General features: G+C 46.4%; 4 protein-coding genes across 6 annotated transcripts; 3 read left to right on the forward strand and 1 right to left on the reverse strand.

Moving 5' to 3' along the window:
* The first annotated feature begins 19,223 nt into the window (after positions 1 to 19,223).
* tmprss9 (transmembrane serine protease 9) lies at positions 19,224 to 47,302 on the forward strand. 3 transcript variants are annotated; one of them, XM_067968193.1, is made up of 13 exons: positions 19,224 to 19,410; positions 25,309 to 25,478; positions 26,440 to 26,496; positions 30,620 to 30,733; positions 32,221 to 32,386; positions 33,268 to 33,542; positions 34,855 to 34,991; positions 36,954 to 37,191; positions 39,119 to 39,235; positions 40,664 to 40,835; positions 41,756 to 42,021; positions 43,006 to 43,142; positions 45,025 to 47,302. In XM_067968193.1, exons 2-13 carry the CDS (start codon positions 25,337 to 25,339, stop codon positions 45,181 to 45,183), a joined length of 1,980 nt encoding a protein of 659 aa, XP_067824294.1. In that variant the 5' UTR covers positions 19,224 to 19,410; positions 25,309 to 25,336; the 3' UTR covers positions 45,184 to 47,302. The 3 variants fall into 3 exon arrangements, with proteins under 3 accessions (XP_067824294.1, XP_067824295.1, XP_067824296.1); XM_067968194.1 differs by having other exon boundaries at positions 30,623 to 30,733; XM_067968195.1 differs by lacking the exon at positions 39,119 to 39,235.
* A 796-nt stretch (positions 47,303 to 48,098) lies between these two features.
* On the forward strand, positions 48,099 to 55,107 carry timm13 (translocase of inner mitochondrial membrane 13 homolog (yeast)). The gene is made up of 3 exons (XM_067968196.1): positions 48,099 to 48,348; positions 53,366 to 53,434; positions 54,790 to 55,107. The coding sequence occupies exons 1-3, from the start codon at positions 48,226 to 48,228 to the stop codon at positions 54,886 to 54,888; spliced, it is 291 nt and encodes a 96-aa protein (XP_067824297.1). The 5' UTR covers positions 48,099 to 48,225; the 3' UTR covers positions 54,889 to 55,107.
* Positions 55,108 to 60,379: 5,272 nt separating this feature from the next.
* On the forward strand, positions 60,380 to 234,949 carry LOC137299459 (dedicator of cytokinesis protein 7-like). Its single transcript, XM_067968199.1, is given in 46 exon segments — positions 60,380 to 60,500; positions 73,642 to 73,747; positions 73,995 to 74,170; positions 75,960 to 76,031; positions 78,287 to 78,389; positions 80,876 to 81,043; positions 86,054 to 86,139; positions 88,696 to 88,762; positions 90,651 to 90,791; positions 93,013 to 93,093; positions 94,919 to 95,078; positions 96,278 to 96,375; positions 99,985 to 100,078; positions 108,281 to 108,443; positions 152,475 to 152,592; positions 153,749 to 153,819; positions 154,866 to 155,007; positions 159,514 to 159,609; positions 163,387 to 163,473; positions 165,040 to 165,241; positions 169,139 to 169,276; positions 170,626 to 170,792; positions 172,673 to 172,768; positions 174,628 to 174,759; positions 176,443 to 176,556; positions 178,375 to 178,521; positions 179,813 to 179,937; positions 180,670 to 180,833; positions 184,715 to 184,851; positions 187,700 to 187,882; positions 189,512 to 189,644; positions 190,778 to 190,871; positions 193,707 to 193,803; positions 194,734 to 194,868; positions 197,076 to 197,222; positions 199,550 to 199,708; positions 203,081 to 203,181; positions 204,356 to 204,548; positions 211,833 to 211,976; positions 213,265 to 213,396; positions 215,426 to 215,560; positions 217,717 to 217,806; positions 218,996 to 219,232; positions 226,870 to 227,013; positions 227,662 to 227,768; positions 233,574 to 234,949. Coding segments are annotated over 46 exon segments (5,910 nt in total). The 5' UTR covers positions 60,380 to 60,447; the 3' UTR covers positions 233,749 to 234,949.
* angptl4 (angiopoietin-like 4) lies at positions 112,148 to 126,094 on the reverse strand. Its single transcript, XM_067968198.1, has 7 exons — positions 125,506 to 126,094; positions 123,899 to 124,009; positions 123,106 to 123,220; positions 116,656 to 116,769; positions 115,668 to 115,763; positions 114,656 to 114,931; positions 112,148 to 113,846 (listed from the first exon to the last, which is right to left on the reverse strand). The coding sequence occupies exons 1-7, from the start codon at positions 125,980 to 125,982 to the stop codon at positions 113,671 to 113,673; spliced, it is 1,365 nt and encodes a 454-aa protein (XP_067824299.1). The 5' UTR covers positions 125,983 to 126,094; the 3' UTR covers positions 112,148 to 113,670.
* Positions 234,950 to 245,517: the final 10,568 nt, after the last annotated feature.

The raw sequence follows: 245,517 nt of genomic DNA on the forward strand, positions 1-245,517 counted from the left end.
AGATTGCTTTGGCAGATCAGGCAAAGGTGAATCCAAAGAGCTTCTACAAATACATAAAGGGCAAAAGGGTAACTAGGGAGAGAGTAGGGCCTCTTAAGGATCAACAAGGTCATCTATGTGCGGAACCACAAGAAATGGGTGAGATCCTGAATGAATATTTCACATCGGTATTTACGGTTGAGAAAGGCATGGATGTTAGGGAACTTGGGGAAATAAGAGGGAGGTGCTGGAAGTCTTAACGCGCATCAAGGTAGATAAATCTCCGGGACCTGATGAAATGTATCCCAGGACGTTATGGGAGGTTAGGGAGGAAATTGCGGGTCCCCTAGCAGAGATATTTGAATCATTGGCAGCTACAGGTGAGGTGCCTGAAGATTGGAGGGTAGCAAATGTTGTGCCTTTGTTTAAGAAGGGCGGCAGGGAAAAGCCTGGGAACTACAGACCAGTGAGCCTGACATCTGTAGTGGGTAAGTTGTTAGAGGGTATTCTGAGGGACAGGATCTACAGGCATTTGGAGAGGCAGGGACTAATTAGGAACAGTCAGCATGGTTTTGTGAGAGGAAAATCATGTCTCACGAATTTGATTGAGTTTTTTGAAGGGGTAACCAAGAAGATAGATGAGGGCTGTGCAGTAGACGTGGTCTACATGGACTTCAGCAAAGCATTTGACAAGGTACCGCATGGTAGGTTGTTACATAAGGTTAAATCTCATGGGATCCAAGGTGAGGTAGCCAATTGGATACAAAATTGGCTTGACGACAGAAGACAGAGGGTGGTTGTAGAGGGTTGTTTTTCAAACTGGATGCCTGTGTCCAGCGGTGTGCCTCAGGGATCGGTGCTGGGTCCGCTGTTATTTGTTATTTATATTAATGATTTGGATGAGAATTTAGGAGGCATGGTTAGTAAGTTTGCAGATGACACCAAGATTGGTGGCATTGTGGACAGTGAAGAAGGTTATCTGGGATTGCAACGGGATCTTGATCAATTGGGCCAGTGGGCCGATGAATGGCAGATGGAGTTTAATTTAGATAAATGTGAGGTGATGCATTTTGGTAGATCGAATCGGGCCAGGACCTACTCCGTTAATGGTAGGGCGTTGGGGAGAGTTATAGAACAAAGAGATCTGGGAGTACAGATTCATAGCTCCTTGAAAGTGGAGTCACAGGTGGATAGGGTGGTGAAGAAGGCATTCGGCATGCTTGGTTTCATTGGTCAGAACATTGAATGCAGGAGTTGGGATGTCTTGTTGAAGTTGTACAGGGCATTGGTGAGGCCACACTTGGAGTACTGTGTACAGTTCTGGTCACCCTATTATAGAAAGGATATTATTAAACTAGAAAGAGTGCAGAAAAGATTTACTAGGATGCTACCGGGACTTGATGGTTTGACTTACAGGGAGAGGTTAGACAGACTGGGACTTTTTTCCCTGGAGAGTAGGAGGTTAAGGGGTGATCTTATAGAAGTCTATAAAATAATGAGGGGCATAGATAAGGTCGATAGTCAAAATCTTTTCCCAAAGGTAGGGGAGTCTATAACGAGGGGGCATAGATTTAAGGTGAGAGGGGAGAGATACAAAAGGGTCCAGAGGGGCAATTTTTTCACTCAAAGGGTGGTGAGTGTCTGGAACGAGCTGCCAGAGGCAGTAGTAGAGGCGGGTACAATTTTGTCTTTTAAAAAGCATTTGGACAGTTACATGGGTAAGATGGGTATAGAGGGATATGGGCCAAGTGCAGGCAATTGGGACTAGCTTAGTGGTATAAACTGGGCGACATGGACATGTTGGGCCGAAGGGCCTGTTTCCATGTTGTAACTTCTATGATTCTATGATTCTTCTATGAATCCATTGGTTGTAAAACACTTGGAGCTATCCTCAAGATATGATAAGATAATATAAATGCAAATTCTTTCTTTACATCCTTACTGTGTTGAAAACCAAGTTTCATTGCACAACCTCCAACTCTGACTCATTCTTTCCTAGGATCTTAAAATGTCAAACAAAATGCTGAGTTTTAATTTTGAAGGGCTCTATTGGGATGGGCAGGGGCTGTAAAACTGGGCACACAATTTGGGGCCAAAAACGAGGTCGCTGTACTGGAACGGCTGGGCCTTGTGACGATATTTAAAGCCGGTCCCATGCTGAATGTTGCTACTCCAGGCAAGGCACCTCACCCATATGGCATTTTGGAGTTCTGGGACGTGGTCTGCTCAAGCAGGCTTCTTGAAGGGAGGTGATAGCTTCAGTTGCTGGTAAAAGTTATTTTTTTCATTTTTGATTCAATTTTGCTCTATGCGTTAGTTGGTTTTGCTGGGTAGTCTGCAATTTTTGCATTTTTTTTTGTTTGTACTTATTATTATTCTTAGTTGCTGATCATTTTTAATTGCACCATACAAAGTAGTTATGGTGGGAATTCTTTTGGGAGTTTTGAACGAGCTGCATGATTTTGATGAGTACAAGGAGTTCATGAAGGGCCAGCAAATGTAAGATTGGATATTGGGCAGTACAGGGCATTCCTTATCAGAAGATGCCCAGGCTGCTTATGGAAGTGACCGGCACTTCTGCACCCAAGACAATATCTAAAGCAGACCTGAAACTTTTAACAATGATACAAAGTGGAATACAAAAGGTTAATACTGAGCTGTGTTTTAAATTAAATCATGAGTAGATGATTCATCTCAGCCTCCTCCCGATATCCCCACCATCACAGAAGCCAGTCTTCAGCCAATTTGATTCACTCCACGTGATATCAAGAAACGGCTGAGTGCACTGGATACAGCAAAGGCTGTGGGCCCCGACAACATCCCGGCTGTAGTGCTGAAGACTTGTGCTCCAGAACTAGCTGCGCCTCTAGCCAAGCTGTTCCAGTACAGCTACAACACTGGCATCTACCTGACAATGTGGTAAATTGCCCAGGTATGTCCTGTCCACAAAAAGCAGGACAAATCCAATCCAGCCAATTACCGCCCCAACAGTCTACTCTCAATCATCAGCAAAGTGATGGAAGGTGTCGCGACAGTGCTATCAAGCGGCACTTACTCACCAATAACCTGCTCACCGATGCTCAGTTTGGGTTCCGCCAGGACCACTCGGCTCCAGACCTCATTACAGTCTTGGTCCAAACATGGACAAAAGAGCTGAATTCCAGAGGTGAGGTGAGAGTGACTGCCCTTGACATCAAGGCAGCATTTGACCGAGTATGGCACCAAGGAGCCCTCGTAAAATTGAAGTCAATGGGAATCAGGGGGAAAACTCTCCAGTGGCTGGAGTCATTCCTAGCACAAAGGAAGATGGTAGTGGTTGTTGGAGGCCAATCATCTCAGCCCCAGGGCATTGCTGCAGGAGTTCCTCAGGGCAGTGTCCTACGCCCAACCATCTTCAGCTGCTTCATCAATGACCTTCCCTTGACACAATCCAGGACAAAGCAGCCCGCTTGATTGGCACCCCATCCGCCACCCTAAACATTCACTCCCTTCACCACCGGGGCACTGTGGCTGCAGTGTGTACCATCCACAGGATGCACTGCAGCAACTCACCAAGGCTTCTTCGACAGCACCTCCCAAACCCGCGACCTCTACCACCCAGAAGGACAGGAGCAGCAGGCACATGGGAACAACACCACCTGCACGTTCCCCTCCAATCACACACCATCCCGACTCAGAAATATATCGCCGTTCCTTCATCGTCACTGGGTCAAAATCCTGGAACTCCCTTCCTAACAGCACTGTGGGAGAACCTTCACCACATGGACTGCAGCTGTTCAAGAAGGCGGCTCACCACCACCTTCTCAAGGGCAATTAGGGATGGGCAATGAATGCCGGCATCGCCAGTGACGCCCACATCCCATGAACAAATAAAAAAAAATGACTGTAAGACAAGGGAATACAGATGCAAATTGGTAAAAACAAGTTCAGGAAGCACTTCTTCATACAAAGAGTGATCAATACCTGAAATGGGTAGTGGAGGCATTCAAGGGCAGTTAGGTGCTGTTATGGGGGGGACCATATGTTGGGAGGATGAACTCAATGGGCCAAATGACCTCCCTCATCATGGTGAACTTTAGAGCTGCTTGCCTCCTGCAGTCTTCCCTTCCTCTACAATTTACAGGCTTTTAGAACCCAGTCTTGAGTTAACTATCCATTACTTCCTCGCTTACATCCTCTTCTACTCTCTTCAGTCTTGCTTGTGCCCTGCACTATTAACCTGGCCTTTCACTAGGGTTCCTAATTTTAAAAAATAAACTAGACTTTGTCTTATGGTTAGTCCCTACAACAGTTTGTCCCAGTTAGTTTCTTAAGGTAATTGTTACACATTTCAAAGAAAATAGTTGAGCTCTGTGAGATCCTTCTGTCGGCATTCTTGCTATGTGTTTATGCAATATTTTGGCACCAATGTCCTTCCTGCCTTGTGTCTATATTTGCTGCACTCACCGGTCTCTCCTTTACTACCCTACATGCTGATTCCTCTATCGTGCTGCATCATTCTTTTTAAAAAGGGAGGGGAGGGAGGAAGTTAATTTGATGGAGACAATTGAAGTTTTTGTACCCTTTCCTGGCAGCAAGCAGCAATTCTCCACTCAGCTCTCCCACCCCTGTTTTAACAAGTGAATGCACAGCAGTTAATCACTAATCCAATCAAGTATGGTGAAATTTCCTGTTTGTGTCAAAAATATTTCCAATATACCGCAAAAGGAAAGAGTTTTGGATTAATAAATCACACTGCACCTATGGCATGAAGTGCCCTGATGACATGGTGACAATAGAACACTGCTATTGTGTTAGTCATTAATCAGTGACATAAGCACACAGTCAACTATTGTTACCATCAACAAGGAACCTGAGATTTTTATTTAAAGTTACACAGAAACATAGAAAATAGGAGCAAGAGTAGGCCATTCGGGCCTTCGGGCCTGCTGCGCCGTTCAAAATGATCATGGCTGATAGTCTAACTCAGTACCCTGTTCCTGCTTTTTCCCCATATCCCTTGATCCCTTTAGCATTAAGAAATATATCTATCTCCTTCTTGAATACATCTAATGACTTGGCCTCCACTGCCTTTTGTGGTAGAGAATTCCACAGGTTCACCACCCTCTGAGTGAAGAAATTTCTCCTCATCTCGGTTCTAAATGGCATACCCCATATTCTGAGACTGTGACCCCTGGTTCTGGACTCCCCAGCCATTGGGAACATTCTAGTCTGTCTAGTCCTGTTAGAATTTTATATGTTTCGATGAGATCACCTCTCATTCTTTTAAACCCTAGTGAATATAGGCCTAGTCGACCCAATCTCTCCTCATACGTCAGTCCTGCCATCCCAGGAATCAGTCTGGTAAACCTTTGTTGTACTCCCTCTATGGCAAGGACATCCTTCCTCAGATAAGGAGACCAAAACTGCACACAATACTCCAGATGTGGCCCTGTATAACTGCAGTAAGACATCCCTGCTCCTGTACTCAAATCCTCTTGCAATGAAGGCCAACATACCATTCGCCTTCCTAACTGCTTGCTGCACCTGAATGCTCGCTTCCAGCGACTGGTGTACAAGGACACCCAGGTCTCGTTGCACCTCCCCTTTTCCCAATCTATCACCATTCAGATAATAATCTGTCTTCCTGCTGAATTACATGGAGGGATGGGAGGATGGGAAGAGAGATTTCTCCTCTCTTATTCTATATCCAGCCACCACTCTGTGTATCAAACCTCACCTAACTCATACTCTGTATCCAGTTACTTATCTGTTGTGCGTGCATCTGCTTAGTTTTGTAACTTTCCCCAATGGTTGCTGAGTGAAGGCATCGCCTGATGCAGCACTGAAGCCATACAGATCAGAAGTGTAGGGTTTGATCACCGGCCTCACTAATCTCAGCTGGAGTGACAGTTGAGGGTATAATGTTGGGCTCAGTGCTCGTGGACGGGAAAATCAGTCAGGATTCTGGCCCCTATCATAATGAAGTGACTGCCGCTGGAGAGTGTGTGTGAATATTGAGAAGGAGAATAGGATCGGGCTCAGCTATGATTCTCCCCGCAGTCAAATAGCTTGCTGATACTATGTGGACTCTTGGACAGAACCGCTAGACCCTGTAGAATCTGTAACTCAGTGAGAGTCAGTGTTTTCGGGGTTGGGGGAGCGGGGGGGAAGTCTCACTGTAATGGTATGATAAAAAAACAGGAACAACAAACAGATCCCAGTGCATTGAGGTTAAACACAGAGTGTCTGTGAACTATTCATCCACAATATAAATTGTCATCCTCACTGAATATCACAGAATTCAAGGAAATGTTAGCTGCCTTGTAAATTGTATTAGTATTGAAGGTACTTCCATGTAGAAGAAAAGAATCCTGTAACTGTTGTAATCAAACTGATGTCTGTCCTAACACACAGGGTGTAAACACAAGCAACTGCACAAAGACACAGGAAATATAGGAATTGCTGGACAAAAAAAAGACCAAGGTCCACCTCGTTTGCCTTCTACCATCTTGGAAGTCCATGATACAATGATAATGGAGTTGTGCACTAATAATAGCAATCAATCTCTATCAATGAGTCTACAATAGGCCCAGAAATGAAGCGAGGAAATCCCCAGTGGTGAAAAGCTTTGGAAGCTGTAGGTCCAAAGTCACCTGTTCCTCCCAAGGATGCTACACTTGCCCCATGTCATGTCTTATATTACACATATACTGTATCCCAAAATGTTATTTTGTGAAAGAAATCTATCTAATTTGCATTTGAATGAATCAATACTAACTGCTTCCACCATCTCCCTGGGGAGCCTGTTTCATAGATTGACTACTCACTCACTGAAATATTGTTTCTGCAGACTAGTTTTGAATTTACCCCCCTTCAAGAGCAGGCCGTGTCCTCTGGTTCTATTGTTCTGGACAAGGTCTAATAGCTTGTCATGGTCTACATTATCTAGTCTCTTTAGAATCCTAAAAACAGCAATCCTCTCAACCTTCCTTTTTCCGGTAAGAACATGCCCAATTTACATAATCGCTCCTCATAATCCAATCTCTCCATCCTCTCAAACATTCTAGTTGCTCTCTCCTGTTGGTGACTGTTTCTTGAAGCAGATAAGTACTGTACTGTAGTACTGTAAGATTAGTGTTTAGCAACCCACCAGATCCGATTAGTGATCAGCATGTTGATGAATACTTGGGTTCTCGTGCTCAATGTACAGTTAGACTTGATATAGCGATAACGGACGAGACCAAGACTGCCAGATCAGTTGTGGAGAACTTAAAGCGAGGAACCTACTTTAAGAAGAACTCGGTTGAAGATTGAGAGAAATGGAACTAGAAAATAAAACTAACAGAAAAGTGGAATGTGTTAAGACCATTTTAAGGGATGTAGAAAGGAAAAGCACCTTAACTAGAATCAGAATCAGAACTAGGAACAAGACCACAGCGATTGAATAAACTGAAAATTACATAGAACCATACAATGTTCCAATAGAGAAATACTCAGTCCATCAAGTCTCCACATGGGTCATCAAACCTAATCCCATTCTTCTGCTCACTCCCCATTCACTTTATTATCTCACTTTTGCAAGCAACTGCAATTTCCTTTTAAAATAATTTATAAACACATCTTCAACAATGGTTTGTGGCAGAGAAATACACATTCTAACCATACTCTGTAAAGAAATATTTCAAAAGAGCTGGGGAATGGGACTAATTGGAGAGCTCTTTCAAAGAGCCGGCACGATAGGCTGAACGACCTCCTGTGCTGTACCTACTATAATGCTATGCAAATTCCCCATTAATTCTATTGGTGCCCTCACCTTACTGTCTCTCCAACCAATAGAAAACCATTTATCGCTACTTACCATATAACCTTTCGTCATCCTAAAGACCACTATCAGCTCAAGTGAAAAAAAGCCACAACTTTTCAGTATTGTTATGGTCGTGCCAATTTTCTTGTTCCTTTTGAATTCCAGATAAGCCTACACGCTCTTCTGCGTGCTTCATAGAGTCATAGAGTTATACAGCACGGATAGAGGCCCCGCGCCAGCCATCAGCCCTGTCTACTCTAATCCCATATTCCAGCATTTGGTCCGTAGCCTTGTATGCTATGGCATTTCAAGTGCTCATCCAAATGCTTCTTGAATGTTGTGAGGGTTCCTGCCTCCACAACCCTTTCAGGCAGTGAGTTCCAGACTCCAACCACCCTCTGGGTGAAAAAGTTATTTCTCAAATCCCCTCTAAACCTCCCGCCTTTTACCTTGAATCTATGTCCCCTTGTTATCGAACCCTCAACGAAGGGAAAAAGCTCCTTAGTATCCATCCTATCTGTGCCCCTCATAATTTTGTACACCTCAATCATGTCCCCCCTCAGCCTCCTCTGCTCCAAGGAAAACAAACCCAATCTTCCCAGTCTCTCTTCATAGCTGAAGCGCTCCAGCCCTGGTAACATCCTGGTGAATCTCCTCTGCACCCTCTCCAAAGCGATCACATCCTTCCTGTGGTGTGGCGACCAGAACTGCACACAGTACTCCAGCTGTGGCCTAACCAGTGTTTTATACAGCTCCATCATAACCTCCTTGCTCTTATATTCTATGCCTCGGCTAATAAAGGCAAGTATCCCATATGCCTTCTTTACCACCTTATCTACCTGTTCCGCCGCCTTCAGGGATCTGTGAACTTGCACACCAAGATCCCTCTGACCCTCTGTCTTGCCTAGGGTCCTCCCATTCATTGTGTATTCCCTTGCCTTGTTAGTCCCTCCAAAGTGCATCACCTCGCACTTTTCCGGGTTAAATTCCATTTGCCACTGTTCCGCCCATCTGACCAACCCATCTATATCTTCCTCCTTCCCTGTGCTGAAAGGAAGCCTTGTCTCCACATCTCCCACTCCAATTAATTCCTTCAAAGGACCCCATTGCTTTGGAGCTTCACACTTTTAGTTTGGATCTGTGCACTATCTTCACCTGCCCGTGGGCAGCCTTCTAGTTCTCCGAACTTCTCACACGACAACTGCTAGCACGGAACCATGAGCAAAGACTTTGAACTACAGGGGACCCGACTTTTACAATAACATTTGCAAACTGTGATCAGATGTTACATGACATCGTGAGCAACCCACCAGAAATACGTCCAACAAGAGTTGGCAACCCTACACAGTCCCCTGGATGCTTCTTGTTAATTATTCTCAGTGAAGGCAAATAAACCATTTTCTTCTGTGTTGAACTTGTGTTGTGCTAAATTCCTGGTTAGAATCATAGAATAATTACAGAACAGAAGGAGGCCATTCAGCCCTTAGAGCCCATGCCGGCTCTTTGTAAGACTATCCAGTTAGTCGTATTCCCCTGCTCTTTCCTTGTAACCCTGCAAATCTTTTCCCTTCAAGTATTTATCTAATTCCTTTTTGAAAGCCACGATTGAATCTGCTTCCACCGCCCTTTCAGGCAGCGCATTCCAGATCATAACTACTCGCTGCGTAAAAAAGTTTTTCCTCATGTCGCCTTTGGTTCTTTTGCCAATCACCTTAAATCTGTGTCCTCTGGTTCTCGACCCTTCCGCAAATGGGAACAGTTTCTCTTTATTTACTTTATCTAAACCCTTCATGATTTTGAACACTTCTATCAAATCTCCTCTCAACCTTCTCTGCTCTAAGGAGAACAACCCCAGCTTCTCCAGTTCATCCAAGTAACTGAAGTCCCTCATCCCTGGAAACATTCTAGTAAATCTTTTCTGCACCCTCTCTAAGGCCTTCACATCCTTCCTTAAGTGCGGTGCCCAGAATTGGACACAATGGGCTCGATTTTACAATGGTGGCGGGTTGGCAGAGTGGGGGTGGGGGCTGGCTACCGTCAGGAGCTGCAACGCGAGGGTTGGGGTGGGCGAGAAAGAGAGAGAGCGAGACGTCATCCGGCGCTGGACAGGAAGACGGGGGATGGGGGTGAATGGAAGATCCAGCGCTGGACAGGAAGACCAGGGTGGGGGGGGGGAGGGGGGATGATCGGGGGGGGGTGAAGAGGGGGACATCAGAGCAGGGTGCAAAGGTAGATTCATTTAGTGTTTTCACTTCCTTCCATGGTTTTTTATTTAGTTTCTTGTTCCATGATCCGGCCCTTCAGGCATGGTTCAGAGGTGGTGGGCAAGCCGCCCAGGTAAGTTAAAAATCGTTCAAATAACTTACTCTGTCACAGGTAACGTGCTTTAAGTACCTCAATTAGGTACATTTGGCTCTTCAACTGTCATCCCGCCGGCTTTGATTGCCGGCAGGACTTCCGTTTTCAGGTCACCCACGCGTCCCCAGGTGGGTCCCAGGGAAACTCGGAAGTCGGCGGGTTGGAGCCGGCTTCTGAACCTGAACGGGGTTTCTGCAATTTTCGGAGCCCCTCCCCAACGCACCCGCAATTGCCTCCTAAAATCACCCCCAATACTTCAGTTGTGACTGAAGCAGTGTTTTATAAAGGTTCAACATAACTTCCTTGCTTTTGTACTCTCTGCCTCTGTTTATATAGCCCAGGATCCCATATGCTTTTTTAACCGCTTTCTCAACCTTGTTCTGCCACCTTCAAAGATTTGTGCACATACAACCCCAGGTCTCTCTGTTCCTGCACCCCTTTAAAATTGTACCATTTACTTTATATTAGCTCTCCTCATTCTTCCTGCCAAAATGTATCACTTCGCACTTCTCTGCGTTAAATTTCATCTGTCATGTGTCCGCCCATTCCACCAGCCTGTCTATGCCCTTTTAAAGTCCGAAACTAGAGTCTTAAATTTAAACAAAGTCAATTACATAGGTATGAGGGACGAGTTGGCTAAGGTAGATCGGGAAATTAGATTAAAAGATATGATGGTAACTAAACAATGGCAAACATTTAAAGAAATATTTCATAATTCTCAATGAATATACATTCCATTGAGGAATAAAAACTCCAGGGGAAAAGTGATCCCACCATGGCTAATTAAAGAAGTTAAGGCTAGTATTAGATTAAAAGAAGAGGCATAAAAGAAGAGGAAGAGTAGTAAGCTTGAGGATTGGGAGAGTTTTAGAAACCAACAAAGGATGACCAAAAAATTGATAAAGAGGGAGAAAATAGAATATGAGAGTAAAGTAGCAAGAAATATAAAAACTGAACGCAAAGCTTTTACAAGTATGTAAAAAGGAAGAGAGTCGCAAAAGTAAACATGGGTCTCTTAGAGGCTGAGACAGGAGAAATTATAATGAGGAACAAGGAAATGGCAGAGACATTAAACAAATATTTTTTATCTGTTTTCACAGTAGAAGACACAAAAAATATACCAGAGATGGTGGAGAACTAAGGGTCTAATGAGAGTGAGGAACTTATAGTAATTAATATTAGTAATGAAAAAGTACTGGAGAAATTAATGGGACTAAAAGCCAACAAATCCTCTGGACCTGATGGCCTACCTCCTAGTGTTCTAAAAGAGGTGGCTGCAGAGATAGTGATTGTGATCATTGTGATAGACATTGGTTGTGATCTTCCAAAATTCCCTAGATCCTAGAACGGTCCTGTGCATGGGAAGGTAGTAAATGTGACACCGCTATTCAAGAAAGGAGGGAAAGAGAAAACAGGGAACTACAGGCCAGTTGGCCTGACATCAGTATTCGGGAAATGCTGGAATCCATTATTAAGGATGTGGTAACGGGGCACTTAGAAAATCATATGATTCATGGTTTTATGAAAGGGAAATCATGTTTGACAAATTTATTAGAGTTTTTTGAGGGTGTAACTAGCAGGGTGGATAAAGGGGAACCACTGGATGTAGTATATTTGGATTTTCAAAAGGCATTGGATAAGGTGCCACATAAAAGGTTGTTACACAAGATAAGGGCTTATGGGGTTGAGGGTAATATATTAGCATTGATAGAGAATTGGTTAACGGACAGAAAACAGAGAGTAGGAATAAATGAGCCATTTTCAGGTTGGGCGGCTTGAACTAGTGGTGTGCCGCAAGGATCAGTGCTTGGGCCTCAGCTATCTACAATCTATATTAATGACTTAGATGAAGGGACTGAATGTTATTTATCCAAGTTTGCTGACAATACAAAGCTAGGTGGGTAAGTGAGCTGCGAGGAGGACACAAAGAGGTAAATTTTAATCCCACGAGCAGGTGGATTGGGGGTGGACGGGAAGGTAAAAATTGTAAAAATGGAAAACCCGCCTCCAACCCGCCCACTTCTGGTTTTAACGGAAGCGGGTCGAGGAGCGGGTGACCAATCCGCTCTCAGGAGGCAGGTCGGTCAGTGAAATCTTTTAAGGAGGCTGCTGGCCTCCATTTTGACAGGTTTTTTATTTTTAACTCATGGTGGCCGGGATTCCCTGACCTTCTGCTCCACACCACATAAGAAGATGTGGGAAGGCCCAGATCAGCAGGTAAGTGCCTTTATTGCACTGCTTTTGGACCAGGAGGAGCAGGAGTGTTTCCTCTAGGCCCAACAAGCCTATCTGCCGCGATCCCATACACATGATCGGCCAACCCCCAACCCACCCCCCCATAATCTCCGACCTCCCCGGTGACCGACACCTCCCCATGATCTCTGACTCCCCATGATCACCGACCCCCACGATCTTTGACCCCCCCAGCGTCTGACACCCCCCATGAGAACCCCTGATGACCCCCCAATGACCACTGACCCCGATAACTCCCCCAATGACTGACCCCCTGATGACCCCAATGACCCCGATCACTCCCGACCCCAACACTGACCCCTCCCCACTGATGACCGAACCCCTTCCCATCTAAGACTTACCTGCTGGCATCCGCTCCCTGGCTGTTCTCCCATCCGACTGACAGCCAACCTGTCGATCTGGCTGGCCTGTCGGGCGGGAAACCTGCAAAAAAAATGAAAGACGTCCTTACGTCAAAATCGTAAGGACGTCTGGGAAATCCATCCCGTCCTCATCCTCCCCCACTGTCCTCTTCCCAGGTCTCCATTAAAATTTACCCCAAAGTGTCTGCAAAGGAATATAGACAGGTGAGTGGGCAAGAAGGTGGCAGATGGAGTATAATGTGGGGAAATATGAGGTTATTCACTTTGATCGGAAGAATAGAAAAGCAGAATATTTTTTAAATGATGAGAAACTATTGAAAGCTGGTGTGCAGAGGGATTTGGGTGTTGTTGTACATGAAACATAGAAATTTAACATGCAGGTGCAGCAAGCAATGAGGAAGACAAATGGTATGTTGGCCCTTTATTGCAAGGGGATTGGAATACAAGATTAAGGAAGTCTTGCTGCAATTATACAGGGCTTTGATGAGACCACACCTGGAGTATTGCGTACAGTTTTGGTCTCTTTACCTAATGAAAGATATATTGCCTTAGAGGCGGTGCAACAAAGGTTCACTAGATTGATTCCTGGGATGAGAGGGTTGTCCTATCAGGAGACATTGAGTAGAATGGGCCTATACTCTCCGGAGTTTAGAAGAATGAGAGGTGATCTCATTGAAACATATAAGATTCTGAGAGGGCTTGACAGGGTAGATGCTGAGGGGCTTTTCCCCTGGTTGGAGAGTCTAGAATTAGGGGGCATAGTCTAAGGATAAGGGGTTGGCCATTTAGGACTGAGATGAGGAGAAATTTCTTCACTCAGAGGGTTGTGAATCTTTGGAATTCTCTACCCCAGAGGGCTGTAGATGCTCAGTGATTGAGTATATTCAAGGCTGAGATCGATAGATTTTTGGATTCTAAGGGAATCAACGAATATGGGGATTGGGCGGGAAAGTGGAGTTGAGGTCGAAGATCAGCCATGATCTTATTGAATGGCGGAGCAGGCTCGAGGGGCGCTATGGCCTACTCCTGCTCCTATTTCTTATGTTTCTTATTACTATCCTCCTCACTGTTTATTACACTTCCAAGTTTTGTGTCATCTGCAAATTTTGAAATTGTGCCCTGTACGCCCAAGTCCAAGTCATTAATATATATCAAAAGTGGTCCTAGTACCGACCCCTGGGGAACACCACTGTATACTTTCCTCCAGTCTGAAAAACAACCGTTCACCACTACTCTCTGTTTGCTGTCACTGAGCCAATTTCCTATCCATGCTGCCACTATCCCTTTTATTCCGTGGGCTTCAATTTTGCTGACAAGCCTATTATGTGGTTCTTTATCAAACGCCTTTTGAAAGTCCATATACACAACATCAACATGGTTCATTAAAACCATTCACCCAAACCCAGCCATCACCCAATGAAGACACACACACATCTTCCAGCAGGCGGTCGCTGGATAGTAATCACAAGGAGAAACCCTGGCTTATTTTTCATTCTCTAACTCAGAAGCACTGAGGCCAAATGCAGCATTTCTATTGTTGCCTCGGCTGACAGCACAGACCACGGATGGAATCTGGAACCTGGAGCCTTTCTGGTCAGTATGGCTCAGCCTCTCACTGGATGAACTCACTGAGCCAATGTATTTTTTTTGTACCTGTCCTGTACCGATGAACGATTAGAGGGATGGATAACAAACAGTAACGCGCAGCATAAAAAGTTAAAAGTAACGCTAACCATTCTCCAACGCTCCCTAGCCAGCCTTTGCAGGAATAGAGGGAATGGACAGGTCAGCTGGTGGTACATTCCAGGGTTTGGCTCCAGGTAAATCTAATACAGTCTGGTGCAGGGTACAACACAAGAATTTACTTGCATTGTCTTCTCAATTCCTTTGAGAATTCTCTGTGGACAATGAGTGCTAAAGAAATGAAAGTTGTTTAGAGTAAACAGAGCATCAGGTCACTTTGTAAATAGTTTCAGGCACAATGGAAGTGTTACAACTCTGAGCAACGTTGTTGCTTTCATTAATTCTTGAGGCATGGGCATCACTAGCAAGGCCAGCATTTCTTATCCATCCCTAGATGCCCTTGGGAAGGTGTTGGTAAACTGCCTTCTTTTGAAACTGCCTAGATAGCAAAACCCTTGGAAGCAAATTGTTCACCTCTGGTTTGTTTACATTCAGGCTGAGAGATAGATTTGAAATCAGCCTGTCCCTACATTTCCCCCAGCAATGCATCCTGGTTTGAATAGTCATTGCATTTCTCTGCTCTGCCATTCCCTCCCCCACTCAGAGTACTGACACCGAATCAGAAGGAATGGGTCAGGCCTGTGTTCAGAGTAATTCTGAACTGGTTCCAGTTCAATCTCATTGTGACTAACACAAAAGTGACCGAGTTTACCAGTCAGCCTGTGTATAGTATAGTGTTTGTATTCTTGTTCGGTGAGGTTTAAATAGCTAATTATTTTACATGTAATTTTATTTCAAATAAATATTTACATCTCTTCTGTGATGTGGCTCTCCATTTTCCTCTGTCAGGAACTGAACAACAGACATTTGCTGTAAACTTTGTCTCTTCTCTCGTGAAGGTGCTGACTTTTGCTGGGATACAATTCCCTACAGCTAACTTTCACTGGGGTACAGTTCTCTGGTGCTAACTTTCACTGGGGTACAGTTCTCTGGTGCTAACTTTCACTGGGGTACAGTTCTCTGGTGCTAACTTTCACTGGGGTACAGTTCTCTGGTGCTAACTTTCACTGGGGTACAGTTCTCTGGTGCTAACTTTCGCTGGGGTACAGTTCTCTGATGTTAAGTCTCACTGGGGTGGTTCCCAGGTGCTGACCCTTGCTGGGATACAGTTCCACTTAGATTATCTGTGCTGTTTAGTGCAGAGGTAGATAGTATTGACTGGAGGCTGAAGTGTGGCAGTGATGGAGTCACTTTGCGCTGGATTTTACAGGGCACAGGGCTGGATGCAGTGGTGGATCTAGAGGTAGTGGAAGTAGTCATATTGGATGATCTAAAATTGTTGGCCAGTTGCTGGAAGGGCATGATCTGACCCTGGTGGAGTAGTTTGCCCAACTTGCTGATGCCTTTCTCATGCCACGCCTTGAAACTGGCATGTTCACTGTTGCATCACAGTGGGGAGCGAAGCAAAAGGCATCTTCAATGCGCTGCAAGCCTCCCTCCCAAATTGCCAGGATCAGGGATATGGTTGGGTGCTCATGTGTACTCATTGGTCTTTTATAGCGGCTTGTCAGTGGGAGAATGTGTAACAGGCCAGAGATTTTGGGGGGAGGCCTTGTTCCAGGCAATGATTCCAGGAATTGAGCATCTTTTATGGGGATTTGGAGCTGTCTCAGGCATATTCTTGGCTGCTTTCCTGCCCTGTCAAAATCTTGGAACTGCTAAACAAGGATGAGGATGGGCAGCATCTAGAACATGCTGGGGAGGCGGGGGAGCACTTTCATCTCTTATGTTGGTTGCCCTTCCTAGCAGCGAGATAGGAAGGATCCTATCTGTTTGGGCTGAAAAGGAAGGGGGAGGTTTGGATAATATACCTGGTTACATAAAGCCTATCCTTGCCAGACAAAGGCACAATCCTATCAGGGGTTTTGATAAAATAAGTAAAGAAAAATTAATTCCACTGGGTTGGTGAGTCAATATTGAGAGGGTAGCAATTTAAGATCATCGCCAAAAGAATGAGGGGGGAGGTAGGAGAAATTGTTTTACACAGAGGGTTGATAGGATCATTGAGTGTTGTACCAGAGGAAGTAGAATCCGTCACAGCTTATATAAGAAAAGTGGATAAATATTTGAAAAAGACAAATTTTAAAGCATGCGAGGACAGGGCAGGGGAACGGGATAATGGATGAGGGATAACTCTTTCTGAAAGCCGGCAGAGGTGGTTGGGGCCAAATGTAAAATTCTAGGAGAGACAGAAGACTGAGGATTTGTATGAAAGACAAAGAAAGGCTTATGTCTATAGGGAGGGGCTATGAGGAAGTGAAAATAATGGGGTTGAGTTAAAAATTAAATGTTATTGAGTGGGGATTGGAGCATGTTAAGAGCCACAAACCTGCATATACTGGGCCCCAGATCAGAGGGGGCACGAGCCTGTAAGGATAGATTGTTGAAAAATATCGGCTTTCTCCTCACCACTTTGGAAGGAAGTTTCTTCATTAATGTACAAATTGTGAAACAGAATATTACACTGTGTCTTGAAAGAACACTCCAATAAATGCAGACTGGGCAGTGACAGTATGAGAGCGCCAGTGCTTGTGTCAGTTTTAGTGTTAGTGTCAGTGTCAATCATAGTAGTAGTTATAGTGCCAGTGTTAGTGTCAATATTAGTGTTAGTAATAGTGTCAGGCTGTCTGCATTTTCACCTATTCCACATTCTGGTTGCTGCTGATGGAGGTTTTATTGCAGCTGGTGCCAGCGGAAAAGGTTTAAATGCAGGGGCTTTCATTATTTCTTAAATTGATCATTTAATTGTTGGGAACAATTACTACAGTTTTGGGTTCTTTGATGTAAAAAAGAACAACGTGCCAAGACTGCTGGAGTGTTAGAAACAAATTCTAAAATATGTAACTTTGCGCTTTTTTGTGTATAAAAAGTAATTTTAATTTTACTTTTACTTTATTGGGATAGCAGCTGATAACCACCTGCTCTGTGTCATGAGCCACAGGGAAAAGCAATTCTATTTTATCACATCTTGATTTCCAGTTTATCGTTTAGAAATTCTGGTCTGTCTGGTCCAAAGCCCAGTAGATAGCAAGTCTTCCATCGTGTATCACCGTGGCCCTCCCCGGTCACTGTCTCATGCTGAACCAGACTGTTCATAACCTATTTGACCCTGATCTGACTTTCCGACCCCACAGCCCCTTCATCACAGAGACCGCCTACTTCCACCTCTGTAACATCACCCACCTCCACACTCCCTCTGCTGCTGAAACCCTCATCCATTCCTTTGTCACCTCCAGACTTGACTATTCCAATGGCCTCCCAACCTCCACCCTGCATAAACTTCAGCTCATCCAAAACTATACTAGTATCTACCCATATCCTATCCCACACCGAGTCTTGCTCACCCATCATCCCTGTGTTCGCTGGCATACATTGGCTGCCAGTTCCCCAAAGCCTCAGATTTAAAATTCTTGTCCTCATGTTCAGATCCTTTCGTGATCTTGCCGCTCCAAAACTCTATAACCAGTTCCAGTCCTATAACCCCCTCAAACTCTGTGCCTCCAACTCTGGCCTGTTGCACATTCCCCCCTCCTACCCTTCACCCCATCATTGGCAGCTGTGCTTCAGCCATCTAGACCCTAAACCCCTTCTGTCTCTCCACAGCTTCCTTTATGTAAAATTAACCCTTTATAACTGTGACTACACTTCAAAAGTACTTAATTGGCCGAAAGTAGCTTTGGGACATCCTGAGGTTGTCAAAGGCGCTATATAAATGAAAGTTCTTCCTTTCTTTACCCTTTAAGTCATTTAAAACTTTATTTTGCAGGATGGAGATGGTCAACCTTGCATGAAATAATTTTTGTAATATTCCGTTTGTCTTGTGGGTGAAATGTGCCAAGTGACAACTCACAGGCCATCTGGATATCAGAGCCTGGAAACTCCACAAACCCATTCAGGGTGGTGGAAGTGCAATGGCGCGAGATTTCTGCCAGTTGCTTTGGACGCTCTGCGACCTCGTCCCCATAATTTGGGACGGGGTGACGGTCCTTTATCCAACTTGAATAATCGTGCACATGTAGAAATTCAACAGAGGGTCCTGCCCCATTGTGGAAACTCAGAGTGGCTGAAGGGTGCAGCCCATGGCCCTTATAGGACTGAGGAAAAATAAGGTCCATTTTATTTCTTCGCTCGAGTGCTCTGAGGCTCCTAGTCCCTCAGCAACTGATCCTTCTGAGATTGATTGCCATTTGAATTCTCTACTGTAGGCCATGAACAGAAGCCTTTTAGCAGGTGTGGGAACTGCTGGACATAACACAGGTGAGCTGGGCGGAATTCCTGGGATATACCAGGAATGCCCCACGGCCACGCCGTCAAAAAGCTGCCACAGAAAGCACCCCTCCCCTGGGTCAGATGTTCCAACTTGACATAAATGGGGTGGAAACACAGTGGATCTGCGTTCTGCCTCAAATTGCAGTTCCACACCTGCATCCTCCAGGGGCCAGAATTTCTATGTTCAGATATCTCCACATTTTATCAAGTAATCACCTTGCAATCACAAGGCACGTTACCCCACCAGAGGAAACATGATGGCAGAAGGCGAAGAGCTTGTTCATTCTGTGGATAATGGCCAATCATTTACACTGGGCTGTCTTTAATACGATCTGATTCAGAGAGGGAGGGGGCTTTCTTTGAGTTTATTGGTTTGAACAAAGGTTAGCTTTCCTTGGTACCTGGCAGTAAGTCAATGATCTCTCAGCTCCACCCCCAGGGGTTTTAAAGGAAGAATTCCTGGGACTGGGCAGCTGTGTGTTCATGTCAGTCCGTTAATGATTGTGTGTGTGAGTGAGCGAGTAAATGAGTTAGAGTGAGTGTTAGTCAATTCTTTAGTTAGTGTTAGCGGGTTAGGGTGTCAGTGTCTGCAGTTTTACCCACTTCACATTCTGGCTCCTGTTGCTGAAAGTTCTGTTGCAGCTGATACCCACGGAACAGGTTTGAATGCATTATTTCTTATTTTTAAATCAGTAAATTAATTGATGGGGATAATTATTACCGTTTGAGATCCTTTAAGCTATAAAAGGCAGGTGTCCCTGACCTGCCAGACGGTTAAGAGCAAGTTGTAAAAACTGTAACTTTGTATTTTTTGTGCAAGAAATGTAAATTTATAATTTAATTTTACTCAGGATAGTTCAATAGTAAACATCTAAAGATAATATTCAGTGTGGCAGAGTATATAAAATGGTAAATGAGGAATTGAAAACAAACTAGAAATCAGATTAAAGGGATTGAAATGAAGTAACCCAGAACTGGATTTCAGTTATGTGGCAGTTCATTTGGACTCCAGTGAATTTAACAAATTAAGGGGTTTTCAATTTACTGCATCGAGTAATTTGCAATGAATTGGTGCGGTGGGGAGGAAGAAGAGGGTGACAGAGGGAGAGAGTGATTGGGAGAAAGATAGGAAGGAAAGGGTGATGGAGATAAGGGAGAGGGTGATGGTGAAGGAGGGAATAGAAAGGGAGGAGAGCATGATGGAGAGAGAGGGAGAGGGGGGGAAGAGAAGGGGAGGGGGGGAAGAGAAGGGGAGAGGGGAGAAGAGAAGGGGAGGGGGGAAGAGAAGGGGAGAGGGGAGAAGAGAAGGGGAGGGGGGTAGGGAAGGGGAGAGGGGGGAAGAGAAGGGGAGAGGGGAGAAGAGAAGGGGAGAGGGGGGAAGAGAAGGGGAGGGGGAAAGAGAAGAGGAGAGGGGAGAAGAGAAGGGGAGGGGGAAAGAGAAGAGGAGAGGGGGAATCATGGGGGGAGGGAGGGAAGAGGGTGGTATGATAGGTGGGGGATGAGACTTGCAGGTTAACATAATTCTGCAATTAAAACAAAAGTTTAAATGTTTGCAAAGTAAAACTCTCCAAAAGGAAGCTAAAGACAATAACATGGGAGGGAGCTGGTTTGACAACTCCTGTCATCTCATTATTGGGCCATTCTTTTTCTTTTTGTGCTCCTTCAGGTTTAATTACTTTCTGACTAAAGTTACTTTAAAATCGGAAACATCTTTTGTGCTTTGTGCAGTGGAAGCCTCTGTGACCACCCGACTAACACGTCAATCAATGGGGAGAATAATTAATTTTTTTTTTTAGCAATGACAATATTTAAACATATTCTCTTTCAGTGTAAAATAAACTTATCAGCTGCTCATTTGCCACCTGATGGACAACGTTCCTGTGTAGCTGTGGCCAAATTGCACAATTGGTCCAGGAGTGCAAAATGCAGCTGGCAAGCAGAGTTGTACTGTGGGCTGCGAATCACAAACGGCCTATTAGTTGAGAGCTCTGCGCATCTGTGTCTATGTTAGACCAATGTAAGGAATCGCACAACACCAGGTTATAGTCCAACAGCTTTATTTGAAATCACAAGCTTTCGGAGCTTTGCTCCTTCATCAGGTGAAGTGAAGAGATGCATATAGGCACAGCATATATAGTCAGAGAACAATGCCTGGCATTGTTCTCTGACTATATATGCTGTGCCTATATGCATCTCTTCACTTCACCTGACGAAGGAGCAAAGCTCCGAAAGCTTGTGATTTCAAATAAAGCTGTTGGATTATAACCTGGTGTTGTGTGACTCCTTACATTTGTCCACCCCAGTCCATCACCACATTAGACCAAGGAGGGCGTCTTATTACGTTAAAAAGCCGGCTTCACGCTGACCTCGATGTACAAGTCACAGGGTGTCGAGTCCAAAGTGATGCGATCTAGATCCTCAGGGACTCTCACACTGACCCGGACTTACACTCCCGTCGGTGTTAGTGAATGAATCCGGCTCTCGACTGCTCCAAGGGGCTCTCACACACCCGACTTAAATATATTGGAATCCAGTCAGATCTGATTCTGGATTTATACTACCCACTTTCCCATAAGTGTGAAGATGGCTGGGTCCTTAAATACTGTTCAAAAGTACGATGTTAAAGATTACTGTCAGTGATATTAGGCACTTAATGCACTTGGAATGACTTTCCTCTATTGTAGCGGCTGATATCCAGGCTGTAATCTCGTGAACGAGTCTCACTGATCAGATACTTGGAATCAAATGCAACATAGTTACAGGGAGCCTCATTTAACAAGAATGAATTTCAAGTCATTTGGAACTTCTAACCGTCTAATTTAACATGAGGGGATCATAAACTGAAGGGAAAGCCTGAGTAGTTCAGTGATGGTATCTTAGTCCCGTCTCCCACTCACACCCTGCCATTATTTATAATAAACCTGATCTCAAATTAAATCAGCATTCCTTACAATCACAGCAGTTAAAAAAACAGCAGACAAATTACACTGGACTGTGAGGCTATTGTGATATCTGTAGCACCAAATAATGGTCTCACCTGGTTCACTGGAGGGTATAATTAACAGCAAATTATAGGGCTGTAGATATCATGTTAACAGGGGAAGAACAGCTTCACTGCAGCTTTGAAAAAGAATGATAAATCAGTTACCCTATAAACAAGAGAATATCGTTCTTGGCTTTGGTTAGGGCTGTTTCGGTGTTGCGGGAGGGGTGGAAACCTGATTGGAGATATTCAAACAGGGAGTTGCAGGAGAGTTTTGCATGGATTTGCGAGGCAAGAACACTTTCAAGGACTTTGGAAAAGAAAGGGAGGTTGGAGATGGGGCAGTAATTTGCGAGGACTGAAGGGTAGAGAGAGGGATCTCAGCTACGGCAGTAGTAGGGGTACTACAATTGATTACATTGCCCATGGGATAGGAAGGGGCGATTCTTCCAAGGTTCCTGCTCCTGATCACTATTCCATAACCCCTGCTGAAAAATGCACATTTGTGGGTGTCAGGTGAGGACTTGATTGGACTCAACTGTGGTCCCTCCATGGTTGAATAGCCTGCTGACATTCACTATCTAGGCTCACACATGATGGTCATCTGGGCAAGGTACTAGAGGACACACAACCTTCATATCCAGCCAGCCTTCAGGAGATGGGAGAGGGGAAATTGGTGGTGAAAAACGAAAACACAGGCAGAGAATGTGGAGGATAACTTTCCTCGCACAGAATGTAGGGAGTGTAACAGGGAATATTCAGGACCAGTGATGTTTGAGGAATTTCACTTTTTCAGAGTAGAGTAATTTGTACCTGAGGCTCCACCCATAATCTTTCTTCTGTCCACATTCCTGCCGTGACTATGTCCACCGATCTCTAATGGAACTCTCACATCTCCTTTGTCATTACAGCTGCCTCCAAGAAGCTCAGTTTCCTCTCTCATTCCAGGACATTTTTCTCCTCAACAACTCTTAACTCTAAACCCTAAGTCCATCCCAAGACTTAATTCCTGCTCCCATATCTGGGAGACTCTTCTAATCCCCCTTTCACAGGGTACAAGAAAAAGCCTGCCATCTGAGGCAATACCTCTCTCGTCTCTAATGACCAAACTCTCTCCATTTTGCCTCTCTATTTTATTGATACAACTGTAGTCAGTGGTCCTCTGAACATTCCTCACTTGTTCCTCTGAAACTCCAAATCCCCTGCCCTACATACTCTTCCTGCACCATCACTCTGCTAAAATCGACATTCTTCACACCGTCTCCTACTCTAACTCATTCTGTCGCAGGACAACAACAACATGCATTTATATAGCGCCATTAACATAGAAAAACGTCCCAAGGCACTTCACAGGAGCAACTTCAAACAAAATTTGACACCAAGCCACACAAAGAGATATTCGGAAAGGTGACCAAAGGTTTGGTCAAAGAAGTAGGTTTTAAGGAGCCTCTTAAAGAAGGAGGGAGAGGTAGAGAGGTGAAGAGGTTTAGGGAGGGAGTTCCAGAGCTGAAGGCACAGCCGCCAATGGTGGAGCGATGACAATTGGAGGAGCACAGAGACCTGGGAAGGTTGTAGGTCTGGAGGCGGTTACGCCATGGGGAAGGTGCCTTTAGGTCCCAGCAAGTGGTGGTAATGACTCTGAGGTGACCCCAATGGAGGACGAGGGCCTTGTAGCGGCCTCCTCTCTCTCCATACCACTCCCAATACTTAACTATTGGAAGCCGCACTGAGATCTTCAGTGGGACATCTCCTCTAATCTTCAGGGCACTTCTGCCTCTTTAACACTGCTGGTGCTGCAGCGCTGTGCATATATAATGAGCCCTGATCGAAGAAAATGGGTCAGGCTGGGCTGGATACGGAGGGACGGGCAGAAGTTCCACCGGCCTGAACTCCATCAAGACGAGGAGAAACTTCCGTTTTATCCCACTTTAGTATCTTGTATTTAATCCAAGTTTGTAGTTTTGTACCAGATCAATTTAATTACAACAGAAATTTAGGGAATTGATACAATTAACATCATGGCTTTAAGCCTGGGATGGGTCAGAAAAGGTGACTAATTCTCCATAATTACCAATAACAGCATAATCCCTTACTTAGCCTCTAGCTCAGAGATAAAGAGGCCGTATTGAATATATTGAATGTGGTGTTCCAGAATGACCGAGACCTGAAACTAATTATTCATCTGATGAGGATATGCACCGACAATCCCAGATAAGGTGCTTAGTTTCCCAACACATCTGGAAATTCAGGTTGTGAGTGGGACTGTCGTACCTGATCTTTGATAACAAGGTTCCAATTTGCAACAGGAATATTTTTAATGTGCAATCTTTGTGCCCTCTTTAAAAGCAGCACTGTCCCTATTAATGGGATGAAAGTCTCCTCCCTTTTCTGGCTGTAACGATCCCAGTCTCAACCCAGGTATTACTGGGAATGGGCCTACAGCACAAAACTGACACTAATTTAGCACTAATTTGGGAGTCTCACTCAGAGAGGTCACATGGCTGCTGTGGGACATGGGAAAATCTCAGACTGGTGCAGTAAGGGGCACTCTTCAGAGGTTGAGGCACATTGTTGGTTCAGTGTAGAGGGAGCTTTACTCTGCAACTAACCTGTACCCTAACTGGTCTGGGAATGCTTGATACTAACACTAGGTGCCTGAGATAGAAAATATCTCATTCCGCAACTCTAACATCCTTCACCTCAATAAGCACAAAATTCATAACTTTTAAAAAAGTAAAGCGAAACTGTAGATTAATGTCTCGCATCGCATTTTTATTTATTTATTTTATGCAGTTACTAAACTGTAAGTGGCTTCAGAATCAGACTTGGTTCTGTAGTGCTGTGCAATATTGGCTCCTGGGTAAATCCCTGATAAATGCCCTGTATCTTGGTCCCTAGTAAAAGACCCTGTATCTACATCCCTGTTAAATATCCGGCCCCGTATCGACGGCCCCGGTAACGGCCCCGGTACCGGCCCTGCATCGACGGCCCTGGTAACGGCCCTGCATCGATGGCCCCAGTACCAGCCCCGCATCGACAGCCCCGGTAACGGCCCTGTATCTACTCTGCCAGGGGAACCGTACCCAATGGGAGTTAGTGCCTGGAGATCCATACCCAGTGAGGGCCAACTATACCTCAGTGGGTGTCTGTACCCTAGCAAGATTCAAAGCGCTGAAACCATACCCCAGAGAGATTCAGCACCTTCAGGAGAGCAGGAGAGAAAAATGCAACAAAAAGTAAACTTTTTTTAAAAAGTAACAGATAAAGGCTTTTTGACAGATCAAAGCCACCTTTTCAACATATCCCTCAATCCCTTCTCTCTAGAATTATGTCTAATTGCCTCTTAATTTTAATAATACCACCCTCTTCAATACCCATCCACAGGAACTTATTCCACAACCCTATTACCCTTTGGGTGAAAGAATTCTCTCTGACTCCCCTTCTCACTAACGTCTTCATTTTCAACTTGTGACCCTTGGATTTGGACCTTTTACCACAGTGAGCGATTTGCCCAATTTGTCAGTCCCCTTGCCAATCCTGAGTTGTCATTTAATACAAGGCGGTTTATTTTACAGAGCATCTTCTGGCACTATCAGTACAAACATGGAACCAAACAAAGAGTTGGACAAACTGCCAGTCATAGAGCCAAAGACAGAATTCAGGAATGCCCTTCACTTTAAAGTGCCCTTGGCTGTGCTGTCCTTGTGTCTCATCATAGCTGCCATCATCCTGGGGGTATATTTTGGTGAGTCTGACAAAAACTTATTTTCTGAAAATGATTGTGAATTCAGTTCAGCGATTTCTCATTAACTACCCTCTACCCTTCTGTTTGATTTTATGTTCCTGACCCATCTAATGTTTTTGTCTAGTTTTCTCCCTTCTCCTGAAGGTGCTCAGGTACAGGCTGCACATGGGCCAGCTGTCCTCTGGTAACACACTCAATGGGCTATTCACCTCTGAGCCCAGGCAGGGAGTATCAGGCAGTATTCCATCATGGCGAGCATCAGAGCCAAGTCTGCCCTCACCCAACATCTGCACACATGCACTTTCCAGCAGGAGACACTGGAAAACAGAAGGAGAAACTCCTTTCGGACTGCCCCACCCCAGATATCTGAATACAAAATCTAGGCTGACACTCTAGTGCTGCACTGTCAGAAGTGCCGTCATTCGGATGAGACATTAAACCATTGCCCCTTCTGCCCTCTCAGGTGGATGTAAAAGATCCCCTGGCACTTTTCAAAGAAGAGCAGGGGAGTTATCCCCAGTGTCCTGGCCAATATTTATCCTCAGCCAACATTACTAAAAACAGATGATCTGGTGATTATCACATTGCTGTTTGTGGGACCTTGCTGTGTGCAAATTGGCTGCCATGTTTCCTACATTACAACTGTGACTACACTTCAAAAGTTATTCAGTGGCTGTAAAGCGACTTGGGACTCCCTGAGGTTGTGAAAGGCACGATATAAATGCGAGTCTTTCTTACTCCTAACCCAGGCACGCCGAGGACAATTGTAACAATCATGTTGCTGCCCTGACTGAAATCAGCACAAACACAGGGATTGAATGTGGGACCTTCTTGGTTTGTATGGCTGAATAGTGGGCAGTGAATTTAGTCACTGAGCCATCCAGAGAGCCTGTAAGTGTTGCTTCCATTGTCACCTTTCCAATGCACAGTCAATGTATTCATCTCCTTTTCCTTAATACAGGGATACATGGATCTCAAAAAGAATTCCCATCCCAGCAACACTTGGCCATGAAAGCTAGTAAGTACAATTCTTTTCATTGCTCAAATTGGACAGTTTAGCAATCTTGTCCCAGATTACTCCTCCAGCGTAATCCTGTTCTTAAGAATCGTGTTCTTAAGAACTGCCATTTTCATTGAGTTGGGCCGGTCTTTATAGATGAGACATTAGAATTTCAGGTGCTGATATCGGTGAGTTGGCTGATTTTTCTGACCGCGCACCCATTCCTGCTGAAAACCCATTTAAATATTGGAATGTCTACAGCTGGAATCCCACTCGCCTGTAAATCTACTGTGTATGTTTCTAGTTGTAATGATGATATGTTTAAAAAATATTGCCTTGAGCAAAATAGCTGGACTGAAACATCAGTGCAGTACTGAGGGAATGCTGCATTGTTGGAGGTGCCATCTTTTGGATGGAATGTTAAACTGAAGCCTTGTCTGAGTACTAAATCTGACCCTGAGACCTTATGGGTGGCGATGAGATTCTTTATTGAGGTGATCAAACCATGCACAAATTAAGACAATTACAATGCTCAAGTGATAGTCATAAGAACAGAATGATATTACCCCATTCCATTCTTGAGTAGAGCCATAACTGACCTCGTTCTCTTCTCCTCTGTAGCTTTACCTCTATTCCTGACCTCTTACAATCATCTGTACTTATACTGGTTTTGTAATTGGTACAAGCCCGACCCTTGCACCTGGAGTCTCGAAATGGGATGTTGTTTTTCCAACATATTAAAGTCAAGGAAGATAAGGTTGATTGGTTATCATCAGCTTGATGAGCTTAGACTGGAGGGAGACGAGGCCGATCAGCCATGAGCGGCTTATCTCAACAAGTTAATTTCTGCAGGGAGACAGGATATTGTCCTGAGCTACAGTGATTAAGATAAGGCAGGTCGACCATGAGCAGTTTATCTCAACAAAGCATTCTTACTGAATTAATTTAAAGACATTACCTAGGACTACAGCATTTTAGTTTCAACTGTTTCATTACCAGGCATGTAATTAAAATTATATGTACATCATATCTTCATGGGCTCTTGCTCAAATCTTCCTTGACCTGTTTATTCTTACATCTGCCTGGCCAGATGGCTGTAAAAAATTCCATGGCACTATTTGAATAGGGGAAGAAGAATTCTCCCAGTGTCCTAGCAAACATTTATCCCTTAAACAACACATCAAAACAGATTAACTGGTCATTGTTTTGGCACCTTGGTGTATGTAAAATTAGCTGTTGTGTTTCCCTATATAACAGTAACTACATTTCAAAATAGTTGGGATGTCTTGAGGACATGAAAGATACTATAAAAATGGAAGTTCTTTCTTTCTCCCCCCTGCTCCCACCCAGAAATGCAATCATCTTCACATGTGACGTACACTCCCAACTTCCATATCTCCCAACTTCCATATCTCCCAAGTTCCATATCTCCCACTCCAAGATGTTTGCACATGTAAAACCAATGGCTGAAGACTGATTTGTAGATTTGCCCTTATGATGTGTGTTTCCCTCATTACCGTGTTTGCTCCGATACCTCTGAAAAAGTTGTCTGCCTTTTCAATCTAAATCTACTTTTCCTCGGTGCTCCGTCAATGAGCAGAAGTGTGAAGATGGTTGACTGTTGCATTTCTGCATGAGCATTTTGGGGCTGAGGTGGCCCACCTCGCAGGACAGCTGAGTCCCGAGAAGAACCTACTACTGGCTGCATCTTGTGCTGCTGTAAGGACAGACTGTCCTGCCTGTTTCCTTCCACATTAGCAGGTATTAGAGAGGATGTCCAGGGGGCACACACAGGTGCTACTGACCTTAGAGACAGCATCATCAGAGCCCAAACCTGTTATGCCTTGGTACCAGGCTGTGGCACTCCAAGGCTACTGATCTGGTGGAAAGCAGGCCAAACAACGCCTATTAGATCGCTAAAACCATGATAGACACTTCTCCTATCTCAGCCATAATTACTTGGAGTCCGGAAAAGAGAAGCCCCTCCGCTGTGGTGCCCCAGGTAACTGTGGAAGTAGTCAAAGCCTCCATTGCAGAAGCTAGGATTGTTCTTTGGGCCTGCTGCAGCCATTTCAATGCTGCAGCAGCTTTCAATTTCCTGCCTCCTCCAGTGGCAAGCTCTCAATGGCAGACATTATTACCACCAGGAGCCTGTCCAGAATAAGCAACTGAGGCTGAACCCAGAACATGTGATGGAATCAGTGCTGGGTCATGGCAGTGGTCCCATCCTGCTGCCAGAGAGTTGGTCGGATAGTCAACCATGGGAACTTCACAAGTGAGCCTGATCTGGTCCTCACCTGATGTTCACACACAGGGTTTCCAGTAGGATTCACTGAATAGTGATCAGGAATGGGATCCTTGGCAGATGTTTTCTCCCCTTAGCACTAAGGCCAATTGTAGCACCCCTCTGCTACCCCAGCTGTGATCAACTAACTCAGCACAGACTGGGGATGGAATCCATGACCTACTGGTATGTATAGCTCAACTACTCACTACATATACCAACTGACTCACAGGCTACTCAGATTACACGTTAAATATATTTTTGGTAAAGCCAATTGGAGACTCAACTCATCACCAGCATCTCAGTGACCCATACATCACCATAAATAGAACCTAGCAACATAGTACATGGTAACAATGTTCTATGTGTCCAGCTGCAGCACTTTCTTGAATCCAAATTCTCTGAAAATTATAAATTTCGCCATCAAATATCCCCTTCATCCTTCTTGTCACCAGAGAGTCCAGTCGCAGGGTAGACAATCTTTCCTTGTAACCCAGCAAAAAGAATAGTACATAGTAATATAGTTACATAGTAATATAGTACATAGTAATATAGTTACACAGAACAGAATAAGATAGTACATAGCAACATTGAACATAGTAATATATAATGTAGTAACACAGTACATAATATCATAGTAAATAGTAATATTGAATATTGTAACATAGAATGTATTAATATTGTAATAGAATGCATAGAACATAGTGACACCACCTCAGCTGGAAATCTGTTGCATAATTCTATCAAAAATTCTATCTTACTAAAAAAATTACCTAAATTTCCTATTTTCTTCAGAAACCCTTAATTTTAAACTGTCCAACAGAAAAGCTTTCCTTAATCCAAATTCTCCATACCCTTGAAAATCTTAATTTCCTCTCTATCAAATCCCCCCTCATCCTCCTCCTCCTCACCAGACAGTGAAGTTCCAGTATAGACAATCTTTCCTTTTAGCTCAGCCCTCTAAGTTCAAGAATCAGTCCCATAGCCCTGCTTTGGACTCCTTACAATAATTTACATCTTTTCCATATTACAGTATTCCAGATGTAGCCTCACTAAGACCAGATGTAACTTCAGTCTCTCCTCCTTAGATTTATATCACATCTCTAGGTATATATACATCCCAGCATTTTGTTTGCTTTCTTCATCGCCAGCAAACATTGAATTGATGGCTTTAATGATGTATCACTCACCTGTACTTATCTTTGTGATTATATAGTGCCTTCTCAGATCACCTTGTGTTTGCAAACGTGCCTTGTGGTTGCAGGTCACTATGCAAATTACAGGTCAGGTGATATAAATGCAAAAAGAATGGCCGCCCACCCCAATCGCTGTGCCCATCAACATGCTGTGAAGCGCCATGATCAGCGAGAGGGTAATGGAACAACAAGGTCCAGTGCTGTGACACAGTAACACAGCCCTATGGTCTCTGGTGTATTATTGACATCTCATTTACTGGCTGAATATAATCCTATGTTCAAGCACTGATACATTACCTAGTACTGAAACAAGTGTTGACTGCATTGTCTGGCTAATTGTCTATGAAGTTAGCAAGGTGACATCAGGGACCCAATAGTATTTGTAAGCCCTGGTCACTAATTTAGTCCCAGCACCCACTTTTTATTCTGCTGCTACCTGTTTAAAAAAAAATAAGGGCTACTTCTCGTCTGCCTTTCTATTTTTGATCACATGTCCCTTTTTTATTTTTATTTCCCCATTCTGTTTTTCCTTTTAGTTTCTGCTCCCTCTAAAAACCCTCTAAAGAAATATTCCCATATAAATTCTGCTCCCGCCCCCCCACCCCCAAAGTGTAAGGGATATTATGTACAAGGTACTAATGTTTTGTTCTTTGTAAAACAGCAGGCTGCTCAGCTGGGAATTACATCTGCAGGAATGGCCAGTGCCTTACAAAACCCAACCCTGAGTGTGACAAAACAAATGACTGCTTGGACCAGTCAGATGAGATGGATTGCAGTAAGTTTTACACTGAAGGTCGGCTTTTCATGGCGACCGTACAGTACACCTTGAAAAATGTTAATCCAATAACGGGGAATCCGTTTTTTAGATCTGACAATGGAGCTTTTATTAACTAGTTCTTGCCTGTATAATCAGCCAATAGGATGAAGTGGGACAGGGTTGGATCAATCCCAGCCTTGAATGGAGGCTGAGATACTTTTTCTTGAACCATTCAACATTCCAATGAGTGATCTATTTTGCCTGTAGGAATTTTGCTTTGTCTCCATGCTACGCATTGGTCCTGAATGATCCACTTTGTCCCTGTCTTTCTTTTTTTAAAAGCTGCATGTTTTTGTTGCATGTTTCGTTTTACGTGGCACCATTATGAATTAGGACATGTGCTTCTTCCTGGGGACTTTCCACCACCCTGAGATCTAACAAAATTAAAAATGTGTGAGGCTGCCAGGTTCAGGTCCCAGTCGAGACACTCCACCTGGCTGTGAATCAGTTGCCTTAACCACAAATCCACTTAGCCATTAGTTTTACCATATCCTTCCCTCCTGGCTCTCTGAGAAACTGCACCACCCCATGTGGCACAATGTCTTCCAGGGGTCAGGCAGCTTGAGGTGAGTTACCAGATATGGTCCAAAATTGTGGCCCCCCATTAATGTGAACAGAGATACTCTGAGCAGATGGGGGCCCTCCCTGTGAGGGATATCACCACCAGAGTAGCATTGAGAAGAGGGAGGTCTGAATTGGTGGATCCCTATCAGCACTTTTAAAAAGGCAACAAATACTTTTATAACTTTTTTTTTTACAAAGACATCGAGGGAGAAGTTTAAACTTTGAACTGAAGGATCAAGGCTTTCCTTCCTCTTCACTATTATTTACTTTAATAACATAATATCTGTTATTAAAGTAATATCTGAATATCTCAGATCTGCTGTTGAAATGGCTGGTGCATTGGGTTACAACCTCTCCGCGTCACAGTTACAATGTTTAGGAAGGAATGGCATTTTCAGTAGATACAATGTGATGACATTAGCTTTTTGACATGACTGCTTATCATTTTTTTCATGAGTTTACTGATAATGGAGGTGAGAGATGTTAGTGCTGAGATTGGAACACTTTCCATTTCAGGCATTCATTACCAGCATCAAACACTCCCGGGTCAGGTACAGCCTAGGTTAGTTACAGGATAAAGCTCCCTCTACAATGTCCTGTCAAACACACCCGGGTCAGATGCAGCACGGGGTTAGATACATTCCACTTCTGGCAGGAAAGACTCGGACGCGGTGGGAGTGAGCAGATTGGCTCCTGTTACATTTCCTGCCCAAGTCCACGCTGCCAATACCTGAGAGCCATGTGACTCACGTGGAAGATCCTGGCTCTAGTCTGGTTATTGTCTGTGTTTGAAACAAGGCTCAGGGTGTAGACTTCTTCTAATTGAGCCCTAGACAGCTATGATGTTTGGTTATGAGCATCTTGTATGTTTTCTTTTTTAGGCTGTGGTACACCTTTGACATCTAATAGAATTGTGGGGGGTGTGACAGCTGCCCGGGAGGAATGGCCCTGGCAAGTCAGTCTACATATATCCGACATTGGCCATAACTGTGGGGCTACAGTGGTGGCGAGCACCTGGCTTATATCCGCAGCTCATTGTTTTGCGCAGTAAGTAATTCTATGGGCTGTCGATCTGTAGAGCTTTTGTTGATTTTAAAGTACAGACCTGCATCCCACACTCACAAACCCACATAATCTGAATCTGGTTCCTTTAACTTTACTCACTTTGGGTTCAGTCCATTTGATTCTTTTAGTGACATTTTGAACAATAATGTGATACTCCAAGTTCCCAGTGGTTCAGTTGTTAAAGCCATCAGGTAACAATCACAGGGACCAGTGGTTCTGGGGTTCATCCCTGATCTGTGCTGGTATAGCTGTTCTCAGCCTCACATATTACTGAACCACATAGACCAGAGGGTCCCTGGGTCCAATAGTAGTCTGTGCTGAGCTGACTATAGAGTCTACAATTGGCCTCAGCACCCTTAGTTTGGGAGCCTGGGTTCCTGCTCCTGATTAATGTTCAGTGACTCTTGCTGGAAGTGTGGAAGTCAGGTGACGATAAGATTGGGCTTGGCTGTGATGCCCCCTACAGTTGAATATCCAACTGACCTCACCATCTAGGCTCACACAACAATGGCCACTTGGTGAGGTACGACAGGGTGGGTGGCACCTCTTTAACCCATATCCAAGAGAGAGTCAGCACCTGGGAAACTGTACCCCCAGTGGGAGTCAGCGCCCGGGGAACTGTACCCCGAGTGGGAGTCAGCGCCCGGGGAACTGTACCCCGAGTGGGAGTCAGCGCCCGGGGAACTGTACCCCCACTGGGAGTCAGTGCCCGGGGAACTGTACCCCCAGTGGGAGTCAGTGCCCGGGGAACTGTGCCCATTAAGAGTCACTGGCTTCAGGAGAAGAGTGGAGAAAAATTGAAAACCTTCAATAAAAAAGGAATGAAGACACAAGAATAATCTTTCTGATTTTGTTCTTCGCAGCTTTCAAGACCCAATGAGTTGGGAGGCAAACCTTGGAACTATCTATAGAAATGTCAAAAATTCTACAATAGTGAAAAGGAAATTTAAGAGGATCATTGTTCATCCCTCATTTGACCCAATTACATTTGACTACGATGTGGCTCTGCTGGAGATGACCAGCCCCGTAACATTCTCCAGAACTATCCAGCCTGTGTGTCTACCGTCTCATACTCATATCTTCCATACAGGAAGGAACTGCACCATTACAGGATGGGGAGCTCTGAGCGAGCACATTGGTAAGGAGCTGATTTATTTTTAAAGCTGTTCTTTTCTGTTTAAAATATTCCAAAAATTGCTATTAACCCTCATCCTGTACATCCTCTTCAAGTGTCGTTCCTGAATGAGATGTGGGCCGTGATACCCTTTCAGTTGGCCTCCAAGGTTGACTTGCTATCGGATTGTTCCTCATTTCCCATATGGAACTGCCTTTCCTCCCCTATTTAGCCAGGATCTTGTCATGTGGTGGAACTGTTGCACCATTGTGCAGGGTGATGGTGCTGCCCCACTGCAGTGCCATAACGTGGGATCTCTGCCATTTGCTGCACTTCCCCTTTGAACCCTAATACCCGCAGACACCGCCCAACAATGGGAACACCACCTGTATCATTGTGCAATTCAAACATTTAAACTGACACACTCAATAACATGTTAAACAGAATGAGGTGTCACTCATTGACAGAAACAGTAATAAGGGATGAGGTGGGGTTTCAAGTGCCAGCATTGTAATGACGACGTCTGAGGCTGGGGTGCTGCAGAACTCCACCCCAGGTTCTGATGTTGTGTGTTCGACTGAGGAATGTCCCTCATTCCTTATCAGCACAATCTGCCCATTGTCCCTTATACTGCTCACCTGCCCTCATCCCTCACTGTCATCTGCAAATTTAACAATTGAAATAATGTCCTCCTTACTATATGAACAGAGCAGAGCCCCATGGAACTCCGCTGGTCAGTGCACTCGACAGACCCCATCCATTCATCAGCACTTTGCAGCCTACTTAAAAAAACATCAAATATTTGTTTTGCCTTTATGAGAAGTTAAACAGTAACTACAGGGCACAGGCGGGTCCACGTGACATGCTCCTACCCACAAAGCACTGGAGGAAGGAGGCATTGCATCTCTAAGGTGACGAATGTTACAAATTGGATTTTATTGCACTATAGCAATGTATAGTTGACAGCACATGAAGAACAGTTTGTCAATGAGCTGTACTGACCCCAGAAATGTGCTCCAAATTCAGGTACAGACATGGCGGTAATTTTAACCTAACTTGACCGGTGGGAAACCCACGGGATCGGATGGAGAGCTGGTTTTATATCCTGCCCATCTATTGACGTCAATGGAGAGCAAAATCAGGCAGGGCGTAAAACCAGCGTTGCATAAGATCCCTTCAGTTTTCCGATGGGCAGGTTAGGTTAAAATTGCCCCCCATATTTCATTATAATCATTGCTCTGATAAGTATACAAGTGGCATGTTGGCTGCTACTTCAGTTTAAATAGGTGATGTCTCACAGTTCACCCTTTACTTTATTCTTCTGTTTCTGTCACAGATTCCTTCCCCATCATTCTGCAGGAAGCCACAGTTCAGATATTCAATCAAAGCGAATGTGCCAAACTCTACAGGGACCCTGTAACTCCTCGAATGATCTGTGCCGGATTCATAACTGGCAAAGTAGATGCCTGTCAGGTCGGTGATGTGGCCCAGTCTAAGAGAATGTCTCTCAAGTTCTGCTCCCATTCCAAACATTCTGCATTTTGTTCGGACGGTAGCCACTGTAAATTGGCCATGGTTTGTGCTCCTGATTGCTGTCCAGTGACCGATGGGAAGTATGTGGATGAGAACAGGATTTAGATTGGATGTAGTGCCTCCCACCCTCATGGTCCAAAAGCCGGCTGCCATTTGCCATCTAGGTTTATGGATGTTGGTCACTTGGGTCAGGCACCCCCGGGATTGTATTCCAGCTGGAGTCTGTGCTTTCAGGAAGAGTTCGGAGGTGGGGCGGGGGGGGGTGGGTGGAGATGAAGATTAGGGTACTACTTCTTTACCCAGAGAGTGGTTAGAATGTGGAACTTGCTACACGGAGTAATTGAGGCGAATAGCATAGATGCATTTGAGGGGTAGCTAGATTAATATATAAGGGAGAAAGTAATGGAAGGAGATGCTGATAGGGTTAGATGAAGTAGGGTGGGAGGATGCTCGTGTGGAGCATAAACACTGGCATAGACCAGTTGGGCCGAATGGCCTGTTTCTGTGCTGTAAATTCTATGTAGTTGTTTATTATTTACATTTGTTTATCAAATTGGGGCCTTTTGGATGACCAGACTTCAAACATTGCCTTTCACCTTTGGGACCAGGAACTGAATCCAGCCCTGGCTGAGATGAACATTTCTCTCTGGTTGCAATGGTCCTGAATGTGATGAGTTTGAGTGTCCTTAATATTACTTGCAATACATGTGTAACTAGCCAACTAAATCACATTTGTACAGATTACAACCAATGTAATTTACTTACACTTTAATATCACTGCTTTAAATTATTTGGGCAAATATGATACAATGCAATCGGCCCCTCCCATCAACCGTCCCCCTCCCACTGATTGGTGCCAACCTACCATTTCTGGCCTGAGACCAAGGGGGTAATTGTGACTTTGGGCGTAGTGTAAAACAGGCAATATGGAGCCGCCTGTTATAAATCTCCTCCAATTTTCATTTCCATTGATTGTGATGGAAATGAAAGTTGGGAGAGATGTATAACAGACGGCTGATCCGATATTGTCCGTTTTACACTAGGCCCAAAGTCAAAATTACCCCTATGAGAGAGAAAAGCTGAAAATTGCTACCAGGACATTTCCTAGAATTCTCATCCCTTCACCTGCTTCATGGAAACTAAACTTAAACCAGGGCTGATCTAAGGGAAGAAATTACTGAGGCAGAACATGTTGTTTCTTCCAAACAGTGTTAACCTTAAGACCAGTCGCATCAACAAGGTGTTAAACTGGACAAAGGCTCAGTCCTTGGAACAAACTCCTGGGATCTTGAAATACCTGTGATTCAAGAGCACATCAAACTGATCATCTTCATCTAAATATTAAAACAGAATAAAATCAGAATTGGTGTATCGCTGAGCTGGATAATAATCGAATGTTGAAATGATTACCTTGGCTGAAGTTGTTTCTTTGAAATCTGAAATTTAATTCAAAAGCTTGTTTTGGTGAAAAACATTGAAAGTTTCAAACACCGCTGAACAAAACAAAATTCCTTTTGTGCGGGACTCAAGCGTGGCTGGTGGATAATTGAGGTCTGACTCCTTCGTTTAAATTGCCACAAAGTTATTGCAGTCAGTGCCCTCAGGGTAACTCGTTCCTGGGGGTTTGTTCTAAAGATTGACCCTCTGTTCAGTTTAACAACGTGTTGATGTGACTAGCCTTAAGGTCAACGTTGTTTTCGTGTTTGTTTCTGATTTTTCGTATGTTTATTTTGTAAAAGTTTGAAGCATAAAACTGGAGAGAAATAAAAGGGGGTTTGTGTTTGTGGGGATACTGCCAGTGAGTTTACCCCACTTCCTGCCGCGCCTCTACAAACACATTTATCTCACTGGATCATTTTAAGGATGTGTACTGATTTCTGGTCTGTATTTCCTTTCTCTCAGGGTGATTCTGGTGGTCCGATGGTTTGTGAGGAGTCACCAGGCAAATGGTTCCTGGCCGGTATCGTGAGCTGGGGTGAAGGCTGTGCCCGACCAAACAAACCCGGCGTCTACACAAGAGTGACAGAAATCCAGGACTGGGCCCTGCACACTATGTCGCCAATTATTCCTTCCGCGGAGATCAATACTGAACAGACCCCTTCAGTCAACAGAAGGACCACCGTCTTCAATTTACCATTAGGTGGGTGTTCACACTGATCACTGGTTGTGGGGGGAGGGGGGTTTAAGATTGATCACAGGCTGTTGGTGGGGGGAGGGCGTTCAGATTGATCACATACTTGTTATAAGATAAACTCAAGGAGGAGACCGTACTCAGAAATAGAACGCAGCATTAATTGGTTGGGGGTGGCGGGGGGCTTGTTGCTGGATATTGAGCAGGACCGCAGGTCACGGACTGTTCATTTTCACATACATTTCTCAGCAGGAATTATTCAAGAAAGACACTGAATCTTAGCTACACACCGCTGGGTACAGAATTATTAGAGAAAGGGAAATAAAAAGGATCTTTTCATCCCCCCCCCCCCCCCCCCAACCAGGTTTGTTTAATGGTAGAGCCTCATAATTAGTGTCTGTCCTGAATTAATTTACAGTAATGTTTTATGGAGATTGTTCCCAGTATGTTACATGGTGCATGATTCACTGTTCATGATCTGGGTGTGTGTGTGTTATAGAGAGGAGAAGGGTCAGACTCTGGGCAGTGATGGTACTTTGTGCGTGTTTTGTGCTTGTGTGTGTGTGCGTGCGAGCAAATGTGTCTGTTACATTACCGAGAGGGGTAGGGCCAGGCTACTGTTCCAGTGCCTGTCATTTCTCCACATGGTGAGTTCCTGTTTTCAAGTGGCCAGTTCCTCCTTCTCTCCCTTCCCGGATTATCTACTGGGTAGAGGGAAATCAGCTGAGGTTCCTGCCTATTGCAGGGGTGTCAAACTCAATTTACATGGTGGGTTTGATCCAACATCCTGGCACTTGAGATGGGCCACATTTAGCAGAAGTTATTTAGACACACCAGGGTTAGAAATTGGTGTGCGTTTCACCTGTTTTTCGGGCTGAAAACAGATGCAATTTATTCCAATTGCTGGGTGTGAGGTCCTACATCTAATCTGCGCTGGCGTCATGGCCGCCGCCATATTGGCCCTGACTATTTTTAGACTTCCCTGGCAGCCAACTGAAATCAGCGTTGGGTTAATTTAAATATGCAAAGTGTCCTGCGGCTGTTTTAGGACCCTTCTGCAAAATGTGCGGATAAACTAGGTAGAGTGTGCACCGAGCAAGCTCCGACAAGTTTATCGAGTTCGACAGTGGCCTAAAGAACAGTCCTTAAAGGTTGAGGGACTGCTGGAGGCCGCTGAAGAAATGGTAGGGAAAGTTTTTTTTACTTCCCCTTCTGTGGAGCGTGGAAGAACAGGAGTGCATCCACCAGCACCACTGTGGGCCACTGCTGGCTAGACTCAGCCCTCCTGCAGCTCCTCCATATATTGGAGCTTGTGATGCTCCCTGAGTACAGTGAGAATCCTCCATCTCCGTCCCCTTGTTCCCCATGTGCCTACTAGTGGAAACAGTCTTGCACTGTTTACTCACAGTAAAATCCCCAGGTTTCACTCACCCCTTTACTGGCTGCTCCTCTTTCGGCACTGCTCCCACTCACCACGTTGCTGCTGCTTCTCCCAGCTCTGCAGGAAATGCTGAGGCCCCATGTCCCACCCCACCCCACCCCACCATATTCCTCTCCCAACTCGTCCAAGCCCCAATCAAAAGTGTGCACCTTGGGTGAGGATAAGATTGGGCTCAGCTGTGATACCCCATGGCTCATATGAGGATAGCCATTTGTGTGAGGTGCTGGGACTGTGGCCAGTGTACCTTGAACCATACCCCGGCGAGTGTCAGTGCCTTCAGGAAAAGAGGGGAGAGAATGTACTGGGCAGGCAGAGAAAATCAGACAAAGAATGAACACACTCTGCAGTCACTCTCCCTCAATTCCTCTTCCCTCCCCCGGCTTGAGAGGGGGGCCTGAGAGAACCAAATGACTGACTGCCGTCAAAGGGGATGATTCACTTAATGATCAGGGGTTGTATAAAACCTTGGATTAATGGTGTTCTTCCATTTTCCAGAGGTTCGCTGTACAGCCTCCACTTTCAAGTGTTCTGACAACAGTTGTATCAACAAACACAACGCAGAGTGTGACGGCATCACGGACTGTGCCACAAGGTCTGACGAGTCAAACTGCAGTGAGTACAGTCACTTCGTCTCACTGTCTAACAGGGCGAGGATTTGTAGTCTGTTCCTGATAGCGCAAAGGTCCATCACTGAACATCCCCACAGTAACTGCAAAATACAGGCCTGCACTCCCAGTTCTTGGAAGGAACTGCTCTATTATTAAACAACCGAGGGTAAAATTGCACCTTTCTGAGGCCTCATAGGAACAGGAGTAGGCCATTCTGCCCCTCGAGCCTATTCCGCCATTCAATTAGATCATGGCTGATCTATATCTTATCTCCATCTACCCGCCTTGGTTCCGTAACCCTAATACCCTTGCCTAACAAAAATCTATCAATCTCAGTTTTTAAATTTACAATTGACCCCCAGCCTCAACATCTTTTTGAGGGAGAGAGTTCCGGATTTCCACTACCCTTTGTGTGAAGAAGACTATTAGGCTGCACCGACTCTCCACTGACACATTACAGGGAAAACCAGTCTGTATTTCAACAATAAAAAAGGAAATTCTGGATATGTGCAGCAAGTCTGTCAGCACCTGAGACAAGACAGAATAATGTTTTTAAAAAGGTCAGCACACTGATGTGAGCTTATGATCTAATCTGATGATATTTTCTCTTCCCCCTCACCCCCCAACCCCACCTGCTCCTTTTCCTTGAGGGGTTTCAGTAGAGCCTGGCTTCACCACATTTCTCTTCAGGGCCCTTTTTTAAAAAAAAGGCGAACATAAGAAGAATAAAACCCTGTGCCTGTAGGACACAGAGTGGGGGGAAAAGAGTTAAATGACAGGACGGTCGCTCCCTCTCAGCCAGGGTGGTCGTTTTTCTCGCTCTGACTGTACAGTATGTTATTTTTGCTTTAGGACAAATATTTAAAGTATTTCCAGACAATGAGTTATGTAAAATGTCATTTTTGAAGCCTGAGGCCGGGTTAACAGTAACTGTTAATGATGAGCTGGTGGTGTATCTGTTGCCAATCACGAAGAATCCTTGAATTTGCTTATCGATGGGAAATTGCTCTGCTTCGAAGTGGAACAATGAAAACCTCCAAGATCAAATACGTTGTGCATCATAAATAAAACTCGCAGCAAAGCGGCAATTAAACAACAACACCGCACACACCACCGTGAAAATCACTGAGAGCAGCACCGAGCACATCACTAGTGCAACACCGCGCACATCTCCAGATGCATATTCTTGTGCACACCACTGCGCCCACCAATGGACACATGACCAGGCCCACTGGGCACCTCATGACACACATCAGCAATAGAGATTCTCACATGCTATTACCTAACAAAAGCTTCACTGAACTGGTAAAAGCTGTGGCTTGGGGTTGGAGCTGTTTGTTGTCTCATTTGGTTCAATCTGACCGGTGTTAAATGTTTCCGTTGAATTTTCTAGTGCATTGAACTCTGTAACTGAGACCAGTTTTGTTTGTAGATTGTGGAACAGTGCCTCTGATGGTCGGTACGAGGATTGTGGGCGGAGTGAGCAGCGCTCCTGGAGAGTTTCCCTGGCAAATCAGTCTGCAGATATTGTTCAGTGGGCACGTGTGTGGAGGAACCCTAATATCTCCCAACTGGGTGGTCACTGCCTCTCATTGTTTTTTAACGTACGTGAACAGCTCTCAGACAGTGGCAGGGCACACGCTGTGTGCAGTAACTTATTCAGAAAGTGTGGTATCACTTAAAGAAAGATGACTTGAATGCATACACACATCCATAAGCTTGTGCACACACCTAGAGCAGTGTACACGCACACCAATAGCATGTGCACTCATATGCACACATACACACACACACACACACACATGTGTGCATGATTTTGATAATGTTGAGTTGTTAAATAACTCCACTGTTTTGGTGTCTGTTTTAAGTAGTTTGTTTAAACTGCAAGTTTAGTTTGAATATTGGAAGCTCCAAACACCAATGCTATAAACATGGTCACAGAAAGGCTCTCGGGTGGCTCAGCATATTTCTCCAGTGAGGAAGGTTAAAGTTTCTAACCCCAGTCTATGCTGATTTAGCTAATCTGAACCATGACAAGGACTACAATTGCCCCTAGTGCCCCTGTGTCAGGGAGGGGAAAATCAGCCACATTTGCTCACTATCCAGTGATTTCTGCTGGAAATTTCATGCATGTGGGCATTGGGTGAGGACAGGATCGGGCATGGGTGCGGTGCCACCTATGATTGGATATCCCACCAACAATCACTGTCTAGGGTCACACAGCAGAATGGTCACTTGTGTTCAGTGCCGGCGGCCTGTCCATGTGGAACTTTACTCCAGCTGTAGTCAGCACCTTCAGGCAAAGAGGGGTGGAAATTAGCAAAGAAAATATTAAGGAGAAAAGTTTACTAACTCATAGTCCAGGGAAAATGCTGTGCTGTGTGGGGAGGGGAGCGATACAGAGAGGGAGAGAAAATTAAATAAATACATTGGAAGTGGAATAAATTTAAAATAAGAAAGTTTGCTAACTGGCGAATGTTTCCAGAACCACAAGCAGATGTTTGATCGACCTTTCCTTTCACAGTCAGAAGGATTCCAGTCGTTGGGTCGGTTACCTGGGAACACTGCGCCGCTCCGGATTCGGTGGCACAAAAGTAACCTTCAAACGCATCATCATACACCCCTCCTTCAGCGCCTTCAGTCTGGATTTTGATATTGCCTTGCTGGAACTGTCCAGGCCTGTAGCACTCTCCAAAGTCATCCAGCCTGCCTGTATACCCTCACCCTCGCACAGATTCTCAGAGGGAATGAGATGTTATGTAACGGGCTGGGGCACCACAGCAGAAGTGGGTAAGCTGCAATGGAGCACTACATTGTGTGTATCTGTACGTCCAAGCATTAAAGTGTATATGGGTGTGCGTATATGATCATTCCTTTGCAACTAGCTCACAGTCTGCTTCAGATTCAGTGCAATGGCTAAGAGGGAGACTGTGAGATCAAAAGAGAGAAACAGTGATATTCCAAAGCGAAAGAAACAGAAACCGAAAGAGAGAAACGGAGAGACTTAAAAAAAGAGAAACACAGAGGGAAACGGAACAGACAGACTGAAAGAGAGAGAGAGAGACAGAGAAACCGGAAATTCAAAAGGGAAAACAAAGAAACCAAGAGAAACATAAAGAGAAGTGGCAGGTGTGAGAGACAGAGAACGGAGAGAAATGGTGAAAATTAGAGGGAAATAGAGAGAGAAAGAATGAGTTACACAGAGAAATGGCAAGGTCATGAAAGAGAGAAAGGAAGATTGTTTCTTCAGATCCTGGAGGGAGGGGAAATACATTAGCTGAAACTAATATGCTAAAGTACAGTTGAAGAATGGTACAGGCAGCGGGAGGACGGTACAGGCAAAGGGAGGATTGAGCAGGGGGAGGATGCCGCAGGCAGAAAGAAGACGATGCTAGCAGCAATAGCTGGGAAGATACAGATGATTGGCTGCAAGATTTACACTGCAAGATGCAGTGGAATTAATTTTTGTTGTATAAATCATTCTCCTGAAAAGGTATTCAAATAGCCAGACAGGTGGGTTTGTATCTCAGGAAGGCCTTTGCTGCACTGAGGCAGGACCTGCTGTGGAAATGAAACATTTAGAAGTAGTTTTCGCAAACAAACAGGCACTTTTATTAAATGCTGGGGTAAGGGTTGTAATAAGTCTGGTGATTGCCCTTCTTACTTTAAAATCTAAACATGCTGTAGCCTGAGGTCCTGAAAAAGGAGCGTCAGTAACTTTTATTTATCTTATAATTGACCATTACCAATAGCTGCACTCTCTGCTCTATGCAGGGTTTTTGTCTTATCTGCTGCAGAAAGCTGAAGTAGATCTGATAAGTGACCACTTGTGTCGGAGCTTATATGGCAGCCAGATCTCTCCCAGAATGTTCTGTGCCGGGAAATTGGCTGGAGGAGTGGACTCGTGCCAGGTAAGCTATTAAAGATAAATCAGTAGAATTTGGGAAATGTGTTGCAGCACAAGGTAACAATAGAATTCTCAGAGATGGGAAAAATAGGGAATGGACTGTACTATAGAGATTGATCCATTTGTATCACATCCCTAATACAGTAGAGACTGATCCACTTGCTTCACATCCCTGTTAGTGTACAGACTGATCCACTTGCTTCACATCCCTGTTAGTGTACAGACTGATCCACTTGCTTCACATCCCTGTTACTGTACAGACTGATCCACTTGCTTCACATCCCTGTTAGTGTACAGACTGATCCACTTGCTTCACATCCCTGTTACTGTACAGACTGATCCACTTGCTTCACATCCCTGTTAGTGTAGAGATTGATCCACTTGCTGAAGTGTAGTCATTGTTGTTAGTAGGTAAATGTGGCAACAATGTGAGCATGTAAGGCCTCACAATTAGCAAATGATTGAATAACCAGACAATCTGTTTCTGATGTTATTTGTTAAGGGATAAATGTTGGCCTGGACCCCTGAAGAACTCCCTTGCACTTCTTTGAATTGCATGGGATTTTTTTTTAACATCAACTTGAACGGGCAGATACAGCCTCAGTTTAACATCTCAGAAGTCAGAGAGAATGACATTGAAACAAATAGTAGAAATAGGGGACAAGAGACAATTAGTGTTTCTGGAGAGAGAAAGGATTGACTGATATGGTAGGAGGCTTGAGGCATGTGGTGAGAAGGTGGGTAGGTTAGGATCAGGGATATGGTGAGAGGACATGTTGAGGGATTTGGTGAGATGGTGGGTGCGTGAGGTTGAGGGATATGATAAAAAAGATGGGTAGGTGGATATGGTTAATGGTTATGGTGAGAAGGTGAGTAGGTGGGATTGATGGATATGATGAGTAGGTGGGATTGTTGGATATGGTGAGTAGGTGGGATTGATGGATATGGTGAGTAGGTGGGATTGTTGGATATGGTGAGTAGGTGGGATTGATGGATATGGTGAGTAGGTGGGATTGTTGGATATGGTGAGTAGGTGGGATTGATGGATATGGTGAGTAGGTGGGATTGATGGATATGGTGAGTAGGTGGGATTGTTGGATATGGTGAGTAGGTGGGATTGATGGATATGGTGAGTAGGTGGGATTGATGGATATGGTGAGTAGGTGGGATTGATGGATATGGTGAGTAGGTGGGATTGTTGGATATGGTGAGTAGGTGGGTAGGCGAGGTTAATCTATGAAAAGGGGGTAGGCTTATTGGGCTTAATTAACCTTTTCTTGAAAAATCTTATGTTGCAACAGACAAGGAATGCGGCTATTAGAGTAACGGAATGAGGTGTTCAGATGGCAGTATAAGCTGTTGGTGCAGTTCCACCACCACAAAATGCTACTCATGCCTTACCACAGAGAGTTAGTGGAACTATCCTGGTAGCTCATTTGAGTCCTTGTCAGTCAAATCAGAGCTTTGTGATCTAAGCAGATGCACAATATCAATCTGGTGACTCGGACAAGCCTCCCATGTGGTTATTTTCACTGACTGCCACATGATTAAAGTATTGTCTTGTATTTTGCTGCAATATAACACAAGAGATGATCAATTTTAACAGGCCTGAACAAGATGTCACATTAATTGTGTGGTGCCCAGTGTGCATGTTATACAGAATACTCCACAGACAATTCGTCGCCAGGCCACTATTTAGTGCCTCCTAGTGACTTGATCAGGGCATAACTGACCAAGATGTTGAAATGGCTCCTGTCTGAAGGCATTAAAGTGAGCTAACAGCACAGCACACGAGCAGTTATAGACAGATCTGTCCTGAGATGGTAATTCAATCTGGAACATTTCCTTCTGCCTTGTGTGTAGTAATGGTGAGTTTGTTTTTACAGGGAGATTCTGGTGGCCCACTGGTTTGCAGGGAGTCCTCAGGAAAGTGGTTCCTCGTTGGAATTACGAGCTGGGGGATCGGCTGTGCGAGGGCAAATGCGCCTGGGGTCTACAGCAGAGTCACAGAACTTCGCAGCTTCATTGCAAACTATGTTTTCTGAAAGCTAAAAGGAACTGACATTATTTCTGATTTAATCAAACACTACTACATGCATTGGGACTCAACTCTGGATGTGTGCGTGTGTCACTGGGGCTGTGGGACTCCATTAATTCTCTTGATTTCAGACATCCTGTGATCTGTTCTCTCAGCCTTCAGTACAATTTCTACAATTGTTTTAATTGTGAAGAGAATATGGATTTTAATGAAATGAGATGTACATGAACCTGATCTGATAAGAGATATTTTTTAAACTGATCCTGAGATTATGCATCTTGATTCTAACAAATCAATCGAGGTGCTAGATATTATATCTTATGTTATCAACTAGTGTATAATAACCTCAGTAGCTGCCTGTTGTCAGTGTCGGACCTACAGTATCTGCAAGTGTTGAAGGCTGAGCAGGGCCCAATTTGCAGAAGGTGTAACACAGGGTAATTTATATTTAATCTATTCTCTGCACAGCACCAATTTTAACATCTCCTTAAAACTGCTATTGCAAGTCTGTGAATTCAGTAATTTCATGGGAAGGTATAAAATATTTTATAGTCCAGTTATTAAACACTAAAAGCTAGAATTTACTTTTGGTGATGTTATCGGACAAACGTTTAACGCATTTGTATCAAGTTGTTAACCCACCAAATAGCAGAGAGGAGTTTCACACATTGAGAACTTGTACAATATGTTATTGACAGTATTTTCAGGCTCATAAGAATCTCATAATCACAAAGTACAATCACACTGTGGGTTTTATCAGGCATAGGCTGGTACATTATCGTGTATGAGTAGGAAACATGTTGGCAAATGGTAGTTTACTGGGAGATGAGATTAATCTCCTTGATTTAATTATTCCTCTGAATTGAAACAAGTATTTTTTTCCATTCTGTAAATTTCTGTATGGTCGACACAGGCGAAGTATTGTCGAGTGGGTCTGGAAACCACTACTTTAAAGGAGGTAACAGGAGTGTTGGTTTTGACACCAAGAAGTTAAAAGCTGGAGATTGAAACAGGACAAGAATTCTTCCAAATTTGGGTCTGGGTCAAAACAAAAGACTCAGTTTCACTCCCTTCTTGGAAGCTGCGATACGCTGGTGCAGGATGTTTTATAGAAGCCTAAAGCAGGCCAGAAATTAGAACTTTATTCGATAGCTAGCATGGGGGGAGTGGAGGTGTGAAGTTTTACGGAAGTCAAATAAGATGGTAAATTAACAGAACCAAGGGGAGCAATTGTTAAGAATACTGAGGGGAAAGCAGCCAACCTAACAAGGTGTCCTTACACCAATAGAAATAATACAAATAAAATGGAAGAACTAAAAGCAAATAGCCAGCTAGATGGGATTGATCTGTTAGTGATTACAGATACCAGGATATTAACTTCGTAAAGATGGGAAAATAGGAAAGTGGGAAGCAGCATTAGTACAGGACACCACCATGGTAGTAGAAGTGGAATATCTATGGGACAGGAAAGGAGTCTAAACACGGGCGGGAATATTTTACTGACCTCAGCTGAGTTAACAGAGGATGTTAACTGCCTGTGCAGATCAGGGTGCCTGTAATAATTGGAGATTTAAACCTGCATAGGGATTAGGAGAGAAATAACGGCACAAGAAAGGGAATTGATTTATTGAGAGTATTCAGGATGGTTTGGTAAAGCAGTATGTCATCAACTCAACAAGGGAGCAAGCAATACTGTATTCAGTTGCAAGTAATGAGACAGGAATAATGATCTGGTAGTAAAGGTACATCTTGGGAATTGTTGCAAGTTTCGGGTCCACCTTAGATATTCTCTCGGGTACACTCCTGTAAGCAGTTTGAGTATCTTACGTTTAGGGGTGTGCCCATACTGCCCAATATCTAACTGTACAATGATACAAGCCGGGGATGTAACAATAGGACCCCCTTGTGATCTGAACTGGATATTGTGCCTTCTGCAAGTGATACCACAAGCACTTCTTCAGTCTGTTTCAAAATAGACTTAAACACTTGGTGAAACAAGGCCAAATATGAATTATTACGCTGCTTTATTTCACAGTACATGAACATACAAAGTAACAGTCAAAGAAAATTCAATTTATTTAACTCAATCTTCCTTCTCGCTTCATAAACATGGAACAATTACTAAACATTCTGTCCATTTTGTGAGCTTACTTACTTGGTTTTGGTTATTATATCCTGGCACAGTGAGACCTGTATAGCCCGGGGACGGTGAGGCAGGGACAGCCCGGGGATGGTGAGGCCGGGATAGCTCGGGGACAGTATCAGGACGGTGAGACCAGGAAAGCCCGGGGACAGTATCAGGACGGTGAGACCCCAGGATAGTTTGGGGACGGTGAGACCCCAGGATAGTTCGGGGACGGTATCATGACGGTGAGACCCCAGGATAGTTCAGGGACGGTGAGACCAGGATAGCCCGGGGACAGTATCATGACGGTGAGACCCCAGGATAGTTTGGGGACGGTGAGACCCCAGGATAGTTCGGGGACGGTATCATGACGGTGAGACCCCAGGATAGTTTGGGGACGGTGAGACCAGGATAGCCTGGGGACAGTATCAGGACGGTGAGACCCCAGGATAGTTCGGGGACGGTGAGACCAGGATAGCCTGGGGATAGTATCAGCCTCTTACAACCGGCTGAACACGCACCACTGCAGCTGCTCCAGCTATTGAGGAGCAGTGCAGTCTTGGATAAAAACAGAAAATGCCAGAGAAGTTCAGCAAGTCAGGCTGCAACTGTGGAGAAAGAAACAGCTAACGTTTCAGAACTGCTTTTGTTCTGAGGAAAGGTCTTCGACCTGAAACATTAACTATTTCTTTCTCCACAGTTGCAGCCTCAGTTGCTGAGCTTCTCCAGCATTTTCTGTTTTTATTTCAGGTTTCCAGTATCCGCAGTATTTTGCTTTTGATTTAGTGCAGACTGGGATTTGTAGTTACCCTCAAGCCCCGCCCCCTGGAGCGCGCATGCGCGGCTTGCCTCAGGGTGACCGGGACTTGTGGAGACTCGCGCTCTTTCCGTTACTGCAGCAACGCGCGCGCGGCCCTCGGCGGGATGGACGGCTTCTCCTCGGATTTTTCCTCGGGAGTCCCGGGCGGAGCGAAGGTGGACGCGGGGATGATCATGGAGCAGGTGAAATTGCAGATCGCGGTGGCAAATGCCCAGGAACTGCTACAGGTTCGTACCCGGCCATTATTATACAGAAGCGATTACCGGAGGCCGCTGCTCCTACTCCAGTTACCCGGGCCTAGTTACCGAAGTGAGTGGGGCTGGGGATCTAGGGAACATGTCAAAAGAAGCGAGATACTCGGGGTGTGATTGACGAGCCGTCCGACCAATTAAAATTCTGAGATCCAGCGCAGGTGACCTCAGGCGTCCAATCGCTACGCGGCGGAGGTGGGACTTCAAGCGATGTGCCTGACGTCATGCGTAGAGCTGTTCCTGCAGTGGGGCAAAGGTCACCGTGGTGCACAGGGTGAACCCATGTGGGGACAAGAAACTTGGACAGTGACATCCCAACAGAAAAAATTAAAAGCAGGGAGTGGTTCAGGGGGCTGAAAAAGAATCATTTTGAAGAACGTAGCTTTTAGGAACGAAAAGGACCATTTGCCCAAATAAGCCATCTGATTTCCCAACATATATGATATTTTCAAGCATGATCCCTGTTTCCAATGTAAGTATCAGGTCTTTGAAGCACCAAAGTGAGCCAGTATAATGCGAGCCTAGACAGTGAATGTTGCGGGATTACTCAACCCCATGCTGATCCTGTCCTTACTCAATATCAGGAATCTTACGAAGGAGAAAGCCTCCGAAAGCTTGTGATTTTCAAATAAAACTGTTGGACTATAACCTGGTGTTGTAAGATTCCTTACATTTGTCCACCCCAGTCCATCACCGGCATCTCCACATCATGCTTACTCAATATCCACACCCAATCGCTTCCCACCAGGAATCACTGGATCGTAATTGAGAGCAGAAATCGTGGCTATATTTGCTGTTCCTAAACCCAGGGTTGCTGAGACCAATTATGTTACCCCAACTAATGCCCTGGCTGAGATCAGACAACTTGACAACTTGTACTTATGTAGCATCTTTAACAGAAAGTATGCCCCAAGGCACTTCACAAATAGGCATAAGGAAGATGGATGCTGTATGAGAAAGGGAAAGTTTAGAGTTTGGCCAGAAAGATTGGTTTTGAGAAGCGTTTTAAAGAACAGAGGGGTGGAGAGATTTTGAGAGAGAACTCCAAAGAGCCTGACCGAGATCACTGAAGCCTCTGCCACCAATAGGGGAATGAAGGGAGAGAGGCTGCATGAAAGGCCAGAGTTAAAGGAACAAAGTGTTTAGGTGAGATTTATGGCTGGAGGAGATTACAGAGATAGGGTAATCTTTAGCGAGGCCATGGAGGGATTGCAAGGCTGAAGATTTAAAATTGGATATATTGGTGGTCAGGGAGCCAATGTTGTTTAGCAAAGATGGGGTGATGGGCGAGTGATTCTTAATTGCCCTCTGAAATGGCCTAGCAAGCCGCTCAGTTGTAAAATCTCGCTAAAAAAGCCATAATAAGAATAAAACCGGACGGACCACCCGGCATCGGACCACTAGGCACCGGACACGACAAAGACAAACCAAGCCCAGTCGACCCTGCAAAGCCCTCCTCACGAACATCTGGGGACTTGTGCCAAAATTGGGAGAGTTGTCCCACAGACTAGTCAAGCAAGAGCCTGACATAGCCATACTCACAGAATCATACCTTTCAGCCAACGTCCCAGACTCTTCCATCACCATCCCTGCATATTTCCTGTCCAACCGGCAGGACAGACCCACCAGAGGTGGTGGTACAGTGATATACAGTCAGGAGGGAGTGGCCCTGGGAGTCCTCAACATTGACTCTGGACCCCATGAAATCTCATGGCATCAGGTCAAACATGGGCAAGGAAATCTCCTGCTGATTACCACCCACTTGGAGGAAGCACTGAGGGTAGCAAGGGCACAGAATGTATTCTGGGTGGGGGACTTCAATGTCCTTCACCAAGAGTGGCTCGTTAGCACCACGACTGACCGAGCTGACCGAGTCCTGAAGGACATAGCTGCCAGACTGGGCCTGCGGCAGGTGGTGAGCGAACCAACACAAGGGAAAAACCTACTTGACCTCGTCCTCACCAATCTACCTGTCGCAGATGCATCTGTCCATGACAGTATTGGTTGGCGTGACCACCGCACAGTCCTCATGGAGATGAAGTCCCATCTTCGCACTGAGGACACCATCCAACTTGTTGTTTGGCACTATCACCATGCTAAATGGGATAGATTCAGAACAGATCTATCAGCTCAAAACTGGGCATCCCTGAGGCGCTGTGGGCCATCAGCAGCAGCAGAATTATATTCCAGCACAATCTGTAACCTCATGGCCCGGCATATTCCTCACACTACCATTACCAACAAGCCAGGGGATCAACGCTGGTTCAATGAGGAGTGTAGACGAACATGCCAGGAGCAGCACCAGGCATACCCAGAAATGAGGTGCCAACCTGGTGAAGCTACAACACAGGACTATATGCATGCTAAACAGCGGAAGCAACATGCTATAGACAGAGCTAAGCGATTCCACAACCAACGGATCAGATCAAAGCTCTGCAGTCCTGCCACATCCAGTCGTGAATGGTGGTGGACAATTAAACAACTAACGGGAGGAGGAGGCTCTGTAAACATCCCCATCCTCAATGATGGCAGAGTCCAGCATGTGAGTGCAAAAGACAAGGCTGAAGTGTTTGCAACCATCTTCAGCCAGAAGTGCCAAGTGGATGATCCATCTCGGTCCCCTCCCGATATCCCCATCATCACAGAAGCCAGTCTTCAGCCAATTCGATTCACTCCACGTGATATCAAGAAACGGCTGAGTGCACTGGATACAGCAAAGGCTATGGGCCCCGACAGCATCCCGGCTGTAGTGCTGAAGACTTGTGCTCCAGAACTAGCCGCGCCTCTTGCCAAACTGTTCCAGTACAGCTACAACATTGGCATCTACCCGACAATGTGTAAAATTGCCCAGGTTTGTCCTGTCCACAAAAAGCACGACAAATCCAATCTGGCCAATTACCGCCCCTTCAGCCTACTCTCAATCATCAGCAAAGTGATGGAAGGTGTCGTCGACAGTGCTATCAAGCAGCACTTACTCACCAATAACCTGCTCACCAATGCTCAGTTTGGGTTCCGCCAGGACCACTCGGCTCCAGACCTCATGACAGCCTTGGTCCAAACATGGACAAAAGAGCTGAATTCCAGAGGTGAGGTGAGAGTGACTGCCCTTGACATCAAGGCAGCATTTGACCGAGTGTGGCACCAAGGAGCCCTAGTAAAATTGAAGTCAATGGGAATCAGGGGGAAAACTCTCCAGTGGCTGGAGTCATACCTAGCGCAAAGGAAGATGGTCGTGGTTGTTGGAGGCCAATCATCTCAGCCCCTGGACATTGCTGCAGGAGTTCCTCAGGGCAGTGTCCTAGGTCCAACCATCTTCAGCTGCTTCATCAATGACCTTCCCTCCATCATAAGGTCAGAAATGGGCATGTTCACTGATGACTGCACAGTGTTCAGTTCCATTCGCAACCCCTCATAATGAAGCAGTCCGTGCCCGATGCAGCAAGATCTGGACAACATCCAGGCTTGGGCTGATAAGTGGCAAGTAACATTCACGCCAGACAAGTGCCAGGCAATGACCATTTCCAACAAAAGAGAGTCTAACCACCTCCCCTTGATATTCAACGGCATTACCATCACTGAATCTCCCACCATCGACATCCTGGGGGTCACCATTGACCAGAAACTTAACTGGACCAGCCATATAAATACTGTGGCTACAAGAGCAGGTCAGAGGCTGGGTATTCTGCAGCGAGTGACTCATCTCCTGACTCCCCAAAGCCTTTCCACCATCTACAAGGCACAAGTCAGGAGTGTGATGGAATACTGTCCACTTGCCTGGATGAGTGCAGCTCCGACAACACTCAAGAAGCTCGACACCATCCAGGAGAAAGCAGCCCGCTTGATTGGCACCCCATCCACCACCCGAAACATTCACTCCCTTCACCACCGGCGCACTGTGGCTGCAATGTGTACCATCCACAGGATGCACTGCAGCAACTCGCCAAGGCTTCCTCGACAGCATTTCCCAAACCCACGACCTCTACCACCCAGAAGGACAAGGGCAGCAGGCACATGGGAACAACTCCACCTGCACGTTCCCCTCCAAGTCACACACCATCCCGACTTGGAAATATATCGCTGTTCCTTCATCGTTGCTGGGTCAAAATCCTGGAGATCCCTTCCTAACAGCACTGTGGGAGAACCTTCACCATACGGACACCAGCGGTTCAAGAAGGCATCTCACCACCACCTTCTCAAGGGCAATTAGGGATGCCCACATCCCATGAACGAATAAAATAAAACAGTGCAGGACAGGATGTGTGCGGTGGAGTTTTGCACATGTTGGAATTCGTGGAGAAGGGAGGCCAGCAAGGAAAGCACTGGAGTAGTCAAGTCTGGAGTTGATGGCATGTATGCAGGTTTCAGCGGCTAAGAGGCAGAGGTAGCGATGGAGGCGGTGAAAGTTGCAGAGATGGAAATAAGCGGTGGAGAGGAAATGGGATCTGCAACTAAACTCAGGGTCAAACAGGACATCAAGGTTGTGAACAATCTGGTTGAACCTGAGACAGTGGTTGGGGAGGGGGAAGGAATCGGTGGTGAGAGTGAAGTTTGTGGCGGGGGCTGATGATTTTCTCCTGGTTTTTGCTAAAAATAAAAACTGATAAACACCCAAGAAAACACAGGTTTTTAAATCTGTAACAAAAAAAAATGACGTTAAAGATCCTTATCTGTAGATCAGCTACTCACTTGATAAATTCAGTGAGTATTGAGCCACAAGCGTTAGTTACAGAAAGGAGGACATGAAAGGGACTGCAGCTGTCTGCTTACCCTTCCAGCCCCTGTATTTTGCGGGAAACCTAGGTGCTGATTTTCCGCCCTCAGTTCTTGAGCCTGGTATGATGCAAAAAAAATTCTAACAGTTTTTCAGTTCAGAACACTTTCTGGGGGATGTTTGTAGGCAAAAAATTGAAAGTGTTTTTCGTAAGTACATGGACATTTGCTTTAACTGGAATTAAAGCACAGAATAAAAAGGTTATGTTTTGTTTAATTTCAGAGAATGACTGATAAATGTTTCAGGAAGTGTATTGGCAAACCAGGAAGTTCACTGGACAACTCTGAACAGGTAACAGCTTCTGCTTTATGTCAAGAAACATTCTACAATAAAGAGCCTCTCGTGTTTGGAATCTGTTAGTTCCATTTAAAGGTGAAAGATGGAAATTTAAGTAGGATCTGATGCTATCGTGATAACCACATAGAATTATAGAATCTTACAGCACAGAAAGAAGCCATTTGATCCATCGTGCCTGTGCCGGCTCTTTGAAAGTGCTTTCCAATTAGTTCTACTCCTCTGCTCTTTCCCTATAGCCCTGCAAATGTTTCCCCTTCAAGTATTTATCCAGTTCCCTTTTGAAAGTTACTATTGAATCTGCTTCCACCACTCTTTCAGGCAGTGCATTCCAGATCATAATAAATCACTTAAAAAAAAATTCTCCTCATCTCACCTTTTGCCAATTACCTTAAATCTGTGTCCTTTGATTACCGACCCTTCTGCCACGGGAAACATGTAATTGAGTTGACCCTGCTGCAGAGTGACTGGCATATCGCACTATCACAAACCCACTACTCACTTGAATTTACGTGTATATTTGAAAGTAAGTTGATCTTTAAAGCTTTTAGCATTATGAGTATGATAACTGTCTATTGCACCTGGCTGTATGGTAAGAAAACCATTAAAGTCCCTATTACATCTATTAGTGGTTGAACTGCTTTATGCTGTGATGTTCATATTGCCATTTGATATTACAGTGAAAGTGTTGTTTCCACATCAGTGTTTGGGATTCATAGACATTGCTCTCCTCTGCTCAGAGCACACAAACTGCAGCGCCGTGTGGGTGAATCACTGAGTTATATTTCACCTCACAAATGGAAATGTTTACTGAGACCTGTTCACTTTGCACCTTTTATAACTGCTTTCTAACATCACAAGCGAAGATGTGAAAACCTCTCCAGTTTTCATAGTGACGTCCAGGGCATAATAACATCACTTGCACTCCTCCCACTGATAGTCACAAATTTTTTTCTTGTTAAATTTTTTTTTAAAGGGGAAGGTAAGTCTGGAGGAGTAATTTATATTCTAAGTATTTCTTTTTATAGAAGGAAATGATAGACGTTCATTAAATTTATTTGACGCCTTGTTTTCATGTCCCATAATACACTGCAGTAGGGTTGCCCCTATGGGTTAGGTGGTTCTGCCATTGCTGCTCCTGTTTGTAATGGAACCCTTCTGGCAGACACCATGTACCTGACATCATCAGAGTGGGCTAGCAAGAAAGGGGACCCTGTGCATAGAATGAGAGCCTCATGCCCCTGTGTGAAATCAGAGCCTCTCATCTCTTTCTATTCCCCCCGCCCCCCCCCCCTACCACGTGTGTGTAAAATCAGATTCACACCGTACTTTGTTTTAACCGTGTCTTTCAGAAATGTATAGCTATGTGCATGGATCGATACATGGACGCCTGGAACACAGTATCGCGAACATACAACTCCAGACTGCAGAGAGAGCGTGCACGAATGTAACTGTACAGCAAACAGAGAAAGGGATGGCTTGTACTGCACTTGGACCGATCCAGGGGAGAGAAGAACTCGAGTAATGGAGGGATGTATAACACAAAGCTCTGGGTAAATCTCAGAGAAAAGGTGCTAACCTGCCTAGGCTGTAACATAATTGTGCCAGCTTGTGTTTTGTGGACTTAATTATGACTATAATAAAAGTACATGACATTGAATACTAAATAATTTGCTTTATACTTCTGTTCATGAGGTATCTGATTGTACTCAGAAAATGTTTCAACTATATATGACAACTTTCACTTACGCAGCATCTTGTATTACAGAACATCTCGGGGTGCCGCACAATTGTGTTCTTTCTGAATATGTACCTCAGGTAGGCTCCCTGATGGTTCATTGGGTTAATGCACTGCCAATTGTTGCCTTAAATGATACAGAACAGAAGGTCCAGGTTCCATCTGCACTCTCTACTGTGTTGGTTAATGCCAGTAGGGGGTGCTATAATTGGGATCAGAACTCCTGGACTAGGGAAAGGAAAAATCAGCCAAGGTTCCCGTTCATGATCTCCATCCAGTGACCCCTGGCAGAAAATGGGTTTGTGCGGATGCTATTGAGGACAGGATCAGGCTCAACTGTCATACCCTTGTAATCATTTATCCTGCCTGCACTTAGTGTCTGGACTCAAAAAAAAATGGACACTTGGGTGAAGTACCAGGATGGTTGGAACCTGTATTTAGTAAGTCAGCACCTTCAAGAGAGGAGGGGAATTAAACAAAAAATACACAGGTTTGCAGGACTGACTTTTAGTTGCTTTGATGTCATTGCACATTTTATAAATACATCATTACATCTGCAATGATTATAGAGTCCCTCCTGTTAAAGTACTATTAATATTATTACATTAAAGGTTCTTTAATAAAACAATGGGACATAATATAAACAGATTATAACATAGAGACAGTCTAAGTATTTAATTGACATGTAGAGCTCACAATTTGTTGGGTGGGCTGTAAAGAATGAGCAACTTTTACCCATTGCCTGACTAACATTTAAAAACATTTTAGTGACTTCTACAATGATCTTAAACTAAATCAATTAAAAAGAATAATAAATTAAGTTCCAGGGAGGTTTTAGGAAAACGAAACTGACTGATTAAGGGACTTGCTGTAGTTAGCCCTCCCTGCAGCCTTGCTCATCAGCCTTCTCAAACTGTCCCTGTAGACGCAGCAATGATATTATTGTGGTCTGGCTCTGGTCTTTGCACTTTTAATATAAACCGCTCATAACTATTATGCCAGAAATATTGTTTTGGGGAGTTGGAGCCAGTGAATGAAACTCATGTGAAAGCTTTTGGCAGTTTTTGGTATGCTGCCTATGAAATCATCACTAGCCAAGTAAGGACATCCTGAATACCACTTGTGAAAAGGAACCTTGAACGAGTTTGTGCATTGACATCAGTGATCTGGACCCCACACACCAGAACTCTTCCCTCCTCTCCACATCCTACATTAAAAGAAAGAAACTCATGGGAACTGAAGGATGTCTGGGTATAGATCTTGCGATAAGACCTCCTTTTCTGTGGGGGGTGTTCAATGGATTCTGATGCTGTGAGTGTAAAACCTCTGCGTAAAGGCGAGCTTTGTTCTGTGAGTACAAGTTCTGTAATATGGGTGTATAGGTTATGTGTGTAATTGTACAACCTTTGTACTGTTAATGTGGCAGGTGTATTGTAAAAATGCATGCTTTGTGTTGTTAGTGTGGAAGCATGCAAGCTGCATTGTGTAAGTGTGCAAGGTTTATGCAACAGGTTACTGTTAACTCTCACCATTGGCAGTGCGTCCTATTCATCTGCCATGAATTTGAATTACAGGTTTTCCAGTTGCACACTGTGTCTTCCATTCTGTTCCCGGATATGTACATAGAGTAATATTGAGACTGGAGGAGTAGAATAATTTGTCATTATTTCCTACAATCCTTATGTCTGATCAGGATGGGCTTGCTGTGATGTAATAGAACGTGTATGCCTGGCATAAAAACCAAAAAATAATGAAACTGAAACAGGAGAACCAGATAACGCAGTGGGTGAGGCATTCACATTTCAAATATGGGACCTGGGTTCAAATCCAGCCCAGAGGGAATGAATGCCCCCACAGCTCAAAACTGGCCCCAATTTGCCATTAAAATTATCAATATCAGGCCAATAGAAAAATATCACACTGGCGCAGTAGAATGTACTCTTCTGATTTTGGGGCTGAGGCATATTGTTGGGACAGAGAGCGCTTATCTAACCCATGCTGTACCTGACCTGGGAATGTTGGATGGGGCAGTGTAGAGGGAGCTTTATTCTGCACCTGAACCATGCTGTATCTGACCTGCGAGTGCTGTAAGCTGACACCCAGTGTCTGAAGTGGAAAGTTTTCCATTTCCCACTACTAGCATCCCTCACTTGATGAGCACAAGAAAAGCAGCAGCAGACAGGTTGTACAGGAGGCTTCAGAGGATGAGAAGATGTTGGATTTTACCAGAAACTGACATTTGAATGATAGTTTCCTGTCGAGAAGGACTCTTGTCCCTCCTCACTGAGATCTGCTGTAATGGTTATTGTAGCTGATTGGGAGGAAATTCCATTCAGATCCTAAGGCACAGAATTTGGTCAGTTCGATTCACAGAGATGTCAAAGAATTAGGTATGATCTTTAATGAAACTTTGGTGCGACTGTTTAGAATGTCCGGTGTGCTGTTGTGTCTACGTTACACCTTGGAGCAACTGCTGATTTGCTCACGGCATATGAGCAATCCTGGCAGAACTTCATTGATTGCTCATTTCTAGTGGTCCTGAGAAAGTGGTGGCCAAGGTGGGGCTTGTTCTCGAACCACTGCAGTCCTTCTTTGTGAGGGTCACTAGTTCTCCTTGCAGGAATAGAACAGATGATTGCAATCTGGAATTTTGTGGAAGGGAAAGGTTAAGTGTTAGGTTAGGGATAGGTTTGGTTAGATTGGAGTTAGTTTAGGTTGGGATTACGTTATTATAGAATTAGGCTGGGGTTCATAGTATAGTAGATACCACACAGGAGGAGGCCATTCGGCCCATCGTACCTGTGCCGGCTCTTTGACAGAGCGATCCAATTAGTCCCATTCCCCTGCTCTTTCCCCATAGCCCTGTAAATTTTTTCCCTTCAAGTATTTATCCAATTCCTTTTTGAATGTTACTATTGAATCTGCTTCCACCACCCTTTAAGGCAGTGCATTCCAGATCATTACAACTCGTTGCGTAAAAAAATGTTTCCTCATTGTCTCTGGCTCTTTTTGCTGATCACCTTAAATCTGTGCCCTCTGGTTACCAATCCTTCTGTCACAGGAAACAGTTTCTCCTTATTTACTCTATCAAAACCGTTCATGATTTTGAACACTTCTATCAAATTTCCCCTTAACTTTCTCTGTTCTGAGGATATCAGCCCCAGCTTTGCCACATAACTGAAGTCCCTCATTTCTGGCACCATTCTAGTAAATCTCTTCTGCACCCTCTCTAAGGGCTTGACATCCTTCCTAAAGTGTGATGCCCAGAATTGAACACAGTACTCCAGCTGGTGCCTAGCCAGTGTTTTATAAAGGTTTAGCATATCTTCCTTGCTTTTGTACTCAATGCCTCTATTAATAAAGCCCATTCGGCCATTCATTTCAGTTAGGTTAGTTTGGGATTAGGGTTGGGCTGGGGTTTAATTAAGGTTGGAGTTCCATTAGATTATGGTTAGACTGAGGTTCACTTAGATGAGGGTTCAATTTTGTCATCTTGGGTTTAGGGCTAGGTTAGATCAAGTTAAATGCTGGAAATCAAAGGTTACAGCATGGAAGGAGGCTACTTGGCCCATCAAGTCTGTACTGGCTCTATGCAAGAACAATCCAGCTAATCCCACTCCCCCGCCCTATCCCCGTGGCGCTGCAATTTTTTTCCTTTCAAGTGCTTATCCAGTTCCCTTTTGAGGCCCATAATTGAATCTGCTTCCACCACCCCCTCGGGCAGTGCATTCCAGATCCTAACCACTCGTTGTGTAAAAAAGTTTTCCCTCATGTCACCTTTGGTTCTTTTGCCAATCACCTTAAATCTATGTTCTCTGGACCTTGACCCTTCTGCCAATGGGAACAGTTTCTCTCTATCTACTCTGTCTAGACCCTTCATGATTTTGAATACCTCAATCAAATCTCGTCACAACCGTCTCTGTACCAAGGAGAACAACCCCAGCTTCTCCAGTCTATCCACATAACCAAAGACCCTTATCCCTGGAATCATTCTAGTAAATCTCTTCTGCACCCTCTCCAAGGCCTTCACATCTTTCCTAAAGTGAATGCCCAGAACTGGGCACAATACTCCAGTTTTGGCCAAACTAGTGTTTTATAAAGGTTCATCGTGACTTCCATACTTTTGTACTCTATACCTCTATTTATAAAGTCCAGGATCCCTGATGTTTTTTTAACAGCTTTTTCAACCTGCCCTGCCACCTTCAACAATCTGTGCATATATACCCCCAGACCTCTCTGTTCCTGTACCCCTTTTAGAGTTGTGCCCTCTAGTTTATATTGCCTTTCCTCATTCTTCCTACCGAAATGTATCACTTCGCATTTTTCTGCATTAAATTTCATCTGCCACATGTCCGCCCATGCCACCAGCCTGTCGATATCCTCTTGAAGTCTATCACTATCCTCCTCGCTATTTGCTACCCTTCCAAGTTTTGTGTCATCAGCAAATTTTGAAATTGTGCCCTGTACACCTGAGTCCAAGTCATTAATATATATCAAGAAAAGCAGTGGTCCCAGCACTGACCCCTGGGGAACACCACTGTACACCTCCCTCCAGTCTGAAAAACAACAGTTCACCACTACTTTCTGTTTCCTGTCCCTTAACCAATTCTGTATCTATGTTGCTACTGCCCCCTTTATTCCATGAGCCACAATCTTGATGATAAGCCTACCATGCGGCACTTTATCAAACGCCTTTTGAAAGTCCATATAGACCACATCAACTGCATTGCCCTCATCTACCCTCCAAGTTACCTCATCAAAAAACTCTATTAGGTTAGTTAAACACGATTTGGAATTTGGAAAGAGCTTGGAGGAAATAAAGTCAGATCTGTATTTAGTGGTTGAGATGTTGGCTGTTTAGGCGATGAGATGAGATTAAGAGATGCTTGCATTTACCACTGTCTCTTTTGGTGCAGTGTTTAGATTGTAGGGCAGGTATTAGGTGTACTAGCAATGGGAACTGAAAGGAAACTGGTTCCGCGTGCTTCAGGCCGGTTGGACTTGTTCTGGGGATGGTTTAAACCCCAGCCCTGGATCCCCGCATGTCGTGACATCCTCATAGCTCTCAATCCGATTACAAAACCAAGACTGGCTCCAGAATTCAGCGAACACCCCCGCCCCCGTGAGTCTCTCCCGCCAGTGGCCCCTCCCCTGCCGCTGGTGGCTCCGCCCCACCCCACAGAATCCCTGGTTTGAGGGTTTGGGAGACCGGGTGAAGCAGCAGCGGCCGGTCCCGGACACGCTGTGATATCTCAACGCACTCCCCGGGGCCATGTCTTCATTCACCTTTGGGGACAGTCACCAGTACCTGAAGCTGGTGAGCAGGTGAGAGGGCAGTGCCCGGGAGTGGGGCGGGGAGAGCGGGCGGGGGCAGTGCCCATGAGCGGGGGGGGCAGTGCCCGGGACTGCGGGCGGGGGGGCAGTGCCCATGAGCGGGGGCAGTGCCCAGGACTGCGGGCGGGGGGCAGTGCCCATGAGCGGGGGCAGTGCCCAGGACTGCGGGCGGGGGGCAGTGCCCATGAGCGGGGGGCAGTGCCCAGGACTGCGGGCGGGGGGCAGTGCCCATGAGCGGGGGGGCAGTGCCCATGTCCCAGTGCCCATGTCCCAGTGCCCATGTCCCAGTGCCCATGTCAGGCTGAGCTGGTGTTGAATGAGATTAAAAGTCGGTTCAATCCAACCTGAAACCGCCGAGTCTCCGGAGCGGCGGGAGCTTCAAACTTCCCAGCGATTCAGGGAATCTCCCGGGATCCGATAAGGGGGGAAAGGCTGTGACCGCAGCCGGGAGCCGGCGCAGACTGTCCGGAGACTGACGCCACACCACATTGTGGGCTGAGTCCCAGCGCCGCTTGTCTGGAAGCTTTTGAAGTTCCAGGTGTTTAAACGTGAAGAACCTTCAGATTCCCAGTGAAACTCTTATTCCGTTGGGTTTAGCCCCCAGAGAGCACCCACGGGAGCTGGAGAGACCCCGGCTCCGACCCCTAGTCCCTCACTCCCGGTAGTACTGTACTCCCATCCCTGGGTTGCAGTCAGTAACTCGACACACTGAATCCTAGTAAAAAGGTGACATGTTGCAGTCACAGCTCTCTGGTCCACGATTTCCATTCAGTAACGGTTCCCTTTTAAACATTTTCAGACCCATTTCAAGAGAAAACGGGTCTGTAGTTCAGGGGAGAGGCCCTTTAAAAGGTCCAGCAAGTATCATTGAAACAGTCACACACTCCAGGTATTCTACAACAGAGTTCAACTTCAATAAGCTCCTGATATTAAGGGGGCTCCGTCTTCATGTTTTAAAACATGATGCAACACCAGAAATTATCTTGGGATGCATTATGTCAAAACCAGAAGGTGTTGGAGATACACAGCAGGTCAGTCAGCATCTGAAAGAGAAAAGCGAGTTAATGTGTTGGGTAAAACCCTCTATCAGATCACTATCAGATGCAGTTTAAACTCACGCTCCTAATAATTCTGTTTAATCCACACAAGCCCGACTATGTGCGTGTGTACTAAAAAATTAGGTTTATTGAAGGGAGGAAGCTGAATGGTGGACTGGATTAAACACTGTACTTCATCTCTGATATAAATCCAGCCCAGGCTGATGGGAATGCACCCAGGCCCCTAATTTGGCATTAAATTGTCACTATGACTCAAAAAGATCACAGTGGAGTGGGACTTGCAAAATCTAACACTAGTGTAGTAGGGGGTGTTCTGAGCTTGGGGCTGAGGGAGCTTTACTGTGCAACTCACCTGTGCTATACCTGACTTGGGAGTTCTTGATGGGATATTGTAGAGGGAGATTTACTCAGTATCTATCCCATGCTGTACCTGACCTTGAGTGTATGGTATAGTATGGAGGGAGCTTTACTCTGTGTCTGACTTGTGCTGTAACTGACCTGAGAATGTTTGATGAGACAGAGTAGAGGGCTCTTTACTCTAGATCTAATCTATGCTGTACCTGACCTGAGAGTGCTTGTTACCTTCCTGTCTCTGTGCTCTCCTCCAACCATACAACCCTCCGCAAACTCTGCTTTCTTCCAACTCTGGCCTTATACGTCTCTCCCGCTCCCTTCGCCCCACCATTGGTGGCCGTGCCTTCAGCTGTCTACGTTCTCAGCTCTGGAATTCCCATCCTAAACCTCTCCGCCTCTCCATCTCTCTCTGCTCCTTTAAGACCCTCCTTAAAACCTACCTCTTTGACCAAGCTTTTGATTACCTGTCCTAATATCTCCTTTCTTGGCTCAGTGTCAGTTTTTTGTGTGATAACGCTCCTGTGAAGCGTCTTGGGATGTTTGCCTACATTAAAAGCATTATATAAATGCAAGCTGTTGTTGTTGACATTGGGTGTCTAAAATGGCAGGCGCTATTATCCCTTACCCCCCAAAAAGTTTTAATTCTATTTTAAAAGAAAATATATTAAGCTCTTAGTATCATAGGAGTGAGTGGGTCCTGGCTGGGAGGTAGAGTGTGGGTGAACAGATGACCACTTTAGCTTTTCAGTGGATTGGATCTGATTGCTCCCTGCTAATAGCATGAAGAATTATAGACGGGACCAATCAGAAGACAAAGGGGAATGCTACGTTCATTCATACAGACACAAAACTTTAGGAGTAGTAAGATCACAAGATAGTTAAGGATGAGGAAAATCATTCAGCCCACCTTAGTTCACCCATCTAGAATGGCCCTAAAGTCCCCCATTGCAGGGTCTAATTTGTCTTGAATGATTGTGGGATTTTTTCCTCTGCTACTGTATCTGGGAGTCCATTCCATGTATTGATCACTTTTTCTGTGAAGAACAACTTTCTGACATCAGTACTAAATTAGCCTTTTACTAGTTTGAATCTGGGGCTCTATGTCCTACTCTCACAGTTTAAAGTCATTTTCTGCATTTACCTTTTCCATACCGTTTTATATCTTCTATCGCTCTATAAGATCACCTCTCAGATACCTCCTTTCAAGGCTGAAAAGCCCAATTTTCCACAGTCTTTCATCATAACTGAGACCTCTAAGACTAATCCTCAGCCTCATGGATCTTCTCTGCACTGCTTCCAATGCTGCAATGTCTCCCTCATGTCTCAGTGACCAGAACTGGACAAGAGCCTTCAAGCAGGAGTCTGACCAGAGCACTGTACAGTTTGATCATGACTTCCTTTGACTTGTGTTCCGTTGTTTTGGATATGTAGTTCAAAATTCTATTGGCTTTGTTAATTGCTGTTCTGCATTGGTTAGACACATTTAACATTGAGTCTTCAAAGACTCTTGGGCCTTTTTCAACCTCATCTATAGTTATTTCAACACCATTCATGTAGTTACCTATTTTTCCTTTATATGTGCAGTACCTTTACATTTGTCTATTGTATTTCATTTGCCATTGTTCTGCTCATATAAACAACAATAACTTACATTTATATAGTGCCTTTAATGCAAAAAAATGTCCCAAGGTTAGGGTTAGGCTTCACAGAGGCGTAATCAAAAAAAAGTTTTGTCCAGCTCATGCTGTAACTTCTGAGCTGCTTCCACCGATTCTGCCAAGCCTCCTACTTTAGTTTCATCTGCAAATCTAACCAATTTTCTACGGGTTTCTGAGTCCAAGTCATTGATATAAATTAGAACTAATAGTGGTCCCAACACTGAGCCCTCCCACCCTGACATAACTCCTCTAACAAACTCCTGTTGTTTTCCACACTGCAGCCAATTTCTTATCCAGACCCAGGATTTATCTTGAATCCCCACAGCTTTGATCTTGACTAATGGCCTTACACATGAAACCTTGTCAAATGCCTTCTGGAAGTTTGGGTACAACGTGTTGGAGGGATTTCTACAGTCCATTTAGGATGCTACTTGCTGAAATAAGTCAAGGAGCTTACTCAGGCAGGATCTTCCCCTTCTCAATCCTTTGACAGCTGTTTACCTGGTTATTATTGTAGAGATAATCCTCAAGTTTATACCTGATAATCAATTCCATTATTTTACATGGAATAGAGGTGAGACTAATGGCTCTGTAGTTGCCTGTTTGTTTTCCCTCCCTTTTGAATATGGACACCACATCAGCCTGTTTCCAGTCTACTGGTACCTCCCCAGCGTCCATCGACTCTCTCATAACGATTGTCAATACCTCGCAAATCTCCTTCCTAGTCTTTCTCAGCACTCTGGGATAAATACCATCTGTCTTTGAGGATTTAATTTGTTTGGAGCCCTTTTAGCCTATCTAGGATTTCAATCTCATTTATATCAAAAGCAAGGAAGTTATGTTGAACCTTTATAAAACACTGGTTCGGCCACAACTGGAGTATTGTGTCCAATTCTCCAATTCTGGGCACCGCACTTTAGGAAGGATGTGAAGGCCGTAGAGAGGGTGCAGAAAAGATTTACTAGAATAGTTCCAGGGATGAGGGACTTCAGTTATGTGGATAGACTGGAGAAGCTGGAGTTGTTCTCCTTAGAACAGAGAAGGTTAAGAGGAGATTTGGTAGAGGTGTTCAAAATCGTGAAGGGTTTAGATAAAGTAAATAAAGAGAAACTGTTCCCATTGGTGGAAGGGTCGAGAACCTGAGGACACAGATTTAAGGTGATTGGCAACAGGATCAAAGGCAACATGGAGAGAAACTTTTTTTGCGCAGCGAGTAGATATGATCTGGAATGCGCTGCCTGAAAGGATGATGGAAGCAGATTCAATCATGGCTTTCAAAAAGGAATTGGATAAATACTTGAAGGGAAAAAATCTGCAGGGCTACAGGGAAAGAGCGGGGGAATGGGACTAACTGGATTGCTCTTGCAAAGAGCCAGCATGGGCTCGATGGGCCGAATGGCCACCTTCTGTGCTGTAACCATTCTTTGATTCTAAGACGTATGATTCTATACTAGAGTCTTTGATGTTGCCTGGGTTATCTCTTGTTTGTGGAGGGCATGTTGCTGATGAGTGTGAATACTTTGGAGGTAATCATTCAGAATATTTAGTGCTCATCCTCAGTTTCAAGCCTATTTGTATCTTTTAAGGTTCCTACCTGTACTCTGACTGCCCTCTTACTGTTATAGTACTGAAAGAGCTTCTTGCTGTTACATTTTGTGCTTGCAGCTTTGCTTTTATCTCAATCTTCCTTTGCCACACTGAACAACCCTTTAACTTCTTTCTGCATGTTTTGGTATCCATCCCAATGGTATCCACCCCATTTCTCCCTGCAGGATTTGTAGGGGTCATTTTCATCTTCACTTTTGATTTGTTTATTAATCCGTGTAGGGTCATCACTTATTTAGCACGAGCTTGCTGGCGTCAGGTATGTATTTATCTTGGAGGTTCATCATTATGCCTCTTTGGGGTGTTCCACTTGCCCTCTACTGAAATGTTGTTGAATAACAATCCACAATCAACTTGGTTAAGTTGTTCTCCTTTTGAAGCCGGCCGTTTTAAAGTTACCTACTTGGAGCTCAGTAACTCTCCCTCCCCCACCCCCTCCCCATTCTACAAACCACAAACACGCCAGTGCAGTGAAACTCTGTAAATAGGTTAGAAAGTGTTGAATATTACGCTAGGCAACACATTGGTTTATTCAAAATAAATGTAAATCTGAGCCATCTTGAATGAGTTGAGCTGTGCCTATCTGCCTGCATGACCTGAATTTGACAAGTTTTGATCATTTTAATGTTTTTTTTAACTGGGTGTGGTGTAAATCCAGGCCAGAGAATGTAAATGTTTGCTTTCAATTCATAACCCCTGAAGTATGTGCAGAATTCATGAGATAGCAACTGACATGAGAATAATTCAATCCATTTTAATTACACACTAAGGAAAACTGAGTGTTGGGGATGGACGTGCAGGGTGGAATATCCCTGAACCCCCCCACCCGCGGACTCAGTTCAGTTTCTCTCTGTGTAGCTCACAGCCCCTGTTACTGCGATTAAATGGAGACACCTTGCTCAGGACAGGACAACTGAGCCAAGAGCTGCTCAATTTGGATTTTTAAATAAAAAAGTGTGGCTCAGATACAGGGAACTCGAGGCTCAGAAACAAACGTTCTGTTTGTTTATCTACTTGTTTTGATCATCTGTGACCCCTGACCTAGCAATATCTGATATTTGACATCACTGTTTGAGCGTAGCCAATGACTTTGTTCTGAGATGTGCCCGCCCCCACCCAAGTATTAGGTCACAGTTTCGTGCTCATTTGTATCCCCATATTGAGATAAGGACTATTGTTTTGCAGATGTCCTTTCTCTGTAAATTATTTACATATTTTCACTGCCGCACTTAGCATTCCCTCCTCTCGAGGCGCAGACCCTCACTGGCGTTCATATTCCATGGTCCCTGGCTGCCCTCTGGTACCACACGTTCTTCATGTGTGAGCTTAGACAGCGAGTGCCAGCAGGTTATTCGACTGTAGAGGCACTACATTGAGGCCGATCATGTCCATACATACCCATTTTCCATCAGGTGTCATGGGATAGTGATTAGGAGTGGGAGCCCTGGCTGAATTGTAGCACCTCTCCTGCCTGCTTCAGCTGAGGACAGCTAACTCAGCACAGGCCAAGAATCAAACCTTGAATGGAATATTTTTACAGATAAGTCAGTAAACAAATTTTACTGGTGTAAGTACCTGCCTGAAACTCCTAGTAAATTAGTCTGTGGTCATTAGGGATGAACGTTTCTTCTGCCTGTCTCTCCTCTGTCTCTGTCTGTTTCTCTCTCTCTCCCTGTCCATGTATAAGTGTGTACGTCTCTCGCTTTCACCCCTTCTCTCGTTGTCTCTGTATGTCTGTCTCTTTGTGTGTGTGTCTCTCTCTCACTCATCTCAAGGAGTGAGAATGTTTGCTGACAATACTGTATGAGTTTGGAGAGCGTGTGTGCGATTTTTATCCATGGAGACTGCTGATTCACTCCTTACCCAGTTTTAAGGAGTGTGTTTGTTGCAGTGATTGTGTATTACTTCCCTTTAGATCAGTGCGGTTTACAGTCTGTTGCAGATTCCCTCTGACTAACTGGTAGTCTCTGACCCTGGATCAGGGCCCCTGACAACTCATGGTATCTTTAATTTATTTGTTAGGTAAATGCTATCACTGCAAAGGGATTTACATTTTAAAACGTGGTTATAGAAATGAGTGCAGATAAAAATGGCTTATGCTTTTATTTAGATCTCATTTTTACAGTATTATTTTATTGTAAAATAATTAAACATAAAGATCGCATCTGAGGGAATGGAAAAAAAGAGAAAGAATGTAAATTCTGAAGTATAAAGAGGAATGATGGGACGCATAATCAGGGGCCAGAAGTATCATAGTATGCTACAGCACAGAAGGAGACCGTTCGGCCCATCGTGTCTGTGCCGGCTCTTTGAAAGAACTATCCAATTAGTCCCAAGGTGTCATTAATGGCACTTTATACAATGGAATCTCTCAAAATTTAAACTGGATGGGTTCACCCCTAGCCATAGAACTCAAGCCTCTGTTTTTTGCTCTTTTTCTCATTTTCATGCTGCTTCTCCTGGGCTTTCTGCCTTTCATATTTCCCTAGCACCTCACTCGCATGTCACCATCATTTTTAGCCTATGGACTATCTCTTATTTTTAGCACAAGGCGAGTGTTTACACATGTTGGAATGTGTAAGGTTGGAAGATACAATTGAGGTGCGTGTAGCCAGTTGCAACTTTTAAACAATACCATACATTACTCTAATTATCATGCCCTCGATCGCTTCCTCTGCCAGATACCAATCCAAAGTACTGACTCACCTGTCAAATCTAGTAATGCTGTGGCCGTTTTTTAACTTGTGCCTGATGTGATTGGCCTACCAAATTCAATTGGGGCAACCTTGTGAGAAGGGGATTGTGCATCACATAGAAAAGCAGAGGCCTCGGGTCGGAGGAGAAAAGTTGCATCCTTTTATCTAAAAAAAAATCTAAGCCATGCAGTTTTGGACGCCCAACCTTTTGACATATTTAATAACGAGCTGTGCACCACATGCCCTCCCACACCTTGTACAATCATTTACCTTGGGGAGGTTGTGACAGGCCAGGCAGTTAAAGTTTAATATAGTTCTGGGTTTTGCTTAATGGCGCAACACAAATTAAATGTAGAAAGGGAGGCGGGCAGTGAGGTAAAACAAGAAAGTCAGCCAGAGGTACAGGTATCAAGGGGTGTGGGTATTGATGGGTGCTGCTATCAAGGGTGGGGGTGGGTATGGTATCTGGGGTAGATATACTGGCTTAAGTATATACGCCACCTGGCTTTGCTTTTCCTGTTTGATAAAATGAAGCACGTGTTTGTGCTGATATAAATTAAAAATAATTTTACCCTGTCTTTATTTTGACTCTTAAGATTTTTAGTGTATAACTACACTTTATTTAGGCTGTTAGACCCTTGCCTCTAGACTATAACCATTGCATGTCCCATGCTTTGCCATATTAGATGCTGGTGGCAACCTGGGCAATGTGCGATTGGTTTGAACAGCATTGAGGAATTTGGACAGGGTTGGCTGGCATTTGGTGGCTGGAGCGGGCAGGCTGGGAATCACCAACCAGTGCTACCTGGTGTTCGTGGGCTGTCCTCGTTGTCTGGTGTTCACTGACTTGTTCTTGGGCTGGCACTCAGCAGCTGGCATTGGCCATCTGGTGCTCACTGGCTGACGCTTGCCAGTTGGAGCTCGTGGGCTGGTACAGGACATCTGTTCATGCGTTCTTGCCAGCTGCTGCTCACCATCAGGCTCAGTGTAGGGAGCATGTTTGTTTCAGTCGCTTCAACGGTGGGGTTTTGATAACTGGGAAATACTGTTGAATTTAAAAATAACTAGGAACTATTTGTCTCCCAGAAATAAGAGGATGTATTGATGTCACTGTGTTTACGCAGCCGCTATAGCTGCTTGAGTTAGTAGATGCATCCCATCACCACAGCAACCATTGTGTTCTTAAATATCAGCTGTTTGTTGTTTCTTTGGGGAGAACATGGCTCTTATCCCAATTATAGCAGCTGTGTGCAGGACACCAGGACTGGAAGAAGCCACCCATCCCAGGCACTGCTGTATTGTATCTTTTACCTGGTATTGTTCCCGGGCACCCACCAAAGCAAAACAAAATCTTGGAATAGGATTAAAAATAAATATTGCTCATTTAATGGTTGGAAGCACCTGGATGAATTAAACCCCATTGTCAACTGTGCGCTGAATATTCCTCTGATCTCCAGAAGCTGCAATTGATTTTTTGACTTAACATTAAAGCCAGCAGTCTATGGATCAGTCATAATAATGATGGTGTGAAGTGTTTATAAGCTATCCAGAGAAGGGATCGTGACTGGACCCTACTACACAACTTAACAACAGCCCTAGTTACTTATGTGTATTACTGTAGCTTAAGAGACAATGGGGAAAACCACAGGGGTCAATCAGCAAATGGTCATATCCTCAAGGAAATGTCTTTGGCGTCAATATAGATGGTTTCCTTCGTTTTCAGTAGAAGTGGGTGGAATACCCACTGTGGGTTAGTTAAATCACAAAAGGCTTTTTTATGTACACGGACTTAGGAAAAGATAGTGTCAATTAGCTTAGGGTTCAGTTAACTTGTATGTTAAGTCTCCCTCGAATTACGTTATGTATTTGTATTATTTTTATGTTACAAGGAATGGTAGGAAATGGATACATCTCACTGGAATACTGTATCCTGTCTATACACGTATTTTATATAAAATAAAAACCCGTTTGTTGGTTTACAGTTGTGCCTTGCCTTGCTAGAGTACTGTTCAGTCTACCTTGTGTAAAGACAGGAGATCATGCAAGATCATAGAATCCAGTACATGCTACAAGGGGTCGATTGTTATGATCCCTGGGTCATGTTATCTTTTAACTAGATATTGGACGGAAAAGGGACATTCCAGGTCCTAGATGAGATCTGCTTAGGGGAGTGGCCAATGCCACTGAACCCAAGAGAATGTCTATTGTAGGCCTGTGAAATTTGTACGTTACCCTTTGACTTCTTGACTTGTATTTGATCCACTCCAGACTGAGGGGATGAAAGTTCCCTTTGAAAATGAAAGGTCTGAAATTAAATGTGTTTGGCCAGTGCTGGGTCAGGTTCCAGCGGACAAGATATAAAACTCTTCACCTTACCCTTGCTGGTGAGTTTCTGAGGGAGAAAGTGAGGGTGTTGGGGAAATGTTGTGCAGCACTTTCCTGCACTTGGAAAGACACAAATTCTAGGTATTTATATAGAGGGAGCGCAAATTGGTGGCTAACCTCTGGGCCACCTGATGGTGACACTAGATTCACAAAGGAAAAAGATTCTGTTTCTTTGGTGTAGTCATCCCTCGAGGTTCCACACACCATGTAACTTGTCCATAGATGTCCCTGTGAACATGTAATCTAAAATAATAGATGGTTGTGGCTGCACTGATGCACACAATGCCTTTGCACTTCCAAACTAACTCTGGACTGAATGGTCATGGCTGCACTGGTGCATGTGGTCCCCTCGCCCTCTCAAAATGGCCCTAGATTGGATCTGCTGTTAAAGAGTGGGTACAATGGGGATCCAGTGTGGGGTTCGGATAATATCATTAACAGAGAGACTGAACCTCAAGCAGTTTGTTCCTCAATAACAACTGGATGCGGCCTGCAAACCTGATGGGGTTTGGGATAATTTCCTTTTAAGATTACAGATGCTTTTGCTGTTGTGGGTTAGCGTTAGAGCTGACAGGAAACAAGGTTATTGGTAAAATGTAACCAGTTCCCTATGGTATTGTTCACTTCCCAATACCCAAGCCACTGTAAAATGAATTAGCTGCGGCTAATAAGAACGCGGTGTTTAGAGTTAGGTTGGGGGACGGTTTCCTACATTTCTTGCTCATTTATCAACCTTAATCCTCCACTATCTTGGCTTCTTTCAGCAATTCTTCTTTGTCATGACAACCCTGTTCCTGGTTGTACTGTCTCCAGCTCCAATCCCTGAAGGTTCACCCTTGAGTTCTGATTAGAGTTGCCAACTCTGGTTGAATGTATTCCTGGAGGTTTCATCACATGACCTTCTGCCTCCAACTGCTCCGCCCCCACACTCAGGCCATTGTCTGTCCAATATGCCCATCCTCATGTGCACTGCCTTCCTGCGCCAATTGGAAAGTGAAAATACTCTTGATTACCCCATTGGATGATTCTTGACTGTCAGTCAAACAACCCTTTTTCCCACCTCCAATATTTTTATAACTAATAAATAAAAGTGTTCAAAGAAAATGAAAAAAAACACACAATTTTTTTTTAATGCCCCTATGATGTTTCTCCTGGGTTTCCTGGAGAGTAGTTTTTAGTTCCTGGAGACTCCAGGACAATCCTGAAGGATTTGCAACTATAGGTTTGATGCTACCCTGTCCATATCACTTACCTGAGGTGACTCACTTACTGAATTTAATACTATTCGCTCACCCTTGAAAATGCCCTTGCATCTGTTTGCCCCTGTAAGTTCCTGCACCTTGCTCTCTAAGGCTACAACTCTTTCATGAAGCTTGCTGATTTACCGCTTTTGGATCTCTTCACTTCTCTGTTGTATCTGTTTGTAACAGACGTCCTTCGTTATAGTTTATTGATGTTACAGGATGGAAATGAGATTATGAGCTGCTGAGCCCAGCTCTTAGTCAAATTTATTTTTGCAACAAAAAGGTGTTTGAAAAGTATCAGCAGAACCTTCCACCTGGTATGGGACTGAGCCACTCACATCAGGAGTGCCCTGCCTCACGTGGGATTGAACTACGTGATATATAAATGCAAGTTGCTATTGTTGATACTCAACATCTGAGCACAGTGGTGCACAATCGTTGTTTGAAGGGAGGTGTTGGAGGTGCCCGATGCCCACAGAAAAGTAATCTATAAAAGTCGGAGACTTCAGGGGAGAGAGGAATAAAGGGAGACAGTTGAAGGAGGGGTAATGAGCTCTAATCAGTGTCAGCTTTGGCCCAAGTGGTAGCAAACTCGCTTCTAGAGTCAGACGGTTATGGGTTCAAGGCCCACTCAGGACCTGAGCATGTAATCTATGCTGACACTTCGCTGCAGTGCTGAGGGAGTGGTGCATTTTCCTTCAAGCCGAGACCCCTGTCTCCCCCTCAGGTACCGCATGGTAGGTTGTTACATAAGGTTAAATCTCACGGGATCCAAGGTGAGGTAGCCAATTGGATACAAAATTGGATTGACGACAGAAGACAGAGGGTGGTTGTGGAGGGTTGTTTTTCAGACTGGAGGCTTGTGACCAGCGGTGTGCCTCAGGGATCGGTGCTGGGTCCGCTGTTATTTGTTATTTATATTAATGATTTGGATGAGAATTTAGGCGGAATGGTTAGTAAGTTTGCAGATGACACCAAGATTGGTGGCATTGTTGACAGTGAAGAAGGTTATCTAGGATTGCAACGGGATCTTGATAAATTGGGCCAGTGGGCCGATGAATGGCAGATGGAGTTTAATTTAGATAAATGTGAGGTGATGCATTTTGGTAGATCGAATCAGACCAGGACCTACTCTGTTAATGGTAGGGCGTTGGGGAGAGTTATAGAACAAAGAGATCTGGGAGTACAGGTTCATAGCTCCTTGAAAGTGGAGTCACAGGTGGATAGGGTGGTGAAGAAGGCATTTGGCATGCTTGGTTTCATTGGTCAGAACATTGAAAACAGGAGTTGGGATGTCTTGTTGAAGTTGTACAAGACATTAGTAAGGCCACACTTGGAATACTGTGTACAGTTCTGGTCACCCTATTATAGAAAGGATATTATTAAACTAGAAAGAGTGCAGAAAAGATTTACTAGGATGCTACCGGGACTTGATGGTTTGACTTATAGGGAGAGGTTAGATAGACTGGGACTTTTTTCCCTGGAGAGTAGGAGGTTAAGGGGTGATCTTATAGAAGTCTATAAAATAATGAGGGGCATAGAAAAGGTAGATAGTCAAAATCTTTTCCCAAAGGTAGGGGAGTCTATAACGAGGGGACATAGATTTAAAGTGAGAGGGGAGAGATACAAAAGGGTCCAGAGGGGCAATTTTTTCACTCAAAGGGTGGTGAGTGTCTGGAACGAGCTGCCAGAGGCAGTAGTAGAGGCGGGTACAATTTTGTCTTTTAAAAAGCATTTGGACAGTTACATGAGTAAGATGGGTATAGAGGGATATGGGCCAAGTGCAGGCAATTGGGACTAGCTTAGTGGTATAAACTGGGCGACATGGACATGTTGGGCCGAAGGGCCTGTTTCCATGTTGTAAACTTCTATGATTCTATGATTCTAGGTGGACATAAAGGATCCCATGGCATTATTTGAAGAGGAGCAGGGAATTGCTTCCTGTGTCCTTGCCAACATTTGTCCCTCAACGAACACCACCAAGAAACAGATCTTCATCTCATTGCTGTTTGTGAGACCTTGCTGTGACTACACTTAAAAATGAATTTATTGGCTTTGGGGCATCCTGAGGATGCGAAAGGCACTGTATAACTGTAAGTTCTTTCTTGAATTATTTTCTGTCTGATTTGCAGTGAAGCAGGCAGTGGTGAAGTGAAGTTGCTCGCACCGCACTACAAAAGAACTCCCTTGACCCACATGCAACGTCCTGACTCCTCGCCTGCACCATTATGTGACATTGTGAGTACCACCGACGGCTGATAAATGGAGTGTTTGACATCTCTACAAAGTTCAGGACTTCATGAATAAAGACAGCAGTTTGCCTGCCGTGTTTCCCTGTATTACAACAGTGATACAACAGTGACCATATTTAAAAGTGCTTCATTGGCTGTGAAGTACTTTTGGGACGTCTCGAGGTTGTGAAATGTGCTATATAAATTAAGTTATTTCTCCTTTCTTTCTGACTGCTGTCACCTGTGTGTTTTAGCCATTCAGTTTTGACCTCGTGGAGCCCTTGGATTTTGAGGCACATATAGCCAATCAGATGACGAATCCTGAGCTGGGATCACGATGGGATCTGGTGGATTTCCCTAAGGATGATGTTGAGGTTACGTTCTCTTCTCGAGAGTACCGGACGGTTAATCCCGCTGTGCCAGACAATTGGTAAGAGGAACGATTCTGAATAAAATGTAGCATTGAGACTTATTTACTTCCCTTTTTATAATTTTTAACTGTTAGATTAAATATGGATTAATGGAGGGTCAGGGTAGGCACAGAGGTGTATTTATCCACTGGGTCAGTGACTTCACATGGAGTAACTTGCTGCTACACTCATTTGTAACTCGTTGCTGTATGCATCAGTATTTTTCTCATACGTATGGATAATTGACTTGTATGTCAGTAACCCACTGCCATATGTTTCTTTATCTCGCTCTTGTACATGTCTGTGACCCGCTCTGTACATTTAGCTAACTTCCTGTTGTACGCATTGGTAACTTGTTCCGTTAGGCATGTACTCGTTCCATTTGGCGTGTAGCTTGCTCCTGTGCGTGAGTAACTCGCTCCTGTAGATTATTTTAAAAATTTCAAAATATACTTTTTTCATAAAATTTGAGGATACTCACAGTTCAATGTAAATACGCAATTACTATTCAAACAATACAATACAGATCGTACATACTCTGATCCCATTATTACAATTCAAAACACAGTAAATATCTTCTAATACATTCTGTACAATACAAAGTGGGATGACCGTACTCGCTCCTGTAGATGCCTGTAACTTTCTGCTGTCACGGCTGTAACTCACTCTGTGCATGTTGGTAACTTGCCCCTGTACATATTGCTGTCACACCTGTAATTCACTGCCATGGGTCTGTGATATGTACATCACCAAGCAATTTCCTAACTTTGCTGAGATTGGCTCATTTGGACCACTCTTGCCCCCTGACAGCAGCATTCACTTGTACCATTGATGGTAGCACACCCTGGACTCCTCTCTTCCCCTCAAAACTCTGACTAATCTTCATTATTTGAAGTTGATTTACATTTTTTAAAGTTGCATCCTTGGCAGGGTGATTGTTAGTGTTCATTTTCCCCTTTATCACATCTATTGTAGCACAGACTCGGGAGTGTTTGCGTCTAATGGAGAAAGTGGAAGCTGTGACTTCTTGGTTTCCACTTGGCTGTTGACCTGGTTTCCATGGTGACATGCCACACGTTGAACTTTACTTCCCCACTTTGTTGTGTGAAAGTGAAGATTAGTAGTGAGAAGATACTCACTATCATCCCTGGAGGGGTGAAGGGAGGTCTCCAGTGATGCTCTGGATTGTTCCTTAAATGTTAACTTGTAATGATAAACCTGAAAAAGTGATAATGTCCCAGAGATTTGTTTTTAGCAAATGTGCTAATTTATTGATTCCTGGGTAAAATATTCCAATGATCTATTTCTTGTATCAGCCTTGGCTTAGTGGGTAGCACTCTCGCCTCTGAGTCAGAAAGTCCTGGGATCATAGCCCTACTCCAAGATCTGAGCACGTAATCTGGGCTGAACACTTCACTGCAGTGCTGAGGAAGTGCTGCACTGTCGGAGGTGCCGTCTTCCAGATGAAACATTAATCTGAGCACCTTTGGCCTGTTCATAGGAGATCACATGGTAGTATTTGAAGAAGAACAGAGAGTTCCCAGTCTTCTGGGTAACTTTCTTTACTTAACCATTGCCACCAAAAACTGGTTATTAATCTCAGTATTGTTTGTGAGACCTAGCTGTGTGCAAATGGCTGCTGTATTTACCTATAACAACAGTAAGTGTACAATGTCATTCATTCTATGTGAAGCACTTTGGAAGCCCTGAGGATATATGTACGTAAGTTCTTTCTTAGATTCGTTTCCTTTCTTTCCTGTTGTACCCTTTAAGGCAATGAGTAATCCTCTTCATGTTGTGCCTTGATAGGAATAACCTGACCCCACAGGTGAGGTCATGTGTCGAGACTTACACCAAGAACTGGCTGACGGTTACCAGGAGGTAAGTGAAATATCATCACCTCAACTAGTGCAGCAAGGGTATCTATACATTATTATATCTCTCTTCCACTCCCTATGATTTGTCACGCTGCTTGTCCGACATCCAGTATTGGATGAGCAGAAATCTCCCCTCCACCCACCAATTGTGTTTCCATCCCCTCCTTCCCAGTCACCTCTCTGAAAAAGGAATGAAATGTGAGCAGCCATGTTGTCTCTTCAGCCATCCACTCAACAGCCCTAAGGTTAATTTTATAATAAACACAAAAAAATCCTCCAATTCCAGAGAGAATTGACAAACCATACCACAGGCTCACTCACCACACCTACCGGCACCAACACCATGTCTCGCTCCTCTCAGGGGGCCATGGGTTTGGTCTGTGCTCACTTCCCAGAGCTTCAGTCCTTCAACTGGGCCTAGGGTTCTGATGTCCTGAGGTGGTGGGAGAGGAATTTTCCAGATCATCTTTTCCCTTATCCTCCCTGGCTTTTTCCTCTTTTTTTGCCTTTCCCAGGAGATTACATGGCTACCGGGGTGGGGGATGGAGAGGGGGGTTTGGAGGTGGGGATAAGGGAAGAAGTGTTTAATCATGTGCTCCATCCATCATGGTGTGGACCAGCTGGTCTTTTCCTGCCTGTCAATTTTGTATGTTCATACGTTTTCCATCCACGCACGTATGAGCACTTCGAATCCTTTGTTTGTACATCCACATACAACTGAACTGCGCCTCCCTCAGTCATAAACAGAGTCTGAGGTGGGGGGGGGGGGGGGTACACAATCGGGAGTGGGGGGGGGGAGGTGGAAGTGGTGGTTGGCAGCGACCCACGGATTTAATGTGAAACCGGGAGGAGAATGCATCCTGACTCCACAATAAGGTAAGTAAAATGAATAAAAACTTACCTTTCCAGAGGCAGCCTCCTTTAAGAACCACTGGTTTGGCTACCAAGCGCCTGAGGATACTAACCGTAGCCTGCAGGGCGCATGCTGCAGTAAGTTGCTGATGAATTTTGCAAAGGGGGTCTCAAACCAGCATCAGGCCCCGGATTTGCAAATGCAAAGGGCCTAAAGCCTGTCTCAAGCACAGGCCCTGGGCGCCTACACAGGAGCCTTTACCAATATGGCGGGCGGCGCACTTCTGGCATGGAATGAACGCGCGTGCGCCATCCGCCATATTGGACACTTAGAGGTGCCCGTTTCATGCCAGTAAAACGGACATGGCACCATTGAGTTTCTAGGCCAATGTTTTTCCAGTTTTGTGGTGGGTAAAGTAAGAAGGAAGGGAAGAAAAGGAGCGATTTATAGATTAAGGTGGGGAGGGAGGAAGTTTTCAATAGAGCCTGTCCGTATTGCGCAGTGTGTGAGGCAGCAGCAGCCCCTCTTGACCTCTCACCCGACTCTCAGGGGCACTGTTGTGCTTCAGCCTCTGCCCCATTATCTGTATTTATTTTAATTTTGATCTTGAACAATCACAGGGAATCCACGTTTTATACACGGTACCTTGGTGTCTGTTGTGAGTTGCATCTTGTTTTCTGTCATCTGTTCATTTTTCAAAACATCATAATTCTTTTTCATGTAGATTTGATAACTGACAGGATATCAGGGATTTTTGGCTTTCTAAACAAGTCAACAACATCAACAACTTGCTTTTTTATAGCGCCTATAATGTAGTAAAACATCTCAATGTGCTTATCAGACAAAATTTAACACCGAGCCACATAAAGAGATATTAGGATAGGTGACCAAAAGCTTGGTCAAAGAGGTAAGTTTTAAGGAGCGTCTTAAAGGAAGAGAGGGAGGTAGAGAGGTTTGGGGAGGGAATTCCAGAGCTTAGGGCCTAGGCAGCCGAAGGCACGGCCGCCAATGATGGAGTGAAAGAAACGGGGATGCGCAAGAGACCAGAATTGGAGGAGCGCAGAGATCTCTGAGGCTTGGAGGGCTGGAGGAAGTTACGGAGATAGAGAGAGGCGAGGCCTTGGAGGGATTTGAAAACAAGTCTGGGTTAATATTTCAATAAAATCCCACACAGTAAATTACAAACACCAGGGGGAGCACAGATATGACAGGAACTGTAGCTGTAGTAAAAAATGGTAGGTTTGTTTTAGGCGTATGCACAATATGTTTGTCATTTATTGTATGTAAAAATGAAGGTTCTGACTGAGTGTGGTGTTTTTAGGCCCTGTTCTGTGTGCAGTCCTGGCCAGGTTGAGCGGAGCCTCTGCTGGGCTCAGTATAACCCCTGTTCTTGATTTCTCACCCAGGTATGGGAAGTGCAGCAGTGAGAGACAGAGGAGAGGGCTGAACCTTCCTCATCAGATCTTCGAATGTGATGAAATCTTCAATACGGAAAAACAAAGTTTCCGGGTATGCCCCAGTGACGGTTCTCCTGATGTAGCACGTGAACTAAATGGAGGGTTTCCAGGGCTAAGAAATATTACAGAACAAAATAACCCACAAAAAATTCACAACACGGACAATCAGGAATGGGACTGACTGCTGCAAACAGTAGAAACAGTTGGGGTTGAAGTGATATGGAGGGGAGAATTTAGTATAGTGGGGTGGGGGAGTGGCATGGTGGGGAAGGAGGGCAGGGTTTACTATAGTGGGCTGAGGGAGTGGTATGGGGATAGGGAGTTGTACAGTTTGACAGGTTCATCAACTTCTCTGATGTTCAGTGACTGGCTGTGGTGCAAATTGTTGCTTTTTTTGACATATTTTGCTCTCAACTTAAGTCTAGTTCTGTGCACAAATGGCTCAGTGATCAGTCTCACTCCTGATGGCTGCGACATGCCCCGGCCAACTTGTATTTTTATTTAATTTTGTTTCTTTTGATTTTTCTTCCTTTTTCAGGGCTGTGTTTAACTGGTTTGTCTCTGACACATCTCTCAGCTTCTAGGCTGACACTGTGTGTTTATACAGCACTCTACTGCTGCCCAGGCAGATGGGCTACAGACTGAGAGGCTTCAGAGCTCTTCATTCAGAGTCTGCTGTGGCCCACTCCACTGGAGGTTGACTTTGTTTATTTTTAGTTTTTATGGTCAGTATTACTTTAATCCTCGCATGGGCACTTCTACTCCTGCTGTAATTTTACCAATTAGCTTAAACTTTTACAGTAACTAAACTGCAATTTAGGCTGACACAGTACTGAAGGAGTGCCGCATTGTTGGAGATGCCGTCTTTAGGATGAGGTGTTAAACTGAGGCCCTGCCTGCCTATTCCAGTTATTGGTAGGTGTAAAAAGATCCCATGGCAGTTTTGGAAGAAGAGTAGGGAGTTCTCCCAGTGTCCTAAATAAAGGAAGTGTCCTGGCCTGCATTCCTCCTTCAATCAACACCACCAAAACCTGATGAATTGTTCATTCATCTCATTGTTGTTGTGGGATTGTGCCATGCGCAAAATGGCTGCCGGTTTTGCCTACAAAGCAATCACTGCACTTCAAAGTAATTCATTGTATGTGGAGCACTTTGAGACATTTGAGAGATGGGATAGGTATAAATACAAATGAAATCAAGAAGGCCAAAAGCCATGTTTATTTGAGCATCTAATAGCGAAAGAAGAGGGCCAGTTTGCGCAGGATCAGGCCAGAGAATGAAAGCAAGTCACCATTTAGTTAACTCATTTATACACCCGGGAGGGCAGTATCAGTTCCTATCAGGTTTGTATCTGCACTTTGGATTTCAGAGCATACCCACAGATTTTAACATAACCTGGGACTTTGCATTGAGAGCCTACACAGAACAGAACAGTGCACCACAGTGCTAAACTGGCAACGGAGGAGACAAGTACCTTGAGGGAGGTTGTGAGGGTTGTGGTTTTGGAAAGGGCCTTTCACTCCCAAACTGTCACCTTCTCCCTTTCCAGGGTTTTATTCCAGAAAATCTGCCTCAGTGCGACAGAGTGACCTCTCCAGCCAATCAGTATTTTTCTAAAGCCCCAGGATGATTGCCTGCAACCAGTGATTATATGTTGAGTAGAGCATTGACCCTATAAAGCAGATGTCCTAGTTCTGTGGGACCTGCTGTAGAGCTGATCCTCCTTTGTACCCAGCTGTTACAGACTGGCTGAGGGCCGTGGATCATGATCGCACAATATTTAAAAATAATTCCGCCCAATGTAACTTTAAATTACTTTTTATAAACGATCTAAATAAGGTAAACGCACAAGAGCTGTGTTTCATACCAATAGGCACAGTTACCACAGGGACCTGTAACAGAGAAGCTGTGGGACTAGTTTCCTGCTGCTGCCAAAGGTTTTTGTAAGTGAATATTCAGTGAATTGACTGCACTCACCAACGTCAACTTATTAAACATCCCGAATCTGGCTGCAGTAAGTGACTTTCTGAAATAACGAGACACACTATAGGCTGACGATACTTGCCTAACTCTTTGTGTCAAGTATCAGCTGTAGCTAACTGGTAGCACTCTTGCCTCTGAGTCAGAAGGTTGTGAGTTCAAGTCCCACACCAGAGACTTGGACACAAAATCTAGGCTGACACTCCAATGCAGTACTAAGGGAGTGCTGCGCTGTTGCAGGTGCTGTCTTTTGGATGAGATATTAAACTGAGGCCCTGTCTGCCCTCTTGGGTGCACATATAAGATCCCATGACACTATTTCAAAGAAGAGCAGGGGAGTTCCTGTTAGTGTCCTGGCCAATATTTATCCCTCAACCAACATCACTAAAACAGATTATCTGGTCATTATCACCTTGCTGTGTGCAAATTGGCTGCTGCTTTTCTTACATTACAACAGTGACTACACTACAAAGTACATCTTTGGCTGTAAAGTGCTTTGGGACGACCTGAGGCCATGAAAGGCGCTATATAAATGCAAGTCCTTCTTTCTTTATACAGAGCTCCTTTGCAGACCAGGCAGATGGGCTACAGACTGAGGCTCCAGAGCTCTTCATTCAGAGTCTGCTGCAGCCCACTCCACCGGAGGAGGTTGACCGGAGGAATGAAAAAATCCGTAAATCTGGCAGGCTGGTGGATCTGTGTGCACTCCATCCCCCAACCGATGAGGTGAGTCCACTTCACATGATGTGTACTGAGGTGAGTCCACTTCACATGATGTGTACTGAGGTGAGTCCACTTCACATGATGTGTACTGAGGTGAGTCCACTTCACATGATGTGTACTGAGGTGAGTCCACTTCACGTGATGTGTACTGAGGTGAGTCCACTTCACATGATGTGTACTGAGGTGAGTCCACTTCACATGATGTGTACTGAGGTGAGTCCACTTCACATGATGTGTACTGAGGTGAGTCCACTTCACATGATGTGTACTGAGGTGAGTCCACTTCACGTGATGTGTACTGAGGTGAGTCCACTTCACGTGATGTGTACTGAGGTGAGTCCACTTCATGTGATGTGTACTGAGGTGACAAACTGCATTGTGCACAGGATCATTCACAGCTGTTACATACAGAAACTAACTGCACAGAATGCTGCACCAGTTCAGGAATGTAGTAGTGTGTGTTTGGGAGGTATGTGCATGCCTGTTTGGGAGGAGCATGTCTTGGTTTTATTCTGATGATATGATGACATTTACAAATACACAACAGGTCGAATCAACATCTGAAAAGACAAAATGAGTGATCCCATCAGAGCCCAAGTATTAACTGGTCTTTTCTTTCATAGATGCCGACCAACCTGTTGCAGTTCCTAGTTTTATTTCCCCCCCCGACCCTCTTCCTTCCCTTCCCCCCCCCACCCTCTTCCTTCCCTTCCCCCCCACCCTCTTCCTTCCCTTCCCCCCCACCCTCTTCCTTCCCTTCCCCCCCCACCCTCTTCCTTCCCTTCCCCCCCCACCCTCTTCCTTCCCTTTCCCCCCCCACCCTCTTCCTTCCCTTCCCCCCCCACCCTCTTCCTTCCCTTCCCCCCCCACCCTCTTCCTTCCCTTCCCCCCCCACCCTCTTCCTTCCCTTTCCCTCCCCCTCTCTTCCTTCCCTTTCCCTCCCCCTCTCTTCCTTCCCTTTCCCTCCCCCTCTCTTCCTTCCCTTTCCCTCCCCCTCTCTTCCTTCCCTTTCCCTCCCCCTCTCTTCCTTCCCTTTCCCTCCCACCCTCTTCCTTCCCTTTCCCTCCCATCCTCTTCCTTCCCTTCCCCCCGCCCTCTTCCTTCCCTTCCCCCCCCACCCTCTTCCTTCCCTCCCCCCACCCTCTTCCTTCCCTCCCCCCACCCTCTTCCTTCCCTTCACCCCCCGCACCCTCTTCCGTCCCTTCCCCCCCACCCTCTTCCGTCCCTTCCCCCCCACCCTCTTCCTTCCCTTCCCCCCGACCCTCTTCCTTCCCTTCCCCCCACCCTCTTCCTTCCCTTCCCCCCCCACCCTCTTCCTTCCCTTCCCCCCCCACCCTCTTCCTTCCCTTCCCCCCCACCCTCTTCCTTCCCTTTCCCACACCCTCTTCCTTCCCTTTCCCCCACCCTCTTCCTTCCCTTTCCCCCACCCTCTTCCTTCCCTTCCCCTCACACCCTCTTCCTTCCCTTCACACCCTCTTCCTTCCCTTCCCCCCACCCTCTTCCTTCCCTTCCCCCCACCCTCTTCCTTCCCTCCCCCCACCCTCTTCCTTCCTTTTCCCTCACACCCTCTTCCTTCCCTTTCCCCCACCCTCTTCCTTCCCTTTCCCCCACCCTCTTCCTTCCCTTTCCCTCACCCTCTTCCTTCCCTTTCCCTCCACCTCTCTTCCTTTCCTTTCCTTCTTCTCCCAACTTCTTCTTTCCCTTTCCCTCCCACCTTCTTCCTTCCCTTTCCCTCCCACTCTCTTCCTTCCCTTTCCCTCCCACTCTCTTCCTTCCCTTTCCCTCCCACCTCTTTCTTCCCTTTCCCTCCCACTCCCTTTCCTTCTTCTCCCACCTTCTTCTCCCACCTTCTTCCTTCCCTTTCCCTCCCCCTCTCTTCCTTCCCTTTCCCTCCCCCTCTCTTCCTTCCCTTTCCCACTACCCCTCTTTGTTCCCTACCTCTCCCACCTTCTTCCTTCCCTTTCCCTCCCCCTCTCTTCCTTCCCTTTCCCTCCCCCTCTCTTCCTTCCCTTTCCCTCCCTCTCTCTTCCTTCCCTTTCCCTCCCATCCTCTTCCTTCCCTTTCCCCCACCCTCTTCCTTCCCTTCCCCCCCACCCTCTTCCTTCCCTTCCCCCCACCCTCTTCCTTCCCTTCCCCCCCCACCCTCTTCCTTCCCTTCCCCCCCACCCTCTTCCTTCCCTTCCCCCCACCCTCTTCCTTCCCTTCCCCCCCACCCTCTTCCTTCCCTTCCCCCCCACCCTCTTCCTTCCCTTCCCCCCCACCCTCTTCCTTCCCTTCCCCCCACCCTCTTCCTTCCCTTCCCCCCCACCCTCTTCCTTCCCTTCCCCTCACACCCTCTTCCTTCCCTTCCCCCCACCCTCTTCCTTCCCTCCCCCCACCCTCTTCCTTCCCTTCCCCCCCACCCTCTTCCTTCCCTTTCCCCCACCCTCTTCCTTCCCTTTCCCTCCACCTCTCTTCCTTTCCTTTCCTTCTTCTCCCAACTTCTTCTTTCCCTTTCCCTCCCACCTTCTTCCTTCCCTTTCCCTCCCACCTTCTTCCTTCCCTTTCCCTCCCACTCTCTTCCTTCCCTTTCCCTCCCACTCTCTTCCTTCCCTTTCCCTCCCACTCTCTTCCTTCCCTTTCCCTCCCACCTCTTTCTTCCCTTTCCCTCCCCCTCCCTTTCCTTCTTCTCCCACCTTCTTCTCCCACCTTCTTCCTTCCCTTTCCCTCCCCCTCTATTCCTTCCCTTTCCCTCCCCCTCTCTTCCTTCCCTTTCCCACTATCCCCTCTTTGTTCCCTAACTCTCCCACCTTCTTCCTTCCCTTTCCCTCCCACCTTCTTCCTTCCCTTTCCCTCCCCCTCTCTTCCTTCCCTTTCCCTCCCACTCTCTTCCTTCCCTTTCCCTCCCACTCTCTTCCTTCCCTTTCCCTCCCACCTCTTTCTTCCCTTTCCCTCCCCCTCCCTTTCATTCTTCTCCCACCTTCTTCCTTCCCTTTCCCTCCCCCTCTCTTCCTTCCCTTTCCCTCCCCCACTCTTCCTTCCCTTTCCCACTACCCCTCTTTGTTCCCTACCTCTCCCACCTTCTTCCTTCCCTTTCCCTCCCCCTCTCATCCTTCCCTTTCCCTCCCCCTCTCTTCCTTCCCTTTCCCTCCCATCCTCTTCCTTCCCTACCCCCACCCTCTTCCTTCCCTTCCCCCCCACCCTCTTCCTTCCCTTCCCCCCCACCCTCTTCCTTCCCTTCCCCCCACCCTCTTCCTTCCCTTCCCCCCCACCCTCTTCCTTCCCTTCCCCCCACCCTCTTCCTTCCCTTCCCCCCCAACCCTCTTCCTTCCCTTCCCCCCCACTCTCTTCCTTCCCCCCCACTCTCTTCCTTCCCTTCCCCCCACCCTCTTCCTTCCCTTCCCCCACCCTCTTCCTTCCTTTCCCCCCACCCTCTTCCTTCCTTTCCCCCCACCCTCTTCCTTCCTTTCCCCCCACCCTCTTCCTTCCTTTCCCCCCCACCCTCTTCCTTCCATTCCCCCCCACCCTCTTCCTTCCTTTCCCCCCCACCCTCTTCCTTCCTTCCCCCCACCCTCTTCCTTCCTTTCCCCCCCCACCCTCTTCCTTCCCTTTCCCTCCACCTCTCTTCCTTCCCTTTCCCTCCCCCTCTCTTCCTTTCCTTTCCTTCTTCTCACAACTTCTTCTTTCCCTTTCCCTCCCACTCTCTTCCTTCCCTTTCCCTCCCACTCTCTTCCTTCCCTTTCCCTCCCACTCTCTTCCTTCCCTTTCCCTCCCCCTCTCTTCCTTCCCTTTCCATCCCACCTCTTTCTTCCCTTTCCCTCCCTCTCCCTTTCCTTCTTCTCCCACCTTCTTCCTTCCCTTTCCCTTCCCCTCTCTTCCTTCCCTTTCCCTCCCCCTCTCTTCCTTCCCTTTCCCACTATCCCCTCTTTGTTCCCTACCTCTCCCACCCTCTTCCTTCCCTTTCCCTCCCCCTCTCTTCCTTCCCTTTCCCTCCCCCTCTCTTCCTTCCCTTTCCCTCCCCCTCTCTTCCTTCCCTTTCCCTCCCACCTTCTTCCTTCCCTTCCCCCCCACCCTCTTCCTTCCCTTCCCCCCCACCCTCTTCCTTCCCTTCCCCCCACCCTCTTCCTTCCCTTCCCCCCCCCACCCTCTTCCTTCCCTTCCCCCCCCACCCTCTTCCTTCCCTTTCCCTCCCCCTCTCTTCCTTCCCTTTCCCTCCCCCTCTCTTCCTTCCCTTTCCCTCCCCCTCTCTTCCTTCCCTTTCCCTCCCCCTCTCTTCCTTCCCTTTCCCTCCCCCTCTCTTCCTTCCCTTTCCCTCCCCCTCTCTTCCTTCCCTTTCCCTCCCCCTCTCTTCCTTCCCTTTCCCTCCCCCTCTCTTCCTTCCCTTTCCCTCCCCCTCTCTTCCTTCCCTTTCCCTCCCCCTCTCTTCCTTCCCTTTCCCTCCCCCTCTCTTCCTTCCCTTTCCCTCCCCCTCTCTTCCTTCCCTTTCCCTCCCCCTCTCTTCCTTCCCTTTCCCTCCCACCTTCTTCCTTCCCTTTCTCTCCCCCTCTCTTCCCTTTCCCTCCCCCTCTATTCCTTCCCTTTCCCTCCCCCTCTCTTCCTTCCCTTTCCCTCCCACCTTCTTCCTTCCCTTTCTCTCCCCCTCTCTTCCTTCCCATTCCCTCCCACCTCATTCTTCCCTTTCCCTCCCCCTCTCTTCCTTTCCTTTCCTTCTTCTCCCACCTTCTTCCTTCCCTTTCTCTCCCACCTTCTTCCTTCCCTTTCTCTCCCACCTTCTTCCTTCCCTTTCTCTCCCACCTTCTTCCTTTCCTTTCCCTCCCATCCTCTTCCTTCCCTTTCCCTCCCCCTCTCTTCCTTTCCTTTCCTTCTTCTCCCACCCTCTTCCTTCCCTTTCCCTCCTACCCTCTTCCTTCCCTTTTCCTCCCCCTCTCTTCCTTTCCTTTCCCTCCCCTCTTCCTTTCCTTCCTCTCCTGTCCCCAATGAATTATCTTCTGTTTTGTAAATTTAATTTTTCTGATTATTTTCCTCTCTTCACAGGAAGAAGCCTTGTACTGTCGAGTCATTCCACAATCACCTTGTGAACAATTTGGGCAGAGGTTACAAATTAATTTTATGGAGTTAAAGTGAGTCATTTTTGTTCAATCTTTCGATTTCAATAAATATTACTAAATCAAGAGGACTACAGTCCATGACAGTGTTGCCATCGTAACCCACCCCTCGCTCCTAGGGTTGCTCTGTAACTCTTTTCCCAGGGTTGCTCTGTAATCTACCCCCCTGGTCTAGTCCCAAGGTCGCTGTTACAAACTTCGGATCTGCACTAGATTTTCTCTTGGGTTTGGCATCACTGTTCTCTCCTATAAGTGGACCCCACATCCCTTACGATTAGGAGTTTACTATCCAATATCTCGTCATAAGATAGTGTGACCTGGAGATCGTATAAGTGAGCCCTCTTGTTGTGTGAACTGGATATTGTACTCTCTCATGTGCCTCCACATGTCTTTCTGCTGTCTTCCAGAAAGTAGACTGATATACGCTCCAGACCAATAGTTTTTTATATATATATATATATATATATATTATATGTGAATGAACAGAATAACATTTGCAGTGAATTTTAATCGGTTTCATAATGCTCTTTGTAACATAGAAAATAACAAATTATGTTGCATTGTTCCCTTTCATGGGCTGATTCATTTTTCTGACTAGCAGTTTTCTAAAATTATTTGGCATTAGACTTAAGAAAGGAGTTCTCACCCTCTGTGTCTGACTTCCTTTCCAGCTTGCTGCAGATTGTGTGCCAGCTTATCCCAGCTGGACAGGAAGCCAAAGACTTGATGTCTGACCCTCCTCCCAACTTTCTCTGCCTTGGCTTTGGTCAGTCAAGCTGCCAATTAAATCTGCTAGCACCCTCCTATGGGTGGGCTCCTGATAGCTCGCTCCTGTTGAGCTCACTTGAATGAAGCCGTTCCAACATATTTCCTGTGAATGTCTTAATAAACCTCATTGTTTTAAACTGATGTCGTATCAATGAAACACCTATCAGAGCAGATGGTCTGTCTGGCACTTTGGATACAAAACTGGCTTAGTGGCAGAAGGCAGAGGGTGATGGTCGAAGGTTGTTTATGTGACTGGAAGCCTGTGGCCAGTGGGGTACCACAGGGATCGGTGCTGGGTCCCTTGCTGTTTGTGGTCTACATTAATGACTTGGATATGAATGTAAAAGGTATGATCAGTAAGTTCGCTGATGATACAAAAATTGGTAGGGTGGTAAATAGCGAGGAGGATAGCCTCAGTCTGCAGGACGATATAGATGGGTTGGTCAGATGGGCGGAACAGTGGCAAATGGAATTTAACCCGGAAAAGTGCGAGGTGATGCACTTTGGAGGGACTAACAAGGCAAGGGAATACTCAATGATGGGAGGACCCTAGGCAAGACAGAGGGTCAGAGGGATCTTGGTGTGCAAGTTCACAGATCCCAGAAGGTGGCGGAACAGGTAGATCGGGTGGTAAAGAAGGCATATGGGATACTTGCCTTTATTAGCCGAGGCATAGAATATAAGAGCAAGGAGGTTATGATGGAGCTGTATAAAACACTGGTTAGGCCACAGCTGGAGTACTGTGTGCAGTTCTGGTCGCCACACTACAGGAAGGATGTGATCGCTTTGGAGAGGGTGCAGAGGAGATTCACCAGGATGTTACCAGGGCTGGAGCGCTTCAGCTATGAAGAGAGACTGGGAAGATTGGGTTTGTTTTCCTTGGAGCAGAGGAAGCTGAGGGGGGACATGATTGAGGTGTACAAAATTATGAGGGGCACAGATAGGATGGATACTGAGGAGCTTTTTCCCTTCGTTGAGGGTTCTATAACAAGGGGACATAGATTCAAGGTAAAAGGCGGGAGGTTTAGAGGGGATTTGAGAAATAACTTTTTCACCCAGAGGGTGGTTGGAGTCTGGAACTCACTGCCTGAAAGGGTTGTGGAGGCAGGAACCCTCACAACATTCAAGAAGCATTTGGATAAGCACTTGAAATGCCATAGCATACAAGGCTACGGACCAAATGCTGGAATATGGGATTAGAGTAGACAGGGCTTGATCGCCGGCGCGGACACGATGGGCCGAAGGGCCTCTATCCGTGCTGTATAACTCTCTGACTTTATGACTCTATGAATCTAATCCACATCCCCTAGAACTGTGCTTTGTAGATTCAACCTCTTGTAAACTGAATTTAACTTAATATCATTGTCCTGATTTTAATTGATCCAAATCGTTCCTTGGACAGAAGTCTGAAACTTTGCTGTAACTTTATTTGTTTATTCCATTTGTATCTTTTACCTCTTTAAAGGAAGGAATTTCAGAGCAATGCTGTGAGCAGAGTTAAAGAGCGATGGCATCTAATACCCAGACCTGGGTATAGGACGTAGTAGATGTGATGCTCTGTGAAGGGGAAAAACCATTTAAAATTAAACATACCTTCTGAGAGTTAAAGGTTGATTAGGCTGGTTTTCCATCCTTTGGTGCTCCTTTTTCTATTTCTACATCTCTTTAAAAGTGATCCTTAGGAAATGCCCACATGTCCTTGCACGGTAATTTAAATTTCTGTACATCTCAACTCACAACATGTGATAATCGAAGCCCTCACAACTTCTCTCCACAATTACACTTTGTTTCTTTTCTCGCCAGATTTGAAATTGAAATCGAGCCGTTATTTTTGATTTTAGCTTTGTACGATTTAAAGGAAAGGAAAAAGGTGATTATCATTGACACTCGGTGAGCCTAGGCTTCTGAAAGGTTTGTATGTTTTTCCCGTAGGATTCCTAGGATCCAGCAGTCGGATCGTGAGCCAGGAATCCTGGCATACCTGCTCATTTTGTTTATACCTGAATACATTTGATGTGAAATGCCATCATGAATGTCTATGATGGATTATTAATTGCAGGTAACAGCACACTTTGGGTTAAAGTCAGTTACTGCTAGCTGCTTCTGCAGGGCGCAGAGAATATACATTATGGTCTGATAGAGTGTAGGGCATTTCATGGGCATTAAATGAACTTGGTTGTTCCTGTGAAGTCAAAGGTGGGTCAATATATTCATGTCTACTAAGTGCAGAATTTCAGCACTATCTGCCCAGCAGTGTCCAGGATAGTGGTTTGGGTAAGTGTTGACTTCCTTCAATCACAAGTTGTTCAAAATGGTTGGAATGGATCACTGGGTTTTCAAATATAAGCATCCTGTGAGTGGCTGATCATCTGAATATAGTTATCGGAATACAATTTTTAATTCCCTTTGTTCTCCATGGAAATTTGGAGCTATACCTTGGTTGTATTGCAACCAGACAGCTGTCAGTCTGAAGCCAGCAGAGGTGAGGGCTGGATCAACAGCTGCATGGTAGCATACAACATCATAAGAAATAAATGGACAGAGATTGTGGAGAGTTTGTGGAGCAGTGTCTTTGTTGCTTTTGGCATTTCAAAGTTTGCAGTTACTGTAAATTTACTATTTGCGCTGAGTACTGTTCATTTACAAGAGCAATGTGCATTTACATAGCGCTTTTAACATAACAAAATGCTCAAGGTGCCTTATGGAACGTAATCAGACAAGACACGACATTGAGCCAAAGAAGGAGATATTAGGAGGGGTGACTAAAACCTTGGTCAAGGAGGGTTTTAAAGGAGGTGAGAGAGGTGGAGAGATGGAGAGGTTCAGGGAGGGAATCCCAGAGCTTAGGGCCTAGATGGCTGAAGGCACGGCCGCCAATGGTGGGTTGAAGGGAGTGGGGGATTCGTAAGAGGCCAGAGTTGAATTTACCTGTTTAACATTCAGTAAACTTGTCTGTCTGTTGGTTTATAGCCTGAGCCTCTGTCTGGTTGAGTAAATATTCTTTCACCTACCAAAAGACGAGGCAATCACATGGCAGCACATGATATATCCAGTAAGCCGGAGTACAATGGCAATGGTTCTCTGTTAGACCCCCGGGCCTCGCTACGTTTACCTAGGTACTGGGTAGGTAATGGGACAGTGTGGATCATAGGGGATGTGAGGTTTGCTTACGAGGGTGGTCGGTAATACTGAACCCAAGGAAATAGTTAGTGTAAAAAATGAAAGAACAAGTAAGAAAGTGAATCTGAGAGCACTGAGTCATCTTATCTGATTCTGAAATGCTGTACTCTTGAATGAAGAGATTTTGTATGGACTCTGCTCTGGCTGATTTTGTGTTGATCAATATTGTCACTTCTCTGCTGGTAACTTCTTATAAAAGTTTTGTGGTTGATGATTCAGTCACAAGAAGTCTCTGTGGTTCACTTGTCTCTGTGGCTGCTGTCCAATTGGAGCTATCCTGGGTTAGACAGCCTGCCAGAGCTGGGATAGGGTTGAACTACATTAACAATATCAGGAGACGCAGTGCTGTCAAACAGGAAAATAGTTTCAATCTCTGCATCGAATCCTTGGCCTCATTGGGCTGATATTGAATTGGCAATTCTCTTGCAGCAGTGGGAACTGATTTTCCAAAGTTTCTTATTATACCCAAAGAAGTGGTCACTTCTGAGGAAAAAAAACAATTAAGGAGCCCAGTGATAAGTTTGTGTTTGCATCATTTTAAATTCCGCTTCACTAAGTATTCTGCTCTGTTTCTATAGGTTTCAGAAAACTTCTACTTAGATCTCAACTCTGAAGAATTTCGAGACTTTACTCAGACACAGGCACAGGACTTGTGCTACTTCAGAAAAGCCATCTTCTCAATCACCCATCCTTCTTCCGAAATCTACCTGGTCATTAAGGTACTGTCTACACCAGAAACCTGCCAGATTCCTGGGCGACGACATAACCATAAAACCTTAGTTATCGTGATTTGTTGTAAATGTTGATTTTACTATTTATCACTAGATAATTGCGGACAATGAAGACCATTTGGCTCATCTTAGTTAATCCATCCATAAGAACCTAAAGTCCCCTCCATTGCCTCTACTCTATTTGGGTGTCCGTTGCATATGTTGATCACTCTTTGTGTGAAGAAGTACTTCTGGATATCAGTCCTAAATTCACCGTTTGCTAGTTGGAACTTGTGGCCCTTTGTCCCCCTCTCACATTTTAACTTTTCCATATCCTATAAGAGAGAAAGAAGAAAGAAAGAGCTTGCATTTATATAACACCTTTCACAATTTAAGGATATCCCAAACTGCTTCACAGCCAATGAAGTACTTTTAAATTGCAGTCACTGTAGAAAACGCAGCAGCCAATTTGTGCACAGCAAGTTCTCAATGACAGCAATGTGATAAATGACTAGCTGATCTGTTTTGGTGGTGCTGGTCTTCGAATATTGCCATTGGATCTTTTCTGAGAAGGCTGATAGGATCTTGGTTTAATGTCTCATCTGAAAGACGGATCTCTACAATTTTATATCTCTCTATTAGATCGCCTGACAGACGCCTACTTTCAAGGCTGAAAAATCCAAGTTTTTCCAGTCTTTCCTCATAACTCAGACAAAAACAACTTGCATTTATTTAGCGCCTTTAACATAGTAAAATGTCCCAAGGCACTTCACAGGAGCGATTATCAAACAAAATTTGACACCGAGCCACATAAGGAGATATTAGGACTGGTGACTAAAAGTTTGGTCAAAGAGGTAAGTTTTAAGGACCATTTTAAAGGAGGAGAGAGAGGTAGAGAGGCAGAGAGGTTTAGCAAGAGAATTCCGGAGCTTAGTGCCTAGTCTTCTGAAGGCACGGCCGCCAATGGTGGAGCGATTAAAATCGAGGATGCGCAAGAGGCCAGAATTGGAGAAGTGCAGAGAACTTGGAGGGTTGTAGGGCTGGAGGAGGTCACAGAGATAGGGCGAAGTGAGGCCATGGAGGGAATTGAAAACAAGGATGAGAATTTAAAATTGAGGCATTGCCGGACTGGGAGCTAATGTAGTTCAGCGAGCACAAGGGGTAATGGGTGAACGGGCGATTGTGAAGTGATTTATGATGTGAAAGGCGTTACATAAATGCAAATTCTTTCTTATAATGAGGTGCCCAAAACTGTACCCAGTAGTCTAACTGTGGTCTAATCAAGTCTTGTACAGATTCATAACCTCTTTTCTTTTATCACTTGCCCTTTTCATGTTTTTTTGATAAGGTGGCAGAATGGGCTAAAAAGAGGCAGATGGAATTCAATGTTAGTAAATGTGAGGTGATGCATTTTGGTGAAAAAAATAACAGCAGTAATTATACTCCGAATAGAAGTCGGCTTGATATGGAACAGTAGATGGATTTGGGGTTACAGGTCCACAGGACATTAAAGGCAGCACTTCAGGTTAATAAAGCCATAAAAACTAATGGTATTCTAGGTTTTATCTCGAGGTATGGAATATAGAAGTCAAAAGGTAACGAAGACCCTATGTAAAACCTTATTAAGACCTCAGTAAGAGTACTGCATTCAGTATTGGGCTGCACACTATCAGAAGGATATTGAGGTTTCAGAGAGGATACAAGGCAGATTCACTAGGATGCTGCTTTATACGAGGAATACAAATATGAAGAAAGACCTGAAAAATTGAGTTTTTTTGTTAGAACAATGCAAATTATAGGGCGCTATGATAGAAATGTTTAAAATTATGAAAGGATGGGACATTAGTGGTTCCTCTGGTCTTCCTCTAGTACTCCTACAGTCCCCACTTCAACCTCCTTTGTAAACACTTAATTTTCACTTAGCGCCAGGGATCTTTAACACCCACTTCAACAGGCAGATGGGGCCTCGGCTTAACATCTCCTTCAAAGGGTGGCACCTCTGCCAATGCAGCATTCCCTCAGTACTGCACTCGGTGTCAGCCTACATTGAATTCTCAGGTCTTGGAGTGAGGCTCGAACGCACAACCTTCTGATTTAGGTGAGAGTGCTACAAGTTCAAGTTTTGGGTGTTGATACTTCACCAGATGTTGACACAGCTGTTGTTTTGATGCCCATTTTATGATGTTCTGCTCCTTGTATGTTCTTAGTGTTAGCACTTTGTGTGTTGCAGGTAGAGAAGGTGCTGCAGCAGGGCAGTATCACGGAGTGTGCTGAGCCATACATCACCATTAAAGAGTGCGAGTCGGCCAAGGTATGTGAATGGAACCTTCCAGAACCCCCTCTTCCCCATCCCACTTGTACGTGAGGCCAAGTACTGTGCGCAAATCTCCCAGAACCCCCAGCAATAGATTGGGCAAATACTAAAGCACAAAAAGAATACTATATTATTGAGTAACTGTAGTACGTCACATTCCCTTTAATAATTACCTCCTTCATTAGCACTCCTGTTTACAAAGATCTTCTTTAGCACCAATTACTCAAATGATTTAGGCTGCATGCTGCTGTTTTATGAGATGGATTTCTAGTTGGTGCTGCTATTATTGGGTTAATTAATATAAGCCACAGCACTTTAAGTAAATAGTCACTATCAGTTCCTTGTTCCTGTTCCAATATAATGCTTGTGGTGTGCGTTGAGATTTGAATATATTTGGTAAGCTCTAATCTTGCAGTGCGATAGACTCTGCCTCAGGGACAAGCACGGTGCAGCTTGACATTATATTAACTCGTGTAAACAGCCCATCAGTGGTAGGTTACTGGGTTTAGCTTGTGGACACATTGGCCATGTCACTGATTTAGGGGTGGGTTAATCAATGGGTCAGTTAATGCGAGGAGGGGATGTGATTGATAGTGGGAGGGGATATTGAATGGAGATGTGGTTGATGGTGGGAGGGGATAGTGAATGGGGGTGTGGTTGATGGTGGGAGGGGATAGTGAATAGGATGTGGTTGATGGTGGGAGGGGATAGTGAATGGGGGATGTGGTTGATGGTGGGAGGGGATAGTGAATGGAGATGTGGTTGATGGTGGGAGGGGATATTGAATGGAGATGTGGTTGATGGTGGGAGGGGACAGTGAATAGGATGTGGTTGATGGTGGGAGGGGACAGTGAATGGGGGATGTGGTTGATGGTGGGAGGGGACAGTGAATGGGGGATGTGGTTGATGGTGGGAGGGGATAGTGAATGGAGATGTGGTTGATGGTGGGAGGGGATAGTGAATAGGATGTGGTTGATGGTGGGAGGGGACAGTGAATGGGGGTGTGGTTGATGGTGGGAGGGGACAGTGAATGGGGGATGTGGTTGATGGTGGGAGGGGACAGTGAATGGGGGATGTGGTTGATGGTGGGAGGGGACAGTGAATGGGGGATGTGGTTGATGGTGGGAGGGGACAGTGAATGGGGGATGTGGTTGATGGTGGGAGGGGACAGTGAATGGGGGTGTGGTTGATGGTGGGAGGGGACAGTGAATGGGGGTGTGGTTGATGGTGGGAGGGGACAGTGAATGGGGGTGTGGTTGATGGTGGGAGGGGACAGTGAATGGGGGTGTGATTACATAAAAAGAACTCATTGGTCTGCTGTGTCTCAAAATTATCATGACTAAGGTCTATTTAGCAGATGTACTAGGTATCTGTTGCAAAGCTTCTTGTGCATGATGCAGTTTTATTGTGTCCTAAAGGCCGGGGAAATTGTATCTTCAGCTGACACAATGTGTGTTTAAGCCCTGCTCTGTGAATTATGCGCTAATGCCTGACATAAGTAGTCTGCTCAGTGACTGGCCTCTGCCAGACCTCCCCTGTCTGCTCAGCGACTGGCCTCTGCCAGACCTCCCCTGTCTGCTCAGCGACTGGCCTCTGCCAGACCTCCCCTGTCTGATCGGTGACTGGCCTCTGCCAGACCTCCCCTGTCTGGTCAGTGACTGGTCTCTGCCAGACCTCCCCTGTCTGATCAGTGACTGGCCTCTGCCAGACTTCCCCTGTCTGGTCAGTGACTGGTCTCTGATAGACCTCCCCCATACCCTCAGGTTCTACTCCGGTCTTGAACAAAATCCCTGAATTTAACATTTTTAAAAAAACCTTCCAGAGTAAAGAAAAGATTGGAAAACTTCGATTCCAGGCAGAGTCCTTCTGCCAACGCCTGAGTTCGTATCGAATGCCGTTCGCCTGGGCTGCGGTCAACCTCATGAGCCTAATTTCCACCCGTGGTTCCCAGAACTCACTGGACAGAGAGACTGTCAGTGGAGGTAATTTAATCAGAGAGAGAAAATATCAAATCACTGAGCAGTGTGATCCATATTCCCCATGAAGGCTCAGTGAGTAACTACATCACCACATAGAAGGCTGGGGCTCCATTCCCAGTTAGTCCTCAGTAAGCTAATCACATTCAGAGCTACAGTGGGTTGGGAAGGGAATAAATAGCCAAAGTTCCTGATCACTTTCCAGTGATCCCAGTGTGTGTGTGTGTGTGTGTGCACGTGTGTGTGTGTGTGCACGTGTGTGTGTGTGAGCGCGTGTGTGTGTGTGCACATGCCCACGTCAGTTCCTATGCGTGCTTCATTATCTGTGTCTGTCTGGATGTTGGGTGAGGACAGGAACGGGCTTAGCTTCGATGGCCCCTCAACTGAATAGTTTGCCAACACTCACAGTCCAGGCTCACCCATGCTAAATGGGCTTTTGGGCAAAGTACCAGACAGAAGGGAGGACGGGGTGAGGAAGGAATGTAATTCACCAATTTTGGCTCTGATTATTTTTTTGGTCCAGTCACCATAGCTTCAGTGAAGAATGGTTCTTCCGGGGACTCGACACCCTTTAACCTGTGGTGGATGGGTTCCAATCTAGACCTTGCACATGGTATGAACGTCTGCTGAGTCTGGCTAGTTCTGTTTCATTCAGGGGGCTTTCCTCGGGTTTAAAACTTGCACACAGACCCGTGTGCGCCTGAGGGCAGGCTGGATGCTGAGCTGCAGTAGTAAAGCTGCCCTGCCAGGGAGCAGTACGTCAGTACCATCAGCTCATGTGGATTGACATTGCGCCCGTTTGCTGTCAGTGGCTCATTCTCTGGACTGTTGAATCATATGGGGGCAATTTTACCCTAACCCAACAGTCGGGAAATTGACAGGAATGGGTGCAATGCTGGTTTTACACTCCGCCTGATTTTACTCTCCATTGAAGTCAACGGAGAGCAGTATTGGGCAGGTGATAAAACGGGCGACCCTCCCGATCCCATGGGTTACCCCCCTAGAATCATGCAGCGCAGAAGGAGGCCATTCAGCCCATCGTGCCTGTACCGGCTCTTTGAAAGAGCTTTCCAATTAACCCCGCTCCCTCGCTCTTTCCCTGTAGCCCTGCAATGATAAAATAATAAAAACAGCTGCTGATCTTTGAGAAAGTGGAACTGAGTGCATTTAGTTCCTGTAACTGTTTCTTTGTGTGTTGCATGTAGGTAGTGGGAGTGAGACGCGCTCACAATCACTAGACAACAAGTGCAACATCCCCCCATTCCGATCCGTTCAGTACAGCCTCAACACGTTCAATAAACAGGTATGGTGTCCGCACACTGTAACAAACAGGGTGACACTGAATGCTCATCTTTTCCCAGGTACGACTGGCTTGTACTTCTCTCTGTCTGGCTCAATTTCTGCCTAAAGCACTGTCTGCATTTTCTGCACAGCCTGCTTTCAGTACCTGGTAACTCTCTTACTGACTAACCTCTGCTACTGCTTTCAGTGCAAACTTCCTCTTCAGTCAGTTTCTCTGTGACTTCGTTTTGTGTGTGTTTCTCAAAAATAAATTTGCTCCTTAATCCCCTCCCCTCCTCTCCTGAAGGTGCTGACTCTCACTGCGGTATGGTTTAACAGGCAAGAGCATCCATTGGGACTTTTCCCAAGTGACTATTCTCTGTGTGTAAACCCAGACAGTAGAGCTTGGACTGAGAGCTCGACTGGCAGGAGGGCAGAGTGCAAATCGTGTCCACCCGACATAACAAACTGACTCCGCTGTAGATTCTGGGGTCAGCCTCATCGTTATTTTTGGGTGAGCTCCAGGCATCAGAAATGCTCCTGATTCAAACCTTGCCAATAGAATGGGAAGGGGTTGGGGGTGTTAGGTCCCAGTCCCCCAGTACCTCTAATTTAAAATTCTTGTCCTTCTCTTTGTCTCTCTTATCTCTGGATCCTCTCTGGGCTCTACATTCCCCATAACTCTCCATTCTTCGCACTCTGGCTTCTTGTGCATTTCCTCCTTTGTCCCACCATTGGCGGCCGTGCCTTCATCCCCCTTGGTTTGTTACTCTGAAATTCCCTCCCCAAACCCCTCTGCCTTTACTCCTTTAAGACCCTTCTTAAAACCCGCCTCTTCAATCATGCTTTTGGTCACTTCTCCTAATCTATCCCTCTTTGGCTCAGCATCTGGTTTCCTGTTGCCACTGAAGCACCCTGAGACATTTTTCTACATTTAATGGCCCTATACCAATGCAAGTTGTTGCTTCATTTGATTATATAACAACAGCGACAGCACTTCAAAAAGTAATTCATTGGCTGTTAAATGCTCAGGGACATCCTGAGGATGTGAAAGGCACTATATAAATGCAGGTTCTTTATTTTTATGCTTATATTAAATTTGTGGCCTTTTGTTGTTGGTGAAAAGAATCTATCAAGGTTTATTTTATATAACTCTTTGTAAGAGTTGAGTCCATGTTGCCTCTTTTAAAAATTTGGATGAATTAATTATGTGCACAATGAATCCAGACAGATGGACAGTCTCTGTATTCAGTGCATGTGTCAGCTGTGGCTTAGTTGGTAGCACTCCTGCCTCTGAGTCAGAAGGTTGTGGGTTCGAGCCCCACCCCAGAGACTTGCGTGCATAATCCAGGCTGACATCCAGTGCAGTAATGAGGGAGTGCAGCACTTTCAGATGAGATGTTAAACCAAGGACCCGTCTGCCCTCTTAGGTGGATGTAAAAGATCCCATGGCACTATTTTGAAGAGAAGGGGAGTTCTTCCTGGTGTCCTGGCCAATATTTATCCCTCAACCAACATCACTAACACAGATTATCTGGTCATTATCACATTGCTGTTTGTGGGAGCTTGCTGTGTGCAAATTGGTTGCCACATTTCCCACATTACAACAGTGACTACACTTCAATTGTACTTCATTGGCTGTAAAGCGCTTTGGGACATCCTGAGGTTGTGAAAGGCACTATATAAATGCAAGTTTTTCTTTTCACTAGTAAATACTATCACTAACCCACAAACAGGTGGACAGTCTTTATATTCAGTGCACTGTAAAAACTATCACTAACTACAAACAGGTGGACAGTCTCTATATTCAGTGCACTGTAAAGACGATCACTAACTACAAACAGGTGGACAGTCTCTATATTCAGTGCACTGTAAAGACTATCACTAACTACAAACAGGTGGACAGTCTCTATATTCAGTGCACTGTAAAGACGATCACTAACTACAAACAGGTGGACAGCCTCTATATTCAGTGCATTGTAAAGACGATCACTTACCCACAAACAGGTGGACAGTTTCTATATTCAGTGCACTGTAAGACTATCACTAACTACAAACAGGTGGACAGTCTCTATATTCAGTGCACTGTAAAGACGATCACTAACTACAAACAGGTGGACAGTCTCTATATTCAGTGCACTGTAAAGACTATCACTAACTACAAACAGGTGGACAGTCTCTATATTCAGTGCACTGTAAGACTATCACTAACTACAAACAGGTGGACAGTCTCTATATTCAGTGCACTGTAAAGACGATCACTAACTACAAACAGGTGGACAGTCTCTATATTCAGTGCACTGTAAAGACTATCACTAACTACAAACAGGTGGACAGTCTCTATATTCAGTGCACTGTAAGACTATCACTAACTACAAACAGGTGGACAGTCTCTATATTCAGTGCACTGTAAGACTATCACTAACTACAAACAGGTGGACAGTCTCTATATTCAGTGCACTGTAAAGACGATCACTAACTACAAACAGGTGGACAGTCTCTATATTCAGTGCACTGTAAAGACGATCACTAACTACAAACAGGTGGACAGTCTCTATATTCAGTGCACTGTAAGACTATCACTAACTACAAACAGGTGGACAGTCTCTATATTCAGTGCACTGTAAAGACTATCACTAACCCACAAACAGGTGGACAGCCTCTATATTCAGTGCACTGTAAAGACTATCACTAACCCACAAACAGGTGGACAGTCTCTATATTCAGTGCACTGTAAAGACTATCACTAACCCACAAACAGGTGGGCAGTCTCTATAGTCAGTGCATTGTAAAGACTATCACTAACCCACAAGCAGGTTGTCAGTCTCTATATTCAGTGCACTGTAAAGACTATCACTAACCCACAAGCAGGTTGTCAGTCTCTATATTCAGTGCACTGTAAAGACTATCACTAACTACAAACAGGTGGGCAGTCTCTATAGTCAGTGCATTGTAAAGACTGTTGCCAACTACAAACAGGCGGACAGTCTGTTGATGACCCACAGACAGTACTGATCTGACGTGATCTTTTTAACATGTAGAGGATGGGTCCAGGGAGATTTCTGATGTATAAAGTCTTTGACCTGAAAATACTGAACTTTCAGGTCATAACAACTCGCTGTGTTTAAAAAAAAATGTCTCCTCATCTCACCTCTGGTTCTTTTGCCAATTACCTTAAATCTGTGTCCTTTGGTTACCGACCCTTCTGCCACTGGAAACAGTTTCTCCCTATTTACTCTATCAAAACCTTTCATGATTTTGAACACCTCTATTAAATCTCCCCTTAATCTTCTTTGCTCTAAGGAGAACAACCACAGCTTCTCTAGTCTCTATGTAACTGAAGTCCTGGTACCATTCTAGCAAATCTCCTCTGCACCCTCTCTAAGGCCTTGAAATCCATTCTAAAGTGTGGTGCCCAGAATTGGACACAATATTCCAGCTGGGGCCTAACTAGCGATTCCACAGGGGAATATCCACATTACCAGCAGTGCAAGAGCCCCTGTGTCCCTTAGAGTATTTAATGGTCTATCCTGACGCTCATGGTCTGATTAACTGTCCTTCAGTGTGGCCCCATTGTCAGATTGCTTAGAGAAACTGTGTCTGGATAAAGAATCCTTTTCTCTGTGTTCAGGAAGAAGATAAATTAAGTGATGAAGACCTGATGAAAATTATCACAGATGAGAAAAAGCCGTCACCTTTACAGAGACGGCAGCGCAGAATCGCAGGTAAATGATAAAACGGTCGGCAATGGTCCCTGGGAATCCTACACTCCACAGCACACTCACCTGGTCCCTGGGAATCCTACACTCCATAGCATGTTCACCTGATCCCTGGGAATCCTACACTGCAGTACATTCACCTGATCCCTGGGAATCCTACACTCCACAGCACACTCACCTGGTCCCTGGGAATCCTACACTCTGCAGTACATTCACCTGATCCCTGGGAATCCTACACTGCAGTACATTCACCTGATCCCTGGGAATCCTACACTCTGCAGTACATTCACCTGGTCCCTGGGAATCCTACACTCTGCAGTACATTCACTTGGTCCCTGGGAATCCTACACTCTGCAGTACATTCACTTGGTCCCTGGGAATCCTACACTCTGCAGTACATTCACCTGGTCCCTGGAAATCCTACACTGCAGTACATTCACCTGGTCCCTGGGAATCCTACACTGCAGTACATTCACCTGATCCCTGGGAATCCTACACTCCACAGCACACTCACCTGGTCCCTGGGAATCCTACACTCCACAGCACACTCACCTGGTCCCTGGGAATCCTACACTCTGCAGTACACTCACCTGGTCCCTGGGAATCCTACACTCTGCAGTACATTCACCTGGTCCCTGGGAATCCTACACTCTGCAGTACACTCACCTGGTCCCTGGGAATCCTACACTCTGCAGTACATTCACCTGGTCCCTGGGAATCCTACACTCTGCAGTACACTCACCTGGTCCCTGGGAATCCTACACTGCAGTACATTCACCTGATCCCTGGGAATCCTACACTCCACAGCACACTCACCTGGTCCCTGGGAATCCTACACTCCACAGCACACTCACCTGGTCCCTGGGAATCCTACACTCTGCAGTACACTCACCTGGTCCCTGGGAATCCTACACTCTGCAGTACATTCACCTGGTCCCTGGGAATCCTACACTCTGCAGTACACTCACCTGGTCCCTGGGAATCCTACACTCCACAGCACACTCACCTGGTCCCTGGGAATCCTACACTCTGCAGTACACTCACCTGGTCCCTGGGAATCCTACACTCTGCAGTACATTCACCTGATCCCTGGGAATCCTACACTCTGCAGTACATTCACCTGGTCCCTGGGAATCCTACACTCTGCAGTACATTCACCTGGTCCCTGGGAATCCTACACTCTGCAGTACACTCACCTGGTCCCTGGGAATCCTACACTCTGCAGTACATTCACCTGATCCCTGGGAATCCTACACTCCACAGCACACTCACCTGGTCCCTGGGAATCCTACACTCCACAGCACACTCACCTGGTCCCTGGGAATCCTACACTCCACAGCACACTCACCTGGTCCCTGGGAATCCTACACTCCACAGCACACTCACCTGGTCCCTGGGAATCCTACACTCTGCAGTACATTCACCTGGTCCCTGGGAATCCTACACTCCACAGCACACTCACCTGGTCCCTGGGAATCCTACACTCTGCAGTACATTCACCTGATCCCTGGGAATCCTACACTCTGCAGTACATTCACCTGGTCGCTGGGAATCCTACACTCTGCAGTACATTCACCTGGTCCCTGGGAATCTTACACTTCATAGCATGTTCACCTGATCCCTGGGAATCCTACACTCTGCAGTACATTCACCTGGTCCCTGGGAATCCTACACTCTGCAGTACATTCACCTGATCCCTGGGAATCCTACACTCTGCAGTACATTCACCTGGTCCCTGGGAATCCTACACTCTGCAGTACATTCACCTGGTCCATGGGAATCCTACACTCTGCAGTACATTCACCTGGTCCCTGGGAATCCTACACTCTGCAGCACACACACCTGGTCCCTGGGAATCCTACACTCTGCAGTACATTCACCTGGTCCCTGGGAATCCTACACTCTGCAGTACATTCACCTGATCCCTGGGAATCCTACACTCCACAGCACACTCACCTGGTCCCTGGGAATCCTACACTCCACAGCACACTCACCTGGTCCCTGGGAATCCTACACTCCACAGCACACTCACCTGGTCCCTGGGAATCCTACACTCCACAGCACACTCACCTGGTCCCTGGGAATCCTACACTCTGCAGTACACTCACCTGGTCCCTGGGAATCCTACACTCTGCAGTACATTCACCTGGTCCCTGGGAATCCTACACTCTGCAGTACACTCACCTGGTCCCTGGGAATCCTACACTCTGCAGTACATTCACCTGGTCCCTGGGAATCCTACACTCTGCAGTACATTCACTTGGTCCCTGGGAATCCTACACTGCAGTACATTCACCTGATCCCTGGGAATCCTACACTCCACAGCACACTCACCTCGTCCCTGGGAATCCTACACTCTGCAGTACATTCACCTGGTCCCTGGGAATCCTACACTCTGCAGTACATTCACCTGGTCCCTGGGAATCCTACACTCTGCAGTACACTCACCTGGTCCCTGGGAATCCTACACTCTGCAGTACATTCACTTGGTCCCTGGGAATCCTACACTCTGCAGTACATTCACCTGGTCCCTGGAAATCCTACACTGCAGTACATTCACCTGGTCCCTGGGAATCCTACACTGCAGTACATTCACCTGATCCCTGGGAATCCTACACTCCACAGCACACTCACCTGGTCCCTGGGAATCCTACACTCCACAGCACACTCACCTGGTCCCTGGGAATCCTACACTCTGCAGTACACTCACCTGGTCCCTGGGAATCCTACACTCTGCAGTACATTCACCTGGTCCCTGGGAATCCTACACTCTGCAGTACACTCACCTGGTCCCTGGGAATCCTACACTCTGCAGTACATTCACCTGGTCCCTGGGAATCCTACACTCTGCAGTACACTCACCTGGTCCCTGGGAATCCTACACTGCAGTACATTCACCTGATCCCTGGGAATCCTACACTCCACAGCACACTCACCTGGTCCCTGGGAATCCTACACTCCACAGCACACTCACCTGGTCCCTGGGAATCCTACACTCTGCAGTACACTCACCTGGTCCCTGGGAATCCTACACTCTGCAGTACATTCACCTGGTCCCTGGGAATCCTACACTCTGCAGTACACTCACCTGGTCCCTGGGAATCCTACACTCCACAGCACACTCACCTGGTCCCTGGGAATCCTACACTCTGCAGTACACTCACCTGGTCCCTGGGAATCCTACACTCTGCAGTACATTCACCTGATCCCTGGGAATCCTACACTCTGCAGTACATTCACCTGGTCCCTGGGAATCCTACACTCTGCAGTACATTCACCTGGTCCCTGGGAATCCTACACTCTGCAGTACACTCACCTGGTCCCTGGGAATCCTACACTCTGCAGTACATTCACCTGATCCCTGGGAATCCTACACTCCACAGCACACTCACCTGGTCCCTGGGAATCCTACACTCCACAGCACACTCACCTGGTCCCTGGGAATCCTACACTCCACAGCACACTCACCTGGTCCCTGGGAATCCTACACTCCACAGCACACTCACCTGGTCCCTGGGAATCCTACACTCTGCAGTACATTCACCTGGTCCCTGGGAATCCTACACTCCACAGCACACTCACCTGGTCCCTGGGAATCCTACACTCTGCAGTACATTCACCTGATCCCTGGGAATCCTACACTCTGCAGTACATTCACCTGGTCGCTGGGAATCCTACACTCTGCAGTACATTCACCTGGTCCCTGGGAATCTTACACTTCATAGCATGTTCACCTGATCCCTGGGAATCCTACACTCTGCAGTACATTCACCTGGTCCCTGGGAATCCTACACTCTGCAGTACATTCACCTGATCCCTGGGAATCCTACACTCTGCAGTACATTCACCTGGTCCCTGGGAATCCTACACTCTGCAGTACATTCACCTGGTCCATGGGAATCCTACACTCTGCAGTACATTCACCTGGTCCCTGGGAATCCTACACTCTGCAGCACACACACCTGGTCCCTGGGAATCCTACACTCTGCAGTACATTCACCTGGTCCCTGGGAATCCTACACTCTGCAGTACATTCACCTGATCCCTGGGAATCCTACACTCCACAGCACACTCACCTGGTCCCTGGGAATCCTACACTCCACAGCACACTCACCTGGTCCCTGGGAATCCTACACTCCACAGCACACTCACCTGGTCCCTGGGAATCCTACACTCCACAGCACACTCACCTGGTCCCTGGGAATCCTACACTCTGCAGTACACTCACCTGGTCCCTGGGAATCCTACACTCTGCAGTACATTCACCTGGTCCCTGGGAATCCTACACTCTGCAGTACACTCACCTGGTCCCTGGGAATCCTACACTCTGCAGTACATTCACCTGGTCCCTGGGAATCCTACACTCTGCAGTACATTCACTTGGTCCCTGGGAATCCTACACTGCAGTACATTCACCTGATCCCTGGGAATCCTACACTCCACAGCACACTCACCTCGTCCCTGGGAATCCTACACTCTGCAGTACATTCACCTGGTCCCTGGGAATCCTACACTCTGCAGTACATTCACCTGGTCCCTGGGAATCCTACACTCTGCAGTACACTCACCTGGTCCCTGGGAATCCTACACTCTGCAGTACATTCACCTGATCCCTGGGAATCCTACACTCTGCAGTACATTCACCTGGTCCCTGGGAATCCTACACTCTGCAGTACATTCACCTGGTCCCTGGGAATCCTACACTCTGCAGTACACTCACCTGGTCCCTGGGAATCCTACACTCTGCAGTACATTCACCTGATCCCTGGGAATCCTACACTCCACAGCACACTCACCTGGTCCCTGGGAATCCTACACTCCACAGCACACTCACCTGGTCCCTGGGAATCCTACACTCCACAGCACACTCACCTGGTCCCTGGGAATCCTACACTCCACAGCACACTCACCTGGTCCCTGGGAATCCTACACTCCATAGCATGTTCACCTGGTCCCTGGGAATCCTACACTCTGCAGTACATTCACCTGGTCCCTGGGAATCCTACACTCCACAGCACACTCACCTGGTCCCTGGGAATCCTACACTCTGCAGTACATTCACCTGGTCCCTGGGAATCCTACACTCTGCAGTACATTCACCTGGTCCCTGGGAATCCTACACTCTGCAGTACACTCACCTGATCCCTGGGAATCCTACACTCCACAGCACACTCACCTGGTCCCTGGGAATCCTACACTCTGCAGTACATTCACCTGATCCCTGGGAATCCTACACTCTGCAGTACATTCACCTGGTCGCTGGGAATCCTACACTCTGCAGTACATTCACCTGGTCCCTGGGAATCTTACACTTCATAGCATGTTCACCTGATCCCTGGGAATCCTACACTCTGCAGTACATTCACCTGGTCCCTGGGAATCCTACACTCTGCAGTACATTCACCTGATCCCTGGGAATCCTACACTCTGCAGTACATTCACCTGGTCCCTGGGAATCCTACACTCTGCAGTACATTCACCTGGTCCATGGGAATCCTACACTCTGCAGTACATTCACCTGGTCCCTGGGAATCCTACACTCTGCAGCACACACACCTGGTCCCTGGGAATCCTACACTCTGCAGTACATTCACCTGGTCCCTGGGAATCCTACACTCTGCAGTACATTCACCTGATCCCTGGGAATCCTACACTCCACAGCACACTCACCTGGTCCCTGGGAATCCTACACTCCACAGCACACTCAACTGGTCCCTGGGAATCCTACACTCCACAGCACACTCACCTGGTCCCTGGGAATCCTACACTCCACAGCACACTCACCTGGTCCCTGGGAATCCTACACTCTGCAGTACACTCACCTGGTCCCTGGGAATCCTACACTCTGCAGTACATTCACCTGGTCCCTGGGAATCCTACACTCTGCAGTACACTCACCTGGTCCCTGGGAATCCTACACTCTGCAGTACATTCACCTGGTCCCTGGGAATCCTACACTCTGCAGTACATTCACTTGGTCCCTGGGAATCCTACACTGCAGTACATTCACCTGATCCCTGGGAATCCTACACTCCACAGCACACTCACCTCGTCCCTGGGAATCCTACACTCTGCAGTACATTCACCTGGTCCCTGGGAATCCTACACTCTGCAGTACATTCACCTGGTCCCTGGGAATCCTACACTCTGCAGTACACTCACCTGGTCCCTGGGAATCCTACACTCTGCAGTACATTCACCTGATCCCTGGGAATCCTACACTCTGCAGTACATTCACCTGGTCCCTGGGAATCCTACACTCTGCAGTACATTCACCTGGTCCCTGGGAATCCTACACTCTGCAGTACACTCACCTGGTCCCTGGGAATCCTACACTCTGCAGTACATTCACCTGATCCCTGGGAATCCTACACTCCACAGCACACTCACCTGGTCCCTGGGAATCCTACACTCCACAGCACACTCACCTGGTCCCTGGGAATCCTACACTCCACAGCACACTCACCTGGTCCCTGGGAATCCTACACTCCACAGCACACTCACCTGGTCCCTGGGAATCCTACACTCCATAGCATGTTCACCTGGTCCCTGGGAATCCTACACTCTGCAGTACATTCACCTGGTCCCTGGGAATCCTACACTCCACAGCACACTCACCTGGTCCCTGGGAATCCTACACTCTGCAGTACATTCACCTGGTCCCTGGGAATCTTACACTTCATAGCATGTTCACCTGATCCCTGGGAATCCTACACTCTGCAGTACATTCACCTGGTCCCTGGGAATCCTACACTCTGCAGTACATTCACCTGATCCCTGGGAATCCTACACTCTGCAGTACATTCACCTGGTCCCTGGGAATCCTACACTCTGCAGTACATTCACCTGGTCCCTGGGAATCCTACACTCTGCAGTACATTCACCTGGTCCCTGGGAATCCTACACTCTGCAGTACATTCACCTGGTCCCTGGGAATCCTACACTCTGCAGTACATTCACCTGGTCCCTGTGAATCCTACACTCTGCAGCACACTCACCTGGTCCCTGGGAATCCTACACTCTGCAGTACATTCACCTGGTCCCTGGGAATCCTACACTCTGCAGTACATTCACCTGGTCCCTGGGAATCCTACACTCTGCAGTACATTTAACTGGTGAGACTGATCCCTCCACTGCCTCTGAATTGTTATGCTGCTTGTACAACATCCAATATTGGATGAGCAGAAATTTGCTCCAACTAATTATTAGGAAGACCAAAGCTATTGTCTTCGGTCCCCCTTTACAAACTCCATTCCCTAGCCACCCACTCCATCCCTCTCCCTGGCCACTGTCTGAATCTGAACCAGACTGTTTGCAACCTTGGCATCCTTATTAACACTGAAATGAGCTTCTGATCATCACCATGACCATCTACTTCCACCTCCATAAAATAGCCTGTCTCCGCCCCTGTCTCAGCTCATCTGCTGCTGAAACCCTAATCCATGCCTTTGTTACCTCTAGACTTGACTATTCCAATGCTCTCCTGGCCGGCCTCACACCTTGCACCCTCTGCTGCCCATATCCTAACTCGCACCAAGTCCCGTTCACCCATAACCCCTGAGCTCGCTGACCTACATTGGCGCCTGGTCCGGCAACGATTTAAAAATTCTCATCCTTGTTCTCAAATCTCTCTATGGCCTCGCCTCTCCCTATCCCTGTAACCTGCTCCAGCCTGACAACGCACCAGGATCTCTGACTCATCTAATCCTGGCCTCTTGCGCATCCCTGATTTCCTTTGCTCCAGCATTGGCGGCCGTGCCTTCAGCTGCCTAGACCCTAAGCTCTGGAATCACCTCCCTAAACATCTCCATCTCTCTACCTCTCTCTCCTCCTTTCAGATGCTCCTTAAAACCTACCTCCTTGACCAAGCTTTTGGTCACCTGCCCTGATGTCTTATGTGGCTCAGTGTCAAATTTAGTTTGATATCGCTCCTGTGAAGTGTCTTGGGACGTTTTACTACGTTAAAGGCGCCATATAAATGAAAGTTGTTGTTGTTGAATCCTATACCCTGCAGCTCACTCACCTGGTGAGGCTGATCCCTGGGAATCCTATACACCACAGCACACTCACCTGGTCAGCTGGTGTATTGAATGTAACTGTTACACAGTTTGAATGTGGCTGTTTAATGCGTTGAATGTGACTGTTCTATGGGTTGGGCAATTACTTGGGTTGAGATGTGTTCACAAGATTCTCCATTTTAAATTGAAGGTGTTTTTCGATTTGAAGTGTCCCCCGTGACAGACACTCCGTCCTTTTGCTTCAACCCGGACTTTTTGGAAGTAAAGGGATCAAACAATGAGAATTCCGAGTTGACTTTGGAAGTTTTAGAATTCCCTCTGCCAGGTGTTTCTGCTCCACACACAACGTACAGGTAAGCGGGAGTTTGCAGCTTTCATTCCCAAATGGTTTAATTGTGGACTATGTCAGCTGGGGTCAGACTGACAAAGATTGTAGCAAGGTGACTCTGGACGGTGGCCCAGGCATTTCTCAGCAGCCTGTGGCATCACCCAGATAGCTGAGGTTTGAGGCACGAACTAGGAGTTTAAAGTTTTGGTAACTCTGCTGCAGCCAGAGTGAGATTGCTGTTCGTGTCGGTGAGAATGGCTGAATTCTGGGGGCGCGGGTGCAGAGCAGGCCCCATGGTGGGGTTACACTATGGGGGGGTCGTGTGAACGTTACTGGTGGGGGGGGTGGGGGTTGGCTGCATTACTTGAGTGAGGGTGTGAGTAGGTGGTGTTACCTGGGGTGAATTGGTTGCATTAATGGGGGGAGGAGCAAGGTGGTGCTGTTACCTGGGGAGGGGGGGAGGGCAAGATGGTGGCGTTACGTGGGGAGGAGGGGAGGGCAGGATGGTGGCGTTACCTGGGTGGGGAACGTGGTGACTCTATCAACTGGGATACGTTGACTGCAGTTGGGTCCGAGCAGCAGGCCACAAATTGACCTTTCAGTTGTCTTCAGCCAAGCTCCAATTGGTCAATTTTTTATCTGCTGTGCTGAACTAAGGGAACATTCTTCCATTAAAGGTTTTTATTGAATGGCAATAAAAGTTTGAATAAATTCTACCCAGTTCATCTTTCACAATAAGATGAACAACTGAGTCAGCAGCTAGTTTGAGGGTTCACTGGCACTGATCTCCCAATGGAAAATAATGCGGTGACTTGAAATGTTGGGATGTTATTGTAAAGATTGTTTCACGCCTCCTTTTATTCAGTAATTTGTAACACTCTGTGGAGATAATGGTGATGTTTGGCTGTGTGATGGATTTGAGGTTCTTGGTGAATCTGGCCTGAACAATACCTTAACCTGGCGTCAAATCTGTCCAATCGGGCTACTGGAATTTTGGGTTGGGCTGTGCGATTGTATATGCAAATCTAAATGATCCAATCAAGTCAACAGCCTATCACAAACCGAGGTTGCAAGGGTTAATGTGTTGCATGGTATATTTACAGGTATACTGCAGTGTGTACTGTATTAGAGACTTTTCAAAACATTTGATGTTTGTGGTCCCAAATTAAAAGGGAAACTAAACCAAACTGAAAGTGAGCAGCCTGATGACGAGGTTAGTTCCTAAAAAGTGCACAGCTTGGACATAGCTGGTCATCCCGCTACTGATAGCAGCCTGACTCTGAGGGGCTGAGCTTATGGTGATATCGACTGAGAGCCCTGGCGTGCAGAACAGTTGTTTCTTTTTCTATGTTGTGCAGCTGTCTATTAATGGGGAAATTTCATGGAAATGATCGATTGTCTTGTACAGTTTAGGTGAAGGGGTTACATTCACCATAGGATGATAGATAGGAGAATGATTCCATTGAACACTGAGTGGTAGATGGCCCGTGTTGCACTTTGAACGTACTCTAACTGGAGGGCAAAAAAGCAGAGATCCTAATGGCTAAGAGGTAATGTCTCTGAGCTGTTTCGATTCCTGGTGTAGGTGCTGCCTAGGTGGCAGTAGGACTGCAGCTCTCCTGCATTGGGAAGGGGAACAGATTAGCCAGTCTTCCTCCTTCTGACTGTTTCCTTGGTAATTCTCACTCTTGTAAAACACATTATGAAATAGAGACAGATATTCTTGTTTGTCACACGCATCCTACACTATGACCTGTACAGTGACCTGTCCCTCCACCTTCATCAGGTGCAGGCATCATTAGCTGCCCAATATCTCAGTGCTCTCTGCCTACCACCCCCCAAAAATAAAACAACATATTTTAAGGTACCAATTGGTGACATTTACACCTACCTTTAGTCACCCACATTATTGAGGACCTGTGACTGACTGGGATATAAAACCATTCTTAGGAGCTGCTCCCCATGTAAGGCTGAGTTCTCAGGGTAAGCACCTGTTTGAAATTTGTTAATGTACCATTGTTAATGTACCATTGTTAATGTACCATTGTTAATATACCTTTGTACCATAGTGCAATTACTTTCAAACTTTCCTGTGTGGGGGACCCCCTGTAAATATTGAGATTTTTCGGGTCTCCACCCAGAAGGAACGGTTCCTTCATTGCAGAAACGTTTTACTCTCCAACTACAGGAATAAAATATTAGTCAATAATTGCAGACATCTTGGGAATCTCATGAAATCGCCGTTTGAAAAACTAGTCTATTGTGATGTTTTTATGTGCTGTGCATCAGTAATGGCTAATTTAAGAACTGAATTAAAAGCAAAATAGGGTCCCATCTGTAGGATCTTATCATCAAAGAGCAGCTGGATCCACTCAGTCCTCACTTTGTTTTTTCTGGCTGATTTGTCCTCGCAGATATTTTGGGGCCAATTGTAGCATTGGTTGCTAGCACATGTTGTATTTAGTCTGTTTCTGCCATCTTGTGGTTATAACCTGAATACTTGAGTTGCAATAATGTGAGCAACATTCAGGTCGAAGATGGACCCCACACTAAGCTGAAATATCTCTCTTTGACAATTGGATTTATAATCTCCATTGTTCTTACTCTAAGTGCTGACTGATCCCACCACACAGCGCAGCACATTTTCAACGATGATATTTCTGAAGTGTGTAGATGTTGGATTGTTTTAAAAATGCAACTGGTTCACTAATGTCCTTTAGGGAAAGTAACCTGCCGTCTTTACCCTTACTCAAATCCCAAACCAACGTGGTTGGCTCTTAACTGCCCTCTGAAGTGGCCTAGCAAGCCACTCAGTCATATCAGACCACTAACAGTGGTTCAGTAAGAGGGCCCATCACCATCTTCTCAGGGCAACTAGAGATGGGCAATAAATGCCAGCCTTGCCAGTGTTGTACTCATGGCTGGGCAGTGTAGAGTGGGCAGTACTCTGCATCCGATGAATGAGTGTTAGATACACAAGGGGAGCCATGTCTCTTCTCTCTAGTTGGCCTTCCTAAACATAGAGGATGTTTTTTAAAAATTCCTTGGTTTTCCCAGATGTTTGGACGGAGCCATAATGTCTATTGCTGCACCTGTGGCTCTAGGGATTTGTGAAATGGGGGTGATGATTTGGATTGAAATTCCCTCCTCCCAGACTGGGTACACACTTCCTGCCCCTTTTAAATGTATTTTTTCCATCCTTGTCCCCAGGCCCTGGCTGAAGCTCTGCATCCTACTGCTTGGACAGTAGATCAGTGGGTTAAAAAGAATGTGTTGAGCCTGGCCTTTCGCCAGCTCCTGCCCCAGACTGGTGCCAGTGACGGGTACTATCAGAAAATAACATTTTTGGGATACAGTATATGAGTAATTTGAGACATGCAATGTGGTAAGTGTAACATGCTTGCGAGGAACAGGTGACTTTGGACCTATGGTTCCCAAATCTTTCCACCACTGGGGTTTTCCTCACCTCATGTCTGGCTCTGCTGTGGACTAATTGATAGAGATTGATTGGCATGATGAGTCAACAGCTCCATTATCATTTTATCATGTGACTACCAGGGTGGTAGAAGGTGAACTAAATGGGACTGTGGTCTTTTCTCGTCTAGCAATTCCTGCATTCCGATGACTCATGGGGAACAAGAGGCACGACTGGCCCCCCTGCTCAGACTCCCTTCATAGCCCACACTCCCCACTCCTGCCACAAGAACAAACAAATACACCAGACAAATATTTAAACCAAAGAATAGTTTTTTTTAGACAAAAATCTGAATTAAAGAAATCATTTGATATTAAAATAACAGGTTTTAAAGGTTATGTACAGCAGACAATAGAGACCGACTCGCACTCCCTTCTGGGAGAAGCTGAGCATTTTATAAATTACAAAAGGCAGGTTTGGAATATTAAATGTTTAAATACATAAAGCAAAAAAATGAAACAATTAAGTCACAATTCTCACACAGCTACTCATAGCCATGGTGATAAAGTCAATATGACTCGGACACATTCCTTTGAGCAGGAATCGAGCTACAAGTGTAACAGCTAAACTGGTATAAATAGTGACCAGGGCACTGGGGCAATGGTATAGGAGGCACCTGGAGCCAGGGCTGTGGCTTCTGGCTTATGCCAGAGCCTAGACTGCACCTGCATTTACTTTACAGCCTCCATCATTAACATTTTATCTGCTTGACTCTATTTTAGAGAAAATGCAGAGCAGTTGTTGGGTCTCCTTGTTTTACTGAAGAGACGGAAAAAGGGGTAGAGATTTGCCCCTATCAGTGCTCGGACAGCTAATGATGTTTGAGAGGCAGCAGTGTGCTGTCTGTTTGATTCTGGCAGCCCTGGACTGGCCTTTCAGAAACATAGAAATATAGAAATAGAGCATTTCAAGCTATTTTTTCCCATTCATGTTTGTCTGATATGAGTTTTAAACACTGATCCCTGCTGGGAGTTCAGTCTGTTCAAACAATCAGTCTCATGGCATCCTCGACTCTCCTATCTTCTGACTGTCGTTATTTTACATACTGCTTTTAACTGCTCCTCTTTATCATCAGATCCCCTTTCGTCTGAAGGCAGTGACTCTTGTTGGAGAGTTCCACAGATATGGGCCTAGACGGTCTTAACAGGTTTCTCGACTGTTGAAAGCATCACAGCGGAGCCCGATCCTGCTCTTGCCTGACATTCTCTCATTCTCTCCCTCTTTGTGTGTGGGGACGCTCACTCACCCACTTTCCAGCAGGGGCAGTGATTCTGGCACTCGATGCTAGGGGGCACTGATGCCACACGTTGCTCTGGCCGAGGCGAGGGTTAACCCTGGGATCTTCCTGCTCTGTATGATGTGGCTACCCGCTGGATAAACTCTCTGAGCCACTGGGTGGGGAAGCCCACAAACTGGTTTTGCAGAAGTTAGCTGATTTTATTTTTCTACTTTGTACTCGTCTTGGATTTAAAACACTCAAAGGGAAAACTAACAGCTGCTTAAATTGGCCTGTGCGCTTTGGGAAAGCTTGCGTAGCTCAGCCATTAATCCTGGGATATTTGCTGCATTGTTTCGTTGCATAAACAGATAAACATACATGTTTGGAGACTCTAGTCAGTGCATCCATTTTTCCTTTAGAACATTGCATTGTACTCTCGTTCCAGATGTAAACAGCGACTGCTTTGCTGTTTTAAATTTCTCTCTCTCTCACGTGTACGTACACACACACACACACACACACACACAGTCCCTCTGCCAGAATCTGAGCTTTTGATGTTTATGCTTCTAGTTCCATCGGGCGAATCATCATCGTCGTGGTCTTCAGGGGATAATTTCTGCCTTTCCAGGGCTTCCAGAATATTCCCTGTTTCCTCTCAAGTCGCTCCCTGGGCTTGCTGGTGAAATATTTGCCGTTTAGGTTGGCTTGTCCGCAGGTGGTGAACCACCATCCACCTGGAACATTTAGAAAACAAGTCACTTCAGCACGTTCAGTTCTCATGTTAAATGTTTATTCTTTGGGTCTGCTGACTGTCTGAGGCGCGTGGAACCAATCACGGGGCGGGGCGGGGTGGCCCATCAGCACATGGGGCCCATCGCCGCGTTTAACAATCTCAAAACCAAGCTACTCATAAATGCACAGTTGGGGTTTCAGCTGGCTGGATAGACAGTGCACACTCTCCCCCTGGAGGATCATGTGCCCTATTTACATAAAAGCATGGGTGGGTCACAACCAAGGCCTCAGGATCCCAATGTGCATGGGTAACCAACACAAGAGTAGATCTCTGCTCTGGGCTGCCTACCGTTCTGGGGACTCAGATCTCCCACCTCTGCAGGCCCTAACCCGTGATTTTTCTGTCCATTCATTTTCTCTGATCCATACTAAGGAGAGTGCAGAAGCAGAAAATCTCAACAGCACAGTGCAGAGCTCTGGCTCCACCCCTGTCGTGAGCCTGCATGCACTGACAGGTAACTTAACAGTTCTCTCCTCCCTCTTTCCCCTTCCTCGCTCTCGTATATCTTGGTGCCAGACACAAGTTGCAGGCCCAGGCAGATGTGGATAACTCATATTTGCTGAGGGCCATGGGATGGTGGTGGGGAGAATGCTCCTGGGCCACATTGTGAGCAGCCCTGGTATATTTCGTATTTGTGGCATTGCCTGTGAGCTGGACCATCCCAAGTTCTCGAGAGAGAGGCCAGGAAGGAATGCTCGATTGCCCGTATGGCTATGTTCAAGCATTTGCTGGGTTTGCCTTGGTACTGACCTGTCAGGTGCTTGGCACAACTCATGTTGAATTTCAGATCGTGGTCCTGGTCTCGTGTGGAAAAGCGCAGACCGCTCGACTCACTGATAGCATTCTTGAGGGTTCCAGAAATGGGGCTCTTGAGTGTCATGGTGTAGTCAGTGGCCTCGCTGCCAAGGCTGAAGGGATATTCTGTGTACTCCGTGTGATTCTCCCAGTCCTCCAGGTCGATGCGCAGGAGATAGCCCCCCTGACGCATGATGGTGTAAAGTTTCTCCAGACCTAACCAGAATTCACCTGAAATCAGGAAAACCGGAATGGGATCAGATGAGAACAGAGCCTTTCATTCATTCGCTGAGTTGTTTTTTTTTAAATTGCCTTTCGGTGTCGTCTCTAGTTTTCACTTTTATATTTATCCTTCAGCTAATATCACTAAAAACAGATTATCTGGTCATTATCACATTGCTGTTTGTGGGACCTTGCTGTGCGCAAATTGGCTGCCGCGTTTCCTACATTACAACAGTGCCGACACTTCAAAAGTACTTCATTGGCTGAAATGCTTTGGGACGTCCTGAGGTTGTGAATGGTGCTATATAAATGCAAGCCTTTCTTTTTATAGATTGTTTAAGAGCTTCGTCTGCCCATATTTTAGATCTGAAGAATGAAGTGTTTATCTTTATTTTTTTCCCCCTGTTTTCTCCCTTCCTCTTGGTGGCGTTGGCTCTCGCTGGGGTACTGGTTCCAAAAGTGCACTCTAGTATCTCACCAGAGGGAGCACCACAGCCAAACCCAATACTGTCCTCACCTGGCATCAGGGCTGTATTGGATGATGATCAGAAGCAGAAACATTGACTGATTTTGTTCCTAACCATGCCACACCCCCCCTCCCCCAACCACTGCCACACCCCACCCCCCTCCCCCAACCACTGCCACACCCTACCTCCCCCTCCCCCAACCACTACCCTGGTCTTTTATGAAACAAGCTAACACCTTTAAACAGGTCGGATCAAGAAAGTCACTGAATTCTGTTTACCGGTAAGGTTGCCAAATCCGTCCTTGTATGCCTGCCAGAGACGATCAAAGTCCACCGACCCGTCCCTCCGTCTCTGAATCACAGTCCAGCCACCTTCTGTTGAAAGACCAAAAATGTTTAAGTGTGCTCGTGGATTTCAGTCTCCACAGAATGACGAGATGTACAATTAGACTAGAGGAAACCAGGAGCAGTTCTGGCTCGGTTTCCACAAGCAGTTCTAGCCCCCGGTTCAAGCCACAATGTTGCGGCCATTCCCCCACTCCACCCCCTCCCACCCAATGTGGCTCCAGCCTTGTTACCTGGAACAGTTTCCAGCTCCATTTCTGCCAAGGGCACTGGTCCCGTCCCTATTCCTGTGAGTGACCATAAGTGGTAACGGTCCCGTTTCAGTGAGAGGTGCTGACCTTCCTGACCTAATTTCAGTGAGAGATGCTGACCTCTGACCCCTGACCCCATTTTAGTGATAGGATCCAACTCCTGATCCCCTTTGTGAGAGACGCTGACCGTTGGCTCCTGGCCCCTTTTCAGAGACGGGCGTTGGCCCCTGGCCCCGCATCAGAAAGGGACGCTGGCCCCTGACCCCATCTCAGAGGGAGACACGGACCTCTGACCCCATTTCAGTGAGAGGTGCTGACCCTTGACCTCATTTCAGTGATAGGCGCTGGCCCCATTTCAATGAGAGATGCTGACCTCTGACCCCATTTCAGTGAGAGGTGTTGACCCCTGACCCCATTTCAGTGATAGGCGCTGGCACCTGACACTGTTTCAGAGAGTGGCGCTGGCCCCATTTCCATGAGAGATGCTGACCTCTGACCCCATTTCAGTGAGATATTGACCCCTGACCCCAATTCCAGGAGTGCCGCTGGCCCCTGACCACGTTTCGGTGAGAGGTGTTGACCCCGACCCCATTTCAATGAGAGGTGCTGACCCCTGACCCCTTTTCAGCGAGAGGCCCAGACTCAGTCTCCAGTAATATTCAAATTCTTACCATCAGTCATTTGACAGAATGCTTCAAAGGGCTGTGATCCTATTGGCTGGATTCTGTACACACCGGTGGTTCGTTGTCCTTCAAGGAAGAGCTGGTGACAGTCAGAGGGAAGTTCTACAGGGAAAAAAAATAGATAGTGCACTCAGTAGGTTTTAGGGATTTCTCTGCTCTTTTTACTTTGATTGCTGTGTTTCGAAGTACTCACGCAGGTAACCCCTGTGCCCTATGTGCCAGAGAGTGATTTTATTTTTCCAGACTGATCACATTGTCAACATCCTATTCAACCCCGAGCTCAACTTCCATAGGAACAGGAGTAGGCCATTCAGCCCCTCGAGCCTGTTCCGCCATTCAATTAGATCATGGCTGATCTGTATCTTAACTTCATTTACCCGCCTTGGTTCCATGACCAACAAAAATCTATCAATCTCAGTTATGATTCCAAACCCATATCCTCTATCACCAAGACTGCCTACTTCCATCTCCTACTATCTCCTTCTTTGGCTCGGTGTCTGTTTCATTTTTGAATCAAACCTCTGAAGCACCATGGGACATTCTTCTACATTAAAGGCACTATATAGGTATAAGTTGTTGCTAAATTTGTGGCGTGCCCAGGGAACAAACGGAGACCCACCCCCCACCCCACCCCACCCCTTCAGTTTGTTTCAGCTACTGGTTTTATCCTGTGCTTGCTTTGTAATTCTCATCTTTAGAAGGCGCAAGAGTAACATTAAACTAGACTTTGACATGTGCTTTAACCGCCCAACAAGTTTTGCGCTACCAGCTAGGACGAATTTATATCCCCTTAAACATTGTGATGAGAGTAAGTTTTATAATTTAATAAATGTGTACGTTTTACCCCCTGCAAAGGGAACGGTACAACTCTGAACAGAGAAGTTTCAGATTCTTGTGAAATAGAATTGCATTTTTCTTTCTTGTGACAAGCAGCGAAAGGTGAGCATTGTTTGCCTGAACTTTGTACCTTGGCAGCTCAGCACTGCCAACACGCTAGGATTTGTGCAACTGTTGAAAGTTCAGCTCTTGTGGTGCAATATAAAAGCTCCTTACCCCACAGCTGAACATACTGGGGATGAGTGGCTATAGGTGTGAAAGGCTGAGTAAGTGTGAGCGTCGCACAACCACTGGGAGGGAGCACATGCCCCCTCCCCACAATTTATTATTTGCCTTGGGATATGTCCCCACTCAACTCTTCAAATACACTTCTGCCCGAGCAAGAACATAAGAAATAGGAACTGAAGTAGGCCATAAGGCCCCTTGAGCCTGCTCCGCCATTCAATAGAATCATGGCTGATCTTCTACCTCAACTCCACCGTCCCGTCTTATCCCCATATCACTTGATTCCCTTAGTGTCCAAAAATCCATCGATCTCAGTCTTCAATATACTCAAGACTGCGTATCTACAGCCCTCTGGGGTAAAGAATTCCAAAGATTCACAACACTGAGTGAAGAAATTTTTCCTCATCTCGGTCCTAAATGGCCAACCCCTTATCTTGAGACGATGACTCCTAGTTCCAGACTCTCCAGCCAGGGGAAACAACCTCTTAGCAACCAGGGCTAGAGATCCAGAAAAGTGTGAGTCACTGGGTGTGAGCATAATAAGCACGACTATGCACGGTGTAGCAAATTTTGCCCTATTTTTAGCTCTATTATTTCACCCGCCCTTTTTAAGCAACTAGTTTATATTGAAATAAATTAGTGAAGAAAGCATCAAGGATTCAGCCCAATGACATTCAAAAGCTTTTTACTTTTTTTTTAATTGGATTTTGGATGAAGCTTATCCTGTTTTGGATTTAATAACTTTTGTTATTTTATCGATAGAAACTAAAAGAGGATCTATTTTTCACTCTGGCCAAGGACAATGCTAGTATCACCCAGGCAGCAGGAATATAAATGATCAATTTTAAATTTCTCCCAACTGAAAGTGGACATTCAAATAAAGAGCAGATGAAAACGAATCATGATTTTTCAGTACTTTAGTTCTGACCCTGCTGAACATCTTGGTGAATTCTACACACCAGCTGCTTCCTATTTTTTGTTTAACTTTTGAGGTATGAGTTACAGAGCCAAGTTTTAATCTGGTTGTTTTTAGGTAAGGCTCTATATTTTAGCTGCAGGTCACCCTGTTGTTTTGCTGCATTTTTTTTAAAGCTCTCATGTAACAGCAGCAGCTCAGTGCCGTTCAAGGTGAAAGGATTAAGAGGGCTGGGGCTTTTCTTGAGGCTGAAGTAAACATGAACTTTTACCTAGTTATTCTGGGACCCTTCTGTGCCCCTCCTTGTAAAAGCAGTCAGGCATTCCATACGGCTTAATCTGAGAGTACTGGGTCACTTGAGACAATTAACATTTGCAGAACCATTAGTGGTTGTTTCCTCTAGTTTTAAACCCATTTAGTGCTGCATTCTGTTGCTGGTTTCCCTGCTCAGTCACCAATTCCCTGCTGAGAGCAGTCACTCATGCAGGGACTGTCTGTTCAACACTTTATATCATAACAGAAATAATTTCGGCACTTGGTGAACTGAACTTTTTGAAGCTCGAGTGTCTTGGTGCAATTTGTATCAAAGCTTTTACCAGTTAATGTTAAATGGAGATCAAGGGGGTGAATTTAAACCCCAAGAACGGGTGGGAGTTGAAAACAGTTGTTTTTTGGGTCGTGACCGCAACCCGGCTTTATTTCCGGATTTAACATCAGCGCGTAAAAGTACAGGCTTCCCACTGGGAATGCAAAGTCTGAAAATGTTGTTGTTGCAACCCAAAAAAACAACTATTTTCAACTCCCACCAGCCCCCAACCCACCCGTTCTTGGGGTTTAAAATCACCCCTCAGGAACGTATAGTGCAGGCTGTGTGATGTACAATTGCTCTATATGGCGAATGTATAGTGCAGACTGTGTGATGTACACTTGTTATATATGGTGAGTGCATAGCAGAGGATGTGTGATGTACACTTGTTATATATGGTGAGTACATAGCAGAGGATGTGTGATGTACACTTGTTATATATGGTGAGCGTAGAGCGGAGGAGGTGACTATATCAGCCCTGTTTATAACTTCGGCATTCTATTCAACCCATAGCTAAGTTTCCCAACCCTATATCCTCTCCATCGCAAAGACCTACTCCCACCTCTAACATCGCCCGCCTCCGCTCTTATCAGATCCCATCTTCTGCTGAAACCCGCATTCCCAATGCTCATATCTCCGTAAACTTCAGCTCATCCAAAACTCTGCTAACCATATCCTATTCTGCTCGCCAATCACCCCCTGTCCTCGCTAATCTATATTGGCTCTCAGTACCCCAACACCATAAATTTTAAATTCTCATCCTAGTATTTAAATCCACCCCCACACCTTCATCCCTCCCTATCTCTGGAAACTCCTACAGCCCTACAGCCCCACCCCCTCCCCCCTCAACTTCTGACTTCAGGCTCTGTGCATCTCACCCTCCCTTCACCCCACCATTGGCGGCCGTGCCTTCAGCCCCGAGCCCTATGGTTTGTAATTATGTACTTAAACCCCTCTGCCTCACCACCTTTTAGACTCTCCTTAAAACCCACCTCTTTGACCATTTTTCCTGACGCCTCTGATGCATCTAGGGACATTTTTCCATGTTAAAGGCGCTCTATAAATTCAAGTTATTGTTGATGTACGTTCGCTGTATATGGTGGCTGCATAGCATAGGATATACAATGCAAGTTTAATGTATGCTTTAAAATATAGCACAGGCTGTGATGTACATTTGCTGTATATGGTGACTGCATAGTGCAGGACATATGATGTACACAGTAAATGTATAGCTCAAGGTGTACATTCACTGTATATGGATAAACATTTAGCGCAGACAGTTGAACAGCCCAGTCTAAGACTCACCTACTTTACAAAACAGTTGAGCTGCTGTTTAACAGATAGCCACATCTGGTTTGGAGGTACTTTTGCTGAAGTAATTGCATGGTTCTGACAGCTTAATGTTTAAAATACTCACGCTCCATTTAAAGGGGCTTTTCAGGCTGGAGCTTTTTAAGTAATGGATTAGGTTCCAGTTTACATCTAAAAATGGTTGGGGGAAGAAGATCAGTGTTTAAACTTCAGTAAATGGATTATGCAGCTTCTAACACTTTGAACAGTAACTTTCTAGAAAATGGTTTTAATGTAGTTGGGTGTCTAATCTGCTCCAGTTTTACATTCATTATGTATTTTGATGCTCAGTGTTGGTCATTGTTGCAGGTTCACTGTCTAAACAGCATGATATACAACTTGCAGCCTGCAACTCCAGTTACAATAGGATTTGTTGGGAAAAAATATGAATGGCTGGATGGTCACTGTGTATAGATCAGAGATTTTCCCAGTTTTCCTCAAAAAGGGTTTAAAAGGAACAAAGGCAGGTAAATGGAGTTGAGGTACAGATCAACCATGATCTAATTGAATGGTAGAACAGACTTAAGGGGCTGAATGGCCTACTCCTATAAATTTAATTTAGGGAATTCAATGCTCCAGTGTCAGAAATGAAGCACTTTTAACTGATTATTTATTGGATTCTTTCTTATAGGTCATACTACAGGGATAAAATGTATATTCTTCTGCCTCCTGAAGGGAAGGTGGCAACACGTGATTATATCCAGTAAAGTGAAGCACAGTGACTCACTTCATTCCTGAGTCCTGCTACATTTACCCAGATAATAAAGCCCTCTTTTGGAGGGGGGGAAATGCGGGGGTTGTGAAGCTAAATCCAAGAAAAATGTCCCAAAGTTTAACGCCTCCGCAAAGACTGGCGGTCTCTCCGTCTTCACCTTCAACACACTTGGCTCTTTCCATTAGCTGGCTGGTTTGGAAGTGGGGGAAAGGTCAGTGTGTTGTGGGCAGAATTGTAATAAAAAAATCTGTAGGAGGGAAGCGATCATACAAGGAGAAAATAACAACCCACAAAGTTCAGGACTGAAGTGGGAAGCTGTTATGAATCAGGCTTTTCAACTTTCACTCACTCGGCTTCATGCCACGATACTCACACAAGTTTTATTTAAAAACAAAAAAAAACTAACGGTTCGCTCCTATTCTGCAGATAAAAGTCTTTAGTATTTCCTCCCAGCTTGCGGCCAGCTCATCGAAGATTCAACTTTCACCCAGTTGGCTGCGGGCCATAGCTGCCGTATTTCATTCGTAAGAAATTCCTAAAACAGCCCATTGTCTGGGAGAGTCCTCCTCCTCCTCATTTTCTGCCCTATCAGAGCAGCGTCAGCATCGTTCAGGGGGACAGCCTCCATGCAGTGATCAGCCTCAGAGCACGAGGCCTGCCTGGACCTGGGAGCATGGCTGGAATAATTCATCAAATGCACTGAGCCTTAAACGGCACAGACTCCTGCTTTAAAAAAAAAACTAGAAACAGCACAAATGCTGGAGGTTTGAAGATTAAAATCAGAAAATGTACAGCAAGTTGTCAGTATCTATACAGATTCATGTTGTACACCCTAAATATTAACCTGGCTTTTGCAGATGCTCACAGTCCTGCTGTTTATTGCTAGTATTTAATGCTCCACAGTCCTGCTGTTTAAAAACTGGCCCTCAGACTCACTCACTTATATTTGGCAGTAATTAGACAAGGGGTGGTGTGGGGGGGGCGGGGGGGTGTTCTCATGTCCTGACTCCTAGATTCATGGAATAAAAGAACTTTGTTGTTCTTTTCCAATAAATTCTTTTTTTAAAACCTTTGTAGAATGTACAGCAGGTCTAAAGTCAGTCTGTTTATAGGCAAAGAGTCTCCCAGGAATTTGCCTGTTTCGCTCTCTATCCGTTACTCAGAGTGCCCTTTCTCCTAGTTGGCCAGCAGCCAGGAAGACATTCCATTTGCTGCTGTGTTCTGCACAGTTTGTTCAGAGAGTCTAGCTGGCTCTCCATTCCACTAACATCAGTGTAGCAGACATCTGTCGACTTGGAATCCCAGGTTAAGAGGTTCAAACACATTCTTAGAGTCCCCAATATACAGCTGTTGGTTCACTGCTGAGAAACAGAGTGACATGTGTCTGTGAATGCATCTGTGTGTCAGTGCTTATGTGTTGTATGTTTGCATGTGCATGTTTGTTCACACCTGTGTGTGGAGCTGTTTGCACGTGTCCATATAGGTCTGTCTTTGCATGTAGTTGGAGTGATTTGTTTCTCAAAGATCTTGCAACGGCAATGTGGAATTGTCCTCATTGATATATTCCATTTCTTAAACAGCAACTGTTCCCTGTGGAATAAATCAGCAAATCTGAAGGATTTTGTGGTTTAATTTTAAAGTAAAACACGTATCTAAATGACCAAATGTAGCTGAGGGTAAAGGCAACTGAGACCAAAGGGGAGAGGGGGCGTCTTTTCAGATTTTGCTGTTCTCCCACCTGCAGTGTTGGCTTGATTTAATCAGTGCGTGAATTTTACAGCAATTTTTCAGCTAACAAGGATTACTTACTGTCGGTTAGCCTCGGCTCCGTACTGCTGCGTGTGCGAGGAATCACCTCCACTCTTCCTTTGAGAATCGATCTCCACCCTGGGCTCTCTTTGAGTTGCAGTTTGCTTTCTTGCAGCTGTAGTTGGAGAAAAGAAACTGGGTCAAGTTGCACATTAGAAATTAAGACTCGCTCATTGTCCATCATTAACAGTTCAGGATTCCATGCGCATCAAGCTCCTGGACTTAGACAGTGTTACACCAAATAGCATCGGATAAAGCAGCCAGTTAATAAAAAGTGTTTGGATATGTAATGCTGCCTTGGCCTCTACTCCTGATCAATGTGTTGGTACTGTGCATTTCAGCTTTCTCCCTTTCGATCGCATTGTGTACATTTCCATGCTGGCGCTCTGGTACCTTGCCCAAGTCACTTTCCTTCGGTGAGCTCAGTGACTCCTGGCAGACCACTCAACAATATGGGATGGCATCAGAGCTGAGGCTAATCCTATTCTCACCCAATGTCCCCACACTTACAATAAAAGCTGGAGTTATTGGAAAGTGATCAGGAACCCTGGCTGATTTTGATTCTCCACCATTTCAGGGGTAGTAAGCCAAAGTAGGCTCCTTCCACTATCTTGGCAGAGACCAGTTAACTCAGACTGGGGCCTTCCTGCTCTGACCATATTTATCATGGTCATGTATCCTACGTTGTCCATGTATATTTAATAGTTGCTATTGTGGTCACATAACACACCCATGTATATTTAATATGAGGCATGTTCCTTGCCTATGTCTATTTAATACAGTGGTCACGTACATTGCTTTGCAGAATCTTGATCTGAATGCTTTGCTTGTCAAGCTGCCACTGCTGGTCCTTAATTCTTGTCAGCAGCTCATCAATGTTTCTGTTTTGAATTTCCATCATGGACTGCAAAAAAAAGTATTTAAAGTTCAGTAAAGGTTAAAAATAAAATGTAGAACATCTGGGAATTTCCAACTTAAACACTACTTTTATACAGACAATATCTGGTTGGGAGGTTAGTTGTGTGCCCATGTCAAAGATGTATCAAACATCAACCGTGTTTAAGAACCCGTCCCTCTAACCTCAGGAAACTAGCTTTATCCCATTGTGATTTTAGTGTCCACTCAATTGAGTTGGAGGCATTCTCACACGAGAGACACGATTGCGGTTTCAAACACCACACCAGGACTTCAGCACATAATCTAGGCTGACACTTCAGTGCAGTACGGAGATGGTGTTGCAGATGTTAAACTGCCTGCTCGGGTGGACGTAGAAGATCCTATGCTATTATTTAAAGGGATTTCGTCCATTATCCTAGCCATCATTCTTCACTCAACTGACCAAACAGATTTTCTGGTCATTTATTCATTTGCTGTTTGTGGGATCTTGCTCTGCATAAATTGGCAGACGTTTGCCTACATTTCAAAAAAAAAATCTAAATCCGTTCATTCTTTAAAAATTACTTTGGGATATCAGCACGGTGTTAAAAAGGTGCTATATAAATGCCAGTTCTCTTCTCTCCCTCTTCGTAGCCTGTATTGTACTTACTTTTTCAGCAAACTCACTGTTAAGTATATTTAATTATTGAATTTAATTGCAGCTGTACAGTGCAGACTGCAGCAAGTGCTGAGCAGAGTCTGCAGCATATCCCTAGCCCACAGCTAGCACTGTCACATGCAAAAGAGCTCCACACGCGCTGCACGATTGCCTCCCACACAGCTGTTTGAGGCTGCATCATTGCCTATTTTGTGGACATTAAGACGTCAACTTCTCTTTGGACATGTTCCACTCGTTCACTATTGCTGGGTTTCCAATAATCAAGAGTTTCTGAAGGTCAGATTTACAGTTAAGAGTATTTCTCAAGCTGATGCCAGTTCCTGACCTTTAGTTGTAATTAAACTGAACAGGAAGGTAACAGGAGAAGGGAGGTTTCTATACCAGCTGGGAGCACTTTTTAAAAATACACTTTCTGACTAAATCAGGTTAGTAGCCTAGTTAAAAACTCAAACTTTAAGTGTTGCAGAGTTAGCATTTCTGATTGCAGATGTCAGTGTCACTTTCAGCCTGACCAAGTACACACTAGCTACAATCCACTATTAATTCAAATTAAGAATTAAACCCATTGTTATTAACATTGCTGAATTCAAATGATCAAATTTTAAGCTCAAAATGACTGCAAATCGTCACAGGTAGGCAGTACAGCACTTTCCCCAAAGTGTTTTTACATTATTCACATACAATAAATTAAAGTGTATTATTACCGAACAAGTGATGCACTTTAAATATGAAGCTCATACCTTTTGAGGCATAATTCGTTCTCTTTTATAGACTGAAAATTCACAATAAAAAGACCCTTAATGATGTGAATAATATCACTCCTTAAATGTAGCTGGGGCACTTACTCGGATGGTGTTATAGTTCAGGCCACTTTCAGCTTTCTTTCCGTTCGCAATCCTGCCAACTTTCTCCTCCAAGCTCTGCAGCGCCCTGTCCATCCTCAGCCTGTCCTCACCCATCTCCTCCACCTTCTCCCGCAGGCCGGCGGAGACCTGGAGCAGGTGGCCGCCCGGGCGGCTCTCCAGCTCTTCCCTTTGCTCGCTGACTCGCCCGGCCAGCTCGTCCAGCGTGCGGTTGTGAGCGCCCAGCTGCTCCGAGACGCTCTTCAGCTGCTCTTTGGTCCGCTCCACATGCTGCTTGAGGCCGTGGCCCAGCTGCAGGAGCCCGTGAGCGATGAGGTTCACCTCGTCCCAGGAGGCGAACTGCATCCGCCTGTCCTTGGCCGAAGAGCCCTTCTTGCCGGCGGGGTGGCCGGCCGCTCCCTCGGTGAAACTCGCCGCGCAGATGACGATGCACAGCGGTCCGGCGAAAGGCAGCTTCATCTTTTGCTGAGCCGGGTTTATACAGGAAGAGTTATTATTATTCGTATTTATTTTTTATTCTTCTTCTTCGCTGTCTCTCTCTTCTGTGGTGCCCGATGGATCACTGCCCCTTTTTGTACCAGGCTGGAGTTACTGGGATCCGCCCCCACTGGCTCAGCAAACAGCCGAATCAGGGAGCGTCTCTAAACTATCGCTGATGGAAATTCCCCAAACTGACAAGTAATTATGAGGGGAAAATAATCACTGCTCTTTTTTTTATAAAAGAGGGGGGGGGGGGTCCTAAAATGGAAAAAAAAGAAAACTATCACTTTAGCAACCAACCAGCACCTTAAAAGAAAAAAAAATCAAGGAAAAAAACTGCTCTTTGGCTAAAGTCCAATTTAATTTTTTTCTTTAAAATTCACTGCTAATACAGTCCTCAATAACTCAAGATATTTCCACACTATGTTTTTGAATTTTATCTTAAAGTGATTGGGGCTGGTGCATGATTTGTACATTGGGTTTCAGTTGGCTTTTGGGATCAGTGTAGTTATATGTCAGATGCTTCCGGAAGAAAAGCTGCGAAGCAGTCCGGATTAAAAATAACTTGGGATTTCAGGGGCAGATGAAGGATCAGTGAATCTAGAGATGGTTATTTGGTGTAGGGAAGGGGTGGTTAATCAAACTATGGTTTGTTTGTGCTTCAGTTGGTTAGATCAGCCACATAGGGTAGGGTGAGTGTGGCGTCCACCTACCCTCCAGGACTGGCATTGTGTGGCAGTGGCTTAGAGCCCAACACTGTGCTGTCCCACAGAGCAGTCAGGGTACAAGTTCAACCCCACAATTCACCATGCAGAGAGATCTCAATTTCAGCTCATCTGTTGCAAGAAGGCATTGGGGAGAGGGGGAAGAAGAGTGAGAGAGAGATGCGGTAAGGCTGGGTCCTGTGAGAGAGAAACAGAGGCCAGGCCTTGTCACGCAGGACGGGTGGAGGGCGGACAGATGGGGATTCTCTGGTTTTACTTTCCCAGCTTTATCCCTTTACTGTTGGGATCAGTCATTTTGTGCCTCTCTGCACTGTTACATGATACACACCCCAGTCACAGTTCCCTCAAAATGATTAGTGCATGTTAGGCAGTATGAGGGCACGATACTGCAATTCATGAACAGGGGAGCAGGAGGATGCAGGTGTGCTTTAATTTCTCATATGACAAATTTGGAGTTTTTATTGGGGCAGCAGAGAGCAGCTTCCTCCTACCCCACCCAGAAGAGGATTGAGGGGCTAAACCTACAATTGGTAAGGATCAATTTTTACCACAAATTGTTGGATTTTTTTCACGTGGTGGATTGGTTAAAAAAGTTTTCTTCAGAATTTAAAGTGAATTTTTTTTTTCCTCATTCTTTTCTTAACAAAGTTCAGGTCCAGCAATATGCAGATATCACATCTGTGACATCGGCATACGCATTACTTGCTGTATTTTCTGTATTATGGTGGTAACTGTATTCTTTAAATTGCAGTGTAGGTTTGTATTCTTTATACTGTGGTGGGAACTATATAAGGAATACCGTTCCCACACCACTATAATGTACCAGAAGTGTGGACTTCGATGGACGAATTAACCTTGGCTCAGTGGTAGCATTTTCACTTCTGAGCCAGAAGCACATAGCTTCAAGCCACACGCCAGAGACTTGAGCACATCATCTAAGCTGACACTTCGGTGCAGTACTGAGGGAGTGCTGCACTGTCAGGCCTTGTCACCCCTCAGGTAGATGTAAAAATTCCATGGCACTATTTGGAGAAAAGCAAGGGAGTTGTCCTGGCTAATATTTAACCAACATTAGTTTTAAAAAAGCAAATTTTCTGGTCAATTATCTCATTGCTGTTTGTGGGACCGTCCTGTGTGCAAATTAACTGCTGCATTTCCCTATATTACAACAGTCACTACACTTTAAAAGTATTTTACTGTCTGTGAAGTGCTTTGAGACATCCTAAAAGGCTCTATATAAATGCAGGTTCTTCTTCAATGGGAGAATTAATAACAACAACAACAATGTTCTAGAGGGAGGGCATCAATAGGAGAGTTACAGTAATAGAAGGATGGACAGAATGGCCTTTTCTTATATTTTAATCTTCACTGGGATTTCCTTAATGTAGCCCTGAGCAGAGATTTAAAAGAAAGAACTTGCAATTTAGAAAACACAAAACATTTATTGAAATATTCTGTGTTTTCTGAATACAAAAATCTCATGAGCCATAAGTAATGTGTCTGACTTTAAACCATTTGTTCACTGTTAGCTTCCTGAACAGCACATTTTGTTAATCCTGGTCCAACACATTACACATGGAAAGAAAGGGATGGGATGTTGGAATTTCCAGTTGGCTGCCGGTTGCTTTCAGTCCTAACTTGCTGTGAAGTGCATTAAATAAATTTGCACAGCGGGGATCAACTGTTATGGGATTTAAGGCTTCCAGTGCTGATAATTGGGATTAAAAACCCTACATTCCCTTGGGCAGCATAGGGCTGGGTACATACCTATATTTTGTTTCTCTCAAGATGTTGTGCTGTGATTCATTTTCTCTCTCACTTTCCTTGGCAGGGTAACTCTTGACACTGATACTGGGTGGCTTGGTTTGCTGTCCTTCCTGTGTTATTGCCAAGAAAAAGCAAAGGGCGGATTCTTCTAGTAAAGTGAAACTCTGCTGTAGCTATGGGGGGAGCCACAATTGCCTCAGCACCAGGGAAGGGAAAAAATCAGCCTGGGCTCGAGCTCGCGATTGCTATTTAGTGGCCCTTGTTGGAAAGTGTGTGCGTGAGAGAGAGAGATTGAAGTGAGGACAGGATCAAACTCTGCTCTGTTGCCTCCAGGTCAAACATTTAGTGAATACTCACTGTCTGGGCTCCCACATGAGAAATGGCCACCCGCGTGAGGTACTGTGGAGGGGTTTGGTGTCACTGGGAACATATGGCAGTGCAAGTTGGCACGTGCAGGAGAGGAGGCACAAAAATCGTTCTCATACTGAATACTATTTCACTCAGTTGGTAAAGGGTTAAAAGGAGTTATATCAATTCTTCATTTTTGCATTCCAATTATTCCTGGCATTAGAATATCATTCCCCTTTCATGTGTTTTATAAATGCTCTAAATTGTGCTGAAATCTCTTGCTATCTGATGTTGGATTCTTTGAATTGTGGTTGCTGGTCTTTTTTGGGATCAATCAACTCGGTACCCTATTCTGCCTCACTTGCTGAGTGCTGCAATTATTACTGTTGGAATGAACAGCTCATTTCCTTCTCACTAGCTCCTTAAATGGCTGTGTGCAATCTCTCTCCATGATCTTCAACCTCACGTCACCGAATGTTTCATCATTAAATGACTCCAAGCGCAGTGCCCTTTACCCTAGTTCTGTCCACCCATCACTGGTCTGTATAGTTACTGGCATATTATTCCAGTTCCAGAGACAGCAGCTTTAGTGTGAGACATGGGGTATATAATATATCAAAAATTAGACTAAATATTGGATTAACTTATGCTTGATTACAAAATACTGAACTGGGAGCTTACACTAGACTTGAGCTTCCATATCAGGCTTATAGAGAGAGGCTGTTTACTCTGACCCACATGTTCTTGAATCTGGAATGAACATATTCTGTTGTAATCCTGTAACCCGGGGGGGGTTGGGTCAGGTCAAAGCTCATAAACTGCGAATAACGTTGCCATCACTTGGATCCAGTAACTCGTTCCAGCTTCATCTTTGCTTCATATATCTGTGAATAGGGTGGCCATTACTGTGCAGCTGCGTGGCTGTGAGATTGGCCTTTGCTGGAAACGTTCACCATGACTTTTCCTCCAGAGGTGGTTGTAATTTTGTCACATGATGTGCATGTTACACGGCAGTTACTGTAAATCCACTGGGGTGTGCCTGACAGTATGCCCCCGATTTCAATTCCCTGTCCCCCCCCCCCCGCCCCCCCCAGCCTGTTGGAAACCGAGCGGGTAGGAGGCTATTAAAATGAGGGCGGCGACTTACCGCCTTTGATCCCGCTGCCTTCCCGCTGTGTCCCGATGTTAACCTGCACTTCTGAGCAGGCGAGCGGGATCCTTCTTTAAATAAGCAGATCGGTTCCCGAAGGTGTCACTGGGACGTGATCTGCAATTTTAGTTGGAGGCCGGAGCGGGGGAGCAGGTAAGTTTGAAAAATGTTATTTTGGGACTCCTTGTGGGCCAGAAGGAGCAGGAGTGCTCCTCCTCGTCTCACAAGGAAGCCTTGGTCCTCCCTGGCCGAGGGATCCCCTCCCCCGTCCCCTCGATTGCATCCAGAGCCCCCTCCCCCCTTACCATTTACCTGACTGCCGGGTACAGTTGCCACGAATCCCCGGTTGTGGCCTCTCTGGGCAATGAACATAGGAACAGGAGTAGGCCATTCAGTCCCTTGAGCCTGTTCTGCCATTCAATGAGATCATGGCTGATCTGGCTTGGCTGCTTGGACCGTGTCTACTTGGGTACCTGGGCAAAGCATTCCCAGACATCTGAGCAGAGCTTGATTTACCTGCCTCAGCGGTGTCTGGTTGGCCAACCGGGTAGAGCCTGGTTGGAATCTTGAGCAGTCCCTGCTTGACCACCTGGACACAGCTTGCTTGGGCTGCGGAACAGATCCGAGAATGCTTTCACTAAACAGATTGGCTCATTGTATTCATGTGATGTCAACAAATCCAGTCACAACACCCAATCAGCAGATCAATCATTAGGGTTTCTAGCTTTGGATAAACATCTGATCTCTGGAGTTTCCAGATTCAGTTAGCCTGCTGAATGAAACATCTACTCAATAAAACATCTATTACAAACAATTATTTTTCCTGGTAATGAACTAGATTTACTCTAACCAACTAAGTAACTGACATTGATTTCATGTCACTTGTGCTATGGTGAGACATTCTCATACATTGTGTGTCCTGGTGCTTGACTCCAGGCTTTGCTGCAAGGATGTTGTTGCCCTTGGAATGGGCTCTGGTTTCCTTGTAGGATGCTTTAGCCCCAGGAGATGGAAGCAGGCTGTCTGTGTGTGTTTCTGCACAGAGCCTCACATCACCATAATGCGGGCTGGATCTGATCTCTGGGGAATGCTGGAAATCTCTCAGACTTGAGTTTAGAAGATTAACGTGAAAGTGTTCCATTCCCCATCATCAACATCCCTCACTGTGATCAGCACAAGAAAAAATCACTATATATCCATCTATGTAATGTGTTAAAAGTCATGTGTATGACAGGTGCTGTCATACACTTCCTGTAGCACATCCGTATCATGATTAATCATAGGCAAATTTATTCTACCCGATAGGGTAATTCTTCACAGATGATTGACTCGCAGCCCTGGTTCCCCTAGCCCTCATTTCCATATTCTCAAGATCTGCAGTAGGTCACACAGAAATTAAAACAAATATAGGAAAGGTTAACCTTGTTAAATAATGACTCTTACAGTTAGGATAATTGACACCTTCTACCTCCTTCATTCAGGTCTCTGTTACAGATGCAAAGTAACCTTAAAATCCTGCGTTTCAGCTCCCCCTTTCCAACACTAAACCGGTTTCTTTAAGCTAAGGTTTCATCTGCAGCCTTATGTCTAACCATTTGTTTCAAGGATTCATGGCAACTCCATATTCTGGCCTTAAAGCGACACATGGTATAATATTCCTGTCCTTATAAACTGTGCAGTCTCTGACTTACTGTGAGCAATGCCACAGGAGATTTGCTAATGTGTATTTTAATAGGGAACTATCTGGAAGTTAACCAAGCTACTTACACTGCTCACTACTTTGCAAAACATTTCCTATCCACAACTGGCTTAACTCGTTCAAATTTCCTTGCTGATTTTCGTATGCCTCATTTCAGCAGCTAAACAGTGAAGTGGATTTGAAATCCTGGCATAGATAGGGGGTGGGGCAGAGAGAGAGACTGCTTATAGTGAACATGGAGACCGATGGGCTTGCTGTTAGGAAGCCGGTGAGATACAACGGGATCTTTTTTGTCTCCATTATGCTTCACTGATGGCTGTCTTGAATGCAGGGATTAAAATTGCAGATATTAGAATAGGAATGAAGGCTGGGCAGCTCGTGCAGGGTGTGTACTTGACCCCTAAAGCTTCTCCTTTAAGCAAGGTGATTTAGGGTGTGTTTACACTTGCACGTTCGGCTTTGGTGCACAATGATTTCAGCTTCTGACTGATGCGAAACTTGCAGTGTAATGGGAAGTCAGGACCTAGCAGAGCGAGAGACCCTGCAGACGGTAGTCTCACACCACTTCGGTTTGACACAGGGTGGAGCGTAAATCCAGTGTGCTGCTTGCAAAAGGCTTGTTTGGTGTTGGATCCTCCAGGCTCTTGTAAACCTAAATAACTTTAATTTAAATCTTGAGAACAGGGATTCTTCCCCGCTGCTCTCTAAACATTTATGTCGGGAATTTCCTCGGGTTCTACTCCCACTCCGCCATCGTAACTTTGGCAGAAACCCCATTTACACGAGTAAATGGGGTTTCCGCCCAACCTGCATCAAAGTTACAGTGGCAGAAGCTCCGAGGAAATTCTCGGGCATTACATTTCTTACTTTTGGGAGATAATTCTGCCCCTGTGTGTATCCAGGCATTTACAGAGTTCGTTCCCAAACGAGGCTGTTAAACTTACAGCCAGAAAGGAGCCTGTCAATATAAACAGGGTTCTGTCTTGGAATTCAAACTGCAGTGACTGATCTCAGGCTGCTGCACTGTAAGTGCATCTTAATTAGTTTCTAACCGAATATCGTAAATAGAACCAGGTACCTGTCGGCCTGGAGTATTTTCATTCACACAACATTCTGCTTATAGTCCCGTCCCACTGTTTCATTTAAAGCAAAGCTGCAGTTTGAAGGCAAACCTGCATTTTGCCAGAGTCCCTTGAGCTGACGCATCAGTAGGGGAGAGGTCAGGGTCGTGTACCTGCGTGAGTGTCGAGGAGCACGTAGATCTGTATCCAGCTCCTAGGTTTGATGAGTTCCCAGCCCTGTGTGAAAACTCTTCACTACGTATTGACAACTGGGCTGAAAACTGATAGGCAAACTGTAGTCAGATAAAACATTAAAAAGTATCTCAGCTCAAAGCAGTACAGAACACAGCAAAGGGATTAAGAGGAGGCCTTTGTGTACAGTTCACCAATGACACAAAGCATGTGTTTTAAGTGCTGTTCGGATATGCAATCTCGTTGTTTGAGGGTTTGGGAAATCCAGTAGCCATTGCTTCATTTATTAAGTTATATACTGAGTGAGTGATGTAAGGTTACTGTGAGGGGAAAGTGCCCATTCCATTATACCCTGCACCATTTATCATGCAACCTGCTTCATTGATGACCTTTATCGTCTTCTCTACAGTTCACTCATAGTAGTGAGCTTAGGACTGGCCGCCAACTGTGGATATCTCTCAGCCATTCAGCCCGTCTAGCTCATTCGTCCATAGTAGCCTATGATTTTCCCCCATCACATTGTCTAATTGCCCCTTGATTGATTGCAGAGTTTTTGCCTCCACTGCCCCACCTGGAGACCTTTAATCAGCCTGTGTGAAGAAGTGCTTTCTGACATCAGTCCTGAACTTGCCTTTTGCCAGTTTGTATCCATATCCTCTTGTCCTGCAGTAGTAGTTTACCTTAAAATGGTGCTCAGGATTAACTGTTTCTTTTCTACTTAGAATTTTATATACCTATTTTATACCTAGAATACCTACTTTATGTACCTTTCTTTTGGCCCCCTTTCAAGGCTAAAGAATTTCAATTTTTCACACTTTTCTTCCACCAGTAGCAAAGGGATCTCACTACCTCTACGGGGGAGGGTCTCGAACAACCAAATCTATTCAAATCTGCCCTGGACTCCACTACTTTGATACCACACCCACTTCATTTCAGTCAGTAAACAGCCCAGTATCTGTGCAGAGTCTTGTTTTCGTTGGGGTTGCACTAAGTTCCCTGCAGTCGCAGTGTAAAGTGCATCGTGTTCATGCTGGACAGAAGACGGTTTTTAGCCGCTCAGCAGCAGAAGGGTATTGGGATGAAATTGCGTGACAGGAATGGAGAATTGGCTGCTGCTTCACGTTGCTTGTTTTTGAAGTGATGAGTCCTATCTAGCGATCCCTTCTAGAAGTGCATATATGTGGACATTGGGCTGCCTATAGTGTTATCATGCTGGCTACTTGCTGAAAGTGTGAACGTAGAATGCTAGGGATTTGGCTATTTTGGTGTGTACTGCAGTACAATTTTAAAGGGAGTGCAGGAACAGAGAGACCTAGGGGTGTACATACACAAGTCTTTTAAGGTGGCAGGACAAGTTGAAAAGGCTGATTAAAAAGGCATATGGGATCTTTGGCTTTATAAATAGAGGCATAGGCCTGGATTTTTACTCCGAGCCGTGGAGAGAGCGGTAGGGAGGATTTACGGACGGCAAACCCGGAAGTACGGGTTTCCCAGACGTCCTGCCGATTTTGACGTCAGGACGATTTTTAGCAGATTGACAGGCTGTCTGTCTGTCGGACGGGATAGCAGCCGGGGAGCTGATTCCAGATAAGTTGGTCATCGGGAGGGGGATCGGTCAATGGGGAGGTGGGTCGGTCATCGGGGAGGTTGGTCGGACATTGTGGGCGGGTTGGACATCGGCGGGTGGACATCGGGGAGGAGAGTCGAACATTGTTGGGGGAATTGGTCATCGTGGGGTTCGGACATCATGGGGGGGGGTTATTGGTCATCGTGGGGAGGTCGGACATCGTGGGGGGGGATCGGTCATCGGGGGGTTCGATCATCATGGGGGAATCGGACATCGTGGGGTTTGGATATTGTGGAGGGAGGTTGGACATCATGGAGGTCAGACGGGGAGGTGGTTCAGCCAATTGTGGGGGTCGGAACGTGGCAAGTAAGCTTGTTGGGTCTGAAGGAAACACTCCTGCTCCCCCTGGCCCACAAGCTGTGCAATAAAGGCACTTACCTGTTGATACGGGCCTTCTCGCCTCCTCTCACATGGCGAGAATCACGAGGCCCAGGAATCTCGGCCCCTAGGAGTTAAAAAATAAAAAACCTATTAAAATATAGGCCCGCAGCCTCCTTAAAAGATTTTACTGACCGACCCACCTCCTGAGAGCGGGTTGGTCGCCGGCCCCCCGACCCACCTCCGTTAAAACTGGAAGTGGTGGGTTGGAGGCGGGTTTTACATTTTTACAATTTTTACCTTCCCACCCGGCCCCAACCCAACTGTCCTTGGGAGTTAAAATTACCCCCATTGAGTACAAAAGCAAGGAAGTTATGCTAAACCTTTATAGCATACATTTTACATCTCCGTTTTACACTGTATTATACAGTTTTTTCTGTGATTTGTTGGTACTTTTTATCTATATAAATGCACACCTGGGTTCAATAAATATCAGATGATTAAGTTATTAAAATATTTACCATTTGCACATATTATTTGTGAAACTGCAGGTCACATCACAAGGCATCATGCATCTGTTGTAAAATCACACAGATTGCGCAAAGCATCGTGCTGTTGAGATGCTTCACACCCGGAGTTCTCAAAGGGCTGATTGGAATAGAGCACGACAGAAGTTGAAGCTTCCACAGAGTGGGGGAGAAGGAAGGATGGGAGGGCAGACACTTCCTGGAGACCTGATCTTTCAGAAATGGTTTCTAAAGAAGAGCTCTCTGTTCCTGTTCTAGATCTACATTGGTCTCTGTTCCTGTTCTGGATTTATATTTGTTCCTGTTCTGGACCTGCATTGGATTCTGTTCCTGTTGTGGATCTGTAGTGGTTTTTTCTCTTCTTGTGGATGTATAACGGTCTCTGCTCCTGCTTTGGAGCAGTACTGGTCTCTGCTGCAGTTCTAGATCTGTAACGAAATCCATATTGTAGATCTGCCTTTGTTCTTAGATTGGATTCATAGAATTTTGTGCCAGAGATGGAGGTCATTCAACCCATCGCGTGGTGCCAGCTATTTGAAAGAGCCATCCACTTAGTCCCATTCCCATGCCTTTCCTCCGTACCTTTTAATTCTTTTTCTTTTTCAAATGCTTAGCTACTTCCCTTTTAAAAGCAATTATTGTAGATTTTCCTTCTATCGTTGTCTCTGATGGGACATCCCATGTCGTAACAACCCTCTGTTTAAAAAAAATTCTCCCAACTTCTCCCTTTGTTCTTTTGGTGATTTATGCTCTTTAGTTACTGACTTGTCGACCAATGGAAATAGTTTCCCCTCATTTACTTCCAGAGCCTGCATTGTTACTGATATCTCAATGCAAGATACTGAAAATTGGAATAGGAAACCTGTACATGATGTACTGGTATCTGTTAGTAGAGATTGGAAGGAAATCATTGGATTTGGGATGATTGATAATCACCCTGTCATGATTTTGAACATGTCTGTTAGATCTCCTCTTAACCTTCTTGTTTTTGAAAAGAGCCCTAGTTTCTCTTGTCGCTCCTCATAATTAAAGCCTCTCATCCCTGGTATCATTTCCTCCATAGATATGCAAATTGTGCTGAGGAAGTGGTGAATAGCCAAAGTAACACCTCTGTTCAAGAAAGGAGAAAAATTAACCGGGTAACTATGGACCAGTTAGTCTGGTGTCAGTTGTGCTCAATTTCTTAGAATCTATAATTTGAGATAAAATTAGCGAGCTTTTAGAAATGAATGGGTTAATGAAATGACAGATACTGATCCTGGCAGCTTGGAGGTGCCACCAGAAGACCACCACTGGCACTAACGATAAATGAGCTGATGTCCCAATATTGGGAGCAGCCTGAAATCTGGGTTTGGACGGTAGTGGAGCTGGTGTACGTACACAAGGTGGAACGCAAGAAGTAGAGACTGGCTCAGTCAGCCGGCTGCTCTGCACTGAGATAGCAACCGTGCGCAGACAGATACCAGCGTGGATCTGCAGTGTGTTGGGGCGGCCCTTAAGGGATTTCATTGAGTGCACTCACGCTTTTTTAAAAATTCCTCGTTGCCTCATTCCCTCTGCTCTTCCCCCACCATCCCCCCCCCCCCCCCACCCCCGCACAACAAAACAAACTCTCACTATCAGTTCTGCCATCGGTGTGCACTTGTATACACACCCAGGCTCATGCATGGTAAGGGGGCTAAACCCCACTGGTACAGGGTAGTGACAGCTGCGTATACTAGGATTGTAGCTGTCCAAGTGCCAGGGACAATCACAGCTCCTGCAGAGCCTGCATTGTTACTGATATCTAGGTGCAAGATCCTGAAAATTGGATTAGGAAATGCAAAACCTGTGCGTGATGGACTGGCATTGGTTAGCAAGGGATGTGCGTGTGGGTCATTAGCATCACTGGATTTAGGGTGATTGATACTCACCCTCTGCCCAATAATTGATAATTACCCTCCATCAAATAATTGATAATCACCCTCTGTTCAATAATTGATAATCACTCTCTGGTCAATAATTGAAAATCACTCTCTGTTCAATAATTGATATGATGTGGAGATGCCGGTGATGGACTGGGGTTGACAATTGTAAACAATTTTACAACACCAAGTTATAGTCCAGCAATTTTATTTTAAATTCACAAGCTTTCGGAGACTTCCTCCTTCCTCCTTCCTCAGGTAAATGTTCCTGAACATTTACCTGAGGAAGGAGGAAGTCTCCGAAAGCTTGTGAATTTAAAATAAAATTGCTGGACTATAACTTGGTGTTGTAAAATTGTTTACAATAATTGATAATCACTCTCAGTCCAATAATTGATAATCACCCTCTGTTCAATAATTGATAATCACTCTCTGGTCATTGATTGATAATCACCCTCCGTCCAATGATTGATAATCACCCTCTGTTCAATAAATGATTACCACCTTCCGACCAATAATTTATAATCACCCTCTGTTCAATAATTGATAATCACCCTCTGTTCAATAATCGATAATCGCCCCTCGTCCAGTAATTGATAATCACCCTCCGTCCAATGATTGATGATCACCCTCTGTTCAATAATTGATAATCACTCTCTGTTTAATAATTGATAATCACCCTCCGTTCAATAATTGATAATCACCCTCCGTTCAATAATTGCTAATCACCCTCTGTTCAATAATCGATAATCGCCCCTCGTCCAGTAATTGATAATCACCCTCCGTTCAATAATTGATAATCACCCTCTGTTCAATAATTGATAGTCACCCTCCGTTCAATAATTGATAGTCACCCTCCGTTCAATAATTGATAATCAACCTCTGTCCAATAATTGATAATCACCCTCTGTTCAATAATTGATAATCACTCTGTTCAATAATCGATAATCACCCTTCGTCCAATAATTGATAATCGCCCCTCGTCCAGTAATTGATAATCACCCTCTTCAATAATTGATAATCACCCTCTGTCCAATAATTGATAACCACTCTCTGTTTAATAATTGATAATCAACCTCTGTCCAATAATTGATAATCACTCTCTGGTCAATAATTGATAATCGCCTCTCGTCCAGTAATTGATAATCACCCTTCGTCCAATGATTGTTAATCACCCTCTGTTCAATAATTGATAATCACCCTCTGTTCAATAATTGATAATCGCCCTCTGTTCAATAATTGATAATCAACCTCTGTCCAATAATTGATAATTGCCCTCTGTTCAATAATTGATAATCACCTTCCATCCAATAATTGATAATCACCCTCTGTTCAATAATTGATAATCACCCTCTGATCAATAATTGATAATCACCCTCCGTCCAATGATTGATAATCACCTTCCATCCAATAATTGATAATCACCCTCTGTTCAATAATTGATAATCACCTTCCGTCCAATGATTGATGATCACACTCTGTTCAATGATTGATAATCACCGTCTGTCTAACGATTGATAATCAGCCCAGATGTTGTGATTATTGGATTATTAGATATGGGCTTGATTACTCATCTTTGAATCTCGGGGAATTAAATGGGTTGGTAGAGCCCATGATTGGGTGTAGTGTACATGTGCGCTGGAATGAATAGGACTGATGGGACAAATGACCTTTTCCCTTTCCTTGCTTTCTAATGTTCTTAGTTTGGGACACTGTTTGATCTGTGGCAATTGTGGAGGTGGCTGCAGTTCATTTAACACTGATCCTCGAATTAATCATCCACTGACCCTGCAGACAATCGTTACTCAGTGTGTCCTTTCACTCAATGATAATGAAACTATTCCCAGAGTAGTTCTCTTCCAATTCAGCATTTCCTGATTCCGTCCCTGGATGGTCTGAGTTGTTCTCTGTCCTTTCCCAATATACTGGGAACATATTTCTGTCTGCCCTTGCATTGTATGCAATCCCTGGAGAAACAGAACAGGAACAACACTGATTACCAATATGTGGGGCTGTGTCACATTAGTCTTCAGAATGTTAGGGGGTGCCAGGTATTACTGGTGCAGAGATTGCGTTTACTAACCCACTGAGTACTGATCAGGTGACAGTCCACAAAATACAGAATCTTTCCGCGCTCATGGAGATGAGGTGTCATGAGCAATGAACCTTGCAATTACTGGCATTTTTATTTAATATTCTATTTTTATTGGACCATAGATTTTAATTCCCTTTGTGCTGCATGTAGAGAGAGATAAGGTTGTGAAGTACGCAAAGATGCCAACTGATGCTAGTTTTAGTGTTGTAACTTGTTGCAGGACAGCAGGGTTTGAGATCGTAAGCCTGATTTGATATCCCTGATTGTGCTGATTATTTTACCATTTAAGTATTTATATATATTGAAAGTTGGGAACAGTGACAGTACATTAATCTCAGGGCCTGCGTGACTGTGCAAAGCCCTGTCAGCATCCGTTGTGTGGGTTGGCTTGTTGCCTCAGGTCACTGTCAGATGCATTATGCCAAATCATGCTTTGCAAATGATTTTGGTTCTGTCTCAGTCCGTTTTTGCTTTGCCTGTTGCCTGTCACTTGTTGCCTGTTGCCGCCTGGCCAGAACCTCCACTAAGTGGTAATTCTTCATGTATGAGCCTAGGCAGTGAATGTCATCAGGATGTTCAACTATGGGGGGCATCACAGCCAAAGCTGTTGGCCCAAATTCATGTCTCTAACAGCCATCAGAGAGAATCTATTTTCCCATTCCATCTGGACGGGACTGGGAATTCTGGGTCATATTGCAGCCTCCTGCAGCACCAGACACCCCTTCATATATTGGGACAATTATTTTACCATTTAAGTATTTATATATATTGAAAGTTGGGAACAGTGACAGTACATTAATCTCAGGGCCTGCGTGACTGTGCAAAGCCCTGTCAGCATCCGTTGTGTGGGTTGGCTTGTTGCCTCAGGTCACTGTCAGATGCAATGCAGAGAGTCATTAACGTATTCAGAAACCTGGAGCAGGCAAATTATAAACATGAAACCTGAAGCAGGCAAATTCTCAGTTTGCGTTCTGTCAGAACCACTCAGCTCCAGATCTAATTGCAGCCTTGATTTAGACTTGGACGTCAAAGATGAATGCCAGAGAAGAGGTGAAAATAGTTGCCCTTGACATCACTCCAGTGGCTGCAGTCATACGTGATGCAAAGAAAGATGATTGTGGTTATGGAGACCAGTCATCACAGCCTCAGGACATTGCTGCAGGATTTCCTCAGGGACATGTCCTTGCTCCAACCTTATTCTGCTGCTCCTGTCCATCATAAGGTCAGGCCTGGGGCTGTTCACAGTGTTCAGCTCCACAATTCATCTGATATTGAAGCAAGCCATGCCAATCTAGAGCAAGATGTAGATAACTTGCTTGGGATGACAAATGACAGGTAACATTTGCGCCACATAAGAGACCAGGCATGACCATCTCAAACAAGAGAAGGCCCAGCCATTTCCCCTGACCTTCAAGGCACCATCATCACCGAGTCCCCCACCATAAACATCTTTCAGGGTCATCTTTGACCAGCAGCTGAACTGGACCAGTCATACCAACACCTTGGCTACAAGAGCAGGGCAGAGGTTGGGTACTCTGCAATGAGTGGCTCACTTCCTGACTCCTCAAAACCTCTCTATCATCTACAAGGCTCAAGTCAGGAGTGTGATGGAATAGTCACCACTTGCCTGGATGGGTGCAGCTGCAACAAAACTCAAGAAGCTCGGCATCATCCAGGACAGAGCAGTTCACTTGTTCAGCATCTGCTACTGGACTCAATATCCACCCCTTCATTACCAGCATTCTATGTTTGCAGTATGTGCAACCAACAGATTGCACTGCAGGAACTCACCACGGTTACTTTTTTTGTGGAAATGTCCCTTTAAAATCTGTGTGACTGCTGGCCTGGGTTTACGTGGTAGCTGCAAGACAGAGAGAGAAAGAGAAAAACAAGTTTACACACTGAGTATTGAACTGCTTTCATGGCCAGACAGATAAGTCTGTTATTGTGTCCACACTCTTGACTAAATCAGACTCATTAAAGTCAATAAGAAGGCTGCCAAGGTGCCTGCCCACTGACTATGCTTTTTGTTCTATTTATGGTCAACTGGTTAATCTGGACTGAGGGATTAGGGTGCGGGGAAAGGGCCAGACAAGGAGGGGTATGTCATTGACACAAATAGCCCTGAGAGGATTACTTCAAATATGTCAATCTCTGTTGTGAAACTTGTAATATTTGATTCATCTATTCATCTAATGCAGAAATGATTCTATTGGACTGCTTGGAGATGAGAAGACTGGAATTTAGATTTGGAGTTCATGTGCACTGGATAACTTGGCCCCAGCACTGCCCAGCCACCCCTCCCCACGCCCGCCCCCCCACCGCCCAGTGCTGCTTAAAATGACTCTCGAGTATCCAATGTCCCTACTGCATGTTGATCCAGTGCAATCCATCCTGTCATTAATGCTGGTTGATAACAGAAGATCTCACCCCACCAACCTCCTCTACATTAACCCCCCAAAAATCAAATCTACGTACTGAAGACTAGACTACCTCAGCCTCTTGATGGAAGCTCTCCGGGGTTTCTCCATCGGCACTGCAAACGCTCTGTTGTCTCTTTATTAAGTTCAAAGTTCAGCCCTGTTTGATTGCAGTTGCAGTGAGGCTCCTTCTGGGGCAGTGAGCCAGCCATCGGGTTATGAGAAATACTGACCCGGGGCCCACTCTCCTCCTGATTTCCTCCTACCATTGCCTTCTCCTCCTATTGATTACTTTTTCCCTCCTCTCCCTCTCTGTCTCTCCACCCCTTCCGCCATCGATTCCCACTTGGTGCCTCCCCTCCTGCTTAGTACCTTCCCCACTCCTCTCTCCGCACCCCCCATTCTTCCGCTTAATGCAACCCCTTCTACCACCACCCCTCACACCCTCCCCCCCACAAGATTCCTGCATTGCCAAAGAGTAGTGGGGATGTGAGTTTGGGGTGTGGAAAAGATGTAAGATGGTCTGAACAGCTCTTGAAACCAGATGTAACAGTGAGAGAGATGGGTGGGCTGAACAGTGAGGGAGATGGGTGGGCTGAACAGTGAGGGAGATGGGTGGACTGAACAGTGAGGGAGATGGGTGGACTGAACAGTGAGGGAGATGGGTGGACTGAACAGTGAGGGGGATGGGTGGGCTGAACAGTGAGGGGGATGGGTGGGCTGAACAGTGAGGGAGATGGGTGGACTGAACAGTGAGGGAGATGGGTGGACTGAACAGTGAGGGAGATGGGTGGACTGAACAGTGAGGGAGATGGATGGACTGAATAGTGAGGGAAATGGGTGAAGTGAACAGTGAGGGAAATGGGTGAAGTGAATAGCCATTCTCATTCACACATCCATCCATCATCAACTGGCACCTTAAAGAGAATAACACCTGAGTAGTTACCAGTGATGGAGTAAATTCAGAAGAAAGGCCCCCCTGATGGCTCAATTGCTAATGACACTGAATAAGTGAGCCACACAAATCAGGAAAGTCCCAGCATTCATCCCTCGTCTCTGCTGAGTTGGGCAGTGCTGTGCGTTCTACCTCAGTCCCACTTCAGGAACATAGGAATTGCGAGATGAATAAAGACCAAAGTCCTTCTACCATCCTGGTAGTCACATGATACGATAATGGAGTTGTTGACTAATCATGACAATCAATCTCTATCAATTAGTCTACAACAGGCGAGGAAAACCCCAGTGATAGGAAGCTTTGGGAACCATAGGTCCAAAGACACCTGTTCCTCCCAAGCATGCTACACTTGCCACACGTCATGTCTCAAATTACTCAGCTCTTCAATCTCTCGGCTCAGCTGTGTGCTGTATCCTGTCATTGCCTCTCGTGTCAAAAATGTTGATCTTCTCATTTACTTGATTTTTAAAATCTATATATATTCGATATGAAGTTTGAGCTTGGTTGGCTCTCCTGCTCTATTCCATTCACCCTCTGTTGCGAGTGGAATGCAGGTTTCTGAGATTGTGCGACCCTCTCCCATTTCAACTGCTCTCTTTATTTCAAATCTTTGTCCATGCAGTCTGTAAATAATCTTTGGCAGAGGAAAGTAGGATATAAATTAAATGTGGCTCTTGTCTGTGTACGTGCTGAATAAGGCATCACAGTTTCTAAAGGGTTAATGACTGGAATATTTTACAGTGGACAACATAGAGATCGGTGATTTCTCCCCAGCACTTATTATCAGCTTCCTCTGTAATTGCTCCCCTGGTCTGCTGACTTTAATTACGATGTGGAGATGCCGGTGATGGACTGGGGTTGACAATTGTAAACAATTTTACAACACCAAGTTATAGTCCAACAAATTTATTTTAAATTCCACAAGCTTTCGGAGGCTTCCTCCTTCCTCAGGTGAACGGTGTGGAAATGAAATTTTCGAATCCTTCGCATTTGAAAATCACAGAACAATGCCTGGTGATTACTGCCCGTTGCCAAGGCAATCACAGTGAGCAGACAGAAAGGTGTCACCTAAAAGGCCACCGAATATACAAACCCCCCAAAAAAAAGAGAGAGAGAGAGAAGGAAGACAGTCAATGACCCGTTATATTAAAAACAGATAACATTTGTTCGCTGGTGGGGTTACGTGTAGTGTGACATGAACCCAAGATCCCGGTTGAGGCCGTCCTCATGGGTGAGGAACTTGGCTATCAATTTCTGCTCGACGATTTTGCGTTGTCGTGTGTCTCGAAGGCCGCCTTGGAGTATGCTTACCCGAAGGTCGGTGGCTGAATGTCCATGACTGCTGAAGTGTTCCCCGACAGGGAGAGAACCCTCCTGTTTGGCGATTGTTGCGCGGTGTCCGTTCATCCGTTGTCGCAGCGTCTGCATGGTCTCGCCAATGTACCATGCTCTGGGGCATCCTTTCCTGCAACGTATGAGGTAGATAACGTTGGCCGAGTCACAGGAGTATGAACCGTGCACCTGGTGGGTGGTGTCCTCTCGTGTGATGGTGGTATCTGTGTCGATGATCTGGCATGTCTTGCAGAGGTTACCGTGGCAGGGTTGTGTGGTGTCGTGGACGCTGTTCTCCTGAAAGCTGGGTAATTTGCTGCGAACGATGGTTTGTTTGAGGTTGGGTGGCTGTTTAAAGGCGAGTAGTGGAGGTGTGGGGATGGCCATAGCGAGGTGTTCGTCATCATTGATGACATGTTGAAGGCTGCGGAGAACATGGCGTAGTTTCTCCGCTCCGGGGAAGTACTGGACGACAAAGGGTACTCTGTTGGTTGCGTCCCGTGTTAGTCTTCTGAGGAGGTCTACGCGATTTTTCGCTGTGGCCCGTCGGAACTGTCGATCGATGAGTCGAGCATCATATCCCGTTCTTACTAGGGCGTCTTTCAGCGTCTGTAGGTGTCCATCGCGTTCCTCCTCGTCTGAGCAGACCCTGTGTATTCGCAGGGCCTGTCCATAGGGGATGGCCTTTTTGACGTGGTTAGGCTGGAAGCTGGAAAAGTGGAGCATCGTGAGGTTGTCCGTGGGCTTGCGGTAGAGTGAGGTGCTGAGGTGCCCGTCTTTGATGGAGATTCGTGTGTCCAAGAAAGAAACTGATTCTGAGGAGTAGTCCATGGTGAGCTTGATGGTGGGATGGAACTTGTGATGTTATCGTGTAGTCTCTTTAGTGATTCCTCACCGTGGGTCCATAGAAAGAAAATGTCGTCGATGTATCTGGTGTATAGTGTTGGTTGGAGGTCCTGTGCAGTGAAGAAGTCCTGCTCGAACTTGTGCATGAAAATGTTGGCGTATTGGGGTGCGAATTTGGTCCCCATGGCTGTTCCGTGTGTTTGGGTAAAGAACTGGTTATTGAAGGTGAAGACATTGTGATCCAGGATGAAGCGGATGAGTTGTAGAATGGCGTCTGGAGATTGGCTGTTGTTGGTGTTGAGTATTGATGCTGTCGCAGCGATGCCGTCATCGTGGGGGATACTGGTGTAGAGTGCCGAGACGTCCATCGTGGTGAGAAGTGTTCCTGGTTCAACAGGTCCATGGGTACTGAGTTTTTGTAGAAAGTCTGTAGTGTCGCGACAGAAGCTGGGGGTTCCCTGCACGATGGGTTTCAGGATGCCCTCGATGTATCCGGAGAGGTTCTCACACAGGGTTTCGTGCCTGATACGATAGGACGTCCAGGTGTGTTGGCTTTGTGTATCTTTGGGAGGCAGTAGAAGTCTCCCACGCGGGGAGTACGTGGGATGAGAGTGCGTAGGATGTTTTGAAGGTCTGGATCGAAGGTCTTGATCAGTTTGTTGAGCTGATGGGTGTGTTCTTTGGTCGGGTCTGTGGGTAACCGTCTGTAGTGCTCCTGGTTGTCCAGTTGTTGGTATGCTTCTTTGCAATAGTCCGTTCTGTTCTGTATGACGATGGCTCCTCCTTTGTCCGCTGGTTTGACGACGATGTTGCGGTTGGTCTTGAGAGCTTTGATGGCGTTGCGTTGTGCTCGGGTGACATTCTGGACTGTCTTCCGAGTGCGGCTGATGAATCTGGCATTGACGCATTTCCTGACAGCTTGAGCATATATGTCAAGCTGAGGGCAGCGACCCTCTGGAGGAGTCCAGTGAGACTCTTTCCTCTTCGGTTGCTGTACCGCGGATCCCTCTGTCTGCTGTTCCGGATCGTTGATTGTCTCATTGGGTTCGCTGCTGAAATCTTGGGGTTTGTGGTAGAATTCCCGGAGCCTCATTCTCCTGATGAATTCCTCTGTGTCTGCCGCGAGACTAGTGGGGTCCATTTTGGTAGTGGGGCAGAAATTGAGCCCTCGGCTGAGAACTTCGATTTCGTCTGGTTGAAGGGTGTGGTCGGACAAATTGACGATAGACTTCCCTATGGTTGCAACCGTGGTACCAGGGGAAGCTTGTTCGATGCTGGTGGTGATGCCGAGTTTCTCAAGCTTCCTGCTCTTGGTTTTCACGTAGGCAGCGTAGTTCCGTTGCCTCGTCTGTTTGGCGGTATATCGTAGCTGGTCTGCTGTGTCCTGAGTACAGGTTGAGAGTATGGACTCTTTCTTTAATTACATCAAAGGCCTGATAACATTTGCAGGTTGGAGTTCAGTCTGGAGACAGGAAAAAGTTTAAGATGAAGATGTTCTGAGTGACTGTGCAATGAAGAGATAAGCTGTCACTCTGTAGGTTGTCCATGCCTGAGTTTTAAACCCCAGGTGCCCCAATTCTAGTGATTCAGCCCACGTGTCTGACAGGACTCTGGATAAACACTCGGAGCTCGATAGCTGCTTTCCTGTTGCACTCCTGACACTGTCACCCATTGTCCCGACTGTGGGTGCAACATTAATGTCTCAGAAATGCCATGGGCCTCCAGGCATTAACCCAATCCAGTGACAGATGGAGAATGACATGGGGCAGCTTCCTGTGGGCAGTTTGCCATTTAATGATTTGTGGACCAATGCCAACTCTGCACAATATCAGCTGTGGGAAAGTGGTGAAAAAGCACCTGCAGTGTCTGCCTCGGTGCTGGCTGACCCGACTGTCAATCGAGAGGACAAACTCTGAATACAGCTCCCTTTCAAACTCAGCGGCACATAATAGTAATCCTATTGTGTGTTTATCTGTGTGTTGGTGTGTATGTGTAGCAAAGGTTTAGTAGCTCTCCTGTTTCCAGCAGACATCCCCCGAGTGTGTCACACAGTCACTCCCCTTGCATGTCTTACAGTTACTCCCCTATGAGTGTCTCATAGTCATTCCCCTTGCATGACTCACAGTTACCCCCATGTAGGGCTTGCAGTTACACCCATGTCTCACAGTTACTCCCTGTGTGTGGCTCAGCAGCCAGCCAAGGCCTCAATTCACTTACACTGAAATCTGAGTTAGATTTGAGAATGAGCTGCAGCTCGGGTCCCTGTTCTTACTTTTGTCACTGCGAACCACATTATCCACACTTGCTTCCCATCCTCTGACTGGAGATGGCCCAGCGGGATGTGGATGCAGCAGCAGACACGGGTTTGTTGCCCATATTGCTGAATTCCTGTTCTCAGATGCACTGTGTTGTGAGGCTCTAAGCATCTAGGGTTACGGAGGGGGAGAGAGAGAGAGAATCGGTGAGTATTTCCTTCCAGGAGGCCTAAAAGCAGCTCTTCCATTCCCCCGTGCCTCTTTCCTATTCACCTTCTGAGGATGAACATGACTACAACAACCATGAAAGAATATAAGAAAGAAAGACTTGCATTTATATAGCGCCTTTTACGACCTCAGGACGTCCCAAAAGGCTTTACAGCCAGTGAAGTACTTTTGAAGTGTAGTCACTCTTATAATGTAGGAAACGTGGGAACCAATTTGCGCACAGCAAGGTCCCACAAACAGCAATGTGATAATGATCAGTTAATCTGTTTTAGTGATGTTGGTCGAGGGATAAATATTGGCTGGGACACAGGGAGAATTCCCCTGCTCTTCTTCGAAATAGTGCCATGGGATCTGTTACATCTACCTGAGAGGGCAGATGGGGCCTCAGTTTAACGTCTCATCCAAAAGACGGCACCTCCGACAATGCAGCTCTCCCTCAATACTGCACTGGAGTGTCAGCCTAGATTTTGTGCTCAAATCTCTGGAGTGGGATCTTGAACTCACAGCCTTCTGACAACCATGGGGCTAATTAAAGCAGTGACCCCGTACCATACACTGGTACGATTGGCAGCCAATACCACGAGAGTTCGTAGCTTCGTTCCCGTGTAATTGACTGACCCACAAGATCTGTGTGGTTCATGCCACTCACACCTGGTTTCCTGAAGTTGGCCACCTGCGGCTCGCTAACTTTAACGAGATCCTGACCCCATCAGTCACTGAACTCTGCAATAAAGGCAGCACCTGACCTATAGTACAATTAAAACATTTTTCCAATCTCTGATCAGACTCCCCAAGCTGACCTGCGCTATCTTCTTGCAGAAATTGTGATTTGTGTTGTCGATTCACACTGGCAGAACAGGCCCAGAGGGAGTGGGGCCTAGTCTGAGCTGAGGCTGCACGAGTCGCAGTTTAGAACACTGCAGATTTCCTTATAATTGTAGGTTTTAACGTCGAGCTATATGTTTAAATGTGGGGTGCTCAAAACAGCAGCCGTAATCGCCGTATTCAGCAAGAATCAACAACCATCGAATTCCACAAACATTCCGATTAACTTTACACGCAGTCACGGGTAATTAACTGTTTGAAGTAAATAAGGAAAAACTGTTTCCAGTGGCAGGAGGGTTGGTAACCAGAGGACACAGATTTAAAGTAATTGGCAGAAGAACCAGAGATGAGATGAGGAGAAATTTTTTTACGCAACGAGTTGTTATGATCTGGAATGCACTGCCTGAAAGGGTGGTGGAAGCAGATTCAATAGTAACTTTCAAAAGGGAATTGGATAATTACTTGAAGGGGAGAAAATTGCAGGGCTTGGGGAAAGAGCAGGGGAATGGGACTAATTGGATAGCTCTTTCAAAAGGCTGGCACAGGCACGATGGGCCTCCTGTGCTGTAAGATTCTATGATTCTACAAAGTATTCAGGCGGATTTCTTAACTAAAATGAACACTTCTGTGGTTGTAAATTGCGCATCCCTGGAGGATGCTGTGAGTCTTGAGTCTCTTTATTCAAACAAGCCGCTCTCCCTGAGTGACAGAAATGTAAGCGTAAAGCTCGAGTGTCCCCCACACTGAAACCGTGACCTTAGGCACCACAGTCTCAACAACTGAAACGTAGTCAGTCAGATTCCAAGAGAACTAGCAGAGAAATTTAGAATTAACTTCGAGTTCATGAGGCACGAAAGTCATTTTCTGCGTGGTGCCAAACTGAAATCGCGCATACATATGTGGGCTCTGTTCCAATCTACAGTACATGTGTGGGCTCTGTTCCAATCTACAGTACATGTGTGGGCTCCGTTCCAATCTACAGTACATGTGTGGGCTCTGTTCCAATCTACAGTACATGTGTGGGCTCTGTTCCAATCTACAGTACATGTGTGGGCTCTGTTCCAATCTACAGTATGTGTGTGGGCTCCGTTCCAATCTACAGTACATGTGTGGGCTCTATTCCAATCTACAGTACACGTGTGTGGGCTCCATTCCAATCTACAGTACATGTGTGGGCTCTGTTCCAATCTACAGTACACGTGTGGGCTCTATTCCAATCTACAGTACATGTGTGGGCTCTATTCCAATCTACAGTACATGTGTGGGCTCTATTCCAATCTACAGTACATGTGTGGGCTCCGTTCCAATCTACAGTACATGTGTGGGCTCCGTTCCAATCTACAGTACATGTGTGGGCTCTATTCCAATCTACAGTACATGTGTGGGCTCTATTCCAATCTACAGTACATGTGTGGGCTCTGTTCCAATCTACAGTACATGTGTGGGCTCCGTTCCAATCTACAGTACATGTGTGGGCTCTGTTCCATTCTACAGTACATGTGTGGGCTCTATTCCAATCTACAGTACATGTGTGGGCTCTGTTCCAATCTACAGTACATGTGTGGGCTCTATTCCAATCTACAGTACATGTGTGGGCTCCGTTCCAATCTACAGTACATGTGTGGGCTCTGTTCCAATCTACAGTACATGTGTGGGCTCTGCTCCAATCTACAGTACATGTGTGGGCTCTGTTCCAATCTACAGTACATGTGTGGGCTCTATTCCAATCTACAATACATTTGTGGGCTCTGTTCCAATCTACAGTACATGTGTGGGCTCTATTCCAATCTACAATACATTTGTGGGCTCTATTCCAATCTACTGTACACGTGTGGGCTCTATTCCAATCTACAATACATTTGTGGGCTCTTTTCCAATCTACAGTACATGTGTGGGCTCTATTCCAATCTACAATACATTTGTGGGCTCTGTTCCAATCTACAGTACATGTGTGGGCTCTATTCCAATCTACAATACATTTGTGGGCTCTATTCCAATCTACAGTACATGTGTGTGCTCCGTTCCAATCTACAGTACATGTGTGGGCTCCGTTCCAATCTACAGTACATGTGTGGGCTCTGTTCCAATCTACAGTACATGTGTGGGCTCCGTTCCAATCTACAGTACATTTGTGGGCTCTGTTCCATTCTACAGTACATGTGTGGGCCCTGTTCCAATCTACAGTACACGTGTGGGCTCTATTCCAATCTACAGTACATTTGTGGGCTCTGTTCCATTCTACAGTACATATGTGGGCTCTGTTCCATTCTACAGTACATGTGTGGGCTCTATTCCAATCTACAGTACATGTGTGGGCTCTATTCCAATCTAGTGTACACGTGTGGGCTCCGTTCCAATCTACTGTACACATGTGGGCTCTGTTCCAATCTACAGTACATGTGTGGGCTCTATTCCAATCTACAGTACATGTGTGGGCCCTGTTCCAATCTACAGTACGTGTGTGGGCTCTATTCCAATCTACAGAACATGTGTGGGCCCTGTTCCAATCTACAGTACATGTGTGGGCTCTATTCCAATCTACAGTACATGTGTGGGCCCTGTTCCAATCTACAGTACATGTGTGGGCTCTATTCCAATCTACAGTACATGTGTGGGCCCTGTTCCAATCTACAGTACGTGTGTGGGCTCTGCTCCAATCTACAGTACGTGTGTGGGCTCTATTCCAATCTACAGTACATGTGTGGGCTCTATTCCAATCTACAGTACATGTGTGGGCTCTATTCCAATCTACAGTACATGTGTGGGCTCTGTTCCAATCTACAGTACATGTGTGGGCTCTGTTCCAATCTACAGTACATGTGTGGGCTCTATTCCAATCTACAGTACGTGTGTGGGCTCTATTCCAATCTACAGTACGTGTGTGGGCCCTGTTCCAATCTACAGTACGTGTGTGGGCTCTGCTCCAATCTACAGTACGTGTGTGGGCTCTATTCCAATCTACAGTACATGTGTGGGCTCTATTCCAATCTACAGTACATGTGTGGGCTCTGTTCCATTCTACAGTACGTGTGTGGGCTCTATTCCAATCTGCAGTACATGTGTGGGCCCTGTTCCATTCTACAGTACGTGTGTGGGCCCTGTTCCATTCTACAGTACATATGTGGGCTCTATTCCAATCTGCAGTACATGTGTGGGCTCTGTTCCATTCTACAGTACGTGTGTGGGCTCTATTCCAATCTACAGTACATGTGTGGGCTCTATTCCAATCTGCAGTACATGTGTGGGCCCTGTTCCAATCTACAGTACATGTGTGGGCTCTATTCCATTCTACAGTACATGTGTGGGCTCTATTCCAATCTACAGTACGTGTGTGGGCTCTGTTCCATTCTACAGTACGTGTGTGGGCCCTGTTCCAATCTACAGTACGTGTGTGGGCTCTGCTATGATCCCTACTATGTGGTACCTTATCGAAGACCTTTTGAAAATCCAAATATATTACATATACGACATTGCCCTTGTCTACTCTTTCTGTTACTTCGTCAAAGAATTCAGTAAGGTTGTTCAAGCCTGACATTCCCTTTTGAAATCCATGTTGACTATTCTTCATTATATTTTCATTCTCCAGATGTTTTTCTATTACAACTTTGAGTAAAGATTTCATTATCTTTCCTACCACCAATGTTAAGCTAACTGGTCTACAGTTCCCTGGACTTGTTCTGTCTCCCTTTTGAAATACAGGAATCACATTAGCTGTCTGCCAGTCCTCTGGCATTATTCCCGTTTCTAATGATATATATTTCTAATAATATATGTAATAGTGCCTCTGCTACCATATTGATAGGGTAGATGTCGAGAAAATGTTTCCACTTGTGGGAGAGTCCTAAACTAGAGGTCAAAAATATCAAATAGTTGCTAATAAATCCAATAGGGAGTTCAGGAGAAACTTCTTTACCAAGCTGTGTTGTGAACATATGTTTACCGACAGTTATTAATCCAGGAAAGGAGCTATCTGTGAACCAGTTTGCATGTTGCTGTCAGAGTCTCGCTGGAGACAGGCGGATTGAGAGGGTCCCTCAAAGGCTGCAAACTGCAGTCGGCCCACTTCCTAAACTGGTCAACCTTCAGCTGGATCAGCGTTTCCTCGGCCGCTGCCTTTAGTTAGGATGCTTTGCTGGTGGTAAAAACTGACGAATCTGTCACATCCTTAATTGATGCCGTTGTGTGTTTTGTTTTCAGAAATCTCCTCTACGTCTACCCTCAATTCCTCAATTTCACAAACAGACAGGGATCAGCACGGAACATCACAGTGAAAATTCAGTTCATGTGCAGCGAGAAGGCCAACGGTGCCCTGCCGGTGAGAGACATGCGCCAAGAGTCGGGCAGAAAACGGCGCCACCTCGAAATTATTTACCGTATCGAGGTGCTGGGTAGTCTGGAGTTTATATGGGCTCTGAAGATAATGGGGCCCGAGTGTTAGGCGCAGGTGGCGTTTTAATTGTCAGTAGACGTAAAGTGATAAACATCCTTCATATCCACTGCCACTGGACTGCTTGGGAAGGTCCTGTAATCCCTTCGTATCATAGTAGGTACAGCACAGGTGGAGGCCATTCGGTCCATCGTGCCTGTGACAGAGCTATCCAATTAGTCCCACTCCCCTCTTCTTTCCCCATAGCCTTGCAAATTTTTTCACTTCAAGTATTTATCCAATTCTCTTTTGAAAGTTACCATTGAATCTGCTTCCACCACCCTTTCAGGCAGTGCATTCCAGATCATTTAACTCGCTGTGTAAAAAAAATGTTTCCTCATGTTGCCTCTGGCTCTTTTGCCGATCACCTTAAAGCTCTTAAAGACAATCACACACCAGATTCCTGCTGGTTGCTCCTCACCTTGCTCTGTGTTAAAATGCGAACTAGAATTTCTACGCAAAGTGCCAGTGTTCTCAGGCCAACAGAGGAGGCAGCCAAGAGGCACAGAGTACCCAGGTAGACTTCCAGTACCAATAATTCAAATAACATCCCCTCCCCTCAGTGTGAGCTCCCCCCGGATGAGTCCCTCCCCACAACGATTTCCCCCCTCGTGAGCCCCTCCCCCGAGTGTGAGCCCCTCCTGCAGTGAGTCCCTCCCCCCTCATGAGTCCCTCCCTCTATTTTGATCCCCTCCTCCCCAGTGTGAGCCCCACCCCCCAATGATTCGCCTCTTGCGAGTCCCCTGTACTTGAATCCCTCCCCAATGGTTCTGTGACCTCCAGTAGTGACACTGGATTTCTTTGTCTCAGAGAGGAAATTGTGAAGTTACACAGGACGGGAACAGTCAGTGAATTCCAGCAGCCACCGTTCCAAATCATTCAGCGGGGTCTCTTGTCTCGCCCATCACACTGCACCTCAGCCTTGTTTGTGCCCATTCAGCCTCCGTGCCTGCGATGGTTGCAGACAGTTTGGTTACTTTAAGTGTCACTTCTATCCTGTGACTCGGAGCTACAGATGATGTGATTAATAATTATTTTCTTGCAGGTAATTTTTGGAAAATCTGGACATCCTGAATATGTGAATGAATCCTATACTCCTGTGGCCTATCACAGCAAGTACGCACTGGGTGGGAGCGCTGGGTACCGCAGTGGGTTTGAGTTCAGCCTAGATCGAAGAGGTGGAAATTTCTTTCTCGTAAAGTTACCGCGTGGATTGAGCTGAGGGCCCACAGCAAAAGCTGCTCAGAATTCTGTGTCCCTGCACAGTTTGTGCCTGAACACTGTGTGCTTCCCTACACTGTTTGTGCCTGTACTCCCTCTGTGTGTCCCTGCACTGTTTGTGCCTGTATACTGTGTGTATCCTTGCACTATTTGTGCCTGTACTCTCTCTATATCCCTGCACTATTTATGCCTGTACTCTCTCTATATCCCTGCACTATTTATGCCTGTACTCTCTCTATATCCCTGCACTATTTATGCCTGTACTCTCTTTATATCCCTGCACTATTTATGCCTGTACTCTTTCTCTGTGCCCCTACACTGTTTGTGCCCATGCAACTTCTTGTATTTAAAAACGAAAAGCAGATCACAGCCAAGCCTGATGCTGTTCTCACTCGACCTCCACATGCACATTTTCCAGCTGGGATTACTGGATACAGTTCAGGAGCATGAACCCTGGATGATTTTCCCTCCCTAATCCAGGAGTACTGAGATCAAAGCAGGCACCTTCTTGGTCTCTATGGCTCAGTACCAATGGGGTGGGGTTGGGCTACCTTTCCCAACAGAGTTATCTAGTAAGCTCTCTCCCCATTTATTTTATTGGACCCGGGCGCACTAATAAACGAGGCCCTAAATGCCCCTTTTGGCCCGTACTATCACACCGTGAGCAGTCGCTGCCTCAGATATGCGGCAATAACAAGGCTGCAAAGTGACCTGCCCCTTGGCATTATATATATATAGAATCATACCGCACAGAAGGAGGCCATTCGACCCATTGTGTCTGTGCTGGCTCTTTGAAAGTTTTGAAAATTAGTCCCACTACCCTGCTGCTTCCCATAGCCCTGCAATTTTCTCCTTTTCAAGTACACGTATCTTTAGATTCTGTCGCTGGTTTATTTTATAACATCTGTTTCTCTGCTGATTGTTTTTAACTTTCTTCTCAGGTCTCCTTTCTTCTACGAGGAAGTGAAGATGAAGCTGCCCTCTGACCTCACCGACGAACATCACCTGCTTTTCACGTTTTACCACATCAACTGTCAGCCCAAGCAGAGTCAGGATGGCTCCGAACTTCCAGTGGGCTACAGTGTGAGTCTCCGCACCATCGCTGAGTGCTCTTTGAAGCATCGCTAATATATTCCCCTGAAGGCGCAGTGGGTCAAATCACCATCCAGTGTGGTACTGAAGCTATGCATATGAAAGTTATGTTTCGGTTATATGAAGGTCTGGTTAGATCCCATTTAGAGTACTGGGTTCAGTTCTGGGCACCGCACCTCAGGAATGATATATTGGCCTTGGAGGAAATGCAGTGCAGAATGATACTGGGACTAAAGGATTGCATTATGAGGACAGGTTGCATAGACGAGGCTTGTATTCCTTTGAGTATAGAAGATTAAGGAAAGATCTAATTGAGATGATTAAAGGATTTGATAAGGTAGATAGAAACTCTTTCCTCTTGTAACAAGTTGATAGGCTCAAGACCCAGTGGTCAAATCAACCTTGACTAGATCTCCAAACAAGTGTGGTTTATTCACCCACATTGCATCTTTTCTTACAGCAATGAACAAGATAATCTTAGGTCCTTCCTCTTCAAACCCCTCTCCTCAACTGAACCATTTCTCAGCCTTTTATTCTTACCAGCTGGGAGTCGTTAAAGGCAATTTAGCTCAATGATCACCCATTGTCCTTTTAATAAGGTTAATTGCTTAAAGTTGTATCCCTCTCTCAGATGTGGAGATGCCGGTGATGGACTGGGGTTGACAATTGTAAACAATTTTACAACACCAAGTTATAGTCCAGCAATTTTATTTTAAATTCACAAGCTTTCGGAGGCTTCCTCCTTCCTCAGACACAGAGCTCTCAACATCCTATGACTTACATATTGACCCTCTCTCACTCTGTTACACTCTGGTGGGGAGTCCAGAACAGAGAGGCATAACCTTAAAATTAGAGCTAGGCTGTCAGGAATGATGTCAGGAGGCACTTCTTCACACAAAGGGTAGTGGAAATCTGGAACTCTTTCCCCAAAAAACTGTTGCGGCTGGGGGTCTATTGAAAATTTCAAAACTGAGATTGTTTGATTTTTGTTAAGCAAGGGGATTAAAGGCCATTGAAATCAAGGTGGGTAGATGGAGTTAAGACACAGTAGATGCTGAGAGGATGTTACCCCTCATGGGGGAATTTAAAACTAGAGGGCATAGTCTCAGAATAAGGGGTCGCGCGTTTAAGACGGAAATGAGGAGGAATTTCTTCTCCCACAGGGTCGTGAATCTTTGGAATTCTTTACCCCAAAAAGCTGTGGGGGCTGACTCATTAATTACACTCAAGGCTGAGTTTGGCAAATTTTTGATCAGCAAGGGAGTCAAAGGATATGGAGAAAGGGCGGGAAATTGGAGTTGAGGTAAAAATCAGATCAGCCATGATCTCATTGAATGGCGGAGCAGGCTCGAGGGGCCGAATGGCCTACACCTGCTCCTATCTCTTATGGTCTTAGATCAGCCATGATCCAATTGAATGGTGGAACTGGCTCGATTGGCTGAATGGCCTACTCCTGATCTTATGTTTCTAGCCCAGGAAGGTGCTAGGCCCCATGCTTGGCCTGTGCTGTTAGCTGACCCCAGCTGTGGTGGCAAGATAAGTACTACAATTGGTCTCAGCCTCTCCTTTGGTCCTGTCAGAGCACTGTAAGTGGAGCAGGTCTGAAGATGGGCAGAATTTGGTTTGATTCCGTTACAAGCTCATTGCTCACTATTGGAATCCTGCATGGCATAGTGAAGGGTACGTCGTACAGAGACCACTTGTCTGGTATTTTTAGAGGTGGCACGTGAACATTGCGTGACCTGTCTAACATAATCGGGGAACAAGCACAGAAGGGTGAAGGACCCTTAAGCTACTAAACATTCTTGTAAAATATACCCATGTCGTTCTCAATACAAACCAAAAAGGGACTTCAGCTGTGGCTTAGTCTCGCCTCTGAATGAGAAGGTTGTGGATTCAAGCCCCACTCCAGAGACTTGAGCACAAAATCTAGACTGTTGGAGGTGCGGTCTTTCAGATGAGACGTTAAACCGTGCCCTTTCAGGTGGGCGTAAAAGATCCCATGGCACTATTTTGAAGCAGAGTAGGGGAGTTCTCCTCGGTGTTTTGGCGAATATTTATCCCTCAAACAACATCACCAATACAGATTATCTGGTCATAATCTCATTGCTGTTTGTGGGATCCTGTATCATTTCTAGAAAACAAAGCAGAGACGATCTTGACGGCCGGGCCTCATTTGAACTATGGGAACGGTCCCCGGCCATCAGTTGAGGCGGTGGGTGGGTGGTCTCCGGCTGCGTTCGGAGGGACGGGGGGAGCCTGGGGTAAGGGAGGCCCAAGGCTTCCTTGTGAGACCCGTGATTTACCTCCTGACAGGTCTGGCCTATTGGAGAAGCCGTCACTGCTCCCCCGCTTCGGCCTCCAACTAAAATTGCGGATCGGGTCCCAGTGACATCATCGGAACCGTTCTGCATATTTAAAGAATCCGCTCGCCTACTGAAAAGAGCAGATTAACATTGGGACGCGGCGGGAAGGCAGTGGGATCAGAGGCAGTAAGTCGCTGACCTCACTTTAATTGCATCCCCACCCCCCCCACCCCAGCTTGGTTTCCGCCAGGCGGGGGCGAGTTAAAATTGGGGTCGCTGTCTTCTTTGCTAAATAATATAAGCTAGTTCAGGATTTGAAGGGTTCATTGATCTGCAGTAACCCGGTGTGTGCCGCTGTCTGGCTGCAGGGTCGGCACAATCTAGAAAAGACGAATGCAGCTGCTGCCGGGCATTCGTGGAATGTTGGTCCCCAGTCAACACTGCATGACGGCAAAAACAGAAACATATTGTACGCTAAATGGAGAGGCTGAGACTGGCAGCGTCTCTCCTTTATATTGTTAATCTATAGTACAGAGCTGCTCCCAAACACACACCCGTTCTGCATTTCAACCAATGGTAGGGAGAGCTGACCGGAGGCCACAGAAACAGCTACAGCCAGCTCGAGTGTTCCTGACTCACCGCAGGTCCTCCCCACATTGATGCAGCTTTAGGAGCTCCAGCTAATGCTGGGCACTCTCCCCCTAGTGCATGTCACTCTCCACCCAGTGCAGGGTAATCGCTGCCTAGTCCTGGTCACTCTCCACCCAGTGCTGGGCACCCTCCACCCAGTGCTGGGCACCCTCCACCCAGTAAGGACACTCTCTCCACCCAGTGCAGGGAAATCACTGCCCCTTGCTGGGCACTCTCCACTCGGTAAGGACGCTCTCCACCCAGAGCTGGGCATTCTCCACTTGGTAAGAACACTCTCCACCCAGAGCTGGGCACTCTCCACTCGTTAAGAACGCTCTCCACCCAGAGCTGGGCACTCTCCACTCAGTATAGACACTCTCCACCCAATGCTGGGCACTCTTCGCCCAGTGCTTCCAGGACGCCCAATGAAAACAATTTTGAAAACCTGGTACATGAGCAGTTAATTAAAAACAACATTTTATACCATTAGGTCAGGGAGGAAATGGAGGTTCCTGAATTCACTTGGATTGTTATTCTGGGGGCACAGACTGGTGAGGCAGCTGCTCCTAGACACTCCTTCCTCATTCTGCATTTTGTGCTTGTTGTGGCTCGTGCTTTTATTGAGGAGTTGGTTACGCTGTGAACAGAGCGTGTAATATGACATGGAGAGCACAACAGACTGTACTATATAAATCTTGGAAATAAATAGAGATATCAGTGTTACATGTAACAGGATCACGGCCCCTTCCTGTTAGGATTAAAACTGGGCAGCAGTCACATTTTCTTCTAAATTTAAAATCATTTGCAAAACAACACTTCTTTCAAGCTGTGAAGACCCCACTTGTCTCCCTCGTCTATTCCATGAGTACTGCTGGCCTGACTTTTAATTGCACTCCATCCTAATCAGTCTCCATGGTCATTTACAGCTCCATTTGTAAAGTACGGTTCCTGATTGGAATCTTTCTCCTTAAAATTGAAAACAGAATTCTGGAAGATAATTAGAGTTAGGAATTCAGCCTGGAGAAGCAACAAACAAAAGATAAAATAATTAAATAAAATTGGGCCGAATTAACTCAGCGTGTTCACAAACCCTGACGTTGCTTAATTATTTTTTCCCACATTTTTGCCATCACATTTTTTCATTGTATTTTTTAATTTTCAGGAGATTGCGTTCCCTGCGCCAGATCCCTGCCACTTTCAGGAGTCAGTTTGCCAGCCAACACCAACAGTTAACTGGGAAAGAAAAGACTTAATAAGCTCACGGGGGTAGGGGAGTGAGTGTCAAAGTGGGACCATGTTGTGATGTGGGTGGGTGTATGTTTTTGTTGCCAGAGCTGGCACATCGGCAAGCAGGGGTCCAGGACTCGGCTTGGGTGCATGGGTGGAAGTGCTGGGCCAGATTGGAGGGTGTCGATTTGAACGAGTAACTCAACAACAAGGACTTTACATTCTGTATTATATTCTCTCACTTGCAATAGGGTAATAAATGGCATAGAAATGTTTCATATGTTCCTGGGTCATAACGGGGAGCATTAATTGTCCGTCTTTTTAATAACAATAGTGGTTGTCGATTTTGGACAACGGACACCTGCGCTGTGGATCCTTCGAGCTCCCTGTTTGTTTGGACAAACTTCCCTTCCTTTATTCAGTAACCTCGGTAAGTACAAAGCTCCTGAATATCTATCTATACTAATGTAACAACAGGTCATCTGTTGCGTGTCTGTGTTCGGCCCACTTCAACTGTCACACTTCAGGTGTCACACTTACAAATCTCTATGTCATACTTTAAAAAAATATATACAGAGAGACAGCCAGTCATTTGGAATCTACACAGAAACTCCCTCAGCAACTGAAAATATGTCAAGGACAGTTAAAAAACACACACACGCCCTGAGTGTTAGCCTGCAGCCGAAGAGCAATTAAAATGATTGACCTCAACCAGTGTTTACCTAACAGCAATTAAACTTTATGCCCTAGAGGAATACAGCTTCACCTAAGCAGCAGAATAATAGACTGCGCTACATGGAATCATAGAATCATGCTTCTGTCCTTATAAATCATCCAATTTAGCAGGAGCATTGTCATGGGAGATCCACTATACCTATATGTTATATTAAAAGTCTTGTGACTGCACCCACTTCATGCTGTCATGCTTATTTCCCCTGTCACAATTTAGCCACGCCTAATTAATGCCTGCTTATAATTAAAAGTCAGTCGAATTATTCATACTTGCCATCAACTTACTTTTCAGTCCTCCAAACACTAGGTGGCTCTGCTACCCTTTCAATCTCCATTTCCCAGCTTCCTTCAGCAATCTCTTCCCTGCTTTCAAAAAGTGAATGGAATGATTTTATAGTTTACTGCATTTCATCTAATTGTATGTTTGGCAGTGTAAATCTGTATTATTTGATTTGTTTTCTATGGGTTTCTGTTCAATGTAAGATCTTCCCCTGCTCTCTCACGGCCTGCTTTGCCTTGCTTTATTTTTCAAATGTTCCCCACTCCACTGAAACCAGTGCCATCACTGGAGCCTCTGCCTCAGTTTATTTTTATAATCCTTTCCCACTCCTTTGCTGTGTCAGGGCTCTGGGGCCATGCACAGGCTTATTATGTTCTGTTTGGCACAATGTCCCAGCTCTGCACTACTGCTAATACCTGGGCTTCAGGCCCCACCATACTGCTTGGGCCCACTGTCGACTTCCGCTTAAGGTCCTGAAATTTAAGACATTATTTAAACTTAAAATTCAAGCCCCGCTCCCAAATATAAGTCTTACTTATAGGCTTGGCTCATAAAACCCCTCAACCTTCCTTATGCTGCTCCCCCAGCTCCACTTACTCTTCGCCCCCTCGACTTTTTGCTGCCCCACGATGGTTAGTTTGAGCCTCAGACTGTGGGCTACACGTTCCACACTCAGGCCTCAAGCTGCCCGCCCGTCCCCAGTATCCTCCAGCAGACCATTGTAGTATCCACGTTCGGACCTTGAGCTTACCACCTCTGGCCACCGACCAACATCCCAACCTGGACTTGTGCCTCCCATCCCTGATGTTGTGACACCACCCCCCAAGATAAGTGTGAGGAAACAGGCTAGGAACCTGGGGATGAAGAAGGAGAGGTTGGGAGACTAGGGGTGAGAGCAGCTACGGGGACACATGTTAGGGGGAATGGAAGGTTAGGGGTACATATGCTCCATTGAAGCGTTTAATGCATTGAAACTTTCCTAAAGCGGCCACTGCTGCTAGCTCAGTGCTGGGTACTCACGGACTTCCCCCATCGCCACCTACAGTATATCTAAGCTCATTTCCTGTTATTCCAAAGCAACCGCTGCTCCCTTTACCTGATTTCCAGGTAGCTTAGTACATTTTCCACTTTAAAAGTAGCCACTGCTTCCTCTCCCAGGAGTGGACCCACCTCCCACCCGCCCAGCTCGTAAACATGTTTTTCAAAGTTCAGAAGGGGTCACTGGACCTATGGTGCCCTGTCACTGTGTCTCTTTCTTCGAATTGAAAGCAACCATGATTGCTATGCCCCTGTGACCTTTCTTTAAGTTTTAAAAGTTGCCCTGTAATTACTTGTCTCCATCTAGCCCCATCATTACGCTCACTGGCCACTGCTCCTGGTGTCTTGATCCAATGACCAATTGCCACCGTGGACACCCACAACCAATCAATCATGCCACAGAACGTCTCCCCGCTTCGCCGCCCAGATCTAATGACCAATTGCCCACCCAGGACCAATCACTCTTGACCTCGCCCCCCACACCTGGACTGATATTTCATTTCCCCATCTCAAAAGTGATTCTAATTTTGAAGTTATCGATTGCCACTGCTGACACTTTATTCCCTCTCACTGAGCAGCTTCCAGCAGAGGAAACCTCCCCACTTCACACCTGTCACAGGTCAAGTATCATCAGTCACCTCTGCTCCAACCCCCCCCACCCCCCCAGTGGCATTCCTCACACCATCCCAGCAGCGCAGGGAATGTGAGGAATTCACAACTGAAGACTTGGCCAATCACGACGTCCTATGAAACTGGAAATTTACCAAACAATGGCAAAAATAAACTCATTCATTAGGTGCTGCTGATACTCTGACCTTGCTCCTTCACAGTGTTGGGTGTGTTATGGTGGGGAGCCTGCAGCTGCTGTTTATTTCTCCGCAGCTCCACAGTGTGTGCACGAGTACAGACCCTGCCTAATGCAATTTATCGAAAGCTAATCTACACACCGGTATTTTGACTAACATTCAGGGTACGGCCTTGCGATGGCAGGGGGTTCATGAACCCACGATCGAATGATTCAGCAAATATCTTTCAATTAATAGCAACTCCTCTTAAGCATGATTGGATTTATTGATTTATATTTACTTATTAATCTTCTGCTCTATGCAATGGTTATTGTTTTGGAGCAGGGTGTGAAGATGGCCTCCTGAGGTGAAAGGTCAAGGGCCGCATCGTTTGGTTGGATATTTCACTCTATATTTACCTTTGATGTCAGCCACCACTGAGAACTCATAGTTAAGATTCGTAAAAGAAAAACTCTTTTTTAGACAAGTCTTTTATTTATTTTGTTCCTTTGTTTTAGAGCTGTGTCATCGCACAGACTCTCTCTAGACTGTAGGTCTGTAGGTACCCCACTGATGGTATCTTGGTCCCTCTGGGCTTGACAATTGGAGCAGTTTATTTTTTCAGTTTTGTATTTTTAAGAATGTTTTCCCATACTTCCTGTCAAGAAAGCTCTCCACTTGGTACTGATTTGGGCCACTTGGGGATGGAAGATTGTAAACCTGTCAGGTTTGATGCGGTCCAGCAATGTCTCGAATTTAAAATTCTCATCTTTGTGTTAAAATCTTTCTATTGCCTCGCCCCTCCCTATTTCTGAAACCTCCTCCAGCCCTACAGCCCTCCGAGATTTCTGCGCTCCTCCAATTCGGACCTTTTGTGCATCCCCGATTTCCTTCACCTCACCATTATCGGCCGTGCATTCAGCCGCCTAGGCCCAAAACTCTGGAATTCCCTTCCTAAACCTTTCTGCATATCTAACTCTCTCTCTTCCTTCAAGACACTCTTTAAACCCACCTCTTTGACCAAGCTTTTGGTCGCCTGTCCTAATCTCTCCTTATGTGGCTCGGTGTCAGATTTTGTCTGAAAACGCTCCTGTGAAGTGAGTTGGTATGTTTTACTATGTTAAAGGCGCTATATAAATGCAAGTTGCTGTTGTTAGTCAGTGTCATGCCATGCCACGCAGTGCCATTCTGTACCAGGTTGCTCAGTGTTTGACAGTGCTATTCTGAACAGTGCTATGCAGTGCTGGAGTAGCATCTCTTGGCCAGGGGTCATGTTCAGTGTTTGGAGAAGGGCTGTTTGAGTGAATTTCAGGTATGATCTCCATAACTTCTTGAATGTTTGAGTTCCTAATAACTGTCTTCTTTATTTCAGACCTCGTTGCCTGGACTGAAGTGGTTGGATAATCGGAAAGCAGTCTTTAAGTTGGAGCTGCGACCCGTTTCCTCAGTGCACACACAGGTTAATGATTTCAGACTCATAACTGTCAGGAACTCACGGGGCTCAGAGTGATCTCATTGTACCCTGATCTCTCGAGTGATCTCATCGTACCCTGATCTCTCGTAGTGATCTCATTGTACCCTGATCTCTCGGAGTGATCTCATTGTACCCTGATCTCTCGGAGTGATCTCATTGTACCCTGATCTCTCGAGTGATCTCATTGTACCCTGATCTCTCGGAGTGATCTCATCGTACCCTGATCTCTCGGAGTGACCTCATCGTACCCTGATCTCTCAGAGTGATCTCATTGTACCCTGATCTCTCGGAGTGACCTCATTGTACCCTGATCTCTCGGAGTGACCTCATTGTACCCTGATTTCTCGGAGTGATCTCATTGTACCCTGATCTCTCGGAGTGACCTCATCGTACCCTGATCTCTCGGAGTGACCTCATCGTACCCTGATCTCTCGGAGTGACCTCATCATACCCTGATCTCTCGGAGTGATCTCATTGTACCCTGATCTCTCGGAGTGATCTCATTGTACCCTGATCTCTCGAGTGATCTCATCGTACCCTGATCTCTCGGAGTGACCTCATCGTACCCTGATCTCTCGGAGTGACCTCATCGTACCCTGATCTCTCGGAGTGACCTCATCATACCCTGATCTCTCGAGTGATCTCATCGTACCCTGATCTCTCGGAGTGATCTCATCGTACCCTGATCTCTCGGAGTGACCTCATCGTACCCTGATCTCTCAGAGTGATCTCATTGTACCCTGATCTCTCGGAGTGACCTCATTGTACCCTGATCTCTCGGAGTGACCTCATTGTACCCTGATCTCTCGGAGTGACCTCATCGTACTCTGATCTCTTGGAGTGACCTCATCTTACTCTGATCTCTTGGAGTGATCTCATCATACCCTGATCTCTCGGAGTGATCTCATCATACCCTGATCTCTCGGAGTGATCTCATCGTAAAAGGCTTGGCTCAATGATTCTACTAAATTTGACCCTCATGTAGGGGAATCTTAATGAGAGGACCCTGGATGAGTCTACGTGTAATATATATGTTTAGTGCGAGAGGTTGCAGCCCCTGTTCAATTATTTAAGGGGGCTGCTCCTCAATTTCAACTTAAGTCTGATGCTCCTGATATTTGGTCACCTGGCGCAGAGGGGGTGGGCAAGTCGGAAGACCTTCTTATGGGTCTGCTTCTGGGCCTAGCCAAGGTGGCCATCTATAGGTGCAGGATGGACGAGGCCCATGGGGGGTGGGGGGGGATCGCTCTTACTGCCTGCCTCTCCTCCTCTCTTCCGCGGTCTTGTCCACACCCGGGTGGCCCTGTAGAAGGAGCATGAGGTGTTGGCTGGTAAGCTTGAGGCCTTCTGCGACACCGCAAGGACTGGAGTGTTTTGTGGACACCAAGAATAATATTATAATTTAGTCTTATGAGTTTCCCTTTGTTTTGTTCAAAGTTATTAAATAAAAAAAGATCTGAGAGGATAAAGTCTGCTCACTGGCTTGCTCTGTGTCTGGACTCTCCTGATCTCTTGGTTGCCAGTTACATTGTGCTCTGTTTACTGCTACAGGACAGGAACCTGGAGCGATTCTTCTCACTGTGTGAAGCCGTGGGTGAACACTATTCTTTAGCCCATCAGACTGAGGCACTGAGTCAGGCTGTTTCCATTCTCAAGTTGGTTCGGTTGGAGGAGCTGGTCCGGTTCCTGCACGTAGTGTTAGACAAACTGCTGCCGCTGTTGGTCCTGAACTCCATGATGGCAGCAGATAGAGGTACAGTAACCAGGACACCGTGAACCGTGATATATACTCATTAAATTAACTCCCTCAGTTAAACACCATTCTATATAGTTTTCCTCTGCTTTACAGCACAGTGACTTTACTCAATGGGATGTTCAACTGAATTGTTAGAAAATTCAGTCAAACAATTTAAGTAAAAGTTGCCTTCAAACCCTGGCTTCTCCCATTCAGAAAACCCCATTTCAGGATACTTTTATCTTCCGCTTTTTGTCTGCTAATTTCTGTTCTCCGCCATCCTGTTCTCCCACCCTTCTCCCTTTCCCACTCTATTTTTCCTCCCTCCATTGTCCTGTGTTCCCACCCTTCTCCTTCTCCCTCTCCTTCCCATCCCTTTCCTGTTCCCCTGCGCTCCTTTTCCTCCCTCCCTCACCCCATTCCTCTCCCACCATCACTTCTCTCCCTCCCTCCTCTCCCCCTTTCCTAAGAGCATTGACTCATGCTGGGGTGCTAGAGCAACCAAACCTTCTCACTCTCACCGGATGTTTAATGTGTCACATGAGCGGCAGGTACCTGTTAATAAATAAAGTTAACGAGGACCGCCACATTCGGGTGGTGGGTGATCCATTGATTATCAGATGTTTTCCAGTTAATACCAATATTAACCAATATAGCACATGACAAGTGTAGATGTGCAATACTCCATACATACAATGCAGAGCAAAGGGCCGTCTTTCGGTAACTGCAACACAAGTGGGAATCTGTTTTTTTTGGAAGGAGGGAGCAGATGATGGATACGTAACAAGAATGAATAAGAATGTTAAAATGATGTGCAGTGTTGGTGATTACCTCGTGCCACAATGAAGAGTCTAAAACCCTTGGCCTGGATGGGTATGGGGTCTGACGTTAACTCAGAGCAAGAGTTCATAATGAGGCTGAGCTAGAGCTTGTGTGGTGTAAGTGCTCAGAGCCCCCTCAAGGAATGTCTGTCAGCTCTGTCTTTGCATTTCATTGTCCCAGTTCGATGCGACTTCAGAAATGTCAAAGCAGAAACAGAAAATACATCAGAACACAAGAAAAATTAGGAACAAGAAAAGACCACTCAGCTCATCGGAGCCCGTCCCTCTAGTACATGAACTCTCCCATTGGAGCTCATCCTGATACAGCAAAGGCTATGGGCTCCGACCACATCCTGGCTGTAGTGCTGAAGACTTGTGCTCCAGAACTAGCCGCGCCTCTAGCCAAGCTGTTCCAGTACAGCTACAACACTGGCATCTACCCGACAATGTGGAAAATTGCCCAAGTATGTCCTGTCCACAAAAAGCAGGACAAATCAAATCTGGCCAATTACTGCCCCATCATTCTACTCTCAAACATCAGCAAAGTGATGGAAGGTGTAGTCGACAGTGCTATCAAGCGGCACTTACTCACCAATAATCTGCTCACCGATGCTCAGTTCAGGTTCGGCCAGGACCACTCGGCTCCAGACCTCATTACAGCCTTGGTCCAAACATGGACAAAAGAGCTGAATTCCAGAGGTGAGGTGAGAGTGACTGCTCTTGACATCAAGGCAGCATTTGACCGAGCGTGGCACCAAGGAGCCCTAGTAAAATTGAAGTCAATGGGAATCAGGGGGAAAACTCTCCAGTGGCTGGGGTCATACCTAGCACAAAAGAAGATGGTAGAGGTTGTTGGAGGCCAATCATCTCAGCCCCAAGATATTGCTGCAGGAGTTCCTCAGGGCAGTGTCCTAGGCCCAACCGTCTTCAGCTGCTTCATCAATGACCTTCCCTCCATCATAAGGTCAGAAATGGGGATGCTTGCTAATGATTGCACAGTGTTTAGTTCCATTCGCAACCCCTCAGATAATGAAGCAGTCCGTGACTGCATGCAGCAAGACTTGGACAACATCCAGGCTGATAAGTGGCAAGTAACATTCGCGCCAGACAAGTGCCAGGCAATGACCATCTCCAATAAGGGAGAGTCTAACCACCTCCCCATGACATTCAAAGGCATTACCATCGCCAAATTCCCCACCATCAACATCCTGGGGGTTACCATTGACCAGAAACTAAACTGGACCAGCCACATAAATATTGTGGCTACAAGAGCAGGTCAGAGGCTGGGTGTTCTGCGGCGAGTGACTCACCTCCTGACTCCCCAAAGCCTTTCCACCATCTACAAGGCACAAGTCAGGAATGTGATGGAATACTCTCCACTTGCCAGGATGAGTGCAGCTCCAACAACACTCAAGAAGCTTGACACCATCCAGGAGAAAGCAGTCTGCTTGATTGGCACCCCATCCACCACCGACGCACTGTGGCTGCAGTGTGTACCATTCACAGGATGCACTGCAGCAACTCGCCAAGGCTTCTTTGCCAGCACCTCCCAAACCCGCGACTTCTACCACCTAGAAGGACAAGGGCAGCAGGCACATGGGAACAACACCAGCTGCACGTTCCCCTCCAAGTCACACACCATCCCGACTTGGAAATATATCGCCGTTCCTTTGTCGTCACTTGGTCAAAATCCTGGAACTCCCTACCTAACAGCACTGTGGGAGAACCTTTACCACATGGACTGCAGCGGTTCAAGAAGTTGGCTCACCACCACCTTCTCAAGGGAAATTAGGAATGGGCAATAAATGTTGGCCTCGCCAGCGATGCCCACATCCCATGAACGAATAAAAAAAATCCCTCTAGTACATTAACTCTCCCATCATGGCATCTAATTTTATCTGGAATAACCTTTATGTATTTGTTTCCAGCACACTGAATGGTAAATTAATCCAAACATTTTTCAATTTTTGAGTAAAGGGGCTCATCCTAATAGCTTTTAAAAAATTTACTTTTCTTTAGTTAAGATTTCCATCCTCTGATTCTACTTTCATATGAACGTAAGACAATGGTGGACAGGAAAAGAACAGCTGGTCCATCAAGCTTGTCCCATACTATGATAGTACAATTTCTGCACACCATGTCCCCACCAGCCGGCCACTCCTGGGAGAGACAGCAAAACAGAGGAAAAGCTCAGGCCAATTTAGGGAAAAAATGCTGTGGGAAATTCCTCTCTGCCTGCCCCCCCCCCCAACCCTCACCCCGAAGACAATCAAACAAATTCCAGGAGAGTGCAGTGACTGGGAGACACACCTCCCAATACCCCACTTACCTTTTCTATTCTGTGATGTCAGTGTTAGTTGGGAACCTGTCCAGCTTCCTTTTGCATTTTTGCAGCAAACCTGCACTCACTGCAAAAACTGGTAATTTGTTCCAAAGGTTGCTGACTCTCTATGAAAATTAATGTCCTGGGTTTCCCTTACCTATCCCATTTAATATTTTATATAGCTCGATGAGGTCCCCATTTAACCTCTCTAGACTGCACAGCTTAAAATTCTCTAATCTTTCCTCATTGCTCATCCCCTTTAAGATGAATTTCAGTATGTTATGTAATATGAGAAATAAATTTAAATTGGTGAAAAGTATATTTAAAATTTATATTTGAAAACATTTGGGTTGGGTGTTGGAGTTGCGTGAGGTGGGCTCTGTGCTGGGTGAGGTGGGCTCTGTGCTGGGTGAGGTGGGCTCTGTGCTGGGTGAGGTGGGTTCTGTGCTGGGTGAGGTGGGCTCTGTGCTGGGTGAGGTGGGTTCTGTGCTGGGTGAGGTGGGTTCTGTGCTGGGTGAGGTGGGCTCTGTGCTGGGTGAGGTGGGCTCTGTGCTGGGTGAGGTGGGCTCTGTGCTGGGTGAGGTGGGTTCTGTGCTGGGTGAGGTGGGTTCTGTGCTGGGTGAGGTGGATGCCAGGGTTGGGTGAGTTGGGCACTGTGGTTGGTTGAGTTGGGCACTGAGCTAGGTGTAACTGACGCTTTAACACTACAGCAATAATCTAACTGTCGCTAACTGTCCACATTGCTGTTATTTTTGTATCTTTTACTCACAGCTTGTGTCAGCAAGGAAATCTTTGAAGTGCTGATTGTAATTGTGGATCGGCTGCATAACAGTGAGGAGATGAAGAAAGACTCATTGGGACGAAGCTATTCTCTGGCTTCATATGTTCACTACGTGTTCAGTGTGCCAGGTACCAGTGCAGCCATCAGCAAACTCTTCCAGTAAATGATCAGTGGGCAGGGCTCCTTTAAATTTAATTAAATATTTTTAATGGCAGAGTTTTTTTTTTCAAAAATATACTTTATTCATAAAATTTGCAAAGGTACATACTGTACAATCCAAATATCACAATTCGAACAGTACAATACAGATCATACAATCTGCAAGTTACATACAGTACAATCCAAGTATCACCATTCAAACAATACAATTACAGATCATACACGTTAAATACAGCCCACGACACTCTCGGGTGCCTCATTGCCCTTACAATCAGTACAGATTACATTTACATTATGTTACATTCATTATTGTCATTACACTTTTTTAAAAATTTCAAAATATACTTTATTTCATAAAATTTAAAGATACCACAATTAATGGCAGGGTTGAATTAAAGTGAATCAGGCTCGCTAAATGATCAGTGTTCACCTGCTTCAAGCAATGGTACTGGAGCAAGCGGCTAAAAACACTTGCTTGGGTCACTCAGGTTATTTAATATCTTCAAAATGTTTAACAATTAAAACTTGAAGCATTTTTACATAAAACTCATTAAATCCTCTTGGCCATCTGAGCGTGTCCTATCGGAGGGAACATATCCTATTGGAGAGAATGGGTCCTGCTAGAACCAAAACACAGAACGGTTTTCCTAATAATATCGTAACAAAGTATTCATTCTTCACTGGAAGTCAGCCTAGGCCTGGCCAAATCCAAATTCATCCATTTCTTTGATCAGTACTTCCTGACTTCCTTCATCTTCTCTCCTATTACTGTTAGGCGATACCTTCATGGGAACATAGGAACAGGAGTAGGCCATTCGGCCCTTTGAGCCTGTTCAGCCATTCACTTAGATCATGGCTGATGTTAACTCCATCTACCCGCCTTGGTCCAGTAGCCTTTAATAACCTTGCCTAATAAAAATCTATCAGTCTCAGTTTTTGAAATTTTCTATTGACCCCCAGCCTCAACAGCTTTTTTGGGGAGAGGGTTCCAGATTTTCACTACCCTTTGTGTGAAAAGGTGCTTCCTGACGAATTAAAATGACCATCCCTTTAGATGGTTCCATGCTGGTGCGGTTCAGACCAATGGAGGTAGGTATGGTGATTTGCTTTTGGTCACTTTAACCTGAATCTGGAAAGATGGTCAAGGAATCGGGATGTGAATCTGAATTCTGAAATGGTGAAATCTAACTCTCGCAGGGAGTGACAAGATGACGGCGTTGAAACTGATGCCACTTATTTACTTGCTGTCATATCTCGCTGACTACAGCCTCAATTCCAGTCCGTGTTAGTGTAATATGTTCATTTAATTTATTTTCAGTTCTCCATGAGACCAGAGCCACAGGTTCTGAGAAATACACCACCCTCAAGCCACAAGCTACTGCTGCGTTACGCAAGATGCGCCTGCTCAGCACTAGTGACCCTGAGATCCAACCATCAAAACCCACAGTGCCAGCAGAGGGAAGTGGCAGTCCAATGCAGTCAAAGGTCAGGCCAACAGTTATATGTTTATCAGATGGATTTTAAAAGTATCAAACAAAACATTAAACACAGCTTTTACTTTTAAGTTACATTTTTATTCCTTGTTCAAATTTAGATGAATTAAGGCCTCTGGCCTTTGAGTAGCCTCAGACACTCAAATCACATAGAGACACAACAACAACAACAACAACAACAACCTGCATTTAATGTAGTAAAACGTCCCAAGGCGCTTCACAGGAGTGATTATCAAGCAAAACTTGACACCGAGTCACATACGGAGATATTAGGACAGGTGACCAAAAGCTTGGTCGAAGAGATAGATTTTAAGGAGCGACTTGAAGGAGGAGAGAGTGGTAGAGAGGCGGAGAGGTTTAGGGAGGGAATTCCAGAGCTTAGGGCCCAGGCAGCTAAGGCACAGCCACCAATGGTGGAGCAAAGGAAATTGGGGATACGCAAGAGGCCAGACTGTAAGAATGTATAAGATCAGAAAAGACCATTGCGATCCATCTGCTGGTCCCAAAGTTCAGTAAATCCCATATCATATTCTGGCTGCGATATCCTGCGTCTGTGTTTGCCAGCCCTTGAGTTCCTGCCCATTTCCTTTATTAGACAGAAAATTATGGGTTGGTGAGTGTTGAAGTAGAAAACCCTTCAATCACTTCTTTTTCGAAAAAGCCATCAGCTGTCTCTTGAATTTACTAACACTGTCCACCTCCACTGACTCCCTGTTCTGCTACAAGGACAGCAGGTTCTGAGGTGGCTAGCTGATAATTTGCAGCAGGAGGCTTGAGGGACTGATGTGGGCCTTCCTTGTCCTCAGTTGTGGGCCATTTCCTCTTATAGACGAAGGTAGATGTGTGCCATCACGTGGAATTGAACCTCGATTTCAGAAGGTGTTCCTAGTATGGTTGAGAACAGGAGCTAGCAATGAAATACCAGTTATTTGAGTTTTCCATTGCTTCCTTCCATGGTCAGCTATAAGTAAAGGAACACTTTCAGGAGAAGGAAGAGGGTTTGAAGTGTATTGTGGTACCTCCCGTATGTAGCTGGTAAGTTGCTGATGGTGCTCGACAGTGAGGGCAATGCGGCTGCAAATGAGAAACATTCTTAATTCAGTACCATGTTGCAAGGTATGACTGACTTCCGTTACATTGGTTGCCCTGGAGAGGTCAGTGAACTTCTACCTCCACTGACTAGCTGTGCAGGGTTTCTGGAGGGGGCATTTCATCACCAAGGCCACCTCCTCCACTGGCCACCTTCTGTTGGGGCCCAAAAACTGGATCCTTCTTTGCCAGATTATAGACAGTAACACCTCAACAAGAGAGTCTTTTAATTCATGTGCTCGGTTCCCCGAAAGAGTGGCAGCCTCTGACGTGACATTAAGCCGCATTGTTACAGATGTAAAATGGCTGCCTCGGTCCAATCGGTGAGTGTGAAGGTGCTCAAATAACACTCCAACCAGTGAGAGTGAAGGGATGGAGCTCTGTAACCATGGGAGTGAAGGGGCTCAGAGAGCATTGCACCTTGCGGCCAGCTCACTGCAGCATTAGAGAAGGCCTTTCACTGAGTTCCTGCCCCTTGGTTGCAGGTGGTTCATAGCCTGGGACTGAGCTCCCTCCTCCATCTCACAGGCAGAAACTATCTGAGAATGACGGGTTCAGCCTCTCCAGCAGCGACTCTGCATCTTCCGCCAGATGTGACTGTGTCGCACGGAAGAGTTGCGAACCACCCCCAACAGAGGATGGAGCGGTCAGGAGGCTCTGGGTACAGTCAGATTGAGAATGACGTTAGCAGAAAATTAGAGTCTGCCTGCATGCTGTTTCCCTCTTTCCCCAACCAGTGATTTAATTCTTCTTTCATTTTTGCAATGATTGATTTTCCCACAGCTATTCCACGAGGAGTTGGCCTATCACATTGTATTCACCAGTGGACAAATGAGAGATCAAGTGTACAGCCATCTGTGGTTCTTCTTTGAGCTCTTGGTGAGTCGGCCTTATTAACACGGACACCGCTGACCCCACAGGAGAATTTCACTTTTGTATGATGCTCGTCTAAAATGCTTTAACTTACTTGAGAAGTTTAATTTGCAACTGTTTCTGTCTATGTGTATCTGGGTGAAAGAAATGATTTCAAGGCATGGACTTATGCACTCATAGAATCATACAGCACAGAAGGAGACTATTCGGCCCATCGTGCCTGTGTCAGCTCTTTGAAAGAGCTACCAATTACTCTCACTCCCCTGCTCTTTCCCCATAGCCTTGCAGATTTTCCCATTTTAAGTATATATCGAATTCCCTTTTGAAATTACTATTGAATCTGCTTCCACCACCCTTTCAGGAAGTGCATTCCAGATCTTTACAACTCGCTGAGGGAAAAAATTTCTCCCCATCTCCCCCCTGGCTTTTTTGCCAATTACCTTAGATCTATGTCTTCTGGTTACCGACCCTTCTGCCAGTGGAAACATTTTCTCTCTATCTACCCTATCAAAGCCCCTCATAATTTTGAACACCTCTATTAAATCTCCCTTTAACCTTCTTTGCTCTTAGAATTTTAATAAACCCAGGGCCATTTCATGGATATTGGTGGCTTTTCATGGGTATCGTGATGTTTCAGGGTATCCATAGAGCATTTTACAGGTGGCAATGGAGATGTTCATGGATATCAGTGATGTTTAATAGTTATCGTGGTTCACAGGTACTGGCATCGAAGACACTTCACGGGTATCAGTGGCATTTCACGGGTATCCGTTGTGTTACATAGGTACCAGTGACACTTCACAGGTGTTAATGGTTGTGTTTCCTGAGTATTGACACTGATTCTCAGGTACCGGTGACATTTCACTGATATCCATGGTGATGTTTCATTGGTATTGGTGCTGTTTTCTGGGTATTGGTGGCACTTCTATAGCCGGTAAATTTTCTACCCAATGTCTAAGTGATTTGTTTTCCCTGGCACTAATGGCCACCTTCGAGTAAATAAATTCCCCACCCCACAGGAAGTAAAGCTGATAGTGACGCCTGATAGTGATGGATGGAGTTCAATGTAGGGAAGTGTAATGACATCCACTTTGGATCTGAAAAAGACAAATTTTCTGAATGGTGAGAGACTAGAAGCTGTGGAGGAACAAAGAGATTTAGGGGTCCATGTACACAAATCAGTAAAAGTTAGTCCACAGGTACAAAAAATAATCAAAAAGGCTAATGTAATGTTTTTTTATCTGAAGGAGGCTGGAATACAAAGAGGAGGATGTTATGTTTCAGTTATACAGAGCTTTGGTGAGACCCCATCTGGAATACTGTGTTCAGTTTTGGGCACTGCTCCTTAGGAAAGATATATTGGCCTTGGAGGGAATACAGCACAGATTCACCAAAATGTTACCAGGACTTTGAGGACAAGTTGCATAAACTTGGCTTGCATTTCCTTGGGTTTAGAAGGCTAAGTAATGATCAAATTGGGTGTTTAAAATGATAAAAGGATTTGATAGGGTAGATGCAGAGGAACTATCACAGATGACCATTTGTGAGTTGCAGTTTATTAATATCTGGCAGTGCAGAGGCCATCTCCAGTGAGAAGCAGCATTATTCTGCCCAGTCGTACGGATGTGTGACAGATGTTTACTTCTGGAACTACATAGCAGGTCTGTCAGCATCTGGAAAGAAAAGAGAATAATGTTTCAGGTAAAGACCTTTAATCATAGAGTGGCCACACAAATCATTACCCTGCCTTTTCTTTCAGATGCTAAAGGCCCCTGCTGTGTATTTTGATCTTTTTCTGTTTGTATTTCAAATTAACAGCATTGCCAATGGTAACTTAGCTTCTTTTCTTTTCTATTTTCTTTCAGATTAAAAGTATGAGCCAGTATGTAACTGACACGGGCCGCTGGAATTCTCCTCCCAACCTGCGGTTCCCAGAATATTTCTCGGGCATCATCTACACGATGGTCAACATTGGTACAGAGTTTGTGAAACATCAGGTGGGTGGGTGCTGCTACACTGAGCTCAGGCTGACGGGGCCCAGCTCTCCGATACCCTGCAGCTCAAGATTGTACACACACTGGTGCACAGTGTGATTTGTTTGGGTTTGGTCGCAATTGTGAGAGGGAGCAGCTGGCCACCTTGAACAGACCAGCAACACTATTCCCGACCAGAATGGAGATGATTGGGTAATTCCCCCTTTAATCACGCCTGGAGATCGCACTGCTATAAGTGACGGGAATTGATTTATCGCACATAATTTGTATTGTGTAACTATCCTCCACACTGCATTTTGCTGGAGAAATCACCCTGCTTTTATCGGGAGAAGTTGCTCTACTTTCAGTTATGAGTTCTGATTGCTGTATTTTGTAGAAATAGACTCTGTGGACTGTTTGCTGTAGTGCACTGTTTAAATAGACTCTGTAGACTGTTTGCTGTAGTGCACTATGTAAATAGACTCTGTAGACTGTTTGCTTTAGTGCACTATTTAATTAGATTCTGTAGACTGTATGCTGTAGTGCACTGTTTAAATAGACTCTGTTTGCTGAGTAAATAGACTTTGTTTGAGTCCTGCTGTAAGTCCTGCCCCACCTCCAACTCATTGGCTGACACAGTGGTGTCAATAGACACTCTGGCTACTGTTTGCTCCCAGGAATTCAGGAAGTGACTTGACACTATTTCATAATCTAATACATTTCCTACCCTGGGTTCCCCACTCCCCTTGATTTTTATTGGTCTATTTATGGGAGTATTGCCACTGTTTGAATGCATCTCATTGCTAGTAACATACACGGAGAATGATGAACCTACCAGCAGTATTAAATATATCTATACTTATTAAAACAGGAGATGTGATGCCTCGGAGGGACCGGTAACAATGGGTGAGGGGGCACGTTCTGCACTTCCCTCACTTACCACGGGCAGTGATTCCACCAGCAGAGGTGGGCATCCTACTCTTGAACAAAGAGTTTTATATAAAGTATTGAGTCATCCTGTAAGGAGGGGGAAAGGATTAAATGTGGCAGAGCTGGCTGTTGTCAGCATATTGCACATTGTTCACTTTTAGTGAGTTGACCAGTTTGAAAGGCTGACACACTGCATGCTGATGTAAAATATCCATTTTACAAAGATTTAGGGGGCGATTTTAACCTAACCCACCCATCGGCAAACTGGCGATCGATTGGGTTAACGGAGAGTAATATTGGGCGGGGTGTAAAATTGGCATTATGCCCGATCCTTTGGGCTTCCCGCCTGGCGATGTAAGTTAAAATTACCCCCTTAATTTCTGTTTTTTGCTGCTTTACCTGTGTCAGGGATGCTGTAAGATCGTGTGAGAGGTGAGAGGGGATTGTGCTCACCAGTGGCTCCCCTCCAGCTGCGCCTTTGCTCAGGCAGCGGTTTGTGTTTAGCGGATGCTGTGTTTGTGGTTTATTTATTCGATTTTGCAGTTATAAGCTCCACAGGAAAATTCTTTATAATACAGATTTCTAGGCTAGAGGAGGATAGTGTTCGGTACGATATGATTAATGTCACAGTCGGGTGTGCGAAGGACCGGGTTGATAGTTGGATTGCTGGGGGCAAGAGGTGATTTTATCAATGTAAGATTGTCCTGTCTATGGAGAATAACAGCACATTGAGCATATTTGTTTTAAGGTAACTGAGGTGACTTTTTATTTCTCCAGGATGCTGATATCACAGAAATGACAAACCTGAGCCTGGGGTTCTTCCTGAATGACCTGCTGTTTCTCATGGACCGAGGCTTCGTTCTTCGTCTGATTGGTCATCACCACAAAGAGGTAACTGTGCTGAGCAGGTGGTTCGGGTTAGGTCGTCCTCTTAATACGTCAGCTGGTGATCAAAATTATCTCAAGGACCCACGGAACAACTGGAACGAATGGCTCAGTGTGAGCTGACCCAGGGTTGTCACATGGTCACTAAGGAGGGGTGACTGAGAGTAAATTAGTGAGTGTGCAATGGGTGGGAGGGTGTGACTGAGTGTAAATTAGTGAGTATGCAATGGGTGGGAGGGTGTGACCGAGTGTAAATTAGTGAGTGTGCGATGGGTGGGAGGGTGTGACTGAGTGTAAATTAGTGAGTGTGCAATGGGTGGGAGGGTGTGACCGAGTGTAAATTAGTGAGTGTGCAATGGGTGGGAGGGTGTGACTGAGTGTAAATTAGTGAGTGTGCAATGGGTGGGAGGGTGTGACTGAGTGTAAATTAGTGAGTGTGCAATGGGTGGGAGGGTGTGACCGAGTGTAAATTAGTGAGTGTGCAATGGGTGGGAGGGTGTGACTGAGTGTAAATTAGTGAGTGTGCAATGGGTGGGAGGGTGTGACCGAGTGTAAATTAGTGAGTGTGTGATGGGTGGGAGGGTGTGACCGAGTGTAAATTAGTGAGTGTGAGATGGGTGGGAGGGTGTGACCGAGTGTAAATTAGTGAGTGTGTGATGGGTGGGAGGGTGTGACCGAGTGTAAATTAGTGAGTGTGCAATGGGTGGGAGGGTGTGACCGAGTGTAAATTAGTGAGTGTGTGATGGGTGGGAGGGTGTGACCGAGTGTAAATTAGTGAGTGTGCAATGGGTGGGAGGGTGTGACCGAGTGTAAATTAGTGAGTGTGAGATGGGTGGGGAAGCTGCGTTGCTGAGGTTTGATGCTATTACATTCTGCTTCCAGTTATAAGTAATTAACCAATATCCTTGCACCCAATACATGTGCAGTCAGGCCTCAAGCCAACATGCAGGCCTGAGAGTCTGTCTGGCCTCTTCTGCACACACACCGATCAAACCAGCCAACACAATGATGCATGTAATTAGAGTTCCCACTATTTGAAAGTAGTTTAGGTTAATACCACTTATCTTTAATACTGATTCCCAAGTCTGCATGAGTTCAAATCGGGATCAAACACTCAAACTTGGGAATGTGGCCTTCAATTATGGGATTGGAGTTAAAGGTAAATCACCTGAACTATAACTGGGCGCCTGGAAAGGAAGCCAGCTGAGAATCCCGCTTCCTTGGATGGAGGACCTTGACTCAGGAATGATGGAGTCCAGACCCCCAGGTCCCGCCTCGCTCATTTGCAGAGAATGAGCCCACCGCTGCCTGTGGTGGGGCCAGTGCTGCTGTGATACGGAGCCTGTTGGCTCAGGAGCTGATGGTTGGACCCCACCGTGTGTGCGCGGTTTGGGGGGGTGTTTGTGTCTGCGTCCCTGCTTCTCCAGCTGTGCCCTCCATGTTGAATGGAGGATCCTTAAGCACAACGGAATTGTGTAACAAAATTAAAAAGTCCTAGCCTGGTGATATTTTGTGTCAGGAATGCGATCAGAATCAGCAACCATTTCAGTTTTATTTGCCTCGGGAACCATTCCCTCACTTCCCCCATCCGGCCACGACAACCTCTTAAAACCCTTGTACATTGATTGTCATCAGCACAAGGTTGTTAAGGTTTTTCCTTCAATAAAGGTGGGTGGGGAGGGAATAGCCTGGGGTGAGGTGGTCTCGGGGTCAGATTACGCCCCGAGGTCACGTAACCACACCACACCCTCGCTCCCGCCGACCCAGAATTCCACATGAGTTGCTTCCACGTGTCACGTTCGCACGGAGCGCCTTTGTTCTTAGCTTTCAGAAAATGCCGTCGCCCAACCTCACCTGCAGGACCGACGCATCGACTTCCTGAGGGTCGTCTGTAGCCACGAGCACTTTGTGACCCTGAACCTCCCGCTCATCTCAAGCTTTGTGACGCAAGAAGGCAACAAACTCTCTCAGGTAAAGCAACAACCTGAAATCCCTGCTGCTCCCCTCCCCGACCCCAGTATAAACCTGCACCGTCCCCTCCTCAACCCCAGTGAGCACCTAAACTGTCCCCTCCTCAACCCCAGTGTAAACCTGCACCACCCCCTTCCCAATCCCAGTGTAAACCTGCACCACCCCCTTCCCAATCCCAGTGTAAACCTGCACCACCCCCTCCCCAACCCCAGTGTAAACATGCACCCTCCCCTCCCCGACCCCAGTGTAAACCTGCACCGTCTCCTTCCCAACCCCAGTGTAAACCTGCACCACCCCCTCCCCAACCCCAGTGTAAACCTGCACCCTCCCCTCCCCATTCCCAGTGTAAACCTGCACCACCCCCTCCCCAACCCCAGTGTAAACATGCACCCTCCCCTCCCCGACCCCAGTGTAAACCTGCACCGTCCCCTCCCCAACCCCAGTGTAAACCTGCACCCTCCCCTCCCCAACCCCAGTGTAAACCTGCACCACCCCCTCCCCAACCCCAGTGTAAACCTGCACCACCCCCTCCCCAACCCCAGTGTAAACCTGCACCCTCCCCTCCCCAACCCCAGTGTAAACCTGCACCTTCCCCCCAACCCCAGTGTAAACCTGCACCGTCCCCTCCCCAACCCCAGTGTAAACCTGCACCCTCCCCTCCCCAACCCCAGTGTAAACCTGCACCGTCCCCTCCCCAATCCCAGCGTAAACCTGCACCGTCCCCTCCCCAATCCCAGTGTAAACCTGCACCGTCCCCTCCCCAATCCCAGTGTAAACCTGCACCGTCCCCTCCCCAACCCCAGTGTAAACCTGCACCGTCCCCTCCCCGACCCCAGCGTAAACCTGCACCGTCCCCTCCCCAATCCCAGTGTAAACCTGCACCGTCCCCTCCCCAATCCCAGTGTAAACCTGCACCGTCCCCTCCCCGACCCCAGCGTAAACCTGCACCGTCCCCTCCCCAATCCCAGTGTAAACCTGCACCGTCCCCTCCCCGACCCCAGCGTAAACCTGCACCACCCCCTTCCAAATGCAAATCACCAGAGGCTGCGGTGGTGAGCCCCACTGTATGGATAATGTCGTTCTGAAATCAGGTACAAAAAGCACTGCCGCCTGCTTCGTGGGGTTTGAACGTCTCGCCTGAGCCTTGCCTCGCCTGAGCCTTGCCTCACCTCATCCAAACTTCCCGTCTCACAATCACACTCAGAGCAAACCTCCCACCAGAAAGATGCTCTTTCTGCCAGATTTACAGAATGTGCTTTCAGCTGAAATGAGAAGGACTCCTGTTTTGCAGGATGCCACTGTTCACGAGGCTGCCGCGGGAATGTTCAAACTCTCCAGGAAATTCCGTCAACAGCACTACCTGGTCGGGCTGCTCCTGGAGGAAATGGCTGACGTATTGAAAGCTGACTCGGGCAGGTGAGCGAAACACACGGGCGGGAGCGCAAATACCCAGGGGCTGAACCATTATAAGGAAACACCTGTTCCGCTTTCAGGATTTTACCGTTTCTCTTCTCCCCGCCCCCCCCCACCCCGCCACTGACCTTTGGTCCACCCTCTCCTCCTGCTCCGTTGTGGAGTTGGTAGGTGTTAAGTTGAGTAACACACACGCACTAGCCTAGTAACACACATGCTCACGCACCAACACACTAACACACACATTTGCACACACACTGACTTACTAATACACGCACATGCCTGCACACCAACCTAGTAAGACTCACACACATGCACGCACACACCAACCCACTAATACAAACACATACACACTCACACACCAACCTAGTAACACACAAACTCACACACCGACATACTAACATGCACTCACCCATATATGCTAAAACACTGACCTAGTAAGACACACATACACAGATTTGTTAACAAACACATACGTGTTCACACACTTATCTAGTAAAATATATGTACACACACATCCAGAACTAATATCATACACATATGTGCTCACATGTAAACCCAATAACACACGCGCGCGCGCACACATACACGCACACACACACACACACACACACACACTCAAACACAGAACTAGTAACACACGCGCACGCTGGCTATTTCCTTCAGTCGTGCCACTGCGCTCTTTTACAGTGGACCTTCATGTTCGGCTGTGTTTAAATGTTGGTGTTTCAGCAGATTGATCAGAAGAGATGCAGTGAGCTTGCTTCACGGCCTCCTGGCTTCACATGATTGGGACCCGAGGTTCTCGAACCCTGAGGTGAAGGTGAAAGTGGCAGCGTTGTACCTGCCGCTGCTGGACATCGTCCTGAGTGGCCTCCCCCAACTGCAGAACCTGTCAGGTAAATGAAGTGAGCGGACCAGGGGGAAAAAAACGAGTCCATGAGGAGAGCGACTGGTGAACAACATAAACAGGATGCATCCTCTTTCATAAGAGGTCGAAGGTCAGCCGTGATCTTATTGAGTGGCGGAGCAGGCTCGAGGGGCCACATGGCCTACTCCTGCTCCTATTTCTTATGGTCTTATAAGAAAAGATTACTGGTGCAGTAACTGTGCATTCTGTATGGCCTGTTTCCTCCTCTAGGCCTGTGTGCCCTCTCTCTCCCTTAGAGGCCAGGCTACCTGTAGGCCGCAGCCAGTGTAGTTTTACGAGCAGTCGCTCAAGAGACGGGCGTGAGCGGCAGCAGCAGCCTTGGCCCGGTGAGGACGCTCCTGAGCATGGCTGAGATCAGGGAGAGTCTGTGTGTGGAGTGAGGAGGTGAACTCCAGGCCTGAGGGATTAACAGTGAATGAGCTGCGTGATCCTCTGACGTGAAAACAGGAGAGTTTTACTGAATCGTCAATCCTCTCTCTCAGATCTGGTGCTGCAGCAAAGAATCCTAGTCCCATATCTTACAAACCGTAGCAAATTATTAAAGGAACAGATTATTAAAAATTAATAAACAATTATGAAAGATATTTCTTCCTATCTTGACTCTTTTTTTCTCCCCTTGTCCAGTTTCTTCGGACCTACATCCCCGACTCTTCCAACGTCCCCCGCCACTTTAACAGTTTCAAGATTCCCGGCCCTAACCGTCTCCTTTTCACCATGGACGTCCAGTCCCTTTACCACGACTGCCTGCGGGCCCTCCGCTTCTTCCTTGAATGGAGGCCCAACCAATCCCCATCCACCACCACTCTCTTCCTATTGGCTGAACTTGTTCTTACCTTGAACAACTTCTCCATTGATTCTACTCACTTCCTCCATATAAAAGGTGTTGCTATGGGAACCCGTATGGGTCCCAGTTATGCCTGCCTTTTTGTGGGATAAGTGGAACATTCCTTGTTCCAGTCCAACTTAGGTCCTTTCCTTCACCTCTTTTTCCGGTTCATTGTTGACTGTATCAGTGCTGTTTCCTGCTCTCGCCCCGAACTGGAAAATTTCATCAACTTTGCTTCCAATTTCCACCCTTTCCCTCGCCTTCATATGGTCCATCTCCGACTCTTCCCTTCCCTTCCTCGACTTTTCCATCTCCATTTCTGGGGATAGGCTGTCAACCAATATCTATTACAAGTCCACTGACTCCCACAGCTACCTTGATTACACTTCCTCTCACCCTGCTTCCTGTAAGGACTCTATTCCCTTCTCCCAGTTTCTCCCTCTTGGTCTCATCTGTTCTGATGATGCCATCTTCCACACCAGTGCTTCCAATACATCTTCCATTTTCCTCAACCGAGGATTCCCCTCCACTGTAGTTGAAAAGACCCTTGACTGTGTCTGTCCTATTTCCCGTACTTCTGCCTTCACCCTTCCCCTCCCTCCCAGAACCATGACAGGGTCCCCCTTGTCCTCACCTTCCACCCCGCCAGCCTCCACATTCAATGGATCATCCTCCACCATTTCCGCCACCTCCAGTGTGATGCCACCACCAAACACATCTTCCCCTCCCCTTTCAGCATTCCAAAGGGACAGCTCCCTCCACCACACCCTGGTCCACTCTTCCATCATCCCCGACACCCGCTCCCCTTCCCACGGCACTTTCCTGTGCAAGCGCAGGAGATGCAACACCTGCTCTTTAACCTCCTCCCTTCCCACCGTCCAGGGCCCCAAACACTCCTTCCAAATTAAATAGTAATTTACTTGTACTTCTTTCAGTTTAGTATTCTGTATTCACTGCTCCGATGTGGTCTCCTCTACGTTGGGAAGACCAAACGCAGATTGGGTGATTGCTTTGCTGAATACCTCCGTTCAGTCTGCAAGCGTGACCCTGAGCACCTGGTTGCTTGCCATTTTAATTCTCCGTCCCACTCCCAGTCTGACCTCTTTGTCCTCTTTCGTTTAGGCACTGTACAACCTTCCGGACTCAACATTGATTTCAATAACTTCAGATCATAACCACTGCTCCCATTTTTTCGGACAGCGGGTGCTGGTAATGGATCTGCTGTTGCCATTTACAGCTCCTCTAGACCCATCTTTTGTTTCTTTACTTGTCCCATTACCACCCTCCTTGCTTTGCACCATCATCACTTTTGTCATTTAATCACTCCTGCCCTCCACCCTATCACAGACCTTCCCTTTTGTTCTCACCTTTATTCCCCTAGAGTCCAAAAATCTATCTATCTCAGCCTTTAAATTATTCAAGAGCTCAGCATCCACAGCCCTCTGGGGTAGAGAATTCCAAAGATTCACAACCCTCTGAGTGAAGAAATTCCTCCTCATCTCAGTCCTAAATGGCCGACCCCTTATCCTGAGACTATGCCCTCTAGTTCTAGACTCTCCAGCCAGGGGAAACAGTCTCTCAGCATTCACCCTATCAAGCCCCCTCAGAATCTTATATGTTTCAATGAGATCACCTCTCATTCTTCTAAACTCCAGAGAGTATAGGCCCATTTTACTCAACCCTCTCATCCCAGAAACGCACAAACACGAGGGAGAAAGGAAAAAAGGTTATGCTAATTGGGTAGGGAGGAGGCTCGTGTGGAGCATAAACACCGGCATAGACCAGTTGGACCAGAATGGCCTGTTTCTGGGCTGTACATTCCATGTAAAGTCCACCCTGCTCGTGTTTGTGAGCATGACCCTGGGATCTGCTGATTCATTTTAGCTGTAAAAATTAATTTTGTGTGTGAGTGTGTTCTATTTTTAGTTGGCCAGCTGATGGGCCCACATTCACCCCCGGCCCCACCCTCCAAATCACAATGTACAAAAATATTTATTTCCAGAAAGTGTAACCATGGTGTCTGACTGTTCCACATTACCCAATAACCAGCTGCCAGAAATGGGAATTGAGGCCAGACAGTAGGGCTAGTGGTTAGACATGAGCACCAGAATCAATCTTGCAAACTCTAAGTGTGAAAGCAAATGAGCATAGGAATCATGGAGAGGATGCAAGAGAAAAAAAATCTCAAAGATGTTAGCCGTGGCTCAGTGGTAGCACTCTTGTCTCTGAATCAGAAGGTTGTAGGTTCAAGTCCCACTCCAGATGCTTGAGCACAAAATCTAGGCTGACTCTCAAGTGCAGTAATGAGGGAGTGCTTTACAGTTGGAGGTGCTGACTTTTGGATGTTAAACCCGAGGCCCCATCTGTGCTCTCAAGCGGACGTAAAAGATTGCACGGCACTGTTTCAAAGAAGAGCAGGGAGTTCTCCCCGGAGTCTTCAATATTTATCCCTCAACCAACATCACTAAAACAGATTATCTGGTCATTATCACATTGCTGTTTGTGGGGGCCTTGCTGTGTGCAAATTGGCTGCCATGTTTCCTACATTACAACGGTGACGACACTTCAAAAGTACCTCATTGGCTGTGAAGCGCTTTGGGACGTTTTGAGGTTGTGAAAGGCGCTATATAAATGCAAGTTTTTCTTTCCTTCATAAGTCGAAGACATGAAATAATACAGGTGGCCAAGCCTTACTTATATTTATATCTGCAGCTGGGAAAAGGTCACAGTACGGACACAGTAGATGGGGAGCTTTTCTTTCGCAAGCAACGCTGTCAGTGTTCACGTTGTGAACGCAGGGGTTCTGTGATCCCTGCTGTACTAATCCTCGATATAAAACTCCAACCTGTTGAATTGACTGATACTGAAGATGATTCCCGTTTATAACGGACTTCACTAACTGTGTGAGGATCCGACAGCCGACCTGTTGCAGGAATGCAGAATGCGGCAGGTGATTATTTCCATTTTCTTAGGCGCAGTGATGCTCCCCTAAACTTTGTCTATTTCCTATTGTTTTTTTTTAGATTCTGACGGCTCAAGGAGTAAATTGACTGCACTCTATTCAATTCCCAGAAACCTCTCCAGCCTTTCATTCTCATCGCCAGTTGTGTCGTCACCACCTGTTGCCTTAACGAATAGATACACGGCCCCCGCCTCAGGCGTAAGTGAGGTTAACTCTTTCCAGCCCAGGATGTTTTCAGTCAGAGTTGGCGTGTAGGTGAAGTTGCAGGGTGGCTCTTTGTCCTGAATTAAGCAGCACAGACTAGCTCCAGTTCTTCAACCTTCCCTGAGGTTCTGCAGTCTAAGTTGTCATAGAATCTTACAGCACAGAAGGAGGCCGTTCAGCCCATCTTGCCCATGCCGGCTTTTTGAAAGAGCTATCCAATTAGTCACTCTTTCCCCATAGCCCTGTACACTTCATCCTTTTCAAGTATTTATCCAATTCCGTTTTGAAAGTTATCATAGAATCTGCTTCCACCACCTTTTCAGGCAGAGCATTCCAGATCGTAACAGCTCGCTACGTAAAAAAAATTCTCCTCATCCCCCCTCTGGTTCTTTTGCCAGTTATCTTCAATCTGTGTCCTCTGGTTACTGAACCTCCTGCCAGTGGAAACCGTTCCTCCCTATCTGCTCCATCAAAACCCCTCATAATTTTGAATTTCTCTATCAAATCTCCACTAAACCTTCTCTGCTCTAAGAACAATCCTCTTCCATCGGCCTAGTTTTGCTGATGCTGTTGTGAATTGTACAGTCGCACATCCATTGATAATAGACCACCGGATCCACACAATGGCCTAGATTTTCCACTCGGCCATAACACCAGTGGAAGCAGAGTGGGATAGGGATTCTCCCCACTGCAAGGATGTGGCCCTGACCCCAACTATTTTTCATAGAATCATAGAAAAGTTACAGCACAGAAGGAGGCCATCCATCCCATCATGTCTGCGCCGGCTGAAAATGAGCCACCTGGTCTAATCCCACTTTCCAGCACTTGGTCCGTAGCCTTGTAGGTCACGGCACTTCAGGTGCACATCCAGGTACTTTTTAAATGAGTTGAGGGTTTCTGCCTCTACCACCCTTTCAGGCAGTGAGTTCCAGACCCCACCACCTTCTGGGTGAAAACATTTTTCCTCAGCACTCCTCTAATCCTTCTATCAATCATTTTAAATCTATGCCCTCTGGTTATTGACCTCTCTGCTAAGGGAAATAGGTCCTTCCTATCCACTCTTTCTAGGCCCCTCATAATTTTGTACACCTCAATTAAATCACCCCTCAGCTTCCTCTGTTCCAAAGAGAACAACCCCAGCCTATCCAATCTTTCCTCATAGCTAAAATTCTCCAGTCTTGGCAACATCCTCATAAATCTTCTCTGTACCCTCTCTAGTGCAATTACATCCTTCCTGTAATGTGGTGACCAGAATTGTACACAATACTCAAGCTGTGGCCTAACCAGTGTTTTATACGGTTCAAGCATAACCTCCCTGCTCTTATATTCTATGCCTTGGCTACTAAAGGAAAGTATTCCATATGCCTTCTTAACCACCTTATCTACCTGTCCTGCTACCTTCAGAGATCTGTGGACATGCACTCCAAGGTCCCTCACTTCCTTTACACCTTTCAGTATCCTCCCATTTATTGTGTACTCCCTTGCCTTGTTTACCCTCCCCAAATGCATTACCTCACACTTCTCCGGATTGAATTCCATTTGCCACTTTTCTGCCCACCTGACCAGTCCATTGATATCTTCCTGCAGTCTACAGCTTTCCTCCTCACTATCAACCACATGGCCAATTTTTGTATCATCTGCAAACTTCTTAATCATGCCCCCTACATTTAAGTCCAAATCATTAATATATATCACAAAAAGCAAGGAACCTAGTACCTTATACCTAATACCTAGTACCCAATACCTAAAAAAAGAAATATTTTTCTGGATTTAGAGCGATTTAAAAATGATGGCAGGCCCCTGGCCACCTCCCGAGCCCAGCCATTGATTGTATAGACTTCCCGGCCCTTTCATTTTTAACTCTCCTACTCATTCTGGATGCCAAGATGGCTGCAGCATTTCTTGTGCTAAGATGGAAATGCTGGGAAGTATGTCGGTATTCCCATCATTTGCAAGTAATTATAATAAGCCTGACTATTCTTGGGCCGCTGTATTATACACCCACCCTCACGTGGAAAATGCCGGAAGTGGTGCAACGAGCAGGGAGCCAGCATGTCGGACAGAAAATCATTGGGGCGATTGTATTACGGGATGAGGAGCATATCTTGGGAAGGGAGGCATATCGTGGGGCCAAGGGGCATATGATGGGGCATGAGAAGTGTATCATGGGGAGTAGGGTGTCTTATGGGGGGCAAGGAGCATATTGTGGGGAGAGACAAAAAAGAGGCATTTGATAAGTGTGGGATGTAATGAGCTATACAATGCCTCGGTCATAAAATGCAGATGTGCTGCTGAGTTGCACTCTGTCTGGAGGGAGCTAATCAAAGGCTGAGACACAGTTAGCCTCAGCGTACTGGGTCCAGGATAAATCAGCCAGGGTACCCGCTGCCGATCACTGTCCAGTAACGACTGGATAATGGATGAGGACAGGATTAGGTTCAGCTGTGATGCCCCCCACTGGTGAACATCTTGCTGAAACTCACACTAGGCTCAATCGTGACAAATAGTGAGGTAGTGGTGAACACCAGCACTCGTGGAAGCAGCAGGGAGTCAGTGCCTACAGGAGAGGAGGGGAGAAAACGGCTGAGAAAGAGCAGAAAGCTCCCCGCATGGCCTGTTCTAATCTCCCAATTAGGAGCTGGGGGTAGGGGTGTTAAGAGCTGATGGACCACACTCGGACATAAGGGGGTCTCCTCTTTGTGAGGGGGAATAAAAACCTGATGCTGTCCAGCTCCCTTTGCTGACTGACTGTGTAACATTAATGCCCACCCTGAGTTTGCTGCTGGCCCACCTTAACAGCCCCTCGCATGGAAGATGCAACTAACATTTCTCTTTCTTGCAGTTCCCAAGTCCAAGTTCTGCGATGCCAGTAGAAGTGATCCAGACTCTCCTGTTCTGCTTTCTGTGGGTTTTGAAGAATGCTGATGAAGTGACCATCAAACGGTGGATACGGAGATTTCCAGCCCAGCGACTGCTCAGCTTCCTGGAGCTTCTTGACCTCTGTGTGTCCAGCTTTGAGTACGAGGTCAGAGGGTGACAAATATACACGTAAAAAATATTTTAGAATTTCAGTATATCCAATTAATTTACTTTCCGAAACATTCAGGGAATGATCCTTATGAATAAAGGTTGGAGGCGGCTTGCTCTTGACGATGGTGCCCTTCATTCCTTGAGGAATGATAGAGTTCCAGGTTCATTTACCTTTTATGAGCAATAAAGTTAACTTTAAAGTAAGTAGCGCCATGTTAAACGATGGGGGCTGGCAGTGTTTTCAATCTATTATATCTACAAAAAAATCATGAGAGTTCTCAAGATTTTAAAGATACTGCAACCATAACGTTACGTGACGAACTGAGCACAATGGTGCGTCACTCAGCATTATGTGTCAGCCCCGAACTCCACCCTCAAGTAATTCCAAGCTATGCATTTCGGAAAATAAATCGTGTATATGGTTTACTTGGAAATGGTCAAGTAAACGGACAGTAATGTAAAGCATCCTTTGTGGTTGGAATTGGTAAACCTTCCACTGTGACGGCATGAAGCTTCTGAGACTAGATCCTGAACCCACCGAACTGGGCCGTGTATCTGAGCACTCGCCTAATGGGGAATGAATCAGAGCCAAAAGCAGCAGGTTGGCATGGAATGAATTGTTTCTGAGCGCACAGGGCAGTATGGAAACATCGGAAAGGGGAGAATGGAGGCTTGGAATTGAAATCCCTGCTTGTCCGATTATGTCAGGGAACCTACTGAACCTGGCCGCTCATCTTAGCCCTGGTGAACAGGGGAAAAATTGAAAAAGGAACAGTAGGTTGGTGTGAAATGAGTGCTGTCCTCAGCTAGAAGCAACCCGGCACCACCCCCACCCTGAGCTGAAAGTATGCCCTCTGTAACATCCACCCCCACCTCCACCGGAGAAGAAAATCTCTTTTCTCTCACGCCCCCTGGAGATGGATTTGGGCTCTGGCCCAGTGCAGCTCCCCCCTCCCACTGGGGTAATAATCAGCGCTGTCCAGTGCCACCCAACCCTTCCCCATCCACTGTTGCCCCTAACCGTTTCCTGCAGGGCAGTGGTAGATTGAGGCCCTGACTGAGATCTCACCAGCTCCCCAGGGCAGTGGTAGATTGAGGCCCTAACTGAGATCCCACCAACTCCCCAGGGAGGTGGTAGATTGAGGCCCTGACTGAGATCTCACCAGCTCCCCAGGGCAGTGGTAGATTGAGGCCCTGACTGAGATCTCACCAGCTCCCCAGGGAGGTGGAAGATTGAGGCCCTAACTGAGCTCCCACCAATTCCCCAGGGCAGTGGTAGATTGAGGCCTGGTGCAGGCTGAGGCCGTGGCTGAGTTGCTGTGAAGATTTTTTAACTGATTTACAGGCAGTGAGAAATCTACAAAGCATCACCTGCTGGTATGTGAACAAACTGTTCCATGGGGGCAGCTCTTGATTCTCTGTGTGTTGGAGTCTGGATCTTGCCTGATGGTGTCCATGATAGAGCAGATTGAGTGTGGTCTGCGGGAGGAACAGACTTGATGGGCTGACTGGCCTTTTCTCATTTTGTTTTTCCTTACGTTGATGTTTGTGCTGTGTCAGAGAGAGTGATTGGCTTCATTAATGGAGCAAGGACAGAATGAAACGACATCACATCTGTTCGCAGGGCCTGCCATCCACGGAACAGATCAGCAGCCATGTTTACAAGAAGTCAAGAGACATGAAGTTGCGGCTAGAGGAGACCATCTTTGGCACCACAGGAGCCCGCAAGGAAATGATGAAACGGCGGGAATATCCAGGTGAGGGAGGGCCTGTTTCCCACACCTGTCAGGGTTTGAACAACATGGATCATGAGTTCCCTCCCCTACCCCCAATCTCCAAAACAAGTTCAGTTCTTTGAATCTCTTTGCACAGCTTAACTCCTGGAAACATCATCTTGCTCGTCCCTAAACCTGCTTCATTGCAGATTTGGTGGGTGGGGGGGAATTTTCAGGCCTCCCTGCTCAGCGGATGCAGGGCATCTGCCCCGAACATAGTGGGGGAGTGGTGACCTACTTCCCCCGTCCCACCATCGCTGTGACTGCAGCACTGTTCCCCTGGGTCTACCATTAGGTGACGGAGCGGCCCCCTGAGTCAAACTGGCATCAGCTGGCAGCCCGGCCGAACAGGCCCTGGAAAGGTACATTTTGCGTTATTTCTGTGGAGCCAAGATGAGTAGGAGTGCTGCTCTGGGGCCCACAAATATACTGCAGCCGCTGCCGCCCTGGGCTCATCCCCCTGGCCTCGCCCCACCGCCCCCTCTCCCCCCACCACCTCCCATGGCTTACCTGCAGGTGCCACCAGTGTCTCAACTGGCCGACATCCCTGAGGGCCCCTGATTTTCATCCCTCCACCATTGGCGTATGTGCCTCCAGCTGCCTAGGCCCCAAGCTCTGGAATTCCCTTCCTAAACCTCTCTGCCTCTCCGCCCCTCTCTCCTCCTTTAAGACATTCTTTAATACCTGCCTCTTTGACCAAGCTTTTGGTCACCTGTCCTAATATCTCCTTATGTGGCTCGGTGTCAAATTTCTGTTTGATAATTGCTCCTGTGAAGTGCCTTGAGACATTTTACTATGTTAAAAGTGCTATAAAAATGCAAGTAGTTGTTGTTATTAAAATCAGCGAGCTGCCTTGGGACACCTGTTTGGCCTCCTCAGCTCACCGATGGGAATCAAATCAGACCTAGGCCTTAAAATTGGGGGGGCATCTTTGTCACCGGGACGGGTGGCCAGTCAGCCACCCGAATGTAAAAATCTATCCCTGGTTGTGTAAACCTGCAGGCAGTATTCTGAATGGGACCTCACCAGTGTCTGAAAATCCTATCCTGGCTGAGCTTTGCATTCCTTTCTGCCCTCTTCTTTCTCTAAGCCTCACCTGTGGTTTTTGCACTCAGGACTCGACAGATTATTCCCCGGGGTGAGTCTACATGAGAAGTTACGCTGGCGGAAGGACCTGACACAGTGGCGCCAGGCCGTCGATAGAGACAAGTAAGAGGACGTCATTCTCTGTGTTTTTGTGCTTTGTGTGTGTGCACAATAGGGTGAAACTGCTCTTGGGCAGTAGTGAATTGGCAGCCTGTTTACACCCACCCGACGTTCAGACTTCAGTGGTGTGAAATAGTCGGCCAATTCGCTATCGCTGTTTTGCTCAACCACCCAAAACTAATTTCACTCCCAATGTGTTTTTATTTGTGTGTGTTTGTGTTTGTGCATTGAGGGTGTGTGAGTGTGTGAGTGTACACGTGTGTGAGTATATATGTGTGAGTGTGTCTGTGTGCGTGTCTGTGTGTGTGTGAGTATGCCTGTGTGTGTGAGTATGCCTGTGTGTGTGAGTGTGTGTATCTGTGTGAGTGTGCCTGTGTGTGTGCGTGTGTGTGCGTGTCTGTGTGTGTGAGTGTGAGTGTCTGTGTCTGTGCGTGTGTGTGTTCCTGTGTGTGTCTCTGTGTGTGTCTGTGTGAGTGTGAGTGTGAGTGTGCATGTTTGTGTGTGTGTGCGTGTCTATGTCTGTGTGAGTGTGCGTGTCTGTGTGTGTGAGTGTGCGTGTCTGTGTGTGTGAGTGTGCGTGTCTGTGTGTGTGAGTGTGCGTGTCTGTGTGTGTGAGTGTGCGTGTCTGTGTGTGTGAGAGTGCGTGCCTGTGTGTGTGAGTGTGCGTGTCTGTGTCTGTGCGTGTGTGTGTTCCTGTGTGTGTCTCTGTGTGTGTCTGTGTGAGTGTGAGTGTGAGTGTGAGTGTGCATGTTTGTGTGTGTGTGCGTGTCTATGTCTGTGTGAGTGTGCGTGTCTGTGTGTGTGAGTGTGCGTGTCTGTGTGTGTGAGTGTGCGTGTCTGTGTGTGTGAGTGTGCGTGTCTGTGTGTGTGAGTGTGCGTGTCTGTGTGTGTGAGAGTGCGTGCCTGTGTGTGTGAGTGTGCGTGTCTGTGTGTGTGTGAGTATGCCTGTGTGTGTGAGTATGCCTGTGTGTGTGAGTGTGTGTATCTGTGTGAGTGTGCCTGTGTGTGTGCGTGTGTGTGCGTGTCTGTGTGCGTGTCTGTGTGTGTGAGTGTGAGTGTCTGTGTGTGTGTGTGTTCCTGTGTGTGTCTCTGTGTGTGTCTGTGTGAGTGTGAGTGTGCATGTTTGTGTGTGTGTGCGTGTCTATGTCTGTGTGAGTGTGCGTGTCTGTGTGTGTGAGTGTGCGTGTCTGTGTGTGTGTGCGTGTCTGTGTGTGTGAGTGTGCGTGTCTGTGTGTGTGAGTGTGCGTGTCTGTGTGTGTGAGAGTGCGTGCCTGTGTGTGTGAGTGTGCGTGTCTGTGTGTGTGAGTGTGCGTGTCTGTGTGTGTGAGAGTGCGTGCCTGTGTGTGTGTGTGTGTGTGTGTCTGTGTATGTGTGACTTCAACCTTTGTTCACTTGCCAGCTAGCTGCCCCTTCAGTTGATTCCAGTATTTGTCACTTTCCCGGGAGTGTCATGGGAACTATTTCTGAAGCTGCTGTTTGCTCGATCACCCGAAGCTCACACAGGATCTGTGTCCACTAATGGGAAAAGCCTTATGTTCCCTGCCCAGCGTTCTCTGATACAATTATTCCATGTGAACGAGATGGCTGCACAGGACTGAGCAGCATTTGCACTGTGATGCTGTGGCTTTCTCTTTCCCTTGCTCCACCGTCCCTCCCTCCTCCCCAAGGCGCTGACTCACACTGGGGGAGGGGCTCCTCAGGCACCAGATGCCTTTAATTACCTCACACAAATGCCCATCCTTCATGTGTGAGCCTAGACTGTGACTGTGTGGGTAGGGCTGCCAATTCTGGTTGGAACATATTACTAGAAGTTTTATCACGTGTACTCCTGTCTCCAACTGCCCCGCCCGGTCAAAAAACCTTTTTTTCTGATCTCTAATATTTTTATAACTAATAAAAAAAAGTGTTCAAAGAAAATTTTTTAAAAATATACATTTTCTTTAATACCCCTATGATTTTCCTCTTGGGTTACTCGCTGCTGGAGATTAATCTTCTAATTCCTGGAGACCCCAGGGCAATCCTGGAGGGTTGGCGACCCTAGTGCTGGGATATCACCGCTGAGCCCAAACCTGCCCTCACACAATTTCCCCACACACGCACTTTTCAGCGGGAGATACTGGACAGTGATCAGGAGCAGGAATCCTGTCCGATGTTTCCCCCCCTAACTTAGAGACACTGATGCAAATTTTAGCGACCCTACCCGGCACGGTCCGGGCCTGAAAGGTGGGTCCTCCCTGGTCTGTGTGGCTCACTGCTTATTAGATAAGCTCACTGAACAGGCCGTGGGTTTCTTTTGGTGGGGGAACAGCTGCAGCTAGAAGCACGAGCGCGGCCAATGGCTCACGTCCATCTTTCCGTCCCTGGGCAAAGTTCCTTCTGACGAGAGGAGGCTCCACTAATTGCCACCTTTCAATGCAACTGCCTCCTCACGTAGGAGCCTCACTGTTGGCCTTCCCCAGCTACGGATGCGGGAGAGAGGACATCTTGTACACAATGAAGCATTCAGCAATGTGTTCAACAGTCACTGATTCTACAAGACAGCATAGTCTCAAACTTGGAAGGGGGAGGGCGAAAGGACAGTTTATTGTAACCACTTTAGCGCAGAAGTTGGTGAACACGTGGAATGGACTGCCCAGGGAGGTAGTGAGAGAAAATTCAGGAGAGAGTTGGCAAATGCCTGAGAGGGTTATGAGGGGTCTGATATTCCCTGGACACTGGGACTGGCCCAAAGGCCTAGTCTGGTCCTGTAAGTTCCTATATTCCTGCTTCAGGCTGATACAGCTTGCTCCCAGCTCTGGTGCTAACCTAGTGACAGTCTGCTTATCCCTGTTTTCTTAGGAATAAGGTGGAGCTCGAACAGGAAGCCTTGATCAGCGGGAACCTGACCACGGAGACTAACCTAATTGTCCTGGACACTCTGGAGCTGGTGATACAGGTATGAGGTGCAGTGATCTTCCCCCCCCACTCCCCACCCCTCAGCCCTTCCTCACCCCAACCTTCATACATCGCTGTTTAACAATCGGCAAATAAAGTTCAACACAACTATCACCGTGAAAATTCATCATGCCGTCAATCTCAAGGACACAGAAATGCAAAAGGGTTGTTCTTCTGAGTTTATGCGTCTGTAACAGTCTCTCCTGGGCTGAGAGTGAATCCATGGCCAAGGCCATTTATCCTTAATAGTTGCAAAATCAAAATGTCAAATTCAGCATTGTAATATTTTATCAGAAGGTATCTAGTTAATTCTTTATTTTAAATGCCTCTGTTTAAGCTTCCCAGTGGCTCCAGTTCTCACTCGTTCTAGTTACTTTTGCCTCACTAGTTACCTGCTTACCCGGTGACCGTCACCCCAATAGAGATTTAATATTACCATTCCTCTAATCGACTGATAATATTAACTCATGGGTTTATATATTAACTAATACTGTGTATTGCAGGTGTAACACATCCAAGGGTTCAGAGAGGATTCATGCTCCACTCACACCGAGCCCCTTGTCCAGCAATCTGCCTCTACTGTATTTATAAAACATTATTCATGGAATAATTATTCTTTACAAAGTCAAACCCTAACTTTTCTCGCTCCTGGGTTACGAGGGGTTGGAAGCAGTCGGCTGCACCATTCCCTGCCCAGTATCTGCTCTATTAAGGTGAATAGCACAGATGCAATTAAAGGGAAGCTAGATAAGTATATGAGGAAGATGGGAATAGAAGGATACGTTGATAGGGTGAGATGAAGCAAGGTGGGAGGAGGCTCGTGTGGAGCATAAACACCGGCATAGACTTGTTGGGCCGAACAGCATGTTTCTGTGCTGAATATTCTATGTAATTCTCTGTAAAATATTAAACGTCATTTCCATCCTTTCAGCTGTGCAGCTCGATGCCTGAGTTTAAGCCTGTGGTCGCGGGGGTCCTGAAGGTCCTGATTCACAGCCTGTGCTGTAACCAGAGCGCCCTCTACTTGCAGAACTGCTTCAATACACAGCGAGCCATCATTGCCAAGGTAACCAGATGTTTCATGGATGGGTGACAACAACGTGCTGAATGAATCATAGAAATTTACGGCACAGAAGAAGGCCGTTCAGCCCATTGTGTCTGTGCCGGCTGAAAAAGAGCCATCCAGCCTAAATCCACTTTCCAGCTCTTGGTCCGTAGCCTTGTAGGTTACAGCACTTCAAGTGCATATCCAAGTACTTTTTAAATGCGTTGAGGGTTTCTGCCTCTACCACCCTTTCAGGGCAGTGAGTTCCAGACCCCCCACCATCCTCTGGGTGAAAAAATTTCTCCTCCAATCCCCTCTAATCCTTGTACCAATTACCTCAAATCTATGCCCCCTGGTTATTGACCTCTCTGCTAAAGGAAATAAGTCCTTCCTATCCACTCTATCTAGGCCCCTCATAATTTTATACACCTCAATTAAATCTCTCCTCAGCCTCCTCTTTTCCAAAGAAAACAACCCCAGCCTATCCAATCTTTCCCCACAGCTGGGGGGGGGGGGGGGGGGGGGGGAGAGGGGAGGGGAGGGGCACCAGCCCTTCAACGGGTCTAAAGAGACTGCTCTTGACAAAGGGAGAACAGGTGAGGTACTCTGGGATGACTGGTACCCGTGGAATTGTCCCCCAGCGCATGAGGGGAGGAGAAGGCACGAAGAGAAAATTAGGGGTAAATTGGAAGGCGGGAATTGATGCTGAAGGTGTTTGTTTAATGGGATGATGGGGGCGGGGGGGGGTGCATCACAGCATAGTCCAAACAAAACACCAGGAGGGAGGGAGATCCCGACAAATCAGGGAAAACTCACAGGCTCCGGTTCCCACACCCCTGCTCCACAGGCAATAAATATTGGGATTCCACTACTGAGTGACATATTTAAACCACCACCACACGGACTGATGCTGACTGAGAGAGGTCACTGCGAGAAGTGGCAAGAGGCCTTAGTGACTCTGTTTATTTAAGGCGTTTAGCAATGCAGAAATCTGCACACAGCACTGCAGCATAAATCACATGGAAACACATCCTTCTGTTACTTGGGCGGGAGACCGCCACACAAAAAAACATTACATGGCTATTCTCCTGCCCCAAACTAAAAAAGGTTTGGACAAATAGTTTTGCACAAAGACACTGCTCTTGTAAAGATACTTTATTTTCTATAACCCAAAAAAAGTTCCAAGTGGATGTATCAACATTGTGTTGGTTTTTTCAGACTCCTGTGGTCCTCAGTGATGCTCTATCCCCGAACTCTCTTTGTCTGCTTCTCTGTCTGTGCCTCAGTTTCTGTTTGTGTGTCTCTTTGTTTTTCTGTCTCTCTTTGTGTCTCTGTCTCAGTTTCTGCCTGTCCCAGTCATTGTGTGTCTGCTTCCCTTGCTCCGTGTGGTTTCAAGTTGGGGCTCGCAAGCCTCCACTGCAGATACAGTTGCTCCTATTTTGGAGGCTCAGACACTGAATTGGATTACCCCAGGGAAAAGTGGGAAGGTGAAAGTAAGTGAGACATGGGAAAGGACAAACACTAGTTGGCATTGAATAAACAGCCTCAGTCCTGCTGTCGGCTGTAAGAAAATTAATAAATGCACTGGTTAAGTACACATTTTAATTTTATCCCCAATATTTGTCATATCTGTGTGTTTGTGTGTATAATTGTACATGTCTGACTGCGTGCATGTCTGTGCTTTCGTGTGTGAGCATGTGTATGGGTATATATGTGTGTGTTTATTTTTTTAGGCAGCGAGTTGTTACGATCTGGAATGCAATGCCTGAAAGGGTGGTAGAAGCAGATTCAATAATAACTTTCAAAAGGAAATTGGAAATATACTTGAAAAGGAAGAATTTGCAGGGCTATGGGGAAAGAGCAAAGGAGTGGGATTAATTGGATTACTCGTTCAAAGATCCAGCACAGGCGCGATGGGCCGAATAACCTCCTGTGCTGTATCATTCTATATGTATGTGCACATGTTTGTGTTTGTACATATTGTGTGTGTCTGCCTGCATGTGTGTCTGTGTGAAATGTGCATGTATATGTATGTATGTGCATCTATGTGGGCAGATATACGTGTGCACGTGTGTGTGTTTGTATAAAGAATACTCATTGCTGCTGATTCCCGGGCTCTGTTAATACAGGTCACGTTGGTCACTCTGAATATGCTGTTGATTTGTGGCTGTGCTGAATATTTGTGCAGTTCCTCATGCAGTCATCCGGTTGTTATGTCCCTGCTGCAGTTTCCGGAGGCTCTGTTTGAGGAGGACCCAGAGCACTATATGGACCTGTGCTTGCTGCTGTTACAGAGATGCATGAGTCGCTTCGAGAGCACTCGGGCCCAGGCCTCGGCCTCCCTCTACCTGCTCATGAGGCAGAGCTACAAAGCGGTGAGTGAGAAATATCGCGGAGGGAATCAGAAGGCATCTTGGTTTCCAAGTTTCATTTCCATTGAAATTAGGAATGCAATCCATTGGCTTCTGCGTCGGTGTCAGCTGTGGGTCAATTGGTAGCATTTCTCACCGCTAAGTCAGAAGGTTGTGGATTCATGTCCCACTCTAGAGACTTGAGCACAAAATTTAGGCTGACGCTCCAGTGCAGCATTGAGGGAGCGCTGCACTGTCGGAGGTGCCGTCTTTCGGATGAGATGTCAAACCGAGGCCCCGTCTGCCCTCTCAGGTGGATGTAAAAGATCTCACGGCACGATTTCAAAGAATTGCAGGGGCGTTCTCCTTGGTGTCCTGGCCAATATTTATCCCTCAACCTATATCACTAATTATCTGGTCATTATTACATTGCTGTTTGTGGGAGCTTGCTGTGCGCATTTCCTACAGTGACTACACTTCAAAAGTACTTCATTAGCTGTAAAGCACTTTGGGACGTTTGTGGTCGTGAAAGGCGCTATATAAATGCAAATTCTTTCTCTTTCTGCATGAGTGATGGAAGGCTCTTTATTACTATGGAGAAAGTGGGTGAGTGTCCGCGGCATCTGCATTAGAGCAGCCAACATCCATGGGGATTTGAAGAGCTGCACTAACAATCAGTAAGGGTTTAATTGATTACAAACCTTGGGCTGGAAACACTTAACCTGAGTGCACAAAATTCTGCTCCCCGTGCTTGTTCTGCATTTTCGTGTGATTTAAGTTTTTTTTCTTAATGATTGCAGCGTACAATGATTTTTGTTTCCAGGGCAAGAAGGTATACCTTTGTGACAGGTTCAAAAGGGCAAAGTAGGCTAGAAATTCCTGATGGTGGCAATGGGGCATGATGTTCAATGCATACTTCTGACATTTTACCATCCGCTACTTTAACGGAAACCTATTTAGTTTAACTTCACCCTGCAATGTTGCACTGAAGCCCCCACTTGTGTTTACTTTCATACTGAACATGTCTGTAATCAGAAGGTTTTATTTTTGGCTTCGATTACAGCACCAGTATCAAATAAATTCCGGAAAAACAAAACTTTCTGAGGTGGGGTTAGGGTCAATAGATCCTTTTAGACAATAAATGTCCTACCTTCAACACTCACAACAACTTCAAGCAATTTCGAAATTCACTACTGCTACAAACTGATGTTAAGGCCACATTTACTGCCAATCCCTAATTTATCTGAGAAGTTGGTGGGGCCAACTCAGAGGGCATTAAGAGTAAGCCACGTGGAACTGGAGTCACATGTACGCCTGACTGGGTAGGGGTGGATATTGGTGAACTAGTTGGACATTAGTAAACTAGTTGGGTTTTACGACAATTCGGAAGTTTACATGTACATTTTTCTGATGCCAGGCCACAAATTAGCAGATTTATTCAGTCCAGTTTCACAACTTGCCATGGTGGGAATTGAACACATGACCTTTGGGCTGCCTAACCTTGGGTAGGTTAAGGGGGCTGATGAGTGGCAAATGATATTTAATGTGGAAAAATGCAAGATAATAAGACTAGGGAAAGGAAATAAACAGTGGGAACATAAACTAAATGGCTCTAGGCTACAGAACACAACACAAGAGATGGATTTGGGTTATTGGTGGAAAGCTCACTGAACCTAACAGTGCAGTGAGTGGCAGCAGTAAGGAAAGCTAACTGGATCTTGGGATGTATAGCCAAAGAGATAGAGCACAAATCCCAGGAGGTGATAATGAGTCTGTACGAGACACTGGTAGGGACACACCTGGAATAGTATATACAATTCCAGTCAATGTACTACAGCAAAGATATCCTGGCATCGGAGGCAGGGCAACCAAACTGATACCGAGCTTAAGGCCTCTGATCTACGAGAAGAGGTTGAAGAACCCGAGAATCTTTACTCTGGAAAACAAAGGCTCAGGGGAGATACTATTCAAGTATTTAAGCTCCTTAAGGGAACATATAAACTGAACCTTGATAATATGTTTGAAATACCCACAAACCAGGGCCATGGGCCCAAGCTTAGCAGAGGGAAGATGCAGACAGTTTAGATATTACTACTTTTTGCAGACGATGGTGAATGTGTGGAATAGACTGTCCAGGGAGGTAGTGGAGGAAGAGTGTGTGCAAAACGTTAAGGGAGAATTGGATAGATATTTGAGGAAGAGTGGAATTGAGAAGTATTAGTTTTTGTGACCAGCCAGATGGACAGTCCTGGACTCTCCTAGGTTCCTATGAGTAGATTTTGTTTGTTTAGAATATTTTCCAAACACTTTGAACGTTAAGTGCTCACTAACCTGGGACTTTTTGTGTTCAGCATTTTTCGAGAGTGAAAATGTACATCACCCTGTCCCTGGCATCCTTAGCGGGAAAAATATCGAGTCAGGATGAGCACTGCCTCCAGAAATCCTTTAGGATAATTCTGACCTACCTGGAGGCAGATAGAGCCATGGAAGGTACCGGCTTCCCTGTGCAGGTAAGGAAGCCCCAAACATTAAGGGACTTTAGCCCTAATCGCAGGGCAAGTCAAACAAAATGTAATGTGCAAATGGTACATTTGTTGTGTAAGACTTGTGAGCTTTATGCTGTGTTTTGCAGCAGTGTTGTAGGTTGAGAATGTGATGTGGCCAATTTTTCTGGTCCCCGTCTCCCCGGCAATGGACAGGAGCAGTGCGGCCAAAGTGCGTTGTGCCCGTCCAGGCCTAGGAGTGCTGCTAGTTCCTGGCCCAGGCCATTAATATGGTCCTGGGGCATCCCAGGTGCAGGCCCACCCTCCGGCCAGGCCTTGGCCTGCAAAGCAGGGCAGGAAAACAGCGCAGCGTTAGGCCTGAGAGACTCGCCCACGCACTTCTGGGCGCCAGCCTTGGGGCCTTCTGGCTGCAGCTGGAGACCAGCACCCAGAAGGACCTGAGTTCATCCTGGTCGGGGCAGTGGTGGGGGGGACAGGTCAATAAAAACTGATCTTGGCTTCCTCTTTTCTCTTCGAACTGCCCCTTTCCTGCTGCAGACCCTCCGGTCCAGGGTACTGGCTCCAACTCCAATGCTTGGTTTCATCTGGCACCCATCAGATTGGGAGCCCAGTGGGCCGACATAAAGGATAATGAGGCATGAGGCCAGGAAACCCCCGCCCCATCCCTCACTCCTCACATACATCTCCACAATCGGCCTGTGGAGCCCAGCTCTGCCTACCTGAGGAATCCTGGGGCAATGTAAAGGGGGTAAAGTCCCAAGAAACCAGATCAACCCCCCGCTGCATCTGAGAAATGGGTGTTCCCCTGGGGATGGGAAGTCCCTGTGGGGAAAGGGCAAGAAAATCGACTCTGATGGTCTTACAGTAATGGTATTTCTCTTCACTCTCTTTGGAATGTAAGGATCATCTCTCAGTCCTCTGAAGTTTAGGAATTGTCTCTCTCACTCTGTATGGCACTATGCCTGTGTCATGATGCAACACGTTGATGCAGGAGACAGATTCAGCATCACAAGCCAAGGCTTCTTTGACAACACCTCCCAAACCCACGACCTCTACCACCTAGAAGAACAAGGGCAGCAGGCACATGGGAACACCACCACTTGCACGTTCCCCTCCAAGTCACACACCATCCTGACTTGGAAATATATCGCCGTTCCTTCATCGTCGCTGGGTTAAAATCCTGGAACTCCCTTCCTATCAGTACTGTTGGAGAACCTTCACCACACGGACTGCAGCGGTTCAAGAAGGCAGCTCACCACCACCTTCTCAAGGGCAATTAGGGATGGGCAATAAATGCTGGCCTTGCCAACGATGCCCACATCCCATGAACGAATTTTTTTTAAAAATCCCCTACCCTCATCCACCTTTCGAATGAAACCTGGCACTATTCAATGGAGAGCAGACGTGTCCTCACACTGTCCTGGCCAACATTTATCCCTTAACCAACACCACCAAAAACAGATTTAGTGATCATTTATCTCATTGCTTGTTTGTGGGACCTTGTGAGAAAATTGAATACCGTGTCTGCCTATAAAATAACGGCGACTACACTTCAAAATAATTCATTGGCTGTAAAATGCTTTGGGATATCCTGAGGAGGTAAAAGGCGCTGGATAAATACAAATTCTTTCTTTAAAATCGTTGGTTGACATGGCAACAATGGAAAGGTGGCAGATATTTCAATGGTTACTAGTTTAGGTGAGAGTGATATCAGTTCTGCCTGATGTGCAGTCCTGCTTTGTAAAACATCGTGGGTCATTTTGCTATGTTAAACGTGCTGCGTCAATGCAAGTACTTGTTATAAAGGTTATCCCTCTTTTGGTGCCATAGTATCCCATGTACTGGTCAGTACTTTCTAATTGGCACAGCCTCAGGCTTGCGGTTGTACACCTAGGTTCACAGGTGACACGATAACCATTTACTTAGCCTTTTTCTGCCTCCAGTGTGTGGTCTCCGCTGTTGGACTCTCCCTGTGAGTTGCAGTATGTAGTTCTCAGAGATCAGAAGGAAGAATTATTGACAGTTCAATGATCTTGTCTCATTCCCACAGCCAAAAGTACTGAAGGGAAACGTCCCATGTCTCCCTCGCCCCTGTATTTATCCTAGAATTCTGACTCTATCACCACCTGTTAGTAATATTCAGTGTCTGTCTCTCACTGGCTTCCCTGATCGATTTGAGGGGACTTGTTTCAGGTTTTTATTTCCAGTGGTTTGAAGCTCAGTTCAGAATTAATTCAGATTTTATTTTGCACAAATTTAACTGGTGAAGAGCTCAAATGGTCTGGACACTGTCTGCAGAAACACTGGGGCAATATCCTGTAGAACAATCTCAGGAAATGTGTGTGAATCTGTTCCAACAATCCTGTTACGTGCCTTATGCACCTGTGTTTGAGGCTCTAATGAGGCTTGGGGTGTCAGTAAGTCTCTGGCAGAGGATTGAGAGCAGCTGTTCCCCGTTCCAAAGGTGTCAGCCTTGACTCAGTAGTAGCACTCTGACCTCTGAGTCAGAAGGTCATGGTTTCAAGCACCACTCCAGAGACTTGAGCACATAATAATCTAGGCTGACACTCCAGTGCAGTTCTGCGGTGATGAGACGTTAAACCGAGGCCCCGTCTGTCCTGTCAGGTGGATGTAAAAGATCTCATGGCATTATTTGAAGAAGCGCAGGGGAGTTCTCCCGATGTCCTGGCCAATATTTATCCCTTAACCAACATCACTAAAAAAACAGATTATCTGGTCATTATCTCGTTGCCGTTTGTGGGACCTTGCTGTGCAAAAATTGGCGGCCAAGTTCCCCTACATTACAACACTTCGAAAGCACTTCATTGGCCGTAAAGTGCTTTGGGACGTCCCGAGGTTATAAAAGGTGCAATATAAATACAAGTCCTTTTTTCACTGTCATTGCTGCTCCACTTCAACTGAGTGGAAGTGCTTCCCATTCCTGTCTTCCTGGCCTTGCAGATAATTGGGAAATCTCAATCAGCCATTGAGCATAGCTGAGGTCAATTCTGGAATGCAAACCTAGACTTGCAGCATTCCACTAGTAGCGGACCCTCAGACCCCGTGCTTTGGACACCAAGCCCTTTCTCTTTTGCTTTCAGGATATTGACCCTTCAGTCTGTGGGGCTCTGACCTTTCACTCATCCCCTCCCCCCCACATCATCCTCTCTATCCCCACTATCTTTCCCCCCACTCCCTCTCCCCCACCTCACGGACATTCAGCCCCGTCTATCCTTTCCACTGGAAACCTCTCGTACCCTTCAATGTGCTTCACTCCGTGTGATGCTAAGTGGTTGGACAGCCGGTTCCTCCATGGACTGATTGTTAACTCAGTAACCAAGTCAGGTAACCAATATTTAACTAGTGCCGATCTTTCAGGTGGAAGAACTTTTACGGAATCTGAACGCAGTATCGTGTGACACAGTGAAGCTGCTGGACTTCCCGAAGGACGTGGAGATGCAAATTGACCTGATGTACAGGTAATGCCCCCCAGGACACCAAACTGTCCCCTCCACTATATATGGGGGGGGGGGGGGAGGGGAGGTGACCTGTTGAACAAATAAATTCTCTCCATTATCAAATGTTCCAATTCGCATCTTAAAGGCCTAATGGTTAAGTATTGTTGAGTGAAGGGTCCATATAATGTGAAACATCCATTTGAAAGCCCCTGTAACCTCTTATTGGGGCTGTGACAGGGTCAAAGTTCAGCATCTTTTGTTTGGGTAGATCAGGCTCTCTGTTCCCTCGTCACATCCGATGATGGTGGAGTCGGCAGCATCCAGCACACACGAGGCTCCACACAACGAGCTCCTCCATCTCAGCCGTGCCACTGTGAGGACACAGTGAGTAAGGGACATACGTTTCCTGGGACCGAGGGTGCTTCCCTGTGGCAATGACAGATTGAGGGAGAAGGTTTCTAGCCCGTCTCTCAATTTGCAAAGAGAGACTTTAAAGGGAACAAAGCAGGCAGCATTGGCATATGGAATGTATCATACTGGAGGTGCGCTAAAATATGGGGTATTGGTCGCACCTGGTAACCAGCAACATCTGGAAATCTCTGCACTGCATCAGTCAAGCTCCTGACACATCCTGATCCCTAGATTCTGACTCATTTTTCTATACAAACACCATTGTATTAATTGCTGTTGACAGGAACTTGCAGCTCAGACGGTGCAGGGAACGATGGTTTGCCCGATTACCTGTTCTGTCCTATTCAAGTCCTGGCCACATAGTGAACCCTTTGGAATCAGCCAGATGGACCACAATGGTCTTTTCCTGTATGTTCCTTTGTTCTCTCTAATGTGATGAATGGTACCAGTTAATTCCAGAATGTCCCAGATTCACAGCAACGACAGGAAAAACCACAGGAAACTTGTCACCTTTCAGAGAGTCGAGAAACTGTTCAACTGGAAACCCTTTCGACATTTATTGTGAAGGACACGTCTCATGCCTAATTTCATCCAATTAACCAGATTTGACAATGTTTATAAATGAACGATATCCACAGAGACTTTGAACAAACCCCTGACGGTGGGAATGTGTCAGCGACAGATTGCACTACACTGTAAACAGGGAGCAGGTCACTGTCCTGTTCAATGGTGAGGTAATTTGTGATGTCAGTGTCTGCAGTAAGTGCTTTGTGCTTTCCTCTAGAATTGCGAAGGGTTTGCAGAATCACGTGGACCTTCGCCTGATGTGGCTGCAGAACATCGCGATGAAGCACGTTGAGAGGAAGCAGTTTGCGGAGGCGGCGCACTGCTTGTTGCACAGCGCTGCCCTGGTGGCAGAATACTTGAACCGCGTCGAAGGATCTGTTCATCTGCCCGTGGGCAGTGTGAGTTTCCAGGTCAGCTTCTGGCAATGTGCAACAACAACCTGCACTTATATAGCGCCTTTAACATAGTAAAATGTCCCAAGGCGCTTCACAGGAGCGTAATCAAACAAAACTTGACACCAAGTGACATAAGGAGATATTAAGACAGGTGACCAAAAGCTTGGTCAAAGAGTTAGGTTTTAAGGAGCGCCTTAAAGAGGACAGAGGCGGAGAGATTTAGGGATGGAATTCCGAAATGTCAGAAACAGCCGGGAATGCCACTCCCCGGGCCTCAATGGCGAGCCCACAGTTTGCCACCCCATATGGTTATCCCTTTGGAGGGGGTTCACCTTCTCAGCCTTGCCATGGACGAGGTGCAGAGTACCTGAGGATGAGAGCCCTGACCCCAGAGGCCCGAAGATAGGTTGCCTGCCACACACTCAGCTACGGTATGACTGTAGCAACATATTCAAGGGATTCTCAGGGTCTACCATTAATCTGCCAGCTCAGTCTGATTAACTGAATAGAAATACCCAGCTCTTGACCTGAACATAAACCTTCCCAGTTCCACACCCCTGTACCGTGGGTGGAGGAATGGCTACAGCTGACAGGCTCTTGGCATCCTTCCTCCACCAAGTCACAAGATTTCAAATAGACAAAAAGACCAACAGTTTGTTCTGAGCCTGGCCCATCAGAGTTTTAAGTTTGGAGTGAGGATTGTTTTATATATTTCCGTCACTCCTTTCACCACTTACCGTTTATGGCGTATGGGACAACTGACCTGGCTCCAGGGGACTGCTTAAAGCACCAGGTGTTTGCTCGATCGGACAGCATATTTTAGAAAGGCACAGCCTGTGTTTTTGTTCTCCACTCCCTGTGAGGAGGATCCTTGCCTCTGCTCTTCCTCCCAGCTGAGATCAGCCAGCCGCTTCTTAGAATCTACATCCTGTCTCTCTGATCTCCTGCCATTGCCATGGTCTTTAGGCAGTGTGGCAATTGTTCTCATGTATTTGCCCCTCCATAGTAGAGATCCTGCAGGACCACTAATGCTTTGGATTAAACACAGCTCCGTAGAATTAACACTTTTTGTGTCTGGAACCAGGTTCGGTAGGTGAGCTCACAAAAAGGGCTTAACTCCTTCCACATCTCACCACTCACTGAATAAGAGATAAATAGTAGGGAGGCTGCACCAATTGCTGTGCTGACTTCCTATTATCAAGAAGTGAGTTGCCCGTCACAGAGGTTTGTCTTTTTTTTTCAAAAAATATACTTTATTCATAAAAATTTGCAGCAGTACATACAAAACAGTTGTCATATCGCTTTCCAAATGTACACAATACAGATTATACAATTTGCAGGTTACGTCAAGTACAGTTCAATGAACACATTGGACATAATTACAGTTCATGACACTCTAGGGTGTCTCATTGCATCATACTCAACACAGATTATTGCTTACAGATTCATTTCAGATTCATTACAGGTACATTACAGCAATTTGAATTTTACATTCTGCCCGAGGGGGTTTTTCCCTGATTGCAGCCCCTCGGTTTGCAATGGCGGGAAGGCTCTAAACGGTTGCCTTTCCCCACAGGGCCTTTGCGGCGGCCGCACCCATCCTCAGTGCGTCCCTCAGCACGTAGTCCTGGACCTTGGAATGTGCCAGTCTGCAACACTCTGTCAAGGACAGCTCCTTGTGCTGGAAGACCAGCAAGTTTCGGGCAGACCAAAGGGCGTCTTTCACCGAATTGATGGTCTTCCAGCAGCAGCCGATGTCCGTCTCAGTGTGCGTCCCCGGGAACAGCCCGTAGAGCACAGAAACCTGTGTTACGGAACTGCTTGGGACGAACCTGGACAGATACCACTGCATCTCTCTCCAGACCTTCTTTGCAAAGGCACATTCCATAAGGAGATGGGTGACGGTCTCGTCTCCACCGCAGCCTCCTCTGGGACAGCGCGCGGTGGCGCTGAGAGTCCGGGAGTGCATGAAGGATCTGACGGGAAGGGCCCTTCTCACCACCAGCCAAGCTAGGTCTTGGTGCTTGTTTGAAAGCTCTGGCGATGAGGCGTTCTGCCAAATGACATTGACAGTCTGCTCGGGGAACCAACCGACAGGATCCACCATCTCCTTTTCCCGCAGGGTCTCGAGGACGTTACGTGCGGACCACTTGCTGATCGCCTTGTGGTCAAAGGTGTTTTCCTGCACAAACCTTTCCACGAAGGACAGGTGGGGCGGAACGGTCCAACTGGACGGAGCGTTCCGTGGCAGCGTGGCCAGGCCCATCCTTCTCAACACCGGGGACAGGTAGAACCTCAGCACGTAGTGACACTTTGTGTTTGCGTACTGAGGGTCTATGCACAGCTTGATGCAGCCGCACACAAAGGTGGCCATCAGGATGAGGGCCACGTTGGGCACGCCTTTCCCCCCTTTCTCTGGAGATTTGTACATCGTGACCCTGCGGACACGGTCCATTTTTGATCTCCAGACAAAGTGGAAGATGGCTCGGGTGACTGTCGCGGCGCAGGAGCGAGGTATGGGCCAGACCTGCGCCACGTACAGCAACACCGAGAGCACCTCGCACCTGATGACCAGGTTCTTGCCCACGATCGAGAGGGATCGTTGATGCCACAGTCCCAGTTTCTGCTTAACCTTGGAGATACGCTCCTCCCAGTTTTTGGTGCACGCCCCGGCCCCCCCGAACCAGATCCCCAGCACCTTCAGGTAATCCGACCTGACGGTGAAGGGGACAAAGGATCGGTCGGTCCAGTTCCCAAAGAACATGGCCTCGCTCTTGCTACGATTTACCCTGGCCCCCGAGGCCAGTTCGAAACGGTCGCAGATGCTCATCAATCTGCGGACCGACAGCTGATCCGAGCAAAAGACGGCGACGTCATCCATGTACAGGGAGGCCTTGACCTGAGTGCCTCCGCTGCCTGGGATCGTCACCCCTCTTATGCCCGCATCCCTCCTGATGGACTCGGCAAAGGGTTCGATGCAACACACGAACAAGACGGAGGAGAGAGGACAGCCCTGCCTGACTCCAGATTTGATCGGAAAGCTTTCTGATTCCCACCCGTTGATTGAAACTGCGCTACTGATGTTTGTGTAGAGCAGTTGGATCCAATTGCGGATTCCCTCCCCAAACCCCATTTTGGAGAGCACGTCCATCATGTACGTGTGGGATATTCTGTCAAAGGCCTTCTCCTGGTCCAGGCTGATCAGGCAGGTGTTCACCCCCCTGTCCTGTACGTAGGCAATCGTATCCCTGAGTAGCGCCAGGCTATCAGAGATCTTCCTGCCGGGTACGGTGCAGGTCTGATCGGGGTGGATCACCACCTCCAGGGCTGACTTGACCCGATTGGCGATGACCTTGGACAGAATTTTGTAGTCCACGTTAAGTAGTGAGATGGGTCGCCAATTTTTGATTTCTTCCCTCTCCCCCTTCCGTTTGTAGATGAGGGTGATGATGCCTTTCCTCATGGAGTCTGACATGCTGCCTGCCAGAAGCATACCCCCGTACACTTCCAGCAGGTCTGGGCCTATCCAGTCCCACAGAGCCGAGTACAACTCCATCGGTAAGCCGTCGCTTCCGGGAGTCTTACTCTTCTCGAAGGATCGGACGGCCTTTGTCAGTTCGTCCAGAGTTAGCGGGTGATCCAGACTCTCCCGCTTGCTGTCGTCTAGAACCTCCGTGATAGACGACAAGAAGGAATGGGAGGCCGCGCTGTCTGTGGGCTTCGCGTCGTACAGTCCGGCATAAAAGGATTTGCAGATCCTCAGTATGTCGGGCTGCGAGGACGTGACCGAGCCGTTCTCTTCCTTCAGGCTGCTGATCACAGAGCTCTCTCTGTGCACCTTTTGGAAGAAGAAGCGCGAGCAAGTCTCGTCCTGCTCCACGGAGCGGACTCTGGACCGGAAGATGATCTTGGAGGCCTCGGAGGCAAAGAGCGAGGCTTGCTGGTCCTTCACCTCTCTGAGTTCCTCCCCGACATCGATCCCCATCGACTGCAGCAGGAGAAGATTCTGCATGCTTTTCTGGAGTCGGGACGTTTCCCTCTGCCTCTCTCTCGCCTTCTGAACACCTTTGAGGATGAAGAACCTCTTGATGTTCGCCTTGATGGCTTCCCACCAGTGCACTGGGGAATCAAAGAGGGGCTTTATGGTTCTCCAACCTTTGTAATCCCTCGTCAGTTCCTCAATGTTTCCCGGGGTCAACAGTTTCACGTTCAGCTTCCATGTCCCCCTGCCCACTCTCTGATCGTCCTGTAGGTGACAGTCGGCCAGGAGGAGGCAGTGGTCAGAGAAGAACACCGGTGTGACCTTGGTGGATCTGACCTTGAGCTTCGGGGATACAAACAGGAAGTCTATCCTGGAACGGACGGACCCGTCTGGTCTGGACCAGGTGTATTGACGCGCCGCTCCGTCTGCAGGGTTGTTGAAGACGTCGCACAGCTTGGCGTCTTTCACCGCTTCCATCAGGAGTTTGGACGTGGCGTCCAGTTTGCTGTCGGCTCTGCCGGATCGTCCAGCCGCATCGATGATGCAGTTGAAGTCACCGCCGAGAATGACCGGCTTGGACGTCGCCAGCAGCAGTGGGAGCTGCTGGAAGACGGCCAGCCGCTCGTCCTTCAGAGCCGGGGCGTACACGTTGATCAGCCGGAGCGGAGCGTTTTTGTACATTACGTCTGCTACGAGGAGACGGCCCCCCACCACCTCCTTTACTTCGGTGATGGTGAAGTTGCCCCCCCGCAGCAGAATCCCCAGGCCGGAGGCACGGTTATCGTTGCCTCCCGACCAGATAGACGGCCCGTGGGCCCAGCGCTGCGACCATTGCCTGTAATTGCTGAGATGCGGCAGGCCGCACTCCTGTAAGAACAGCAGGTCGCTCTTGACCTTGGCCAGGTAGTCCAAGGTCGACACACATCGCGTAGTGCTTTTAACGCTACGCACGTTAATGGATGCGACTTTCAGACCCATTTTAACAACTGTTTAAAGTCTCACCCGTCAGTCCGTTTGCTGTTTCCAGCTCTTGGCCGTGTTTCTGCATATAGGTGATCTGTGTAAAGTGTTCCACGATCCCTGAGCTGAGGTACGAGTTCTGTTCTGCCTCAGAGAGGGGGTCGTCGTTCCGCCGGGGTGACATCGGCGGCCTGGTGTCGGGTGAAGAGTCCGTGTGATCCTCGATCGGTTGGGGCTCCTCGTTGTCGCTTCTCCCGGTTTCCCGGAGCTGGTCTTCGCTCTCTGCGGTGCTGCTCCTGGTGTCCCGGAGCTGGTGTGCGCTGGGCACTACGATGCTGCCGGCTTCCCGGAGCTGGAGGGCACTGGAGGCGTTGTCGCTCCCAGTGTTCTCGAGATGGGGGCTGCCGATCGCGTCGGGGTCACCTTGGGTATTTTGCCGCTTTGGGTGGGACGGCTGACCACTTCGCTCCTGTCGTCCCTCCTCGTCAGACTCGGGGTAGTCGTTGCAGTCCGACTGCGACTCGAGTGCTCTTTTGGCCCCTGGTGTAGTGTCGGCAGGGGCTTGTTTCCTTTTCTCTGGCTTCTTCTTTTTGGTTTTATTGACCACCAGCTGCCATCCTCCCTCTGCTGCCTCCTCGTCCATGGACTCTGTCGTCTGTTGGGGAGGCTCGGAGCTGGGTGTCGGGGTCTGGCAGTTTTCGGCTTGACCCTTTCCTCGTTCATTGTTTTCCTGGGCTAGGGGCTTCTTGGAGGAGGTCGCGGCCGGGCGCTGACTCTTGGCCTTCTTTGGGGCATCCTTGCTTGTTTCCCCCTCCTCCTCCGCTGTGTTGTTCTTGGCCGCCTGGGCGTAGCTGAGGTTGCGTTCGGGGCAGACCCTGTAGAGATGGCCTTCCAGCCCGCACAGGTTGCAGCGCTTGCTCTCCTTGCAGTCCTTAGTCTGGTGTCCTTCCTGCTTGCAGTTCTTGCAGATGGTTGCAGTGCAGGTGTTCGCCAAATGGCCGGATTTGCCGCAGGTGCGACAGACTCTGGGCTGCCCCACGTACGTGATGTATCCTCGACTTCCTCCGATGGCGAAGCTGGAGGGAGGGTGGACGATGTTGCCGTGGGCGTCCAGTCTCAACGTTGCCGTGACTTCCCTCTTGCTGGTCCAGATCCCAAACTGGTCGGTGACGTCGACGCTGTTCTGCGCCCCGTCGACGTATCTGGCGAGGAACGTCAGCACATCGGCGACCGGGACGTGTGGGTTGTACATGTGTACAATCAGCTTGCGATTCCTCTGCGTTGGGAGGGTGAAAAGCGGCTCCGCAGCGAGCATGGCCAGCAGTCCGACGCTCCCCTTCTCCTTGAAGACTTGAAGAAGCTTCTGGCATCCAGCGACGGTCTTGAAGGTGACGTCAAAATGTCCGCTTCGAGGGAAATCCTGGAGGCAGAAGATGTCCGTCGCTTTGAATCCACAGCAGTCGAGCAGAACGCGTTTGACGAAAAGCTCCCAATCCACCGGCGAAACACATTCGACTGTCGTTACCGTCACCCTGACGGTGTTTGGCACACCATGGCCGACTGCCCGGGTGCCCTTCCCTGCCATTGCAGTGTTGATGTGGTCCTTATGCAAATTTAGGGGCGGAGCCAGCACACAAACGACCAATCACAGCAAAGTCCGCACTTTGCGAGCGCACGAGGTCGCGGCCAGCGTTCCAGTCCGCTCAGATCCAAATAAGCCCGAAAAGGAACACACTTGATCTTAGCCAAAAGGCCGAGAAGCGTCACAGAGGTTTGTCAGTAACTCCAAACACTGTTTGGTAAATTGATTGGATATTATGGGTTTGACAGGTGCTGCCCTGGGTTTGGCCAACTATGTCTTGGTTTGACTGTCTCTGTCCTGGTTCAGCCGGTGGTGCCCCAGTTTAACTGGCCCTGTCCTAGTTCAGCTGGTGTTGCCGTAGTGTTCATCCCTTGAGCAGCCTGTTTTTATTTAATTTGTTAACTATTATATTAAGATGTTGAGACCGGAAACTTCTCCAGCACCTAAGGACTGGCTGTGTGTTGGCCCCTGATTGGCTGCTGGCTATCGCTAGCCCCTGATTGGCTGCTGGCTATCGCTACTTCCTGATTGGCTGCTGGCTGTCACTAGTTCCTGATTGGCTGCTGGCTGTCGCTAGCCCCTGATTGGCTGCTGGCTGTCGCTAGCCCCTGATTGGCTGCTGGCTGTCGCTAGCCCCTGATTGGCTGCTGGCTGTCGCTAGCCCCTGATTGGCTGCTGGCTGTCGCTAGCCCCTGATTGGCTGCTGGCTGTCGCTAGCCCCTGATTGGCTGCTGGCTATAGATAGCCCCTGATCTCTATCTCTTTTTTTCACCAGAAAATTTCCATCAATGTCTTGGAGGAATCCTTGGTGTCTGACGAGATCTTTTCCTTGGAGAGGGAGGGCATTTGCACGGGAAACGTCTTCAGTGAAGAGGGTCTCATGGAGTTACTGGACGATGCTGCCGAGCTCTTCAATAAAGTATGTGTTCAGCCTTCATCAAACTATGTGACAATGGGGCCAATCGGGCTAGATCGGATTTAAGGTTAACTTCTGTGATTCTCTGCCCCCAGCGCACAGTCTTGCTTGACACAAGCAAAAGATGGAGAATCAAGCTTGGAAGTCAGCTCACCCTGTTGACAGCATTCCCGATTTTCCTGGGATTTGTTTGCCAGGAATCTCATCTTGCAAAATTTACCCTTGAATCTCTACCTTATGTTTATTTTCCCTACGGAAAAAAAGCACGGAAATTGGATTAGGGCTCAACGGTTTGGCCAGCACGGGCACAATGAGCCGAACGTGTGACATTTCTGGGATTTGGATTAGAGATAATCACTGAAAATCAGAGGCAACAACATACCCGTGCCACTTGAGGGAGCAGCAGTGTAAGTTAGTCCAAAGGAACTGAATTCTAAATGCAGGATTCATCTTCTGAACATGAAATCATGATCAGTGACAGAGACTGGATCAATCCCACCATCGGGATCAGATCTGAGAGCCTCGTTCTAACACTTCAGGACCCAGCGGGGGTGAAATTGACATTGAGCGGAGATGCAAAACAGGTGATATTGCATCGATCACCTGATATACACCCCCTCCCCCCCGAAATTCAGTCCCATTGACATCAATATCACTGAATATCGGGCCTGTCATATCACGGGTGGCAAAAGTGATTCCACCTGCTTTTCACCCCCACCCATGTCCAATTTCAACCCCACAATCTTTACTCGTACCTGCACCGTGCCTGACCTGGGAGTACTTAATGGGGCAGTTTAGAGAGAGCTTTCCTATGTATCTACCTCACCCAGGAGTACTGGATAGGGCAATGTCGAGAGAGAGTTTTACTCTGTATTTAACCCATGCTCTACCTGACCAGTGATTGCTTGATGGGACAGTATAGAGGGAGCTTTACCATATATCTACCTGACCCAGTGCTGGATAGGGCAGTGCAGAGGGAGTTTTACTCTGTATTTAACCCGTGCTGTACCTGACTTGCGATTGCTTGATGGTCTAGCAAAAAGCCAGCAGAGACGGAATGGCCTTTTCCTCTACTGTAAACTCTAATGATCCTTCAATGGTTCATTGTGTGGAGGGACCTTTATTCCATATCTGTACATGTTTATTTCAAGCTGTAGCTGACCTGGGATGGTGCCACCAGAAGCCTGAACTAGAAAGTGTTCCATTTCTCACATTGTGACTGTGAAGCATTGTATTCATATTTTCAATGTGCAGTGTCTATAAAAAAAACTTTCACTTGGTTATTCTTTAGGCAGAATTTTATGAAGTGGTTTACGAAATTTACAAGGTCATAATTCCAATTGCTGAATTTCATCGGAACATTGAGAAACTATCTGTTATTCACGGAAGTCTGAAGGAAATGTTTGATCTGATCCTGAGTAAGGTAAAGTCTCCTCTTGTGCCAATGTGTCAGTAAAAATCATGTTCAGTCTAAGAGTTCAGGTACATACTGGGTGACCACAGGCACTATGTTATTGTCGTCTGTCAGTCATTCAGCTCACGAAGCAAGTAGACCTTTCACTCCCACTCATTCCGATTGATTTGGTGCTCGTGACCATTTTGATTGACCATTTTTCTACACAGTGTTATTGACACTACTGTGTTGGAGGCAGGGCAGGACTTACAGCAAACGGTCTATTTTACAGCAAACAAAGTCTATTTACTCAGCAAACAGAGTCCATTTAAACAGCGCTCTACAGCAAGCAGTCTGTTTACTCAGCAGAGCCTATTTAAAAAGTTTCTACCAACTACAGCAAACAGAACTCATGACCAAAACCACAGCAACTTTTCCTATTAAAAGCAGGGTGATTTCTCCAGCAAAATGCAGTGAGTGGAGGAAAGTTAAAAATTATGTGTGTACAATCAATCCCAGACACTTACAGCACTGCGGGCTCCGGGCGTGATTGAAAGGGGAATTACCCAATCACCTCCTTTCTGACCGGTAATAGCGGTGTCACTATATGCAGGCATTTCCTATACAATCTTTGGTGAATAGATGATGCTTGTTGTGTGATTTGAAAAAATCAGCGAGAGCTCCTTGGTTCGTGTGAGGTGAGGTCCCTTGTAACGAGCACGGTCAGTGAGCAGTACTTATCGCTGAATGAGTTAGCTGCTCTGGTAGGGGCACTGGAATTGGCCTCATTGCCTCCAGGGTGGGAAAGGGAAAATCAGCCAGATTAGGACAAGATTGTACTTAGCTGCTATGCCTCCCATGGTTGATTAGCCTACCAATACTCACTGTACAGACTCAGGCTTGAAGAATGTACCTTGTTGGAGGTATTGGAAGGTGGCAATTCTTTGTTTGGCAGATTTGCCACTGCACCATGAGACAAGTGGTTAAAAGGACACTAGAACAGGGCTGCTTCCAGTGCTCTCTCTACAGGAGCATTGAGCTATGTGAGGGAGCTGAACGGGCGAAGAGAACAGATCAGGGCGAGAGGGAGAGCGGAGCCCGGCGATGGGGAGAGGGAGAGCGGAGCCCGGTGATGGGGAGAGGGAGAGCGGAGCCCGGCGATGGGGAGAGGGAGAGCAGAGCCCAGCGATGGGGAGAGGGAGAACGGAGCCCGGCGATGGGGAGAGGGAGAGCGGAGCCCGGCGATGGGGAGAGGGAGAGCGGAGCCCGGCGATGGGGAGAGGGAGAGCGGAGCCCGGCGATGGGGAGAGGGAGAGCGGAGCCCGGCGATGGGGAGAGGGAGAGCGGAGCCCGGCGATGGGGAGAGGGAGAGGGAGAGCGGAGACCGGCGATGGGGAGAGGGAGAGGGAGAGCGGAGACCGGCGATGGGGAGAGGGAGAACGGAGCCCGGCGATGGGGAGAGGGAGAGGGAGAGCGGAGACCGGCGATGGGGAGAGGGAGAACGGAGCCCGGCGATGGGGAGAGGGAGAGCGGAGCCCGGCAATGGGGAGAGGGAGAGGGAGAGCGGAGACCGGCGATGGGGAGAGGGAGAACGGAGCCCGGCGATGGGGAGAGGGAGAGCGGAGCCTGGCGATGGGGAGAGGGAGAGCAGAGCCCGGCGATGGGGAGAGCGGAGCCCGGCGATGGGGAGAGGGAGAGCGGAGCCCGGCGATGGGGAGAGCGGAGCCCGGCGATGGGGAGAGGGAGAGCGGAGCCCGGCGATGGGGAGAGGGAGAGTGGAGCCCGGCGATGGCGAGGGCGGAGCCCGGCGAGAGGGAGAGTGGAGCCAGATGGGCCGGGCTGGTGGGGAGAGTGAAGTTGGACAGGCGAGTAGAGTGGAGCCAGATGTTGGTATCATTCTCTCCTGGTGTAACTGGTATGTCAGATCCATTAAACTCTCCGTACTGAGACTTGTGACAGGCGGCCCCTCAATGAACAGCTGATGATGCAACTGCCAGTTGTAATGACAAATTGCAGCCTTTCTGTGAAAACTTTCTCTCTTTTTAATAATTTTTTTCAGGATAATAAGAGAATGTTTGGAACATTTTTCCGTGTTGGATTCTATGGATCACAGTTCGGAGAGCTGGATGAGCAGGAATACGTGTACAAGGAACCAGGGATCACTAAGCTGGTGGAAATCTCCTCCAGGTTAGAGGTAATGGATCTTTCAGTCACAGAACATAATGTGGTATCTTAACACGGTGATTAAAAGCCCTGGGGAAGGAGCTGTTCATGCTCTCTGTGATCACACAGTAACAGTGCTGAATCATTGCCTCTTCACACAGGGTCTGAACTAAGAACTTTTCTTTTAAATGCTGTAATATTTGTAAATTTTAAACAATACAAACTTCTAGCTCCTGGCTGGGCTCAGGGGATAAACACCCTACCCTGTGTGGTACTGGGTCATACAGACCAGGGAGGTTCCTGGGAAGTAACATTCGCGCCAGACAAGTGCCAGGCAATGACCATCTCCGACAAGAGGGAGTCTAACAATCTTCCCTTGACATTCAACGGCATTACCATCGCTGAATCCCCCACCATCAACATCCTCGGGGTCACCATTGATCAGAAATTTAACTGGACCAGCCACATAAATAATGTGGCTACAAGAGCAGGTCAGAGGCTGGGTATTCTGCAGTGAGTGACTGACTCCTGACTCCCCAAAGCCTTTCCACCATTTACAAGGCACAAGTCAGGAGTGTGATGGAATACTCTCCACTTGCCTGGATGAGTGCAGCTCCAACAACACTCAAGAAGCTCAACACCTTCCAGGACAAAGCAGCCCGCTTGATTGGCACCCAATCCACCACCCTAAACATTCACTCCCTTTACCACCGGCGCACTGTGGCTGCAGTGTGCACCATTCACAGGATGCACTGCAGCAACTCACCAAGGCTTCTTCGATAGCACCTCCCAAACCCGCGACCTCTACCACCTAGAAGGACCAGGGTAGCAGGCACATGGAAACAACACCACCTGACTTGGAAATATATCGCCGTTCCTTCATCGTCGCTGGGTCAAAATCCTGGAACTCCCTACCTAACAGTATTGTGGGAGAACCTTAACCACACGGACTGCAGTGGTTCAAGAAGGCGGCTCACCACCACCTTCTCAAGGGCAATTAGGGATGGGCAATAAATGCCGGCCTTGCCAGCGACGCCCACATCCCATGAATGAATAAAAAAAATCCATCCCTGGGCTGTGCTAAGTTGACTGAGTTCAGCCAGGGCAGGCGGTAAGGTCGTTATAATTGGATTGGACACCCCAGGGAGGGGAAAGTCACCCAGGGTCCCTGCTCCTGATCACTGCCTGTGGTCCCTGCTAGAAAGTGTGTGTTTGTGGTCATCAGGGGAGGACTTGATCAGGCTTGGCTGTGATGCCGCCATGGTCGAATATTCTGCCGGTATTTAGGCTCACGTTTGAAGAATTGGGTGAGATGCAGGAGGATGCACAGCGCCTAAGGAACCTCTTTCCCAGCATGAGTAGCACCTTGAGGAGAGGAGGGGAGAAAATTTGGGGCAGGAGAGCAGGGTACAGATGTGAAGCAGAATCCATAGCACAGCTGTGTTTTGCCAAAATCGCACTGATATCGAGGAGCAGGGGGGCGTCAAGAAGCTTTTGACTGAATGCTGGTTGGAACGCAGCCACTCAATCTGTATTAGCTGTTCCTTGATTTAATGTGCTATCACGTGGCTGAATGAACAGGAATCCCGTATAGTTACACGGTGAGCAGCGATAACCATGTTGGATAAACGGGGGCCTGGCTTTTAACTTGGAGCCAGGAAGAGAGCGGGGGTGGGGGGGGGTGGAGTTTATCGGATGCAAAACCCTGAAGTGAAGTTGGCGGGTCAGAATCTGCGATTGCAACATAAATGAAGGATGAAAATTTTCCGTCCGGGCTTCGCGCCAGCAGCCAGCCTGATTGACAGGCAGGGAGAGATCAGGGTCTTTGTGATTTGTAGGGGGGAGTTCAGGGGGAGATCGGATTCTTTGGAGGTTGGATGTGGGGGGAGATCTTGGGGTGGGAGGGTGAGCAGTCGGAGATCATCGGAGAGAAGCAGTCGGATATCAGGAGAGCCTCGGACATCGGGGGGGGATCTTGGACAACGGGCGGGGGGGAAGTATTGGACACGTGGGGGGGGGGTCTCAATCATCAGGGGGTCTCAGACATCAGGGGGCGGTCCCGGACATCGGAGGTGGGGGTTCTCGGACTTCAGAGGGGGAGTTAGCACCAACATGGTTATGATGGGCTGAATGGCCTCCTTTGCTGCTAAAATTTCAATGATTCAATTAACGTTTTTGTTTGTGTAGGAATTTTACAAAAAGAGGTTTGGAAAACATCAAGTGGAGGTTATCAAAGATTCGTTACCAGTTAAGAAGGAAAGCCTGGATCCGAGCAAGGTGTGTTATCAGCTCTCACTGGTATCATCAAATTCAAACATTAATGAGAAACAAGAGCAAAAACAAACAGAGGAAACGGAACAGGCAGAACAGGAGCACTGTGGCAGAAGGGACATGGTCTGTGTACAGGCAGAACAGGAGCACTGTGGCTGTGTGGGACATGGTCTGTGCACAGGCAGAACAGGAGCACTGTGGCTGTGTGGGACATGGTCTGTGCACAGGCAGAACAGGAGCACTGTGGCTGTGTGGGACATGGTCTGTGTACAGGCAGAACAGGAGCACTGTGGCTGTGTGGGACATGGTCTGTGTACAGGCAGAACAGGAGCACTGTGGCTGTGTGGGACATGGTCTGTGCACAGGCAGAACAGGAGCACTGTGGCTGTGTGGGACATGGTCTGTGTACAGGCAGAACAGGAGCACTGTGGCTGTGTGGGACAAGGTCTGTGCACAGGCAGAACAGGAGCACTGTGGCTGTGTGGGACATGGTCTGTGTACAGGCAGAACAGGAGCACTGTGGCTGTGTGGGACATGGTCTGTGCACAGGCAGAACAGGAGCACTGTGGCTGTGTGGGACATGGTCTGTGCACAGGCAGAACAGGAGCACTGTGGCTGTGTGGGACATGGTCTGTGTACAGGCAGAACAGGAGCACTGTGGCAGAAGGGATGTGGTCTGTGCACAGGCAGAACAGGAGCACTGTAGCAGAAGGGACATGGTCTGTGTACAGGCAGAACAGGAGCACTGTGGCAGAAGGGATGTGGTCTGTGCACAGGCAGAACAGGAGCACTGTAGCAGAAGGTACATGGTCTGTGCACAGGCAGAACAGGAGCACTGTAACAGAAAGGACAGGATCTGTATACAGGCAGAACAGGAGCACTGTGGCAGAAGGTACATGGTCTGTGCACAGGCAGAATAGGAGCACTGTAGCAGAAAGGACAGGATCTGTATACAGGCAGAACAGGAGCACGGCCGTGCTTTGTACCAGGAATGTCCCAGGTTCATCCATTCTTGGTCTGCGAAGATCTCAGCCAGGGGGCCACAATTGGCCTCAGTGCCCCTAGGGTAGAGAGGGATAAAATCAGCCGGGGATCCTGTTGCTGATCAGCATCCCATGACTCAGCTGGAAAGTGCAGAATAACTGGCGTTCTAAGAGGAAATTGTTAAACTAATTAAACGCTGTTTCCTTTGCAGGCCTACATTCAGATAACTTACGTTGAGCCTTACTTTGAAGACTACGAGCTGAAAAACCGAGTCAGCAACTATGAGAGGAATTCTAACCTGCGGCGGTTCATCTTCAACACGCCCTTCACACTGAACGGTCGAGCGCATGGGGAGCTCAGCCAGCAGTTTAAACGTAAAACCATCCTGACAACCTTGCACGCTTTCCCTTACATCAAGACCAGGATCAATATCATAGAAAAGCAGGAGGTGAGCTGATGCAGTCTCAGGGCTTCCAACATGCAAGTGTCAGCTTGGCTCAGTTATTAACGCTCTCATACTTGAGTAGAAAGGGTGTGGCTTTGAGCCCCACTCATAGGAGCTTGGGAACAGGAATAGGCCATTCAGCCCCTCGAGCTCTGCCATTCAATTAAATTGTGGCTAATCTGTACCTCAACTCCATTTACCCGCCTTAGCTCCACATCCGTTGATACCCTTGCCTAATAAAAATCTATCGATCTCAGTCTTGAAAGCTCTAATTGATCCAGCATCCACAGCCTTTTGGGGTAGAGAATTCTAAATTTCTGCTACCCTTTGTGTGAAGAAGAGTTCCTGATTTCACTCCTGAATGGCCCTTTGTTCTGGATTCCTCCCGCCAGAGGAAATAGTTACTCCCTATCAAGTCCTTTTTACATTTTAAGCACCTCAATCAGGTCATCCCTCAATCTTCTATACTGAAGGGAATATAAGCCAAGTTTATGCAACCTGGCCTCATAATTTAACCCTCTAAGCTCCGGTATCATTCTGGTGAATCTATGCTTTATCCCATCCAAGGCCAATATATCTTTTCTGCGGTGCGGTGCCCAGAACTGAACACAGTACTCCAGATGGGGTCTCACCAATGCTCTGTACAACTGAGCATAACTCTTCCCCTTTGTATTCCAGCCTCCTTGAACCTGTGCACTAGCTTTTAGTGATCTGTGTACATGGATATACAAATCTCTGCCCCTCGACAGTTCCTAGTTTCTCACCATTTAGAAAATACTCTGATTTGACTTTATTGGATCCAAAGTTCCCCACTTCCCAATATTGAACTCCATTTGCCACAGTTTTGCCCACTCACTTAATCTGCCTATGTCCCTTTGTAGCTTCTTGCACCACTTACTTTTCTTCCCAATTTAGTGTAATCTGCAAACATAGATACATGGCTCTCTATTCTTTCATTGGTGAATATGGTGAAAAGCTGAGACCCAAATACAGATCCCTGGGATAACACACCACTTGTCAAATCCCGTCAATCAGAGCACCTACCCTTTATCCCTACTCTCTGTCTCCTACCTCCCAACCAATTTCCAACCACTCTTGGACTTGAGCTTATAATGAGGCTGACACTCCAGTGCAGGCCTGAGACAGTGCTACACTGTCAGGAATGCCATCTTTTGGATGAGACATTAAAGCATCTACATGTACTGATGGTCCTAGTGGACATTAGAGATCCCATGGCACTATTGGAAGAAGAGCAGGGAGTTCCCTTGGCTTCTGGCCAACATTCCTTCCTCAACCAACACCACCAAATTCCATTGTTATTTGTGGGATTTTACTGTGTGCGTATTGACTGCTGTGTTTGCTACATAACAACAGTAATTACACAGTGAAGCAACTCCAGACTTTTAAATGTGACAATGCGTGATGTAAATGCAAGTATAATTTATTTAAGTGCTGTTCGGGGACCATGTGTGTTTGGTGTCAGAAGAAAAATTAAAAATTATGTTTTAAAGAAAGAATTTTCTGTGTTGTTGTAAAATACTACACATAGATTCTGAGTTGGATACTTCACCAAGTAAAACTGAGGAGCAGTTCTCAGGGTGGTGACTGAGCAATATGAAAAATAATCAAATCAAAAATATTTGGAATGGGTGAGTATTCAGTAATTAACTGTGGACGTGAAACAGAAAGTGAATATTAAGAATTCAGACATTTAAAATCAGAAAGAAAATATATTATGTGTTTATATGGGTGATTTTTTTTGAATGCGTGATTATATGAATGTGTTTATATGGGTGTGCTTATGTTTATTTGGGCTATTTATTTGTGTGCGTTTATATGGGAGTGTGTGTTTGTAAGTTACATTGGTCTATTTCTGTGCTGTAGACACGATCGGCCCAACTGGTCTATGCCGGCGTTTAAGCTCCACACAAGCCTCCTCCCACCCCTCTTCATCTGACCCTATCTGCATATCCTTCTATTCCTGTCTCTCTCGTGTGCTTATCTAGCTTCCCCCAAAGTACATCTACGCTATTTGCCTCAACTATTCCTTGTGGTAGCGCATTCCACATTCTTACCACTCTTAGGGTAAAGAAGGTGGCGTATTTCTACGGTTGTGTGTTGGTACGACAGTGTTTATATTTATATGGGTGTATGTATTGATTTGAACGTCATAAAACGTCCCAAGGCGTTTTACAGGAGCATAATCAGACAAAAATGGACACCAAGCCACATAAGGAGACATTAGGACAGGTGACCAAAAGCTTGATCAAAGAGGTAGGTTTTAAGGAACTTCTTAAAGGAAGAGAGAGAGGTGGATCAAACCAAAATATTAAGAACTGTGCTGGATAAACCTTCCACTATACCTGGAGTTCCAAACTTTCTGTCTCCGTTGTACGTCACTGAGCCTCGTGAATCCCATATAAACAACCATAAAGAAACATCAAATTCATGGAATACTGCTCAGGACATAAAACTTTCAATTATTAGAAAACTATAGAACGATAGAATTTTACAGCAGAGAGGGAGGGCATTCAGCCCATTGTGTCTGTGGTGGCTCTTTACTGGAGCAATTCAAAACTAATAGAGCATCTAAGGTTCAAAAGCATCTGTCTGGCATGTGTCCACTGACCTTCCTCCTTCAGAACCTCCAAGTACAGAGGTATATCCAATAAGGATCCCCTTAGCTCCCAACAAATCAGCATACTAAAGCACAGATGATAAATGCAGTACAGCTTTAATAAGCTTCCAGAAAGGCTCCCAGACACTATTCTGCCTTTTATTGTCCAACAGCAGCAATATCTAGAGGAACAGTGACTTGCAAACAGATATACCAGAAACAGCAAAGTACCTTTTGAAGTGAGAATCCAACTAAAGAGAGGAGGCTTCCAGTGCAATATTGTTATATAACAGCACTTAGCCTATGGAGAGCTAAGTGCTTGTATAGTGCAAGAATTATATTAGTGGGACCTATAGAATCAGAAAGTCACAGAGAGAAGGAGGCCATTAGGCCCCGTATGTCTGTGCTGGCTCCACATTAGAGTGATCTGGATCTAATCCAGTACCCCATTCTCCCCCCATAGCATTTTCCCTTAAAAGATGCAGTCTCTACCTTGACAATTCCCTGTGACAAAGCACCCTGTCTGTGTAAAGAATTTTCTCTTAACCTCTCTCCTTACTCTTGTAGTGACAATTTTAAATTGATAACCCCTCGTGATTGACTCCCCAACCAGAGATAATAGCCTTTCCCTATTCACTCTATCAAAACCCTTCAGAATGTTCTAATCCTCTCTTAAATCTCCTCTTAGCCTTTTCTGATCCAGTGGAATAGTCCCAGTTTCTCAAGTCTCCCCTCGTAATTATAGGTTCCCATCCCAGGGATCATCTTGGTGAACGTACACTGCATGCTGTCTATGGCTTTGATGTCCTTGCTATACTGGGGCACACAAACTGTACACTGTCTCTAATACTTTGTACAAATTTATCATTAGTTCTTCACTCTTATACTCTGTGCCCTTACTTATAAAACCTAAAATGTTGTTGGCCTTTTTTCATGGCTTTATCAACTGCACTTGCACTTTCAGCGAGTTATATATTTCGACCTCTAGGTCTATCTGCTCATTCTCACCCTTCGGTGTCTTTCAATTGAGCATACACTCCCATTTCATGTTTTTCCTCCCAAAATATGTTACTTCACAATTATCCCCATCTGCTGCCTATGTGCACATTCTGTGAACCTGTCCATGTTTTCCTGCAGTCTTGTACAGTCCTCCTCACTAATTATAAAGCCTCCTACTTTTGTGTTGTCAGCAAATTTCGATATTGTGCTCCCCGTGCCCAAGTCCAAATCACCCAACAATACGGAGAACAAAAGTGGATCCAGCACAGACCCCTGGGGTACACCACTTCTATCCTTCAATCTGAATAACATCCATTTACCCTCACTCTCCAATTCCTGCCCTTCAACCAACTTTCTATCCAGGCTGCTACATTTCCTCTTATACCCCATACACCTGAATTTTTATAACAAGCTTCTTTATTGAATCCGTTCTGAAAATCCATATAGATTACAGGGTTGATTTTTACTTGCTAAAATCGATGTTAATGTGGCAGTAACGGCCTCAAAATGTTAATGACAATGATCAGCCCGCTGCCCATTTTCAGAGCGGCCTACTGCTGGATGGCTGAAGCACCTGCCTGTTATAGGCGGTAGGCCCCTTTTAATATGCAAATTGGTATCCTATCACCTACATAGGGCCTCGATTGTCATTTTAGGATAGAACTGGTCCTAGTGTGCACGGTGTAGCTTCACTGGCAATAGAGCCAAAGAGGCCCTGGAAAGATAAGTTTTAAATTATTTTTGTGAGACCAGAAGGAGCAAGAGTGGGGGAGGAGGGGGGACACTCCTTTCACTGCAGCTGCTTTTTCCTGGAACCACTTTGAGTGCATAATTCGGTCCCAATGTTATACAGTTGAAGAGATGTTATCACCAAGCCGTTACCTGGTCCAGGTCCAACTTCTTCCAGACTCTGCTAGAGGCACCTTTCACTCATAATCCAGGTGGTGATGTCTGTTGCCCTGAGCTACACCGCCACTCTGTGACTTTTCAAAGTTACAATCAGGCAAACCAGGCAATTAAAGCAAACGTGTTGATTCATATTAGGGGACAATTGCTGTCACTAAAAGTGATTCATGTACCTGAAAGTGAGCCGCCAGGGGGAAAGGTTGAATAGCACCAACCGTAATTTTTTTTAAGACATATAGTGGGGGAAATTTCACATCTTTCTGCCTGATTTTGTTCAAAAAAAAAATCAAAAAATCAACGTTGGGCCGATGAATTTTGGGCTGTGATCTCCCACACCCGATCTCCCCCGAAAGTTATCCAGCTGCCAAATTGGAAGCCGGCAACTTCTAGGTGTCCAGGGTGCGCGCCTGAAACATGCGTTAGATGCCTTGTATATGCAAATCAGGGTCCTAATGGCTGTTGTAGGAGCCTGATGCAAAATTAGTCATGAAATGGGCGGAGGTTGCACCGTGCATGTTCTGCCCCGTTATTCCGGGTCTACAGTGGCCTAACCAGACCCCCCACCCCCAGAATCTACCCATGTGTCTGCTCAGCGTCAGGTTGGAATTCCTAAGGCCCTGGCCAGCGAGCTGCACCACGACATCCAATTGGCGTCTGCAGTTCGCCGGTTTAATTTAATGAGGCCCGATATCAAATTCAGCTCAAGCCTCTCACCGACGTCCTCAGGAGCGCGTTTGGATCGTACCAACCGTTTCACGCCGGAAACTGGCGCAAATTGAATTTCTCCTCCGTGACTTCTTCTGTAATGTGTTTAGGACGTCCCAAAGCACTTTACGGCCGATAAAGTACTTTTTGAAGTGTAATCACTGTTGTAATGTAGAAAACATGGCAGCCAATTTGTGCACAGCAAGCTCCCACAAACAGCAATGAGATAATGACCAGATAATCTATTTTAGTGATGTTGGTTGAGGGATAAATATTGGCCAGGACACCAGAGAGAACTCCCCGGTAAGTGCAGGTGAATCAACTACACGGTGTATGGAGAGACTTTTATCAGCAAGAACTGAATAGGGAACTGGAGAGGGCCCTTCTTTCTTAAAAAATAAAATTTGAACGAAGAAGGTGAGGAGAGATTCTGTGCCGATACCATGCATGAAAAGGTCAATTAGTTGCTAATTATCTGACAAAAAACAGACAAGGAGAAAATGAGCAGTATAATATGAATGTGAGATGAAACTCTCCACTGTACGAGTGCGGTCGTAAGTGTTGGTTACCCGATGCCTTGGGCTGGATAACCCACCTTTCGGTGGGCGGGGGGAGCTAAACTTCAGCTTCTGTAGTTTGGTGCACAGCACGCCTGGCCTGGATATAGAACAAATCATTGACAACGGCAAGTTCCACTGAATGTGTTAATACTGGTTTAATTTGTTGAAACTGCCTGCCACCCATCATTACCAAATGTAAAATCATGTTTTCCCATCTCTCTATTTTTTGGCTGGACAGTATTTTTTAGTGGGCAATCCGCAGTCAGTGTGGCCTGGTTTTCTGAGTCATGTGATATCAGAGACCTCGTGCTCTTACTTTCAGTACACAGTTAGAGACCCCCGATTTATCCCTGTTTGAACTCTTCAGCATATTTCAGAGTTAATTTGTAGCCCCAACCTCCCATCCTCCAATCAGCCTCTCAATGCCTCTGCTGCCATGAGACCTTGCAGCCAGTTTCTCAGCCTGATTCTGCATCAGTTCTTTTCAGTGGGGTTACTACCTCCTTACCCTTGTGCTTCTCTAAGATAAGCTGCTCCCAGATACTTAGGTGGAACAGGCTCGAGGGGCTGAATGGCCTATTCCTGTTGTTAAGTTCCTATGTGCAGGCTTCCATAAACCTGTCAGACCTATGAGGAGCAGGTTGGTTGCCTATGGTTAAGGAAATTGTTAAAAACCAGTTAGTCTCCCGTTACGATACACATGGGGTATCAAGACCAAGTGTAGTCTTTCGGATGAAACGTTAAACCAAGGGCCCGTCTCCCTAAAAGATCCCATGGTATTCTTTGAAGAAGAGCAGGAGAACCTGCTGTCCTGGCCAATATTTATCCCTCAACCAGCATCACTAAAGCAGATTATCTGATCATTATCACATTACTGTTTGTGGGACCTTGCTGTGTGCGAATTGGCTGCTGCGTTTCCTACATTAAACTGTGACACACTTCAAAAGTATTTCACTGGCTGTGAAGCGCTTTGGAATGTCCTGAGGTAGCGAAAGTCGCTATATAAATGCAAGTTCCTTCTTTCTTTAGTCTTCAGGTGAAGCGGGATTAGAGAGCTGGGGTTATTGGACTAGGATGTGCAGACATAATTGAATCGCCATTTTAAAGTTATACATTCTGTTTTTATTTTTAGATAATGCTTTGATTTTCTATTTATTATTTATAGTTAAATAGCAAAGCTTACAGCAATTTGGGAAGCAGAAAAGTAGAGTTGATTGGAGCAAAGGGTTTTCCCCTGTAGCACAGGTCGAGAAGCTGTGAGATGCAAGACTGAGATGCTAGGGAGGTGGGTGTAATTCCAGTGTGACAAGTTTACATAGTTAGTTACCATTATAAATGTGGACATTGGAATTGATAGTCGAAAGCATTAGCACAAAAGTGTGAAACATAATAAGAAGTAAGGTTTTAAACAGGAGATGTGTGCCGATGTATGGTATTAATATAGAAATATCAATGGGACACAAAACAGTTCCTTCTGTTAAACATCAACTTCAACTGGGTTAGGGACCCCCCCCCCCCCCGAAACCAGGCGTCAGCAAGAATCCTGCTGGAGTTTAACTAACTAAAACTGCGCAGTTTACTACGACTCATCCAGCCTGGACCACCCTGTCTGGCTCACAGGGTTTGAGCTCAGCGAAAGGAAACAAGAGGTTTATTGTGTAAAAACAGGGCAGTATTGCCGCTGGAGTCACCTGACCTCCTGCACAGCAGAGGGAGGGTAGGGTGGGGTGTGGATAGAAATACAAAAAGAACTGTTGGGATTTGTCCAGGTGATGATTTTTCTGCAAGTTGCCCAGATCACACGCTCTGTTCCACGCTGTGTTGGTTTCCAGCTAATAATCCATATTTTGCAGATTAGCCTGAGACCCATTGAAGCGGTGATTGAGGACATGCAGAAGAAGACACATGAGCTGGCACGGGCAACGAGCGAGAGCCCACCCAACGTGAAGATGCTGCAGATGGTGCTACAGGGCTCCGTAGGCACCACCGTCAACCAGGTTCGTGCATTCATCGGGGGGGAGGGGGGTCAAGGGAATGGAGAAAAACGTTCACCAAAAATTCAAAGAATATATTCAACCACGTCTCCTGTAATGGTGAGGGAAGTGGGACTGAGGAGGCTATTGATGTTCCACAAGATGGGATGTGATTTGGGCCCACTGTAGTTCTCTAAACTTGGATGCTGAGTTTGTGATTCTAGTTACGCTACTGGAGGTGGTACAGCTCAGCACTTCCCTAACCAAGGTGAACTTTCCGTCTTACTTACGACCTGCATACCAAAGGTGCATTAAAGGACAATGCCAGGCTATATCACACAGAGCAGTACAAGGGCAGGGCCAGGGTATAAGACACAGAGCAGTACAAGGACAGAGCCAGGGTATAACACACAGAGCAGTACAATGAATGGACCAAGGTATAACACACAGGGCGCTACAATGAATGGACCAAGGTATAACACACAGGGCGCTACAATGAATGGACCAGGGTATAACACACAGGGCGGTACAATGAATGGACCAGGGTATAACACATAGGGCGGTATAATGAATGGACTAGGGTATAACACACAGGGTGGTACAATGAATGAACCAGGGTATAACACCCATAGCAGGTGCTAAATGCCAATGTTTTGTGGGTTTTTGTTGCAGGGTCCCTTAGAGGTAGCGCAAGTATTTTTGTCTGAAATTCCCAATGATCCAAAACTTTTCAGACACCACAACAAACTCCGAATCTGCTTCAAGGACTTTCTGAAACGGTAAGGAGACCCCTCCAGTCAGCTGATGTTTAATGGGTTCAATTTTACACACAGTGTGGGAGTGCAGTATCATGTTCTCATTTGTAGGGCTGTGTTCAGGACACAGTTCCTGAAACAATCAGCTGAAGCACCACCGGCATCTTCATGGAGCTTGGGTGAGTTTGCGATGAGCTTGTTTTTTATTCTGGGATTAATGTATATGACCTGTTGGACCCCCCCCCCACCCCGCCCCGACCAACCCCACCCAGTCACCCCACCCTGCGACAAAGATAAGATTAATGAAACACACATTCTTAGAGGAACTGATGTGATGTATTTCGCCATCATTCTAACATAGTCCTTAGGAGAAAGAATTTTTAGCAACAGGAAAAGAAAAGCAGGTCTACCATGCCCTCCCTTTTCATTGGTCAACCCCAGCTACCTCCCTTTAACTGTGAAGCTCAGGCCCTTCCTGAGGACAGGTCGTTCAGGGTCAGAGTGCGGAATGTCAGATGGAATGGTCCACATTGTCGGGTAGATGCCAGTGTTGTAGCTGTACTGGAACAGCTTGGCCAGAGGCGCAGGTAGTTCTGAAGCACAAGCCTTCAGCACTGCAGCCGGGATGTTGTCGGGGCCCATAGCCTTTGCCGTATCCAGTGCACTCAGCTGCTTCTTGATATCACATGGAGTGAATCGAATTGTCTGAAGACTGGTTTCTATGATGGCGGGGATATCGGGAGGAGGCCGAGATGAATCATCCACTCGGCACTTCTGGCTGAAGATGGTTGCAAACGCTTCAGCCTTGTCTTTTGCACTCACGTGTTGGGCTCTGCCATCATTGAAGATGGGGATATTCACGGGGCCTCCTCCTCCTGTTAGTTGTTTAATTGTCCAATAACAGTCACGACTGGATGTGGCAGGACTTCAGAGCTTTGATCTGATCCGTTGGTTGTAGGATCGCTTAGCTCTGTCTATAGTACGCTGCTTCTGCTGTTTAGCATGCATGTAGTCTTGTGTTGTAGCTTCACCAGGTTGGCACCTCATTTTTAGGTATGCCTGGTGTTGCTCCTGGCATGCTCATCTACACTCCTCATTGAACCAGGGTTGATTCTCTGGCTTGATGGTAATGGTAGAGTGAGGAATATGCCAGGTCATGAGGTTACAGATTGTGACGGAATACAATTCTGCTGCTGCTGATGGCCCACAGCGCCTCATGGATGCCCAGTTTTGAGCTGCTAGATCTGTTCTAAATCTATCCCATTTAGCACGGTGGTAGCGCCACACAACATGATGGACAGTGTCCTCAGTGCGAAGATGGGACTTCGTGTCCACATGAACTGTGCTGTGGTCACTCCTACCAATACTGTCAGGGACTGATGCATCTGCAACAGGTAGATTGGTGAGGACGAGGTCAAGAAGGTTTTTCCCTCATGTTGGTTTGCTCACCACCTGCGGCAGGCCCAGTCTGGCAGCTATGTCCTATCAGGACTCGGCCAGCTCGGTCAGTAGTGGTGCTACGGAGCCACTCTTGGTGATGGACATTGAAGTCCCCCACCCAGAGTACATTCTATGCCGTTGCTACCCTCAGTGCTTCCTCCAAGTGGTGCTCAACATGGAGGAGGACTGATTCATCAGCTGAGGGAGGACGGCAGGTGGTAATCAGCAGGTGGTTTCCTTGCCCATGTTTGACCTGATGCCATGAGACTTCATGGGGTCCGCAGTCAATGATGAGGACTCCCAGGGCTACTCCTGTATAGTCTTGACTATATACCACTGTGCCGCCACCTCTGATGGGTCTATCCTACCGGTGGGACAAGACATACCCAGGGATGGTGATGGAGGAGTCTGGAACGTTGGCTGAAAGGTATGATTCTGTGAGTATGGCTATGTCAGGCTGTTGCTTGACTGGTCTGTGGGACAACTCGTCCCATTTTGGCACAAGTCCCCAAATGTTAGTGAGGAGGACTTTGCAGGGTCGACTGGGCTTGGATTGTCTTTGTCATGTCCGATGCCAGGTGGTCCATCCGGTTTTATTCTTATTATGTCTTTTTGCAGCGGGATTGTACAACTGAGTGGCTTGCTAGGCCATTACGAATCAACCACATTGCTGCGGGTCTGGAGTCACATATAGGCCAGACCGGGTGAGGACAGCAGGTTTCCTTCCCTAAAGGGCATTAGTGAACCAGATGGGTTTTTACGACAATCCAGTAGTTTTGTGGCCACCATTACTGATACTAGCTTTTTTTTAAATTCCAGATTTTATTTAATTAACTGAATTTAAATTACCCAGCTGGCATGGTGGGATTTGCACTCATGTCTCCTGATTATTATTCCAGACCTCTAGGATTACTAGTCCAGTAACATAACCACTGTGCTACCGTACCCGTAGGTTGTGAAACTGAAACGCTCGACTGTCGTTACCTCCACAGATGCTGATTGACTTGCTGTGTACTTCCAACCTGTTCTGTTTTGTGTCAGATTTACTGCATCTGCAGTATTTTCCTTTTTATCTGTATTTGCAAAAGGACATTTAATTTACCCCTCAACCAACACCATCAAAAACTGGTCATTCATCTCTTGCTGTATGTAGGAACATGTTGTGCACATCTTCTCCATGGGTGACCTATATTGTAGTTACCTTGCCTCTGAGTGACCTATATTGTAGTTACGTTGCCTCTGAGTGACCTATATTGTAGGTACCTTGCCTGTGAGTGACCTATATTGTAGTTACGTTGCCTCTGAGTGACCTATATTGTAGTTACGTTGCCTCTGAGTGACCTATATTGTAGTTACGTTGCCTCTGAGTGACCTATATTGTAGTTACGTTGCCTCTGAGTGACCTATATTGTAGTTACGTTGCCTCTGAGTGACCTATATTGTAGTTACGTTGCCTCTGAGTGACCTATATTGTAGTTACGTTGCCTCTGAGTGACCTATATTGTAGTTACCTTGCCTCTGATTGACCTATATTGTAGTTACGTTGCCTCTGAGTGACCTATATTGTAGTTACGTTGCCTCTGAGTGACCTATATTGTAGTTACGTTGCCTCTGAGTGACCTATATTGTAGTTACCTTGCCTCTGAGTGACCTATATTGTAGTTACGTTGCCTCTGAGTGACCTATATTGTAGTTACCTTGCCTGTGAGTGACCTATATTGTAGTTACGTTGCCTCTGAGTGACCTATATTGTAGTTACGTTGCCTCTGAGTGACCTATATTGTAGTTACGTTGCCTCTGAGTGACCTATATTGTAGTTACCTTGCCTCTGAGTGACCTATATTGTAGTTACCTTGCCTCTGAGTGACCTATATTGTAGTTACGTTGCCTCTGAGTGACCTATATTGTAGTTACGTTGCCTCTGAGTGACCTATATTGTAGTTACCTTGCCCCTGAGTGACCTATATTGTAGTTACGTTGCCTCTGAGTGACCTATATTGTAGTTACCTTGCCCCTGAATGACCTATATTGTAGTTGCCTTGTTCCCCTCTGCTCTATTACAGATGTAAACAATTTTACAACACCAAGTTATAGTCCAGCAATTTTATTTTAAATTCACAAGCTTTCGGAGATTTTCTCCTTCCTCAGGCAAATGTTTCAAGATCTCCTTGAAGCCTACGCATTTATACATATTGAACAATAAAACATGGTGTTTACAGACTGCCCCTGCAACTGCCCGTTGCCAAGGCAATCACCGTGTTCAGACAGAGAGGTGTTACCTGCAGAACCTCCGAATACACATTCAACAAAAAAACAAACAGGGAAAAAAAACAGAGAAAAAAAAAACACAGAGAGAGGCAGAAACATCCGGAAGGCAGAGAGAGCCAGCAAATGACCCATTATATTAAAAACAGATAACATTTGTTCGCTGGTGGGGTAACGTGTAGCGTGACATGAACCCAAGATCCCGGTTGAGGCCGTCCTCATGGGTGCGGAACTTGGCTATCAATTTCTGCTCGACAATTTTGCGTTGTCGTGTGTCTCGAAGGCCGCCTTGGAGTACGCTTACCCGAAGGTCGGTGGATGAATGTCCATGACTGCTGAAGTGTTCCCCGACTGGGAGGGAACCCTCCTGTTTGGCGATTGTTGCGCGGTGTCCGTTCATCCGTTGTCGCAGCGTCTGCATGGTCTCGCCAATGTACCATGCTCTGGGGCATCCTTTCCTGCAACGTATGAGGTAGACAACGTTGGCTGAGTCACAGGAGTATGAACCATGCACCTGGTGGGTGGTGTCATCTCGTGTGATGGTGGTATCTGTGTCGATGATCTGGCATGTCTTGCAGAGGTTACCGTGGCAGGGTTGTGTGGCGTCGTGGACGCTGTTCTCTTGAAAGCTAGGTAGTTTGCTGCGAACGATGGTCTGTTTGAGGTTGGGTGGCTGTTTAAAGGCGAGTAGTGGAGGTGTGGGGATGGCCATAGCGAGGTGTTTGTCCTCATTGATGACATGTTGAAGGCTGCGGAGAACATGGCGTAGTTTCTCCGCTCCGGGGAAGTACTGGACGACAAAGGGTACTCTGTTGGTTGCGTCCCGTGTTAGTCTCCTGAGGAGGTCTATGCGATTTTTTGCTGTGGCCCGTCGGAACTGTCGATCGATGAGTCGAGCGTCATATCCCGTTCTTACTAGGGCGTCTTTCAGCGTCTGTAGGTGTCCATCGCGTTCCTCCTCGTCTGAGCAGACCCTGTGTATTCGCAGGGCCTGTCCATAGGGGATGGCCTCTTTGACGTGGTTAGGGTGGAAGCTGGAAAAGTGGAGCATCGTGAGGTTGTCCGTGGGCTTGCGGTAGAGTGAGGTGCTGAGGTGCCCGTCTTTGATGGAGATTCGTGTGTCCAAGAAAGAAACTGATTCTGAGGAGTAGTCCATGGTGAGCTTGATGGTGGGATGGAACTTGTTGATGTTATCGTGTAGTCTCTTTAGTGATTCCTTGCCGTGGGTCCATAGAAAGAAAATGTCGTCGATGTATCTGGTGTATAGTGTTGGTTGGAGGTCTTGTGCAGTGAAGAAGTCCTGCTCGAACTTGTGCATGAAAATGTTGGCGTATTGGGGTGCGAATTTGGTCCCCATGGCTGTTCCGTGTGTTTGGGTAAAGAACTGGTTATCGAAGGTGAAGACATTGTGATCCAGGATGAAGCGGATGAGTTGTAGGATGGCTTCCGGAGATTGGCTGTTGTTGGTGTTGAGTATTGATGCTGTCGCAGCGATGCCGTCATCGTGGGGGATACTGGTGTATAGTGCCGAGACGTCCATCGTGGTGAGAAGTGTTCCTGGTTCAACTGGTCCGTGGGTACTGAGTTTTTGTAGGAAGTCTGTAGTGTCACGACAGAAGCTGGGGGTTCCCTGTACGATGGGTTTCAGGATGCCCTCGATGTATCCAGAGAGGTTCTCACACAGGGTTCCGTTGCCTGATACGATGGGACGTCCGGGTGTGTTGGCTTTGTGTATCTTTGGGAGGCAGTAGAAGTCTCCCACGCGGGGATTACGTGGGATGAGAATGCGTAGGATGCTTTGAAGGTCTGGATCGAAGGTCTTGATCAGTTTGTTGAGCTGGTGGGTGTGTTCTTTGGTCGGATCTGCGGGTAACCGTCTGTAGTGTTCCTGGTTGTCCAGTTGTCGGTATGCTTCTTTGCAATAGTCTGTTCTGTTCTGTATGACTATGGCTCCTCCTTTGTCCGCTGGTTTGATGACGATGTTGCGGTTGGTCTTGAGAGCGTTGATGGCGTTGCGTTGTGCTCGGGTGACATTCTGGACTGTCTTCTGAGTGCGGCTGATGAATCTGGCATTGACGCATTTCCTGACAGCTTGAGCATACATGTCCATATTACATATTACAGATGTGAAGATGCCTTGAAGAAAAACAAAGGCCTGATCACATTTGAGCAACTGGAGTATCAGCGCGAACTTGAGCGGAACTACGAGACTCTACAGCACAACCTGCAACCGTTCATTAACCGCAGGATCCCACACCTTTACAACACAACTCGATTGTAGTCACCTCAAATGGTGTGAAAGATAATGTGAAAAACGTGCCAAGGACCCTTTAATTAAGGGAGTGAGACTCCAGTTGGAATGAAATTACTAACTTTTTGCAGCGAAGATGTGAATAGTTATCTAATCTAAGAATAGGAGATGGATTTATATGTCTGATGGAACATGGCTTCGGTCAGAAAGCACTTCACAGCACTCCCTGACCGAACCCCGACATTATATTTTGTTAAAATATGTGGAAGGATTTTGTTTTGTTTTCTGTTCTTCACCATCTTAGCGTCTCCCTGGGCAGCGTGCTGATTTTCTCAGCTTGTTTACATTCATTTCCTATGACAACAACAATTTACATTTACATAAAGTCTTTAACATAAGACAGTTGTCCCAAGACACTTTACAGAGACAGGCGAAAAATTGACACAGAGCCGAGAAAGGAGAGCTTTGGAGCTTGGACCAGGGGATGAGTTTTGACGAGATTTTTAAAGGAGGAGAGAGAGGGGCAGAGGAGTTTAGAAAGGGAATTCTACAGGATAGGGTGCAGGTGGCTCAGGGCTAGAATCCTTTTCAATAATACATGAACTGTTATGAACAGAGACAGAATTTGACTTTCCACTGTGAAAAATAAATAATAGAGCATTTATAATTCAAACATAAATAAAAGCTACATCTGGCATGGAATCAGTACAGGAATGGCACCCTGTTCTCCCTTTCTGTCTCTCATGTGCGTATACACACACACACACACACACACACAAACACTCAATATAAACTTTCGCTGAATAATACTTCCAAAATTTGCCCTCTACCTTTTCAAGTAATTCTAAAAAACAACTAGGCAGATCCCACTGGAGGCTGAAGAGAAACATTTCAGCGATGGGATTGACTAAATACTACTGGTATGCCCTGTAAAATACCACACACTGCAAATGCTCAGATTGCAAGATAGAATCATAGAATCATAGAAGTTACAACATGGAAACAGGCCCTTCGGCCCAACATGTCCATGTCGCCCAGTTTATACCACTAAGCTAGTCCCAATTGCCTGCACTTGGCCCATATCCCTCGATACCCATCTTACCCATGTAACTGTCCAAATGCTTTTTAAAAGACAAAATTGTACCCGCCTCTACTACTGCCTCTGGCAGCTCATTCCAGACACTCACCACCCTTTGAGTGAAAAAATTGCCCCTCTGGACCCTTTTGTATCTCTCCCCTCTCACCTTAAATCTGTGCCCCCTCGTTATAGACTCCCCTACCTTTGGGAAAAGATTTTGACTATCGACCTTATCTATGCCCCTCATTATTTTATAGACTTCTATAAGATCTCCCCTTAACCTCCTACTCTCCAGGGAAAAAAGTCCCAGTCTGTCTAACCTCTCCCTGTAAGTCAAACCATCAAGTCCCGGTAGCATCCTCGTAAATCTTTTCTGCACTCTTTCTAGTTTAATAATATCCTTTCTATAATAGGGTGACCAGAACTGTACACAGTACTCCAAGTGTGGCCTCACCAATGCCCTGTACAACTTCAACAAGACATCCCAACTCCTGCATTCAATGTTCTGACCAATGAAACCAAGCATGCTGAATGCCTTCTTCACCACCCTATCCACCTGTGACTCCACTTTCAAGGAGCTATGAATCTGTACTCCCAGATCTCTTTGTTCTATAACTCTCCCCAACGCCCTACCATTAACGGAGTAGGTCCTGGCCCGATTCGATCTACCAAAATGCATCACCTCACATTTATCTAAATTAAACTCCATCTGCCATTCATCGGCCCACTGGCCCAATTTATCAAGATCCCGTTGCAATCCTAGATAACCTTCTTCACTGTCCACAATGCCACCAATCTTGGTGTCATCTGCAAACTTACTAACCATGCCTCCTAAATTCTCATCCAAATCATTAATATAAATAACAAATAACAGCGGACCCAGCACCGATCCCTGAGGCACACCGCTGGACACAGGCATCCAGTTTGAAAAACAACCCTCTACAACCACCCTCTGTCTTCTGTCGTCAAGCCAATTTTGTATCCAATTGGCTACCTCACCTTGGATCCCATGAGATTTAACCTTATGTAACAACCTACCTTGCGGTACCTTGTCAAATGCTTTGCTGAAGTCCATGTAGACCACGTCTACTGCACAGCCCTCATCTATCTTCTTGGTTACCCCTTCAAAAAACTCAATCAAATTCGTGAGACATGATTTTCCTCTCACAAAACCATGCTGACTGTTCCTAATTAGTCCCTGCCTCTCCAAATGCCTGGAGATCCTGTCCCTCAGAATACCCTCTAACAACTTACCCACTACAGATGTCAGGCTCACTGGTCTGTAGTTCCCAGGCTTTTCCCTGCCGCCCTTCTTAAACAAAGGCACAACATTTGCTACCCTCCAATCTTCAGGCACCTCACCTGTAGCGGTGGATGATTCAAATATCTCTGCTAGGGGACACGCAATTTCCTCCCTAACCTCCCATAACGTCCTGGGATACATTTCATCAGGTCCCGGAGATTTATCTACCTTGATGCGCGTTAAGACTTCCAGCACCTCCCTCTCTGTAATATGTACACTCCTCAAGACATCACTATTTATTTCCCCAAGTTCCCTAACATCCATGCCTTTCTCAACCGTAAATACCGATGTGAAATATTCATTCAGGATCTCACCCATCTCTTGTGGTTCCGCACATAGATGACCTTGTTGATCCTTAAGAGGCCCTACTCTCTCCCTAGTTACCCTTTTGCCCTTTATGTATTTGTAGAAGCTCTTTGGATTCACCTTTGCCTGATCTGCCAAAGCAATCTCATATCCCCTTTTTGCCCTCCTGATTTCTCTCTTAACTCTACTCCGGCAATCTCTATACTCTTCAAGGGATCCACTTGATCCCAGCTGCCTATGCATGTCATATGCCTCCTTCTTCTTTTTGACTAGTGCCTCAATCTCCCGAGTCATCCAAGGTTCCCTACTTCTACCAGCCTTGCCCTTCACTTTATAAGGAATGTGCTTACCCTGAACCCTGGTTAACACACTTTTGAAAGCCTCCCACTTACCAGACGTCCCTTTGCCTGCCAACAGACTCTCCCAATCAACTTCTGAAAGTTCCTGTCTAATACCATCAAAATTGGCCTTTCCCCAATTTAGAATTTTAACTTTTGGGCCAGACCTATCCTTCTCCATAGCTATCTTGAAACTAATGGAATTATGATCACTGGTCCCAAAGTGATCCCTCACTAACACTTCTGTCACCTGCCCTTCCTTATTTCCCAAGAGGAGGTCAAGTTTTGCCCCCTCTCTAGTCGGGCCATCCACATACTGAATGAGAAATTCCTCCTGAATACACTCAACAAATTTCTCTCCATCCAAGCCCCTAATGCTATGGCTGTCCCAGTCAATGTTGGGAAAGTTAAAGTCCCCTACTATTACCACCCTATTTTTCTTGCAGCTGTCTGTAATCTCCTTACATATTTGCTCCTCAATTTCCCGTTGACTATTTGGGGGTCTGTAGTACAATCCGATCAAAGTGATCTCTCCCTTCTTATTTTTCAGTTCTACCCATATAGACTCAGTGAGCGAACCCTCGGATATATCCCCTCTCACTACTGCCGTGATGTTCTCCCTAATCAAGAACGCAACTCCCCCTCCTCTCTTACCTCCTGCTCTATCTTTCCTATAGCATCTGTACCCTGGAACATTGAGCTGCCAGTCCTGCCCCTCCCTTATCCATGTTTCAGTAATAGCTATAACATCCCAGTCCCATGTACCCATCCATGCCCTGAGTTCATCTGCCTTGCCCATCAGACTTCTTGCATTGAAATAAATGCAGTTTAATCTAGACTTCCCTTGGTCTTTGCCCTGCTTTCTCAGACCATCTGTCCGGTCATGTTCTGTGCACTCTCCCTTACTGCCTTTTGTTTCTGTCACCACTTTATTTCCCACTGACTTCCTGCATCGGTTCCCATCCCCCTGCCACATTAGTTTAAACCCTCCCCAACAGCACTGGCAAACACTCCCCCTAGGACATTGGTTCCAGTCCTGCCCAGATGCAGACCGTCCAATTTGTACTGGTCCCACCTCCCCCAGAACCGGTTCCAATGGCCCAGGAATTTGAATCCCTCCCTCTTGCACCATCTCTCAAGCCACGTATTCATCTTAGCTATCCTGTCATTCCTACTCTGACTAACCCGTGGCACTGGTAGCAATCCTGAGATTACTACCTTTGAGGTCCTACTCTTTAGTTTAACTCCTAACTCCCTAAATTCAGCTTGTAGGACCTCATCCTGTTTTTTACCTATATCGTTGGTGCCTATATGCACCACGACAACTGGCTGTTCACCCTCCCCCTCCAGAATGTCCTGCAGCCGCTCCGAGACATCCTTGACCCTTGCACCAGGGAGGCAACATACCATCCTGGAGTCTCGGTTGCGTCCGCAGAAACGCCTGTCTATTCCCCTTACAATCGAGTCCCCTATCACTATAGCTCTGCCACTCTTTTTCCTGCCCTCCTGTGCAGCAGAGCCAGCCACGGTGCCATGAACCTGGCCACTGCCACCTTCCCCTGGTGAGCCATCTCCCCCAACAGTATCCAAAACGGTATACCTGTTTTGGAGGGAGATGACCGCAGGGGACCCCTGCACTGCCTTCCTACTCTTCCTCTGTCTGTTGGTCACCCATTCACTATCTCCCTCAGTAATTTTTATCTGCGGTGTGACCAACTCACTGAACGTGCTATCCACGACTTTCTCCGCATCGCGGATGCTCCAAAGTGAGTCCATCCGCAGCTCCAGAGCCGTCAAGCGGTCAAACAATAGCTGCAGCTGGACACACTTCCCGCAGGTGAAGGAATCAGGGATACAGGAAGGAGCCCTGAATTCCCACATCCCACAAGAGGAACATGACACGGCCCTGGGATCTCCTGCCATGACTTAACCCTTAAATTAGCTTAAGAACAACTCCAAAGTCAAGAGGAAAAAAAAGGAAAGAAAAACTACTTACCACTAACTTTAAGGAGTTTACTCCTTTAAATTGTTCTCAATTTAGAGAATGTTAATTACACGAGGGACCTTGATTGACTAAAAAATAAACGCTCCTTCCTATAAGACCTGCAGACCTTCCCTTTCTTTTTACTTCAGTTACTGTCGATAAGGAGAAATACTCACCTGAACCTACTCACCAATCAGGTGCCTCCCCTGTGTCGCGTCCCGATCTGATTCCTGACGTCACTTCGAACTCGGTCGCAGCTCCGCTCGGCTCGGCTCCTCTCAGCTGTTCTCAGCGCTCTGAAATCCCGCCTTTTATCGGACGCTCCCTCCGCTCGGCTCGGCTCCTCTCAGCTGTTCTCAGCGCTCTGAAATCCCGCCTTTTATCGGACGCTCCCTCCGCTCGGCTCGGCTCCTCTCAGCTGCCTTCAGCTGTAAGAGTCACAGCTCTGGGCAAAAGCATCCGTTTGATGCCCTTCTGAGAGGCAGAACCCCTCAAATCAAATCTATTCTCAGCAGTCGATCACTCCTGCTCTTTGCCTCTTTACCCAATCAACTTGCAGTGCTGCAGAAACTGCATTTACCTACTGGTAACCTATTGCATTAATCAGTTCTGGTGAAAGGTCATCGACCTGAAACATTAACTCTGTTTCTCTCTCCGCTGATGCTGCCTGACCTGCTGAGTGTTTCCAACATTTTCTGTTTTTATTTCAGATTTCCAGCATCCCCAGTATTTTGCTTTTGCGTTATTGCATTAACCTGTCCACCTACTGAATTGACCTATTTGTCCTTTACAAACTGTCTCAACACAAACATGCACTGACCAGTAAGCTCATTACATAACTGCATAAGAGATGCAGTGCGTGTAGGCCGTGGTATCACCTGTGTTCTGGGGAGTATTATTAACCAATACTAACTGATCCAGGAATCTGTGTATTTGCTCGGCCCCACTTTAGGCCAAACATCACTCGGGTTAATTAATGGTGGATTTTACAGAATCTGAACTTATCTCTAAACAAAAGAATATTAAATATATACAATTATCTATTGTGACTTGTGATAACTCAGGGAGAGTACAGCTCCGTTATCAGCTTCTCCACAGCATTCCATTACAAATTAAAAATCTGTGTAATGGCGCAAAATGGAGATCAGTCTGATCCTGCTGTAGAATTTGGGGATTTTCCCACTGCTTACAGATAACAAAAAAGGCTCAGTGAGTGAACGTGCTGCCTGGTGTGGTACTGAACCTTACAGATCAGGAAAGTTCCAAACGCGATTCCCAGTCTCTGCTGAGTTATTTGACCTCAGTTGGGGCAGCAATTGCCTTCAGTACCACTGAATTAGGGAGAGGAGAATCAGCCAGGGATCCCATTTCCGATCGTTATCCAGTGACTCGGCCTGGAAAGCAACGCGATGAGGATAGGCTGGGCCTCTCTGATGCTCCCCACGGTTGAATCCTCACTGCCTCGATTCACATATAAAGAATGGCCACTCAGCAAGGTTCCAAAAGGCACTTGGCAGCAGGTAAACTGTACCCCTGCTGCCCCAGAGAGAGTGACAGCCAGGGGAACTATACTCCAGCAAGAGACAACACCTGGAGAACTGTACCCCAAACAAGAGTGAGAGCGTGGGGGACTGTACTCCAGAAAGAGTGAGGGTCAGTGGAACTGTCTTACAGAAAGAGTCAGGGCCCGGGGAACTGTACCCCAGCGAGAGTCAGGGCCCGGGGAACTGTACCCCAGCGAGAGTCAGGGCCCGGGGAACTGTACCCCAGCGAGAGTCAGAGCCCGGGGAACTGTACCCCAGCGAGAGTCAGAGCCCGGGGAACTGTACCCCAGCGAGAGTCAGTCAGAGTCTTCAGGAGAGGAGGGGGAGTCAGTGAAAGTGGCCCAAACTCGTGTTGGAGACTCATCAAAATTCCAATCTCTGCAGCAGTTCAGCTTTACAAAATAGATCACAATTGGCAGCAATACTCGGGACAATGGCAACACCCACCAGTGTCTGTCCAGCCCCTGACCTTCAACTCTGGGGCTCACCAGTTCCCCACTCAATGCCTGCCATATTTTGTTTAATTGAAAATTCATAACGATTCTGACTTGTTGCTTTCTACATGTTAAAACCTGACACTTCACCTGCTATAACACAGCGTGGTCAGTGATGTAAAAAACTCTGTAGTGGCTGTGTATTACCTTCCAAATAATACCTGTAAATGCTAGTATCATTCTTATTTATATGACTATATTTTAAGAATTTGAATTAATAATAAACATTATTTTGCCATGTCTATTTGAATAAAATCTGCATTCTTGTCTTATATGGAGCCCGCCCGACCTACCACAGTCTGGTTGAGCTGACACAGCCTGCTGAAGCCTGCCCGACCGACTGTAGCCCTGGGATTCCGGAGTGAGATGCTCTCAATCAGTGTGTGTGTTTGTCGGTGTAACTGTGCCCTCTTGTGGGGAAAATATAAATCATCAACAGATATGGAAAGTCCAACCTAAGAGTATGATGCGCGGATCGGAACCGCACAGCGCTCAGTTATTGTTTATAGCTGTCGAAATACCCATGCTTCGTTTATTGAAACAATCCAGTGTCTGAATGAGCTTTGCCCGCTGCTTCAAGATGAACCGTCGTACCTTTCCCTCTGCCTGGAATGCACTGCTTAAAAGGATGGTGGAAGCAGATTCAATTGCAACTTTCAAAAGGGAATTGAAAAGGAAAATATTTGCAGGGCTACGGGGAAAGAACAGGGGAGTGGGATTAATTGGATGGCTCTTTCAAAGAGCCGTCACGGGCACGATGGGCCGAATGACCTGTGCTGTATGATTTTATGCGACTATATCTGGAATTTGCAGATCAAGATTGAAACACGAGCAACAATTTAAAGGGAGAAAATCAGAATTTTATATTGAAGCAATTCTGCATAAACGTTTTACAGAAATCAAAATGACAGGTAGGCAGATTGTTTTGTTTTCATTCTTCATCAATGCGGGATCCAGCCACGCAAAGCCGGCAGAGAGGAAAGTGTCTCGATTTCATCGATGTTGTTTCACGACCAACCAGCAGGAAGCGCAGCCAAGCAAGGGGAGCTTTCTGTGGGATTAAAACTTGTGCCCGGATCCGCGACTGTCCGCAACTTTCTAAACAATCTGTAACTAGGATCCTACTTGGTCGGGTTGTGGCTGGCTGCAGCTGGCAGGGCGATTTTAACATAAACTTTGAGACCCTGATGTTGTGACGTTGTATCTGATTAACGTGCTCAACGTTTTGAAGCCTTTCCCCTTTGTAATTGTTGCAAAGAATGAGGGAGCCTTTCGGGTGCAGTGGGCTGAGGTTATTGACTGACCCTTCCCGCTGTAAACATCCAATTCGAATCGCGGCTGAACAGCAAGCCCCAGCAGGTTAAGCTTGGGATCCGATTCCCAGCTGACTCCCATTTCCTATTTGCAATAACCAAGTGATTTGAAATTGGGCTGCTTATGGGAAAAGGCCAGGCTGGGAGCTCTCCGCAGCACCGGCATGCCTGGAAAGGTAATATCTGAGCCTTGTAGATTTAGCAGTAAGATTGAGTACATTGAGTCACCCAAAGGTCAGGGGAAGGAAATTCAGCAGGTATTAAAGAGAGTGAGGTGGAGGGACTGTGTTAAGCAATCAATGCCCACTTTCCATGTTCCCAAGCAACATTTATATAGCGCCTTTAATGTAGTAAAAGATCCCAAGGTGCTTCACAGGAGCATAATCAAACAAAATTCGACACATAAGAAATAGGAGCAGGAGTAGGTCATACAGCCCCTCGAGCCTGCTCCGCCATTCAATAAGATCATGGCTAATCTTCATCCTCAACTCCACTTCCCTGCCCAATTCCCATATCCCTTGTTTCCCTTTAGAGTCCAAAAATCTATTGATCTCAGTCTTGAATATACTCAATGACTGAGCATCCACAACCCTCTGGGGTAGAGAATTCCAAATGAATGAAGAAATTCCTCCTCATCTCAGTCCTAAAAGTCCGACCCCTTATCCTGAGACTATATCCCCTAGTTCTAGACTCTCCAGCCAGGGGAAACAGCCTCTCAGCATCTACCCTGTCAAGTCCTCTTAGAGTCTTACTTGTTTCAATGATATCACCTCTCAGTCTTCTAAACTCCAGAGGGTACAGGCCCATTCTACTCAATCTTTCCTCATAGGACAACCCTCTCATCCCAGGAATCAATCTTGTGAACCTAGCCACATAAGGAGATATTAATACAGTTGAGGTCAAAGAGGTAGGTTTTAAGGAGCGTCTTAAAGGAGGAGAGAGAGGTAGAGAGGCGGAGAGGTTTATGGAGGGAATTCCAGAGCAAAGGGCATAGGCAGCTGAAGGCACGGCCGCCAATGGTGGAGTGATGACAATCGGGGATGCACAAGAGGCCAGAATTGGAGGAGTGCAAAGATCTCGGAGGTTTGTAGGGCAGGAGGAGGTTACAGAGATCCAAATTGGTGGATTTAAACAGCATGTGCGACTGAGCACATACACAGGGGTTACCAGGAAGAGAGGGGCCTCTTGAGCCAAGGCTGGTGGAACAAACTTCATGTCACAGTTGCTGCGCCTCAGTGAGGCTGGCATTGCTCAGGATGTCGCCCACCACCTCAGAATTTAAACTCCCGGGTTTTTAAAATTACATACAGTAGGTGGAATAGTTGGGTGGCTGGGGGGAGGGGGGAATGGTGGTCGAGATACAGGAATATTATTTTAAGTGAAAGCAGCCGACATCCTTGACTTGTTTCCGTAGTTATTTGGTTAAGGAGTTGGTAAGTGGTTAGCCACTGAAGCTCGTGCACTGGCCACACGTTAGTTTGCTCACCACTGGGTACAGATTAGACTGTTCACTGACAAATACACTTGCGCTACGAAACTGCAAGGAGTGACAAGCAGGAATGCATGGAATCCCAGGAATGATGGGGCATCAATCAGCTAGTACTGTAATTCATCGTATCATAGTAGGTACAGCATAGGGGGACGCCATTCAGCCCATCATGCCTATGCCGGCTCTTTGAAAGAGCTATCCAATTAGACCCAATGCCCTGCTTTTGCCCCATAGACCTGTAAATTTTTGCCCTTGAAGTATTTGTCCAATTCCCTTTTGAGAGTTATTATTGAATCTGCTTCCACCACCCTTTCAGGCAGTGTATTCCAGATCATTACAACTCGCTGCCTAAAAAAATGTTTCCTCAAGTCACCTCTGGCTCTTTTGCAGATCACCTTAAATCTGTGTCCTCTGGTTACCAACCCTTCTGCAACTGGAAACAATTTCTCCTTATTTACTCTGTCAAAACCATTCATGATTTTGAACACCTCTATCAAATCTCCTCTTTTTTGAACAGGGGTGTAACATTTGAAATCCTCCAATCCTCTGGCACCACTCCCAATATCTAAGGAAGATGGAAGATTGTGGCCAGAGCCTCCGCAATTTCCACCCTTATTTCCCTCAGTAACCGAGGATGCATCCCATCTGGACCAGGTGACTTTTCTACCTTGAATGCTGCCAATCTTTTAATTACCTCCTCATTATCTATTATTATCCGATCCAATATCGCTACAACCTTCTCCTTTACTGCTACCTTCTCCTTTACTGCTACAATGGCAGCATCCTCTTCTCTAGTGAAGATGGATGCAAAGTATTCATTTAGTACCTCAGCCATGCCCTCTGCCTCCACAAGAAGATCTTTTTTGTCCATAATCGGTTCCATGCTTGCTTTGACTACCCTTTTACTATTTTTATGTTTATAAAACACTTTTGGTTTCCCTTTTATGTTAGACACTAATCTATTCTCATAATCTCTCTTTTTGCCCCTCTTATTCCCTTTTTTAGATCTCCTCTGTACTTTCTGTATTCAGCCTGGTTCTCTACTGTAATATGAACCTTACATTCATCATAAACCTCCTTTTTCTGTTTCATTTTAATCTCTATATCTTTAGTCATCCAGGGAGCTCTAGCTTTGGATGCCCTTCCTTTCCCCCTCATAGGGATGTGTCTACTCTGTACCCGAACCAACTCTTCCTTGAAGTCCTCCCATTGTTCAATTACTGTTTTGCATATCAATTTTTGATTCCAATCCACCTGGGCAAGATCCCTTTTTAACTCACTGAAATTTGCCCTCCTCCAGTTAAGCATTTTCACATTTGATTGTCCCATAGCTACTTTAAACCTAATGATATTATGATCACTGTTCCCCAAATGCTCCCCCACTGAAACATGCTACACCTGCCCCACTTCATTCCCCAGAACTAGAAAGTTTCTTGAACACATTTCAGGAATTCCTCCCCCTCTTTGCCCTTTACACTGTTACTGTCCCAGTCTATATTGCGATAACCGAAGTCCCCCATTATCACTACTCTATAGTTCTTGCATCTTTCTGTAACTTGCCTTCAAATTTGCCCCTCTATCTCCTTCCCACTATTTGGTGGCTTATAGTATACACCCAGTAATGTAATAGCTCCTCTATTGTTCCTTAATTCAAACCAAATAGATTCTGTCTTTGACCCCTCAACCACATCATCCCTTTCCAGTGCTATAATAGTTTCTTTGATCAATACCGCCACCCCTCCCCCCTCCATTCTTTCCTTCCCTATCTTTCCTGAATACCTTGTAGCCAGAAATATTAAGTACTCAATCCTCCCCTTCTTTGAGCCAGATCTCTGTTATTGCCACGAATCATAGTCCCATGTGGCGACTTGAGCCTGCAGCTCACCAACCTTATTTACCACGCTACGTGCATTTACGCACATGCACTTCAATCTCATTTTAGACTGCCTCGCATTTGCCCCCTGTCTG

Source organism: Heptranchias perlo, chromosome 29, assembly GCF_035084215.1.
Source record: "Heptranchias perlo isolate sHepPer1 chromosome 29, sHepPer1.hap1, whole genome shotgun sequence".
In the NCBI taxonomy this organism is placed as follows: Eukaryota; Metazoa; Chordata; class Chondrichthyes; order Hexanchiformes; family Hexanchidae; genus Heptranchias; species Heptranchias perlo.

Coding starts and splice junctions, on each gene's coding strand:
- tmprss9 (XM_067968193.1), top strand. CDS start 25,337: ATGGAACCAAACAAAGAGTTGGACAAACTGCCAGTCATAGAGCCAAAG. Junction 30,734..32,220: donor GTCAGATGAGATGGATTGCA/GTAAGTTTTACA, acceptor TTTCTTTTTTAG/GCTGTGGTACACCTTTGACA. Junction 34,992..36,953: donor GCAAAGTAGATGCCTGTCAG/GTCGGTGATGTG, acceptor CCTTTCTCTCAG/GGTGATTCTGGTGGTCCGAT.
- timm13 (XM_067968196.1), top strand. CDS start 48,226: ATGGACGGCTTCTCCTCGGATTTTTCCTCGGGAGTCCCGGGCGGAGCG. Junction 48,349..53,365: donor ATGCCCAGGAACTGCTACAG/GTTCGTACCCGG, acceptor GTTTAATTTCAG/AGAATGACTGATAAATGTTT. Junction 53,435..54,789: donor CACTGGACAACTCTGAACAG/GTAACAGCTTCT, acceptor CGTGTCTTTCAG/AAATGTATAGCTATGTGCAT.
- angptl4 (XM_067968198.1), bottom strand. CDS start 125,982: ATGAAGCTGCCTTTCGCCGGACCGCTGTGCATCGTCATCTGCGCGGCG. Junction 116,770..123,105: donor GGAGCCGAGGCTAACCGACA/GTAAGTAATCCT, acceptor TTTTCCCTGTAG/AACTTCCCTCTGACTGTCAC. Junction 115,764..116,655: donor ATTCTGTCAAATGACTGATG/GTAAGAATTTGA, acceptor GTCTTTCAACAG/AAGGTGGCTGGACTGTGATT.